Source organism: Phascolarctos cinereus, unplaced genomic scaffold, assembly GCF_003287225.1.
Source record: "Phascolarctos cinereus isolate Bilbo 61053 unplaced genomic scaffold, phaCin_HiC Scaffold_1;HRSCAF=81, whole genome shotgun sequence".
In the NCBI taxonomy this organism is placed as follows: domain Eukaryota; kingdom Metazoa; phylum Chordata; class Mammalia; order Diprotodontia; family Phascolarctidae; genus Phascolarctos; species Phascolarctos cinereus.
Window position 1 is genome coordinate 689,033 of NW_027555514.1, and position 222,472 is coordinate 911,504.

The following is a 222,472-nucleotide window of genomic DNA, read 5'->3' on the forward strand; positions in this document are numbered from 1 at the left end:
GTTGAGTGAAATGTGTTTCTGTGCCCAACTCTTGTGTGTGTTTCTATTTTTCCTTCTTTTGACCAGTTCAGCTGAGAGTGTTCACTGCTCCGACACCTCCTCTACTTTCTGTATTGATTGAGCTATTATGGTGACAGGGACACAAAGGAAGAGAATGATTCCAAAACATTTATGAACAAAGCCTCAGAGAAAAACACAGCTTGGACACAAACTCAACTAGAATTCCTGGGAGAAATGAAGTACCTGCCCAAACAACAAACTTCATGAAAGTTAGAATAGATCAAAGGGAAGCCAATGACTCCATGAGGCAGCAAGAAATATTAAAAGGCTGAGAAAAATTGGAGGAAAATGTAAAATATCCCATAGGAAAAACAACCAACCTAGAAAATAAATCAGGGAGAAAACAAATTAAGACTTATTGAACTATCTGAACACCATGACCCAAAAAGAGCCTAGACATCCTGTTAAGAAGAAATTGCCCACATCTCTTAGAACAAAAGGGCAAAGCAGAAATAGAAGAAAACCACAGGTGACCTTCTGAAAGAAACCCCAAAGTAGAAACTCCCAGGATCATCATAACCAAAATCTAGAGCTTCCAGGTCAAAAAAAAAAAACTGCAAGTGGACAAATAGAAAATTTCAAGTACTGAGGAGCCACAGTCAAGATCACCCATGATTTAGCAGCTACCACTTTGAAGGAGAGGAGAACTTGGAATATAATATCACAAAAACCAAAGATGTATAATCAAGAATCAAAACTGAGTATAATCCCACAGGGGAAAAAAAAAGACTTGTAATGAAATAAAGGGCTTCCAAGCTTGCAGGAGGAAAATACCAGAGTTGTAGAGGAACTCTGAAGTTCAAACACAGGAGTGAAGATTGACATAAAAAGGTAAATGTTGAACAAATGACAACCAAACAGGGATAAACTGCTAACATTCAAACACAGGGAGGTAATGCATATGTCCCCTTTGAGCCCCATCACCATCAGGACTCAGAGAAGGGAGTCCAATTGGCCAAGGTTTGGGAGCGGCTCTTAAGAGAAGGATGACGATCTTAAGAAAAGGAGAGGGGAAGAGGAATGCACTGTGGGAGGAGGTAGAGGAAAGGAAAAATTAGGGGAAATTAGTGCATGTGATGGGGTACACAAGTGGATATCAACACAGATAAGGTGGAGGAGGTAATGGAGTCGTGGACACTCAGCTGAACTGGTCAAAAGAAAGAAGAATAGACACATACAACATAGACTTGGGCACAGAAACACATTTCACTTAAAAAAGAAATAAGAGGAAAGGAGAAAAGGGTGAGGGGGAATTAGAGAGAGCATTGATTAAGAGGGACTAATCCTAAAAGAAAAATTTCTAAGGGTGCAAAGAAAATTAGTAGCTCTTTTTGAGGTAGCAAAGAATGGGAATCTGAGAACTGGATGAATGAACAAGTTATATAACAGATGTAATGTAACATATGCACATACTTATACATATACAATACCTGTATGTACATGCACATACATGTATATATACTCTAAACACACACATATATACATAGTACATATATGTGTACATCTTGGGGAAACCTCATGATCCTATAGGATCCCATAAGCCTTGCAACTCCACCTCATCACCTTAAAACTCCATTCATCATTTCTCTATACATCCATCCATTCATCATCTATCTACCTACCTATCCATCCATCAGTCTACTGGACACCCAGTCTGAGATGTCTGGAAGGCAGTTGGAGATGGGAGGCTGGAGGTCAGCAGAGAGGTTGGGGCTGGATAGGCAGACGTGAAGATCATCAGCGCTGAGATGGTCACTAATTCTCTGCTTCCCACCGCCACACCTCAATCCCTTCAGCAGTATCTCTCCTCCCTTCCTCCATGGCGCCACTCTCTGATGAAATTGTGGCCGTTTTCCTGCCCTCAAACTGTGCCCCTAACCCAATCACCTGCTGTTTGTCGCTTCTACCATCCCCACTCCCTTCATCTTTAATCTCTCTAGGCACTGGCTCCCACCAACCTGCCCAGGCTTCTTTACCATTTGCTGTGTGTTCATTGTAGATCTGGAATTAGGTGGGAAAGGGGTCAAAGTTTGGAGTATTTCCCTTCCCCCAGAAATGATAATGTGATCAGGAGTTAGATAGAACCCAGTCACATCCCCTAGATAAACAATATTTAAGGGACCAGATAGATATACTTGTACCCTGGTACCTCTCTCTGAGGAGAGCAGAGCCGTGGCCTCTGCCCTAGCCTCCTGTTTTCCCTCCTGGCAGGATGAGAATCTCCCTTGAGAAAGGTAGGGGAGAGAGGGCTGGAAAGGCCTCTTCTGCCACAGGCCCCTCACCAAGTTTAGACCTCCCTACACACCTGGGGCACACTCTCTATTCACTACATGTCTCCCAAGGGACCCCATTCTCTTCTCTCTCTTTTTGTCATGTGGGCATCAGCTCCCACCCTATCACCTTTATACATCATCCCTTCTTGAACCCCTCCCATAAGACCAAGTACACACTGGACGTCTTCACATGAGTGTCCTGGAAGCGTCTCAAATTAAACATGTTCAGAACATACTCTTGTTCTCCAAAACCTGCCTACCTTCCAGACTTGCTTATTTTTGTCAAGGGCCTTGCCTTTCACCTGGGCTTATAATCTGGGAGTCCTCCTCAATGTTTCCCTCTCCTTTGTCCCCTCTTCCCATTTGCAGTAAGCTGTCAAATCCTATGTTTCTGCCTTCATATCCCCTTCCCCTTCTTTCTACTCAAGTCACCATCCTGGTTCAGGCCCTTGTCACCTTTCATCTAGCTTCTTTGCAAAGCCTCCTAACTGGTCTCCCTCCCTCCCCTCCCTTTGTTCCTTCCTTCTTCCCTTCCTCCCTCCCTTCATCACTTCCTTCTTTCCTTTATTCTTTCATTCTTTCCATCCCTCTTCTCTCTGTCCCTCCCTCCCTTCCTTCCTCTCTCCTTCTCTCCTTCTCTCCCTCCCTTCCTTCCTCCCTTCCTCCCTCCCTCCTTCCTTCCTTCACCCTTCCCTCTCTCCCTCCTTTCCTTCCTTCCTTCCTTCCTTCCTTCCTTCCTTCCTTCCTTCCTTCCTTCCTTCCTTCCTTCCTTCCTTCCTTCCTTCCTCCCTCCCTTCCTTCCTTCCTCCCTCCCTCCCTCCCTTCCTTCCTCCCTCCCTCTCTCCTCCCTCCCTCCTTCCTTCCTTCCTTCCTTCCTTCCTTCCTTCCTTCCTTCCTTCCTTCCTTCCTTCCTTCCTTCCTTCCTTCCTTCCTTCCTTCCTTCCTTCCTTCCTTCCTCCCTCCGTCCCTCCCTCCCTCCCTCCCTTCCTTCCTTCCTTCCTTCCTTCCTTCCTTCCTTCCTTCTTCCTTTCTTCCCTCCCTTCCTCTCTCATTCTCCCCCTCCCTCCCTTCCTCCTTAATTTCCTCCCTCCCTTCATCATTTCCTTCCTTTCTTTGTTCTTTCCTTCCTCCCTTCCATCCCTCTCTCCCTCCTTCCCTCCCTCCATCTCCCCTTCCTTTAAAACACAAAAAGCCAATCTGTGTTTGCCTTAGCAAATTCTCTAGATGGCTCAATCCAACCACAGGAGAATAAAGGGACATCTGTGAATGTGCAGTTCCTAGCTTGCTGTGTGTCCTGGCCATGGACTGCCCCTCTTTGTGCCTCAGTTTCCTCATCCATAGGCCAGGAGGGCTTGTCTCAAATGATCCCTTTGCTGCAGTTCTAAAGGCTTTCTCTGAAATTTGGGATTTGCTGCAGTTCTAGAACGAGGCCTCTGGGGGGCTCCCTCATCCCACAAATCTCTCAACAGCTGTCAGATGGAAGGGACCATGGGCTCTCCTTTGGCCAAGCGGACGTCTCTGTGCTCCGGGGATTCAAGGGCTTGGCTTTTCACCTCCTGACCTGGATGACCTCACTGGCCCTTACACTGTCCTTTATGATGTTTGAGGCCAAGGGCTGTCCTGGACAGAGGCAGGTTCACTCTCCTGGCATCTCAGCCATTTAAGGGGAGATGTCAAGATGAAAACCCAAGCTCCCCACTGTCCACAGGGTAAAGCTCCTTGGCTTGACATTCAAGGTCTGATACAATCTGACCCAAACCTCTTCCCATTTCTTCCTTGTGTGAATGCTCAGCTGGCTCAGAATGGGGAAGGGGAGACAAGCATTTAACGAGTACCTGCTATGTGTCAAGCACTTTACAAACATTATCCCATTTTCTCCTCACAATAACTCTGGGAGGAAGATGCTATCATTATTTCCATTTATAATTGAGGAAACTGAGGAAGGCAGAGGTTAAATGGCTTGCCTAGGGCCACAAAGCTAGTAAGTGTCTGAGGCCAAATTGGGACTCGGGTCTCCAGGCTCCAGGCCTCATGCTCTGGTCCACAGCACCACCTAGCTGCTCCCATGAGAACATAACAAGTTTTTAAAAAACCATTAATACCGTAATGCAAGAATACTGACCAGAATCTTTTAACAAAAGCCAAACAAGGTGACAATCAGAAGAATCCACAGATCACCTTCAGAAAGGAAAAAAACCACAAACAGCACAACCCTGTGCTGCACATGCCAAGACACAGGGTGCTAAATTTAAATGATAATTTGAGTAACAATCCCACTAGCAAGCAACCAATTCTGCAGGTGACCAGGAGAAAGCCACTTATATATAAAAGAAAGGAAATTCAAGAGACACAGAGCTATTCTGCACCCACCTGAAACCACAGGAGGGGATAGAAAAGGCTCCTAAGAGCAAAGGAGATTGAGGGACGACCCCAAATGACACACGATGCATGCTTGAGGCTTCTCCTTAATGAAAAAGCTAAATATTCAGTGAAAAAAGCTGTCAGGAATGCTTCCAGACAGAAAAACAGACAGGAACAAACCACTTGCTTCTTGAACTCTCCTGAGAACAGAAGCACAAGAAGGGCAAAAACACAGTAACTTAGGAGAGTAACAACAAAATCACAGAAGAGAGAGACAATTCACAGATTTCTTTCTAAATGTACCCAACAGAGTAACGACGGAAGCAGAAATCAAATACGAGTGGTGATGGAGAAAGGGGCCTGAAACTTTGTGGAAGAAACCTCATGACATCCCACCTCAGGCAGGTGAATCAATGTATGTGTGAGAGTGTATTGTAAGTGAGTGTGAATGTGAGTATGTGTGTGTGTACAAATGTGTCTGTGAGTGTGTTGTGTGTGTGAGTGTGTATGTGTGTGTGTGAGAGCGTATTGTGAGTGAGTGAGTGTGTGAGTGGGTGCTGTGTGAATGTCTGTGAATGTGTGTATGTTGTGTGTGAGTGTATGTGTGTGTGAGTGTGTATGAGTGTGTGTGAGAGAGTATATTGTGAGTGAGTGTGAATGTATGTGTATGGTGTGTGTGAGTGTGTCTGTGAGTGTGTGAGTGTGGGAGAATGTGTTGTGTGAGTGTGTGAGAGTGTATTGTGAGTGAGTGTGAATGTGAGTATGTGTGTGTGAGTGTGTCTGTGAGTGTGTGAGTGTGGGAGAATGTGTTGTGTGAGTGTGTGTGTGAGAGTGTATTGTGAGTGAGTGTGAATGTGAGTATGTGTGTGTGAGTGTTTCTGTGAGTGTGTTGTGTGTGTGAGTGTGTGTGTGTGTATGTGAGACAGTGTATTGTGAGTGAGCGAGAATGTGAGTGGGTGCTGTGTGAATGTCTGTGAATGTGTGTCTGTGTATGTTGTGTGTGAGTGTATATGTGTGTAAGTGTATATGAGTATGTCTGTGAGTGTGTGTGAGACTGTGTTGTGTGAGTGTGTGTGTGTCCTGTGGGCTACCTGACTGGAGACACCCTTCCAAATTCATAGTCATAGCTGCCCTTTGGGTCCAGCTAGCAAAACAGTTCCGAAGTCACTTCAGTATTTGATGGTGTGGTTCACATCTTACTCTCTTTTCCATAAAATGGCATGAGTGACTGTCTAGTGCTTTGATAACATCTAGAGAAGCTATGACATTGTTCTGACCTGATAATTAGTACCAAGAATGATGATGGCTAGAATTTGCATGGCACTTTGAGACTTGTAGAGAACTTTGCAAACATGCTCTCAGTTTCTCCTCACAACCCTGGAAGGAAGGTGCTCTCATTTTTGAAAACTGGAATGACGCAGATCAACTTCCAGACACTTTGTATCTGTATCTTGTACGTGCATAGCTCTTTATGCGCTCTTCCCTTATTAGAATGTGAGCTTCTTGAGAGCAAGGACCACGTTTTGGCCTTTCTTTGTGTCCCCACAGCTTATACAGTGTCTAGATGCAGCAAGCACTTAATAAATACTCACTGACTGACCACGCCCCAGCCCCATTCTCTGCAACCCCCTCAAGCTCACTAGCAGTAATCACATCTGACAGCTCTTTGCTCTAAGAAGGTGGGTCATCAGGCTCTGGTGACTTGAATTTGTCCAGGGCAGCCAGGTGGTCTCTTCCTGTCTCCTTCCTTATCTTGGGCACCAGCTCCCTCATGCAGCCACAAGGAGGACAGAGCAGAGCACTTTTCCTTCTCTTAGCCCCAAGCCGTGGGATCATCCCTTTTTGTAGTTTTTCTCCCTAATACAGCCCAGGGCCTCTTTTCCTCACCTTCCCCAGCTCATCCTGAGCCTTTGTCCTCCTCCCACCCTTCTTCTGGGGCCACACCAGGCTCCTCTAGCTCTCCAAACCCAGGATTCTGGTGCCTCTACATTGGTTATCTAAGGGTGGGAGTGGTCCAGGAAATGGGAAGTCAGAACCCTGCCTCTGATTAGTCAGGTTATGGATCTGTAACTTTTGACTTCTGATTAATGTCCCTGACTGTCCCTGAAGTCTGGGTCTTGGACCTTTGGTGTGTAGGATTCTGGCACCATCTGATTCAACCCCCTCCTTAGACTGTGGAAGAAACTCAGGCCAGGTAAGAGAAGTTAATTGGTGTGTGCCTAGACAGCTTGGATGGTATAGCATGGGTGTGTCATGCCATCTATGAATTGAAGGGGCCTGCCACGGAGCATTCTGTAGTCACTCATGTGGGAGCATTCTCTTTCTTCTAACCTTTCCATGAGGTCATTTCTTTAAAATCAGGTATGTTTGCTTCTTACGTCTCACTGAGATCTGGGGTCCTCTCTTCAATTCTTTAGGCAAAGCCATTTCTTCCTGGAGAGAAAAGAGGCACATGCATCTTCCACCTTCCTGAAGTGAGGCAGGATGTAGGTGACTATCTTGGCATGAGGCTTTCCTCCATTTCTATAGCAGCAAAGAAAAGGTCAGGGATGCCCATAGGCAGGGAGGTGCTCTGACAGGATTGGCAGCGCTCATAGCACCTGGCAGTCTGAGCCAAGACAGAGGCTGAGGATCACCGGGGTGGAGCCCTGAGGGGTACACCTTGACTCGCTCTTTGCTCCACCAATTCCTGACAGGGCTCCTTCCCATTTGCCCTGGGGTTGCTTTTCATCAGTATCTGTTCCCATCCCTCTTTCCCTGCCACCCCCTGGGGCAGTGACCTCCCCTGCCTTCCAGGGGCCGAGGCATTTAGCCATTGCACGGCTATGCAGCACTCACTTAGTGGTGGGCACCCCAGGTCACAAGGCCCCAGTAATAAAGTGCCCTATCCCCAGCCCCAGCATGTGTGGGCAGTGTGAGGACAGGAAAGGGAGCTGAGGACAGAAGACATGTCATGCTGGCGTGTGAGGCCTAGGAGCAGCTGGAGCCTGGGCAGGAGCAGGTGGCAGCCTAGGGGAGGGGGTGGGGTGAGCTGCCACAGAACCAGGCAGGCTTCTAGGAGGCCTTTGAGAACAGGATTGCAGATAATAACATGGTGTTGGTTGATTTTCCCTCTGCTAGCTGTCGCTGTCTGAATGGGCCCCTCTGACTCGGCCCTGTCCAGGTGCTGATTTGTACAGAAGCAATTACCAGCCTCCCCCTCCTCCCACCCTCCCTTTCCCCCTCGTGCTTTCTTTAGAAAGTTGTTTGCTGCCCTCCCTCTGAAGTGGCAGGAGAGTTTTCTTCCCCACCCAGCAGGTCCTGGGACAACTTGACTCCCCCCACCCTTGACCTCCTTATATTAGTGTCTGCCAGGGCTACTGTTTCCCAATGAGAGAGAGAGGGAGAGAGAGAGAGACAGACAGACAGAGAGATGGAGAGACAGAGACAGAGAGTTAAAAAGAGACAGAGATACAGAGAGAGACACATACAGAGACAGAGAGACAGAGAGACAGAGACACAGAGAGACAAAGACAGACAGAGAGACAGTGAGACAGAGAGAGAGACAGAGAGAGACAGAGAGAGAGAGAGAGAGAGAAAATCAATACTCCTCACTCCCCAGGAAACACAAGTGTTATGTTCAGAAGAATCAAGGGTTCACAGGGGCAGCTAGATGGTGCAGTGGATAGAATCTGCAGGCCTGGAGAATGGGAGACCTGAGTTCAAATCCAGACTCAGACTTACTAGCTATGTGACCTTAGGCAAGTCACTTGGCCCCTGTCTGCTTCAGTTTCCTCTTTGGTAAACTGGGGCTCATAACAGCATCTATCTTGCAGGGTTGCTGAGAAGATCAAAAGAGATAAGAATGGATAAGTGCTTCCTATGATGCCTGGCACACAGCAAGTGCTAAATAAATGCCAGTTGTTAACATTGTCGTCATCATTGGCATCGCCCTGGCTCCTGGTGCTGAGAACGTGGCACATGTTACATGTTCGAAGTGAACCTGGGCCAGCGCTTGCCCAAGTCACTGAGCCCGGGAGGCGATGAGACCAATCTGGGATGGCCTGAGCAGCTGGATTCTTCTCTCCAACATGTCAGAAGGATGACCCTGGAGACACCCACCTGTGACAATTGGCAGTTGTCAGGGGTGGATTGTGGCTTAGGCAGGCCACGGCATCTTTTGTGGTTAGGAAGGTAAATGGTGCTGGAGAGAGAGAAAGATGCTTGCTCTCTGTGGCCGCCCAGGAGGGGCGTCTGAGCCGCAGCCCGTGCTGTGTGAGTGCTTGTGGGAGTGCATGAAGGCTGGAGTGGAGAAGCATGGCCACCCCCAGCCCTGCCCTGCCACCCCTGGCACCCAGCAGCTGCTGGGGGATCTGGGGACAGCCATTTGTCCCTGAAGAGCTTGCTCTACTAGGAGTGTTTTTCATTCCATCCATTTCTCAGACCCATCGAGATTCAACAAGGATAAAAAATCATCATCATCAACAAAAACAGAAGTGGTGATGAGGACTTCTATTTGATTTTTTTGGGGGGGGAAGGACAGAGTCAGGAAACTGAGGTCTGTGCTCCATGTAGCCCTCACTTCCAGGCACTCTGGGGTGAGGAGGTCATGGTCTCAGGACTCCAAGATTTGGAATGGGAATGACTCCTTTCTCCACTGGTGCAGCTGATGGTCCCATCATCCCTTCTCCTGCTCAGTGGTTCTTGTCCATGGCCTCCTCTGAAATCCTTCACAGAAGATCAGCCTGATACCCTAGAAATTGTCCTTGAGGTCATTCTTTTTTTATGCATCATTTTTTTTAAGCTTTTATTTAGTATTTTATTTTCCCCCAGTTGCACGTAAAAACAATTTTTTAACATTCATTTTTAAAACTTTGAGTTCCAAATTCTCTCCCTTCTTCTTTTCCCACCCCACCCCCATTGAGAAGGCAACAATTCAATAGAGGTTATACACATGTAGTCATGCAAAACATATCCATAATAGTCATGTTGTGAAAGAAAACATGGGCAAGAAAAAAAAAACTCAAGAAAAAAAAGAAAGTTAAAAAAATGTATGCATTAATCTGTATTCAGACACCATCAGTTCTTTCTCTGGGGATGGATAGCATTTTCATCAAAAGTCCTTCAGAGTTGTCTTGGATTGCTGTATTGCTGAGAATAGCAGTTATTTTGGGGTGAGGACTGCTTGGCCCCAAGGCCACACGTGGCCCTCCGCTGGGTGTGGCCTCCTACTGAGTCCAAGTTCCACAACACAAATCCTTTTATTAAGGGGATTTGCTCAGCAGTTTGGACCCAGTCAAAGGACCAAACCTGAAGACCCAGAAGTTCAGATATGCCCCTCTGTGGTCATTCTTACGTGTTGGGATATGAAGCCAGCTTCCAGGCTGTCCATCTCTTACTGCCCAATCTCACTCAATCCATAACTGGCCAACCTCTGCTTCTGGACATATGTTTCCTGGATGGTAATTTTTTATGCCAGCTCTTGGATGTAAATCTGCTATGGCTGACTTATGGCCACCAGGAGTCCTTTTATTGTCCATGAGTCACCTGCAATGCCAGTGTTTTGGTGGTTCTGGCATCCCACAATTCCCATCTATCTGACTAATGTCAATCACTCAGGATATTGGTTCTGGAAAGATAGGTTTTGGTTTCAGGGAGCAGTTGGGAATCAGAAGCAATCCTAGGCAATTTCCTAAAGCAATACAACCCACTTTCTTCTCTCTATTCACTTGTATGCCCAGAGAATTGTCCTTGTGCAATATGAGACGGAGATGTATGTACTGATGGGCCGATTCCATTGGATACTCATGTACCTGCTCACTGCAGCCTAGAAAACACGTGTTTTCCATATGCTTTGTTTTTTCTCCACATGGATTGTAGCTGATTGATCTCAAGTGGCTACAGATGGCAGGGGGGATATTCTTTAATGCTCTGGGGCTTGGTGCCATCAACACAAAGTCAGCCACAAGTAAGAGCATTGGGAAAACCTTGACACTGATTGGGATTTCCCTTCTATTTGGACTCTGGGCAGGACAGCCTCAAGGTTGTGGCAAATGCTCACGGTAAGCATACGCCTTCTTGTAGTAGAATCTTGGTTAGTTTTTACAGTAGTAAGTCAGTTGATCAAAAAGCATTTATTAAGCAGCTACTATATAGCGGGCGCTGTGCTAAAGGTTGAGGATACCGAGAAAGGCAAAACCCACACAATCCCTCTGGTCAAGGTGCTCGTTCTAGTGGGGAAGGCAACGTCCTAACAACTACCTACAAATGCAGTATTCACAGGATCAACTGGAGAGAATCAGCAGAAGAAAGGCATTCACATTAAGAAGGATAAGAGAGAGTGCATGTAGGCTTTTTTACGTGAATAATGTGGGAATTTGTTTCTGAAAATAAAACTGAATGTTAATAACAGAACAATTGGAAAAGGCTTCTTGAAGAAAGGTGAGTTTACTTGAGACTTGAAGGAAGCCAGTGGCAGAGATGAAGAGGGAGGCATGTGTCAGGCCTGGGGGACCACTGGAGAAAATGCCCAGAGTCAGAAGATGGAGGGTCTTGTTTGAGGACCAGCCTGGAGGCCAGGATCACTGAACCAAAGAGTATGTACTGGGAAGTGAGGTCTAAGAAGACTGGTAAGGCAGAAGGGGGCTAGGTTAGGAAGGGCTTTGAATGCTAAACAGAGCATGTTGTGTTTGGTCCTGGAGATGACAGGGAGCCCCTGCAGTGGATTGAATAGAGGGATGACATGGTAAGATGTTTGGCAGCTTAGTGGAGGATGGCCTCAGGTGGGGAGAAACGTGGGCCAGACAGACTCAGCAGCAGCTACTGCAGTAGTCCAGGTGTGAGGTGATGAAGGTCTGCACCAGGGTGATGGCAGTGTCAGAGAAGAAAAGGGGGCATGTATGAGAGATGTTATGGAGGTAGACGTGACAGAATTTGATGACTGATCAGATATGGGGATGAGAGAGAGTGAAAAGTCAATTATGACATCCAGGTTTCCAGCCTGGGTGACTGGGAGGATACTGGTGCCCTCAATAGTAATAGGAAAGTTAGGAAGAGGGGAGGGTTTGGGGGAAAGATAATGAGTTTTATTTTAGACATACCAAGTTTGAGGGGCATTGTATTCAAGATATTCAAAGGGCAGCTGGAGACGTGAGTTTGGAGATTAGGGGAGAGGTTAGGGCTGGGTATGTAGAATTGAATCCATGGAAGCTAAGGAGATCATCAAATAAAACAGAATAGGGAGAAGAGAAGTGGCCCAGGCCAGAGCCCTGTCACATGTCCACTAGCAGTGGGAGTAGACTAGATGAAGATCCAGCAAAGCAGACTGAGATGAAGCAGTCTAACAGGAGGCCCAGGATAAAAATGCCATGAGAGTCTTAAGAGAAGAAAGTATCCAGGAGAAGGGGTCATTGATAGTGTCCGAGGCACCAGTCACAAGATTTCTGAATGCAATGATTTCTCTGGGGGCACCTGTCAAGGAATCTTTAGGAACTCCTCTGTCTAGACAATTCTTGGTTGTAGGAGAGATGGCACTGGAGGGGATCCATTTGGAGGTCTTGAGGGAAAGGCTGGTGATTGCTTTGGGTGATGATTCTTTTCGAAGCCTGGCTTGAACTAGGCAATCACTGACCACACCAGCATCTATAATCAGGATCACTTAGGTTCTTCCCAGTCTTTGAAGTCCTCTGATTCTTAACCATCACTCCTAGTTTTGATCTCTGGGGACAAGCTGAGCAGGGCTGGTTCTCCTCACCAAATCATCTTTGCAAACGCTTGAGCCCAGCTCTGAGCTTCTTCTTCTCACTAAGGCAGAACACCCCCAGTTCCTTCAAACAGCTCTCATCTGAGATGACCTCAGGACCCTTCCCCCTCCAGATTGTCCTTCTCTGGCTCCTCCTCAGCTTGTCAGTGCCCTTCCCAAATGAGATTGCCAGCCTGCAATACCATGCTCTAAGTGTTACCTGATCAGGATGGAAGACAGCAGGGTCATCCTCTGCCAAGTTCCGAATTCTCTGCCTTTCTGAAGCCAGTGTCACCCTGCTGACTCAGAAGTAACAGCATCTCTCTCTTCCTCTCTTCTCTCCTTTCCTTCTGTTTCTTTCTCTCCTTTCCTGCCTTTTCTCTTCCTTGTTCATCTTCCTTCCCCTCGCCCCTTACAGATCTCTCTCTCTCTCTGTCCTCATGTCTCTCTTTGCCTCCCTCTTGTCTTAATTTAATCTAATATGGAACTGGTCTACACATTGTTTACTCTCTAACACTTTGAATAAAGCTTTTGCTTCCCATTAAACAAACAGGAGAATGACCAGAATGTTTTCTATTTCTCCCTCAAACAACCAAGTTGAATCATCCTTGACATGTGAGAGCTGTGTGTGGCTTTTTGAGCTAGCAGTCCTTGATAAGAAAAGAAAGGTTCTCTGTCCTCGCTGCTGTGGGTGCACCTCCTTGTGATTCTCAGCCTTCAGAGGGTAGGGAACATATTGTGTTTTCACATGTACACCAGTGAGGCAGAAGACAGGCAGATTAACACTCTTCACAGCTGTTGGTTACTGCCACAGAGGGGATGCCAAGCAGATGCCAAATGGAAAAAGTAGCTCCGGCCTATGGTTGCATCCCCAAGATTAGTCCTGTTTGGGGTGTTAAGGACTGTTAACTTGCTGAAGTCTGAACTTGTCTTTTTGACTTGCCACGTTTTCCAGAAACATTGGACCCAGAGCACGCAGGAGGCCCTGAATGTGTCGAGAAGCCCCACCCCCACCCCTAGCCCCTGCCAGCTGACATAATTTGCTGTTTGCACCTCAAGCTGGACGTCAGGCGCCAGTCCATCTGTGCCAGGGTGGGATAATGTCTGGTCACCTGGGACCTTGTAGATATGCGGAGCACCCTATCTTCGTAGTCTAACTGGGGTGGGTAATCTGTGCCCTCGAGGCCCTTGAGGCTGCAGGTTCCCCAAGCCTGGTAGCAGTTGGAGGGAAAAGAGTGTGGCTTTCGCCCCTCCCCTTTGGGAGGGGTTTGTCTTTTTCCCACCTGACTGCACCTTTCCCCTCCCATGTCATGCCCCTTCCTGGTATCTCTTCCTTCCTTTGTCCTGCTGTCATAAGTATGCAGACTTCTGTATGGATTTCACATGCAGGTTCATTTCTCTTGTAATAAACCTGGTTTTCACCTAAGTTTCAGGACTTGGGATTGCCTGTTGACAGAGGATGATACTGTGATTGTTGCATCAAGCCCCAGAATACTACAAGGACTTAAAAATGAGATCGATAATTACTCAGGCCATCCTTGTAGGAGACTGGGATCTTCTGCTAACTCCCGTTTACACTGGGGAGTCAGATGCCCGGGGAGCAACCCAGCATTTGGGGAGTGGCTGGGCATCCAGGGAGAAGCCCGGTGTCCAGGGGGCAGCCAGGTGCCTGGAGATCAGCAAGCTACATCTCCCCCTCAGGTCTTGGGGAGACAAGGCCAGCCAGGAGCACAATGGATCTTTATCCACTTTATTCACTGGGCCTGGAGTGAGGAAGACCTGAAGTCAACTCTTACCTCAGATACTTCCTAGTTTTGTGATTCTGAGCACATCACTTAATCTCTGTCTACCTCAGTTTCCTCCACTGTAAATTGGGGACCAGAAAAGCACGGACCTCGCAGGGCTATTGTGACGCCCCAGTGAGATGTTTGCAAAGTGCTAAGCCAGTGACTGGCACATAATAGGGGCATGATGAATGCGTCCCACTTGGAGGTGCCTGACTAAGAAGGGAAGCAGGACCAGCTGGCTGCTTGGTTCGTGCTTTTTGAATGCGCACTCGGAGCTGGCCCAGCAGCCAGGCCGAGGCTTTTCTTCACCAGTCCTTAGGCGGACTGCACATGCTCATAAGGACCGGGTTTTGGTTGGCCACTTCCACGTTACATCATACTGAAACAGACTTTCAGTGTGGTTTGTGGGGAGAGACATAGATCTGATGCTAGTGGACCTGGGTTCTAATCCTGAACCTGTGTGACTTTAGACAAGTCCCTTCACATCTCTGGGCCTCAGTTTCTCAATCTGTAAAATAGGAGGGGGGACAAGATAGCTTCTGAGGTCCCTTCCATCTTTATATCCCGCATCCCCTGTGTTTTACAGATGTTGAAATAATTTCTTTGGAGGGCAGAGTTGAACTGTACAGCCCTTTTGCCACAGGCTGAATGTCCATATGTGTCTTTGGATGTGACAATTAAAGAAGTGTAGCTTTCTACTTTCTGGTGACTATCCCACAAAGACTGTGCTCATGGTGTAGTTCACTGTGGTGCATTGGGGTGCAATGAGTTTTAGGGGAGAGGGGGAGGTCAGAGCAGCTACACATCCCCGCAATTGGATGGGGAGCAGGACAAGGTAAGAAGAGTGGCCTGTTTAGCCTTGGGACTGTAGGTCAACAGCTGACCTGAACCAGGGCCTCTTGCAACACAGCTGGCAGATTCTTGGGACCAGCCTCAGAAGACTCCAGCCACTCCCCTTAATGAAATGATGTGGTGTGTGGGTGTGTGGGTTGCCAGGGCTGCTCTGTCAGCCCCAGGAAATCTTCACCCCCTTTTATTTGCATGTCTGTTTTCTGTGACCCATAATTGTCCTGTGTTGGCATGGTCAGACCCACAGCTCCCCCTTGGCTCTCTTTCAAATAGACACATGCATATCTGCCCCCATTCCTCTCCCCTCCATCAGAAGGCTGGGGCCATGCCTCTGGATGGTGTTTTTAATTAGTCTTACTAGAGTTCTTGGCTCCTGCCACAGAAGCTATCCACCACACACCATCTTTCACACGAAGCCCCTGCAAACCTGACATTTTGGTGCATCCGACCTAACAGTCTGAATTTTGGATTCAAACCGTTTTCTGTCCTATTCTGCTGCAGAGAAAAAAACCTGTAGACTCATGGAATTCATTTTAATTTTATTTTACTTTGATGCGATTTTCATTCTGGTTGCAGGATAATTTATCCCCAGGAACCAGGATTTAGACTAGACTGTATCTTATCAGATCACACATCTGGTGTATCTTGATGGAAATGGGGAGATTGGTTATGAGAATGAGAATCCATTATAAGAACAGATGGAGAGACTCTCCCCTTTTACTTCCTGCTTCCCCTCCCATGCCTGCTTAGGCGAGCTCTGCTTTTAGAAACCTTGGTGGGTGCAAATTAGCAGACAACCTGACCAGTGACCATTTCTCTCATGGAGAATTCCTCACAGTGATCATTTGAGATTGGATTTTTAAAAAAAAATGTACATTTCACCAAGTTTCTGTATTTCACCAAGGCTATACCTATTATATTAAGGAATTGGTCTGCCTGCACATGATCCTTGACTCAGGGATCTTCTGCTTCTCTCTAAGGACATCATCTGTGACCAGGGTCTTTCACATAGGATCTGTGCAATCATGGTTCTCATACACCCAGATGAGGCTCCAAACTCTGGGTCCTTCCATTTGGTCCGATCTCTAAGTCCCCAAGGTGATTGGAAGATACCTTGATCCGGATGTGTCTTCAGCAACTCAGCTGAGCTCATCATGTCCTTCTGGTGCCCAAGGCCAACAGGACTTTCACACTTATCACCATGATTGCCACCACCACCATCAAGTAGCATATGCTGAGAATGTGACTGAGCTCATGCTGGGCTGAATAATGGTAATCACTAGCATTTATATAGTTTAGCAAAATGTTTTACATTATGATTTAATTTTATTCTCACAGATGAGGAAACTGAGGCAGGCAGAGGGTAAGGGGGCACACAGCTAAACATCTGAGGCCAGATTTGAGTTCAGGTTCTCCTGATGCCAGGTCCAGCCCTTGTGCACTCTGGTGTCCCCTTGCTGTCTAAAACCAAATGTGGAGAGTCACACTAATACAGCCTCCCAGAAGCTCCCCATCTACCCTATTGTTTCACTCACCTCTCCAGCTGGAAACCTGAAGTCATGGTGAATGTCTCAGGGTCTTTTCCTCTGGCCTCCCCTCTAGCCTTAGGTTAAACCTTGCTACTTCCGTGGGCCTACTGTCTTCCAAACCTACCCTTTTATACTGCCTAGGATCAATGGTGAAATGCAAGAGGGAGAGAGGGCCAGAGAGTTCTCCTGGCTGTTACCCTGGCTGTTACCCTTGGCCCCAGCCCTAAGTGGATGTTCTGCACAGATATTGGGAAACTCCCAATTTTTTGACAGGCATATGAAGGAAGGAGGTGCTAGTCTTCTTTCCTGTGGACTCTGACAAATGTTTGCCTCCAAGTTTCTGAGGAGATTATCCTCTAGAAGAGGACTAAACTTGGTTTGCTTGACCCCAGAGGGCAGAACTGGGGGGTTGGGCAGAGGGAGTTGCAAAGAGGCAGCCTTGGATTTGATGTAAAGAACAATTTACTAGAGCTAAAAGTTGTCTTAAAGTGGAGCAGTCTGCCTCAAGAGGTGGCAAGCTGCCTGCTCATGAATAAAGTACTCTCTAGTCTATAAAGAGTTAAAGAGATAGCTAGCTAGATGGCAGACAGATAGACATACAGAAAGCTAAAAACATAGAGGGATAGATAGAAAGATAGACAGACAGATAGATAGGTGATAAATGGATGGCAGCACAGGTAGAAAGATAAAGAGACAAAGGGATAGATAGAAAGACAGACAGATGGATGAATGGATAAATAGAGAGATAGATAAATCGCAGAGAGATAGACATGTAGAAAGATAAAAAGATAGAAGGATAGATGAATGACAGAGAGACATATAGAAAGATAAAAACATAGAGGGATAGATAGAAAGATAGACAGATGGATAGATAGGTGATAGATGGATGGCAGACAGAATGTAGAAAGATAAAGAGACAAAGGGATAGACAGAAAGACAGACAGATGGATGAATGGATAAATAGACAGATAGATAAATAGCAGAGAGATAGACATGTAGAAAGATAAAAAGATAGAAGGATAGATGGATGACAGAGAGACATATAGAAAGATAAAAACATAGAGGGATAGATAGAAAGATAGACAGACAGATATATGATAGATGGATAGCAGACAGACATATAGAAAGATAAAGAGACAGAGTGATAGAAAGACAGACGGATGGATGGATGGGATAGACATAGATAGACATAGATAAATAGACAGCAGACAGATAGACACATAAAAAAGATAAAGAAACAGGATATATAAAAAGACAGACAGAAAGATGAATAGATAGATGGATAGATAGGTATGTAGAAGATAGTCTCTCACTGGATTCTCACAACTCTGTGAGGTGGGTACTATTATTAGCCCCATTTTATAGATGAGGAAACAGAGAGGTGAGGTGACTTGCCCAGAGTCACACATATAGTGAATGACTCAAGCAAGATTTGAACTCATGTCTTCCTGACTTTGAGCCCAGGGCTCTAAAGCTGGATGCATCCTTGGATGTTTTGTAAAAGATATTCTCCTTCCAAACATGGGTTGGACCAGATCAGGGGCTGTTCATCATGGATATATGAACTTCTTAAAAAGTGTTTTGATAATTGTATTTCAATATGATTGGTTTTCTCTGTAATCTCATGTATTATATTTAATGCATGTAAAAATGTGATTCAGAGAAGGGCTCTCTAGGCTCCCCTAGACCACCTAAAACACTCACGACACAACAGAAGTTAAGAACCTCCAGCCGAGATGGTCATGAGGTTTCTGCCAACTCTGAAATCGTGGGTGATTCTGTGGATTCAGTCGAAGCACTGACAATGTGCCAGGCACTACAGATACAAAGAAAATAAGATAAGCCTGTCCTTTCCTCATGAGCTCAGAACTGGCCTTGGAGCATCTCTGAGAGAGTTAAAGATGGGAGGGAGTGTATTCAGTAGGGGCATTACAGGAACCTTCTCAGCTCAGTACAAATGTTCACATTCACAAAAACAACTTTATTATTAGAATAGAATCTTTAAACATAGCATTAAAATATGAGACACAATATTTGCTTAGAATGAAAGACCATAGCTCTTGGGCATAAGGAATTACTATCTGATGAAGATTGTTGGGAAAACTGAAAAGTAGTCTGGCAGAAATTGGGGTTAGACCAGCATCTCCCACCATACAGCAAGATAAGATTCAAATGAAAACATGACCTAGAGATGAAAGGTCACATCGCAAACAAGTTAGAGGAGGATGGAATAAACTGTGTTTCAGTTTGATAGATGGGGAGCAGCTCATAACCAAACAAGGGCTAGAGACAATACTAGAAGCTAAAATGGAAAATTCTTATTGCACAAAATTTGAAAGGTTTTGCACAGACAAAGCCAATGCAACTAAGATTAGAAGGAAAACTGTTAATGGGCAAAAATCTTAAAAATGAGCTTCTCTGATAAAGGTCTCATTTCCAAGATATATAAGGATTAGAGGCATTCACCAGTTTAAAAGGGCCAAAGGATGAGAAAAGGCAGTTCTCAGAGGAAGAAATTCAAGTTATCAACTGCCACACAAAAAATGCTTCAAATAACTAAGAATTAGAGAAATGCTAATTAAAGCAACTTTGAGATTCTACTTTGCCCTCATTTGATTACCAAACTGATTAAAAACAAAAACAAAATGACAAATGCCAGAGGGGCCATAGATAAACAGACAGGTTGACGCATTGTTGATGGAATGGTGAATTGACACTGTTTTTCTGGGAAGTGATTTGGAACTCTGCCCCCAAATCACAAAATCGTACACAATTTCACCCAATGATAACACTACTGGACCTGTGCCCCCAAAGAGATCAAAGAAAGAGGAAAAATGAACCACACAGACAAAAATATGGATAGCAACTCTTTTTGAGGTGGCAAAGAACTGGAAACTGAGGAGATGTCCATCAACTGGGGCATGGTAGCATAAGTTATGGTAATGAATGTGATGGAGTACTATTGCATTGTAGAAAGCTGAGAAGCCTTTTATGAGCTGATGTAGACTGAGGTGTGTGGAGCCAGGAGAACAATTTACGCCATGGCATACTGTAAAGACAAACTGTTTCAGGCACTCTTATCAGTGTAATGATCAAGCAAGGTAATATTTGTAGGTGCTTGCCATACACTTCCCTTCCCTTCTCCTTCCCTAATGACCAACCAACAGTCCAGAGGGTCTATGATGAAGCACAGACTCACTGAGAGGGGGCAGATGAACATGCAGAATGAGACAGATTTTTGGACTCAGAGATGGATTATGCATATTTGTTTTTTTTTAATATAAATTTATTTATTTTTAGTTTTCAATATTCACTTCCACAAGTTTTTGAGTTCCAAATTTCTCATCCCTCCCCCTGCCCCAAAATGACATGCATTCTGAATACCCCTTCCCCTGGTCTGCCTTCTCTTCTATCTCTCCCCCCTCCTTTCTCTTATCCCCTTCCCCTTCTATTTTCCTGTAGACCAGGATAGACTTCTGTACCCCATTTCCTGTATTTCTTATTTCCCAGTTGGATTATGCATATTTGTTACAAGGGTTTTGTTCTTTTCTTTTCCAGTGGAAGAGTGGGAATAAATGTTTGAAAACTGAAAGCTAAAATTTAATTATAAAAAAGGCTCGGAATAGATTACAAGTGCATAGTTGCTGCCAGACCCAGCAGGGCCCATCAGAGAATCCCCATCAGAGAATCCACCAAACTGAGCTCTGCTTTTCTGCTTACCAGAGTCAGAGGCTTTCCCCCACCTCTACCTCCTGCCCTGAGCATGATAGTGTAATCAATAGAACCCTAGCTTCTAGAAAGGGTGAGTCAGTCAGCTGTTGGATTGCCTAGAACCAAGCTCCCTTTCCAGGCCACCACTCCCCTATATGGTTGGAATACATTGGAATGTAAGGTCCCTGAGGGCAGGATCTGTCTCAGTTCTGCCCTGGCATAATCTGTGTTCAGCCAGTCTGGCAAATAGTAGGCTTAATAAATGGTTTGTTTGTTCCTTCATACATTTGTCCATCTGCTCATCGTGATCCCAACGAGAGTGAGTTCCCCACTTTCTTCTGTGGTGGCCCGTTCCACTTTCGGACAGTACTCATTGTTAGGAAGGTCTTCCTCAAATCAAGCCTCAGTCTTCCCCTTTGCAACTTTGAGTACTGTTCCTAGCTCTGTCTTCTCATCTGAATCAAAGAAATCTGACCTTCTCCCAAGTGACAGCCCTCCAAAAACATCTCCCCACCTGCCTTCTAAGTTTTTTCTTCTCCATTCTAAACATGCCCAGTTTCTTCAACCAATCTTTGAAGGACAGAGTCTCTGGGCCCTCACTGCCCTCTGGGCATTCTCTCTCTCAGCCACTTCCCTCCTATACCGTGGTGCCTAGAACGGACCACAATTGACCTTGTCAACTACTTTGTTTCTTAGTCCACAACTATCTCAACACCCGTGACCTGTACCTTCCTCCATGACAACTCCAGCCATCCCCCCTAGGTGGAGCTGTCTCTGAGATCTCAGTATGACCTATCGCTGCATCACCTTCATGCTCTTGAACAGAGTGACATTTCCTCCTTCTGATAATGGCCATCTTCTATCTCTCCCATTCTTCACCCTCACCTCACTGAAATGCATCCCCCCATCCCCACCCCGGCACTCCCTGTTCTATTCTGCCCTAGCTCTGGCCTCCCCTCAGAGTCTTGACCCTTGACTGGGTCAACTCTCCACTGTCCTTTACTCTTAAATACCTTCTCCTTTTGCTTACTCTTAGACCCAGCGCCAGCCCTTCCGTTCACCTTTTCTGCTCCCACACCTCTGCTGCTGAGTGGAAGAAAGCCCCACTGCTGGGTGGATCTTGCGGTCCACTACACATTCATGTTATGTAATCTCCACCTGGCCCTCACTGCTATATGCCAATCCTTTAGTCTTCATCACTGACTCCATTTCACTCCCCTCAGTGTTTCTTCTGGAGAGGTAAGTCACTTAGTCATCTTCACCTGCCTTCTGCCGGGGGTGTTCTGTCTGGCATGTGGGTCCCCCAGAACAACTACCCCAGGCTTAAGGTACACTGTAAGTCCACAGTCACACAGAAACAAAGTTCACAAGATTCTTGATGTTTACATACTAAATCTCAGGGCAGAGTATAACAAATACCTTGAAGTGGTGGTGTTATTTGAATTTGCACTCCATATTGCCGTTGGGTTGGAACCAATGACTATTTTTTACATAATTACAACTTCAAATCATGCGAATTTAAATTTACACTGATTAGCACCTAGCTTCCTTTTAAGATTCAGCCAGAAGCCACAATTACCATATTATAACATATTAAGAACATTAATAAAATAGCATCTTAAGACATTCCCTTCCAAACCTGAGGCACATTCTCTACAATCATACACACTACCAGTGGGCAGAGTGAATCTGCATAGATATGCCACGTGGAGTCATGAATGTATGGAACATGTGTAGCCAGGATACACATGTGGTGACTCACCTTTAGTGATGCAGGGTCACTGATATCACCTTCTGATGTGACCATGGTCCTCTCAGCTGGGCCTGCTCCCTCCTGAGTGTTGCTTCCTGCTGGCTTGATGGGTTGCCAAATTTCTCTCTCCTGTTACCTTCTCAGCTTCCTTGTTTCAGTGCTGAAGGCCATTTTGGCCTGTGTCTGAGAGGGGAATTCCAGGGCTTAGGAAGTCTCTCTCTGATAAGGGCAGGTAGTCTATCTTTAATCATGATTCATAAGCCACCACACTCAGCCAACAAAAGCCAGGCAGTGTGGCCGATGCTTAGGATTGTGTATTCTTTTAACTCACTTCTTTCTGCTGGCAGGGCCACCACCTCTGTTCCAACCCTTTCTCTGATTTAGGATTAGAAAGTCCCCATTAACTCTAAACAGTTCTTAATTGTTAGCCTGCATCCTGCTCAAATCACTTTGGGACCATGTTCTAACAAACCATAAAGGTTGTAGGCCTGAAGTACCATCTCTTCCTTCAGCCCCCAAATCTTCTAGATCTGACCACAAAAATAAATATTCCCAAGCACAAAAGTTAAGCTGATAAGCTCAGTTCTGATCTTCTGACATGCAGGCCCATATTCCTGCCTTTCATCAGACCATAGTTTAGAGCTGGAAGGAACCTGTAGGTCATGGAGAGCAACAGTTTCTTTTTACATTTGAAAACACTGAGATGCAGGGAGGTGAGACCACTTGTCTAAGGTCACACAAGGGAGGAAGGAGCGAGCAGTAGATCTGGGAAATTTTGTCTTTAGAATATTTGGCAAGCCAGGCCTTCTTCTGAGCTTCTGACTTCCTGATAGCCTTTCTGCTGACTTCTTCACAGTTCTCTGATTTGGTTTGGTGCCTCCTTATTACTTTATATTTGTATTTGGGGTTTTCCCTGTAGTGGAGGGAAGAAGGCAGGCACCTCTCAGCTCCTCTCCCCTCTCCTCCCCTCTTCCCCAGTGACTCTTTGGGGTTTGTGAACTTTTAAAAAAAATATTCTTGATAAATCTATTTCAATACAATTGATTTCCTTTATAATTCTGTGTATTTTATTTTATGCATTTAAAAGCAGTGTTCTAAGAATGGCCATGACTCAGGGTGCAGAGCATGACATTTTTTTTTAAACATAGCCAACATGATAATTAGTTTTACTTGACTATGCCATTTGTTACAAAGGTCCCCCCCCCCCCATTAAGGGTGGGGGTGAGAGAGAAATAGATTTTTGTTGATTGAAATCTGCACAGCAGCCAGGCCCTGCTCTTGCTTTGGTCTTTAAGCCAGAGGGTTGCAGCAAGCTGGTGGAGGGCCCGGGGGCCATAATTAAAGTCAGCCAGTTAGGAAACAACTATTGATTGAGTGCTCACCACACACACACACACACACACACACACACACACACACACACACACACACATGTCAAGAGACAAAAGCAAGAAAGAAGGAAATTAACAGTCACCCAGAGATGTAGGCTGTGGGAATTTATACATGGGACAGGTCTAAATATGACCTGAGAGAAGGAGCGATCGTGACAATCTGTGAATGTGAGGACGTGCAATGTGTGTAGTGTATGTGTGGTGTGTGGTGTCTGTGTGCATGGGAGAGAGACAGCCAGAGACAGCCACAAAGACAGAGGCAGAGGGGGTGGGGCTTGGAGGAGGAGGAGGGATGCTCTGGTCCTCCTGCTGAAGGGCAGGATGACCTCCTATTCCCGGAGGACTGGGGAGAGGCTGCTCCAAGAGCCAATTGAGGCAGGGTCCTGCAGAGACTTAGAGTCGGGGGGCTGTGGGTTCGAGTGCCTTTGCTAACCCTGGCCAAGTCCTTTCACCTACATGAGCCTCAGTTTCCTCCTCTATAAAACGGGGGAGGTGTTTACACTCACTGGATAGCCCCTCGGGTCCTGTGCGGCCCGAAGTCGCCCTGCTCAGGGTCAGGATCAGGGTTAGGGTTAGTGTCGGGATGGGGGAGGGGACGATCTGGAGGCTTGGGGAGGAGCTCAGGGGCGGGGAGGAGCCGGAGGTGATGGGGGTGGAGGGTGCCCAGCCGTGACACAGCAGCACGGCCGCCGCCAGCCGGCCATCAGTCTGTCCGTCAATCCACTGTTGCGGAGCTGCTGCGCAGAGGCCGAGGGTGGACCGAGCAGGACTGTGGCCGCAGCTTGCGGGCTCCGGCTCCTCCCTCCTACCTCCTCCATCCTCTCTCCTCCCTCCTGCCATCACCGCCGCAGCCGTCGCTGCCTGAGCTCATCGCAGAGGCCCGGGTCCTTAGCCTCAGCTGCTGCAGCGCCAGGTAACCAGCCCCCCGCGCCCTTGACCGAGACCATGACAGTGACTGTGACGCGACTCCTCTGGGTCCAGGGGCAGCCAGACTGGAGGACCGGCGCAAAGACAGAACCCGGGAATGGGGGATGGGGGGCAACCCCCTTTACCGCCTCCCCTCCCCCCGGCCCCCGGGACGAGTGAGCAGGCCAGGGAAGTCCCCGCGAGCCCTTCCCAAACAATCCCTTATTGCCAGGCCCTGAGGGAGGGGGACACCTCCCACTGAGCCAGATCCCTGAGAGCTGAGCTGTCCGTGGAGGCCAGGGGATGCTGCTACGCAAGCCCCCACCCTTGCCACGCCCTCGGTAGGGCAGGGCCGGGCCAGCTGCTTTGTACACTCACTCTCCGTGAAGATGTGGGAATACTTTTCCTCTTGAATGTCAAAAACAAACAAACAAACAAACAAAAACAGAGAGCCTGGCCTTGGGTAAGGTGGGAGGAAGGCGCTCTTAGCTTAGCTCCTGACCCCCGGCTGCTTCCAGCCTTGCTCCCAGTTCTGTGCTATTAGCTCCATCATCCTTCCCCACTTTCAGGGAGTGTACCCTGAAGGTGTTAACCAGAAGTCTAGGGACGATCCCGGGGCTAGGCCCTTCCCCCACCTCCAGGGGCTCATGACTCAGAGTTGGGGGAGAGGACCGAAAAGGTGTGAGAATAAATCCACAGTCCGTTTTGGGGGATTCATCACAAGTGCAGCCAGGAGGGTGCCCTCAGAATTCCTGCTTGGAATCCTGGTGGGAAAAGCCTCCTCTCCCTGTCTTGGCTGGTTTCTTCCAGAAAATGATGGAGATTCCCTCGCTGAGCTTGTCTTCAGCCACCAGACATTCCTCCTTGGTCCCAAGTCACTGATGCCATCATGAGAACAGGGCCCATTTCCTTGATAGTCTAGGTTTGAGTGCCTCAGGGTTCCCTCTGTCTTTCTTCTTCCCATCCCTAGCCTTGGGCCATTTGCACAACAGAAGTAGAGCCTCAGAAGGAGCTTCTGCTCTCAAAGCTAGCCCAAGAGACCAGCCTTGTGAATGCATTTCAGAAGCCATCAGGCAAACAGAGTTCTGGCTGGGAAATGGGGGGTGGGGGTGGGGGTGGGCTCCAGGTGGTCAGCTGTCTTCAGCCAGTGCTTGCCCAGCACTCAAATCAGAGAACCTGGGCAGGGTTCTCAGGCTGTCCCCTCATCTGTCGACTTGCTCCCTGAAGAGCAAGAAAGGTGAGCGAAAAAATCAGCTGAGCAGAGGCCATTTCTTTGAAATCCACCATCTGACTTCCTTTGCATCCAGCCTTATTTCTTTTCAGGCCTGGTCATGTACTAAGGGTTTCAGAAGGTCACCTGACAGTGTCACTGGGTATATGATTGTTGGAAAGGCTAAGAGAGAGACTTCTGGTCAGCTGCATGATAGCTCTATCAGGGGCATTCAGAACTAGTTCAAGGATTGGAGCCAATGGTGTGTTGGCATCACGAAAGGAAGTCTCTAGTGGTCCTCCTTAGAGATCAGCCCTTGGCCTTGCTCTGTTCAGCACTTTTGCAGTGTCTTGGATGTAGCCATAGTTGGAGTGCTGGTCACATTGGACAGTACCAAGCCAGGCAGTCTGGTGAGTAACTTGGATAAGCAGAATCCTTTAGGAGTCCAACAGATAGATCAATAGACTGAATCTAAAACAATGTCCTTTAACAGGGAGAAATGAAGTTTTACATTTGGATTCAAGAAATGAAGGTGGGGGCTCAATGGCTAGACCTCCAGTGGAGCCCTGGGGGTTTTGATGGACTTCAGGCTGAGTCACCAAGGTGAGAGGACAGCAGAAAAACCTGGAGAGGTCTTTGTAGCCTGGTCAGATTAGGCATGGAGCTCAGGTCAAGCTCACCACACTTGAGGAAGGAAACGGAACAGCTGGAGATTGACCAGAGGAGGGAGGCCGGAATGGTTTAGGCCTTGAGTTTATTCATGCTGAGGGAGAATTGGGAAAAGGAATTGAGGATGTTTAGCTTGGAAAAGACTCCAAAATGGGTAGAAGAATGGAGAGGAGGCTGATCTATGTTCTCTGGCCCCCATGTAGGAGAGATGGGGTTAGATCTCTCTACCTCAGAGCACAGAAGTAAGAGCGATGAGTAGAAATGGCCAAAAGGCCGATCTCAGCTCATATTAGGGAAGCTGTCCTGACCATCAGAGCTGTCCCAACAAAAAAGGGGCTACCTATGGAAGGAGTAGCTTCTCCGTACTGGAAGTGCCCAAGTGGAGCATCAATGGCCCCTGACTTGGGAGGCTATAGCAGGGCTTCTGATTCAGGTCTGAATTGGACCAGGAGGGCTCTGGGGTCCCCTAAGTCTGGGATTCAAGGTAACATGGCCTTTCCTGGTGAACATGATACCCTCGATAAAGTGATCTCTGAAACTGTCCTGAGTATCACTGATTAGAGAGTTGGAGGGACCCTTAGAAATTCTCTGGTTGTGCCCTCTCATGATACAGATGAGGAAACTGAGGCACAAAGGTAGTCAAGTGACTTCTTCAAGGTGACCCAGGGAGTTAACAACAGAAATTTGAGCCCAGGGCTCTTACCTGTGCATGAGATGACCTCAAGAGAGTGAAGCCTACCCTCTTGCTTTGAGGAGCTGATTTTCCCCTGGCCTTGTTCCTCTGTGCTTGTTTCATAGGCACAGATGGGGCTAGACGCTGTTTGAAAGGGCCCTCCTTGCTCACATGTCACTTGTGAGCACGCACATGCCCCTGTGGCTGGTCCTCGGCTCCCAGACCATTAGTAAAAATGGATTATTTGTTGTGGGAAGATATGTATGAAGTGAAAAAAACTAGGCACAGTGATGGAACCATGAGAACAGAAGATCAATCCCATGAACTAGCTCACTGTGGAGTCAGAGTAACAAGTCTCCTGTGAGAAGAGACAGGAAGTGCCCATTATTCCTTTCGTTGGGGAGGCGGGGGACTGTGGATGTGGAATGTTGCGTACTCTGTCACACGGTAGTCTCTTGGTTTTGCTGAATTATTTTTTTCTTTGTCACCATGGAAAGCTTGTTAGGGTAGGTCCACATCTGTATATAACTGTGGCATTAAAAACAAGGAGGAAAGGAGAGAAGGAAGGAAGGAAGGAAGAGAGAGAGAGAGAGAGAGAGAGAGAGAGAGAGAGAGAGAGAGAGAGAGAAAGAGACAAAGAAAGAAAGAAAGAAAGAAAGAAAGAAAGAAAGAAAGAAAGAAAAAAAGAAAGAAAGAAAGAAAGAAAAAAAGAAAGAAAGCAAGCCAAACAGTGCTTTGAGCCTTTGGAGTGGCCCCTGAGGAAATTTGGGGTAAGGCATCTAGCCACACTTGGGTTCTTTGAAATTCAGTGCTATCCACTTGTGCCTGCCTCTCTCCCCTGTGACCATGTTAGGCTGTCCCCTTGCTCCTCCATCTCAGCCCTGGCCTGATGAGGAAATGGCCTCCTTCTCACTTTGACCATGTACCAAATTCAGTGTCCAAGCTCTGGATGGAATCACCTGGCACAGGTGGGGCTGTGGGAAGAAGTCATTGCCAGAAGATGGCCGCTGAGTGGCCTGGGCAGGGGCTCGGGACAGTACCACTTTGGAGGCCAGGTTGGAGGAGGTGGGGCAGGATTCTTTTCACAGGTTCTGCCCCTACAGTCAGGCTGAGCAGAGATAATCATGATTGCTGATATTGGTAGAGAACCTTAACCTTAACCTCACAAAGTGCTTTACCCATGTGATCTCATTTCTCCTCACAACAGCCTAGGGAGGTGGGGGCTTATTAGAGGATTGTTATCCCCATTTACAGATGGACAAACTGAGGGGGTATATGACTTGACCAGGATCCCACAGCTAGTGTCTCAGGCATCCTGCCTTGAACTCTTCTCTTTCCTGACTCTGAATCCAGAGCTCTATCTACTGCGCCAGTTAGCTGCAGTCCATGGGACCTCCCTTTGAAGACTGATCTGAGTCTACTCTGGTCCAGGAAGTGAGCTCAGGTCATTTAAGCTTCCTGTCCACCCCTCCAGGTTGCCCTCTGAGACAGGGGCCATGGACCCAGATCTCAGAATGAGTAAGAGTCTAAAACACTGACATTTCGGTGTAGACCAAAGGTCCTGCCTCCCGCCAGCGTCCTGTGTCTTCCAGTTCTGTGGATTCATTTAACAACTCTCTTGTGTCTCTAGTATCCCTGGGGGTCACTAATGGGGAGCCACAGTAGACATGGTGGGAGAGATGCTCAGAGGTGTGGATGGGCCCTGTTGTGGGCCCCAAGATTCCCACCCTATGTCTGAGGCTTCAATGCCCACTGGAGGCCCCTTGTCATGGCTTAGCCAAAGTGGTCTTGAACCCAAAGCTTGGGGTGGGACAAGAGACTGGAAGACATGTCCCACTCCCGGGGATGTGGACTGAATGAGGATTGACATAGAGGGGGAAGGACTGAGGAACCAGGGTTCTAGTCCTAGGGGCCCAAGGCAGGTCTTACCTCCCCTCTCTGGGTCTCAGTTTCCTCATCTGTGCAATGAGGGGATGGCACAAGATGGCGTCTAAGGTCCAACCTAATTCTAGCAGTTTGTGGGAAGTGTTGGGGTGGAAGGTGTCTGCTGTTACAAGTTTGAAGGGTTTTTCACGTTATGAAATTATAAGGAAGGGATCCCAACAAAAACTACTCCTTTCCAGTTGGTCAGTAAGCACTTTTTTTTTTTGCAGTTATATAAAACATTTCCATATTAGTCATTTTGTACAAAAAGACTCAAATAAAGGAAAAAAATGAAAGAAAAAAGTGACAAATAGCCTGCTTCAGTCTGTATTCAAGCAATGTCAGCTCTTCCTCTGTGCTTCATCATGGGATTGTCTTGGATCATTGTATAGTTGAGATTGCTAAGTCATCCACAATTCTTCATTGAACCATATTGCTGTTACTGGCTATAGTATTCTCCTGGTTCTGTGCATTGGTTCATATAAGTCTTTCCAGGTTTTTCTGAAATAATCCTGCTCATCATTTCTTATAGCACAATAACATTCCATTACAATCATATACCACAGCTTGTTTAGCCATTCCCCAATTGATGGGCATCCCTCTGATTTCCAGTTCTTAGCCACCACAATAAAGGCTGCTATAAATATTTTTGTACAGATAGGCCCTTTTCTCTTTATTTTTGGATGTCTTTGAGATACAGACCTAGCAGTGGTATTGCTGGATCAAAGGGTATGTACAGTTTTATAGCCCTTTGGGCGTAGTTCCAAATTGCTCTCCAGAATGGTTGGATTGGTTCACAACTCCACCAACAGTGCATTAGTGTCCCAGTTTTCCCACATCCCCTCCAACATCCAACATTTTCCTTTTTTGTCATCTTAGCCACTCTGATAGGTATGAGGTGGTACTTCAGAGTTGTTTTAATTTGCATTCCTCTGATTAATAGTGATTTGGATCATTTTTTCATATAAATACAGCTTTGATTTCTTTGTCTGAAAACTTGTCTGTTCATATCCTCTGACCATTTCTCAATTGGGGAATGACTTGTATTTTTATAAATTTGACTCAGTTATCTATATGTTTGAAAAATGAGGCCTTTATTGGAGATAACTTGTTGCAAAAATTTCCCCCCAGTTTTCTGCTTTCCTTATAATTTTTTGTTGCATTGGTTTTGTTTGTGCAAAAATGTTTTAATTTTATATAATAAAAATTATCTATTTTACATTTTGTAATGCTCTTTATATATTCTTTGGTCCTAAATTCTTCTGTTATCCATAAATCTGACAGATAAACTATTCCATGCTCTTTTAATCTGCTTGTGGTATCACCTTTGATGTGTAAATCATGTACCCATTTTGACCTTATCTTGGTATATGGCGTGAGATGTTGGTCTATACCTAGTTTCTGCTATACTGTTTTCCAGTGTTTTCAGCAGTTTTTGTCAGATAATGAAGCTTTGTTCTAAAAGCTTGGATCTTTGCGTTTATCATATACTAGATTACTATGGTCGTTTATTATAATGTAACTTGTACCTAATCTATTCCACTGATCCTTCACTCTATTTCTTAGCCAGTACCAGATTGTTTTGATAATTACCACTTTATAATACAGTCTGATATCTGGTATGGCTAGACCACTTTCTTTTGCATTTTTTTAACTGATTCTCTTGATATCTTTGAACCTTTGTTCTTCCAGATGAATTTTGTTATTTTTTTTCTGGCTCAATAAAATATTTTTTGATAAGTTTGATTGGTATGACACTGAATAAATAGATTAATTTAGGTAGAATTGTCATTTTTATTATATTGGCTCAGCCTACCCATGAGCAATTAATATTTTTTCCATTTGTTTAGATCTGATTTTATTTGTATGAATGGTATTTTGTAATTGTGTTCATACAGTTCCTGGGTTTGTATTGGAAGACAGACTCCCAAATATTTTATATTGTCTACATTTATTTTAACTGGAATTTCTCTACCTATTGCTGCTAGGCTTTGTTGGTCATACATAGAAATCCCTAACCCTAAATGCTGATGATTTATGCGGGTTTATTTCATATTCTGCAACTTTGCTAAAGTTGTTAATTATTTCAAGTAGTTTTTAGTTGATTCTCTAGGGTTCTCTAAGTATACCATCATATCAACTTCAAAGAGTGATAGTTTTGTTTCCTCATTGCCTATTCTAATTCCTTCAATTTCTTTTTCTTCTTTTATTGTTAAAGCTAACATTTCTAGTACAATATTGAATAATAGTGGTGATAATGGGCATCCTTATTTGGAAGGCTTCTAGTTTGTCCCCATTACAGATAATACTTGCCAATGGTTTTACATAGATATTACTTATCATTTTAAGGAAAGCTCCATTTATTCCATGCTCTCTAGTATTTTTTGATAGGAATGAATTCTGTATTTCATCAAAAAGCTTTTTCTGCATCTATTGAGATAATCGTATGATTTCTGTTGGATTTATTATTGATATGCTCAGTTATACTGATAGCTTTCCTAATATTGAACCAGCCCTGCATTCCTGGCATATATCCTATCATGGCAGCTATTTTCAATGAAAGTACCTGTCTTAAAGAAAGACTGGGTAATCTTGTCCTAAGGGCAAAGATTCATGTCCATGTTAGTTCTGTAACATGCATCGTCCTATTCTACTGGCCTCTCTTTGCTTTATTTCATACACAAGTCGTCAGGATGACCTTACATGGACTTTATATCTGCCTTAGTGTTTCCTTTTTCCAGTCCCTTGGGAAGTACTAGAATAGTCACACCATGACAGCTCTCGTTGAAGACATTTCACTCTCTGAAACTGTCTATTCTTTGGGCATCTTGCATGCTCCCCCCACTTTAGATGGGATTTTTCTTGAAATGTCTCATTAGCATAACTATCTACCTTAAAATCAAGCTTTAAATATCTCCCTTTTAACTTTTTAGCCTTTCTAATCCTGTGAAGTGCTGTATTATTTATTTTTAAATTGAATTTTATTTTATTGTAGTTTTTAATTTTCCTTCCCACCTCCTTCTGTCCCCCACCTCACACTGAGAAGGTAAGAAAAAAATACCTGTTACAAATATGAATAGTCAAACAAAACATTCACTCATTAGCCGTGTGCCAGAAAAGAAAGAACAAAAAAACTTCTTCAATCTGCACTCTGACTCCATCAGCTCTCTATCTGGGGGTGGGTGGGCAGCATTCTTCATTATTTGGAATTGTGGTGAGTCATTGTATTGATCAGAGTTACTAAGTCTTTCAAAATTTATTATTTTCATACTATTGATATTATTGAATAAATTATTCTCTTGAATCTGCTCACTTCTCTCTGCATCAATTCATACAAGTCTTCCCAGGTTTTTCTGAAACCACCTTTATTACTTTTGACAGCATAACAGTATTCCATCACCTTCACATATCATAACTTGTTCAGCTATTCCCCAATTTATGGGTATCCCTTCTGTTTCTAGTTCTTTACCACCACAAAAAGAGCTGCTATAACTATTTTTGTACATATGGGTCTTTTCTTCTTTCTCTGATCTATCTACTAGTGGTATTTGTTGAGTCAGTGGGTATGAACAGTTTGAGAACTTTTGGGGCACAGTTCCAAATTGCTTTCTAGAACAGCTGGACTAGTTCACTCCTCCTGCAATGGTGTATTAATGTACGTGTTTCTCCATGTCCTTCTTAGCAATTTTCATTTTCTTTTTTTGTCAAGTTTGCTGATATGGTGGGTTTGAGGTGGGACCTCAGAGTTATTTTAATTTGCATTTCTCTAAGTCTTAGTGAGTTAGTGCATTTTTTCATATGGTTATTGATAGCTGGATTTCTTCCTCTGAAAGCTGCTTATTTATATCTTTTGACAATTTAATTATTGGGAAAATGGATTTTATTTTTACAAATTTGAGTTCATTCTCTATATATCCCAGAAATGAGACCTTTATCAGATAAACTTGCTGCAAAAACTTTCCCCCAGTTTTCTACTTTTCTTCTAGTTTGAGCTGGTTCTGTTTGTACAAGAACTTCTTCATTTTATGTAATCAGAATTACCCATTTTTTGTGTGAAATGCTTTCTCTCTTGTTTGATCATGAACTTTTCCCTTATCCATCGATTTGACAAGTAGTTTCTTATACATTCCCTAATTTGCTTATATCACATTCTGTGTCTAAATCATGTACCCATTTGGAGCTTACTTAGCATAAGGTGTGAGACGTTGGTCTATATCTAGTTTTTGCTGGACTGCTTTGTAGTTTTCTCAATAGTTTTTGTCAAATAGAGAATTTTTGCTCCAATAGCCAAGATCTCTGGTTTATTGAAACTGAGGTTACTGCATTCCTTGACTTATGTTTACTGTGGACCTAAACTATTCCACTAAACCAACCTCTCTACTTCTTACCTAGTACCAAATTATTTTTAACGATTATGGCTCTGTAGTATAGTTTGAGACCTGGCACTATGAGGCTCTCTTCTTTCTCATTTTTCATGGATTCCTTTGATATTCTTTACTTTTTGTTTGCTAAGATAAATTATGTAATTATTTTTTTCTAGCTCTATAAAGTACTTCTTTGGTAATTTGATTGGTATGGCACTGAATAAGTAAATTAATTTAGGCAGTAGTCATTTCTTGTTATATTAGCTTGGCCTACCCATTAGAAATTAATATTTCTCTAATTATTTAGATTTGTTTTTGTTTGTGTGACTAGTGTTTTGTAATTGTGTTCATATAGTTCCTGTGTGTGTCTTGGCAAGCAAACTCCCAAACATCTTATATTGTCTGTACTTATTTTAAGTTGAATTTCTCTTTATCTGGTTTTTGTTGGTAATGTACAGAAATGCTGATGATTCATTTAGGTTTATTTTATAGCCTGCAACTTTGCTGCAGTTGTGAATTGTTTCAATTATTTTAGTTAATTCTCTACATTTCTTTAAGTAAACCATGATATAATCTCTAAAATATATTAGTTTTATTTCCTCTTTTCCTATACTTCTTTCAATTTATTTTTCTTGGTTTATTGCTATAGCTAGCATTTCTAGTACACTACTGAATCATCATGGTGAAAATAGACATCCTTGTTTATTTTTTACTAAATCATTGTGGTGAAAATAGACATCCTTGTTTTATCCCTGATCTTACTGAAAAGGCTTAGAGATAATGCTGGCTCTTGGTTTTAGATAGATACTGCTTATCATTTTTAGGAAGGATCTATTTATTTCTATCCTTTCTAGTGTTTTTAACAGGAATGTATGTTGGGTTTCTCAAAATCCTTTTCTTCATCTATTAAAAATATGATTTTTGTTGTTTTTGTTATCAACATGGTCAATTATGATTATCATTTTCCTAATATTGACTCAGTTGTTCATTTCTGGTACAAATCCAACCTGATCATTCTGTATGATCTTTGTGAAACAGTACTGTAGTTTCCATGATAATATCTTATTTAAAAATTTGCATCAATATTCATTAGGAAATTGATCTATACTTTTCTTTTTCTGTTCTGACTCTCTCTGGCTTAGGTATCAAGATCATATTTGTGTTTTAGAATGAATTTGGTAGGACTCTTTCTTTACCTGTCTTTTTTCCTAACAGTTTATGTAATGTTGGAATAATTGTTCTATGAATGTTGGATGGAATTCACTACTATTTGGTAAATCCATCTGGTTCTGAGTTTCTCCCCACCCGTGCTTTGGAAGTCCACATGTGGATTGTTGAATTTCTTTTGCTAAGACAAGGTTATTTGAGTATTTTATTTCTTGATTTTGTTATTTTGGACAATTTATACATTTGTAAATATTCATCCATTTCATTTAGATTGTTGGTTACATTGGCACATAGTTGGATGAGATAGCTCCTAATAATTGCTTCTTCATTGGTTATGAATTCATTCTTTTCATTTTTGATACTGGTAATTTGTTGTTGTTGTTTTAAATCAAACTAGTCAGTAGCTTACCTATTTTATGGTTTACTTTTTAAAAACAGGTCCTAGTTTTATTAGTTCACATATTTTTAACTTGCAATTTTCTCCTTTGACTTTCAACACTTCTGTTTTGGTGTTTAGTTAGAGGTTTCTAATTAGTTTTCTTTTATTTATTTATTTTTTTAGTTGCATGACAAATTTTTTGATCTGTTCTTTCTCATTTTTCTTTATTAACATATTTAGTGATATACAATTTCCCCCAAGTACTGTTGTGGCTGACTCCCATAAATATATGCTGTGTTGTTGTTGTCATTATCTTTAATGAAATTATTGATTAATTCTATGATTTGTTTCCTGACTCATTCAGTCTTTAGGATTGTTATTTAGTTTCTAATTGATATTCAATTATTGTTTTAAAAAGATCCTTTATTGAATATAATTTTGTTGTAATAAGATTGGAAAGAGATACATGTAATATTTCTGTTTTTCTGCCTTTGGCTGTGAGGCTTCTAATACCCTAATACATGGTGAATTTTTGTGAAGGTGTCATACATGGCTGAGAGAAATATGTACACTCTTTTCTATTCCCATTCAATTTAACCTTTCTAAAATTCTATTCAGGTCCTAAACTTATTTCTTTTATTTTTTTGGTTAGATTTATCTAGGTCTGAGAAGGGGTAAATTGGGATCCTCACAATTTCAATTTTATTGTCTATTTCTCCCTGTAATTCATTTAACTTTTTCTTTAAATATTTTGATGCCATTTGGTGCATATAGATGTAATATTGATACTAATTCATCATTATTACTACTCCTGCTTTTTTCCCCCTTTGATTGAAGCATCATAGATTCTGCTCTACCCCTTTATTTTAACTCTGTGGATATCTTTGTGTTTCAAATGTGTTTCTTCTAAACAAAATTATTGGATTCTGGATTCCAGGTCATTCTGCTATACTCTTCTATATCAGTGAATTCATCCCATTCACATTCAATTATGATTGCTAACAGTATTTCCCTCCATTCAATTCTTTTACAATTTCCTTCTTTCTTTTTTTTTTTTTACATGTGAAGGCATTCAGAACATTTCCATGTCAGTCGTGTTGGTGTAAAAAGCAAGAAAAAATTTTAAAGTGAAAAAATATACTTCAATTTTCACTCAGAGTTCATCAGTTCTCTTTCTGGAGGTGCATAGCATTTTTCATCATGAGTGCCTTTGGAATTATCATAGATGATTGTATTGATCAGAGTAGTTGTCTTTCACAGTTGATGATCATTATAATATTGCTTTTACTCTACACAATGTTCTCTTGGCTCTACTCACTTCACTTTGCATCATTTCATGTAAGTCTTCCCAGGTTTTTCTGAAAACATCCCCCTTGTCATTTCTTATAACACAGTAGTATTCTATCATAAGCATTTACCATAACTTGTTGAGTCATTCCCAAATTGATGGGTATCCACTCAATTTCCAATGCTTTGCTACCATAAAAAGAGCAGCTATAAATATTTTTGTACATTTAGGTCTTTTTCTTTTTTCCCCCATCTCATTGGGATACAGACCTAGTAGTAGTACTGCTGGGTCAAAGGGAATGCACCTTGGGTCGTAGTTCCAAATTGCTCTCCAAAATGGTTGGGCCATTTCAAAACTCCACCAACAATGCATTAATATTCCTATTTTTCCACATGCTCCCTAGCATTTGTAATTTTTTTCCCTGCCATGTTAGCCAATCTAATAGATATGAGGTGGTACCTCACAATTGTTTTAATTTACATTTCTGTTAGAGCATTTTTTTTCATATGTGTATTGATAGCTTTGATTTCTTCTTCTGAAAACTGTTTTCCAAAAAAAAAATCCTTTGACTATTTATCAGTTGAGGAATGGTCTTTATTTTTACAAACTTAGCTCAGTTCCCCATGTATTTTAGAAATGAGGCCTTTATCAGAGAAACTTGCTATAAAATCCACTCCCTCCAATTTCCTACTTGTTTTCTTATTTGACTACACTTTTTTAAAAATGGAAAACCTTTTAAATTTCATATGATAAAAATTATCCATTTTATCTAACGTGATTCCCTCTATTTCTTACTTGATCATAAAATCTTCCTTTAACAATAGATATGACCATCTTTTTTCCATGCTCTCCTTATTTGCTTATGGTATCACCCTTTATGTCTAAATCATGTATCCATTTTGTCCTTATCTTGGTATATGGTATGAGTCTCACTGTGAGATGCTAGTCTATGCCTAGTTTCCACCAAACTGCTTTCCTATTTTCCCAGTAGTTTTTGTCAGAAAGTGAGTTCTTGCCTCAAAAGCTTGAATCTTTGGGTTTATCAAACACTTCTGTATTTTGTGTTCCTAATCTATTCCACTGATCCACCATACTATATCAGATTGTTTTCATGATTACTGATTTGTAATATAGTTTGAAATCTGTTACTACTAAGACACCTTCCTTCACATTTTCATTGATTCCCTTGATATTCTTGACCTTTTGTTCTTCCAGATAAATTTTATTACTTTTTTTTTTTAGTTCTAAAAAATAGTTCTTGGTAGTTAACTTGATATAGCACTGAATAAATAATTTAGGTAGAACTATAATTTTTTGTTATGTTGGTTTGCCCTACCCATGAACAATTAATATTTCTCCATTGTTTATATCTGTCTTTATCTGTGTGAAAAATGTTTTGTAATTGTGTTCATATAGCTCTTGGGTTTGTCTTGACAGGTGGACTCCCAAGTATTTTATATTGTCTGTAGTTATTTTAAATGGAATTTTGCTTTCTAGTTCTTCTTGCTGGCTTTTGTTGGTAATATATAGAAATGCTGATAACTTATGTGGGTTTATTTTATATCTTGCAATTTTGCATCGTATCATATCGTCTGCAAAGAGTGATCATTTGGTTTCCTTGTTGCCTTTTCTTATTCCTTAAATTTCTTTCTCTTGTCTTATTCCTATAACTAGCATTTCTGGTACAATGTTGAATAATAATGGTCATAATGGACATATCATATCCCTTTTCATTCCTTTCTGATATTATTGGAAAGGTTCTAGTTTATCCCATCATAGATAGTGCTTGCTCTTGGTTTTAGATAGATATTACTTATAATTTTAAGAAGAGCTCTATTGAGAATAGAATAAATGGCAGGAGGGATAGGATGAAGGGAAATATAGTTAGTTTTTCACAACATGACTTCTATGGAAGTGTTTTGCATGACTACACATGTACAATCTGTATTGAGTTGCTTGCCTTTTCAATGAGGTTGGGTGGGGAGGGAGGAAAGGGAGAAAATTTGGAAACCAAAGTTTTAAAAATACATGTTTAAAAAAATTGTTTTCACATGCAACTGGGAAATAAGAAATACAGGAAGTGGGGTATAGAAATCTATCTTGCCCTACAGGAAAACGGAAGGGGAAGGGGATAAGAGAATGGGGAGAGAGATAGAGGGGAGGGCAGATTAGAGGAAGGGGTATTCAGAATGCATGCCATCTTGAGGTGGGGGAAGGGGCAAGATGGGGAGAAAATTTGGAACTCAAAATCTTGTAGAAGTGAATGTTGAAAACTAAAAATAAATAAATTTTAAAAAAAGAAAAAAAGAGGAGCTCTATTGATTCCTATGTTTTCTAATGTTTTAAATAGGAATGAGCATTGGATTTTGTCAAAATGCTTTTCTGCATCTATTGATATAATCATAGTATTATAATTTTGGCTATTGATATAGTCAGTTAGGCTTATAGCTTTCCTAATACTGAAGCCTCCCTGTGTTCCTGGTATAAATCCCACCTGCTCCTAGTGTATGATCTTTGTGATATATTGCTGTACTCTTCTTGCTAGTATTTTATTTTAAAATTTTATGTCAATATTCATTGGGGAAATTGGTCTATAGTTTTCTTTATCTGTTTTTGCTGTCTCTGATTTAGGTAACAAAACTACAGAAAGGACTTTAGTAGGACTCCTTTACCTTTTTTTTTTCAAATAGTTTACATAGTATTGGAATTAATTGTTCTTTAAATTTCTGGTAGAATTCACCTGTAAATTTGTCTGATCCTGGGTTTTTTTTCTCTTTAGAAGTTCACTTATGTCTTATTTAATTTATTTTTCTAAGACAGGGTTATTTAAGTATTCTATTTCTTGTTTCCGTTATTCTGGACAATTTATACTTTTGTGAATATTCATCCATTTCATTTACATTGTCAATTTGGTAAAATAGTTCCTAATAATTGCTTCAATTTCATCTTCGTTGGAGGTATGTTCACCCTTTACATTTTTGATACCGGTAATTTGGTCTTCTTCTTTAAAAAAAAATCAGATTAACCAGTGGTTATCAATTTTACTGTTCTTTTTTTCTCCATAAAACTAACTCCTAGTTTTATTTATTGTTTCAAAGGATGTTTTGTTTTCAATTTTATTAATTTCTCCTTTGATTTTTAGGATTTCTATTTTGGTGTATAATTAGGAATTTAAAATTTGTTCTTTTTCTAGTTGTTTTTAGTTGCATGTCCAATTTATTGATCTCCTCATCTCCTCTTTCTCTCTTTTATTAATGTAAGCATTTAAAGATATAAGATTTCCCATAAGTACTTTCTTTTGGCTTCATCTCACAAATTTTAATATATTATCTCATTGCTATTATAATCTTTAATAAAATTGTTGATTAGTTCTATGATTTGTTTTTTCACCCACTCATTCTTTAGGATTAGCTTATTTAGTTCCCATTAATTTTTAATCTAATGTTTCCAAGGTCCTTTATTGAATGTAATTTTTTATTACATTATGGTCTGAAAAGAGTACATTTAATATTTCTGCTTTTCTGCATTTGTGTGTTAGATTTTTGTGTCCTGATACATAGTCAATTTTTGTCAAGGTGCCATTTCCAACTGAGAAAAATATATACTCCTTTATATTCTCATTCAATTTTTTCAAGATGTCTACCATATCTGACTTTTCTAAAATTCTGTTTATCTCCTTAATTTCTTTCTTATTTCTTTCATGGTTACCCTTATCGAGATCTGAGAAAGGGTAAATTGAGATCCTCACTGGTATCATTTTACTATTTCCTCCTGCATTTATCCTCTTTCTTCTATGCATACATGTTTAGTATTAATATTACTTCATTATCCATGGTACCTTTTAGCAAAATGTAGTTTCTCTGATTATCTCTTTTAATTAGGCCATTTTTGCTTATGTTTTGTCTAAGCTCATGATTGCTACCCCTGCCTTTTGCCTCAACTGATACATAATAGATTCCGCTCCAGCCCCTTATTTTAACTTTGTGGGTATCTTTTTGTAGTAAGTATGTTTCTCGTAAATAAAATATTGTGGAATTCTGGTTTCTAATCCGTTCTGCTATTTGCTTCTGTTTTATGAGTGAATCCATCTCATTCCCATTCACAGTTTTGATTACTGTGTATTTCCCTCCATCCTGTTTTCTTCTGGTTATCCTTCTCTTTCTCTCTTTTTACTGTGTCCCTCCTCAAAAGGCTTTTTTTGCTTCTGACCACTGCCTCCCTTACTCCATCTCCCCTCTTACCACACAAATCCCTCTTTTCTCTTGGACTCTTCCCCTCCTACTTTTCTTTTGGGTAAGATAGATTTGTAAACTCGAGGGTGTATGTGTGTGTGTGTTCTTCTCTCTCTGAACCAGTTCAGTTGAGAGTAAAGTTCAAGTATTGCCTCCCCCATTTCTCTCTCCCACTGTAAAAGTTCTTCCTTGTTCACGTCTTTTTTTTTTCAGCCACGGATAAGGTTTATTTAAGATCTATCATAATGGCCATGTGCTTAAGGAATCTAAACATTTGTACCTCTAAAGCAAGCAGGCCAGATTGAATCTCAGCACCTTAATGGATACAGGATGGATCTTAAAAAGATGAGGAGTGGACAAGTAGTCTGAGGTGACTTGAAGAGAGGTCTAGGGAGGATCTTTTTTTCTTTTTTTAGTTCTTTTTTTAAAAAATTAATTTATTTTGATTTATCAACAATCACTTCCATATGCTTTTGTGTTTAAATTTTTTCTCCTCCTTCCTCCCCATCACCCTACCCAAGACAGTGCACAATCTGATATAGGCTATACATATACATTCCTATTAAACATATTTTCACATTAGTGATGTTTTAAGGAAGAATTAGAACCAATAGGAGGAACCACCAGAAAGAGGAAACAAAATTCAACCAGAAGGAAAAAAAATAGCAAATAGTATGCTTCGATCTGCATTCAAACTCCATAGTTCTTTCTTTGGTTGTCCACTTCTTTTAAGTGATAATTTCCCCATTCCTTCTTCTCCCTTCCTCCTCTCAGTACATCCCTGTTTCTCACTCTTATATTACTTTTCTGAGATCATTCCAATGTAATTGACTCACATTCATGCCCTCTGTCTACGTAGATCCTTCTGACTTCCCTAATAATGATGGAGTTGTTAGGAGTTACATGCATCATCTTCCTATAAAGGAATATAAACAGTTTAACCTTATTAAATCTTTTATGATCTCTCTTTAATGTTTACCTTTTATGCTTCTTTTGACTCTTCTGCTTGAATGTCAAATTTTCTATTCAGTTTTGTTTTTTTCATCATGAATGCTTGAAAGCCCTCTATTTCATTAAATGCCAATTTTCTCCTTGTAGGATTATTCTCAGTTTTGCTGGACAGGTAGATTGTAATTCTGTTACTTTGACTTCTGGAATACCATATTCCAAGCCCTTTACTTCTTTATCATGGTAGTTGCTAAATCTTGTGTGATCCTGACTGTGGCTCCACAGTACCAGAATGGTTTCTTTCTGGCTGTCTTTCCTCCTTGACCTAGGAGTTCTAGAACTTGGCTATAACATTCCTGGGAGTCTTTATTTTGGTATCTCAGGAGATGATTGGTGGATTCTTTTAATCTCCATTTTGTCTTCTGGTTCTAAGACATCTGGACAGTTTTCCTTTCTAATTTCTTGAAATGTGATGTCCAGGCTCTTTTTTTTGATGATGGCTTTCAGGTAGTCCAATAATTCTTAAATTATTTCTACTCTCCCTGTTTTCCAGGTCAGTTGTTTTTCTGATGAGATACTTCTCATTTCCTTCTATTTTTTCATTCTTTTGACTTTTACTGTTCCTTAATGTCTCATGAAGTCATTACCATCAACTTGACCAATTATGATTTTTAAGGAGTTATTTTCTTCAGTATTTTTGTACCTTTTTTTAAACCAAGCTGTTAATTCTCATTTCATAATTGTTTTTTTTTGCCTTGCTCTAATTTCTTTCCCACTTTTTCCTCTGCTGCTCTTATTTAATTTTTAAAATAATTTTCTTGCTTTTTAAAAAATCTCTTTCTTTAGCTCCTCTAGGAATTTTTACTGGGCTTCTGTCCAATCTTTTTTTTTTTTGAGGATTTGCTTCTAGCCATTTCCACATTATTGTTTTTTGTGTTTGTGTCTTGAGCTTCCCTGTTACCATAGAAGATTTTTATAGTCAGGTTTCTTTTTTATCATTGTTGTTTGCTCATTTTTCCAGCCTATTTCTTGATTTTAGACTTTATATTAGAGTTGGGCCCTGCTTCACTGGATGGGTGGGGAATTACTATCCCAAGCTTCAGGGTTTTTCAAGCTACTATTTTCACAGCTAGTTTTTGGTGCTTAGAAGTTGGTATGATCCTGGGAGAAGTATAGTCACTGCTCTCACGATTTGCACTCTGGTTCTTACCTAGGAAGGCCCCCTGGTCCCTTGCAACCACAAGTCCCAACTCTTCTCTCCACCCTGGAACTACAGTCTGGAACTAGGGTCCCTGCACCCTTGTGACCAACAAGCACATCTCTCTGCCCTGGAACTCCAGCCCAGAACTGGGTAGTGGGCACTGGAGGTGCCAGGTGACGATTGGTCCTGCACCTTCTGTTCTCACAGGAGTCTACTGTAATCTCTTTCCAGCCAGTTACACATTTCCCTTCCCATCTTTGAGTGAGTAGAGTCACTGAAACTGTTACTGCTGCTATTGTGGCAGCAGACTCCAAGGCCCACAGGTAGTGTCCCTGCCGTGCTGCATTCCTGGCCAGCTCCCACCCCAGTGCTGCACACCTCTCCTGACCTTCTAAACTACCTTGGCCTGGGGAAAATGTCTCACCTCAATCTTTTGTTGCCTATGCAGCTTCAGAATTTGATTTAACATATTATTTTAAAGTTGTGTTTAGGAGAATATTGGGAGAGTTTGGCTTGAATGCTCTTCTATCCTACCATCTTGCTTCCCAGACTCTTTCTCACACCTTCTTTAAAAGTTTGTTTTGCTTCTAATTCCTCCCTTTATCTACCTTCCTTATTATCTCCTTATTTTTCTTAATCCCATTTCCTTCAATTCCTCTATTACATAAGATGTATTTCTGTACCCAGCTGTGTGTATATGTATATTCTTCTCTTGTTTGACCAGTTCAGATGAGAGTGAGGTTCAAGTGTTTACCCATTCCCCCTCACTGCCCCCTCCTTATTGCATAAACTTCTCCTTGAACACCCCATTCATATGAGATAATTTCTCCCATTCTTCTCCTTGGGTGTTGGGCTGTTGTTTGCTTTTTTTTTTTTGCCACCATTTCCATTTTTTTTTGAGATCATCAAAACATAACAGAATCACTCCCAGACTTTCTGTTTAATTAGACTTTTTTTATGACCCCTAATGATAAAGTTAAGAGGGATTACATGTATTTTCATATGTAAGAATGTAAACAGTTTAACCTTGTTTAGTTCCTAATGATTGTTTGTTCATATTTAACTATTTATGCTTCTCTTGACTCCTGTGTTTATATGTCATATATTCTACTCAGATCTGGTCTTTTCCTCAGGAATGCTTAAAAGTACTCTATTTCATAAAAGGTCATTTTCCTCTGTAGGATTATTCTTAGTTTTTCTGGGTAGGTTATTCTTGGTTGTAATCCCAGCTCATTTTTCTGGAATGTCATATTCTAAGCTCTCCTTTTCTTTATAGTGATGGCTGCTAAATTATGTGTGATCTTGACTGTACTTGTGCTCCTCAGTACTTGAATTCTTTCTTTTTCTCTGCTTAGAGTACTTTTCTTTGAACTGGGAGCTCTGGATTTTGTCTATAATATTTCTGGGAGTTTTTATTTTGGAATTTCTTTCAGAAAGTGACATATGCATTCTTTTAATTTCCACTTTGTCCTCTAGTTCTAAGATATCTAGGCAGTTTTATGACTTCTTAAAATATTATGTCTAGGTTCTTTTGTTGTTTATGGTTTTCAAGTAATCCAATGATTCTTAAATTATTTCTCCTTGATGTGTTTTCCAAGTCAGCTGTTTTCCTGATTAGAGAGTTCAAAATTTTGCTATTTTTTCAGTCTTTTGAATTTGTTTTATTACTTTTCCATGTGTCATAGGGTCATTAGCTTTCATTTGCCCAATTCTAATTTTCAAAAAGGTCTTTTCTTTCTTTCCTTTTCAATAGTATTTTATTTTTTCAATTACATACAAAGATAGTTTTCAACATTGATTTTTTATAAGATTTTGAATTCCAAATTTTTTCTCCCTCCTTCCCTCCCATCTCCCCTCCCCAAGATGGCAAGCAATCTGATGTAGGTTATACATGTACAGTCATGCAAACATATTTCCTCATTAGTCATGTTGTGAAAGAAGGAACAGAAGCAAAGGAAAAGCCTCCCCCCAAAAAACCCCAAAAAAGTGAAAATAGTCTCCTTTGATCAGCATTTAGACTTCATAGTTCTTTCTCTAGACGTGGATGGCATTTTCCATCCTAAGTCTTTTGGAATGGTCTTGGATCATTATATTGCTGAGAAGGACTAAGTCATTCAACGTTGATCATTGCACAATGTTGCTGTTACTGTGTACAATGTTCTGGTTCTGCTCACTTCACTCAGCATCAGTGCATGTAAGTCTTTCCAGGTTTTTCTGAAATTCACCTGCTCATTATTTCATATAGCACAATAGTATTCCATTACATTCATATACCACAACTTATTCAGCCATTCCTCAATTGATAGGCATTCCCTCAGTTTCCAATTTGCCACCACAAAAAGATCTACTATAAATATTTTTGTACAAATAGGTCCTTTTCCCTTTTTTATGATCTTTTTGGGATACAGTCCTAGTAGCAGTATTGCTGAATCAAAAGGCATACACAGTTTGATTGCCCTTTGGGTATAGTTCTAAATTGCTTTCCAGAATGGTTGGATCAGTTCACAATTCTACCAATAGGGCATCAATGTCCCAATTTCCCCCCTTTCCCTCCAATATTTATCATTTTCCTTTTCTGTCACACCAGCCAATCTGATAGGTGTGAGGTGGTACCTCAGAGTTGTTTTAATTTGCATTTCCCTAATCAATAGTGATTTAGAGTATTTTTTCATGACTATAGATAGCTGTAATTTCTTCATTTGAAAACTGCCTGTTCATATTTTTTAACCATTTATTAATTGGGGAATGACTTATATTCTTATAAATTTGACTCAGTTCTCTGTATATTTTAGAAATGAGGCCTTTGTCAGAGACATTGGTTATAATAATTATTTCCCATCTTTCCACTTTCCTTCTAATCTTGGTGTTGTATCGGTTTAGTTTGTGCAAAAATCTTTTAATTTAATGTAATCAAAATGATCCATTTTGCATTTTATGCTGTTCTCTATTTCTTGCTTGATCTTAAATTCTTCCTTTCTGCATAGATCTGGCAGGTAAACTATTCATTGCTCTCCTAATTTCTTATGGTATCACCCTTCATATCTAAATCATGTCCCCATTTTGCCTTGTCTTGGTATAGGGTGGAAGATGTTGGTCTATGCCTAGTTTCTGCCATACTGTTTTCCAGTTTTCACAGCAGTTTTTGTCACATAGTGAGCTCTTATCCCAGAAGCTGGAGTCTTTGGATTTATCTAACAGTAGATTACTAGAATCATTGACTACTGTGTCTTGTGTGCCTAACCTATTCCACTGATCCACCAGTATATATCTTAACTAGTACCAGATAGTTTTGATAATTACTATAAAGATTTATGTTCTTTGTTAAGGTTTTGCATCTCTTTCTCCATGCTGTTGATTTTCTTTTCACATGTTTTTTCCCTATGTCTTGCTTCTTTTCCCTTCTTTTTCCATTATCATTCTCATTTGGCTTTTAAAGTCACTTTTATCTCTTTTTTTCTTTAACATTTTTACTTAAAGTTTTGAGTTCCAAATTCTATTCCTCCCTCCCCTCCGAGTCAGCAAGTAATCAGATATAGGTTACACATGTGCAATTATGTAAAACATTTTCATATTAGTCATTTTGTATAAGAAGACTCAAGAGAAAAAAAGTAAGAGAAAGAAAGTGAAAAATAGCATGCTTCAGTCTGTATTCAATCAATATCGGTTCTTTCTCTGGAGGCATATAATATCCTTCTTTTATCTCTCTTTTAATTCTTGCTTTAACTCTTCTAAGAACTCTTGTTGGACTTATGTCCAAGCTGCATTTTTCTTTTAGGTTTTACTTGTAGATGTTTTGTAGTCACTGTCTTCTTCTATGTTTTGTTTTGAGTTCTTTTTCTCATAACAACTCTTTATGGTTGGGTTCTTTTCATGTTTGCTCATTCTTCCAGTGTACTTCTTGACTTTATATTAGTGGTGTGTGCTGCACACTTCTGGGTGAGGTAGTGTAGATGTCTTGCCTGAGCTTACCTCCTTTTGTGTCTTTCTGCTGCTTTCACAGCTTAGTCTAGGGGCTTGCAAGTTTTCAGGGCTCCCAAAGCATTGGGACCTAGGGAAAGGTTTGTTCACTGTCCCCTTGGTCGGAGCTCTGCAAATTCCTGACCCAGGTTTGTGTCTGTCAGCTTGGCCTTAGTTGGGGGTACTAGCATACTGCTGTTAAATTTTATTAGCCTGCTGGGAGGTTCTGCGGGTTCAAGGTGACTAAACTGCTGGCTTCCCTATGGTCTGGGTCTCCTGCCCTGGTGATTCTGCTGCAGGTGTATGTGCAGGGCCAAAGGTTAGAACTGAGTCTCTTCTCTGCTCCTGGGCTCAGAGGTACAAAAGATTGAAGGGTTTTGTTTTCTTATCCATTGTTTAACCCACTCACATTTAAAGTTATGATTTAGCTTTATGTTCTCCTTCCTTTGTTTCTCATTGTTTCTTTTTACCCCTGAATTAGGATTTCCTCCCCCCTTTCCTCTGTATTTTTGGTTATTGTGTTTTAATCTGCTTGTCTTAAACAATTCTGTCCCCAACAGCTCTCTCCCTCTCCCCCTCAAGCTCAGCCTCACCTTTACGTCTGCCCTAATTTTAGAGTATCGATTAGCTTATTAATTCCTTTTTCTCCCTTCCTTTTATCTAGTTAACTCATTCGTTGTTCCCTCAGTCAAGTAAAATCCCCCTTCCTCTCTTCCCCTTCCTCTAATTGTTTGGCTTGTTAATCTTTACTTCATTTTCTGTACCTTTTTCTAAAACATACTTCTTTCCTTCATCCTCTTTTTAGACCTCACCTCCATTTTGTTCCATACTCTACTCTTCCCTCAAAAAGGCCCTTGACATCGTACCCCACTATACCCACCTTTCCTTTAGTCTTTGATGAATGCCAATGCCTCTGCTGGATCCTACTATTTCTTTTCACTTTTTATTGTAGACTTTTATTCTTTGACTCATGGCCTTTCTCCTTATTTTCTCCTTCAATCTCCATATTCCTCATAGGATGAAAGCTTCTGCAGTGCCTATTTTGAGTTTGTTTTTCTGTGTTACTGCCTTGGAGATCTTGCCCCCTGCTCCTTTCTTTTGTGCCACACTCTTGGGAATAACAATCCTGCAGGGTTTAGAGAGGATTGCCCAGAGCAGGATTTTTCTACGTCCCTGATTAAGCAGCTCGTTACTACCCCTTACCATACCTGTGATCATTTTTACCCCATTTGCCACACAATCTCCTTTCAGGGTCCATGCCTTCCCACTCAGGAAGCAAATAAAAAAATGACAGAATGGATTCTTCTCTGTTATTTACATATTTCCTTTTGCTTGTTTCCCCAGGAAGTCACAATGTCTGACAAAAGTGACTTAAAAGCTGAGCTGGAACGAAAGAAGCAGCGGTTAGCCCAGATCAGGGAGGAGAAGAAACGGAAGGAAGAGGAACGGAAAAAGAAAGAGGTGAGTGCTAAGGAAGAAGCCCACTCAAGGGCATTTACCGTAATCAGTCTCCTTTGGCCACTGAGAATTTAGGTCTCAGAGATGCTAGTTTATGCCTGGCCTTGCTAGACTTGATAAACAGAATGCCTGTTGTCAGCTTTACCTATCTACTTTGGGCCACCAGAGCTGAGTTCTCCTCATGGCAGCCCAAGGGACACAAGGGAGGAGTCACCCTCTTACTGTCACTCAGGCACATTGTCAGAACCTGGGAGGGACATTAGACACAGTCAGCTGAGGGGGAAGTGAAGGGAAAACAGTGATTTCTATCCCTTTCCTTTGCCTTCCCATTTCTCTTCTCCTTTCCTCTTCTCCCCTCCCCTCCCCTCCTCTCCCCTCCTTTCCTCTCTCCTCCCCTCCTTTCCTCTCCTCTTTCTTCCTTTCACTATCTCAACAGCATCCCTAGTTTCAGTTATCATCACTACACAGATGACTCTCAGATTGATATGCCTAGCCCCTCTCCTTCCTCTAATGAAAAACCAGGGAGCATTTTTTGACCTCATCTCCATTTTCTTCCCTACTCTCCTCTTCCCTCCCTTGATGTCATCCCTCACTGTCTCCAACTTTCCTCCGGTCTTAGATGACGTGATCTTTCTCCTTGCCAATGCCAGTGCCTCTACTAGATTCCATTCCCTTCTCTCTCCTCATGTTGCTGAGAACCAGACTCACAGCTCACTTCCCAGCCAGCACTTCTGAATGCACCACACCTTCTAGCCGTCCTTTATATTTTGTCTTTTCCTATTAGAATGTCAGCTCCTTGAGGCAAGGGAATGACTTACTAGTTTGTATTTGTATCTCCAGAGCTTAGCTAAGCACCTGGCACAAAGTAGGTGCTTAATTAACACTTGCTCAGTCTATCTACCTGTCTGTCATCTTTTCCAGCTGATTGGCACCACTCTCATGACCCCACCCTCTCCTTATCTATTGCTCCTTCCCTGCTGGTTATGAACATGTTCATTTCTCTTTCATCTTCAAAACAAAATAATAACCTTTCCATCCCTTCCATTCCCTCAAGGTATTATTGCTTTTCCTTTTCGTAGCAGTCCTAGGAGAAGCTCTACACTCGCTGCCTGTGCTTCTCCACCCACTTGCTCAGGACCCCTTGCTGTCTGTCTATCTTCCAGCCTCACCATGAACTGAACCTGCCCACTACAAAGTCATCCAGATCTCTGGCTTCTTCTCAATCCTCATTCTCCTTGACTTCTCTGCAGCCTTTGACATGGTTAATCACCCTCTTCTCCTCAATATTCTCTTCTCTCATGGCTCTGTCCTGGTTCTCTTGCTACTCTCTCCGGCTGCTCCTTCTCAGTCACTTTTGCTAAATACTAGTAATGGTGATAATGATAGCTAGTATTTATATAGTACATTAAGATTTGCAAAGCACTTTACAATATTATCTCATTCTATCTTTACAACAACTATTCAAGTTAGTTGCTATTATTAACTCCATTCTACAGTTGAAACTGAGGCAGATAGGGGTTAAATGACTTGTCCAGGGTCACACAGCTAGTAAATATCAGAGGCTGGACCTGAACTCAAACCTTCCTGACTTCAGGCACGGAGCTCTATCCACTGTGCCACCTCTGCCTTTCCCCCTGCCTAGAATGCCCTCTCTTCACTTCTGCCATGTAGCCTTCCTAACTTCCTTCGAAGTTCAGTATAGATTTTTCTCTCCTTTAGGAGGCCCACCCTTAACTCCTCAGTTCCTACTGCCCTTCCTCCCCTAATTTGTTTACTATTTTTATATTTGGTATTTGCTTAGCTGGGTTCTTGCGGTCTCCCTCAGCAGAATGCTGGAATTATCTTACATCTGCGTCTATGACCTGGCGCCCAGTGGGCACCTAAGAGCGGCATCTCCGAGTAGCTTGGGCCGGGCTGGGTAGTACAGTGCTATTGTAGAATGAAGTACGACAGAGTTCTAGGATTTGTAGAAACTTCTTCTCTGTGCTCCTCTCAGAGGTGATCTGTCACCCCCAGGAAGGAGAGGAGAGAAAAATGGCCTCCCCAATTAGACAAGTTCTGCCTGGCTTCAAACCTCCCACCCTCAAGAAGATGCTCCCTGTTGCCTTAGGGTAATTAGTCCCAAGGGCAGCTAGGCACCACAGTGGATAGAGCACTAGACTGGAGGCAGGAAGACTCATCTTCCTGGGTTCAATTCTAGTCTTAGAGACTTATTAGCTGTGTGACCCTGGGCAAGTCACTTCACCCTGTTTGCCTCAGTTCCTCACCTATAAAATGAGCTGGAGAAGGAAATGGCAAACCACTCCAGGATCTTTGGCAAGAAAACCCCACATGGGGTAATGAACAAAGAGTCAGACACAACTGAAAAGGGACTGAACGATGATCAGCCCCAATTCACTCACTTCCCCTTCCCAGGAGCCTTTGGGAATTTTGCGCAGATGAGTGTCTGGGGGCAAGCTGAAGGCTGCCCACCTCCTGGAGGCCTGGTCTTCGTCTTACCGGCCTCTTCCTTTGCAGTTGAGCTCTTTGACCCTTGGACCTCTCCAGGCTGAGCAGTATCCTCTTTACACGTCCTGAAGACTTTCAGCCTTGGCTGGTGTCTCTGGGGCTGTCTTTCTACCCAGGTTACAAAACTGCTGTCCAGGAAAGTTGTGCTTTGGTCAAGGTCACCCCACTAATGTGCAGGAGACCCAGGACACCGTAGCCTTCTGTCTCCGAGACCCCAGCTCTGTCTCCTGGTCAGTGTTCTCAAAGGTCTCTTTGCCTGGGCCTGGCCAGATATGGTTTCTATCCTGGGAGATCAGCAGGAGGTTTCAAACGGGCATTCCTCTCTCATCCAAAAAAGAAAAGTCTTTGGATAGCTCAGAGCCAAATCGCTAAATTCTGTGCAGCCTTTGGAATTTCCCTTAGGGCCAGGCTGTTCTCCCTGGCCTGTGGGCACTGCATTAACACGGGTCCCAGCCATCCTAGGAAGCAGGGCCTCACCACACCTGCAGCCCAGCCAGCCAGAATCCCCGTGCCCTTAGCACGGTGACGGGCAGCTTGCTTTCAGTACTGCTCTCCCTGAAAGGTGGCCAGGCATCCAGGATGCTGCTCGGCTTCTCGGCCTCTGTCCTTCCATCTGCCTGGCCTCCCTTTCATTAGCCAGTGATCGCGGCTCCTCTCTTTGTCCTTGAGACTGGCTTCAGGCACTGATCCTGTCCGTATGCAGGCCAGGCGGATGCTGATGGGGCGGATGCTCATTTCCAGCAAAATCAAAGAAGTTTCGAGATACAATATTTTCCTCCATTCGAGTGTCGATGCTCGGAGAAGTCAAGGGCACGAGTTGTCCCGGGCTAATCACGAGTTTCTTTCGAAGTTGACATTCTAATATCCCACTCGAATTTCACAGAATGATCATGGGATGGGATGTGGTGCAGCAAGTGGCCTTCCACCTTAGGGGTCTGCTTCGTCTTTGTCATTTCATGAATCTGGGGGTGTGGAGGATGGGGGGAGGGGTAGGCAATTCCAGCTGAAGCCAACAGTGGAAGGGGAGCAGGGGCTGGTTGGATCCCGCCGTCCCCCAGTCAGATCTTCCTCCTGTAGGGATCCCAGTGCTGTGAGTCCTGAGTTCAAATCCCAGCTCTCCCCTAACTAGCAAAATGTCGAACCTCTTTGAGTCTTTGTCTGTGCAGTATGAGAAGTAGACTAGAGATCTCTAAGGTCACTTCAGGCGCTGGACACAACTCCAACTGGTTCGATTTTCAGTGGGGGTATTTACAACTCTGAAATCAGCAAACACGGCCTAGATTTATTATTTATTAATTGCCCAGACTTAAGAAAGGGATAGAGAAAATGTTAATGATGAAGATTATACTTAAAAGCCCATCTCATGTTTTAGGTACCATGGGCCTTGGGTCTTTAGCGGCACCCCAGGGCTTCCAGGGTGAAAGAAAAAAAAATCCATTTAACACTGGAAGAACCAGGCCACCGATTGATGCATTAAAAAACCCCAACACTATAATTACATATAATCTGTGCAAATGCACTTTGTTTTTTCACAATAAATTTTAATTGCTGTTTTCTGTTCCTTGCATGACCACAGTTATCCCATGTGCCTCTATAGAGAAAAAACAAACCAACACAGTTGATTAGCACATAGAAAAGGTCTGAACGCAGGTGGAACATGGGACGCTGGCAGACCTCTTACCTCTACCAAGGTGCGTCACCGTGTCCTCTCGACTCTCATCATGCGAGTCCAATCAATTAATCCAGAAACATCTGCTGGTGCTGTTGAGTCATTGCTCAGTGTGGCTGACTCTTGGTGACCCCATTGGGGGTTTTCTTAGCAAAGATACTGGAGGAGTTTACCATTCCCTTCTCTAGCTCATTTTACAGATGAGGAAACTGAGGCAAACAGGGTAAAGTGATTTGCCCAGGGTTACCCAGCTGGAAAGTGTCTGTGACCACTGGGTCACAGAATATGAGCCTTCCTGACTCCAGGCTCTGGGTTCTATCCACTGTACCACCTAGCTGCCCATGTCTGATTCTTTGTGACCCCTTGGACTAAATAAATACCCATGAGATTTTCTTGGTAGGGATGCTGGAGTGGTTTGTCATTTACTTCTCCAGTTTTATGCAGGTAGGGATTAAGTGACTTGCCCAGGGTCACCCAGCTAGTAAGTGTTTGAGGTCATATTTGAACTCTGGTCTTTCTGACTCCAGGCCCTTCATTCTGTCCATGGCACCACCTAACTGCACCTATGTTCCAGGCACAGTGTTAAGCACTGAGGATACAAAAAGAGGCAAAAGACAGTCCCTGTCCTCAAGGAGCTTCCAGTATAATGGGGGAGCCAACATGCAAACACGTCTGTACAAAGAAAGCTGCCCACAGGATAGTTAGGAAACGATAGGCAGAGGGAAGGAACCTTCCTGAGGAGGGGCTGGGAAGTCATCCCTGAGCTCTGTGATTCTGTTGCATTCACTTTGGATTTTGTTCTTTCCAGTCACATTGCAGTAGTTACCAAATATGTTGTTTTCTTGGCTCTGATCACGTCAGTTCATGCATTTCTGCTGCTCCTTGTACCTGTGCAATTATGGGGTGAGAGCATGGGCAGAGCACACTGGCTGGCATCACAGAGCATGCCACAAAGACAAGCCTGAGGAGTTTGAGCCACCCCCAGTCTGGCTGGCATAGGGGTATCTTTCCTGCTGTTAATTTGAGTGGCTCTTTCCTCCTTAGAGCTGTTTGTGTCTTAGCTTGCAGGTACAGCCGCAATTTACTTTAGCTCTTTGCTTATATAGGGAGTTTTAAAAGTTTGTGAAGATGAGGGGCAGCTAGGTGTCGCAGTGGACAGAGCACTGATCCTGAAGTCAGGAGGACCTGAGTTCAAATCCTGCCTCAGACCAAACACTTAATACTTAGTAGCTGTGTGACCCTGGGCAAGTCACTTAACCCCAATTTCCTAAAAACAAAAAAAGAAAAGAAAAGAAAAAATTTGTGAAGATGAGAGAAAACCTGTAGTGTTCCATCTTTTTTGGTCACCTAACCCAGAAGGTGATACCGGATTATTTAAATTCTCTATTTCTTATTCTGTTCCTTTGGGCATTTCATATTTTTGTGAAGTTATCTGTTTCATTTAAATTATTGATTTTATTGCCATATTTTAAAAAATCACCTCTAATACTTCATTTTTTTTTGTGAAATCTTTTTCATTGGTGGGGGAAGAGGTTAGGCAATGGGGTTAAGTGATGTCATATAGCTAGTAAGTGTCAAGTGTCTGAGGTCAGATTTGAACTCAAGTCCTCCTGACTCCAGAGCCAGTGCTCTATCCACTGCACCACCTAGCTGCCCCTAATCTTTTTTCATTTTTGACCATTGTAATTTGGTTTTCTTTTTCTTTTTTAAAATTAACTAAGGATTTGTTGATTTTATAATGTGGTTTCCCTGTTTATCCCTTTTAATCAAGTGTGTTTTTGCTGTTACCTCATCTGAGATCATGATTGCTACCTTTGCCTTTTTTTCTTAACTTCAGCTGAAGCATGATAGATTTTACCCCAACCCCTTATTTTCACTCAGTTTGAATCTTAATGTTTCAGCTATATTTCTTGTACACAGCATATGCTTGGATTTTGCTCTCTAATCCATTATGCTACCCTCTTCTTTTTTATGGTAAGTTCATCCCATTTGCATTCACAATTATAATTAATTATGTATTTCCCTCTATTCTGAGCTCTTATACTTCCTCCTTTCCCTGCCCCCGTTCCTCTTTATACAAAGAACAGGGCTCAGCACTAGTATAGAACCCATTTCCATTCCCTTGCCCCTTTCCTCTTCTGAATCCAGATCCTAGTTCAGGTTCTTCCTCTTGTTTTCATTCCTTTTAACTCTTCTTCATGATTCATTCTCTGAGACTAAAATTTATTTGCTTATGATGAATCACTTCCTGAGTCTACCTGCTCTTCTTCCATCCCCATAGCTCTGCCCTCTTCTTATTTCCTCTGGTTTACCTGTTGAGTTGATTGTCTTTTTACACGAAACACACACACACACACACACACACACACTGTCTGTCTGTCTGTCTGTCTGTCTCTCTCTCTCTCTTCTCTCTTCTCTCTCTCTCTCTCTCTCTCTCTCTCTCTCTCTCTCTCACACACACACCCCCATATGTGTGTTCTGACTTCCTTTGGCTGCTTCAGATGGAAGGTTCAAATGATGGCTACTCCCTCATACCCTGTCTTTTTTTTCCTACTTGTGCACTCTGATTTTGTAAGATAGTCATTCCTCTATTCTTTCTTTCCTAATGTATTCCTCTTTTCCTCTCCCTTTCTTTTCTTCTTTTAAGATTACCTGAACATAAGAAAACCACTCCCTCTGTCTTATTTAATTCTTTCTATGACCTCTGATGACATTAGATTTCTGCAGAGACTCTTGTTTCATCTCTCTTTTTAGAACATAAACATTTCATCTTCGTATCATTCCTTCCTAGTGCTTGTATATAATTTCTATTTCTCTTGTCTCCTGTGTTCATATTTCAAAGTTTCTAACTCATCTCTGGTGTTTTCATCAGAAGCTTTGAAGTTCTCTATTCTGTTTATGGTTCATTCCCCATGTACCACACCCTTCCCCTGCCGAAACTCATATTCAGTTTTTCTAGGTAAGTTATTCTTTGTGGTAAGCCTATATCTTTTGTCTCTTGTGAGATTGCATTTCAAGCTTTCCAGTCTTTTATGGTGGTAGTTGACAAAGCTTGCTTGATCTTAACTGTGGGTCCTTGGTACTGGAACTAATTACTTTCTGGTATTTTCTGGTACTTTCTGGGACCTCTGGTTTGGGGATCTTACATTTTTCATTTGGTGGTTTCTTTTAGAAAGTGATAGGTTCTTTCTACTTTAACTTTGCCCTCTGATTCTAACAGGTCTGGGCAGTTTTCACTCTTGAAATATGATATCCAGTCTCTCTCTCTGTCTCTGATTTTTTTTGTTCTTTGACTGGTTTTCCAGCTCATTTGTTTTACATGTGAAATGCCCTACATTTTCTTCTACTTTTTTTTCCCATCTTAGGGGACCAGAGCACCCAGCCTTCATTCTCCTTCCAGCTTTGCTCTTGACTTTGCAGACTTCAAAACCATGCTGCATCTGCTGTCTCATACTGGAACTTCCCTTGCCACCCAGGGCCTGCTTGCCCTGTAATATTCAACTGCTGTTGTCACCTTCTCACCATGGAATATCCCTCTGTCAGTCTCTCTCCTCCCGCTGGTGAGCTCTTCCTTCCCTTTGTGTATGGGGCCAGGCCAGCCCAGCTTCATTCTCCTCCTGACTCTGTTTCTGACTTTCCTGACTTCCAAACCATGGCCTTGTGAAAGGTGTCTTCATCCCCTCCCCCCAGACACTTTTTATCTTCCCCTATTAGAATGTAAGCTCCTTGAGAGTAGTGATTGTTTTTCTTTTGCTTGTAATTTTATTCCTAACACTTAGCACCAGGCCTGGCAGGTATGAAGCACTTTAAAATGCTTTTTTCTTTCCTTCCCTCCTTTTAATAATTCCTGTTATTTCATGGAATCATTAACTTCTATTTGACATATTTTAATTTTCAGAGATTCTGTTACTTGGGTAAGGTTTTTTACCTCATATTAAATGTTTTTTTTTCTTCCAAGCCTTTCCCCCAGATCTCTGATTCCTTTGCCACTTTCTGTCCTCTAAAGTTCTCACTTTATTTACATAATTTTTTTGCTTTTTTTTTGGTGAGGCAATTAGGGTTAAGTGACTTGCCCAGGGTCACACAGTTAATAAGTGTCAAGTGTCTGAGGTCAGATATAATATCATTTTAAAACTAGTTCTTGCTTTCTGTCTTCTAGGAATTCTCATCGACCTTGTTGTGTCCAAGCTCTGTTTCTCACTGGGGCTTCACTGCTGGGTATCTTGGAGTTAGTTATGTCTTCTGCGTTTGTTACTGGGTGTCCCTGTCTGCATAATCGCTTCTTTTTACTGTCAAGGGGCTTTGCTCGCTTGTTTACTTGTTCTTCCAGACTTGTTTCTTGAACTGTGATTTTATGTGTGGGCTGGACTCTGAACTCCTGGTGGGAATGCTGGGTCTTTGTTTGGTCCTGTTCTGTATTATCTGGGGGGGTCTATTGCTGCTTTTTTCTGGGTTTTGTATGCTGTGCCCTTCAAGGGGCACTTAGGGGTGGCATAGGCCAACGAGATGCAAACTTTCAGTGGCTGCCCTCTTCATCTAAGATTTGCAGGCTCCCTACCCCAGGATGTGACTGGGTAACACAGTTGCATACTTGCCCCCGGCTGGAGCTGTAGTAGACAGTTGCTGGCCCCCCCATCCTGCCAATCAGCTTGAAGGCTCTAGAGGAAGCCCCTCCCCCATCTGCATCTACTATCATGCTCTTGGGTCAGAGCAACAGAGTGATTGGCTCAACTCAGGTTTTCATTGCTTGACCCAACGTCGGTGCTGGGTCTGTGGCCCAAGCGCTGCGGGCGCTCTCCTCTTCTGTTCACAGCCACCCAGTGCTAGGCACCAGCCCAATTTCTGCCCTGGAACGCTCTGTGCAGCCCTTCTTGGCAATGCCTGCAGGCTTCTGGCTGCTTCCCTGGGCTGTCTGGGGCAGCAGCAAGACGTGCTCCTTATATTTAGTGGTTGCCGCTGGGTCTGGTGTTCTTTTTCCAGGCTTTTTTGGAATAGTTATGGGAGAGCAATGCACTGCATCGCTTCCTCCACTGCCAAAGCTGCCTAGTTGTTCTCCTGCCTCATGTCTTCCCCCTCTGATTTATTCTGAACGTGTGGTCCGCATCTCAAGAAGCACCTTGGACTCCGTGGAGCCTCCGAGGTGAATCCAAATTTCCCTGCTGGCCATTTGCAGCCCTTCACGGCCCTGCTTGTGTTTGCAGACTGACCGTACCCTGCTGCCTCTCACATACTCCCTGTTCCCACCAAACTGGCTTCTTGCTCTTCTCACATCTGCCACCTCAGGGGCTTGGCTGCCCCCTACGCCAGGAGGGCTCTCCTCCTCCCCTCTGCCTCTTAGAGCCCCTCGCTTTCCCTCAGAGGTCTGCTTAAACGCCAGGAAGCCTTTCCTGGTCTTCCACCTCAGGCAGGGCTCCTTCCCCTGACATTCCTTGGTATCTTTTGTGTTTCCTTTTCTTGGGTTCACACTGTACCACCACCAGTAGAGTGGAAGCTCCTTCAGGGCAGGCGTTGGTCTACTTTGGGCTTTGTATCTTTAGTGTCCCCTGAACCTAGCATAGAGTAGGCACTTAATTGTTGCACCAACTAGCAGGTCTGAATTTTTCTTGAACGAAGATTAATCAAACATCTTATTTCCCCTAGTGCTAGGTAGCCTTGAAGAAAGTGAGGGTGTTTGCTGGCGGGTATCAGTGTACCAGAAGGAAGAATAAAGGACTATATAGACACCATTAGGGAGAATCAGCACGGACATGCGGACAACGGCCAATGAGCACATTCTGGACTCTATGCATGCCAGAGACCTCTGCGGGCCTAAGACAGTATGACAAAGGTTGCTCAGGGCTGCCAGGCGGCGCCACAGAGCACGGAGCCCTGGGCCTGGAGTCAGCAAGGCCCGAATTAGGCGCTAGGGGGCGCCGCAGTGCACGGAGCCGACTGGAGGGGAGAGGGGCTGGAGTCACTAAGACCTGAGTTCAAATTCATCCTCAGATACTAGCTGGGTGACCCTGGACAAGTTTTTTCACCTCTATCTACCTCAGTTTCCCCCTCTGTAGAATTAGCTATAGGAATGGCACTGATCTCCCAAAACTGCAGCGAGGCTCCACTGAGATAATATTTGCAAGCATGCTTAGCACAGTGCCTGGCACTTACTAAATGTGTGTTTTCCCTTCATTGTCCGAGCCTCGCACAGGCCGGCTCCCAGGACCCTGCTAGGGGAAGCAGACGGCGACAGGGACAGGCCCCTCCCGGAGACATTCCTGAGCTCACGATCCTGCTTCCCACTTTTCCTTTGGTCCAGATGTCTGAGCTGCCAGGCTCCCAGACAGTGCCTGCGAGGAGCGTGTCCCAGGGGCGCAGTTCTGTCTGGTCCAGGGCGAGAAGCGTGTCCGTGTGTCTAGGAGCCCTGACGAGGCCAAAGCTGACCGCTGAGCCCGGGGGCCACCTGGAGCAGTCACGCTGGCTCACACCCACTTCAGGCTCCACTGGGAGACTGGCAGACTGGCCCCCCCTGAGGGCACGGACCGCCTCACTGGTCTGCATGCATCCCTGGTCCCTGGCATGGTGCCTGGCCTTGCGTCCATGCCCAATAAATGCCCTACGGTTGGTTTACAGCACTCACATGTTTTCTCTGGTCTGCAGGAGGCATCGGAGGGGGTCTGGTCGTCTGAGGGCTCAGCCTCTCATCTTCATTCTGACTTCCTCCTCAGCTGGGCTCTCCCACAATGCTCAAGCATACAGGAGCACACATAAGCGGGTACACACAAGCATGAACAGTACGCATGAACCTGAAAACACATGCACACATACACTCACAACTGAGCACACGCATGCACACACGCATGCACGAGTACATGCACAAGCACATGCACACACAACACGCAAAGCACATGTATACATACACAGAGCATAACTGGGCACACACATACACTCACACATGAGCACACACAAGTACATGCACAAGCACATGCATACACGTGCATGCACACACATAACACACGCTCACATGAGCACAACTGAGCACACGCATGCACACATACACATGCACACACAAGTACATGCACAAGCACATGCATGCACATGCTCACTCACACACAGCATGCACGCTCACACGTACACATGAGCACACAGCACAATGCATAACATATACTCACACATATTCACACACATTCACACACAGGGCTAGCGCCATGGACGCCCTCGGGCTCCGGCTGGGAGGTGTGGACCTGCGCTTTGCTCTCCCACGGATTACCCTGCCCGCTCTGGGCTTTCACCTTCGCCTCTCCGTGACTGAGTCTCTTCCCTGCTGCCCTTTCTCAGGCTGACCTGCAGCAGAAGAAGGAGCCGGCTCAGGAAGACTCGGACTTGGACCGTAAGCGGAGGGAGACGGAAGCGCTGCTTCAGAGCATCGGCATCTCTCCGGAGCCGCCGCTAGGTACTTACCCGGGAGGGCTCCGGAGCCGACCGACCGCCGAGCTCAGAGCTTTCTACCCAGGGAAGCCCGCCCCGTGCCCTGCGGCTGCCATGCTCCAAAGGGGCCCTCATGCCTGAGAGAAACGTGTGGCTGTGGCCGGCGCATGTCCTCATGTTTTAACCCTTGATTTTCTGTTGTTGTTTCTTTTTCGTCTGGTTTCATTTTCTGGGCCCGGAGCGTGGGGATGGAGGAGGCACCACTTTAGCGGTCGGGGCCTTCTCGGCCTGTCTTGTGGCCAATCAGAGGCAAGCACTCATGGAAACAGTCAGGGACTGCCTTGGTGTCCAGCGCAGGGGCAGAAGCTGGGGGAGCTCCCAGCCCCGTGCTGAGGCTGTGGCCTTGGGGACATCCTTCTGATGGATCAGCACGTGCCAAGGCCTGACCAGACTCTTTTGCCAGTGTCCCTGGCCCGGGGCTGATGGGGAGCAGGGTGGCGGAGCCTGGCGGCTTTTCCATCTCTGTGTTAAACATCACTTGTCCAGGATTTCCAAGAGTGGAGACCACACACCAAACAATTGGCTTTTTGTTCTCCTGCTCACTTTCCATTCATTCCAGAATCTTCACTGGGGTAACTCCCTGGGGAGCAGCCAGTAGATGAATGGGAGGTGGGCAGGGGGTCTCCATTCTTCAGACAGAGGACAGTTTCAGGTCCCTTCCTTGTCCAAAGTGCGGCTCTTGCGGGAGTGGGTGGATAGGTTATGCTAGAAGCAGGCTTGGGCTTTGAGCTTAGAACAGGCTCCTGAGCTGGGTCACCAGGGCTCTAAGGGGGTACGACCGATGGTCCCGCCTGTGGGGAGCTCTTTGAGAGGCCCCTTGACCCAGAGAGAAGCCGAAGTGTGACTCCAAAGACCCTCCCACTCCCACTCCCACTCCCGCTTTGAACCTGAGTGGGGCCTGTCCCACAGCTTCTCATTTGTGTATCTGTCCCAGGGTGTTACTTTCCTCTGTGTAACTTGAAAGGGCTTCACTAGGTGGTCATTTTTCCAACACTCATAGTTCCATGATTCTGGATCTAGTGGCCGTAAATTGGGTGCCAGTTTCACAAGGCCCAAAGTTGGACCTCGTGAACAGTTGGGACACTGGACTTACCCTGGTGTCACAGGCTGGGTCACTGAGGACATGCGGCTGGGAAATCTTGTGGGGGAGGGGATAGTGGTAGCTAGCTAGTCAGGCTTTCTCCAAGGCCCCAGAGATTGGTCCTAAAAGCTCAGCAACACGGACACCTGCCAAGGATGGCTGTGGTGTCTCCTCCTTGCCCCTCCCCACTTAGAGGACCTCAGAGGAATCGAGAGCACATGACCCCACCTTGACCAAGGAAGCACCCGCTTGGCATCTGCCCAGGGACCCCTCCTGCCTGGCTCATGCTCTGCCGTCCCCAGGGAGCTTCCAGATTGCAGTCAGTGACATCATAGTGAACCCACATGAACACTCCCAGGTCTTGACAGATCTGCTTTTGTGTGTTACACCCTCTGCCTTATTAAATAAATAAGAGACAATTACAGATGATGGGAACCAAATGGCGGGGTCTCCCCTAAATGTGCGGCCTCTGCCTTTTTCAGGCTAGTGGAATGAGCCTGGGCTGGGGCCAGCCTGGCAGGTAGGTGGGGCCCCATTCTGGCTTCTTTCTGAAGGACATTTGGAGGGAAAAAAAACCATGGAATTTCTTTAGCTTTGCTGTTCACTAGCTTTGCTCTCAGACCTGCAATGATTTTCCTTTTTCCTTCAAAAAGTGGCCCCCGGGGCAGGCATGTGACAGCGCTTTCACTTTGGTGGTCTGAGGGCTAGGGAATACAAGTCCTGGGCACAGTGAACCCTAACTGAGTGAAGAGCTGGCCCCCTCCTTCCCCATGGGAGCCTCCATGCTCTGCTCCTCCCCCACACTCAAGAGACCCAGACCCCCCCAGGGGAAGGACAGAGGGGGACGGACTGGGTTGAGCAGGCAGGGAGACTTCCTGGGGCTTTCATTTGTCACCAGGGCCACTCCTGCCCTAACCAAGCCCAAGGCGGCCCTGGCCCCAAGCCACTTTGGCCCCAGTGACCGGCTTTGGTTGGCTAGGGCCGGGTGGCCTTGGAATCACAGTCGACCCTGTCAAAACTCATTTCAAACTTTAATTTCCAAAAATCTGTAAAATTCACTTGACTTTCTTCCTTTTCCTTTTCTTTCCTTTTTTTTTTCTTGTCTCATTTCAATCTCCTGCCCATTCGATCGATTTCTTTTGACTCCGTTTGCTTTGGTTTGTCTGACGCTGCTGTCACCAGTGCAGTCGCTGCATTTTGTAACATGGGATACCTGTTATTTTCATTATTTAGTCCCAACCCCTATGTCTCCCTCCTCGAAATCAGCGAGCACACCTAGCGAGGCCGGCAGCCAAGATTCTGGAGACCTGGGACCACTGACCAGGTAAGGAGGACCCTGGCACCTCCCTTGGGGTTGGGGGTGGGAGTGCTGGGGAGCAGCTTCTGCTACGGGGCTGTGCACATGGTGACTGTTTGTCCTGGCCCTCTCCTGGGTGGCTGGCTCAGTGCTCCCTGCGGTCCTGAGAGCTCCTACTTCTGGGACCTCCACGGTCTGCAAAGGGCTTCTCCTCAGCAGATCCAGGGGTCATTGGTTCAAGGACTCTTGTTCCCATTTCACAGATGAGTGGGGGGTCAGAGCTAGGCTTCAGCCTCTGTTCTCTTAGCTCTGGGTCCCCATCCCACTGTCTGTTACCTCTCTCAATGTTGACAAGAAGAGTATTCCTCTTGTTCCAAGGTTGAGCTCTGTCCAGACTGGACCTATTCCCATTCTCTTTTGACTTGGCTTTCATGAGCATTTGTATGGGGGGCAGAAATCAGGCTGTATCTACATAGCACAAAGGGACAGGAGATTAATTGGGAATCTTGGGAACGTTTGGAAACCCAAGACCAGAGAGGGACTTGGCATTAGTTTGAACCATCTGGGCTGCCCAGGTTGGTGTCCAGGCTGCCAGACCTCCCAGGAGAACAGAAAGGGCTTGATGCCTGCAAGGGCAGGGAGGACAGAGGCAGAGAAACAAGGCAGCTTAGAGGGAAGGATTTCTGGATCCCGGAGGAGGTGGGTGAGTGGGAGGCCAGGGTGTGTGAGGGCTAACACCCACTTCTAGCTATCCTCCTGCTAAGAGGCAGAAACCTGAAGCCAGCGGGTGTCGTCCCCCACCCTCCCAAAGGAGGAAGAATTTGGCCCGCTGGCCAAATAGCTCTGAAAACCCACTCTCCCAGTTCCATCCATTGAGGTTCTTGCTTCAAGTCCAAGAGACCTTGGCCGTCTGTCCCACAGCTGGGTCTCCCCTTCAGCCCTGAACCTCTGGGTAACTGGGGTAACCCCTGTCCCTCTAATTCAGGGCTATGGGGGAATGCAGGAGGCAGTGATGGCCTCTGCCTACCTTCTGTGCTCCTTCTCTGAGAGAATGACCAGAATGACTCGCAGGTCCCATGGTGGGAAGAAGACTCTCTTCTCCTAGAGAATCCCACTTCTTGGTCCTATGGGTGACAGCACGGGAAAGTGCCCATGGCTTAAGGCCAGTGAAAGATTCAGAGTCAGTGGACCAGGGTTCAAATTCCATCTCTGCCGCTTACTACCCATGTGACCTTGGTCAAGCCCCTTCCCTTCTCTGTCTCATTTTCATCTTTGTAAGAGGAGGCCCTAGACCCGAGAGGGTCCTTGCAGTTCTGCGTTGGGGGCCCAGGCTTTGTGAAAAGCTCAGCAGCTGCCTCTCCCCAGGGGAGGAGGAGCTGTGGGTTCAGGGTGCCCTCCGGTGTTGGGGGAAGGGACACGGTCTGCGGCTTCCTTCGAGGAAGCCTGTGGCTGGAGGCTCGGACCCTGGTACCATCCTCTGTGGCTCCTCCCGTGACTGGCTACTTGGAATTGGAACCTGGAAGGGCTGGGTCAGGCAGGGGCTCTGCTGCCCAGGGCCTTTAGAGGAACTTTACTTTAGGGAAAGAGCCTCCTCCCTTTTATGCCTAGGGCATAGGCCCCTGCCCTTCGGAGCTCTGCTGGTTCTAGCCAAGGGAACCCACTCCAGGGGCTGCCAATCTCCCCTCTTTCCCTGGCCGTCCTCCTCAAGCTGACTCCCTCCTCTCACCTCCCGTTCTTACTTCCTTTCCGCAGTCCCTCTTTACACTCCCCCTTCCAGCCAATCCAGTCATCACGTCTCTTGCCTCTTTAAGGTGAACACAGGCAGTCTGGACATCGGCCACCCACTCACGTCTGCTTCTCAGAAGGGTCCCCGCTATCCCAAAGTAACCCTGAGAGCTCTGGGAAATCCTCCCAGCATTTCTGATGATAGCACTGAGGGTCCCTGAAGATTTCACCACACTGTAAAGATATTATCTATTTGACTGTCCCAACAAGCCAGGCTGGCTATCACCACTCCCATCTTATAGATAAAAAACAGAGACCCAGAGAGAAAAATCACATGCCAGGGTCACACAGCTAAGGAACGTTGGAGGTCTCCAAGTCCAGCATTCTGCCCTTAGGACCACCTCTCGGTCCTTAATCCAGCCACACCCCTGCTCCATCGGCACTGGAGGAACACTGCTGTCTGGGGCAGGAAGTGGGTCCACCATTGTTCCCTTGGTTGGATACATTGCCTTAGAATGTTTCTAGATCATTCAGATGTCCTGCTGCCGTCACCACCTATGGAATATTTCAAGAGTCAACAAGGAGGAGCTGGAAGGAAGGTCGTCATCTGATCTCAGCCCTCATTGAAAGGGGAAATGTCTTGTATTTGGTCACCCAGCTACTAAGTGTCAGGAACAGCATTCCCATCTGTCTCTCTGCTCCTCACTAGACTGTCCACCAAGCACAGGTCAACCTTTTCCTAAGGCCTACAGGGAGGGACCTGCAGACCTTGAGATGAGATCTCTGGCTGGGAGTGGCCAACCTCCACGGGCACACTCAGAGCAGCTGGGAGGCTGCTCCTGACAACCTCTGAAACCAGCAGGGTGGGCAGCCTAGGGTGGTCTGCCTAGAAATGAAGTAGCCAGAGCATTGGCAGGTGCTTGGAGGCACTATAGGAGGATGGTGCCTGCTGGCCTCAGGCGTTCCTGGGGAGATGGAGGGGATGTGACCGAACGGTCCAGTTTGGCATTCCAGTGCTTGGCCCTCTTCTGTACTTTGGGTCCACAGCTCACACCAGTCAGTGTTCAGAATTCACTTTGGCAACTGTGATAGCTCAGTGTGTTTGATACACAGGTGTGTACCATCTCTTCTGGGAGGTCAGCTGAGAAGCTACTGGTGACGAGGGGAGGAGCGGTCTTTATGCTCACTCAGCAGGGTCTGGGGTCATTTAGCTGTAGTGGTCAGTGGATGTCTATACTCTCCATTTGGGACCACTCAGCTCCAAGGCAGTGGTCCCCAGGGTGACCAGGGCACCCAAGGCCTGGTCTCTGGAGAGAGCAGTGGCTGGGGGATCTGAAGCATGGTCTGGCTTCTGGGGCTGGCTAGGGGCAGTGGTCCACGTGGCCTGTGCTGGCTGACTCCCCTACGAGGACAGTGTAGTCCCGGGGCATAGTCTCTGGTGGTACAGCAGTCTGGGGGCACAGTGGCAGTGCAGGTGATGAGGTGATGCCTGGGGAGGACGCTCAGATGAGATATGGGCCTGGGGCTCTTAGACCCAGGGGGCCATTTTTGTGTTGGGCTGGCTGGCTCCTGAATCAGCTTCGTGGAGACGGTGAGTGTGTCCCAGCTCTCCCCACCCCGTGCCGTGTTTGTCAGGACTGGCCCTGCTATATCAAGCCCAAGATGGTCCTCGTTGGCGGCGTTTGGGAGGCTGCTATTCACGGCTGTTAGCTTGTGGGCCATGGGACACTCTTGCCCATAATTATCATGTCAAGCAAATCCAACCATCCTCCTTCCCCAAAGAGCAACACAGGAGGATTTCCAACAGCAGATGAAAGGCTTGGGCAAACCTTCTTTCATTTTCCAGAGTGCAGTGGCTTGGGAATGAAAGGTTTGGACAGGAAGGGCTGGATCAGGGCTGAGGGAGCTAAGACTGTTCAGCGTGCAGGAGAACAGAGGCATTGTTCTATCCTGGGTTTCCTCTCCCAAGACGCTGGAGCCCGAGGGAGATGGGGAGATTCCCTGAGCCAGGCCCTTCTGTCAGAGACAGTGGAGGCCCAGGGAGGTGCAGGGAGCCTCCCCAAGTCACACAGCTGGGAGCTGGGTCCAGTGCGCTGACCGCTGTCCCACATAGAGGAAGAATTGTCTCGAGAGACTGCTGGGCAGAGAAGAGCCACTGACTGGGAGAGGCCTCAGAAGCCGAATCAATTCAAGGCTTTCATTTTACAGATGGGGCAACTGAGGCCCACAGGGGAAAGAACAGAAAGAATGAGGTCCGAATGTGCTGCCGGAGACTGGCTCCATAGGAGGGGAAGCAGCCTGACTGGGAAGGTTTGGATTTCCTTGGACTTCGCTCTTGGATTTCCTCTTCCAGAGCCTGGAGAATGAGGCTGTCTCTTCCCAGTGAGGCTGTCAGCGGGGTGAGAAGGGTGCCCCAGGGAAAGCTTCCTCTGCCTCTGGAGATGGAAATTCTCCGAATCTCACTTGTTGCTGGTGCCTCAGACACCTGCCAGACCGAGGGGCATCTTCAGCATCAGTGGGCAAAGGGGCATCAGGAACCGTTTTGCTTTTGATAATGAAAATTTCTGAACATTCTCCCTTTGTAGAACTTTCGTATGCCCCCCTTTTATTTTTTATAAAAAGAGAGTAAGGAAACACATCCTATCGCAAGCAGGTTATCCAACAGGCAATTAAGGCAGAGAATGAAAAAAATGTTCCGCCTCAGAAGTGTCTGAAGCATCTTTGATCTTTCCCCCAGCCTGGAAAGCTGCCTATGCAGGTCAAAAACTTTCCTGTTCTTAAACAAACAACAAAATCCCAAACCTTCGCTGGCCCCTAGTGCCTCCGCAAGCTATCATACCATCAAGCTCCTGGAGAAAGCCTTCTTCCTCTTGTCTCTCTCTCTTTTAAATCCTCTGCAGTTAGTCTGGCTTCTGACCTCATCTCTCCATTGAAAGTGCTTGCTCCAAAGTTACTAATGACCTCCTCTTAATCTCCAAGTGCAACGTTCCTTCCCCAACCCTCCTCCTACCTGACCTCCTTGCCTCCTCTGGCGCTGTTGTGTGCCCTGTCCTCCTGAACACTCTCTCCTCTCTGGGTCTTTATGACCCTGCTCTCTCTCATGGTTCTCCTACTCCCTGTCTCACCTTCCTCTCTTTCCTTTGTGGGATCTTCCTCCAGGTCCTGTGTCGAGGCACGGAAGTCTCACAAAGCTCTGTCCTGGGCCCCTTCTCCTTCTGTGCTTCATGACCTCATCATGCCCCATTTATTCTGAGCATATTTTGTTATAAAACTACATATGTGCACATTGTCTCCCCTAGTAGAATGTAAACACTAGTGGGCAGGAACTGTTTTCATTTTTATCTTTGTATTTCCAATGCCCAGCACAGAGAGGACCTGGCACATAGTAGGCCCTCAGAAAATGGAATTTGGTCCAGGTTCCTGAATCCCTGTTTGGGTTGTTCCATTTGCATCCCATGGCCATCCTGAGCCCCAAGGCAGAGGACTCATTCAATCTGCTGCCTGGCTAGGATAGCAGTCTCTTCCCAGGGATGAGCTGAGCACGGTGAGCCTTATCCGAGGAAGTACTGGGCAGTTGGGCACAAGTCAGCTGCACCAACACCTGAGAGTCTGGAAAGGGTCATCATGGGGTTAGATGGCCAAGAACTTCCAGGCAAATGCAGGCCAGTCTCTAGACCAATTCCTTGCAACCAAGTGCTTCTAACCATCAGTAGAAACTGCTTCCTGAGCAGAATCCTCGCAATGATCTTGAGATGATGAGGGAGGGACTTGAGGTTCAGAGCCCAGAGAACACTTCTAACAGAAATCAGTTTAACTGACCCCATCACTTTGGTTGTGAGAAGCTCCTTCTGAAAGGTAAGTGTCTAGAATAAGCAAGTTCCATATTGGATTCTGGATCCCACTTAGTGCTATATTTGGGGATTTATAAGAGTTCTTCTAGAGGTGTCTAGGGAGCCTATACATTTCTACTGCTTGGTTTGTGGGCCCTGACAATGAAGGCGGTGACGTGACACACAAGTCTACAGTTTCCCTGAACATGGGTGCCTTCCTGTGTACTTCTTGTTCTGGGTTACTTGGATGTTTGCACTTGGCTTTTCCTCCAGTGCATGGCTATCTCCCTTCTGCTAAGCTGCCTTGAAAATGAATAGCCTCTGGATCCTCAGGGACCCCGGAGCAGAACAGGATATGAAATTTCATAATAGAGTTTATGTATTCAAGTCAACCAGGCTAAAATTAACTGAGTTACAAAACAATATAGGTTAGTTATAGAATAATTATAGGAGGCTGAGATGTATCTCTTTCAAAGTTGGATGAATCTAACAAAAAACTATACAGACCAAAAAAAGAAAACACAGATGAACAGTACTGAAAATTAGATTTGAAAGACAATATCTTCTGAATGGAAATATTAAAGAATGTACATATTTATCACCATCATATGATATCTTCATAAAGCTGATCACGTACATATAAATCATAAATAAATGTTAAAAGGCAGAAATAGTAAAGCATCTTCTTTAGATTATAGTTATTAACTAATATACAAGAAAAAATGCAGACCTACAGAGAGGCTAAGTAGTAACATCATGGACAATGAGGTCAAGTAACAATAACTGTGGATGGAAATAATTAACAACTATGTTAAGGCACATCAAAAAAATGAGGCAACATGAAAAAATTTGGGGATGCAGCTAAAACACTCCTAAGAAAAACAGGGTGACTAAAATGGAAAAAGACGGGAATAATGACCTGAGAATACAATTGACAGATCTAGAAAATAAACAAATTAAAACCCAGACAAGCATAGAAAAATAAGCCTTGAAAATAAGAGGAGAAATAGACACAAGTGAAAACAAAAGAACTATAAAAATGACAAGCAAAACTAGGAGCCGGTTTCTTTTTAGTGCTAACAAAATCATTAAACCACTGGCTAATGGCCAAAAAGGAGAGGAAGATCCAATGACCAAAGTAAGAAATGAACAAGGTGGATTGATAGTGAGTCAAGAACAAATAAAAACAGGAATCATGAGCTTATATACGCAATTTAGTGCCAGTTAACCGAGAACTTAAAGAAAAAGAATGCCTACCCATTAACTAGGAAATATCCAAATTAACAAAAGAAGAACCCGTTATCTTAAAGAATGCAGTCTTAGAAACTGAAACTGAGCAAGCAGTGAATGAATGACCCCAGGAAAACTAAACAAACCAAAACTTTGGCCTAGACAGATTTAGAGAGGTATTCCGCCAAGCTTGTTCAGCACTATTAATATTTATTCCACTGAAGTCATTCTCAACAATTGAGAATGCACTCTCAAATTATTTTATGAGACAAATGTAGAACTAATACTAAAACCAGGGAGAGGTATAGAAGAGAAAGAAAACTATAGACCTATATCACTAATGAATATTGATCCCCCCCAAATTAAGTAATATCTTAGCAAAGAGACTACAGCAATATCTGCCCCAATTATTCACCATGAACAAATCAGATTCACAGCAGGGATTGAAAGATGATGGAGCACCTGGTAAGCCTGGGCACGTTCAGAGTTATTGTGGCCAGAGACTAAGGCTGGACATTAACAGAACAACTAGTCTAATTAGTGACATAAACAGCAGCCAGGTGCGGAATGAAGGGAGGCCACAGATTAATTCCTTGGCCCTGGGCCTTCTTCTGAGAAGACCCCTCGAGAGCCCTTCCCTCACCCCGTTGCCTGGCACTGACCCCTGTTTGTCCTTTACCTGGCTTCTCTCTCACCCTGGGTCTGGGGACCGCACATGTTTCTGTGTATGTAAATGGCACTGACTTGATCACAAGATGGTTTTTTTCACCCTTTTTGTTAACCCTGTGTGTTCTTTCTCCCTTTGTGCTGCACAACTGATAACCAGCTGCCTTAGGACCCTGCAATGGGACACTGACCCCTCAGTGCTGCAGCTCCAGACAGACTCAGACATTGGGTATTCGTCAGCTCTTTTGTTCTGTGTTTGGTTTTCTTTGCAAAGGCTGTGTTGGAAAGGCTGGGCTCTTGTCTGTCCCCCTCTGCTGAATCTGCTGATTTCCTTCCAGTCATTCCCTGAACTTCAAAGGAAGCATCTTTTTGAGGAAAAGAAGCCACAAAAAGATGACCATTGCTACCCCTACCCATGTGACCCCTTTTTCTTTCCAAGAGGGACAAGGGGAACAGCTTCATCCCCCCAAGTTCCTCACATGCCTCTGTGTGAGGATGGGATTGACGAGCCTCACATCAGCTGGGCTTTCCTTGACTAACAGCGTGTGGGGTTCTGTTTCTGTCTGGGGTCCCTATTCAAGAGCTCCTCCTGTGTCCTGTGTGCTGCCCAATCTCTCCTTACCCACAGGGCCTCATAATAACCACTGGTCATTAGGGCTGGGGTGTTTGTTGGTGCCCAGGCCTCTGGAGAAACCTATTGAAGCAGTGGTGAGGGAGTGGGTTCTCCAGGCCTGCGGGCTGGTTTTCCCAGTGGTCCTCACCAGCAGCTCTGCTCAGCTGAAAGACGCTGTGTCAGGTGGGGAAGGGGAGTATAGGAACCGAGGCCCTGTGCCTTCCAACACACCTCAGGAAGTGGCCCAAGTGAGCAAGAAAGGAAACACGGACAGGGTTCTGGGGATCAGGCGCACCCTGGGCGGGGGAGGAGGGAGAGCATGAAAGAAGCAGTCGAGGCGGGGCCTGCAGTTCTCTGAGCCTTCTGGAGCAATGCAAGGTCCACCAAGGCCAGTCCCCCATTTAACAGATGAGGACATTGAGGCTGAGGCAGAGAAAAGACCAAATCACAAGGTCATAAGAACAACTACAATCCTGGAGTTCCTTATCCTAGAATTCATGTATCATAGAACATCCCAGAATGTCCTAGAATATCACAGAACATCCTAGAATATCCTAGAACATCCTAGAATACTTGAAGAGTTTCCAGGCACTTTGCAGATAGGCACTCTGTTGATCCTCATGACAGCCCTGGGAGGGAGGTGCTAATATTATTATCCCTATTTACAGATGAGGAAACTGAGGCTGGGAGAAGTGAAATGGGAAGCCCAGGGTCACCCAGCTGTCAATGTCTGAGACAGGATTTGAATCCAGGTCTTTGGATTCCAACTCCCATTAGACTTTCCTGCCTCTCTGGGAACTTAATCTCACTGCCTCCACCCTGCCCCCCAGCCCTCCACAGTCTGTGCTTGTTCCAAGCAGAACTTCCATCCATGGTCACTTCTGGCTGCAGTGTGGGCCCTGGTAGAGGCCTTGGGGAAGCCTGTTCTGAGAGCATTTCTGTCTGCAGCTGGTCCTGGGGCCTTGGATGGACCATTTACCACCCCAACTGGAGAGGCTGAGTCATTTCCAAAGCCCTCCTGGAACAGTGCTCCTGGAGCTTTCTTGGTGGGTGTATGTGACTAGGAAGCTGCCTCCTCCTGGAACCCATTGCATTTCCATACCTGAGACCTCCAGCCCAGGCATCAGAGGGGATGCTGATGGACTGTCTGGGGTCAGCCCAACTTCCTGAGTGCCTTGGTTTGAAGTTCTCTGATGCCCCAGGCCAGCAGAGGGGGCCCGGGGCTGTGGCATCTAGGACAGTGAGAAAACTTGGAGATGGGTATGGCCTCACCAGAAGCTAGCTTGGGTGCCCGGGATCAACTGAATCTGTGGGGCTGGTAGGAAGGAAGCCCAAGTGAAAAGGTCAGCCACAGGCAGCAGTCCCATCTACCAGAGGAGAGTGGCCAGCAGAGTAGCTTCAGCATGGCCACTGGGGGCAGCCAGCCAAAGAGACCTGCAAAGGCCTCTAGGTGACTCAGGCATCAGCCCATCTGCTTGTGGTGAAGGGGCACAGGACAGGGGTCAGGAGGCCAGAGTCCATAGGAAGCCAAGGCTTGGAACCAGTGGAAGCTTCTCAGAAATTCCAGTTTTCTCATTTGACTGCTTGTTTCCAGCAAGTCCTTGGGGTAGTAGACCTCTCTGGGCCTTGGTTACCCCATCTGTTAATGGGGGGCTGAGCCAAAGGCATCTAAGACTCTTCTAGCTATAAATCTGCTTCTGTGGCCTCTGGGCCTCAGTTTCCTCATCTGTAAAATGAGGGATATGGGCCAGGTGTGCTCTAGGGCTCCTTCTGTCTTTTTTTTTTCCAGGCAATTGGGGTTAAGTGACTTGCCCAGGGTCACACAGCTAGTAAGTGTCAAGTGTTTGATCTGAGGCTGGATTTGAACTCAGGTCCTCCTGACTTCGGGGCTGGTGTTCTATCCACTGCGCCACTTAGCTGCCCCTCCTTCTGTCCTTTCCCCAGACGTGACTCCCTCCCACAGATCAGAACACTCATGCATATGTGTGCGCACGCACACACACGACCAGGAATTCTGAGTCTTCCCAGGGGTTGCTGAGAGCTCCAGTCCCTTCCCCAACAAGAAGATCTGATCAGGTGCCCTCTCATTAAACTTAACAAAGCTCGTCACACTCCCTGTCTCCATTTCTGGTCTCACTCCAACCTTGTCACTCCACTGAAACTGTCAAAGTTACCAAAGATCATTTTTAAAAATTGTTCTTGCCTGCTTTTCCATGACCCATCACCTTTCCCAGTACCCAAAGATCTCTCCACCCTCCCAGAGAACCACCCCCAGAACACAGAATAAAATGACTAATTGATTCATGCACACCCTGGTTCCCCGGCTCTGCAGCTGTCTCTCCTCTGCGTTTGAGCCCTTGCTCATGCAGGCATTCAGGTTTTCTTTGTTGGGCTTTCCCTTCTTGTCTTTTGGCCTTCCTGGCTGGGTTTCCTTTGCTTGGCATCAGCCCACTTAACTTCCCAATTATACTCATGGTGACTTAGAACAAGAAAAGCCCCCACCTGCATGCCTCACAGTTTCCTTGACTGACTCCAGCTGCTGAGCGGCTCTTGGACTCACAGGCAGCCCTGCTCTGTTCAGGTACAGGGAAGACCTGTTCACCATGGCCCTACCTGAGGCGTGTGCCCAGCAGTGGGATCTCTTCTTGTTTTTTAAAAGTGTGAGGAAGCCTGGCATAGGGAATAGGGAACTGGCCTTGGAGTCAGGAAGATCTGGGTTCAAGTCCCACCTCTGATAGGCGTTGGATCCGAGACCCTCGGCCAGTCATAACCACTCAGGACCTAAGGGGGTGAGTTGTAGAGAAGAGAGTTTTGCCATCTGGGGGCTCTTCCTCCAATGAGTTTGTGTGTCCAGTCTGTAGCCTGGGCCACCCCCCCTTTTAAAGCATAATTCCAAATTACTTTTCAGAGTGTCTGAAAAGTTCCACCAGGGGTCATTAGTGGGCCGATCTCAACCCATCCAAGATGCCCAGTGATCTCCTGATCCCCAAATCTGATGGCCTTTTCTCAGTCCTCATCCTGGTTGACCTCTTCTCTGTTTGACACTGATGACCACTCCTCCCGGGCTCTCTCTCTTTTCTGGCTCTTCATGAATGTTCTCTTCTGGTTCTCCCACCTATCTGGCCGGTCCTTCTCAGTTTCCTCTGCTGGGCTGTCATCCACCACCACCACCCCGAGCTGTGGGTGTCCCCCAGGTCTCTAGCCTGAGTCCCATTTTGTTGACCTCATCCACTCCCATGGCATCAATGATCATCTCTTCGCAGATAGCTCCCAGTCCCAGTCTCTTCTTGGGCTCCCAATCCATATCACCAGTTGTCTTGTTGGACATTTTGAATGTTCTGTGGGTGCCTCTAACTCAACTTGTCCAACTCAGAACTCATGATCTTCTCACTTCCTTAAGCCCTGGGTTCACAACCTCTGGGGTGTCCTTGAGTCCTTGCTCTCCACCCTGTCCAGTATCAAAGAAGCCTCCCAGTCGGCTCCACCAGATCTGCATGGCTCCTCTCCAGCCCTGGGGCCAGCCCCTGTGGTCATTCACCTGTACTGGTCTCCTGCCTTTTGTTTCTTCCCCCCTCCAAGCCCAGGGGCACTTCCCTAAAGCACAGGTATAACCTCCTCATTCTCCTGCTCAGAACCTCCAAACACAGACTCCTTTGGTTGGTGTTTAAAGGCCTTCTTCACTTGGCTCCAATCTACCTTTCCAGGCACTCCATAGTCTGGTCAAATTGATCTCCTTGTTCCCATTAGACACTTCATCTCTGGCCTCTATGCCTTTGTCCAGGCTGTTCCCTAGGCCTAGAATGTCCTCCCTCCTCACCTCCACCTTTAGAATCTCTGGCTCCCTTCAAAGTCCAGCTCAAACATCAGCTTCTACAGTAGACCTTTCCTTATTCCCAGATGCTGGTCCCCTCCCCTCCCCCTGCCCCCACAGACCTATGCACATACCACGGATGCCACCTGGGAGGAGCCAGGATCATTAGTTTATGCATTGACCACTCAGTGCCCTGGATCAGTGAGCCAGGTCATGATGCCTTTCTGTGTCCCAGGGGTCTGGGGGATACAGCCTGTGGGGTATGTGTGTGGGGCTACTTAGAGTGGTGAATTTGAAACATCTTCAGGGTAAACAGGTCCTGGGCCTGTGGATCTGTGCTTCTCTCAGCTCTCCTCTCTCTGGCCCCTCTGCTGTTTGGATTCTCCCAGGTCATGCCCCTGTTTCTGACCCTCTGTTCATGGCCGGTTGGCCTACGATGTTGAGATGAGAGAGTTTGACAGAGGGCTCAATCTCTTCCCACTCCCTTTTCTGTGTTGTTCCTGCATTTATCCCAAATGACCAGGGGAGCCCCAAGGGCTCTTTCTAAGCCCTAATGAAGCAGATTCGCAGACTTAGAGCTGGCAGGGACCTCAGAGCAATGCAGGCCCCTCAAGGCCAAGCCCCCCATTCTGCATAAGAGGAAGCAGAGGCCAGCGAGGGAGGAGGCAGTACCTTGCCTCTGCAGGGACAGAGCTGGCCCTCCTGCCTTCTGCTGCTGGTCTTACTAGCTGGCACTGCCATTGCTTGGGCTGCATGGGGGTGGAGCTGGGGCCAGCCCTGGGAGGATCACCTGCCCACTTCATGGCTTGTTCCGTTTGTCCTTTCCAGGCGGAGACTGCATAAACTCGGCGTGTCAAAGGTGACTCAAGTGGACTTCTTGCCCAGGGAAGTTGTATCCTATTGTAAGGAGACACAGACTCCACTGGACACACACCAGTCAGAAGGTAAAATTCATTTGTTTTTCCACCTTGAAATGGATATGTCTCCATGGAAGGATTCAATTTGGGAGGGGGTTGGGATGGGGCACGGAGGGGTGGGGAGAAGATCCTCCCTCCCTCTTTCCCATGCTCCATCTGGTGAATTATCTCCACCCCTAAAGCCAAAGGCTTAAGGCACCTGTGTAAAGCTGGAGGGGAACAGGCTACCAAGGTGGGGGTGAGGGGCAGGTGGTCAGAAAGGCAGGCTCTCTCTTCCTCCTCAGAAGTGATTCACGTTAGCAGAAGTCATCATCCCAGGGGTGGGATCGGATTTGTCACCTGAGCAGGTGAATTTGGTAGAAATCCTAGAGAAGTCATTTTTAATTAAAGTTTCTTCTATTAACAAAAAGTAACTTTCCCCCTCCTACTTACTCCCACCATTGAAAAAGAAGATGGATCCTGCATAACACAATGAGTGTAGTCAAGCAAATAAACTCTTGTGCTGGTCCCACCCCCAAATGTCCTGTGCCCTGAATCCCCCATCTCTGGTGGTCAGCGGGGGGGTGGGGGTGGGAGAGGGAGGAGGGGGATGGGAGTGGGGGGCCCAGCGGATAAGACTGTGGCTGGCCGTCGCCTTGATCAGGGTTCTTAAGTCTTTCTGCATCATTTGTCTTTGTTGGTCTGCTCTTATATAAATTGTTCTTCCAGCTCCATCACTTTGCTCAGAGTCAGTTCGTAGAGCTCTTTCCTCATTTCTCTGAAGCTTTCTTATTCATCAATAACACATTCCTGTGCCACAATTTGTGCAGCCATTCTCCAAAAACATGAGCACCCCCTTTGCGTCCATTCCTTTGCCGCCTCAGACAGAGCTGCTATACACACGGGCTCTTTTCTTCTTCCTTTGGTCTCTTTGGGGCATAGAATGGCTGGCGTTATCAGTGTATCAATTATGAGCACAGTTTAGTGACTTTGGGGGGAGGTGATTCCAAATTGATATCCACATTTACTCCTCCACCAGCAATGCCTTCATGTGACTACTTCCCCTCAGCCCCTTCCCCATTGATCATTCTCTTTTGCTTGGCCATTCTGATGGGGTGAGGTACTGCCTCAGTTGCTTTCATTTGCATTTCTCTAATTGTTAGTGATTTTCAGTGTCTTCTCCTATGGCTTTAGGTAACCTCCTTATTCACATTCTGTGACTTTAGCACACTTCCTGGAACAAAGTCATCACTTAATAAATGCTTGTTCAGGGGGCAGCCAGGTGGCCCAGTGGATAGAGCACAGGCCCTGGAGTCAGGAGGACCTGAGTTCAAATCTGGCCTCAGACACATAACACTTACTAGCTGTGTGACCCTGGGCAAGTCCCTTAACCCCAATTGCCCTCACCAAAAAAAAAATTAAAATTAAAATAAAAAAAATGCTTGTTCACTTGTCTCAGCCATTTGTCAATTAGAGAGTGGCTTTTATTCTTATATGGTTGAATGGCTGCTTTATATAGATTGGATATCAGACCCTTATCAGCCAAGTGTTCCGCAAAGTTGTGGAGGGTTTCCTCAGTTACCTTTTCCCTTCTGAATTCTGCATTCTTACCACACCCTTGTGCTTAGCACAGGCATTCATGGGCTGGGTCAGGTCCTGGCAGCCAAGGCTTCTGGAACTCACATGCCCTGCAGATAGGCACCAACTGAGTGGCCTCTGGCTGGCTCGGGTGACCCTGCTGCAGGCAGAGTCAGTGAGCACACTGTCTTTCTCATGAGCTCTAACCCACTGTCCCTCAGTAGTCCAGACATTGGTCAGTGCTTGGCACTGAGGAGAAAATAGCCAAGCACAACAGAGAAAAGGGAACAACTCTGCCTCTCAGGGTGTGTCCAGGTGTGCGTACACATTTTTGTATGTGCCTGTCCGTGTGTGTGCTTCCTGGGACTGATGCCAGCTTGGCGATGGGGTCTGGGCTCCCGGAGTAAGCCAAGCACGCCCTCTGGTGGCTGTCAGCAGAGCAGGTCCACCAGTGATTCGAAGAGTTCCAGGAGAGCTGCTGTGTCAGACCTGCCCAGAGAGCTTTCCATAGTCAGTGCATCCTGGGAGGGGCCAAGGAGCCAAGTACAGCATCTGTTCTTGAAGGCTGTAGACTGACCTGGCCCAGAGCTCTCCTGGAAGCTCTCACAAGCCTGGCTGCAGGGATGCCTGCTTCAGCAGCAACTAGAGGGACTCTCCATTTTTCTGACCACCCCAGTCAGGCTCTCGGGGGGTGGAGCCTCTAGTACCTCCCTAGTAAACCATCCTATAGTGCCTACATGCTGGACTGAGATGCCACGGCTCCTTGGGGGTGTACAGGAAGGGGGCTGGCTGGGCACCATCTAGGGACTTCTGTTGGATGCTTGGGGCTGGCACTGGTCAAGCCAGGATACTGTTATACATTCTCTGGCATCTCTGGGAAGCCTGAAGAATTCCCATATTTAATGTCATTATCTCCCCAGTGGGAATTCAGAGCCCAGTCTGGAGATCTGGGCACTGGTGAGAGGCAGGACTGGGGTGAAGTGGGCAGAACTGGGTTTGAGTTCCATCTTTGCTGCTTGCCAAGTGTTAATACCCATCCCCCCACCCAGTCTCAGTTTCTTCATTTGCATAATGACATTAATCCCCCTTGCACCTCCTTCCTCACTGAGTTGTTTTGAGACTCAAAGGAGGCCAGATCTATAAGGGACCCTGTAAGCCAAGATCACTATTATCCCAGGGTGGCTTGTATGATTTCTCAAAGTCCCTCTGCCCGTGGGCATTTAGTAGTCAGACCCAGGAAAAATGGTGAAGATCGTTGATTCACACTACACCCACCAAAGGCACCCTTGCCCTCCAGGGACTCCGTAGAAGGAGAACGGCTCTAGGGTAGAAATGCACCTGTATCTTCAAGGAAGAATTGCAGCCCTTTCTCAGAGACCTCTGTGGCTCTGGCCATGGTGCTGAAGTGCTGTCCCCTACTTTGGTCCCCACCTCCATGTTCCTGTTCGGTCCTGAAGGGGACAGGGAAGGGTGGGAACTGTCTCCCCATTGCAACGAGCAGGTGCCAGTACTCAGGTTAAGAATCATTCACCATGGGGCAGCTAGATAGCACAGTGAATGGAGCACCAGCCCTGGATTCAGGAAGAGCTGAGTTCAAATCTGGCCTCAGACACTTGACACTAGCTGTGTGACCCTGGGCAAGTCACTTCACCCCATTGCCTCACAAAAAAAAAAAACAAATAAAAAGAATCATTCACCATGTGCCAAAAAAGGAGCTGATATTTCAGTCTGAAGGTCATAGGGAGCCACTGGAGTTTGATGAGTAAGGGAGTGACATGGTCAGATCTATGCTGTAGCAGAGTCGTTGTGGCTGCTGTGTGAAGGATAGATTGAAGAAGGGAGACATGAGGCAGGGAGAACAAGCAGGAGATTTGGGGAGTCATCCTGCCAGTCCCAAAGTAGCAGATGGTGGCAGCATGAGCCATAGAAAGCAGCCCAAAGTTGAATGTAGGAAACCTCATCTTGAGCCCTGGTCCCTGTGTGACACGAGGCAGGGGACTTCCCCTCTCTGGGTCTCAATTTCTTCACTGATAAATTGAGGCTAATCCTTATCCTTCCGTGCTCTCAGGGCTGTTTTTGTGTGAATACACCCGAGACACAAGAACCTTGCCATCATTGCCTGGGGAGGGTGCTGTTGGGAGGCCCCCATCCTTAAATTCAGGCTCTAGGGACTTTCCCCCTCCAAATGAAGTCCTCTGCCTTAGGAGCTTATTACCTCTAGCAGCTCTGGGGAGACTTGGAGACAGACCCAGGGAACATCTATAAGCAACCTGCAAGCCCTTAGAAAAGCTGAGGGACTAAACCTTGAGTTGTTTTCTGTTTTGACCTGAATAATGAGTCCCAAAGTCAGAATCTGCTGTCCTGTGCCCCTCTGGGGAATTCCTGTGGCCCTAACCCCAGCAGGGTGTGACTGAGCCTCAGCAGGAGTGGAGTGGAGCCCCACACATCCTGGCCACCAAGGGGAGGAATTCCCAGAGCTCTTGTTCTCTCTTGGTTTTCTTTGGGTCTGTGACTATCACTCTGCGAGCTATCTTGGTCACTGGAGGTGATCCATTGGAGAAGGAAATGGCAAACCCCTCCAGTGTCTTTGCCAAGAAAGCCCTTGGACTTTCTGGGAACCAAGATAGAGGAGTAAGAAGCAAGTTGCTCTCACTGTCACTTGTCAACCTCTGAAAGCCCAGAAAATATCACCCCAGGAAAAGCCCTGCAATAGCTGAACCAGAAGAAAGATGGGGTGCAGCAGTCCAGTGCCCCAGGTAGCTTGAGGGATTAATAGGAAGGGCCCCTCTTGCCCTGGGGGAAGGGGAGCTGTGCAAAACCCAGCAAGCTGGTGGAAAGCCCCACCTCAGCATACCAGGAGGATATCCTGAAACCCAGGTGGTGGAGCAGGCAAACGCCAACACCTGGACCCCCAAGTGCCTCAGTGAGGGTGGGGGGAACCAGTGGAAACCAGCTCAGAAAACCACCAGGTGCCTCAGCATTCTACAGCAAACAAGTCTCCTAGTGCCTCAGCAAAACTAAGGGAAGCAGCATTTCAAGGGGCCCCAGGCAGATAAACATCCTGCAACATTCATCTGAAAGGAGCTGAAGAAAGTGAAAGGAAAGGAAGGGCAGGCAACCTCCAGGAGCCACACTGCCCAATTTTACCCCTAGAGTTCCAGTGTTGCTGATTCCAGCTCAACACCAGGTAAGCTGCCAGAGCCCTACAGCCTCCAACTGCTAACACTGGAGGCCCCAGCACACAAAGCCAGTGACCAGGCCCAGGGCTCCCAACACAGGAAGTTTGGGTCAATGTTCTCTGCTCCCCAGCAGGAGAGCTCAATCTCTTTAAAGGCCAGGAAATAGGCAAACACCATGAGCAAAAAGAAATGTACCATAGATTCATATTATGAGAACAGTGAAGATCAAGGGAGAAATTCTGAAGAGGACAACATTGTCAACAAACCCACATTTGGAACCTCAGAAGAGAATATGAGCTGGTCTGAAGCCCAAAGAACCTTCTTAGAAGAGCTCAAGAAGGATTTTAGAAGTCAAATGAGAGAGGTAGAAGAGTCCTTAAAAAATACAATTGGCCAGTTGGAAAAAAAAATACACTGAAGAAAACCAGTCACTAAAAAATACAATTGGCCAAATGGGGAAAGAGGTACAAAATCTAATAGAAGAAAACAATTTGTTAAAAATTAGAATTGGGCAAATGGAAGCTAATGACTCTATGGGACAGCAAGAAACAGTCAAACAGAAAAAAAAGAATGAAAAAATAGATGAAAATGTAAGATACCTCATTGGTAAAAACAGCGCAGACCTGGAAAATCGATCCAGGAGAGACAATTTAAAAATTATTGGTCTACCTGAAAATCACGATGAAAAAAAGAGCCTGGACAGTGTCTTTCAGGGAATCATAAAGGAAAACTGCCTTGAGGTCTTAGAGCCAGAGGGCAAAATAACCATAGAAAGAATCCACTGATCACCTCCTGACAGAGATCCCAAATTGAAAACACCAAGGAATATAATAGCCAAATTCCAAAATTACCAGGTCAAAGAGAAAATACTGCAAGCAGCCAGAAAGAAGCAATTTAAATATCATGGAACCACAGTCAGGATTGCACAGGACCTTGCAGTTTCTACATTAAAAGACCATAGGGTGTGGAACATGATATTCTGTAAGCAAAGGAGCTTGGATTACAACCAAGGATCAATTACCCAGAGAAAATGAGCATGATATTTCAGGGGAGGAGATGGATATTCAATTAAATAGGGGACTTCTAAACCTTCCTAATAAAAAGAACAGAGCTCAACAGAAAATTTGATCTTCAAATACAAGACTCAAGAGAGACATAAAAAGGTAAATGGGACAGAAAGCTACAATATGTTGTTAATAAGGGCAAACTGTTAACATCCCTACAAGGGCAGATGACATTTGTAACTCTTGAGAACTGTATTGTCATTACACCATGTTTAAAGGATATACATAAAGGGTGTATACATCTAAGTTCACTTTGATGTAATGATAAAAAAAATCTAATCAAGTGGGTTAAATGGATCCAAGTAAGTGAATTAATATGATCTAAGAAAGGGTACTGAGAGAAAAGGAAAGGAGGAGGCAGACAAGGGTAAATTACATTACAGGAAAAGGCACAAAAACCTGTTACAGCAGAGGGAAAGAAGGGAGGGAGATGAGCATTGTTTATATCTTACTCTCATCAGATTTGGCTCAGGAAGGGAATAACATAATCAGTTAGGTATAGAAATCTAACTTGCTCTATAGGCAGTAGGTAGGAAAAGGGGAAAGAAAAGGAAGGGGGGATAGGAAGGGAGGGAAGAAGTAGTAAGGATAAAGGGGAAGAAAGGCTAATAGAAGGGAGGTGGGACTGAGGGAGGTGGTGGTCAAAAGCAAAACACTAGTGAGGAGGGAAAAGGAGAAAGAAAAGCATAAATGGGGGCTGGAGGGAAGGATGGGGAGAAAGACACAGATAGTAACCATAACTGTGAATGTGAATGGAATGAACTCTCCCATAAAACGGAGGAGGATAGCGGAATAGATTAAAAACCATAATTCTACAATATGTTGTTTACAGGAAACACATTTGAAAAAGAGCGACACACACACACACAGGGTAAAGGTAAAAGGCTGGAGCAGAACATATTATGCTTCAGCTGAAGTAAAAAAGCAGGAGTAGCAATCTTGATCCAGACAAAGCAAAAGCAAAAATAGATCTTATCAAAAGAGATAAGGAAGGAAACCACATCCTGCTAAAAGGCACCATAAACAATGAAGTAATATCATTACTAAACATATATGCACCAAATGGTATAGCATCCCAATTCTTAGAGGAGAAGTTCAAGGAGTTACAGGAAGAAATAGACAGCAAAACTATACTAGTGGGGGGACCTCAACCTTCCCCTCTCTGAACTAGATAAATCTAACCATGAAATAAACAAGAAAGAAGTTAAGGAGGTGAATAGAATATTAGAAAAGTTAGGTATGATAGACCTCTGAAGAAAACTGAATGGGGATAGAAAGGAATATTCTTTTTTCTTGGTGGTACATGGCACATACACAAAAATTGACCATGTACTAGGGCATAAAAATCTCACAATCCAATGCAGAAAAGCAGAAACATTAAATGCATCCTTTTCAGATCATGATACAATAAAAATTATATGTAATAAAGGGCCATGGAAAGATAGACTAAAAAATAATTAGAAACCAAATAATCTAATCCTAAAAAATGATTGGGTCAAACAAATCATAGAAACAATCAATAACTTCATTCAAGAGAATGACAATAATGAGACAACATACCAAAACTTATGGGATGCAGCGAAAGCAGTTCTAAGGGGAAGTTTTATATCTCTAAATGCTTACATGAATAAAATAGAAAAAGAGGAGATCAATGAATTGGGCATACAACTAAAGAAAAAAAACTAGAAAAAGAACAAATTAAAAATCCTCAATTAAACACCAAATTAAAAATATTGAAAACCAAAGGAAAAATTAATAAAATTGAAATTAAGAAAACTATTGAACTAATAAATAAAACTAAGAGCTGGTTTTATGACCAAAAAAACCCCCCAATAAAATAGATAAACCTTTGGTTAACTTAATTTAATTTTTATTTATTTATTTTTTGGCTAGGCAATGGGGTTAAGTGACTTGCCCAGGGTCACACAGCTAGTAAGTGTTATGTGTCTGAGGCCAGATTTGAACTTAGGTCCTCCTGAATCCAGGGCCAGTGTTCTATCCACTGTACCACCTAGTTGCCCCTGGTTAACTTAATTTAAAAAGAGAAAGAAGAAAACCAAATTACCAGTATCAAGAATGAAAAGGGTAAAGCTACCACCAAGGAAGAGGAAATTAAAACAATAATTATGAGCTATTTTGCCCAACTGTATGCCAATAAATTTGGCAATCTTAGTGAAATGGATACATATTTACAAAAATATAAATTGCCCAGATTAACAGAAGAGGAAGTAAAATACTTAAATAGCCCTATCTCAGAAAAAGAAATTGAACAAGCCATCAATGAACTCCCCAGGGAAAAAATCTCCAGGGCCAGATGGATTTACAAGTGAATTCTATCAAAAATTTAAAGAACAATTAATTCCAATGCTATGTAGAGTATTTGGGAAAACAGGTGAAGAAGGAGTCTTACCAAATTCTTTTTATGATACAAATATGGTGCTGATACCTAAACCAGGAAGAGTCAAAACAGAGTAAGAAAATTATAGACCAATTTCCCTAATGAATATAGATGCAAAAATTTTAAATGAAATATTAGCAAATAGATTACAGCAACTTATCACACTATGACCAGTTAGGATTTATACCAGGAATGCAGGGCTGGTCCAATATTAGGAAAACTATTAACATAATTGATTACATCAACACCAAAACTAACAGAAACCACATGATCATCTCAATAGATGAAGAAAAAGCTTTTGACAAAATACAACACCCATTCCTATTAAAAACACTACAGAGCATAGGAATAAATGGAGTCTTCCTTAAAATAATAAATAGCATCTACTTAAAACCTTCAACAAGCATCGTATGTAGTGGGGACAAGCTAAAAGCATTTCCAATAAGATCAGGAGTGAAACAAGAATGTCCAGTATTACCACTATTGTTCAATATTGTACTGGAAACATTAGCTTTAGCAATAAGAAAAGAAAAAGAAATTGAAAGTATTAGAATAGGCAAAGAAGAAACAAAGCTATCACTCTTTGCAGATGATATGATGATATACTTAGAGAATCATAATCAAGTAAAAAACTACTTGAAATAATAAACAACTTTAGCAAAGTTGCAGGCTATAAAATAAAGCCACATAAATCATCAGTATTTCTATATATTACCAACTAAGTACAACACAGCAAGAGATAGAAATAGAAATTCCATTTAAACTTACTGTAGACATTATGAAATATTTAGGAGTCTACCTCCCGAAACAAACCCAAGAACTCTATGAACACAATTACAAAACACTTTTCACACAAATAAAGTCAGATCTAAATAATTGGAAAAACATCAGTTGCTCATGAGTAGGCCAAGCTAATATAATAAAAATGACAATTCTACCTAAGCTAATTTACTTCTTCAGTGCCATATCAATCAAACTACCAAAAATTATTTTATAGAATTAGAAAAAATAATAAGATTCATTTGGAAGAACAAAAGGTCCAGAATATCAAGGGAACTAATGAAAAGAAATGCAGGAGAAGGTGGCCTAGCAATTCCAGATCTTAAATTGTATTATAAAGCAGAAATCATCAAAACTGCTGGATACTGGCTAAGAAACACAGTGGTGGATCAGTGGAATAGGTTACGTATGCAAGACACAGTAGTCAGTGACTATAGTAATCTATTATTTGATAAAGGCAGAGACCCCAGTTTCTGGGATAAGAACTCACTCTTTGAGAAAAACTGCTGGGAAAACTGGAAAAGAGTATGGCAGAAGCTAGGCATAGATCAAAATCTCACACCATATACCAAAATAAAGTCCAAATGGATTCATGATTTAGATGTAAAAGCTGATACTGTAAGCAAACTGGGAGAGCATGGAATAGTTTACCTGTCAGATTTATGGAGAACAGAAGAATTCATGACCAAACAGGAGATAGAAAACATTATGAAAAGCAAAATGGATCATTTTGATTATATTAAATTGAAAAGTTTTTGCACAAACAAAGCCAATACAACCAAGATTAGAAGGAAAGTAGAAAATTGGGAAAGAATTTTTACAACCAGTCTCTCTGATAAGGGCTTCATTTCTAAAACATATAAAGAATTAAGTGAAATTTATAAGAATACAAGTCAGTCCCCAATTAATAAATGGTCAAATGATATGAACAGGCAGTTCTCAGATGAGGAAATTAAAGCCATCTATAGTCATATGGAAAAAATGCTCTAAATCACTGTTGATTAGAGAAATGCAAATCAAAACAACTCTGAGGTACCACATCATACCTATGAGATTGGCCAACATGACAAAACAGGAAAATGATAAATGTTGGAGAAGATGTGGGAAAATTGGAACACTACTGCATTGTTGGTGGAGTTGTAAAATGATCCAACCATTTTGGAAAGTGATTTGGAACTATGCTCAAAGGGCTATAAAAATGTGCATACCCTTTGACCCAGCAATAGCACTTCTAGGGCTATATTCCAGAGAGATCATAAAAATGGGAAAGGGACCCACATGTGCAAAAATATTTATAGCAGCTTTTTTGTGGTGGCAAAGAATTGGAAATTGAGAGGATGCCCATCAATTAGGGAATGGCTAAACAAGTTGTGGTATATGAATGCAATGAAATACTGTTATGCTATAAGAAATGATGAACAGGCTGACTTCAGAAAAACCTGGAAAGACTTATATGGTCTGATGCTGAATGAAAATACCAGAACCAGGAGAATGTTGTACACAATAACAGCCATGTTGTGTGATGACTAATGTTGATAGATTTAACCCTTCTCAGCAATACAAGGATCTAAGACATCTCTAAAGGCTTCATGATGGAAAATGCTATCCACAAAGAAGAAAGAACTACGTAGTTTGAATGCAGACCAAAGCATACCATTTGCTGTTTTTTTCTTCTTTTGTGTTTTGTTTCCTCTTTCTGGTGGTTCCTCCTATTGGTTCTAATTCTTACTTACAACATCATTAATGTGAAAATATGTTTAATAGGAATGTATATGTAGAGCCTATATCAGATTGCAAGCCATCTTGGGGAGAGAGGGAGGGAAGGGGAGAAAAATTTAAAGCTCAAAAGCTTATGGAAGTGATTGTTGATAATTCAAAATAAATTAATTAAAAAAAAGAAAGCCCCATGGACATGACTAAAATGATAAAAGACATGACACCCAAAGATGAGCCCCTCAGGTCAAAAGGTGCCCAACACTCTACTGGGGAAGAGCAGAGGATAACCATGAGTAGCTTCAGAAACAATGAGGCAACTGGGCCAAAGATGAGAGGAAGCTCTGTCTGGTGACAAAGTCCAGTGCTGTGAAGATTGATATTGCATAGGAACTTGGAATGTAAAATGTCTGAACCAAGGTAGGTTGGATGTGCATGAACAAGAGATGGGAAGATCAAACATCAACAGCTTGGGTGTCCATGAAGTTAAGTGGACAGGAATGGGCACTACTGTGGGCAAGAATCCCCTAGAAGAAATGGAGGAGCCCTCACAGTCAACAAAAGGGGGAGAAAAGCAGTACTGGGCTATGATCTCAAAAATGACTGAATGATGTCTGTTTGAATCCAAGGCAAACTATTCAATGTCACAGTAATACAAGTCTGTGCTCCAACCACTGATGCGGAAGAAGCCAAAGTCCATCAGTTCTATGAAGACCTATAACATCCTCTAGAAATAACACCAAAATAGATGTCACCATCATTATAAGGGATTGGGATGCTCAAGTAGGAAATAAAAAGATAAGTGGAATAACAGGCAAGTTTGGCCTTGGAGTACTAAATGAAGCAGGGCAGAGACTAACAGTGTTGTTGAGATAACTTTCAACAAGCCAAAGAACATGAACATCACTAGATGGTCAATATAGAAATCAGGTGGATTATATATTAGGCAGGCAAAGGTGGAAAAGCTCTATGTGGTCAGTTAAAACATGACCTGGAGCTGACTGTGGCTCAGATCATTTGCTTCTTGTTGCAAAATTCAGACTTAAATTGAAGAAAGTAGAGAAAACCATCAGACCACTTAAGTAGGACCTAAATAATATCCCTTATGAATATGAAGTGGAAGTGATGAATAGATTTAAGAGATTAGATCTGGTGAATAGATGCCTGAAGAGCCATGGACAGGGGTTCTCAATATTGTACAGGAGACAACAACAACAACAGCAACAATTCTGAAGAAAAAGAAGCACAAGAAAGTGAAATGGTGCCTGATGAGGCTTTACAAATGACTGGGGAAAGAGGGAAAGGAAAAGATGTGCCCAAGTGGATGCAGAACTCCAGAAAATAGCAAGGAGAGATGAGAGTGCTTTCTTAATGAGCAATGCAAAGAAATAGAAGAAAACAATGAAATGGGAAAGACAAGAGATATCAGGGGAATGTTTCATGTAAAAATGGGCACAATAAAAGGCAGAAATGGTAGGGACTTAACAAAAGAAGAGATTAAGAAATGTGGCAAGAATATACAAAAGAATTATACAAGAAAGATCTTTACATCACTGATAATCACGATGGTGTGGTTACTAATCTAGAGCCAGACATCCTAGAGAATGAAGTCAAGTGGGCCTTAGGAAGCACAGTTAACAATAAGGCTGGTGGAGGTGATGGAATTCCAGCTGAGGTATTTAAACGCTGAAAGATGAGGCTGTTAAGGTGCTGCACTCAATATACCAGCAAATTTGGAAAACTCAACAGTGTCACTGGATTGGAAAAGATCAGTAATGTCCCAATCCTCAAGAAGGGCAATGCCAAAGAATGTTCAAATTACCGAATGATTGCAGCCATTTCACACTACGGCAAGGTTATGTTTACGATTCTGCAAGCTGGGCTTCAGCAGTATGTGAACCAAGAATTACCAGTAGAGCAGGCTCGTTTTCAAAGAGGCAGAGGAACTAGCGACCAAATTGCCAACATTCTCTGAATTGTGGAGAAAGCAAGAGAGATCTAGAAAAATATCTACTTCTACTTCATTGACTATACTAAAGCTATTGACTGTGTGGATCACAACAAAATGTGGCAAGTCTTCAAAGAGATAGGAGGACCAGATCATCTTACTTATCTCCTGAGTAACCTGTATGTGGGTCTAGTCTTGTAGAGAACCTGGGAATTAATAATATGCTCCCTTCTCATCCTTGGATTCTGTCTATGTGCAATGGGGTGAAAGGCCATCAGATTCCCCACCTCCACCCTAGATCTCTGATTGCTGTCCTCATTCACTAAGAACATCTCATCTGCCCAGGGCACAGTCTCAGACTGGAAGCCCCAATTCTTTCACTGCCCTCTGGTTTAGGGGATGAGAGAAATCTGGCTTTTCCCCCAATCCTCTTGTCTCTCCACTGGCCTTGTTCCCTGAAGTGTGTGAGCTCTCTCTCTCTCTCTCTCTCTCTCTCTCTCTCTCTCTCTCTCTCTCTCCTCCAGAAAGCCCATTTCTTCCAGGAGATCCATTGAAGACAGACTAGGATGACATAAAAAAGACTTTTAAACATAAAAAACATAGACAGAAATCACAGCAGGCATTTTCACCATGCTTTATGGTTGGCAGATTGATTGTTCTCTATGGGTCACTCCCCTGGTCCTCATAACATTCTGTGTATCTGTGCAAGTGGGGAGGGGAGTGTAGAAGTCATTAGTCCTGTTTCCAGATAAATGACTTGGTCAAGGTCCCACAGAGAGTGTCCAGCAGAGCTGGGATGCCAACCTCAGCCCCTTGACTCCACATCCCAAACTTTGGTTCTGACATTGAGGCTGTGGCTCTGAGGCCAGTCATGGAGCCCTACTCTCCTACCCTCTCCATCCTCCCTTCTTCACACATGCACATGCACACATATGTACCCTATGAGGACCAATGATGTGTCCTGGAAAGTCTCAGGACTGACTCTTGCTACCTTTGGAGCTGGGACATAACTCCCTTCTTCACACACACACACACACACACACACACACACACACACACACACACATGGATCTACCCTATGAGGACCAATGACGTGTCCTGGAAAGTCTCAGGACCTACTCCTGCTGCCTTTGGAGCTGAGACATAACTCCCTTCTTCACACACACACACACGCACACACACACATACATGCACGTGCACACACATGGATCTACCCTATGAGGACCAATGATGTGTCCTGGAAAGTCTCAGGACAGACTCTTGCTACCTTTGCAGCTGGGACATCCTCAGACTCTTGTCTGCTTGTACAAAGCTCGGCTCTGGGCATCATATCACCAATAGTAACAGCTGCCACTTGCAGGTTTGCAACAAGATTTACAAATGCTGTTTCATTTGATCCTTACAGTAGTCCTGAGAGTATTATTCCCGTTTGATAGATGAGAAAACAGGGGCAGAGATAGAGGTAAAGTAACTTGTCTGAGATCCTACAGCTAGTAAGTGCCTGAGGCCAGATTTGAACTCACATCTTCCTGACTCCAGGTGCAGGGCTCTGTTTATTGCACCACTAACTGCCTAATGCACTGGGTAGCTGGGTTTGGGTTCCACTGGGGTCACTGACTTTGTGTTTGGCTTTAGATCAAACCAGCTGTCATTAAGGGGCGCCTCAGGGGTACCCATCTGTGCCCTGAGGTCCCTTCATGGGTTTTATGAAAGCATGGAAGTGTGCTCCCTAGCTTTGGAGATGAGGGTGCATCCTCCCTGCCCTGCTCAGCCTTCCCAGGGAAGCCCCTGATCAGCCGGTTGGGCACATGTGCCTTTTGTCCACTGCACAACCCAGGCCATGCTGCCCGGCTCCCACTCAGCCCCATTTCACGATTGCCTCCAGATTTAGGTGGTGGGTTTCTGGAGGAATTACAGGTGCCACATAGGGTTACTGCTGTTCAGCTGATGCATCTTCCCCCGGCAGGCTGGAGCCGGGTGCTCAAAAGTTGGTCCCGTATGCTCCCCAATCCAACACAGGACCCAACGTGTGTGAAGGACGGCATTGAAACTGCAGCCAGGCTGCCCTCCTCTTCAGCAGAAGGAAGTTTCCTTTGGTGCTTAACCAGGTGTTTTATTTACATGGAAGCTATTTGACGGCCCAGAGGAGCCTGGAGGTAGTTTCTGTGGCATGACACGGTGGTGACATGCTAAGAAAACTCCCCTTAACCCAAGTGAGGCATGTTTATGTTTAGCGAATGTCTGTGTTCAGGTGTTAATGATGTTTGCTAAACCTGGGAATGACATGGATTGTATTTCCACATCGGCCAAATGTTGGCAGGGAAAGTTTATTTTTTTAGGGAAAGGAAAAGAGAGGAGAGGAAAGGAGGGAGAAGAGGGGAAAAAAGAGGGGAGGGGAGGGGAAGAAAAAAGAGAGACAGAGAGAGAGATTCTTGAAAGCAGAGAAATCGAGGCAACAGTGATGGAACCCTGGTGAAAACTCGGTCCGTTTTGTAGCAACAAAGGAGGGACCATGAGAAAGTGGAAACACCGACTAACCAGTGCTGGGCTGCTTCTGTGGTGCTGAAAAAGGCCGGGCGAAGGCAGTGCATCTTACCTGCTTCAGGTGGCACATGCATCAGGCTTTTGGGGGAGACGGCGGAATTTGGCATGGCACATGTCCAGAGCACTTCGTTCTTTAAAAAAGGAATCTGTCAGAAAAGTTCATTTTCAGCATTTACCTTGAAACTCATTATGGTTAGAAATGTGTCTCAGTTTTATGTTAACACATAAATTGTCTGGCTAGGACTTCCGTCTAGCTCTGCATTCTGTCCAGTGCCCCAGTGAATGCTAGATACTAAAGTAGCTGCCTGGGGCTGCTGGGAGTTTAAGAGCTAAGATCTAGGAAAGGCTGGAGAAGAACACACCCAGATTCGAGGGGTTTGGCTCCTGGTTCAGCTCGTTGCTCACCAGTAATGTCCTTGGAACATATATAGTTAGTGTAGGCAGATGTCAAACACATCTGGGTGGAAAGAGTAGGAAACACAGATGTGAGATGAAAGGTGTGTGTGTGCTGACTGGTCCTGGAGCTCAGGGTCTGGAGTCCCTGGAAGCTGTTGGTTGTGAATGGCTGCAGGGCAGCATGACTTATGTGCAGGGGAGAGTCGTCTGCCCTTCAGTGGGTGGGCACAGAACCAGCTGCCTCTGACTTGTCACTGGAAGGGTCTAGAGTTTCCAACAAAGTCAATCTGCTCTGTGTGTGAAGTTGGCCAGTTCTTTCCAGGACCTACACCATCACTGTAGAGGCCAAAGTTGGCTGAGCGTGACGCTGGTGAGTTCATATTAATGTTCCTTGGAAAGGTCCGGCAAGTGAGAAAGTTGGGGAAAGAAACGTCCGCACAACCTTGTTATTGCCACTGGGCTGGATACCAGCACCTTCCCTCAGTCCTAATGATGCTCTTGAGAGAGAATCTTTCGTGCACTCTGCTTCTCAAGAGGAATCCCTATATGGGAAACTTCCAAAATTGGCTTCCTGAGAAGGTTTTACTGTGCACATTCCAGGCACCTGGGAGGCCAGTAGGAGCACAGCTCCCTGGAATCATGGTGCTTGCCTATGTCCACACACTGGGGCTTCCTGACAGATCACCAAAGTGGGTGAGGATATCCCTTCCCTACTTGGACAGACCACCAAGGCAACTGTTTGTCTGGAGGTGAAAGGGGGCTTGATTAGGGAGAAGCATTCCAGGACCCCGAGGCCTTGGACAAAAGGAAACCTTTCACTGCGAAGTCAAAGGATTATGTTCAATCTCTTGTTCCTTCATTCTATGAGTGAATGAAGAGCCTTTGATGTCGCCATTTACCCCTGGCTTCCAAAGCAGGAAATGAGAGAGATGGCAAGTTGGCGAGTACTCTGGGCACCTTGGAAAGGTCCTCCCACAATCTACTCTGGCACAGCTCAGGCCAGTGACTGGAGCAGCACTGAAAGGATGGTGTGTGCACTAAGAAGTGGTCCAGACTTGGGGAAGCCTACAGCTGTTCCCCCCTTTGCTGATGCTGATGAAAAGTCTGCCTCGTCCTTGGTGCAGGCCACAAGGAGACAGCCAGCTCAGCTACAGCGCCAGAGATCAGAAGGAAGAGAGCCTTCTGTCCTGAAGGAGAAGCATCTTCCAACTTGGACTCAGCTGGTTCCAGGAGCTGCCTAGGTGGGGTGGGCATGGGGAGGCGCTTCTTTGCCCCGGGCTTCTTCCTTCTTTCTCTCGGTGGCGTGTGGGGGGTGGGGCAAGAGGGGGATGTTCTGAGTGCCAAGCGCCGCAGGCTACATGATTAGCTGTGATAATGACATGCTTTCAGGCCTGCTTCATTTCCCTAACCCTTGTAGAGAGAGAACATGCAATTAGGGAGTGATGTCAGCTTCCAAAATGTTGGTCTAAAATTTTGGTCTCACCAGAATGCCAACCTTCTTAGCAAAGCTGGCAGACCCATCTCCTGGCAGAAGCTGCTAGCCATGTGATTTAAAACTTCCTGTCCCTATAATTGATGTGTTTTTATTCTTTCCACTTCCTGAAGCCTGATCAGAATTAACATGACCATTGGAATTTCCTGTCAACGCTGCTCCCTTACCCCCTGAGCTAAGTGGCTAAGCTGGTCTGGGTCAAGCGGATGGCAGGGCTGGGCTTAGGCATGGCTGAAGCTGTGGCAGTTTGCCTTCCTGGGCAGGCGTGGCATCCCGAGTTGGCCTCAGCCGTGCAGGACCCATGTAGGACAGCGCTGTTCCACCTGGCTTCTTCTTGGGGACTGCTTAGTGGAGGCGAGACCAGGGGTGAAGGGCTGGAAGTGACCTCAGATGCTTTCTTGAAGAGCTGCCTCTCAGGGAATGGGACCTCTGGCTCTGTCTGTGAGCTCGGCCCCTCCTCAGACGGCTCTTTGTTTCTCTCCCCAGTTCTGTGTACTTGGTCTCTGTGCGTTGGCCGCCTGCCTGGGAGGGCTGGGTCAGAGCATGTGGGAGACAGATCAGGCAGCCTCAGGGACCGAAAAATTGTAACCATTAAAAGTTTGCTGAGTGCTTTGGTCATGTCTTCTGATCCCGTGACCAAGCTGGAAGAGAAGGGGACTGTGAGCATTTGTAATCCCATTTTACAGAGGAGGAAACTGATGCCCGGGGGGTTAAGGGTCATGGGCCAGGGTCACACAACTGGGCTCCAGGATCAGCCTGCAGTGGTACATGGCAGTTTCTTATAAACCATGTGTCAGGCAATAAGCCTGGCTCCTTCACGACGGACTTTCTGTAATTTTTTTTTTTTTTAGTGAAGCAGTCGGGGTTAAGTGACTTGCCCAGGGTGAGTATCATGTGTCTGACACTGAATTTGAACTCAGGTCCTCCTGACTCCAGGGTCCGTTGCTCTATGCATTGTGTCACCTAGTTGCCCCTCTTTCTGTAGTTTCTGGTGACAATGCCTGGGTCCAGAATTGCGATTGCAAATCCCTCCATTTCTAGGACCAAACACGCACGAGCGGCCATTCATCTGACGTTCTGTCTGTGAGCTGTTGGTCAAGTTCTCGTGGCTGTCCCCCATGGAGGGCCGTGGATTCCATTCTTGTATCTTAGCGCCACCTGGAGGTGAACTGTTATCAGCCACATACGGTGGTCCCGCCTGTGTCACTGAGCCTAAGGTTACAGGCTTCTTTGGGCAGCTGACACCCACCCAGGAAGAGAGTCCAAGAGCCCACACAAAGTTGTTCATTTCTTTGTGGGCTCATTGTCCCGGCCAGTCTTTCTTCTTTAAAGTGAGGTGGCAGAAGAAAAACCCAGGGGAGCTTCTCAGAAATCTGAGGAAGATGTTAGTGAAGGTCAGAACTCAGTATTTCCCAGGGAACATCACAGAACCTGCTCTTTGGGTGGGATTAGGCTCCGCACAGCATCATACTTTTAGAGTGACCATCCCCAGGCATTTCCAGACCAAGCTAGCGGACGGCTGCTAAGCAGTCAGCATCCTAGAGGTGGCCTTCATTTTGTATTGGGAAGGCTGGAGACCTCAGCCAGCACTAAGCAGGCCTGATGACGTAACCAGATGTTACTCGTTCCTTGGCTGTTCAGCCGAGGCCCAGAATGGCTCTGGAGGGTCTCTGGGCTGGAAGGTAACACCAAGCCAGACAGAGGGGATGCCACCTGACCCCCTGCTGGGACCCAGTGCCTTGGAGGGAGGGGAGTGGTTGTAGAACATGGAGGATGAGAGAGAGCTTCTGAGTTACATTATGGAGGCAGAGGGTGCTGGCATTCTTATGGTTATGTGGGATGGGCCCCATTGCCCCTGCAGGGTCCCAGGGCCCAGAGGTAGCCAGGCAGGGCCAGCTCCTGAGGGCTACCCCACACCCTCCTTATCACACTGCAGGAATCGTATGGTCTTCATATTTCTTTTTCCTGTAATTTTTGTACCATTTTTAGGATGCTTTTCCCCTGTGACCCCACAGACTAGAGCAAGCCTGGCCAGGGCCTCCTGGAGGGGGGTGGGGGTGGGCGAGGGAGGGCAGGCATGAGTCAGAAGCCCCAGAGGGAAGGTGGCCCCTCCCGATGCCATGATTCTCCTTTGAGCCCCAATCTGGCAGCCCCACGCTGACCCCAGCATGTCTTGGGAGCTGTGGTCAGCTCTGAGTGGCTGCTGTGTATGGCTGGGCCCAGAACCAGGAAACTGAATGCAAAGTAGGGGAGATCAGTGGAGAAAGCTATGTTCTCCATGGACAGAGGCAAATATGGAGGAATGGGTCAATGCTTGCGAGGAAGCTCTGGGTTAGAGGCAGGGCTGGACCTGGGGGCCAGACGCATAGGGGCTCTGCTCTTTGCTAGCTATGGGATACTGTCACAGGTGCTCTCTCCGTGCCTCAGTTTCCTCATCTGTTAAATGGGGATCAGAGCAAACACATGCACTCCCTCCCAGCATGGTTGTCAGGAATGCACTTTGGGGATGAGTTGCGGCCTGGCCTGGCACAGTATAGGCACGCCTTTGGGAAGTGGCTGTAGAGGCCGACCCCCTCCTCCGCTCCCCACATTGGTGGTGTCTCTGCCTGCCCTGCTAGCTTTGGGGCTGGCTGTTCCTCGTTCCATTATTAAGAATGGGTCTTTCCTACTTGGAGTTGGTCCCCAAAGGCCAACATTCAGTATGAAAGGATGCTCTTCCTTTCACCGTGACTGGCCCTGGGCTTCCAGGCTGGAAGAGGAGAACCTGGGACAAAGACCCTGTGCCTCCTCCTCCAGCCGCCTGCCACATCAGCGTGGGGGCCTCCGCTGGTGACGGAAGGGGAGCCAAGCCAAACCCTCGGATGAGTGGCTAGGCAGGCAGCCGGCTGCTCGGCCCAGAGGCGCCAGATGCTGCAGGGGCAGTGGGAGCCCAGGCTCCAGCTGATTTCAGGCACCAAATGAGTATCAGGTTCTGCCCTTCCCAGTGAGTGTGCAGGAGGAGGGGTGTTGGACTGGGGCCCCCCGGCAGGCCTTTGAGCAGCAGCCAAGCCCAGACTTGTTGCCTAGAACCTGAGATGCTGGGGAGGGGAGAGGCCCTGGCAGAGGGATGGCAGGCCTTGGCTGCTTCATCTCAGCCGCTGTGGGGATCATTGGCTACAGTAACTGCCGCTGTAAAGCTGTGATTACCAGGACAGGAGGAAGGAGGAAGAGAGGGAGAGAGGGGAGCAGGAAGGGGAGAAGGGGGAGAAGCAGCACCTCCAAGGAGGGGCAGGCCATCGCCTTAAAAACCATCCTGCTGACTACAAGTTCGGACGGCCACTCCCCTGGTATCTCAGCCCGCCTACTCTGGCAATGCCCTAGGACTGCAGTGACCCTCAGGAGATTGCAGTGGCGTCGTGGCTCCACACATGTGGCTGGCTCACTCACTAGGGCTAGATGAAGCCAAATCTCATTTGTATAAGATTCAGCTGGTCACTGGGACAGTATTCAAAGCCTGGACTCTGGAGGGAGGGACCCTGCAGGATGCCCTCGAGTCAGGCTGGGTCAGACCCCCTTGAGCCTTGGGCCCCCACACTGAGATGTTGCAGTATATGCCCTTTGGCCCCTGGCAGGCAGGGCCACCAGCAAGGACAGGCTTGGGGCATGATGCCTGGGTCTTTGGGGGCGCAGACTCGTGGTCATGAGAATGTGATCTCCGTTAGCAGGGGAAGCCGATGGCTTCTGAGGGGGCACAGCCCATGGGGCCGGCAGGTAAGCTGAGCTCCTGGAAGGCCAGGCAGGGTGGGGATGAGGAGTCTAGAGCGGACCAAAGCCTCTTGCCAGGAGGTTTGAGAGCCCTGGCTAAAGTGACCAAGAAAAATCAGGCCCTTTCAGGGGCCAGGCTTTGCTTCTCCCTCAGTCCAAGTGTTTAATTATGGGGACCAGAGTAGACTGCTCCTGCCCACCCCTACAGACTGCATGCGTTTCCCTGCGCTGCCAAGTGCAGGGAACACTGAATCGAGCCCGCCCATCTTGAAGACATTCCTCTCCCCCAGTGACCCATTGCTGGGTCTCGGGGAGCGGCCCATTGGTTGCATGGGGCTAAGCTTCTCATGAGCTGATATCAGTTCTCATTAGGCTGACACTCCCCAGCCCTCAGCAGCTGGAAGGGGGTGGGCTGCCTGGCAGCGTGCCTGGCAGGCTGTTGGGCGATTTATGCGGTGTCCTGCCTGTGCTGTAGGTGTGGGCCCACTGAGCTGCCTGTCCTGGGGCCCCACAGCCCATGTTTGTGTGACTGCCTTATGTCAAGGAGGCTTTGGTGCGCTGAGAAACCACCTCCCAGGCAGTGGCACCCCAGACTAGGAAACTGAGTCACTGAGGACTCCAAGAGCTTTAAATCCACTTGTCTCCCACTCCTGAGGACGCATGGCTTGGCCTGGCCCCCAACTGGGGGAGCAGAGCCAGCTCTTTACTTGGGCCTTTTAACTGTTGGGGAGAAAAATGTGTCTCCTCTTCCTGGGAACAAGGACCCATCTGACTGTAATGTGGTAGAAACAAGCAAGGAGAGGTCCTCTTTCCCCTCTTCCCCCCTCCCCCATGATCAGGCATGTGTGTGTGAGCACACACACACACACACACACACACACAAGGTGCACATGCACATACACACAAGTGCACATGAGCACACACATGCACATACGAGCGTGTGCATACACGTGCATAATGCACAGATGAGTGTGCACATGCACAAATGTGTGAGCGCACACTAGCATGCACGTATACACACATGTGTGCACATACACACAAATGCACGTTCACATGAGTGCATACACACACCCCAGAAATACCCTGAAAGGTGTCTTTGTGGGACCCCTTTTGTCCTATCTCTGACACTCTGGGCACACAACACTGACACCAGAAGTGTCAGACTTGGCTGCAAAATTCCAGAGTGTAGGAGAAACCAGCAACATGTCATTGGGAAATGTTTAGCAACGTAAGTGAAAACACAATGCCATCCCGAGCATTGGAGTTCGTGGCTTTCTGAGTCAATCTGCTGCTCGGCCAGCATGGATCTGTTTCTGTCTGAACTGGCCGCCAGCAATGACAACATTGGCCTTCCTGGGTTTCCAGGATCTGCTCTGCCCCATTCACTTCCTCCCTCTCCAGCTGCTCCTTCTCTGCTGACTTCTTGGCTGAATCCTTATCCATGCCCCTGACCAGCATCCAACAGCTTCCAGTAAGAGCAGCAGGGTGTGCTGCCTGGCAGAAGCCACAAGCCTTGTTCACACGCCCCATGGAGGAGAGAAGGAAGGGGAAAGGCAAAAAGGAGCCAAGGCCTCCCCTTCCTCACTGATCCTTGTCCCCAGTTTCTTCCATCAGCAGGTATGCCTGGCTGGCCGCAAGGGACCCTGTGCCTGCCTCCAGCCCTGCAGCTTCTCTCCTGAGTGCCAGCTGCCTGCTAGGCATCTCAACCACAAAATGTCCAGGGCAGAGCTCATTCTTCTCCCTGAAAACTTCCTTACTTCTGGGGAGGATCCCTCCCCCTCCTTCCAGGCACCCAGGTCTGTGACGTCCGTCTTCCTTCCCGCTCTGCTCCACCCACTGTGGTGTCTCAGTTCCCCAGGGCTGGGGATTCTAGCCCTGGCACGTCTCTCTGAGCCGGCCCCATCTCTCTAAGCACAGTCACAGTCCTAGTCTCTGGCCTCTTTTTGCCTGGGCTCATGCTATCATCTCTGAGTTGGGTTCACAGCTCCCCATTCTGTCCTCCAGCCACCTGCCAAACAATCCTCCCAAAGCATGTCATCTTGACCCCGGCTCATGAACCATCAGTCACTCTCTGTAATAGGGAGTTATATAGAGTATACATAGTGTGTTTAAGAGCCTTTAAGAGCCTGTACAGACTGGTCCCAGCTTCCCCTTCCAGACCCAGCATAGCGCTCCCTTTTGAGTACTCTATGTTCCAGCCAAACGAGGTGACACACCATTTCCTGAGCATGGTGTCTCATTTACCACCTCCCTGTCTTTGCCTGAGATCCCCTTCTCCCGTGTTTTGCCTCCTCACCTCTGCCTCTTGGAATCCTTTGCTTCCCCCAAGGGTTGCCTCAGGTGCCACCTCCTGTGGGAAGCCTTGCCAGATCTCATTAGTTGGCAGTTCCTTCCTCCTCAAATCATGTTGTCTTTCCTTGTCTTGGTGAGCAAGGGTAGTTTATATTTGCATCCCAGTGCCTAGCATAGGGCCTTGGATGTATGCCATGGGTACTTGTGTGGAATGGTGCGTGGTTAAAGTGCTCACCAGAGTAAGGGGCAGGCAGCTGGAGATGCATTTCCTCTCCCTCATGGGAAGGGACTGAGACAGGAGAGCTTCAGGCGGGGGGTAGATCTCTGGTCCCTCTCCATTGCCCCAGCTGCCTCCCAGGCCAGCCATTGCTGGCTCAGTGGAAGAGCTCAGCATCTTGGTTCAGATTCTCTTCAGGCAGTCTGAGGCTCGCTCTGACATGGCATTGCCATATGTGTTGGTAGCTTCATGAAGCATGATAGGGGATTCACAGCTACTGTGGGTGAGCCAGAACACACCTAGAGCACTGATGTCTCAGAGAACCTAGAGAAACTGAGAGGAGCTTTCAAAGGTCTTTCCAGGACTGCAGTGAAGTTCTAGAGTTGGGGCTGAGCGGGGAAGGAAAGACTGGGCTGATTCTGCTTGTGGAGGAAAGCAGAAGGTTGGTGGCCCACGGAGCTGGGGTCAGAACAGTCGGATGCCCTGTCAGGAGGACAACAGAAGCAGGGGCCTGAAGTCTTCTGGGCATGCCAGGGTGAGAAGGCTCTGAGGCACTTCTTACTCCCTTCATGTTAGGGAGATGGGAACCCTGACAGTTTATTCATGGGCTTGGATTCCCCCACTTTCCACTGTCCTGGCCCTGTCAAGGGCAGAACGAGATCTTTGGAAGATTTGCTGGGTGACTTGGCATCAGAAACAAGACCTGAGAACAGAATTGGTCTGTTGTTCATTCACTTCCTCCTTTAGGAAGCCCCAGGTCAGGCACCGAGGAGATTCAAGAATGTCCCTCCCTCGAAGAGCTTCTAGTTAAGCAGAGGAGAGCAGTCACCTACATACAAGGCAGATATGACCCAAAGCAGATGGGCAGCCATGGACTGCAGGGGCTTGACTCTGCTGAAGGATTCACGGGGGAAGGAGGGAGGAGATACAGAGGACCCAGAGGCAGTAGGGGCAGGTGGTGCTGTGCTCTGAAGGTCCTGAGACAGGCCTTCCAGCCCTGTGGCAGCAGCAGCTGGAGCAGGAAGCCAGCCGTGAGAGCCCAGACCAGTAGCACTAGGGATCCTGCCAGGTATGGAAGTGTGCAAGGAAGACTAAGATGCTGGAGGTGGCAGCCAGGACATCAGCCCCAAGCCCAGCCTTCCTGGAAGCCCCCTACAAGCTTCTGCCTGAGACCCTAAGCCAAAGGCACAAGACACCTCCACACTGCCTGCGAGGAACCCTGATCTCCTGTAAGGATGATATGTGTCCTGGAATCACTCAGGCCTAACCCTGCCCCAGCACACCTGAGTGGGAGAAGCCCTGGACTTGGATTCCCCAGGCTTGAGCTTATCTCTGCTCCTTGCTGAGGGACCTTGGCCAAGTGATGCCCCCTCTCTGTGCCAGTTTCATCATGTGGAGATGAATGATACCAAGTAGTTAGTGAGTCCTATTAGGTAAAGGGCTACTATTTCAGGAATAACTGAGGGAAGAAATGATTCAGCTCCCAAAGGTCTCCCTGCCTCCAGGCTCTCTCTATTCCAATCCATTTAATCCTCCATCGAACAGATACCTTTCCCAAAATACTGCTCTGATCCTGCTTCTAGGACAAATCTCCTAGGGCTCCGTATGCCCACACTCTTAACCTTGTTGTTCTAAGTTATCATTCCAGATTGTCTTTGAGTTCATGGTCTGTGGCAGGGCAGTCTTTGGAGGGCTAAAGTGTATGTGTGTGTGTATGTGTATGTGTTTGTGTTTGTTTGTGTGTGGTTTGTCTGTGTGTGTTTGTGTGTGTGTGTGAGAGAGAGAGAGAGAGAAACAGGCCTGAAAGGCAGTCAATCAGAACCAGAGCTTGCTGTCAGGGCAGGAAAGCAGCAATAATGGACAGACTGAGGATTCAGGGGAGGGTATTGAAGTGTGAGGAGGTGGAGGCAGACAAAACATGGTTTGGCAAGCAGCTTACATACAGATAGCAAGAGGACAGCAGCTCAGTCCCAGGATGAAGAGTTTGTGCTAGTCAGCAGCTCACTCCTCCCATTTTATAAATTGCTTTTCTCACTACTGCTCTGCCAGATAGGCAGCCCAGTCCCATTTTACAGATGAGGAAAATAGGGCTCTGAGAAGTGAAGCAGCTTCCCTCTAGTTGCTCAGCCACCAAGCCTTCAAGCTGAGACACAAACCCAACTCCTGTGAATCTGGTCCAGGCTTCTCTTGACTGTAACATCCTGGTCTACCAGGTCAGAAGGGTCAAAGGAAGGCTGAGCCCTCCTCTGTCAGCACCACGGATAGCTCCCTGGAAGTCTGTAGTTTTCTAGTTGCCTGAAGGCTCTCAAAGCCCCCAACCTGCTCCCTCTTAGTTCCCTTTCCCCCATAGTTGTGACTTTGAGGACTGGGGGATTGATCATTTGTGCCCTGTCCAGTGGGAGGGAGCAGGAGTTGTGCAGAGAGCAGCATGACTGTGGCTATGGGCAAGTTATTTCATCATCCAAGTGCTACAGAAATGTGAAGTCTGAAGCCACTGTAATTACTGAGTCCCAAATGGGGAAGGGATCTTGTTTCATGAAATGGCAGAGCTGGAAGGCGATCTTGGAGGTCATTGAGTCTAACCCCTTGTTTTACAGATGAGGAAACTGAGGCCCAGAGATATTGGGGAGGGGAGGTGTGAGGATCAGGACTGCCTTCCCCCAGGCCAGATCTAATCCCTTTGTGCTGGACTTCTCCTACTTATGTTTTGAGAATCATAGTCAGCTCTGTGATTCTGGAGAATTTAGGATTTAGAGCTGGAAGGGACCTTTGGGTCCTTCTGGCCCAGCCCCTTCATTTCCCAAATGAGGAAATCGAGGCTCAGAGAGATGACACAATGCCCCAAGTTCCAGAGCAAGGGGGCTGACTTCTGATCTGAGCCTGAACCCAGTTTTTCCCCACACTCCCTGGGAAGCGGCATTTCTTTGCCACTGGAGGGTTTCTTCTATGCTTTTCAGTCAATGCAGTTCTTTCCTTGAGCCCAGAAAGCTACCTTTTCAAATGTGTGGAAAACCAAAAACCATGAAAATGAATAGAGAAGGAAGCAGGAGTGCTGTTGGGGGAGGGGGTAACGTAGCCCTAAGGGCAGCCCCAACTCAGTTTAGATCTCTGAGGAAACTGCCCACAGCTCCGATGGGAGCTGTCTCTTCTGATAAACCTGAATATTTAGGAGAGAAAAGCCAAGTGTCATTTGAGCTTCCCCCCACCCTCTCAGCTTACTAGCCATGACCAACACAGAGGAGTTACAGGAAGTCACTTCATCCCTGTGAACAGCTGGTTGGTCCAAGCTGCCGCCCTGGGCCAGTCTCTCTCCCTTGCTGAGCACCCTCCTGTGAGTAGGAGTCCTGGCCAGTGTTCCAAGGTTCTGTGGCTGGAGGTGCTTTGGCTCATCAGAGGCATATGAGCAATCATATGATTTTTGTCCCTTCTCTTGGTGGCTGGAAAGCGCCCCATTCCCAAAGGTTTGCATAATGCAACACATACAAGAAATAGCCCAAGCACTTTCCAGAGCTCTTTCTTGGTGAGAATGTGTTCCATTTCTGAAATGTGCTTGGCATTTTCTGGCCAGAAATATTAGTGGTCCTGACCTTCAAGAGCTCAGCCAGGCTTCAGGGTTTCCAATTTGCACCACATGTCTGCCTTCTACTCCCTGTCACGTCTAGATGAGATATGCTCAGTGCTGCAGGACACAAGAGGCTTTATGAAGGCAGACCTGTGACCCCAATGTTCCCCCCAATGCACCAGGGTGCATTGCTGCTGTTGCACCTTGCCCAGGCTGTCTTCCCCCTTTTCAGTGCCTTCCCCTTCTCTGCCAATCCTCCCCAAACGCTGGGGCCCAGATAAAGTCTGTCTCCTCTGTGAATGGGGAAGTGGGTTGTGTAGTGGCTGGAGACCTGAGCTTGGAGTCAGATGCCGCCCCAGGTCCTGACAAGCTGTGGGATCTTGGGCAAATCACTCAGGTTTACCCGGCCTTGGTTTCCACGTTTGTCAAAAGGAGGAATCTGAAAAACGATAAAGAAGTCGAACTATCTGGGTGGGAGGGTTGGCCAGTAAGATTGTGCGCGTCAATCAGTATTCCATTTGCATTCCTGGGTGGTTCATGCTGCAGGGCATTCTTTCCCGGATGCTCCTGCCCGGGTAGAAGGAAGCCCAGGCTGAGAGCCGGTAGTGTTTGCACTCATGAAGCACCTCCCAGCCATTGCTCAGGCCTACGTGCCTTTGCCCCCATTAGCTTCTACTCTCCAGGAGGCGAGGGCTGGGTTATCCTTCCTGTCATCTCTCTCTGTGCTCAGTGACAGCAGCCACTCAGTCAACACGCATTGGTAATGGGAGACAGTAGGGCAATGGGGGTCTCCCATCATCCCGGCTTGCTCACAGCTCAGCAAGCACAGCTGATCTGCTCCGTGCTCGGTGGTCAGGGAATAGAAGAAAACCTGCAAGGTGCCATTGAGTCCGCGGAGATGGGGCTTCCCGGGGTCAGCCTTTGGACTCAAGAGCACAAATCCACCAGGACATCCACCCTTCCTGGGCTGGAGCTGCCCCACCCGTTAGCGATGGTCCCCACGAGAAGTGAAGGTGCAGTGGCGCAGCGCCCTGGCAGTGAGCTCACGCTGGCCCAGGGCCCTGGGAATATGGAGACAAAAACCAACCAGGGCCTCTCCTCCTGGGGTTTCTTTTCCATTGCCAGAGTTATTTAGGACCGTTTGTTTTTACGGAATGTAAATGTAACTTAAAGAATTACATTACCTTATTTGTAATGGTAATGAATTATCTCGATGAATGAGAAATGTGAGTTCATTTGTGAGGGAGAAAGTCTGGACATCTGATTTGGAGACGTCTCTGTTCACCACTTCCGGATGATTGAGGGGAGAGAACTTGGGGGAAGGAGGGTCCTCCATGTTTGGATCCACAGAGTGGTGGCTTGGTGTCTAGTTTCAGACATCAAGAAAAACCAAATTACCAGAGGGAAAAGTAACTGTGTTTTGGTGTGTGGGGGTGGGTCTTTCATTCACTCTACAAACTTTTGTTTCCAGAAGAGTGTTGTTCTGTGATTCACTGGACAAGTAAAGCTTGGTCTTCCTTCTCTCATCCAGGGCTGCAGCTTGGGGGAGGGAGAGGCTGATGATGGTTCTCTGTGAAGACTTTGTAGCTCCACAAGTCTCGCTTCAGGTGGTAGAAGGGTAGGACCTGAGTCTTCCCATCTGTGAGGTTCTGGAGTCTCTTGTAGCCCAAAGGACCAAGAGATTCAGGCAGGTGAGGTGAGCCCTGGTGAGCAGCCTGGGATGAAGGCCTTGGCTGGACTGAATTCAGTGTCTGCCCTGGATCTCACCCCCTGCTCCCAGCCCTGTCTCCCTCTGAGGAGATGGGACCAGGGCCATGCCTGGAAAAAGTGGCCAGAGGGACAGGTGAGTGCCTATGGCCCTGCTTCTGCTGTAGGGTCATGAAACACAATGTGGGCTAATTATATGACTCATGGAGGAGAGGACTGGGCCAGTGTGAATGGAGCTTGAAAGTGAATGAGAAAGCACTTTAATTCTGTGCCTTTGGGAGATACCCTCTATGTTCTGTTGGGGTTGCAGCTTCCTCTCCTAGGATTGGGGGTCCCACATCTCACATGGGCAGGGACCTCAAAGATGACCTGGTCCAAACCCTCATTTTACAAAGGAGGAAAGTGAGGTCAGAGAAGGCCTGAAGACTTGCCCAAAGTTCTGAGAGCAACGAGTGATGGGAAGCGTATTATTTGTCCAGGTTTTTTTTTTTCCCTTGGGACGGTTTTCCTGTAGAGTAAAGAGAAGAGTGGTCAGCAGGTAATAGATGTTTCTAGCGCAGTAATCAGCAAGGCTTTCTGTTGTGGAGGGGCTGCAATCTTCACTGGTGAAGAGATACTACCTCCTTACCCTCATTGAAAACATCCCAGAGCCTTGAAGTGTATACAGCGCTCCAAGCCAAGATCTCCAGAATAAGGTGACATCCCAGCCCTTCTCTTTCTTTATTTTTACATTCTCTGGACAGAGCCCCACCAGTCTTCAACTTAAGTGAGAATGCAACAGATGTGGGTGGGGAGGGTAGGAGAAGGTTCTGCCCTGGTGGGCAGTGGGCTGGCTTTGCTCCAAGCAGGGACACATAATTTGAGAATCAGGCTTTCTGAGCTCAGCCTTCTTGGGGTGCACCAGGCTGAGCCTTATGGCCCAGAGTGGAATCCCAGGCCCCAGCCACAAGCCCCAAGGCTCCCATTCTCTCAGTCCCACAGGCTGCCACCCTCCCAACCCCAAAGATTCCCATCCTCCTAACCCCAAAGGCTCCCACCTTCCCAGTCCCCCACCCTTCCACTCCAGCTCATTCATCCCCACACCCCTTCTTAGCTGGGAGGGGAAGGGCAGTGGCTGGTTAGGGAGCTGTGTGGCCCAGGCCATTGTGCAGGTCGGCCAGCAGAGGGCACTGCTGCCTAACTAACTGCACAGGGCTCATCTGTTGATAGCCCAATTTTTCCCTCTTAGAAATGTGGAAGGAATTCCTTCTTTTTCTTGAGCTCCAGCAGGTGGCCAAGAGACAAGCTGGCTTAGGGGATTGGGCTTTTATCTGTTCTCTGCCCTCGTCACCCATCAATGAAAGTGGGCAGCCTGAGCTGACCCAAGGCTCTCTGCTGACCAGATGGATAGCCAAGTGTCCCTGTAGCCTCGACTGCCCTCAGATGAGTGCCCATGACCCAAAGGTTCCTGGATCTGACCCTACCAACTGGCAAGCATCAGGGCCCCTTGCCCTAGCCCTTCCTCATGGGCTTTTTGTTCCCAGGCTTCTTCAGAAACTCTGAATATCATGGCAGGCCCTGGTGTCAGAGCCAGGGAGGATATCAGAGGCCAGCTGATACAATCTGTCCTTTCACAGATGAGGCTGAGAGGGGAAGTTTGTTACACAGGTCAGCAGGTAGCAGATGTCTAAGAATAGATTTGAACCCAGGTCTTTGGACCCTAGCACCAGTGCTCTTTCTTTAATATTTTATTCCCCCCACTACAATTACATGTGAAAGCAATTTTTTTACATTCATTATAAAAAATTTTGAATTATAAATTCCCTTTCTCATCCCTCCTTGAGATGGCAAGCAATCTGATATAGGTTATACATGTACAATTATGTAAGATGTATTTCCATCTCAGTTATTTTGTGGAAGAAAACTTAAAAAGGAAGGGAAAAAAGGAAGGAAAGAAGGAAGAAGGGAAAAATAGTATGCTTAGGTCTGTATTCAGGTGATATCAGTTCTTTCTCTGGAGGCAGATAAGACAGTCTGCTTTATCATTAGTCCTTTGGGATTGTCTTGGATCATTGTCTTGCTGAGAAGAGCCAAGTCCTTCACAGCTGATCATTGTTATAATGTTGCTGTTACTGTGTACAGTGCCGTCCTGGTTCTGCTCACTTTGCTATGCCTCAGTTCATATAAGTCTTTCCATGTTTTTCTGAATCTGTCCTGCTCATAATATAGTACAATAGTATTCCATCACAACCATATACCACAACTTGTTTAGCCAGTCCCCAATTGGTGGGCATCCCCTCAATTTTCAATTTTTTGCCACCACAAAAAGAGCTGCTATAAATTTTTTTTTTTTGCCTTTTTGTTTTTTTAGGCAATTGGGGTTAAATGACTTGCCTGGAGTCACACAGCTAGTAAGTATAAAATGTTTAGTCTGAGGCCAGATTTGAACTCAGGTCCTCCTGACTTCAGGGCCAGTGCTCTATCCACTGCTCCCCCTAGCTGCACCTATTTTTGTACAAATAGGTCTTTATCCTTTTCCCTTTTTAAAGAATCTTTCGGATATAGACCCAGTAGTGGTATTGACCAGAGCTCTTTCTGCTGCACCCAGAATTCTATTTTCATGGGCAATTTGTGACCTTGACTAATGTCTGTAGGGTTTTTCAAAGATTGCCAAGTCACATCTGTCAGGTCTTGGCCTCCCACTCATGGTGGGAGCTTGGTTCTTTCTTACTGTCTTTACTTCCCAATGGACACTTTCCATTCCAGCTCCCCCACTCTTCCTTCTTAGGAAGTAAAGACAAGCTGACCTGCTTCCTTCTGTCATGCCTTGTTCAGGGCTGGAAGGGGCAGGGATTGGGAGAGTGGGAGCCTCCGTTTCCCAGGAAGGTGAATCTATTCACCGTAGGTTCCATTGAGTGGTCACTAAGGATGTACTGCCTAGTCCACTTTAGCAACTGGCTGGCCCTACACATGAGGCCAGACTCTAGCCTTCTATCCCATTCAGCCATCCACTTATACCTCACCACTTCTCTCTCACTTTCCAATTCCCCAAAACAAAACAACCCTCCCTGGTCACCACTTCCCCATGTGTGTTATCTTCCCCATTAGAAGGAAAACTCTTTGAGGATGGGCCTTTCTCTCTTTAAAATATTTACATCCCCAGCACTTAGCACAATGCTTGCCACATAGTAGTTTAATTAACGCCTTTTTCCCCCCCATTCATGCATTCATTTGAATGGCTTGTTATTTAATATTCAGAATTTCATTTTCTTAGGCTTTCCCACCCACCTAGCTTGGGCTGACCTCCCAGAATTTTAGGCCATGAAACCTAACTTTTTAAAAACAGAATTTTCCAAATCTAGGGTGTGTCCTAGACTATGCCAGGTCAGTAGTTCCCTCCCCACCCCCATCACAAATCCTAAAATGGATCAGCCATTTCCTATCAAGATTCCTATCCTCTCTACCTCAACAGTCAGTGTCTTTTTATTGGGCTGGAAGAAGCTTCCTTTGTCTCTTCCTCCACTTTCTGAAGAATGGAATTTTCATTAAGACATCTCAGCTTCACCTTGCTTCTGACTTACATTTTGTACCTTTACGTGTGGATGTCTGAGGCCACAGGGCTCACTGATGGCTTTCGTCTTGGACACTGACTCTTGTAAAATCCTGATCTTCTCTATGGCTCTGCTTTTCCTTCGGGGGTACCTGCTGTGCTCTGGGTGTGGCACTTTTCTCCATTCTCTTCCATTTTCAATTGAAAACCCTCTTTGTGCCATTCAGGAGATTACCTGTGATTTTCTTGGCCTCCATTTTCACTCCTTCCACCACTCAGGATCCATCATTCTCCTTTTTTAAGCTGTGGTCTAGAAATCCACATCTCTCTGTCACATGCAGCCTTCCCAATTCCCTGCCTTTTACACTGTTTCTGGGCCTGGAGTGGCCTCTGTACTCACCTTCACCCATTGGCATCCTTTTAGATGTAGCTCAATTCTCACCTTCTGAAGAAAGCATTTCCTGGTCTCCTCACATTGTTAATGCCTTCCCTCCATCTACTCTATGTATCTTGTGTGCACATAATTATTTGCATATTGTCTCCCCCATTAGGCTGTGAGCTCTGGGAGCACTGAGGAAGCGATTTGACCCTTCTTTGTCTTCCCATCATTTAGCCTTGTGCTTAATACATGTTCATTTACTGACTGATTGACCTCATTGTCTTGGCCAGAAGATCACTCCTCATCTAAATCCACTGAATTGTCTCTTAGGTGGTGGTGAAACCACCCAGTTTGGCTCTGAAGCTTTAGCTTTCCTCCTGGCTACAAATCCCTGTTTATGTGTACTGGCTGAGTTCTCTCTGCTGGTGTCTGGGCGGGGAGCTGGTTGGGGGGTTTGAGTCGAAGGATCCTTAAGGTTTGCTGGGCTAGCCCGTCAGATCTTACCAGTCACAGGCCTCCAACTCATCAGTAAGTAGCCCCAGGAAGCAGTGGGGTCAGGCAAGGCTTCAGCAGGGCAGGTGAGCCTGTGGTAGGAAAGCCCTCTGGGCTGCAGCGTTCTCCACAGGGTAAGATTTGCTTCCTTCCTTGGCCCAAAAAACCAAGAAGACAATGAGGCCTTCTGCGTCCCTTCCTCTAACGTTGGACACCAGACGTCTCAGCTTGGGCAGGACGGGTGGCAGTCTGTTGGTCTTAATAAGTGAATAAGCTGAGTCTAGCCGTTTAATTGGGAAATACCATTCTGCCCTCCCTTGCTCTACCAAGAGGCAGTACGGTGCAGTGGGTAGTGAACTAGACTCAGCATCAGGAAGATCTGCCTCAGACACTTATTGCCTAGTCTCTAAAATGAGTGGATTTTTGTGAGGACCCAAGGAGAGGATGTCTGTAAAGTGCTTTTCGAATCTTAATGTGGGTGACCAAAGAGAGCTTCTGTTACAGTGATGGAGAGGAAGGGAGGCCAGATTGATCCCCTTGATGGGGGTGAGGAGGTGGGAACAGGACAACTGCCCCAAAACTGCCCTGACGGGATCAGGCTGCCGCGTTGCTGATGTCGCATTGATGGCTGCCATTATGGGAACAGTGTTGGTGATGGAGAAGCCCCGGGCTGGAGATAATGCTCTGCGGAAAGTCAGCACCAGCCTTATTGTTTGATGATGTAAGTGACAATCAGCCTTGACCTAACTGGGCTCTAGCCACTGAATTGCACCAGTGAAGGCACTCTTTCCACCCATTCAGATGCCAACTGCTCCAACACGTGGGGTTAGAGTTTTCTCTGCCTTCCTCTGTAAATCAGACCTTTATGTGATTTTAGCTTAATCTACTTTAGGGCAGCCCTATTCCCACCAGCTTGCTTCCATTTGCCCCCCCCCCGCCACATACACGTTTCCTCTCTCCCCAGTTCTGGAATTTTGCTGAATGTATTGGGTCCCTTTCTTTCTCCCTTTTATCCAGCTCTTCCATTTTTCTTTTCCCCTTTCAGTTCAGTAAAATGCTCCTTCTTCTCCTGCCCTTTAATTTGCTTTGTTAGTGTATGCCATTTTCTATGTCTTTTTCTTTTGCTCATCCTCTGCATCCCAAACTTTTAGTCTTTGAATTGTAGTCCTTATACTAACTAGGTCTGTCTACATTATCTGTATTAGAACTTTGGAGGTGCCTGTTTGGAGTTCTGTCTTCTAAACAGTTTGTTTTTGCCTCAGACCTCTTGCCCCTGACTCCCTTTTTCCTGTTGAGCCTCACTCTTAGAAATGAGTGCCAGTTTCTGCCAGGGGAGCTATGTTGGAGTGTGGTGGGGAGGAAGAGGGGGATGCTGAGTATTGGGGGTTAGAAATCACCCTTCTTTGCTGTTGATTCAGTGGGTTGCTACTTTGTTAGAATTTTTGGTGTCTCGCAGCATGGAGGCAGCTGGACTTTCTCTACCTCTTGGGCATCATTCCTGTTTGGGAGGGGTTTGAGAAGATGTGAGGATCTGAGGAAGTGTCTAGTCCTCCATTTTGTCAATCATGGGAATTTTCTGTGATTTGGTTGGAAAGAAGCAGGAAGCTGCTCGAGGCTCAGAGAGATTGTCAAACCTGTCCAAAGTCACCCAGCTACTGAACGTCAGAGGTAGGATTCAAACCCAGGTTCCTCAATTCCAGTCTGAGCTCTCCATGGTCCTTTAAGACAGCGGGCCCAGCCATGTACCAGAGGACACATTAAATTAGGCACTCAGGAGATCATTAATGAGTCACCGCTTCCCAGCCGTTCTCCAGAGCAAACTGAGAATATGGCACCACACGCATCCCAGTAATTCAGAAGTCTTGAGAAGAGATGGAGGTTTCACGTCCTGCAAGATCCTTTAATGGATGAGGAGAGGGGACGGGTGACTCCATGAGAAGCCGAATCTACAGCTGATGTTTGTCATTGCTGGCCAAGAGCCCGAGGTTAGCTGTCAGTTGAAAGGCTTTGGGAAATCTGTGGAGTCTTTGAGGAGCATCAAGAATGATAGCTTATGTCGTTTCTCCTCTATCAGCCCAAATATGGGGGCCGAAGACAGCTTCAAACTAGATTTAGTGGTGAGTCTGGGGGAGACCTTACAGGCTATAAATTCCGAGAGGTCGGTTTGGTGACACCATGCCAACTGCCCTGGCATGTTCTCTTCTGGCTCTGAAGCCTCTGCCCCATGCCACCCACGGGAGTGGGCCTCCGGCCTCAGTTTCAAGGCAGTTGGACTAGTTCATCCCCAAAGTCTAGAAAGGACTCGTTCTCATTCTCCCATGTACATGGCTCCTGAAGGAGCGATCAAAGCCAGAACTCGGCCCCCTCCCTCTCGGCCCCTTCTGAGACATCATTAAAACAGAAAACGAAAGATCATCTGGACCTTGGAACATTCAAGGCTGCATTGGCAGGCACGTCTGACTCTTCATGACCTCATCTGGGGTTTTCTTGGCCAAGATAATGGAGGGGCTTGCCATTTCCTTCTCCAGCTCATTTTCCAGATGAGGAAACTGAGGCAGACAGGGTGAAGTGAGTTGTCCAGAGTCATCCAGCTAGTAAGTTTCTGAGGCCAGATTTGAACTCAGCTCTTCCTGACTCCAGGCCTGGTACTCTGTGCACCACGGCACCCCTAGCTGCCCATTTTACCCCCTTAGCCGATGTACGTTTCAGTCCTTTGTGACTCAGTAGACAGCCCTGGAGCATGGCTGTGGCTGAAACATTTACCCCGCCCCCCCACAGCGGCTCTCCTGGTATTGAGCCCCAGGATATAGATAGGCTGTCCATCAATGGTCTGAGCCTTCGAGCCCGTGTGGTAAGAGATGACACACAGGATGCCCCGAGAAACATGGCAAGGGGCCAGAGAAGGAGCAGGCTGCGATTTGCTGCCGAGGGGACCAAGTGTGCCCGCCTCTCGAGCCTCCCACTGCCCGCTGGGCACAGCGCAGAGGGTGTGATTGGGGTGAGAAAGGTAAACTCAGCATCCTCACCTCTCTCCCCTCCACTCCTATCCAAGCCCTATGGTCACCCAAGGCCAGGTGGGTGGGTGCTGCATGGACGGCAGTAGCAATAATGTCTGTGAGGAGGTCCGTCACAGCGGCTGCTCTGATGGACTGCACAGGCTAAGCACATTCCAAAGAACCGAGAATGAAGCAGGCCTCCCTTCTCTTGGTACGGCAGAGGAGACTACAGGCTCAGAATGGTGCCCACCTGTCAGACGGTCACCCTGTCCATTGGCTTCACCCAATTGTTTCTGTTGTCACGAGCATCAAGTCTGTAAGGCAATAAATACTACGTCTGGTATGTAGTAGACGCCTAATAAATGCTGACTATTTTATCCTCCTCCTCCTCCTCCTCCTCATTTATTCCAAAGGAGGGTTCAATGGAATGGCAGCTAGGGGGCGCCATAGTGCACAGAGTGCTGGGCCTGGAGTCAGGAAGACTCATCTTCCTGAGTTCAAATCTGTCTTCAGACACTTACTAGCTGGGTGACCCTGGGCAAGTCACTTAACCTTATTTGCCTCAGTTTCCTCATCTGTAAAGTGAGCCGGAAAAAGAAATGGCAAACCAGTCTAGTATCTTTGCCAAGAAAACCCCCAGAAGTCTCATGAAGTGTCAGCTGCGACTGCAATGACTGAACAGCAGGGTTCGGGGGATGGTGACAGCGTGGCTGGAAATGACCGACACAGAAGCAAAAGGCATCGATGACACTTTTAAGAGGGGCCTCAGGCCATGCCCATGCCACAGAGAGAGCGTCGGACTAGCGCTGCTGGGGTTAAATTCAGCAGACTCGCTGGCCTGTGGCATGAGGGAAGGAGTGTCTTATGCATGAAATAAGGTGAGTAGTACTGAGGGACCAGAAAGATTTCCTCAAGGCTTCCGAGCAGTCAGAGGCGATTCGGGGAAGCGTTCTGCGTTCTGGGCCTTGTCCTGATCACCGAGGGCAATTTGCGGATCTGCCCTCTGCGCTTTCATCTGCCTCATTCCCGACATGGCCACGGGGCAGATCTCAAGATTGAGTGGGAAACAGCTGTTGGGTCATCTTCTCTGCTACCAGTGGCCTGCCAGCACAGGGCCTCATTGAGCAGTCTGTGGTCGGCAAATACCCTTCTCGCCTTCTGAAGTGAAAGCGTGACAACGTACATGTGAAGCATGATCACGTCAACGTTGACAATGTTATTAATGTGGACAAGCAGCTGGAAGGTGCTACAGTTCACAGAGCACCAGGCCTGGAGTCAGGAAGAGCTGAGTTCAAATCTGATCCCAGACACTTACTAGCTGTGTGACCCTGGGCAAATAATCTAATCTCTGTCTGCCTCAGTTTCTTTAACTGTAAAGTGAGGATAATTACAGAACCTACTTCTGCCCAGGGTTGTAATGAGGACCAAGTGAGATACTAATTCCAAAGCACATGGCACCATGCCTGGCACCTAGGAAGCATGACATAAGTGTTAGTTTTTATTGGTGTCAGTTGAGCCAGGAGAGTTATCTCTGGGAACTGTCTTTTCTGTCTTCTGCTGCACCAGAGTCTGGGGCACACAGTCTTCAGCCAGCTGCCCACCCATGCTCATGCAGGGATCAGGAGGCCACCCTCTCCTTGTTTGGAGAGTGGGACATGTTCCCTGTTGCCTCCTAGGCTGGGGTGCTGGCCTGGGCCCCAAAGGCAGGCTGGGCTTCCAGCATTTCCACACAAGTGATCATTTATATTCTTAACTAGAACACGTGGAACACTTCCCGCCTTTAATCATTTAAAAGGAAAAAACCTTAATTTTATCGAGAGCAATCAGAGGACTTTTCATCTCTGGAGCAATTACAGAGTGGCACAAGCCGCTGGGTTGGGAGCGGGCGGGCTCGGCGGCACAGATGCAGCTGCCAGTAGCTATTTTTAATCTCCATTTGAATGCAGGGCTGATCTTTGTCCTGGAGGGGCTCGTCCTCAGTTTGGGGGTGGCATCTGTAACCCCGGACTCTGATGTGAAGGATCCCTGTGGTGTCTGCCCCTCTGACTGCCCTGGGAGTCTGGGCAGCAGGCTGCCTTGGCCGCTGTTTGACTGCAGAACCCGGCGGGAGCTGCTCAGTTCCTGCCACTCTCTCTGGCTCCTTGGGTGGCGCTTCCCCATGTGGCAGGGTCAGTGCCAAGGCCACCCAGGGAGGCCTCCTTCTCGGCTATTTTCCTCTGGGGGCAGCGGTTCTATTTCTGAGATGCCCAGGCTTCCCCGGCTTCCCTGCGTGCCCCCCTCCTGTGGGGAGGGGCGTGCCCAGCATCCTGGCCGAGGTGCCCAGAGTGCCTGGGCTTCCCACTGCTGTGGGAGCTGACTCATCCCTGTGGGTTTCCAAAGTGGCCTCTGGCTTCCAAAGCTTGCCTCCCTCCTTCCCATCTCATGGCCTCTCAGGTGTTCTAAGCTCCCGGCTTCCAGTTTTCTATTGCTTTTGTGGTCTTTGTCTCTGACTTTTCCTCTTTCTTGGGGCTCTGGGGATGGAAAGAGGAGCTGTCAGACAGCTCTTGCCCTTGGAAGCTGACATTCTCTGCTACGGCCCCTCACCTAGGAGAGGAGGGGGCTGGACTCCATTGTCTCTGAGGTGCCTGGTGGCCATCCCTACGTTAATCCCAAGACCCGTCGCTGACCTCCAAGGGGAAGGGAACAGGGTGCACAGGGCCTGAACTGCCCTGGCCTCTCCAGCTGCCTCCCTCCCCCTCTCCAAGCAGCCCACATGTGGCCTGTGGTTAGTGGGGCTGGGGCCAGGGGACCAGGGTCACCCATGCACAGGGAGCCGCACCTCCACCCCCACCCCAGATGCTCAGGTATCCACCACCCTGCAAAGGCTGGGGCAGGGAGAAAGGAGCGCCTCCGTAGGAGTGGGTACAGGCCTGCCCCAGCCTCCTCATGCACCTTGGAGAAGGCCAGACCTACTCCTCGGCTGGAGCCCAGCTTGTACTCCTGGCCTCAGGACATCAGCTCATCAGGGAACCCAGGAGAAGTCTATAACTAACTTGTCCAGATGGCCAAAGGACCCCAGCAGACGTAGAACCCTTGTGATGACAAGACAGAGGCAGAGGGTTGAGATGGTCCTGCTGGGACCTTCGTCCCCTTCCTCAGCCCCTGCCCAGCCTGCTTTCTGGTGAGAATCCCTCAAGCTCTTATGTATTTGGGAGGCAGTGGGAGCGTGGAATGTTGTACTACAGCAGCATGGCGCCATACCTTGGCATCGTGGCAGTTTGAGGAAATGAATGTGGTAGGAGGCGGCAGCATTGATTGGAGGGGCAGGGAGATGTCCCCTTCAGGGGAGGTGACAAGGGCCCAGACTAGGCCTGGTAACATGGAGGGGAGAAAGGCTGGATGGGAGAGGTTTTGTCTAGGGAGGAGTGATGAGATGAGAGCCTTGCTGATCAGATGGTGGTGATGGAGGGGAGGATTGGCCTGCAGGCATAAAAAAGCAGGCTCTGGGCAAGACGTTGGTCAGCCTGGTCTGAGACTGGTGACCAAGGGGGAAGGTGACCAGCTGGGAATGCCTGGAAGTCCATCAGAGGTCAAAGCGCAGGACCTTTCAGACCCCCCAAAGCTTGGGGTTGTCCAGATAAATGAGCTGTGCTGGGTCACCCTGATGCACTCCAGCCTGTGTAGACAAATGCAGGAAAGGAGTGGGGACTGAGGTCCGAGTCACGGCCACCTCTTGATTGTATGACCTTGCCTCACCTCTTCTGTATGCCATAAAATGGGGCTAAGGGGGCTGGTGCTGTGAGCAGAAGATGAGCTGAAGGCCATGAAGCGCTCCAGGGGAGTCACAGAGGGTCCCAGTCTCAGTTTCCTCATCTGTAAAATGAGGTTGGCCAGGATGACCTCAGAGGTCCAGTCTCACTCCAGATCAGTGAGCCGGTAATACAAACATGAGTCCAGATCGCCCTTCCAGACCCGTTGTATTGTCAGTCAAGGCTCAGCAAAACCAAAGAGACACAGTCTCCAGTAGAGCCTCACACATCTAGACTGCCATTCTGCTAAAAGCCGTCAGCGTTATTGGAGTGGCTCAGGCCCGCGCCAGCATTCCCTGTCCTCACAGGGGGACGGCAGATGTTTTCACTTCCCAGACTCGGTGGGCATCTCCTCTACCCCCACCCCGACCCCACCCCTCCCCCGCTTTCTGAGCGCCCCACCTGCAGGCTCCCTTCCACGTTGCTGTCATTTCTTCCTGGCTGGCGTTGGGTGCATCATGGTAATGCTCCGTCACCTTGACCCATCATCATTGTCAGAAATATCCTCTTTTCTTCTTTTTCATTATTATAAAATAACAAACTTTGAATATTTAGAGGCTTGTTAATTTTAAAAATAATATCCTTAGGATACAGTTCCAGTGTAGGATCACCAGCTCAAAAGGCAGGAAAATGCTTTGGGAAAAGATTCTATTGACCTTCCATTCCACCAACAATGTAATAGTATGCCTGTTTCATTAATATTAACTGCTATAGTTTTAAACTATTTTCCCCCAATTTTATGTATGCAAAATAGTACCTGGGAGTTATTTTTAACTTAGGTTTCTTCTTCCTATCTAGTGATAATAATTAAGATCCATTCTGTCCAGAAGCATCTGACAAATGAGGCTACTCTGGGGGTACATAAAAGATGAAAATAATTTGGATATTTTATGGAATTACTTCCTAGCTCTTCCTGAGTATTCCAGATCACCAAATCTTCTATAAAGCAAACTGTGACTTATCTAGTGATGAAAAGTAAGAATATTTAGTAGATGTAAAAATGGCTGTGAATCTGAAAACAAAGTATCTTTTTGGGGGGCATGGGGAGGGGCGAGGCAATTGGGGTTAAGTGACTTGCCCAGGGTTACACAGCTAGTAAGTGTCAAGCGTCTGAGGCTGGATTTGAACTCAGGTCCTCCTAACTTCAGAGCACCACCTCGCTGCCCCAGCAATTTTTTTTCTTTTACTTTCATGAGGAATTTTGGCTTGCATTTGCCTAACCTCCTGTCCTAAATGTGAGCCATGAATGACTATTCACTCTAAAGCCATTTCCATTTATTGTGAGAAATGTTTTTTTTTAATTCATACTTTTTCTCAATATGGGGTTCTAAAAGAAGGAAAAGGAGTGTTCATTTCTCTGCTGAGACCTCAGGATCCAGTTGCTAGTTCATAAATAAATAAGAAAGAAACACAGGAAAATCTCAATTTCTCAATCAGTAAATCACTTAGGAAAACATTGAAGAGAGGCCATTAGGGGGCATCATAGTACATAGAGCACTGGCCCTGGAGTCTGGAGGACCTGAGTTCGAATGTGACCTCAAACACTTACTAGCCACGTGACCTAGGGCAAGTCATTTAACCTTGACTGCCTCCAAAAGAGAGAGGAAAAAAAAGCAAAGCACTGATGAAGTCCAACATGTCATTTCATTCTTGGGCGGACAGGACGATTAGCCTGGTTTGGAATATAGGCTACTCTCTTTGCAGTTCCCCAGATGCCCCACTTCCCCCTCCGGCCCCATACCTCCTGGTTCAGAGTCCAGGGAAACCAGACCCATCCACACAGCGGCACAGTGGCACAGTGGGTAGAGCCCTGGACCTGGAGTCAAGGCCTGAATTCAAATCCAGCTTCAGATGTATGACCCTGGGCAAGTCATAACCTCTGTCTGCCTCAGTTTCCTCATCTGCACCTACCTCCTAGAGCTATTTTGAGGATAAAATGAGAGTGTTCATAAAGAACTTTGCAGACCTCAAAGAGCTATCAAATACTCGCTGTTGTTAATTTTACTGTGATGACCAGTGTCACAAGGCTAGCCCATCCCCCCAGTCTTCTCTCTCCAGACTCTATGTCCTCATTTCTTCAGTCACACCGAACATGGGATAGACTTGAGGCCCCCCGCCTCCTGGTTTCCCTCTTCCTGACATTTTCCAGCTTTTTTGCGTGCTTCCTATGATGTGGCACCCGGGCTAGCCATGTTTCCTGGGCCTGTCTCCACCACCCACCAAGCTGGCTCTCCCTCACACCTCTGCATACCTGCCTGCCCTTGAGGCCTTCGCCCAGCTCCATGATAATGTATTCAAGGGCACCAGGCCAGCCCTGGCTCCTTTGGGGTCCTCCGGGCCCTCCAGCTCTTAAGAGCACAGATTGAGGGCCCGCAGGGCCCCAGATGCCAGCCAGTCGGTGCACCCCTTTCATCTAGGGATTTCCCTCCACCACACAGTTAGTACGTCCAGACTTCTCCAATTGGATCTAGCAAGTATTTACTGGGCCATGTTGGCCGCATGCTCTGCGCCATCCGCCCTTGTGTGATCGGTCTTCCTTTGACCTTCCAGACATTTGCTGTCCCGGGGAGTCTGATGTTTGCTGCTTCTCCTGGTCCTCCCCCCTGTGCCCCGGGGCATCAGTCCTCTGAAACCTACTTTCCCAAAGTCCAGTGTGCATGGCAGCTCCCCTTTGTCATAGACTCCGGGGTGAATGACGCGGGCCCTCCCTCCAGCTTCTCAGTGTTTCCAGCTCATGGGGACCAGTTCTTTTCTATCAGTGAGAATCAGATCCAGAAGAGATTTTCCTCTTGTTGGTTCATCCTGCTTTTGATGGATGAAATTATCCCCAAGGCAAGCCAAGAAGCCCTGAGCTGCCCTGCCTCTGGCTGGGAGTTCCAAGAGATATCTGGCTAAGTGAAGCCTGGATAAGTGAAGCCTTCTGTCAGGGCTCCATCCCACCTCTGGGCCAGGTGTGGCTGGGATCTGCTTCCCAAACTCCTCCTCTGTTCTCTCTTTCCGTCCCCAGAAATCACTTCCATCTCCCCCTCCGTTGGCCTTCACCCAAACACTCTGTATTGGGAACCATCTCTGTTTACTCGATGTCCTCATGTGATAATACCTTCTTAACATACAATGTCAAGCCCCCTTTTAGCTCTGCTGTTTGTTGTGAATAAGAGTTAGGTCCAACCCATGTTCAAACAAAAATCCATGAAATAGTCAGTCAACCAACATCTATTAGGTGCCTGCTGTGTGCCCAGCACAGTGCTGTGTGCTAGGCAAAAGACAGCCACTACCCTCAAGGGGTTTGAAATCTGATGGAGACAGCATGTAAACAAAGCAAGCCCTATACAGGATGATTAGTTAACTGTGGGAAGGCTTTAGAATTAAGAGGGGCTGGGAAGATTTCCTATAGAAAGTAGCATTTTAATTAGGACTTAAAAGGAAGTCAGGGAAGTCTGTAATCATTTCTGGGAGGGAGAGACAGCCAGAGATAGAGGGTTTTGTTTGTGGGACAGCCCAGAGGCTGGGGTCACTGAATGGAAGATGATGTGGGGGGGAGTGAGGTGTGAGAAGACTGACAACCAGAAAGGGGAGGGCTACGAAGGCCTTGAATGCCAAACCAAGGGGTCTACGTTTGTTCCTAGAGGCCATAGGGAGCCACAGAAGTTTATTGAGGAGAGGGCGACGTGGTTAGTCCTGCATTTTAGGAAAATCGCTTTAGCGACTGAATGGCGGGCGTTGATCAGGGAAAGACTCAGAGGCAGACGCCCCCCATCCCCAGCAGCCACCTCAGTCGTCCAGGTAGGAGGTGAGGAGGGGCTGCACCAGGGTAGGCCAGGGTCACCCAGTGATCCTCATGTCTTTGCTTAAAGTGAGGAAGAGCCTGATGGAGAGGAGGGGCTTGGTGGAATGATGACTGTCTTCCAGTATTGGACAACCTGATAAGTGGAGGGAGCACCAGGCTGTCTTCTGGCAGAACCATAGAGGAGGCCCCTGGAGGCTTGTTGGAAGGGTGTGGCATCAGGTGCAGGGCCCAGACACTGGGCTGGCTCTGCCACGGGAGCTTTGAGAGCGGAGGGGGATGAGGGGGTGAAGGCAGGTCCTCAGGCCAGGACAAGATGGAGAGAGGACAAGCTGGGCCTGCAGCAGGGTAGAGGGGGGAGTAGACCGAGGTGGGGCCTGGCCGAAGAGGGAGGCAGCTTCTGTGCTGGGGTCATGGGCGGTGGCCGGGATCTCCCCCAGCCGGCGGCTGGCCGCTTGAGTTTCCCTCCCCGGCCTAGGGCGAGGGCCCCACAGGGGAAAGGAACCTGAGTGGGGCAGGGGGAGAGCCAAGGGAGAGGGTGGTGTGTGTACCATCATCACAGCAGCAGCAGCGTAACAGCTAGCACTGAGGTAGCCCTACTATGCACTTGACAGATCATGTGGTATTTGATGGTAACAAAGGCTTCTGGGGTAAGGGTGGAGGGCCCAGTCCTGTCTGCGTTCAGCAGAGACGTTCCCCCCTCACCTTCCCTCTGCCCCTGGAATCAAGGCCCCAGCCAGGCCAGGACCCTGAGGTGTCAGCACCAGGGGCCATGGGCTGCTTGGAGGTGCCAGTTACCTCCCAGGTGCGTCTGGAGCTGTAATCCTGCCCCTTAGAGCAGCCTCAGGCCCCGGGGTCCAGGGGGCAGCCCTTACCCAGGGTGTCTTGGCCCTCTCATTCTTCCATGTCCTCCTTGGGAGAACCTATGCGGGTGCAAGACGGCCTGGGAAATTGTTGGAAGTGGTGATAATAAGGCCAACAGGTGGTGAGCCCTGGAAGCTGCCATTTCTCTGGCCTCGTTGGGATTTCCAGAGGAAACCAAGATGAAAGTCGTTCCCCATGGAGCGTTCCCAGGGAAGGATTTAGAGGCTCAACTTGGGGAGCGAGAGAGAGAGAGAGAGAGAGAGAGAGAGAGAGAGAGAGAGAGAGAGAGAGAGAGTATATGTGAGTGTGTATGTATGTGAGTATGTATGAAAGCATGTGTGTGTGTATGTGAGTGTATGTGTATATGAAAGTGAGAGTGTGTGTGTATATGTGAGTGTGTGTGAGTGTGTAAATGTGTGTGTGTGGACAGACTCTGTGGCTCTCTAGGACTACCAAAAAGCAGAAGGAGTGTGCAAACATCAGAGACCTGAATATTTTTTCATGGATTTGAAAATGTTGCTCCTTTGTTAGCCAAAGTTATCGCTCCCAACAGCAACCCGAAGCCTGCAGAGCCAGGCCTGTGCATCGGGGGTGCAGGAGTCTGTCAGATGCCCCAGGAAGGCTGGCCTTTGGCCCAGGAAGAAATAGAAGCCTCTGGCTTCCATCCTTTGAATTCCCCATCTCTGTGCCCAAGTACACAAAAGTACTCTGTGTTCTAGGAGTCTTTGATTTCTAAGCAAAATTAGCACTCAAGCTCCCATGGGCCTAGGAGGTGGTACGCCAGCAGGCTCAGCCCCACAAGAGAAGCTCCCATGGAGCCACAGGGGAAACTGTTCCTCTGACATCTTGACAGGTCAGTGATGGACATCGCCTGCCTGCAGACCATCCCATCCTGCCCTGCCTGGCTTTCCCATCAGAGCACTGGGGTCCATTAAAGTCTGTTTAGCCTTCTGAACATTAGAACTCTGGGGAGGTGTGCCAAGCCATACCGAGAGTTCATCACCCCTCTGTCACAAACTCTTGGAGGGAGTGGTCACTTCCCTGAGCTTTCCATCATGGTCACCCCCCCCAGCTACAAGTTTCTTCATTTGCCTTTGGGGAAGAAAGAGATGGGGGATGGAGATAGAGAGGGAAGAAGGAGGAAAAGGGAAGAAGGAAGGTGAGGTGGGGGGACAAAGACAGAATGAGAAAGAAAGAATGAGAGAAATGAGAGGGACAGAGAGAATAAGAGACAGAGATAAAGGGGAGAAACCAAGAGAAAGGGGTAGAGAGAGAAAGAGAAACAGGAGGGAGGAAAGAGAATGAGAGAGAGAAAGAGACAGATAATGAGGAGAGAAAGAATGAGCAAATGAGAGAGACAGAAAGAAATAGAGTGATAGAAAGGACAGATGCAGAAAGAGAGAGCGCACAAGAGGAGGAGGGAAGGCCGAAGGCACGGACTGACCGGTTCCGTGCAGGTGTCTGGTAATTGAAGCCTCTGGGGCAGACTTGGGGTCAGTTTCCAGAGCTCCTGCTCTATTGCCTCCCGTCCAGGCGGTCTGCAGCACACTCATCTGACCCGGCCACTTCTTTCTGTCACTCCATGCTCCTTGCCCCCTTCGACGCCTAGATTTTCTCCCACGATGGTGCCTTCTAAGCATCCGAATCCACCACATACTCCTTGGCAACATCTCTCATTTCTTTTGAGAAGGGTTACCCTTCAGAGCCAGATTCCCTTTGTGAGTGTCATTCCCCCCAAGCCCAATGATGCCAGTCTTGTAGAGTGGGGAAAGTTTTGAGTCTGAGGACTTGGGTTCAAATCCTGATGTGATTTGTGTGGTCAAGGCCTGTTTCTTCATCTGCCCTGTGAGGTTAGACTGACAGCCTCTGAGGTCAAATCTGGACCTCCAGCCCATCTTGACTGTTGCCTAAGCTTTGGGCATTTGTGTCTAGGCATTGGAGGCCAGGAGCCTTCCTGCTGACACCCTGCTTGGATCTTTGTCTCCCGTGGACACGGCCAGATTTGTGCCTTGGCAGGATGCTGTTGGCAGCTCTGTGGAGGGAGAATTGGCCCAGGAGAGCCTGGAAGCAGGGAGGCTAATGAAGGGGCTCATTCCAATAGCCTTGGGAGAGGTGTGGGGGTCCTGAGTTAAGGGGGTGACCCACAGAGGGAGAAAAGGGGCAGCTGCTTGAGGGGCACTGCTGGCCTGGCCCACCCAACACTACAGGGCTCGTGGGGGCATTTCTGAAGCACCTGCTGCATGCTGGCACTAGGATTCAGACGATGAAGTGCAGACCTCTCCGCAGCTCTCAGAGAGCCCGAGTCCTCAGGCCCGAGGCTCCACCCCTCATCCTCGGCCCCACCAGCTCCAGGCTCAGTACCTGAACCTGCAGCTGGAAGGCTCTGCCCTTCGCCCTGCCTTCTCCATGCCTGTTCACGTTCTCCTGGACCCGGTCTCTCAGGCTTGGTATCACGGAGCTGATCACACCAGCCTGGCTTAGCTGTCTACACAGCCAGCAGCTGCCATGTGGGCAGGGCACCTCTTGGGCCTCCCAGACCCCCCAAGAGTTCCCAGGTGTGGCTCCCGGGTGGAGACACAGGTGAGCCGTCCAAGGGCTGCACCTCTGCCTTCCACTCATGGCCTCCCAAGTGAGTCAGAGTCCTGTCTGAGGGCAAACTCGGGAGTGAATGAGGAAAGGATGTGGCCACTTTGTGCTTTAGGACAATGATTTTGGCAGCCAGCCATGTGTGGAGGAGGGCTTGGAAAGGAGAGACCCTGGGAGCTCAGAGAGCAGTTAAAGGGCTATCTACGGCATGTGGGACGAGAGGTGAGGGAAGGGGACAGGTGTGAAAACTGTCATGGAGAAGGGACCCGCCACGTCTTGGCTACCAAGAATGTAGTGACAGGAGCAACAGTCCAAGGGGATTCCAGCCTCCAGAGGCTGAGCGACTGAAAGGCAAAGGGGGAGGGAGGTCTGGAAGAGAAGGGGCAGACTGGGGGATGCTGGGGCCTGGCCAGGGGTTCCGCGCAGCGGCACCTGCTGATGGGGGATGCCGGGAGAGATAGGGTAGAGAAAGGGGAGACGGCCCAAAGCAGGCCTGGTGCCCTGGGGGAGGGATGTGATGGCAGGAAGAAGCCTTGGCAGGGAGGCAGGAAGAGAAGAAACAGAGTCTGGCATCCAGGAAAGGGGGAAGCCTGCAGTCAGGCTCAGGGCTAGACTTCCTGCTCACCTGCCTTCAGCTTCTCAGCTCACCTGGCTGCTTATAATGTGGCTGCTTGTCACTGGACTCTAGGTAGCAGCGATGGGTCCCGCCTGCTTAACTGCACCTGGACCTAGCTCCTGCCCTCTCCCCTGCCTCTGCTCCCCTCACACTCCAGACTGACCTTGGGTCTCTGCCTAACCAGGCCTGACCCTGCCTCTGTCCACCCCAAATCTGGGGCTTAAGGCTGAGACAAGGCTGAGCAACCCAGGACCTGGGTGGGCGTGGGGGCTTTCCTAGTTGGGAACCCACTTGGGTCATGGCCTTCTCCATCCTGGCCTAGGGGCCTTAGAAGAGGAAAACTGCTCTCTTTGATTGAAGCTTCTGGGCTGCAGGAGGCAGGCAGCCATCATGGCAGCTTGGCTCTGGGGTCATCTTGGAATTAGGGTTAGAGGTCCTGGGGAAGTCCTGCAGGTTTTCATCACCACTGGCTGCCGCTTGTCCAGGCCAGGACCCTCCCTCTGTGTCCCAGGGCCCTGGTACCTCAAATCTCAGACCCCAGTGCCTAGCATCACGGGCAGCATGGCAAAGTGGGGTGGGGAGGGGGCCCTGAAGTTGGGCCCCTGGCTCTGAGAATGTTGGAGAAGCCTGGCTTTTCTGTCTCTCTTACCCCCCCCATCTCCCCATCTCCATCTCTCTCCCTCCTTCCATCCTGGCTCTCTTTCACTCTGTCTGTCTAGGTCCAAGACTCTAGGACTTTGTGTCTCTGTCTCTCTCCCTTCCTCCTGTTTCTGACCGTTTGTGCGTCTCTGTCTCCCCCTCCTGTTTCTCTGCTCTGTGCCCCTCCTTCATGCTGGAGTCTCTGCCCAGAGCTGCTAATGCGTCCATGACTTGTGACACAGTGCTCCCAGGGTTCTAGGGCTATTCTTTCCATCCCCTTGGCCCCATCTCTTCTCGCTAATGGCAGCCATGACAGGCAGTAATGACAGGCGTCTCTGGCCTGCAGCTAGTGGTGGCAGCAGAAGCTGGGGGACTCGAGGAGGAGGCAGCTGGACTGCATTAGGGCCCAGCTCCCCAGGGAGTTGCCCCATCCTCCATCCCTCCCTGGTTGACAGAGCCTCTGGCCCTCTTTTCTTGCTGACCTTGAAGTGACCAGGCTCAGTGACCCCCATGGCGAGGAGGGAAGGAGGTCACCTGCTGGGCTGGGCAACTGGTGGCATCTAGTGGGTGCCAGGGAGGCCTCCCAACCAGGTGGAAGCAGAAGTGATACATATCCTGATGAATGAGTATGAAGGTGTCCCCTCCCCAGGAAGGTTTGCCCTGTAGTTGGGCATTCTCCTCTAGGTCTTCAGGGCAGGAGCCCCTCCCACAGTGCCCATGGCCAGGCTGGCACCTCATAGGACCACAGGCCTAGAGCTGGCAGGGACCTCCAAGGCCAGTAGGTCATGGTACAGACTAGGAAACCAAGACCCCTGGAGGAAGAGGCCCAAGTCCATGGTGGCAGGAAGGGTCAGCCCCAAAGGCAGGTCCTGGACCCGGCTCGGGGTCTCCTGGTGCCAGCAGCTCCTGGGTAGGGGGAAGCCTCTGACGGCCCTGAGGGGGCCCTTTGATCCCCATCAGGCCGGGAGAGTGTCTGTGCCTCACCATGATCACACAGCTCCTATGCGCCAGAAGCCGGGGGGGGGGGAAGTGGGGGGGTGGTCTAGGATGTTTCCGTAAGTTTCTATGAAGAGTCCCTAGCTCTGGGCTCAGCACTGGTGATGCCCAAAGATGAAGCTTGCCCTGCCCTTGAGAGCTTATGGCCTCCCAGGATTGAGGGAGGGAAGCAACATGTTCATAGATCAGTAAATAAGATCATTTGGGGAGAGGAAGACAAGGATTCAGAGAAGCAGAAGTGAGGCAGGCAGGAGACACAGCCAGTGCAAAGGCCTGGAGGGGAGATGGAACATTGGGTGCTGAGCTGGCCCATTTGGCCAGCGGGTGGAGGCTGTAAAGGGAAGCAGGGTGGTGGCCCTGGGGAGTAGAAAATCCAGAATGGAGTACCCCGCCCCTGCCCCGGGCCAGTGCTCACCTCTTGGCTGGCCCCTGAGAGGAGGAGGGGGCTCCGACTGTGAGGCCCAGGGGCCACCGCCTCTTCCCTTCCTCGAATCCTGCCCCATCCGCCAGCAGCTGGCCTCCCCCTTCTCCTCCCCAGCTCCTGCCCGAATTTTCACCACCTGTTTATAGTTAGTTCCTCATTTCAGAATAGCAGATCAGACATTGCCCTGTTAAAAACAATTTTCCCTGCCGGTGTCGGATATCAGGCCGGCTTGTCGTCCTAACTGATAGACATCAGAGGAGCCTCCGCCAGCTGCCAATCACCGAATCTCGCTCCACAAACTGGATTCGAAAGACCCTTCACAGCCTGCCCTGGCTTTCCAGCCACTGTGTGGAGGCCCAGACGCCACCATCGGCCACTTGGGTCAGACAGCCGCGGTGGTCAACGCGCCCTCAAGGTCTCAGAAAGTGGCCGTGAAAGGCACTGAAGTGGGGAAGCCACAAGTGGAGGCCTTGGGGAGAGCTCTCGGGAACCCCTCTCTCCTGGGCAAGGTTCTGCCCTGCCTGTGCCCAGAGCCCAGGGGCCAGGAAAGAGCCCTCCCCTTATTTCCTATGGGAGAGGGTGGCCTGGCAACATCGTCTGATGTGGCCCGCGCTGTGTGCCTCATGGGTGGCCTTCACCCTCTGGCGCTCACTGGGTGTTCCCAGGCCTTGGGCATTGGCACCTTCCCGTGGTCACAGTGGATTATGGGCTGAATATTTGGTAGACAAACCGATTGGGAGCTCTGTAACGACTGTGTCTAGAGTAAAGAGACTAGGGACTGGGCTCACGATTCTGTGAGGTGCCCACAAGTGGACAGGAAGGACCGGAGCTCTGTGTCACAGGCCGCGGTCTCACCGCTGGTCGCTGGTCGCTGCAGGGCCTGAAGGTGGACCTAGGTCTTCTGGGTTCCTGGCCCCCTTTCCACAGCCTGCTGGCAGCTTCGGCCACCTGAGAGGAGGACCGAGGGCCAGGGTGAGGGAGGAAGCCCGTGACGGGTCCCTGTGAGGAGCAGCGGGTGGAGTCCCCGACGGTGCTGAGGCAGAGCCGCGAGGGAGCCCTTTGGACAGCCGGGCTCACCAGACCGCGTCCCCACTGCCTGTCCGAGGGGATCGGAGCACTCTTGTCCCATCTCCCAGGCTTGGGGTGAGGTCCCAATGAGAACCTGAAGAAGTACTAGGCATCAGAGATGGAAAGCCCAGGGAGGTGGGGGGGGGCGCAGCTTGGCCCCTCGGCCCCTCTCAATGACGCCGTCGTTTTCTCACTAACATCCGGAGGTGTCCCCTGGGAACGCAGTCCAGCAACTCTGAGTGCCCCCAGTCTGGGGAAGCCCTCCTGGGCCCAGGGTGTGGAAAGGGAGCCCCGAGGTAACAAACGGCTATTTCCTCCCCTGGCCTGGCCTCCAGTGTGGAGGAGAAGAGTTGTTTTGTTTTGGCTTTTAAAAATATTAACACCTAGTATATTTAACAAAGTACTTACTGAAAATCCCGAGAAAAGTCCTTCCAAGCCCAGCTCTTGTCGGCAGATATGGGAGGACCCGGGCTTGCCTTCCTGATTGTCGGTGGGGGTGGCCAGACACTTCCAGGGTCTGGCTCTCCCAGCCTCCACCACCCTCTGGGCAAGGCGCCCCCATGGCAGAGAGCTCTGGCACCAGCACTGAGCCTCAGACCCGCACACCCCACCCCCAACCCAGGAAACTCATCACAGGTTGTAACAGACAAAAGCCAGGCTTTCTTTGTCCTTGCTGCTATGACCAGAAGATGGACCCTCATCTCTGAGCCATGTCCCACCTGGACTCAGCTGGTAAATTAGGAGCTTAGAAAGCCAGGCAGCTTGGAGCACTGCAAGGGACTTTGCAGACATGTATTCTAACCACTTTGTTTTACAGAGAGGGAGACAGGCCAGGAAGGGGAAGGGATGTACCTGAGGTCCAATGCCAGGCTGTCTTACACAGGTTCAATCCCCTACCCTTACTGGGGGAGCTCCCAGACCAGACCAGGGTTCTGGGATGCTGTCTTTGCTTTTTATTTTTGTGAATGGCTGTGTGCCCCTCTGCTGCCAGAGAAAGGAAGAAGAGAACATTTATTAAGCACCTACTGTGTGCCGGGTACTGTACTAATATGCTCTCATTTGAGCCTCACAAGTCAAAGAGGCAGGTATTATCCCCATTATTATCCCAGTTGAGGAAATTGAGGCAGCAGCGGTTAAGTGACGTAAGTGGAGAAGAGTGGGCCACATTTGCCCTCGGCCAGAGGAGCCATCTGCGGGCACAGCTCAGGAAAAGCAGAGGCCCTGGGGGGTCCTGACTTTCTTCGGGGCACCCAGAGCCCACCTGGTGCTCTGCCCAAATTGTTTACTTGCCGTGGTAGATGACCTGGAGTCAGACCCCAGCTGAACCCTGCTCTGTAGGTCAAACAATACATTACTTTGGTGAGAAATGAATTGGGAATGAGGTGTCTGGCTAGCAGGTGTCCCACAGGCAGAATGAGCCCCAGCTGGAAACCTTCCGGCTCTGGGCTCCTTCCTGGGCTGGCCAGGAAGACGCTTCAAGGGTCACAGACAATCCCAAACATCAAAAAGGGATGTTTCCCTGGAGAGGGGCAGCAGGTGCCTGGCTCCAGGGTTTTTTGGGAGACTTTCAAGTAGGGTTTCCTTAAGGCCAATTTCCAGAGAAGCCCCTCTATGGTGAGGCCCCCTGCAAAGACCAGAGACTTGGCTGCTAAAAGGAGAGCCCTCTGCCATTCTCCCCCTCTCTCTTTGTTTTTCCAGAGGATGAGGAAGACGAGGAAATGGTGGAGGCCAAGGTTCGGCACGACTCAGACCTAGAGTGTCCAGATGAGAAGCAGGAGGTGAAGGAAGGTACAGTGCCCTTCTTTGCCAGGCATCGGTTGGAAGGGGTCGGGAGAGGCCCAGTAGGGTGGTATGTGGCCACCCCAAGGGCAGCACTCAGCGGGCACCATTCAGGCCCCGGCCGTCACAGAAGCAGATGCTGTGCCAGCTGGAGGGCATCTCTGATTGTCTAGAAATCCTGGTCCTTGAGCATATCTCTGGGCTTTCCCTGCACTTCTGCTGCTGGCAGTCTCCACCCCCCCCCCAAGCAGTCTTCATCATGTGAAGCTGCCCGCTTCCTGTGTGGGCTCCACCAGATGCTCTTGAGTAGCTCCTGGCACCAGAGTGCGAGGTTGTCCTTTGTGGGAGTCCCCTGCCTGCCCTGTGCCCACTTTGCCCCTTCTCACCTGCTCCCTCCTCATGCCATAGCCCACTGACCCCCCCAGGGGCATCTTCCCATCGCCCTTCAGGTTGTCCTTTTAATTCTCCAGCGGCTGAGGCGTCCCATGGGCGCAGCTGTGTCTCATCACCAAAGGACTTTTGAGGTAAAGGGATGGGCTCCTGTAGCAGCCAGGAGCCTGAGATCCCATGAAGGACCTTCTGGGTGGGCTACAGGCTCATCTCTCCCTCATTCTTCCTCAGTTCTGGGCTCAGCTCACTGCGCACATGCAGTACCTGTCTGGGCTGGGAGGGGGTGGGTCTCAGTCTGCACCTCTCATCCACTTAGTCCTCCCAGTGTGGCTGGTTAAACCAAGTCCCTTCACACTGCCCTGGATGGTGCTGACTTGGGATTGTGGGGTTCTATATTCCTACAGCTTCAGCTGGGATCATGGGAAGTGGGGTCTGGGCTGGCTCTCATCAGGACACTGCATAACCATGGTGTTTGGAGGTGTGGGCAGAGAGTTTCAGTGGTGTGGCTAGACAATTCCTCCAGTGCCTGGCTGTGAGGAGAAAGAGAAGGAGGAAGAGAGGAGGAGGAGGAGGAGGAGGAGGAAGGAGGAGGAAGAGGAGGAAAGAGGAGAAAGAGAAGGAGGAAGGGAGGAGGAAGAAGAGGAGGAAGGAAGAGGAGGAGGAAGAGGAGGAAGAAGGAGGAAGAGAAGAGGAGGAAGAGGAGAAAGGAAGAGGAGAAAGAGAAGGAGGAAGGGAAAGAGGAAGGAGGAAGGAGGAGGAGAAGAGGAAGAACAAGAGAAGGAGGAGGAGGCTGGAACAGGCCAAAGAACTGACCGCACTTTTGACTCATGAATATCCCTGTCCCCAGAAGGGGTGGCTGCCACACCTGGTACTGTGCACCCAAGTCACAAGAGGACTAGGTGGGAGACCTCACCTCCAAACTGTTCTGAAGCCTTCCCGCAGGCCTGTGATCAGAAGTCAGGACCAGGCTCTCCCCATCCAGGCCAAGGTTGTTGTCCTCCCACCGTGACAGAGGCAGTGTTGTAGAGGGAGGTCCTGCTATAGACGGTGTGGCTGTGCCATTTTACCTCCCTATGACCCAGTTTCCATATCAATGAAAGGGGAATATGAATCCTATCTCCCCCCTCCCCCAGACAACCTGCCTGGCAGATCCTGACCTCTCAGCCCATTCTGCTGAGCATGTTGGGGTCACTACAAGTGTCCCCTTAGGGAGGGCGTCCATCCTAGTGGCAGCACTGCCCACAAGGGCCAGAGGGGTCATGGGCGGGACAGCCTCAGAAGGCTCAAGACTCTGTGCCACTGCTGTACGCCAGCAAGGTAGAAGCAGGAGCCTTGAGCTCAGGTGTCTGTAGCAGGGGCATGAGTGGAAGGGACAGTAAGGCACTGAGTCCCGGCGGGCACATCTGGATACAATCGCCAGGTGCCTTGACCTCCATCGAGCCAAGGCAGTGCAAGGTGGAGGAGGGGAGGACAACATATGGGGCTGAGGTGCCCTGGTATATCCACCGTCTCCCCGGCTGTGGTTCTGGGCAGAGAGAGACCGCTGTCAGCCCAGGCCCGGCTCCTCGGGGTTCATGGAACTGATTAGGGCCCCCTGCACCTCCCCCTCCACTAATGGCTTTTGTGCAGACAGCACATAATGGGTTAAAAGCCTGTTTATGTTGGCGTGCGGCTGGGCCTTCCAGCATCCAGGGCAGCGGCGGGAGCCATGGCGCCACGGCGGCCGTGCGGTCGGTGGGAGCTCCCTCCCGGGCCAGCCTGCTGTGACGGCCTCTATTACTCAGCCATAAAAGCTTGCTTTGGGCTGAAACTTGACGTCGGGCAGACCAGGGAACGTATTGTTAAGAATCGCTCTGGCCTTTTTTGGACTTGAGTGAAGAAGGAAAAAAGAGGGAAGGAAGGACATTGCCATGTTTGCTGGCCCGGGGCCTTGGGGCTCCTGATAACAGTCCCCAGCACTGAGGAGGCTGGCCCTTCTGGGAGCTCACACGTTTTCAACCTAGTTAGGTTTTCTTGGGAAAGAAAAGGGCAGGTACGTTAGAACCAGGGTAAAAATATCAGGAATTGTCGGGGGCTTCCTGGGGCTGCCTCCAACCTCCGAAGGAAAGCCTGTTTTGTTCCCAGCCTGGAGCTCCTCTGCCCGGCTCCAGGAGAGAGCCCTGAGGGTGGCCTGGGGTTGGGGCACGAGGAAGGAATGCCCCCTAAAGGCACCTGGCATTGTTTCTTTCTGAGGTTTGAATAGTGATGGAGTCTTTTTCAGCAATTTGAGATCAAACTTTATACAGTCAAAAGAAAGGTCTATTTCTGAATCAATACCTTCCTAAAGACCAGTCCTTGCTTTTTTTTTTTTCCTTCCTAAAACCAGGCTTTAAGAGCCAGCCCAATGCCCCTTGTCCCTGGGGAAGCCACTGGACATTTCAACATTTTTATGGGAGGAACCCTGGGTGCTGAGGTCCCATCTCTCTGTCTCTGTCTGTCTGTCTGTCTCTGTTGCTATCTCTCTGTCTCTCTCCTATCTCTCTCTCCCTCTTTGTCTCTCCCTATTTGTCTCTCTTTTTGTTTATCTCTCTTTGTCTCTTCTCTTTCTGCTTCTCTCTCCTGTCTTTCTGTGTCTCTCTCTTCCTCTCCTCTTTATCTTTCTCTCCTCTCTGTCTCTGTCTCTCTGTCTCTATCTCTGTTTCTCTGTCTCTCCCCCCTCCTCTTTATCTTTCTCTCCTCTTGTTTCTGTCTCTGTCTCTCTCTGTCTCTCTCTTTCCCCCCTCTCCTTTTTATCTCTCTCCTATCTCTATCTCCTTCTTTGTCTCTCCCTATTTGTCTCTCTCTTTATCTCTGTCTCTCACTCTCTGTCTCTTCTCTTTCTGTTTCTCTCTTCTGTCTCTGTGTCTCTCTCTATCTCTCTCCCTCTGTCTCAGTCTCTATCTGTCCCTCCTTTTGTCTCTCTGTTTCTCTCTCTGTCTCTTCCTCCCTCTATCTCTGTGTCTCTCTCTCTCTCTGTCTCACTTTCTCTCTGGCAGCTTCAGTGACCCTCCCAGACCAGAATCAGAGAGGAGAGTCCCAGCTTTCACAAAACACGCTGAGCTGGGCACACAATTGAGTTTCTGTCTGTGTTGGCCCCAAGTCTATGTTGTTCTCACCCTTCAGACCCAGGCTGGAGGGTTCTGGCCAGGAACCCAAAGGAGCAGTGAGATTGCTCTGGTCCAGCTTGTGCTGGCCAAGTGGAGCTGGGAGGCTGAAAGTCTATTCATTTGAAAATTGGAGCTGCCGTCCTGCCACGTGGGAGCCATCCACTCCGTCTGGGCTTTTCACGAAGGACCCTTTTCAAACAAAGCTCGCTTTAGGGCCAGAGAGAAGGGCTAATGGTTAGTGGGCTCAGCAGTGCTGCCCTTGAGGGCTGCCAATGAAAATGGTGGCTGACTCCACTAGGGACAAGAATCAGGTGCAAGAAGTGCCTCCTCTCTGCCATCCAAACTGGTCCACAGAAGCAATTGCAGAATAAGTGAAAACAAGAAAGTGCCCAGGGTGGATGGGGGGAGGTGGGGCTGGGGCACATGGCAGGCTGGGGCTCCAGAGTGCAACAAAAGACCTCTGCAGAGGCTGGTGAGGACTGGCTCAGCACACCTGGGCTCAGGGCAGTGCCAGCCCTCAGTGAGTCACTAAGGCTCTCTACTTTGCTACCTTGGCCTTGTGTGCTATCCATCCCAAAGCTGGGGAGCGGTGGTGGTGGGCCCTAGATATCTCCCTTATGTCATGACATCACTTGTGTATTTAAGAGAGAGAGAGAGAGACAGACAGACAGACAGACAGACAGAAAGAGAGAGGAGAGAGAGGGAGAGAGACAGAGAGAGACAGAGAGAGAAAGAGAGAGGAGAGAGAGGGAGAGAGACAGAGAGAGGGGAGAGAGGGAGAGAGACAGAGAGAGGGGAGAGAGGGAGAGAGAGGGAGAGAGAGAGGAGACAGAGAGAGAGAGAGAGAGAGAGAGAGAGAGAGAGAGAGAGAAGAGAGAGGAGAGGGAGGGAGACAGAGAGACAGAGAGAGAGAGAGGAGAGAGGAGAGAGGGAGAGAGAGGAGAGAGGGAGAGAGAGAGGAGAGAGACAGAGAGAGAGAGAGAGAGAGAGAGAGAGAGAGAGAGAGAGAGAGAGAGAGAGAGAGAGAGAAGAGAGAGAGAGCATCTCCAAACTGATTGTTGGTCCTGACTTTAAAAAGCCAGACCATCTGGAGAGAGCAGAGTGGCCCACTCAGACCCCTGGATCCCTTCGGACATCAAAGCATCAGCAGAAAGGCGGCCTTTGTTTCTCTTGCAATCACAGCCTAATTCTGAGTCAAGCATTGCATCTTCAGCTCAGGCTCTGAAGAGGCTCCTGCCTTCCTGAGATGAACTTGGCCTCTGTGCCCTGACTTTGATCAGCGATTCCTATTTCTCTTGGAGGGAGAAAGCTAAGATCAAAGTGACAGTAAGCGGCCAGGCAGGAGCAAAATTACAGAAAATTACCCAGAACCTCCTTTTGATTCAAGGTAATGGGCCTACAGGGAAGGGTCCCTGATAAACACAGCTCTCCAAGAGAAGGACAGTGCAAAAAGACTGTTGGGCTCTGGTCTGCCTCCTGTGAGCAGGGTCCACATTTTGGTGGATCCTGGGCAGCAGCCAGGCCCAGAGCTGGGGGTGGAACAGCCCCAGAAGGCGACAGAGTCCCCTCCACCTGACCACCTCCTCCAGCTCTGCTCAGTCTGTGTGGCTGCCGTGCCCCGTAGATGCATGGTCACCACGTGTGTGTCTGCCTAGAGTGCCTGAAGGCAGAGGCAGAGTTTTTGGCAGCACCCAGCCGCCTCTGCCACCTACCAGCATCTCCATGGAATAAAGAAACTGAGTCCCTATCCCCACCCCCAACTCCAGAGTTGGGCAGGGGAATCTTGCCGCCAGCTCCAGGCCCACCAGAGAATCCTTCCTCCTCCTCCTGTGATGCAGAAGCTCCTGAGTGTTCCCAGACACTGAGGGTGCAGGCCCAGAACAGTCTGGAGGCCCTGCAGACAGACGCTGTGGAAAAGAGAGCTAGGTCTGGAAAAGAAGGCCAGGATTCCAAGCCCAGCTCTACCAAACTGTGTTCTTCCTCGTCTTCTCCTCCTCTTAGGTGGTGCAGTGGGCCTAGTGTCAGGAAGACCTGAGTTCAAATCCAGCTTCAGACATTTGCTAGCTTGTGTGACCCTGGCCAAGTCCCTTCTTGCTCTTGGCCTCAGTTTCCTCATCTGTAAAATGAGGGGAAGAAGGAAAACCACCCCAGTATAGCCGCCAAGAAAGTCCCAGATGGGGCTGTGAAGAGTAGGACACAACTAAACACTGGCAGGTGTGCAAAGTACTTTACACGTATCATCTCACTAGAGCCCCACAACAGCCCAGGGAGGTAAAATAAATACTGTTATTGGCCCCCTTTCACAGACAGGAAAACTGAGGCTCTGAGCTCAAGTCACCCGATGTGGGTCAGGCAAGCTACAAAGTATCTGAGGCCGGATGAGCTTGGGTCTGCCCAAGTCCAGTTCCAGTGATCAGACCACAGCACCACCTAGCTGTCATCTTTGGTCCTGAAGGCATCCTGTCAAGGGCTTGCTCCATGGCAGGGAAGTCTTCCAGGTGTGGCTGGAGATTACCTGGAGAGTTGGGGCAGGTGGGTGGGGACGTGGGAGCCAGGGGACAATGGGGTGCGAAGTCAGCCCTGCTCCCCGGAACGATCCTGAGGGCGTCCTGGCTTCCCTGTCCCCAGTGCTCCATCGCCACGGGTGAGCAGGAGGATGAGCATCTCCCAGAGGACCAGGCAGCTCCGTCCTTGGCTCCTGGCTCGCTCACCCCCATCGCCTGGGTGGCACCGAGTCCACAGCACCTCTCCTCTGAGCCTGCCCCTGCCTGGTGGGGCCCCGGACTGCTGGGCAGTCTGCTTGCCTCACCCATCCTCCTTTCACCCCCTAGCTTGATCTCCCTGAAGCCAGGTCCAGCCTCGGCAGCCCCTCCTCAGTAAACTCCAGAGGCTCCCTCTGGCCCCCAGCATCACCCGTGAAAACTTCTGTCAGCTTTTAAAGCCTCGTTCTCAGCCACTGCCTCCCACGTAGTCTGTGACCCAGTGACAACCCTTGACCAAGCATTCCGTCTCTTGAACCCTGGGCCCTGTCCCTGGCCGTCAATGCTGGGAACGCTCTCCCTGTGGATCTCACCATCCTCGGGCCTCTACCAACATTCTGCTCCTGCTGGCAGCCACTTCCCGCCCCCTCCATGCCGGCACCTTCCCTCTGAGGTGGTCTCCAGAGGGCCCTAACGCGTGGTCTCCCCCATAAGACTGAGGGATCTCTTAGAGCACTGCCAATTCTGCCTCTCTTTGTCTCCCCAGCACTTAGCATAGTGACGGGCACAGAGCAGGCGCTTCAGAAGGCCTTGCTGACTCAAGTGCCTTCCAGGAGACGTCTCCTCCCCCCTCTCCCCTCTGCTCCCTAAACTGGCTTATGCTGAGGGAAGCTCGGAGGCACCCCGCCCCACCTCAGAAAGGAGAGATCTAAGGCCCGGGCCTTGTGGCTTCCAGATCCTGGGCAATGTGAGGGGAAGTGGATCCGTGCTGCTCCAGTGTGGCTCGACCAGACGAGGAATCGCCACCCAAGTGAGGAGGGGGGAATTGTCAGGCCGTGGTCAGCACAAAGCGTGGACAGCCAGTCTGACCACGTGCACTCTGAAGTGTGATAAGAAAGTCCCCATTCAGCGACCCAGCAGACATCCTTGGAAGGGTGCAGTGCCAAAGGAAATCGAAAGTGCCTCCAGGAGTGAAGAGGCACTGGAGCATGGGGGTCAACCCACCTGGCCGTGGAAGCCTGTGAAATAAAGAGAGAGGAAGAGGAAGAGGAGTGCTTCCCGGGGGCTTCTTGGGATCGGTCTCTCTTGTGGCCTCAAAAGCCTGAGCCTTTGAGTCTTTGGATGCCTTCGAGGGGGGCCTCCCTCTCCTGGGGTGGGGCCCAGCACATCTGCACCTTCTCCTCATGGCATGTCTACACTCTCCCAGGCCCAGGGTGCTTCGACATGCCCTCCCCACGTCCTTCCTGGGCCTAGGAGAAATGACCTGGAGAGCTGTGAGACTGGGGGTTCCCTGGTGGTGCCTCAGCCCAATGTCACGTGCAAACGGCAGCATCTGGGGGGCCTTGCCATCGCTGGGCAGTCCCTCTTCCATGTGGGTTTGGGGCAGAAATCCGTCCACGATGGTGGCCGCCACCTTTGGGGGTATCTTTTTCTGATGCCTCGTGAAGCTCATGAGCAGAGAGTTTCCCAGACCAGTGAGCTCTGTGACTGCATCATCCATGGCCCCTTTTATGATTGCAACATGAGGATGATAAGATGCCTTCCTCTTGTTGGGGAAAGACGTGAAGGCCACACTTTGCTCTGCCATTTCAAAGTTAGAGGATTATTCACTGTTGTTGTGTCTGACTCTCCGTGACCCCATCTGGGGTTTTCCTGGCAAAGAGACTGGAGTGGCTGGCCATTTCCTTCTCCAGCTCATTTTACAGATGAGGAAACTGAGGCAAATAGGGTTGCCTAGGGTTACCCAGCTAGGAAGTGTCTGTGGTAGATTTGAACTCAGGAAGATGTCCTCCTGACTTCAGGCCTGGGCTCTGTGCACTATGGTGCCCCTTGGTTGCCCCCGTTACCCACATTTTAAAAGCATTTCTTCTCTCCTTAAGCCCCATTAAGCCCTACAGACTTTTTCTCTTCAGAGTCCTCACACTGAGAGCTTTGGTCAGTGGGCAGGTGGGAAGTGGTCAGAAGCCCGAGCCCCTGCGGAGCCGGCTCCCCGCAGCGTCCCCAGCCCATGCACTCTGCCTTGGCCGGCATCTGGCGTGTGGACCTCTCTCTCACCCCTCTCTCTGTCCCTTCTGTGCTTCCCAGCCCCTCCCAGGGAGCTGACGGAGGAAGAAAAGCAGCAGATCCTCCACTCGGAGGAGTTCCTCATCTTCTTTGACCGGACCATCCGGGTCATCGAGCGCGCCTTGGCCGAGGACTCCGACATCTTCTTCGACTACAGCGGCCGGGAGCTGGAGGAGAAGGACGGGTCAGTGGAAGCTGCCTGGGGCTGGTTTCCCAGAGCTCCCAGAGCACAGGGCAGCCACCGCAGGACGGTCAGATGTAGGGCCGCCCGGGCTGCTGGGGAATGCTTTTGAGCTCAAGCCTGAGCCTCTGCCTCAGGCCTTTAGAGGAGATGCTAAGGAGCAGCTGCTCCCGAGGAGGTGGGAGCAAAGACCTGGTGTTCCAGGGGGCAAAGGTCTCTTAGGCCACTTTCTCCCTTAACAGCTAGAGAAACTGAGGCTCTGAGAGGTTCAGAGACTTGCCCCCCGGGTGTGGCAGAGAAGACAGAGCCCTCCAAACTCCACGGTCCCCACCCCTAGAGGCCTCTGGGGAGCCACACTGGCTGTGTGTCTGTCTTCCTCGCGGGGCTCCCCCAAAGGCACTGATGGGGCTATTCCTGATCTTTGTGGTGCCTGGGACAAAGCTGAGAAAGACAGGGTGGGCCTTGCCCCAACCGGCTTGGACTAGCTGGATAGTTACAGGCAAGCCCCTGAAAACCTCAGGGCCCACACGACTCTCCAAGACATGAAGGTGGACGTGGGTGGCTCATCTGCAGCTGGGGAGAGCATTTGCACACTGGGTTTTCCTTTCATTGAGGCCCCCCAGGTGCAGACTACCAATAATAACTAATGAGCTGGCGGGAAGCACCTGCTAGGGAGAGGCAAAGGCAGTGCAGAGCCAGAGCCAAGATATGACTTACCCTAAAAAGTCGTCTTGAGGTGATATCCCAAAGAGAACAGCCAGTGTGGCTCCTCAGAGGCCTCCAGGGGTGGGGACCGTGGAGTTTGGAGGGCTCTGTCTTCTCTGCCACGCCCGGGGGGCAAGTCTCTGAACCTCTCAGAGCCTCAGTTTCTCTAGCTGTTAAGGGAGAAAGTGGCCTAAGAGACCTTTGCCCCCTGGAACACCAGGTCTGCTCCCACCTCCTCGGGAGCAGCTGCTCCTTAGCATCTCCTCTAAAGGCCTGGGGCAGAGGCTCAGGCTTGGTTCTTGGCTAATTTGCATTGGCTGACCATTTTGCCTGCTGGCCATTGCTGCCTGGACATCCACAGGGTCGGGTTCTTCTGTCCAGGCACGTAATGCTGTGCCAAATATATGGTGCTGGGCGTATGGTGCCATCCCTGGTATGTGGCGCTGGGTATACTATGCCAAGGGTGCCACATGGTTTACAGTGGGGCTGGCAGTGCCAAGCTGAGCAGCAGCTCAGTGGTGACCCTCCTGATCTTCTCCACCACAGGGATGTCCAAGCTGGGGCAAACCTTTCCTTTAATCGCCAGTTCTATGATGAACATTGGTCAAAGCACCGGGTGGTCACCTGTATGGACTGGTCTCTCCAGGTAAGGCTAGTTGCTGGGGAGGGCCTGACTGGGTTGGTGCTGAAGAGCAGTGTCTGTGGGTCCCCCAGCTCCAAGGCCACACTTTGGTAAGGCTCAGCTAGCTCTGGTGAGGCAGTTCTGTGCCCTATACCTGGACTGAGGTCAGTGCCCCCAGAGACCTTGGGGCTTTCATGGTTCCATAGTCATCATTCCTAGTAAATCTCCACATGCTGCAGAGAGCCTACTTTTCTGGAATATTTTAATGGGCACACATAAAAAGTCATATTGAGAAGTGTGCCTCATTTGCCTATGAATGGTGCGCCCCAGGCAGCTGCCTGCCTGACCTACCACTTGTCCTCGTGTGTGCTGACCTGTATGCACCTGTGTCTTTCCCCAGCAGAATGCGAAGCCCCCTGAAGACTTTGCTCACTGCCTTTGTCTCTGGGATCCAGCACGGGGCTTGGGTGCTCGGGGGTGCTTCCTTTGCATTTGTAGAACCACCAGACGTCTCTGAGTCTGGGGTTAGACCAGGTCCCTGAACTCCCCTCAGACCTTTCCCAGAGGGAAGTGAGTTCAGCTCTTCCGGGCCTCTGGAGGCTCGGGGTGTCTTTTGTTTTGCTGGGAGTTGTTGCTTAAAGCAAAGGTTTTCAACCCAACTTCGGGGGAGAATTTTGGAAAGGAAGCAAGGCAACCCCAGTGGGAAGGCCGGGGGTCTCAGCCTGGGCCCTCTGGAGCTGGGGGACGCCTCGTTCTCGTTCTGCCGCCGCTATGTAAACTGCGTCTGCCTCTCTCTGGCTGGGGGTTTCAGTGGGACCAGACCTCCAGGTCCTCAACCATCCATGACACCCACAACAGAATTTTCCCCCGTCCTGCAGCTTGCTTTTGATGCCTCAGCCAGCTGTGGCAGAGACTGCCAGCAGAGCTGGGGCCCTGGGCTCCACAATGAGCCTTCTGAGGTCTAAGGACTGGCCTGGCTCTGTTAGGAGACATGTGGTGTGTCGGCAGGCTGAGCACCGGCACCTCTGGGGCCACAGGTACTGGGTTTGAGTCTGCCCTAGGACTTACCTACTATGCCATACAGACAGGCTATGATTGATCTTGGTAGGGAGACCTCATGCCTACACACACGACCTCACAGATCCTTACTCGTGCAGTAATAGCCATCATCTCCCCCACTAAAGAATCTGCTGTGGCTCCCTAGCGCCCTCGGGATCAGATACAGAATCCTTTATTTGGCATTCACCCTTTGTAATCTAGCCTTGTCTTACCTTTCCAGCCTTGTTCCCCGACATGTACCCTCCAATTCAGCGGCACTGGCCTCCTGGCTACTGTATGAACAAGCCCCTCCATCTCCCAGCTCCAGGGATTCGTACTGGCTGTGCCCCCTGCCTGGAGTGCTCTCCCTCTGCACCTCCTGGCTTCTTGGAGTCCCACCTCCTGCAGGGAGCCTTTCCCAGTCTGTCTGCATTCCAGTGCTTTTCCTCTGTTGATGATTTCCAAATTCTCCTTTCCATAGCTTCTGTGGGCCTGATTTGCTTGTTGTCTCCTCCCATTAGACAGCGGGGACTATTTTTACATGTAGCACAGAGCCTGGCACACACTAGGTGCTTAATAGATGTGCATTGCCTGACTGACATTTGTAGAGCCAGGCATAGGGAGAAGCCAGGACAAATTCCCAAAGCGGAGAGAAGTGCTGTGGGTAAGGAACAGGAAGGAAGTCATGGTCCCTGGATCGCAGGGTCTGTGGGGCGGGAGAGTGGGGGCAGCTTGTCAGACAGGAGAGGTAGAAAGGGGCCAGGTAATAAAGGGCTCGTTTGTGTGTGATCCTGGAGGCGATGGGGAGAGATGGGAGTATGCTGATAGGTAGAGAGTAACTGCTGGGCTGCGGCCAGGTCCTTAACCGGATCATTGCCTTTATTCTCCTCTCTGCCAGGTGAGGAGATGCCCTAGGGCATATTTTTCTGTGGATGGCCGCTTGTGCCCAGACCAGTGGACTTTTGAAGGGTTATGGGGGGTGGGACGCAGCTGGCCTCTTCTTTTGGAGCGAGTCCTGCTTTCAGCCCAGAGGCTCAATGAGTGTAGTCCATGGCCCCCAGACGCCTGCTGCCTGTGGCTAGAACTGGGGCTCAGAGGAACGGCTCCTCCCTGTGTCTGACCGGATGTCGGAGGATTCTGGGCCTCCATGGCTGATTGTTTGGGTGTGGTCTCTCCCATCCAGTACCCAGAGCTGATGGTGGCATCTTACAACAGCAATGAGGATGCGCCCCACGAGCCTGACGGAGTGGCCTTGGTCTGGAACATGAAATTCAAGAAGACCACCCCTGAGTACGTCTTCCACTGCCAGGTAGGAAACAGGGTCTCAGAGCATCTCAGGGCTCTGCCCACCAGACCAGCCCCAGCCCAGGCTGCACTGGGGGAAGGGGGGTGGATGGCGAAGTCATGGGTAGGGTGAGCACAGCTCCGGGTGGTGACTGTGTCTGGGGAAGCCTTCCTTGCCCCGCTCCTCCCCTCCCCTGCCACCCCCACCTGAGGAATGCAGGTCACGTTTCTGTTTGTTTACTAAGATCTGTCTCTTTTGATTTGTTTTTGGTGAGGCATTTGGGGTTAAGTGACTTGCCCAGGGTCACACACATAGCTAGTGAGTATCATGAGTCTGAGGCCGCATTTGAACTCAGTCCTCCTGACTTCAGGGCCGGTGCTCTAGCCACTGCGCCACCTGGCTGCCCAGAGAATCTGTTTCTAAGACATTTCACTCATGAAAAAGCAGCAATGGCCCACTTCCTCTGACTGAGCACAGCCCAAGCTGGCCCACCCCATCCTGTGCCCATCGCCGGGCTTACAGACCAACAGTTTACTCTCTGGTTAACTTCCCTGGCCTGAGACATGGTCAGAGGAAGCCTGGAAAGGTTAGTGTGCAAGGCCATGGCTTCAAGTGGTCCTGGGATGCCTTCACTGTCATAACCCCAGCATTCTTGGGTGGTCAGCAGGAGCTCTGAGGGGGCTTCCCCTCTTGCTCTGGGGCTTCTGTGGCCAACTCCTTCCTGAGCTCAGTGTGGAATTCTTTCCTTTTCCCATGTGACCAAGAGTAGGTTTGAATGGTCAGATAGCCAGACTCAGCCAGAATACGTGTTTCCATCGGCCTGCTGAGGCGATAGGACCTGGTGCAGACCACTCTCTCCCCCTCCCTGTCCTGGAGTCCTTCTCAGGGGCGTGGCAGGGGCATGGCAGGGTCTCTCTTTGGCCCACGAGCTCGTTGTCTCCAATGCCAGATGCCAGAGGATGTGGGAGATGGATCATACATGGGCGTCAGAATGTACCTGGAAGGTGGGACTTGTCGACCTGCTTCGATGCTAACGTTTCGTGTTGTTTAAAACCTCAGGGCCTCAGCCGGGACGGGAGGCAGTGAGTGTTTACACTTGGGTTCATTATCAGATGGAGCTGTGACTTGAGCTGAAGATGGAGTAACCTCTCAGACCATGTTGTTCTAATTTTCCCAGGTCTACATCATGCTAACCAGCCTTTCTTGGGGGACCCTTTGAAATAGGAACATTTTATTTTGTTCAGAGTATCAAATTTGGCTCTTTCTGTGCGTGTCAGCTTGGAGTCCTAATGATGTGCAGACTGGTCAGAGGCTCACAGAACACAGAGGAAACATGAAACAAGTTGGGGTGTGGGGTGCGAGGAAAGCTTCTGGACTGACTTTCGAACAGGATCAGTCAGGCATGAAGAGGGCCCCTCCTGCCGGGGTGGGGGGCATGCGCAGACCTCTGTGTTCCCAGGCAGTGTGGGTCAGTGCACATCAGACTGACTGAACAGACTGTGGTTATCCCGGGTCTGGGAAGAGCCGCTGTCCCCCCAGGGCAGGCAGTGTGCCAAGGAAGGTAGCTCAGAGTTCTGACATGGGAGGGCTCCCATTCTCTCTCATCGGCCTCTAGACTATGCACTGCGGCCCTGGCATCCACAGGACCTGGGTTCCAATCCTGCTTCCCATGCTTTCTGCCTGTATGCCCTTGGGCACATCTCTTCACTTCTGGGCCTCAGCTCTCTCAGAGGGAAGACGAGGTTCTTTCCCTCTCTGGATCTAGGAGGGCTTTCTGGGGAGCACCAGCTAAAGATGTCAGCTTCCCCCTCTTCTTGTCATGAGGGCTGGCAGGGGGTGGGGAGGCAGGCCTGTGCTGTGGGCTGGCCCCCAGGAGGACCCTGGACCAGCACCTCTCCAAGGTCCTGAAGCTCCTCCTATGTCTTCTCTACGAAGCAGGGAGCACTAGCCCACTAGCTCTTTAAGACCCCAGCCAGCCACCGAAGCCCTAAAGTGGCCTGCGTCTGGCTGGAGCAGGGGCTGGTGGGGGAGGGGGTAAGCTCCAGGATGGCACCTTCCAAACGAGGGAGGGCTCCCCTGTGGGCCAAGGAGGCTTTAGAGGACACCCAGTCTAGCCCATAATATTTGTGCATCTATCTCAGCAACCTATCATCCAGCCTGTACTCAGAGATCTCCAAGAAAGGGCAGCTCACCCCCTCCAGGGGCTGCCTGGGCCACCATTAGGAAGTATTTCTTGACCTCAAGCCTAAATCAGTCTCTCTGTCCCTTCCCCCATGGCTCCGATTCCTGCCCCTGGGGCCCAGCAGAGCTTGGTGCCTGGCTGGGTAGCACTGGTCAGGACCAAGAGAAGGAGCCTGAGGCAGGAAGGGGGCGGGGTGGGGACAAGGCAGGAGGGAAGTGTGGCCAGAGCTGGGTTGGGATGAGAGCAGAGAATTACAGATTAGCAGAATGAGCCCTGGGTTGAGGCATAGGGCAACATCAGGGGCACCCAAAGGAGGATGGTCCATGCTTTGCCCCCTCTCCCAGCCCGAGGCCCATCTGGCCTACCTGGCCAGACTCTGCATTGCTGGAGCAGGGACTTTTCCCAGGCCGCTGCCCCAGTGTTTACCGGGGGTGCTGACCCCACAGGTGTTTTATTCATTGGGCCCAGTGGATACAGTTCACGTTAATGAACTTAACTACTAGCCTTCCCTGTGGCCAAGCCCAGCTTTTCTAGGGGTAGCTGGGGCAGGGAGGTAAGGGAAGGGCAGAGCTGATCAGATCAGGAAGCCACCCTGCAGACTTCTGAGGGCTTCCCAGGGTCTGACCTTCCTGAAATCACATGGCTCAGAGCTTAGGGCTGATCAGGAAGTCCATCATGGGGTGGGGTGGAGAAGGGGGTCAGGGTGCTGCCTCAGGAGAGAAGAGGCCCAGATCCAAGCCCTAGCCCCCCTCACCCACCTACCCACCAGCTGTGTGAGCTTGGGCATGACATATCCCCTCTACAGGACTCACTTTTCTTTCTTTTTTTCTTTTTACATTTTTGTTTTCATTTTGAATTTCAAATCCTCAAATTTCCTTTCTCCAGCCCCTTCCTACTCACTGAGAAGGCAAGTAATATGATATCTATTGTACGTGTGAAGTCAAGTAAAACATTTCTATATTAGCCATATTGCGAAAAATAAAATAAAATGGAAAAAAATGACTTCTATCTGTACTCAGTGCACCAACTGCTCTCTCTCTGGAGGTGAAGAGCATTTTTCATCATGGGTCCTTCAGATTTCTCTTGGATTGTTGTATTGCTGAGAAGAGCTAAATCTTCCACAGTGGAACACTGTTACAGTATTGCTGTTAGTGTGTATAACGTCCTTCTGGTGCTGCTCACTTCACTTTGCATCAGCTCACGCAAGTCTTTCCAGGATTTTCTGAAAGCATTCTGCTTGTCATCTCTTATAGCACAATAGTATTCCATTGCATTCATATACCACAACTTGTTCAGCCATTCCCCAACTGATGGGCATCCTTCTAATTTCCAATTCTTGGCCACCACATAAAGAGCTGCTATTAATATTTTTGTGCACATAGGTCCTATATCTTTGATCTCTTTGGGATACAGACCTTACAGGGACTCACTTTTTTCCATTGGTCGAATGGGAATAGCAGTACTTTTATGATCTCCTGGGAGAGTGGGGACACGGCTCACCTCCCTCCAGGATCTCCTCCTTCCTGGTGTCACAATGGCCACTCTCCTTGTGCCCAGGCTAGGCCTGCCTGGCTATTCTAACTGAGAAAGAGCCATTTCCCATTGGCTTTGCTTCCATTCCTAGCACTGAGAAGGCTGAAAGGATCACTGACTCAGAGGGAGGGAGAAGGGGCAGGCAGGGGCATTTGGTGCCCTGGGAGGGGCTAAAAGAGGCTTCCCTTCAGAGGACTGTCCAGAGGCGGACAGACCTTGGGGTCAGCACAAAAAGCTTCCTGTTCTCGGCCCGTCTGGCTGCCCCACGACCCACAGAGCCAGGTCCCTGCTGCTCTGTGGGCAGGCCTCCTGTCCTTGCTAAACTGGGCTCTGGTCTGGTGATTCCTATTTTAATTTTACTGCAGGCTGTCTATGCTTGGAAAATACTGATAGCTCTCAGAGTGAACCTGACCAGCCCAGCCAAGGCCATAGGGCGGCTCCCTCCTGTGTGGGCAGCTGAGCTCTGTGTGGGACCGCCCCACTGCTCAGCTTAGCCTGTCCTGCTGTGGTCTTCCTCTTCTCAATGGAATGGAGTGAGGCAGGAACACACACCTCCAAATTACATGGGTTGGGGTGAGTGGGGAAATGGCATTTAGGGGCTTGGCCTGGCTCCAGGGTTTTTATTTCCCTGATTCCGGTTCTTTGTCGTTGGGGTCTTTCCAAAATGACTCTAGAGATACATTCAATCTCATGCAAAGAGTGTGTATGTTGAGGGGGGGTCTCCTCCAGCCTGGCTTCCCTTAGGTCAACCCCTAAGTCCTCTGAGCCCCCATTTTCCCATCAGCTGCTTTGCCTCCCCCTGCCCCCACCACCTCAAGGGAGCTGAGTGTCTCCCAGGCCCATTCAGCCTCCCCTCAGTGCTGCTCATGCCTTTGTTGACCTCTGCTAAGGCTCTGAGTGGGGGTGGGGAGTGGGAGCAGTGGTAGTCTTGGGAGGGAGGGCTGTGGTCTTGTGGTTAGCAGAGGGGACAGAAAGTCGGGCCTCACAGGCTGGGCTCCGGCCCAGCTCACCACTGCCTCGTTCAGTGACCCCAGCGCAATGTTGGCTCTGCTTCCTGGAAGGATCTCTGTGATGAACTTGGGGCCTCCTCCCTCCCCCAACTCTGCCCCCCTCTCTTCCCCTTGCCTTCTCTGTTGGGCCCTGAGCCATGACAGTGGAATTGCCTGCGGCTACAGATGTATGGAGAAGGACTGAAAGGGCTGTTTAGGGACCCCTGGGGACCCAAAGGGATGTGGGGGGTTTCAGTTAGAATTCCACAGGGAGCACCCGCTTACTCATTTAGTATTTCAAAGGCAATGTTTCTCCTTTCATTGCCCACAAGTCAGTGATCCGGCACCACCACCCTTCCTGGGCCCGGCCACCAAGTTGAAATGGAAGGAGAGGGAGCAGAGGTTCTAAGACTGCTCTGGGCAGCCCAGCCATCCACCTGCCCAGGGGAGAGGGCAGTCCTCTGCTCTGTTGTGTGGGCCTGAGCATAGCCTAGGGTCCAGGGCACAGGGAAGCTTAGCCAGAATCACCCAAGAGGGGTAGCCAGGGGCCAGCACTGGGCCTGTGGTCAAAAAGATGAGTTCAAATATGACCTCAGAAACTTATGAGCTGTGTGACCCTGGGCAAGTCACTTCTGCCTCTGTTTCCTCAACTGTAAAGTGGGGATAATAACGGCACTCACTTTGCAAGGTTGTTGTGAAGACCAAATGAGATCCCATTTGTAAAGTACTTAGCAAAGTGCTTGGCACACAGTAGGTGCTTAATAAATGCTTGTTACAATCACAAATATATCTTCTGAGGGCCAGACTGATAGAAGGGCTCTGACTCTGGACAGCAATGCTGGCTTTGCAGTCAGGCCTCCAGGGCAGTGAGGGACCAGCCTCGGCTGTCACAGCAGCCCAGTGTCTCACGCCATGCCACTGACTCCTCCATTAAGAACAGGCGGGGGGAAGCAGTGGTCCACCAGCTATGCTCCTGGATCATATCTTTGCTGCTTGTTACATGATCACCAGTGGAAATGTGCACGGACCACAGGGAATTCCACTAGGAAATCTTCACTTGCCCAAAGACACCGCCATCTTCTCTGATGTCTGTTCTCCAGAACAAAGAAGTCAGAAGAAGATGATCAGAGAATCCATGCTCTCCTACAGCAGAGGCCAAATATGAAGGCTTTGCCTGTCCTCCCAGCCTCCCCTCTGGGCTCCAGATACCCCCAGAATGATGTGCACACCTGTAGATGGGGGGGGATTGCCGGATGATTCAGCTCAAGACCTTGCCTCCAGCCTCAGCCTTCCTCCTGCCTGAGGACAGTCAGGGCTGGTTGGTGTGCAAGGTTGGGGTGCACAGCCCTCCTCCTATCATTCACCTCCATGGCCCTTCCGTGAAAGGATCTGCACTGATCAAGGCCTCTTACTTCTTCCAGAGCCTGGACCGAAGTGTCCACGCCATGGGCACATGGAGTAAAGGACAGGATGAGGGGAGCACGTGGCTCCTTGCTCTAAGTGGGGTGGGACAATTTTCTGTGCATCCGTCTGTGCCTCAGGCAGCACCCTGCACATGGAAGGCAAGTCACTGACATCCCTGAACCCTGCAAAAGGAGGATTTTGGCCCGGAAGCCATGGAAGCCTCCTTCCAGCTGGGAATCTGGGGCTCAGGAATGCAGGAGGAAGTGATGCTAGTGACACTTTAGGACTTGGCCAATCTGCTCCCTGCAGCTGCTCTGGGAGGTGCTGTCCAGGTGTTCTCAGCATCCTGGTTGGGAAGATGCAGAAACAGGCTCAGAGGTGAAGAGATCTGCCCGCTGTCACTGCAGAGAATGTCGGACAGCCAGCCTTCTTCCATTTCTTTGGCCTTTAGTTCTAGGGCCCCTCACCTAGAAAAAAACTTTCCTTTAATCAATCTGCAAGCATGCATTAAGCACCTGCTGTTGTGCCAGGCTTCGAGCTTGGTGCTGGGAATACAAGGAAGAAGGAAAGCAGCCCCAGGCCCCAGGACACAGTCGGTCATTCTTCTGGGGAGTTCCGCCAGGTTTGGAGATAAAGGCACATAGGATGTGAACAAAGGAAATCGTCACCGGTCAGGCAGCCAGGGGCACTGCCCGAGGGCAGCCCAGGAAAGGTCTCCAGTGGCCTGAAGAGTGGAGGGCACGCCAGGCGAGGGACCGGCCTGTGAAAGGCAGACAGAACATCATGTACAGGAAATGGAAAGTGCCGGAGAAGGGAACAAACTGTGATCTTTGCCAAGAAAACCCCAAATGGGGTCACAGAGCAGGACGCGGCTGAAACAACTGAACAACCACTGTGTGCTAAGAGCTTTATAAAGACAATCCATTGTATTCTCACAGCAACCTGGAGTTTAGATGCTATTATTATCCCCATTTTGCAGATAGGAAAACTGAGGCAGAAGTGAACTGACTATAGCTAGTAAGTGTCTGGGGGTGGATTCGAACTCAGTCTTCCCCATTCCAGACCCTGCTCTCTATGCTGCCTCTGACTCCATCTTTACTGGAAAGACAGGTGAGGCAAGGGGGCCAGGTAAGGAAGGAATTGCAACATCAGGCAAAGGCAAAGGGGAGCTTGCGAGCCGCTGAGGGGAGGACGCCTCGGAGCAGGGAGGGTCCGTGCGACCAGTAAGAGGCGGATTACAGTCATCCCGGAGGCAGGTGATGGGCCGGCCAGAACTCTAGAGCCCTGAAGGAGGGCGACTTGACCGGCTTGGGGAAGGGGAGAGCTGGGGAGAAGAGCGAGCCGAGAAAGCCTCGGGGTTGTGAGTGCGAGCCTGGAAGGACTGGGGGAGGAGCTCAAGGCGAGGAGCCCTGCTGTGGACACAGGCTTGGCCGTAGAGAAGGCGGCAGTCACCCGTTTCCCGTCTCCCTTCGCGCGATGCCCCTTTGCCTCCAAGCAAGAGCGGGGGCCGCCGCCGTGCCTCGCCGAGGGCCTGAGCTCCCGGCTGGGGCGCAGGAAGGACGAGGCTCGGCGTTGGGTGCGTGCGGATGCCAAGGTTGAGACGACCTCACAGGGAGAATCCCCCAAGTCTCTGCCCGTGGGCTGGGGAGGCCTTTAGAAGCAACCACAGGTATTCCGGGGGCTGGTTCCTATTAGGCAGGGGCGGGGAGCTAGAAGTCTCACTCCTCCCTGCCTCCTGAACCCATTAGCTTCAGTGATTGTTTACACAAGGCAACGTTTGGGGTTTCTTGGGAGGATACTGTTCCCGGGGATGGAGGTACCTGGGCAGGCGGCCTCCTTGGGGAAGCAGCTGGGAAGGGCTGGGAGAGAGAGAAGGGGGGACGGCAGAAGTGGGTCACAAGGGGCCCCGTAGACAGTGCACAAGAAGGGGCCATGCCGAGTTCAAGGCAGGAGAGCCAAGCGGCCCTCGGCTTGACATCATCGGTCCTCATTCTCCTCGTCATTACTGAGGCTCTGTGAAAAAGAGGTTTCTTTCCCGGAGTAGCATCTGCCCACGGCCAGACATCCAGGGGAAGCAAAAGCTTCCTGAACCTGCCAAATGTTCACCGCCGCTGTGCCTAGAAGTGGTCTGGAGGCGGTCAATGGGCCCAGCCCGGGGCTGCTCAGGGAATAGCACTCCGCCCCGGTCACTGCTGGAGTCCCGGATTTCTGAGGCATTTGTGGATGGTCCCACCTATGCGGCCATGCCCTTCCCTGTGCACCTTCCTTAAGGGGCAGTGGCTTCATAAACAATTAATGGAGCCCATTCCAGTCACTTCCGGGATCCCACCCCTCCAAAGCTAGAAACTCCTTTTAGCTGGGAGTCCAGACTCCATACAGGGAAGACAAGCAACGCGTCTACATGTACTAAGCATTTACTCTGTGCGCAGTCCTGGGGGTACAAATGCAAACAGAGAGAAAGAAGGTCTTTTTCCTCAGAGAGCTTAGATTCTGACGGGAGGGGAGGGAGCTGGGAATGCACGGCCAGAGGGCGGGGTGGGGGGCGGGGCAGGAAGTAGAGCCAGCCTGGACCGGTCCCTAAAATGGAGGCGGAAGGATGCTTCGGTTCAGAGAGGTCATGGGCTCTGCGCCCGAGGAAGGGAGACCAATCAGGAGGCGACTGCATGGCCCCAAGAGAGGTGGTGGCAGTCAGGTGGGCTGTGAGAGGAGAGAGCCTGGAGACAGAAGTCACTGAATGGGCATGGCATGAGAGGGATGAGGCAAAGTGTGGAACCTAGGTGACTGTAAGGATGGAGAAGGCTTCCACAGTAATAGGTAATCTTGAGAGAGCTGAGGGTTGGAGAAGAAAGAATTCTGTTTGGACAGAATGGTGGTTTCGTAGATAGAGCGCCAGGCTTGGTCAGGAAGACTCCTCTTCCTGAGGTCAAATCCAGCTTCAGACAGAAACTAGCTGTGTGGCCCTAGGCAAGTCACTTCACCCTGTTTGCCTCAGTTTCCTCATCAGCAAAATAGATTGGGGAGGGAAATGACAAATTATGCCAGTATCTTTGCCAAGAGAACCCCAGACAGGGTCACAGAGTCGGGCACGACTGAACAGTAACAAGGTGGGGTACTGGCTGAGGGGAGAGACAGGCCAGGATGAGTAGATCTGGGAATTGTTGCGCAGGGTGACCATTTAATGGATAGGAGTTGGATGAGACCATTGCAGAGGAGAGTTAAGGACCCGAGACACATTCGGAGGGGAGCTTCCAGCGAAGAACGAGCACTCTGGACCAGAGTCAGAACCCTTCCTCTGCAGCCTGTAAAGCAAAAGGAAAAAGTGGCCAGAATCACGCAGTCTGGTGGTGTCCAGGGCAGGGCCGGGACGCCTGCAGGCAGCTCTCTGCCCACGCCAGTGAGGTGCCCGATTTTGCCCAGCATTCCAAAGCTGATGAATAGATGCTGAACACAGAAGTGTGGGAGGAGAGCTTGTCACAAAGTGGAGGGGTGTGTGTGTGTGTGTGTGTGTGTGTGTGTGTGTGTACATGTGATCGTGTGCATGTGTGTGTATGTGTGTGCCGCAAGAGAGAATCTAGTGCCGTGTCAAACTTCCTTGGGCAGAGCTCTGTACACAGCAGAAGGTCCGGGGCTTGGGCAGGGAGCCCCTCACGGAATAAGAGAAGAGCAGGGACAGTGACAAAAGCGGGATCAGCACCCCTGCCTTTGAAGAAAGGGGCCTGTCATTATAACCTACATTCAACAGGAGAAGCCACTCTCCAGAGGCTGAGTCATCTAAGGATGGCCACAAACCATTCTCAAAAGCATTGTGAGTTGTCATGGAAAGACTGCTCCAAATCCCTAACAAAAGAAATGCAAATCAAACTGGCACCCAACGTATTGTGTTTGGGCATTCAGAGAGAAGGCTGGGGAAGGTCCAGAGGAGACTGCCAAGATGAAGAAGAGCCTGGGGTCTGAGTCACGTGCAGATCAGTTGAAGGAACTGTGCGTGTTTCTCCAGAGAAATTTGGAGGAGCCATGAGGGCTGCCTTCAACTGTTCGAAGGGGAGGGATGACCCTTGACCTAATGGCCTCTGGAGGGCAGAACCAGGAGCAGCAGAGGGAAGCTGCAAAGCAGCACCTGGGGCTGAAGGTCAGGATGATTTGCTTCCCAGCAGCATGGTCCCAGCAGGGAGTGAGCTGCCCACTTTGGAGGGTCAGGCACTGGTTGAGGGTGGTGCGGAGGGCTCAGGGAAGCACAGGCCGGACTGTGTGCCTCTGAGGTCCTAGGCTTCTTGGAGACTGGGGAACAGTGGCCACAGCACCAGGGCAGCGCTGGCCTCGCTGCTCCTTCCAAGAATGGAGGCCTTGGGAGGTGGATTCTCAGGGCATTCATATCCATTGCAGACTGGTCACCGCACCTGCCTCTTTCTATTGACAGTCCTACGTGTGACGTTCAATTAATTTCCAATTATGTTTAATTCCTCTCTGGCACCTCCTATAAACGATCCATTAGTGGGAGAGCTGTCAGCCTTCAGTTGATGCTGCAATTAAGACACAGGTAAGCAGGGGTGACTGTAATTATTTTGACAGGGAAGTGATGGGAGTTTGCCCAAATGACACAGACTCACAGGGATATGTCAGCCACTCAGGAAGAATGGGGAGACAGCTTTACAAGGCAAACATGTCCGTCCCGATGACTCCGCTCCTCTTGGGCTGCTGGCCAAAACCATCCTGTAATTCAACCTGGGAACAAAAAGCTCTGGACGGGAGGCAGCGTCAGAGATGGGAAGAGCGCAGGATTGGGAGACAGAGACCTTGGATTTAACTCACTCCAACCCGGGCAAGGCTCTCCCTGCCCCTGCTCCGTCCTCAGTTTCCTTGTCTGAAAAACTGAGGGAGGTCAGCTGGCTGACCCGCTCATGAAAGCCAGTGAAGGGTGTGTCTGCAGGAGAAAGCAGAAGGGCAGCCTGCCTCTGTGCCTTGGGCAGCAGGATGCTGCAAGGCTCCCAAGTTGGGAACCCTGGTCCTGCTTTTCCTAGTGGGCCCATCAATCGTGACTGTGCTCTCTCCCCTCACTCATTGGCCTGTCTCTGAAATGGTGAGTGAGAGAATGAGATGAGGGTAAGCTGGTGTGTGGGAACTGGAACAGCCCAGCTTGGGAAGCTGGCCGGAAATGGTCATCCTGCCAGCTGGTCCAAGGCAAGTGGGACTTAGCAGGCGTGCGGATTCCCTTTTATCAGGTATGTGCTGTCTGGGGGTTTCAGTCATGTCTGACTCTTGGAGTCCCCGTTTGGGGTTTTCTTGGCAAAGATACTGGAATAGTTTGGGAAACTGAGGCACACTGAGTGAAGTGACTTGCCCAGGGTCACACAGCTAGTAAATGTCTAAGGTGGCATTTCAACTAAGGCCTTGGTGACTCCAGACTGGCACTCTATGTGCTATGGCACCCCCTAGCCGCCCCACTTATCGGGTATAAGGACTTAAATTAGCCCCTGCTTGCCAAGAAGTTGGTTCAAATAGAAGGAGCTTGGCATGCTGCCCACAGGGTCCCAAGGCAGGGGCAGGTTCTTCCCCCAGGGTGCCCCCACCTCCCACACTGCCTACTGTGGCACATTCAGGGTCTTGCCTGGGCACCGTCTTTTCTCTAGTCAGTCTTCCCCACAAGAGCTGGGCATTGGCAAGGCTTGTGCGGAAGGGGAGGTGGCACAGCTGAGCGCCGTACAGGTGGTGGGGTGGGGGTGGGGTTGGGGCTCACTTGATGCCACAAACCTTTAGTAAGCATTTTTAAGATATGCAAGGCCTCATTTTGGGGGGTCCAGGGGCCCAAGGCAGGAGAAGCCCGTCCCTGTCCCGATCAGCTCTTTCTCTGTGGTCACAGGGGTAGGTAGGGCCAGAGGTCCCACATACGGTGGGTTTGTTGGGGAGGAGGTGGGCCGCAGCAGGCGGCCAAGTGAAAGGAGAGGCAGGGGAAAGCTCAGAGCCTGGGGCCAGGAGGAGGGATGCCCCCCGTGCTCAGGGCCTACTGCCCCCTTCTCTGTAGGCCCAGCTGTCTGGCCAGGGACAGAGCAGCTGGGCCCAGGGCCCCATCCCAGCTCCTGGGGCCCCTCACTTCTCTCCATTGTAGCCACTTCAGGCCTCCCAGCCCAGTGCCTGGGGAAGAGGGCCTGGCTCCTCTCTGGCAGTCTCTATAAGGGAGAGAGGAGAGAAACAGACTCTCTCTTGGTCCTTCTTGGTGTGTGCTCCTCTCTGCCCACCAGGTGCACTGTCCACGTTCATGCAGGGCGAGTTCCACCCCCCAAGCCTGGCCTTCGTTGTCTCTCAGAAGTCCCATGGCTCCAAGCACCAAGGACCTCGGGTGCCAGGACAGGCTGCCTGGCTCCCATTGCCTGGCTCCGTGCTCCCTCCCTAGCAATTCCAAAGCAGGGGATGCTTTGGAGCACCTTGGTATCTGCCCTCCAATGTGGGCCCTCAGGCAGAATGTGGGGCCTCCTACCTGCTAAGAACACAGCTGAGAGCTGCCACGTTGACCAGACCGGGCAGTCTTTCGAGGAGCATGGGGTCAGCAGCCGCCTCCTCCAGGCCATAGAGGCCCTGCATTTGTTCTCTCCTTCGGGGCGACCCCTTCTCTCTGGGCACCAAGCAGCAGGGGCCCGAGGGTTGAGCTGCCAGGCTGGGAGCCTGCCATCAGGCTCCAAAGAGAAGCTTGTCACGTGGGGGAAAGGAGGTGGTGAGGGGGCTTGGGAGAGAGGTGGGTTTCACTCGGAGCCAGAAAATTCAGCTGCTGAAGGCGCTTGGTAAATCAGTGCCTCTGGTCACTGACTCGCATTTATCACACACATGGATTCTGTGGTCTTGGAGAAAGGCCAGGGACAGCAGAGTTATGCAGGCGGGCAGGATGGGGTGGATCAGGTTACCCCTTCTTCCAGGGGAGGGTGGTCCCACCAGGGCAGGATGGAGTTCATTAGCACACTCAGCAGCTGCTCCACTCCGCTTAACCCTTTAGCATCAGCCTGAAGGAAGTCGGTCCCTGCAAAGGCGGGTAGCTCTGGAAAAGTAGGACCTGTCTGTAGGGCTCTGGGCAATGGGCTTCTCAGGACAGTGCCTGCCACCAGTCACTGGATGCTTTATAAACGTTTGATGACTGACTGACTGACTGACCTCCGACATTAACAAAGGTGGGGCCAGCCGGCTCCTCTCTGACATTCTCTTTATTGAAAACGGAGAAGCAGACCCTCTCTTGGTTCTCCTGGTTGGGTTTGCTGAGTCCTGCCCACCAGGCACCCACGTCTGCCCAGTTGAAGGGTGGGAGCCTTTTCCTAGCTTTGCTGGCCTGGCAAGTGGGCCTTGTGGCTGACCCAGGACAGGAGCATCTGGTCTCTCCCGGGGTCTCTTTCAGGCCCCACTGCCGGCCCCTGGCAGTCCCTGCCAGACCCTGCCAGACCCTTCCTCCTTATCTGTCCCCATACTGGAGGCAGAGGTCTCTGTGGGAGTCTGGGGTCTGGCCCTCAACCTCTGCCCTTCTCTTTGGGGACTTCGATGTCTGTGCTGATAGCCCTTTAAACACCTCCCCTCTGGCTTCATCCTCCTCAGTCCATTGAAAAGCATTTATTAAATAGTAGTTTGGGTGCTTGGGGGCAAAGACAAAGTGAGGCATTTTTTGAGTACCTGCTGTTTGCCAGGCACTGTGTGTCTGGGGCGGGGGGTGCTTGGGGCCCAAAGTGAAGCATTTATTAAGTACCTACTGTTTGGATGCTTGGGGGCAAAGACAAAGTGAGGCATTTATTGAGTACCTGCTGTTTGCCAGGCCCTGTGTGTGTGTGTGTGTGTGTGTGTGTGTGTGTGTGTGTGTGTGTGTGTGTGTGTGTGTTTGGGGGGCAGGGCTTGGGGCACAAAGTGAAACATTTATTAAGTACCTGCTATTCACTGTGAAAGGGACCATAGGGGAGGTGAGATCAGCCCTCCCCCCACCCCCAACCTCCCCCAGCAGTTTGCTCAAAGGTGTGGAGGCAGGAGATGCAGGTGGAAACCCAAGGCCATTCAGCTGGGCCAAGGGGTCATGAGCTTAGCAAGGTGGACCCCCTGGTGCCAGGTCAGGAAGGGTCTTCAGTGCAAAACAGAGTGGTCTGGCCATAGGGAGCCACGCAGAAAACACAAGGAAGAGGGGAGAGATCTGAGGCAAGCAGCCCCGAGGGGAGGAGGGTCTCAGTGGGGTGAGGCATGTGCAGGTCAAGAGCCTCAGCAGATTGAAAGCCTGTGTGCTGGCCAAGTTAGGAGGACATGTGGGCTTCAGGAGAAAAATAGCCACAGTAACAGTGACTTTGTTGTTGTCTAGTTGTGTCTGGCTCTGTGACCCCATGGGGGGTCTTCTTGGCAGAGATGCTGGAGGGGTTTGCCATTTCCTTCTCTAGCTTATTTTGCAGATGAGGAAACTGAGACCAACAGGGTGAAGTGACTTGCCCAGGGTCACACGGCTAGTGGGTGTCTGAGGCTGGATTTGAACTCAGGGAGATGAGTCTTCCTGCCTCCAGGTGCTGTGCTCTGTGCACCGTGGCGCCCCTAGCTGCTCCTAATAACAGCAGCTAACATGTAAGGCTTACTGTGTGCCAGGCACCACCCCAAGCACATTAGACTTAGGGCTAAGATCGTGGCTTCTGTATCATACACATGGAGTTTGAGATCTGTCTGGGACATCCAGGTGGAGATGTCCAAAAGGTGGCTCAGAGAGACATCCAGCTGAGTGACGTGAAGCGAGAATTGCACAGTGTAGGAAGACAGATAAGAGGGAAGGCACCCGAATCTCAACTCCTGGCCTCCGACATCTGTCGCCCCATCCACAAAGCAAAGGGCCCAAGCCAGGAGGGCCACTCTGGCCTCGTGGGCACCCTGGGCTTTGGTGGGATGAGCACCATGCCTGGCCCATGCCTCTGGAGGGATGGGCTTGATTCAAAGGTAGCAGGAGGGGTCAATGGCAGCCTTCCCAGTAGAGACTGGTTGGGTGAAGATCACGGGAGACAAAAATAGTGACACCGTCATCAATGTGGACTGAAGACCACCTGAACAGAAGCAGGAAATTGATGATTGCAGTAAACAGATCCCAAACCTGCCCCAGAGATGCACTTTATCTGGCATGGGAGGCATGTCTAGTTTGGGGGAGGTGGGGAAGAGGGGGAGAGTGTTACTGGACCTGGGATCTCATTGACCCAGGGAACTCCAGGTGAGGAAACTCCTCTCAGCAGAGATTGGCAACGTGGCTACCATTTAGAATCTTAGAAATCTTCTGGGGCCCAGAGAAGTCCAGGGACTCAGTCAGGGTCACACCCTGGGAGAAGGGGGGTCAGGAGAAGGTAGCACTTGGACGTATGGTTGAAGGACACCAGGACTATAAGGGGAAGACATGAGGAAGGACAGAAGAGCCAGTGTGCCAATGTGCCTGGGCAGGAGATGGAGCGGTTTGCATTGGGCCAGTCGTGATGGAATGAAGCATGCAGGAAAGCAACAATGTGTAATTGGGCAGGTGACCAGTCTGCTTTTCCCAGGCAAAGATGCCGGGGTCTCTGAGGAGAAGCCTGAAGAGGGAAGGGAGCTGGCTGTGCCCCCTGCAAGGAATGACTTAGTCCTTTTCCAATAAAAGCAGACTCCATTTGCGGCGGCGTTTCAAGTCAGGAGGTTGGTTTGCTGGTTGGAACTGAGCAGCAGGCGTGTGGCTGAGCCCCTCGGGCAGCCTTTCATGTGGCTACCTGAGACGTTCTCCCCAAGCCCAGACAAACATTCTTGAAGACTCTGAGCTGGAGACGTCTACAATCCCTCCCTCCCCTTTGGCCCTTAATCCTTCATGTTTTAACAAGCACCCGAGTTAATGCAGCCTACACTCTTTCCTGCTAAGTTGGAAGCCGTCTTTTCTCTTGAAAAAAAGCCATGTGCGGCGCCCCCCCCCCTGCCCCCGGTCCATCCCCTTGTAAATCAAAGGCAGAGATGTCAACACACACTATCGCCAGCGAGCACACACTTCCCTTTTTTTAATTAAGTGGGATTTGGGTGTTCGGGTGCAAGGAGGTTGTTGGGGGTCGCTTTTAAAGTAGGAGATCCATGGTCTCTTTTATTCTTTTCTCATCCCCATCCAAAAAAAAAGTTGAATTTGGCCTTGGGTTCCAGCTCGGTCCCAGCCTCAAGCCCTTCGAGCCCCTGAACGTTTCCCTGAATGAAACCAGAAGGTCTAGCCAAGCCCAGAGAGTCTTTTCTGGAAAATCCATCACCGAATATTTCAGGAAGTGGGGTTGTGCGTTCTAGTGACATTTTCCCCTTTGGGACATGATGTTGTGTGTGGAGAGGGCACCAGACTTGAAGTCAAGAAGGCAGGAATTTGCCGGCTGTGTGACCTTGGGCAAGTCACTGCATCTTGCCTCAGTTTCCTCATCTGTAAATGGGCATAATCATAGCAGCTACCCACCTAAACAGAGCTGTTTGGAGGATCAGATGAGGTGGTGTGTGGAGGGAAAGCATGGTCTATACAATGTCAGCTGTGATTGTTTCCATAAGATTCTGCACTGGGGTCATTCGAAGGCATGACATGGTGGACCACCCACAAAGATGGTCAAACCTTTGGTCTTTCCATCACTTATAAATGTGCCCCTTATCTGGCCATCACCTATGGGCTTTCCACCTCTCCCTCGCCCTCCCTTACATAACTCTACTCTTGACTGCAGTGCGACCTCCAATCCCTTGAGCCACCCTCTCCTCTTCTGCCCATCTTGACCCTTTGGTGAACTAACACTGTCCTCCTCTCTTGACCCCCCCCACCCCTTATCATATCACTAATTGTGCCCAGCCAAGCCTCAGCCTTGGGCCACTCCCACCATCCGTCACCTTCATTCCTACTGAAGTAAGCCGGAGAAAATCACCCAACCATTCTAACTGGTCCACCCCAAAATTGGCTACACAACTTCAGCTGGGCCCTCACTGCCTCCAGGCAATCTTACCTCCTCCTGTGGTGGCTCCTTCCCCACTCTCTCGTCTGAAAACCCTGTCTCCTACTTTACCGAAGAGAATAAGCCATTCTCGTGAGCCTCCTCTTCTCCCCTGTCCTCACCTTCTGTCTGTCCCTCCCTCCTCCTTCCCCCTGTCTCCCACGATGAGGTGGCCTTACTTCTGTCCTGCTCAAGGGACCCCCCTCCACCACCCTCCTCTGGCAGATGCCCCTCTGTCTGTCCCTCTCCACTGGCTCACTCCCTACTGCCTACAAGTATGCCCATGCTTCTCCCAGCCTGAAAGAGCCCTCCCTTGATCCTTTAGCCCTGCTAACTAGCATCCTGTGTCTCTTCTGCCCTTTTGGGCTAAACTCCTGGGAAGGCCATCCATGACAGATGCCATCATTGACTCTCCTCTCACTTCAGCTTCTAGTTCATATCTGGCCTCAGGCACCAGCTAGCTGTGTGACCCTGGGCGAGGGACTCACCTGCTGTTTGCCTCAGTCTCCTCTTCTGTAAAATGGGGATCATAACAGCACCTGCCTCCCAGGATTGTTGCGAGGATCCGTTTTGTAATGTGCTCAGCCAGTGCCTGGCACGTAGTGGTAGTTTGTCCTTTGTTTTCGGAGACGTCGTGGAGTGATGTCTTGACTTGTGCGTGAATGGGGTTGAAGTGAGACAGAGCCGCACCACATCGTCAGCCTCACTCATTCTTCCAGAGCCATCCGAGTGCAGTGGTGGGGCAGAAGTCAGGAGGACTGGCGATGGCCCAGGGCACAGCAGGTGACTTTGGTGCCTTCGATGTCTGACCAAAGTCTGAGCGCTCCATAGTGCCTGCTTCCTCCGCCTTCATGGCCCCTGGAACAATCCATGCTCATCCACACAGTCCACTGGGGACGTCTTCACGTGCTTGGGGCGGACTCAAGACCTGTAGGTTACTCTCAGCCAGGTTTAGCCTGTCTGCTGAAGTGGTTTTACCGGGGTGTGGCCGCTGCCCATGCCAGAGCTTCTTGGAAGCCCAAATGAGAGCTGGGGGGCAGGTGGACCCCAAAGGTGGATGAGCAGCCCTCCCTCCAGAGGGGCTGGCCCTCCCTAAACACTTATTAGCTATTATTCATAATAGCGTCCCAAAGGGCCGGCAGCTCAATGGAGTGAGGCTGGGCTTCCCCAGGGTGACGTTTCACTGAGAGCCTGTCAGGACTCAAGGATAATAATTTGGGGGTATAATGGAGAGTCCCGTACTTGGGGTCAGGAACACTAGGCTCTCCTCAGCTGATTATTGCCTAGGCACTCGATCTCCTCTGGGCTTAGTTTCTTTGTTTGTAAATTGGGATAATAATAGTAATGATAATAATTACCACTTATTTAGTGTTTTAAGATTTCCAGAGAACTTCAGCAGCGTTCTCTCATTTGGTTCTCACAGCCCTGTGGGATGCTGTTATCACCTCCATTCTGCGGAGGAGGAAACTGAGGCTAAGGGTTGGGCGATTTGCCCAATGTCACATGACTGGGAAGTGAGGCTGAATCAGAGCTCAGGCTCCCGACTTTGGGCCCAGCGCCCTGGACTGTGTACTCTGTACCAACGCCTGTATCGCAGGGCTGTTGTGAGGACCATGTGAGAGACCATGAGAAACCCTCAAAGTTCCAGATAGATGCAGTCTAAGAGTTTACCAAAATAAAATTTTATTTTTACCAAATTTACTAAATGTTTACCAAAAGAAATAAAATGAGCTCTATAGTAACAACAACAACAACAACAACAACAACAACATAATAATAATAATAATAATAATAATAATAATAATAATAATGACTGCACCCAAACTGCCCTCTCCAAAGTAACCAGTGATCTCTTAGTGGCCAACTCCAATGACCTTTCTTCATCCTCATTCCCCTTGACCCCTATGCAGCCTTAGACACTGTTGGTCACTCTCCCCTCCTGGATTCCCTCTTCTCTCTAGGTTTTCAGGCCACCCTGTGCCCCCTCTCTTTCTCTCCTGGTTCTCCTCCCTCTCTGACCGATCCTTCTCCAGAACACGCCCTCCAACCCTAGATGTGCCTCAGAATCTGCCCTGGGTCCTCTGCTCCTCTCCCTCTGCACTCCTTACCTCACCTGGTGAGCTCATCAGCTCCCACGGATTCAGTGACCATCTGTGCTGATGGTTCTCACCTCTGCCTGCCCTGTCCTGCCCCAATCTCCCTGCTGACCTCCAGTCAGCATCTTCCACTGCCTGTTGGACATCTTGAACTCGATGTCCCATAGACATCTGAAGCTCGACAGGTCCAAACAGACCTCATCATCTTTCCTCCCAAACTTTCCTCTTTTCTGAACATCCCTAGCGCTATTGAGGACTGGCCGCCATAGCCAGTCCTCCAGGCTCGCATGCGAGGATTCTTCACTCTCTCACCCCTTCCCAGATCCAACGTGGTGCCATGTTGGCTGTTTCACCTCTGCAGCACCTCTCCAATGTGCCCCCTTCCCTCCTCTGACCCTGCCCCCACCCTGGTGAAGACCCTTATCCCCTCGCACCTGACCTATTGCAATATCTGTTTGGGGGGGCTGCCTCAAATCTCCCCCCACTCCAGTCCATCCTCCATTCAGCCACTAAAGTGATTCCTCCAAAATGCAGGTCTGATCATGTCACCTCCACCTCCCACCCCCCACTCAACCAAGTCCAGTGGCTCCCCGTAGCCCCCAGAGTCAAGTATAAAATCCTGTTTGGCACCTGAAGCCTTTCCTGGCCTCCCTGTCCTCACTGCGTGCCACCCCTCCTCCCTTCCCAGTCTCTTTCTACCTCGCTCCCCAACATGTCCCCTTTGATCCTCCCAACCGGTTTGAGGCTGTTTCCTCTCTGGGCTCTGGGCATTGTCTCTGGCCGTCTCCCTGCCTGGAACACTCTCCCTCCTCCACTCCAACCACTGAGCTCCCTGGCTTCCTTCAAGCCCCAGCCACCATCCCATGTCCTGCAGAAGCCTTCCCCAACCTCTCTTAATTCTGGTGCTCTCCCTCTGCTATTTCTTGTTTATCCTGAGGATAGCTTGTTTGTACATATGTCTCCCCATTAGATTGTGAGCTCCTTGAGGGCAAGGATTGTCTTTTGCCTTTCTGGGTCTCCTGCACTTAGCCCAGTGCCTGGCACATGGGGTCTCTTATGTGCCCTATCCTCAGCTTCCCCTCATTCTAAACAATCCTCCACACAGTTTCCAAAGCGATTTTCCTTAAGGACAGAGCCATCAACAAGCACTTATTAAGTGCCTACTATATGTATCCCTGGGAGATACAAATGCCTTTCCTCAAGGAGCTCATATTCTTTTAAAAAATTTTTAAATCTTTTTTTCTAATTCCATGTAAAAACAATTTTAACATTAGTTTTTTTTTGATTTCCAAATTCTTTCCCTCCTTCCCCTCCCCCTCCTTGAAGCAGGAAGCAATTAGGCTTAGATTATACGTGTGTAGTCATGCAAAACATATCTCCATATTAGCCGTGTTGTGAAACAAAACACTGACCAAAAAAAAAAACAGAAACAAGAAAAATAAAATAAGAATAGTATGCTTCTATTATTTTTCACTTTCTTTTCTTTTTTTGTTCACGTGTTCTTGCACAAATATGGAAATGTTTTACACAATTGCATGTGTATAACCTGTATAAGATTGCTTACCATTTACCACATCACACCTATCAGACTGGCCAACATGACAAAACAGGAAAATGATAAATGTTGGAGAAGATGTGGGAAAATTGGAACACTAATACATTGTTGGTGGAGTTGTGAAATAATCCAACCATTTTGGAGAACAATTTGGAACTATGCCCAAAGGGCTACAAAAATGTGCATACCCCTTGATCCAGCAATAGCACTTCTAGGGCTATATCCCAAAGAGATCAAACAAATGGGAAAACGACCCACATGTACAAAAATATTCATAGCAGCTCTTTTTGTGGTGGCAAAGAATTGGAAATTGAGAGGATGCCCATCCATTGGGGAATGGCTGAGCAAGTTGTGGTATATGAATGTAATGGAATACTATTGTGCTATGAGAAATGATGAACAGGCTGACTTCAGAAAAACCTGGAAAGACTTATATGGTCTGATGCTGAGTGAGGTGAGCAGAACCAAGAGGACTTTGTACACAATAACAGCCACGTTATGCAATCACTAAGATTGTTAAACTGAACCCTTCTCAGTATTCTGAGGATCTAAGACATCTCCAGAGGCCTCAGGATGGGAAATGCTGTCCATAGCCAAAGAAAGAACTGTGGAAATCGAATCATTATCACTTATTTTTACCTTTTGTTGAGTTTTGTTTCATCTTTCTGATGGTTCCTCCTATTGGTTTTAATTTTTACTTACAACTTCACTAATGTGAAAATATGTTTAATGGGTATGTAAATGTAAAGCCTATATCAGATTGTGCACCGTCTTGCGGAGGGTGGGAGGGAGGAAGGGGGAGAAAAATTTTCAACTCAAAAGCATATGGAAGTGATTTTTGATAAATCAAAATAAATTAATAAAATTTTTTTTTAAAAAAAAAGATTGCTTACCATTGCAGGGAATGGGGAAGGAGAGAAGGGATAGAATTTTTTTTGAAAAATTTTTTGAAAAAATGTTAAAAAATTGTTTTTACATGTAATTGGGGGGAAATAAAATATTATTTAAGAAAATAATGTGCTTCAGTCTGCATTCAGACCCCATCGCTGTTTCTCTGGAGATGAAGAGAAGTTTTCATTCTAAGTCCTTCAGAATTGTCTTGGATCTTTGTATTGCTAAGAAGAGTGAAGTCATTCACGGCTGATCAATATACAATGTTGCTGTTACTGTATACAGTGTTCTCCTGGTTCTGCTCACTTCACTTAGCATCAGTCCAAACAAGTCTTTTGAGGTTTTTCTGAGACCATCCTGCTCATCATTTCTTAAAGCACAACAGTATTCCATTACATTCATATAGCACAACTTGTTCAGCCATTCCCCAACTGATGGGCATCCCCTCAATTTCCAATTCTTTTCCACCACAAAAAGTGCTGCTATAAATATTTTTGTGGATGTGGGTCCTTTTCCCTTTTTGATGATCTCTGTGAGACAGACCTAGAAGTGTTATTGCCGCATCAGCAGGTATGCACAGTTTTATAGCCCTTTGGACATAGTTCCAAATTGCTTTCCAGAGTGGATGAATCAGTTCACAACTCCACCAACAATGCATCAGTATCCCAGTTTTCCCACATCCCTCCAATATTTATCATATTCCTTTTCCATCATGTTGGCCTATCTGCAGGTGTGAGGTGGTACTGAGGAGCTCTCATTCTAATGAGACCTGACCATATCACTCCCCTACTTAATAAACTTTGTGGCTTGCTGTTGCCTCTAGGATGAACTGTAAGCCTCTTGGCCTGGCTTATATGACTCTACCTGTCTCTCAGGCTTTCTCTGGGTCTCATGCACAATGCAGCCCTCCCTACCTTGCACTGGCCATCCTCATGCTTGTAGTGTTACCTCCTTCACTCCACCTGCAGAGTCCTTCTCTTCCCTCCAGATCCAGATCAAGAGCCTCACCCCGCCCCTCCCATACCACCAGGAACACACTTTGTTTTGGTTCTGTAAGTGGTTCTATGGTGTGTGTTTCCTTCCCTTGCAGAACATACCCTTCCTCAGGAAGGGGGCTGTTTTACTTTGCTTTGTATCTCTAGCACCTAGCACAGTACCTAGAACAAAAGTAGGTGTTTTCCTGCCATGTCTCCTACTTTCCTACAATATGTACTTTTCACTGATTGGTTGGTTCTCAGGGACTTCATGAGTGCAGGGGCACTGAGGACATTGGCCAACTCCTTCTGGGAGGAGCTTGGGGGAGGTCTCACCCTAAGTATTTGAACTCTGCCCCTTGAACTCCCGGGCTTGGGGTGTGCAAGGGCTCTGGGTGCACAGCCTGCATGTAAGTGGTTTAAAGAAAAGTGGGAAAGTGTAGCCAGCGGACTCTGCCTCCACTGCCCCCACGGGCTCGTGGACCACCGTCCCATCGTTCCAGGGCCTAAATGCAGCTGTCCCTTCCTCCCTGTGTGCTCTTTTGCACAGCAGTCCCTCATTTTCAGATCACAGCAGAATGTTCTGTGCAAACTTGAATGATAATTCTCCTAAAACACCCAGAGAAGTTACTAGCCAATCTGTGTTCTGAGATGGGAGAGAGGGTCAAGAGACGTATTGGCAGAAAAAATTGACTTATTGCTTATCCTCCCCTAGAAGGGGACAGGGAGAGGCCCAGCTCAGTGGTGTCTTCACCTATGGCTGGGAACAAGTTGCTGACAATGGCCTCTTTCCAAAACCCCAGCTGAAATGTCTGTGCTGTCTGGAAGCTAGACGTGTCCATAAGCACAAGCCCCTGCCCTGCCACCATCGGGCGCTGCCTTTGACCAACAAGATGCTGGCTTTGCTCAGGGGGACAATCTCTCCCCAGAGGACCTGGCTCCAGGGCTGAGACCCCATGGCTCCCTGCCTAGCCCTAACCAGCCCCACGGAGAGCCTGCCCTCCACACCAGCCATGGACCCAGCACCAGGGCTAGATGTGGGCATCAGGGCTGACTTCCAAGCCCAATGGCCTCTGCAGTTCCAGGATGTGCGTTCCCTTAGCTGGCCGGGAGTCACTCTGAAAAATTAGAACCAGCTTTACCAGCCATTTGAAGGCAGTTAGGGGCTGGCTTGGATTGCATGAAGAGTGTGCAGAGTGTGAGGAAAGACCCTGGCAGTCTGGCCTCCACCCCTCCTGGCTCTGTGGGATGAACCTTCTCATTGGTTGGGGGTAAAAGAACCCAGCTGACTCTTCCTGAAATAGATGAAGAGGGTGGGGAGTCTGCTTGGTGGGTTAGCTCTGGGCTGGCAGAAGTGGGTGTGGTTGCATGTGGCCTAGGCTCAGATACCACACAGGCAGACTCAGTTTCCCCAAAGTTGGATGAGCTGGGGAAGGGCAACCTAGGGCCCATTCTGCAGAAGGATCAGTTGAAAACTGGAGAGGACTGGGACAGAAGCTAGCTGGGCTCAAGTATGTGAAGGAACTGTATTATGTGAGGGGGAGGGGTCAAATTAGTCCTTTTGGACTCCAAAGGGAAGAGCCAGAAGCAAGGCGGGTTCAGGAAGAGGAGCCAATAAGGCTGGAGGGCAGGAGGAGCTATCTTAGAGTGGAAGGGGCTTCCCTTCTGCCCGGAGGGCTCCAGCAGAGGCTGGTCTGCTGGGTGGTGGAGGGATGGCTCAGGCAGGGGCAGGGGAGCCTCCCTCTCTTGTTTCACCTAGTAGGGGCTGAAGCTGATTGCCTTCTGCACACCCACAAAGAACAGGAAGCTTGGCTCCCTCAGCTTGAGAGGTCGGCTGTGGTGGTAACAGGCACCTAAATGAGGTCTTTGGACTCCGTGTCTAGTTTCCTGGGACAATGAGTCCTTGTTTCTACAGCCGCAGCTCCCAACCCAGTCAGTTTTGTGCACATAGTAGGTGCTCAGTAAAGGCTAAAGAGGAGAGGGCGGTGGCGGTCCCCGCTGACTTTGATTGGAAGTCTCTGGTTTTGTGAGAAGCCCCATTTCTTCAGAAAGATCAGGCTCAGGGATCCAACCATTTTATTTGTTTGTTTTTCAGGCAACTGGGGTTAAATGACTTACTTGCCCAGAGTCACACAGCTAGTAAATGTCAAGTTTTTGGTCTGAGGCCGGATTTGAACTTACGTCCTCCTGACTCCAGGGCCAGTGCTCTATCCACTGTGCCACCTAGCTGCCCCTTGGATCCAACCATTTTAGAGAGTAGTTTGGAACTATGCCCAAAGGGCTATAAAAATGTGCATACCCTTTGACCGAGCAATACCATTTCTAGGGCTATATCCCAAAGAGATCATACAAATGGGAAAAGGACCCACATGTACAAAAATATTTATAGCAGCTCCTTTTGTGGTGGCCAAGAATTGGAAATTGAGAGGATGCCCATCTGTTGGGAAATGGTTGAACAAGTTGTGGTATGTGAATGGAATGGAATGCTATTGTGCTATAAGAAATGATGAGCAGGCAGACTTCAGAAAAACCTGGAAAAACTTGTATGGTCTGATGCTGAGTGAAGTGAGCAGAACCAGGAGAATGTTGTACAAAGTAACAGCCAACTAGTGCGATGACAATGTCGATAGACTTAGCCCTTCTCAGCAATACAAGGATCTAATATAACTCCAAAAGACTCATGATGGAAAATGCCATCCACATCCACAGAAACTATGGAGTTTGAATGCAGGTCGAAGCATACTATTTGCTCCTTTTTTTCTTGTTTTGTTTTGTTTCCTCTTTCTTGTGGTTCCTCCTATTGGTTCTAATTCTTCCTTACAACATGACTAATGTGAAAATGTTTAATAGGAATGCATATGTATAGCCTATATCAGATTGTGTGCTGTCTTGGGGAGGGAGGTGGAAAGAGAGGGGGAGAAAAATTTTAAACTCCAAAGCATATGGAAGTGATTGTTAATAAATCAAAATAAATTAATTTAAAAAAATAAAATAAAAAGATCAGGCTCAGGCTCCCAGCTGCCCTGGGCACAATGCCCCAAGCATCTCTTCAGTCACTGGCAAGGAAGACCTGAGCTAGGAATCTAGTCTAGCTGGGTGACCCTGGGTGTCTCCCCTTTAGTTTCCTCATCTGTAAAATGGAGCCAATAATAATCATGATACCTCAAGCATACAGGGCTTCACGATTTGCAAAGCTTCTTGCAAATATTTAGCAAAGCAAGGAGGGAGGGGCCTGCAGAGCTCCCAGGCTTGTTCTGAGGACCAAATGAGCTCATCTTTCTTTTTTTTTTAATTATAAAATTTAATTAATAAATAAACAGAGCAACTACATTTTGATAGACAATGAAGCAACACCAATGTTGAACCTATACTCACCAAAGCTATAGCATCTAAACTTTGAAAAGAAAAGTTAAATGATTTACAGGTGGAGATAGATAGTAGTACTATAATAGTGGGGGACTTTTAATCTTCCCCTCTCAGAACTAGATAAATCTAACCAAAAAATAAATAAGAAAGAGGTTGAGGAAGTTCACATAAATCTTCTAATCGTCTCCATATTCATCATCTTCATTTCTTTTTTTTAATATAAATTTATTTATTTTTAGTTTTCAACATTTACTTCCACAAGATTTTGAATCCCATATTTTCACCCCATCTTGCCCCTCTCCCCATCCCAAGATGGCACGCATTCTGAATACCCCTTTCCCTAGTCTGCCCTCCCTTCTATCTCTCCCCCTCCTTCTCTTATCCCCTTCCCCTTCTATTTTCCTGTAGGGCAGGATAGATTTCTGTACCTCATTTCCCATATTTCTTATTTCCTAGTTGCATGTGGAAACATTTTTTTTAAACATGTGTTTTTAAAACTTTGGGTTCCAAATTTTCTCCTTTCCTCCCACCCCACCCACCCTCATTGAAAAGACAAGCAAGTCAATACAGGCCATACATGTGCAGTTATGCAAAACACTTCCATAGTAGACATGTTGTGAAAAACTAACTCTATTTCCTTTAATCCTATCCTGCCCCCCCCATTTATTCTATTCTTTCTTTTGACCCTGTCCCTCCTCAGATGTACTTCCTTCTGATTACCCCTTTCCCAATCTGCCCTTCTCTCTATCATCCCCTGCTCTCTTGTCCCCTTCTTCCCCTATTTTCCTGTAGGGCAAGACAGATTTCCATACCCAATTGAGTGTGTATGTTATTCCCTCCTTAAGCCAAATCCTATGAGAATAAGATTCCCTCATTTCCTCTTACCTTCCCCTGTTTTCCCTCCACTGTAAGAGCCTTTTCTTGTCTGTTTTGTGCAAGATAATGTACCCCATTCCACCTCTCCTTCTCCTAATATAATCCTCTATCACCCCTTAATTTTATTCTCCAGATATCACCCCTTCATCTTCAATTCACCCTGTGCCCTCTATCTATCTATCTATCTATCTATCTATCCATCCATCCATCCATCCATATAATTTTTTTCCCTCCAACTACCCTAATACTGACAAAGGTCTCATGAGTTATAAATATCATCTTTCCATGCAGGAATGTAAACAGTTCATCTTAATAAGTCTCTTATGATTTTCTTTCCTGTTTACCTCTTCATGTTCCACTTGAGTCTTGTATTTGAAAGTCAAATTTTCTATTCAGCTCTGGTCTTTTCATCAAGAATGCTTGAAAGTCCTCTATTTCACTGAATGACCATTTTTTCCTGTGAAGGATTATACTCAGTTTTGCTGGGTAGGTGATTCTTGGTTGTAATCCTTTCTTCTTTGCCCTCTGGAATATTATATTCCATGCCCTGCGGTCCCTTAATGTAGAAGCTGCTAAATCTTGTGTTATCCTGATTGTGTTTCCACAGTACTTGAATTGTTTCTTTCTGGTTGCTTGCAATATTTTCTCCTTGACCTGGGAACTCTGGAATTTGGCTACAATATTCCTAGGAGTTTTCCTTTGGGGATATCTTTCAGGGGGAGATCAGTGGATTCTTTCAATTTCTGTTTTGCCCTCTGGTTCTAAAATATCAGGGCAGTTTTCCGTGATAATTTCTTGAAAGATGATGTCTAGGCTCTTTTTTTGATCATGGCTTTCAGATAGTCCAATGATTTTTAAATTCTCTCTCCTGGATCTATTTTCCATGTCAGTTGTTTTTCCAATGAGATATTTCATGTTGTTTTCTAATTTTTCATTCTTTTGGATTTGTTCTACTGTGTCATGATTTGTTTTTCCTATGAGATATTTCACATTGTTTTCTAATTTTTCATTCTTTTGGATTAGTTCTACTGTGTCATGATTTCTCATAAAGTCACTAGCTTCCAATTGCTGTATTCTAATTTTTAAGGAAGTACTTTCTTCAGTAATCTTTTGGACTTCCTTTTCCATTTGGCCAATTTTGCTTTTTTAGGGCATTCTTCTCCTCATTGGCTTTTTGGACCTCTTTTGCCGTTTGGGTTAGGCTATTTTTTAAGGTGTTATTTTCTTCAGTATATTTTTGGGGTCTCCTTTAGCAAGCTGTTGACTTGTTTTTCATGATTTTCTTGCATCACTCTCATTTCTCTTCCCAGTTTTTTCTCTACTTCTCTTACTTCCTTCTCAAAATCCCTTTTGAGCTCTTCCAAGGCCTGGGTCAGAGTCATATTTTTCTTGGAGGCTTTGGATGTGGGAGCTTTGACTTTGTTGTCTTCTTCTGGTTGTATGGTTTGATCTTCGTTGTCACCAAAGTAAGATAATATAGTCTGACTCTTTTTGTGAGGTTTGCTCGTGATCCCAGCCAACTACTTGAATTTTAAACTCTTTGTTAAGGTAAAAGTCTGCTTCCAATGTGGGGAATGTACTGTCCCAAGCTTCAGGTGTTTGTATAGCTGTTTTCAGAGATAATGTCTAGGGACCTATAAATTTTCAGTTCTTCCAAGGTGGCGAGGTGTTTGCTCTTTTCCTGGCCTGTGCTCTGGTCTTTGAGTGACCGGCTATGAGCAGTCTTTTCTCTCTTGGAACTGTGAGGAGGGTTTCCTCTGCACCGCCACTACAAGCTCCACCACGCCAGTGCTCCTCCTCACCCCAGGACCACCACCCAGAACTGTGACCCAGATCCAAGCACGGGCAAAACAAGAGATTCCTGGCTCAGCACAAGCAAAGAGATCCTTGCAGTCCCCCTCTGATCAACCACTCGATTGCCCCTCAGTCTGTGGTCTGGAAGCTCAGGACACAGCCACTGCCCCCACACTGTGCTCTGCGCTCTGTGCTCTGAAACTGGCTCTGACCTAGCTCTTCTCTCACCGCAAAAACAGATTTTTCCCACTGACCTTCTAAGTTGTCTTTGGCGTTCGTGGATTGAGGAGTCTGGAAACCGCCACAGCTGCCTGTGATTCAGTCCTCTGAGGCCTGCTTCAGGTTTGCTGTGGCCTGCGCAACCATGCCGCTGAACTGCGCTCCTCTCCCCGGGGCGATATGCCTTTCCGATCAACCATCCAGGCTTTCTTGGGCTAGAAATTTGTTTTACTTTATCTTTTTGTGGGTTCTGCTGCTTTAGAATTTGTTTACAGCCATTTTTTGTGGGTATTTGGAAGGGTTTGGGGGAGAGCTCAAGCAAGTCACTGCTTTCACACCACCATCTTGGCTCCGCCTGAGCTCATCTTTCGAGGGCATTTTGCAAACCTTAGGACACCCTATATTGCTGGCAGGTATAGTAATAATCATGATTACCATTAGTATTAATTAGCAGTATGATCTTTCTTGCATGTACCCCATCCTCTCTGCTCTGTTCTCCACAGTCCTCAGTGATGTCTGTCTGTCTGGCGCGCTTCCATCCCAACCTGGTGGTGGGCGGCACCTACTCAGGCCAGATCGTCCTCTGGGATAACCGCAGTCACCGGGGGACGCCAGTGCAGCGGACGCCCTTGTCTGCAGCTGCGCACACGGTGGGTGAGGCATGCTTGGCCAGGCACGGTCTAGAAAGCAGCAAATCAGAGGGACCTGATGGGCAGAAATAGTGCCCATGTCCACAGGCCAGGGCAGACTGAAGGTAGATCAATATGACCCCATGGAGATCAGTGAAGGGGCAGAGGAGAAGTATGAGCCAGGGGGCTAGAGGAACCTAGAATCGGTGGGTGTGGGATGAGTTGTGTCCTCCTGGAGACCCTTGGGAAGGAGACCACCAAACACCTCCCTGTGGGACCAGAGGGGGCACCTGCCTGCCCTGGCACAATTGGGCAGCTGCCGGGGAAGCCTGGGCTCTCTCCTGCTGGAATGTGAGGTGAAGGCTCGACCCACGGTCTGCAGTGACAACATAATCCCGGGGGTTAGAAGTCAACATCTCCAAACCATTTCCCGTAATTTAGTTGAAGAGTCTCAGGCTGTTGCTAATCGGACAAGAGCTCAAACATTTACGGAGGAGAATGACAGGTGTGTGTCGCAATTAGGGGGGGCATGTCTCTCTCCATCCCTGCTCTCTTGACATGCAGGATAAATGATGCTGTCTCTCCATAATGCCCAAATTATGCCCTAGAATACAATCATACCATTGTTTCCAGTTTCCTGCCCGGGGCTGCCCGATGTGTTTCATCTGTAGGCCTGACTCTTCCTGGGCTGTCCTGGGAGCGCAGCTGCTTCCAGAGGGCCTCATTGCCTCAAATCGGGGAACAGGGAAGTTGGCCTACATCAAGGTGATGGGCAATGAGGAATGACAAATCCCAAGTCAAAAGTAATGATACCTGACGGGGCCTTCGATCCCAGGCAGGGAAGAGAGGTTCAGGCAATTGGAAATTGGTCCCCCCATTTCATTCCATTGTGCCCTGGCTTTCCTGGATACACGGGCCTGAGACAGGAAGACTACATAGCTGTCCAGACAAATCTGCATGACCCCTTGTGGGGAATGGGGAAGAAACAGGCCTTCTTGGCCAGTGGCCCAGGGAGGAGACTCAGGGGACTCCCCCAGCAGTCCTCAGGTATCTGGAGGCCTGCCCTGTGGAAGAGGGTCTCCCCTGGGTCAGCTTAGGCTCATCAGGAAACACTTCCTTACAATGAGAGCTGTTAAGACGAGCTAGGGGCTGCCTCAGGAGGTAGAAAGCTCCCTGTGAAAGCAGGTCATCAAGGAGAGGATGAGTGACCCTGTCCTAGAGCCAGAGGTGGGAGGGACCTCGGAGGCCATGCAGCCCAGTGCCCCCATTATACAGAAGAAGAAGCGGAGGACAGGGAGCTGCACCCGCAGTCAATGCCCAGCTTTGATGCTCAGGCCGACCCCCTCTCCCCATTCCAGGCTCCCTCAGACCAGACCACTTCTCCAGGGTGTTTTAGCAGGCGTCCTTCTGTCTGGCGCAGTTTGGGTGAGAGGCGGCTGGTTCATCTCCAGGCTGCTAGTCTGAGAGGTTGTTCCTGTGATGCTCACCCATCCTGCATGGGCCTGTTTAGGAGTCCACCTCCAGGAGTCCCACATGTTTCTGGGAATCACAAACGTCCACCATTTAGGACCAGGAAGAGATCACCAGGAGCTCAGGAGCCCCAGAATCTGGCCCCTGGAAAGCCTTCCCCCCTCCTGGGCGGCCTCCAAGCAGAGGTGGGACAGCCATTTCTCCAGAGTTCAAGTCATGCTCGTCCCCTCCCTGATGCTGGGGCTCTGGAGGTAGTGCTGGACAGTAGCTCCCCACTTAACTCATCACTCTGACGAGGTACTCAGCTCAGCTCTTGTTGGGATCTTTCCTGATTCTGCCAAAGGACCTTAGTGAGGACAGCACCCTGATAGATTTCTGTGCCCTGGTGCAGAGCCCAAATCACCTATCCTGGTGATGGCCTGCCCTGCTGGCAGCCAGGTTCCAAGGAGTCAGACTTGAACCCTCACTAGGGAGGGGCTGGGCATCGGAACCATCTGCCATCCCACGCCCCTGGTGGAGCCAGATGGGGGGCATCCTCCCCAGGCATTTGTGGTGTGCCCTGCCTGCCACCTGCTGTCTCTATGCCCACAGCACCCCGTCTACTGTGTCAATGTGGTGGGCACCCAGAATGCTCACAACCTCATCACCGTTTCCACCGATGGCAAGCTGTGCTCCTGGAGCCTGGACATGCTCTCCACACCGCAGGTGAGTGCCCGGCCCTGAGGCGGGGTGACCCTGGGATGGGAAGACAGACAGGCCAGCCAGCATGACAGGAAGCTCCCTAGAAGGGGTGGGCAGGAGGAAGGGAGGACAGGTGAGCCAGGCTGCAGCCCAGCCCTCTCCCAGGCTTCTCCTCCTGGAGACCCCAAATCACCTGCCTTTCCCTCCCCCGCAGTGATTTACTGATGGTCACTAATGTGTCCGCAGTAACGATGTACGGTAACACGATGTGAACGGTCATTAATAGAGTGACGCCATAGATTGTGCCCCTTGGAGAGAAGGTGAAGCAAGGGGGCCCTTCCTTCTCAGGGCCGTCCAGCCTCAAGATGGAGATCACTGTGGGGGAGCTGTGACTGCTGAGTCCCCAACCCCTCCCAACACCTGAGAGCTCACACACACACCCACCACACACCACACACACACACATACACACCGCACATGCACACACATACACCACACACACCCCCACATACCACACATATACACATAACACACCCACCACACACCACACAACCACCACACACCACACACCACACACACACCCCCACACCGCACACGCACACACATACACACCGCACACACACACACATACCACATACACCACACACGTACACATACAACATAACACACACACACCACTCCCACACACACACACCACACACATACACACAACATAACACACACCACATACATATACACACAACATAATACACACCACACACGTACACACACAACATAACACACACACACACCACACACACCACACACAGGCTTGAGCTGCAGATCATCGCATGCAGGGGGACAGCACCCCTTGGGGCAGCCTTGGTGAGCACACTTTCCACATGTTGCTGTAGCTGATAGCCAGTGGCTTCCCTTCTCTCGGCCTCAGTTTCCCCCTTTGTAAAAGGAGGGCACTGGGTCTGTGACAAGTAAGATTCCCTTACCAGGAGAAGAGGGCAGGTCTGGGGGGAGTCTGTGGCTCCCTTGAACTCAGGGCAGTGAAGGGTGAGGAGCGAGACGGAGGAGGTGTGACGACGGTCTGTTTCGACAGGAGAGCATGGAGCTGGTGCACAACAAATCGAAGCCTGTGGCTGTCACTGGGATGGCTTTCCCCACAGGAGACGTCAACAACTTCGTGGTGGGCAGCGAGGAGGGGACGATCTACACAGCCTGCCGCCACGGAAGGTGACTTTCTCTTTGTCGGTCATTGCAATAATTGAGTGTTCTGAGGCAGAGCCGGCTGCGGGCACCCGGTCTCTAGAAGGTCTTTCTGAGGCATTTCGGAAAAGGAGAACGGAGCCAAATTAGGTGGGGCTAGGGAGCCACTTGGCTCTCAAGATCCTCCTTGGACTGGCATGCAAATGCCAATGTGACATCATGTGCCTGGGCTGGTTTTCACCAGTAAGTTCCAGGCCTGTGGAAACCTAAGGCGTCTGGGAAGATGTCTGGGAAATGTGGGTGAGGAAGGGTGGAGGAGCCCAGCACAGCGGACCCCTGCTGCGTGCAGCTGCGTGCAGGGGTGGGGAAGCTGCAGAGGCCTCAGTGAACGAGAACTTGGCCACCGGGAGTGAGGCCAGCTAAGCTGCCACACTGGCCTTGGGGCTGGGGCTTCCCACACACAGGCATCCTCCCCACCTCTGGTTGGTGATTAAGTGAGAATGGAGATGGAGTGGAAGCCCTGGAGGCCAGCACCTCGCATGGCTCACAGCCCCTCGAGGGGCTCGGGTTCCGGGTCCTTCTCCCCTCGTCTCTGTGGGCCTCCTCTCGGCCCCCTGGGTGCCAGCGCTGCTGGGAGGGGCTGGGCAGAGAGCAGTCACAGGCACCCCGCGGTGAGTCACCAGGTCACGGGAGGAGGACTCCGGGAATCCGGCCTCCGGGGCAGGTAGTGAGGATGCAGGCCGCTGCACTCACTGTTCCGTGCTCTGTCTCCCTCAGAACTTCCAAGGAGGATCGTCTGGTGATAAATTTTCTAACCCAAACCTTCAATGGGAAAGGGAAGGGAAGGAGACAAGCATTTATTAAGTGCTGGCCTATGCTAAGCTAAGCACTTTACAAATCCGATCTCCTTTGATCTTCATGGCAACCTTGGGAGAGGGGTGTCATTATCATCCCCGGTTTACATATGGGGAAACTGAGGCAGGCTGAGGTGAAGGGTTGCACAGCTAGTCAGCGGCTGAGGCTAGATTTGAACACAGGGCTTCCTGACTCCATACTCAGCTCTCTGCACTAGCGCCTAGCCTGCGGCACCAGGTAGGATTTGCCCCATTGCCCTAATAGTCTGGGGCTGAGTCTGTACAGAGCTCCCACAAAGGAGATATTAGGCCGAGAGTCGGGCATCAGAAACAGCACCCAGACCCCTGGGACCTCGTGCCTGTGGGCCCATGAGAGCTGAGCCACTCGGAACCAAATGGCCAGGAATGGACCACAGAATGGTCAGAGTCTCCAAGCTAACCTGGGCTTTGAAAAAAGAAGGTCCTCCTAAGGAATGAACACTTGTTTATTTTTCCAGAATGTTTGCTAAATCTGGGCTGGAAGTGAGGAAAAGAAGGAAAAAGGAGGGAGAGAAGAAAGCAGCAGGGGGGAGGGGCTCCAGACAGCCCTTGTTAAACTCATCCCAGCTCCCACCTCCCCACGGGCAGCCTTTCCAGCCCTGGCAAATACTGGGCTGCCTAGGGAGGGATCCGTTCTGCCCTTTTTAAGTGAGCCTCCGTTGGGGCTCTGGCACGGTGCCTTTTCACCTACAGTGGGGAAGGTGCAAATCCCCCTCCATAAATTAAATGAGCTCCTGATCCTGTTTCCTATAAATCTTTTAAGGCCTGGAAGGAGCAAAGCTCGTTTCTCCAGGGGGGGATTCTTCCTCTGAGATCAATTCCTCATGTTCATTAAACAGAATGGAAGTGATGCTGGGCTGAGCCGCTGTTCCCACGTCCTGGCACTGTCTGGGCATGGCCTCCATGCCCACCTGGATACCCACCCGCAGCCCTCTGAATAGTGACATAGGAATGAAATGTTCCAAGGCCTGGCAGATCTGCCACGTTCAGGACGATCGACACACCAAGTTTTGAGATGCCTTATTCTTGGCATTGTTCTGAGGCTCCTTCTAATTACATATGATGGCAGGAGAGGAGACGGCTGGAGTCGATGCCAGAGTGCCTGGAGCTCTGTCAATAGGTGGCATTTAATTAGTGCTTGGCCAGCCTCCAAATGAACTCATTCTCTTTAAGAGGAAAAGGCTGCTGTTTTTCTTTTCTTCCTTCCTGCCTTCCTTCCTTCCTCTCTCTTCCCTCCCTTCTTCCTCCCTCCCTCTTTTCCTTCCTCCCTCCCTCCCTCCTTCTTTTCCTCCTTCCCTCCCTTCCTCCCAATCTTTCTTCCTCCCTCCCTCCCTTCCTCCCAATCTTTCTTCCTCTCTCCCTTCTTCCTCCTTCCCTCCCTTCCATCCTCTCTTTCTTCCTCTTTCCCTTTCTTCCTTCTTCCATGCTCCAGGCCCCTTCACTAAACAGCACCCACTGTTCCCTCCCTATGCCACTCTGTGTCCAGACCTCATTCCTAGATCTTGCCCAGCTTGGAGGGGAGGAAGCAGGTGTTTTGACCTACAGGGAAGGGGTCAGCTTGGAAGGAGAGACACAAGTCTCACCTGCAAAGGAAATCTGAGTTTTAATGACATCTGCTGAGTTTGTGTCCTGTGGTCTCCCTGCAGCAAGGCTGGCATTGGGGAGGTCTTCGAAGGACACCAAGGACCGGTGACCGGAATCAACTGCCACATGGCTGTGGGCCCCATCGACTTTTCCCACCTCTTCGTCACCTCGTCGTTCGACTGGACAGTCAAGCTGTGGAGCACTAAGGTAAGAATTCCCAGACTGAAACTTTGCTGTGCTGCCGAGGAAAACCAGGCAAATCAGGCTCTCTTTGCTCTACCTGGTAGCATCCCAGACACGTGGGAGGCCACGTGTGTGTCAACGGGGGCAACAGACGCAACTGGCTGTTCCTAGGCAAGATCCGTTCCATGGCTCTTAATTGCCAAGTATTCCCTTCACAGGGTGCCACTCAGTTGGTCCACAAATATTTATTAAGCCCCTACTAAGTGCCAGGCCCTGAGCTAAGCCCTCTAGATAGAAAGGCAGACCCCCCAGAGGAGGAGGAGGAGGAGGCGTTCAGTCCAGTGGGGAAGACGGTGGTACAATCAAGCTCTAGACAGGATAAATGGGGGAGCAGTCATTGGAGGGAAGACACTAGAATTAAGCAGGCCTGGGGAAGACTTTCTGGAGAACATGCCAGGAGGGGACATGAGAAGGGAGAACCTCCCAGGCCCGGGGGATGGCCAGAGAGCATGCCTGGAGGTGAGAGATGGAGGGTCCTGTTCATGGGACAGCCCGGAGGCCGGGGCACTGGGCCCAAGAAGACATGGGGGCAGGGAGTGAGGTGTGAGAATCGGGGAAAGGGAGGATGAAGGCTGCTTGAGTCACAGGGGCTGACTGAGCAGGGACAGGCGTGGTCAATCCTGTGTTTTAGGAAAATCAGTTCAGTGGCTGAATGGAGGATGGACTGGAGTGGGGAGAGGCCTGAGACAGGCAGACCCCCAGCAGCTACTTCAACAGGCCAGGCATAGGGAATGAGGGCATGCACTGGGGTTGGGGCTGTGTCAGAGGAGAGAAGGGGGCGTATTCAGGAGGTGTGACAAAGGTGAAGTGAACAGGCCTTGGCACCATCTTGGATCTGGAGGGTGAGAGAGAGCTTGAGGAGTCCAGGCTGATTCCTAGGTTGTGAGCCTTCAGGACAGGTTATGATGGTCTCAACAGTGATGGGGAAGTTCAGAAGAGGAGAGAGTTTGGGAGGGAAGATGATGCATTCTGTTCTGGCCACGTTGAGTATAAAATGTCTGTGGGACATCCTGTCCAACAGCAGAGAGATTGAGCTGGCTAAGTAGACTGAAGAGGTGTTGGTCAATGGAGAGATGGTGGTGAATCCCTGGGAGCTGATGCGGTCACCCAGTGAAACAGTGCAAAGGAAGAGGAGAGGGTGCAGCACCCAGCCCTTGGCTCTGTTTGCCTTTAGGGGCAATGACCAGAATGAAGATCTAGCAAGCTGACCAGTCAGCGAGGTAGGAGAGATGGCGTCCCAAAAGCCTAGGCAGAAGAGCTGATTGAAGACATCACTGAGAGGCATCCTAAAGTGGGAGAGGATGTCTAGGGACTGGGAAGGAAAGGGAACATGCGTTCTTAAGCACCTACTATGTGCCAGGCACCGTGCTAAGCTTTACAAATATCTTCTCCTTGATCCTCCCAACAACTCCTCACTGGAGCCCCTTGGACAGAGGTCAGAGACATTCCCTTTGTTAGGGGTGTTGGCGGGAAGTCTTGGTCAGTCCTGGGCTAGACCAGGCCAAAGGTTTCCAGCCTGTCTCAGCCCCCAGGACTCACTGGGTTTCCCTGAGGCTGCCCATATGCCTTGCTCAGTATGAAAGGGAATCTCTAGAGCCGGCCATGCAAGTCTATATAAGAAATAGAAGAGATAAGCTAATGGCAGTAGGATGCTATAGCTCTTTGCCAATGTTGCCAGGCCCCCTTGGGAAGCCTCTTACAACCCTGGGGCATCTGGATGAGGTTGGGAAGCCCTGGCCCTGATAGTCACTGGAGTCCCTTGGGACTCCATGCTGTGATGCTGCCTGCTGGCCCTTTCTGACTGCCCCTTGCTGCTCCCTCATTCACAGCAGTGAAGTTGCATGAAGGTTAAGGGAGACCTTTGATCAAGGAGCTGCTGCCCTGTTTGGGGACGCAGGTGAACAGAAGAATTCAGTTGTGGCCTCTGCTTCTGTTTTCAGTGTATCCCACCCAATCTTGTCTCCCTAAAGAGAATTTTCACACCACAATGGGGAGATCACAACTTCTGCTTAGAAAAACAGTAGGTGCTTAATAAATGCACGATGCCTTCCCCATTCTTCTGGACTTTGCCAGGCCACTATGGAAGGGCCCCAGCCCCAGTCTTGCTCCTTGTTGCTGCTTCAGACCCTCTTAGTCCTTCCTGATCCCATGGTCGCAATGGTTTCCCAGGTCTTACTCATTCTCATCGGCCTCGGAGCCTCTTCAAGGTCAGGTTACGTTTCTGGAACCCTGTGCCCCACCCTGTGGATTACCACAATCAGACCCAGCACAGACCAAAGCTGACACCTCCCTTCTTAACATTCTCCCGCTCCGATTCCTAACTGCTGCCCAGTGACAGACTCATGCAGCTGGGCAGAGACTAGAGACATCTGCCCCAGTTTGATAGAGGAAGAAACTGAGTCCAGAAAAAGGGGCCAGGCAGGGCTGGAGTGAGCTCACTACGGGCTTCCCCTGCGTCTGTCTGTGCAATGCTCAGCACGTGGAGAGGGCCCCCGCTAAGAGGGGAAGGGGTCAGAGGGGGCATCAAGGCATCCCACTCCTAACCTCGAGTGTCACGGGAGCCGCAGAGCCCGAACCAAATGGGGTCCGCCATTAAAAAAGAGGGGAGCTTTTTATTGATCTAATTTTAGGGACGGGAATGGCCATGGTGTTGTGTTTCCAGACTGGGAATCGGCCACACTGGGGTTCAAATGGCGCTTCCAACGCCGTCTGCCTTGCGACGCTGGGCAGGTCCCTTAAGCTGTAAAACGGGGACAGTGAGAGCGCTGCAGCTGTCCAGGGGGAGTGGTAGATGGACCCTCAGGGGTCAAGCAGCCCATCCCGTATCCTGGAGGGACTCCCTAACACAGCCTTCCCAACGAGTGTTTATTCAGCCTCAGGCCGAAGACCTCCACGGGGGTTGAGGGTGGGGAACGACCCCCTTCTGAGGCAGCGCCTGCCCCTCGGGGGGGGGGGGTCTTCTTCCTGAAGTCCATTCGCGGCAGCCGCATCATGGCCCCACCCATGAGAGCCTGAGAGAGCCCGTGTTTAGATCAGCAAAGGCATAGATTCTTTTGTTCATTGTCCAGGCTTGGGAAGGTGGTGGAGAAGATGTCAGTATTGCCGATCAAACGTTCAAGCGTGTTCTCGCACATTTTTTCTTCTGGAGGGCCAGTTGTTCAATATTTAACAGCACGCCCCTGCCCTGTCCCTCTTGGACCAAACGGAACAGGTTACTTCCTCTTTCAGGGGAGCTCTGCCTTCATCTTCCTTCCGTGGCTCTACTTGGTGTCCTGCCCCCCTTCCCCCCTCCCCGGCTGCACTCAGCCATCACCCCAGATCTAACCGCTGTGCAAACGGACTCGGCGCTGAAGGCCTGGGGGCCGGGAGGGCGGGGCATTAAGCTTCTCCCCAGACCTGTCTTGATTGAGAGCTCGGAGCCCTCCGGGTCACCACACGTTCCCGAAGTGGCTCTGCTCTGTGTCACTGGTGTAGCTGCCCTTTGATGGGCGCCTCTTTCAGCTTCTTTGGGTGTATCGTCTCCTCCCCCTCACCCCCCCCATTCGATTATAAGCTCCTAGAGCTCAGAGACTGTCTTCCTTTTTCTTATTTATACCTCCAGAAATTAGCTCAGTATCTGACACATAGTAGGTGCTTAATAAATGTTTATTGAATTGAAATGTCCCCCTCAGTCTCCTCTTCTTCAGATTCAGTATCTCTGAGGTAAGTCAAGAAGTTATTAGCTGATCTGCTTTTGGGAGGGAAAGACAGAGGCAGAGAGACAGAGACAGAGAAAGAGACAGACATAAACATTGCAGAGAGGGAGGGAGAGAGGGAAAAAAGACAGAGAGTAGATGTCTAGATAACTGAAGTCACCCATCTTTGCCACATTTTGCCTCTTAGCTAGACTTGGGGTCACTTTCCTCCTCGTCTAGCTCCTTCTCCCATGACAAAATCCCTTCTGTGTCTCCCTCTGTTACCTTTCACCTGATCTTCACCATGCTCTGGGTCCTGGATTTCCTGATATGAGTATACTACCCCACCCCCTTTTCACGATCCTGCTCTTCGGGAATAAGGTGTGCCTCTGAGGACCACCCCCCAAGTCTCAGTGATAGCTGTGAGGGGATCCTCTTGCTTGTGGCATAAGCTATGGGCATTCACGTAGAGATCGTTGAGGGAAGGCTGCCAGCTCCTTTCTTGTTCTTTTGCCTTCCGCTTTCCCATCTACTCTCCATGGTTTCCTCTTGGGGGATACAATGTCTTCTCTGTCCTTTCTAGTTTCTGGTCGATTTCTAAGACACCTTCACACCAAGGCCTCCACATGCACCTTTTGGGGTAGACTCCTTCTGGGGCCAGGGATCCATCTCCATTATATTTTGAGCCATTGTCCAGAAGCCGAATCCTGCTTTCAGACCCCACCTTCTTAGCCACTTACTTCCCAACTCATTTTCTCTCCTGCACATCTTGCCTTTGACAGATGATGACTAGGAAACCATAGCTTGTGTCTCTGTGGGTTCCAGTTTAAGATGGGCATCTTCCATGGTGCCGTTTGTGCCCCCAGGGATCACTATGAGCAGGCAGCACTCGGTTGTTTTCAAGTCTTGGGATGTTCTCTTTTCTGTTTATAAACATGCCCTAGAAGACCACAGAGTTCCCTGTGGTAATCAGGTTGCCAAATAGCTGCTCCAGTTCCCAAGCAGGGGTCACTAAAAAGCACCATTGCTCTTCCAATGAGAAAGTTTCTTTGATGGAGACCTCAGATACCCCAGTGAAGGCGAAAGCTGGGCTGGACAGGCACGGTAGTGTTCTCCCTTCGCTCCATCTCTGAGGAAGGACTTTAGAGCATGGAAAGAAGGTTGCAGGACAGCATTGGCCCCACCTCTTTCTGCAGTGGGAGGGATCAGAAAAATTGAAGAGAGTCAGGAGTCTGTGTCCCAATGTGGCCACTGGGAAAGAGGCAAAGTAAGATTCTAGGAAATATTTCCAAGCCTGAAAAGGTTCTGATCCAATTTTAAACATTATTTTTAGAATATGGCAAGACCATCTTGAAGGCAAACTCGTGGCTGAATTAATGAGGAATCACTTAATTTGTGAAAACTCTTTTTAAGTGCCATCCTGTGGGCCACCTGCCCGAGCTCATCTTTGCTGCTTCAGCCTTTGAGAGCCTGGGGTCCCCTCCCCACAGCGATGAGAAGGATGCTCACAGAGGCATCGGATAAGCCAGACCCAGAGACAGGCATTTTGTATCTGCCTCCCCAGCTCCACCTCCAGCAGGGCTGGAGAGAGGGCAAGTACAGAGGGCAAGCACAGAGCAGGCAGCATCTGGCCTCCTCTGCAGCCACACCCTTCCCATGGACTCTGAGGCTCCCCTGGGGTCCAAGAGGGATGCTGCACACTGGGCCAGGAGAACAACAAAGGGACCTTTATAAAAATTACATTTTAGAGAGGTGCATGCTTTGATGAGAGGGAGCCCTGACCCAATTACCATAGGAACCCTGATTTCGAAGCCCGGAGCTCTGGGTTCAAGTCCAAACGTAAACATTTATTGTTGTGTTCTTCTCTCTGAGGAAACATTTCGTCATCTGTAAAATGTAGTGATTATTGCATTTACAAAAATGCACTCAATGTGGGTAGCAAATATGATAAATTAGAGATACTCATGCAGAGAGTTAAATTTGACTTCATATTTATCATTGAGATTTAGTGTGATGTTTCCGATGATTATAATAGGAAGAGGGTGCCACAGCACTCAGAGCACTGAGTCCGGAGTCAGAAAGACAAATTCAAATATGGCCTCAGATAACTTCCTAGCAGGGTGACCCTGGGCAAGTCATTTAGCTTTGGTCTGCCTTAGTTACCTCATCTGTAAAATAGGGATAATAATAAGCCCTACCTCTCAGGGTTAGAGAAATTAAATGAGATGGTATTTGTACAGCACTTTGCAAACCCGAAATTCTGTATAACTGCTTGCTATTATTAATATGACTCTAGAAGGGTATGCCACATTCCAAAGAAGCTGAATGTTTCTTTTGGAAATGAATGAAGGAGTTGAATACCATTCATATATCAGTAAGCTCTACTCATGGAGGGAAAATCCAAGAACCAGATAAAGAGATGGATAGATAGATAGACAGACAGACAGATAGATAGCAGCAGGCAGACAGATAGACAGATAGATGGGTAGATAGATAGATAGACAGACAGATAGATAGATAGATAGATAGATAGATAGATAGATAGATAGATGATAGATTCAGGGAGAGGGAGACAGAGGCAGAGACAAGGAGGGAGAGAGAGATGGAAAGAGGGAGGGATGGAGATAGGAGGGAGGGAAGAGGAGAAAGCGAAAAGGAGGGATGGAGAGAGAGGGAGAAAGGGAGAGAGGGGAGGAGAAAGAAAGGGGGAGAGAGGGTAGGAGAGAGAGAGAGAGAGAGAGAGAGAGAGAGAGAGAGAGAGAGAGAGAGAAGAGAGAGGGGCAGGCATGTTTGGGGTCCTCACAAAATGGAGGCTTGGGCACTTGCCACTCCGGAGGGCTGTCCTCAGGGCAGAGTAGGAGGTGAAATGCCATCACAATAGCCACCTTATTTACCTGCACAGGAAGGGGAAGTGCATGAAGACTGGAAAGGTATTGAAAGGATGACCTCTGCTCTACATAGATTTTTCCTGAGACTCTTTGGTGCTGAGCACTAGGGAAGGCATTCCAAAAGGAAACCTCCCCAAGTCACTAAGCAAACGTTCAGGAGCTGACCTTTGCCCAAGGCCGATAATGTCTGGGCAGAACGCCCCGACTGTTTCTTCCTTCGGGCACAGCACATATAGGCCCGGAGGATTCTTATCGCGTTTGAGTCTTGGGCCCAGAGCCAGGCTGCATCTCCCCTAAGGCATCAGATGTATCACTGAGGCATCAGGAGTGATTATCCAGTGCCATGACTCGAGTCCGCACCGGGGTGCTGCTCCACTAGATTATCGTTTGAGAATCATGTTAGACAGACGGAATTAAGAAGTTTTAGGAAGGGGTGTTCATTCACAAGGGGGTGCAGTCAGATCAGCACCCTCCCCCTAAGTCTGTGATGGCCTCCCACACAAACACGTACCCAAGTCCGGGCGAAGTTGGACTCGAGTTTATAGGACAGATGAGAAAGGTGCTTGTGGTTGGAAATTCGATTCTGCGCGGGATTCTCACTCATTAGGAGAAATTGGCCGACGGCCTGAAAACGATGCGACCCTTGGAGCACTCCGCCTTAGAATTAAGAAAGAGACGCTGCAGGATGGTGCGCATGGTCCAACACGCATAGATTTGGGAAGGGTTCAGCGGCAAGGGAGGAAGCAATGCGTAAACCGAGGTTTACGGGGGAAGTCAGCACAGGAATAATTGTAAAATTCTTAATAATGAAATTCTGATAACACAAAGAAATAATTCCTATTAAATGGAAAAGGGGAACTGTCTGCAGAGAACAATGAAGCTGCACAGGGAGCTTATCAACCCAGTTTGGCGATTAAAAGACAGGAGGAGTGGGGGGGCGGGGCTGAAGGATCTATCAAAAGGGCAGAGGACCCTACAAAAGGTGTCTGATGTGCCACAGCTCAGAGGTAAGCTCCTCCAGGGCAGGGACTCTTGCTAGCAACACCTGGTTTACTTCCTGGCCCATAATAAGTACTTAATAGTGCAAGACCGACACACCTGTGGAACAGGAAGGATGGCAGTGCCCTTGGCAGAAACAGAATTTTGGAGGTGAAATACATGTTGAGGGAAATCTAATGAGTACCATGCATTGACTCACTTGGCCCAGATGAATTACATGCTTGGTGCTGAGGGGACTGGCTGATGTTGTGGCCATCAGGGAGATCTGAGGGATTTCGGTGGAAAGGAGCGAGAGGCAAACATTGTCCCGATGTTCCAGAAAAGGACAAAAATGAAATATGCCATCTCTAGACCAGTGATGTTGACTTTGATCCTTGGGCAAACCTTAACAGGCACCATTAAAGGAGGGCTGCTGGCCATCCAGAAAAGGAAGAGGTGATTCCAAAAGAGCTGGCTCGCTTCTTCCAGGAGAGGTTATGCTCCTGTTACTCAATGGGGAGTCCCGGGGGCACTGCCCAGGTCACAGACTGACATTTTAGCTGGTTCTGAGACAGTCTGTCAGGCTGCTCTTGTGAACAAGGCAATTGGTATATACATGGGTTCAAGGAGAGTACAACTGGTTTGGAATAATCCAGATAAATGGGGAGGTAGGAGGTCCAAACCTACGATTCCCCCCACAGGGGACTCCAACTACCAATGTGGTCAGCATCTTCTCTGTGCCCTTTAGTGCCACAAAGTCAGCATGACAGAGAGGTGGAACTTGAACCCAGATCTTCCTGGCTCTAAGGCAGCTCTCTCTGCACTCAATCATGGCCCTGAACTTCTCAGTAACTCTGGAGGATTTTACAGATGAGGAAAATGAGAATGAAAGAAGTGACCAGCCCGTGTCACATGACTAGTGAATTGTCTGAATCCACACCTCTCTCCTGTCCACAAAAGTCTTTATTACCTCTTTGCTAAAATCCAGATAAACCACATGTAAGCATTCCCTCGACCTACCAGTTTAGTAACTCAGTCAGAAAAGGAAGTAAACCTGATTCATTCTTTTTAGAAACATTTTTATTTAAAGTTTTGAGTTCCAAATTCTATCCCTCCTTCCCTCCCTCTCTCCCCTCTCTGAGACAGTAAACAACCAGATATAGGTTATCCATGGGCAATTATGTAAAAGGTTGCCGTATGAGTCATTTTGTACAAGAAATCTCAAATAAAAGAAAAAATGAAAGAAAGAGAAAATAGCCTGCTCCGGTCTATATTCAAACAATATCAGTTCTTTCTCTGGAGGTGGGTAGCATTTTCCATCATGAGTCCTTTGGAACTGTCTCGGATCATTGTATTGCTGAGAAGAGCCAAGCCATTCATAACTGATCATTGTGCAATGCTGCTGTTACTCTGTACAATGTTTTCCTGGTTCTGCTCACTTCACTGTGCATCAGTTCATGTAAGTCCTTCCAGGTTTTTATGAAATCATCTTGCTTATCATTTCTTACAGCACAATAACATTCCGTTACAATCATATACCACAGCTTGTTCAACCATTCCCCAGTTGATCAGCATCCCCTCAATTTCCATTCTTAGCTACTACAGAAAGAGCTGCTATAAATATTTTGGCACAGATAGGTCCTCCTCCCTCCCTTTTTATGTCTTCGGTGGTATTGCTGGATTAAAAGGTATACATAGTTTTATAGCCCTTTGGGCATCGTTCCAAATTGCTCTCCAACATGGTTGGATCAGTTCACAACTCCACCAACAGTGAATTAGTGTCCCAGTTTTCCCACATCACCTCCAGCATTTATCATTTTCCTTTTTTTTTTTTTGTCAGATTACCCAGTCTTATAGGTGTGAGGTCATAACTGAGAGTTGTTTTAATTTGCATATTTTCTGACTGATAGTGATTTAGAGCATTTTTTCATACGACTTTGGGTAGTTGATAGCCTGATTCATTCTTTTTTTTTTTTTGGTGAGGAAGTTGGGGTTGCATGACTTGCCCACAGTCACACAGCTAGTGAGTGTTATGTGGATTTTTGAACTGAGGTCCTCTTGACTCCAGGGCCAGTGCTGTATCCACTGCACCCCTTACCTGCCCCAGCCCCATTCATTCTTGATAAAGCCCTAGAGACTCTCTGCTTCCCTTCCTAAACAACCACCTTTTTAATGAGCCATTCTAGAATTTTCCCAAGAGCCAAAGTCAAGTTCACTGGCTTAGAGTTTCTAGGCTCTGATGTCTTCCAACTTTTGAAGATTAGGACAAGAGTTTCCCTTTTCCAGTCTTTTGGAACCTCTCCTATCTTCCAGATATTACTGACAGTGGTTTATTGACCACAGCCACCAATTGCTTTAGTGCCCAAGGGTGTTGTTCATCTAGTCTAGGTGACTTGGGGCTCCCTCACTCTCTCCTTATCATGGGCACCAACTGCCTGTGAATCATGTTTGTCCTGTCACTGCATGTATAAATGTCCTGTTTCTTGGCAGAGGAAACAGAAGCAGAGGCAGAATGGAGCAGTTGGAGTTATCATTGTCCCCTCCCTCCCAAGTCAAGGTTCAGCCTATTTTTAGCCTCCTCTTTTCCCCCAAGCCAAGCTAAACCCAAAGTAACCCTAAGTCCTTTTCTCTCTCCTTCTGAGCCTTAGTTCTCCTGGCACTGGACCCCTCTCTCTTATACTTATCCTCTGTTCCCTGTCCTTGCTTCCATCTGCAGGGCTGGGGGGAGGGAGTTTGGTAGAGAGCTCCCTGTGCCTCCACATTGGTCTCTTCACGCAGTTCATGTTGCTCATTCTGTGAACTCACGTCCCTTTGTTTCATCAGAATTTCATTTTTAAGAGACTCCAACCTTCCTGAAATGACTTCACATGTAAAGTCTTAGTCTGTGGCTGGCTGTGGGGACAGACATGCCTATAAGCCTGGCTACTGGGGAGCTTGAGGCTGGTGGGTCTCTCTTAATGCTCAGGAGTTCTGAGCTGCATCAGTCCAATCACCAACCAAGGTTTGCACTAAATTGGGCAGGGACCACTGACTGGCCTGAGAAGGGACAAGCCTCTCCAGCTTGGAAACAGAGCAGGTCAAAGGTCCCATGGTGAGCCTCAGGTTTTGTGAATAGCCCCTGTACATCCAGCCTAGGAGAGATAGGGAGAATCAGTCTTCCTCATGTTCATCTTCCTCACTTCATTTTCTTCTTCATCATCTTTATTTTCATCATCATCTTCATCTTCGTCGTCTACCAGAGCCTTGTGCTACAGGCCCCTGAACCCTTTGAAATCTGCTTTCCCCTTCATCCTGAGCCAGTGCCCAGTGGTCATCTCTCTCCATCACAAATCCTAGGAGAGAGAGATCACTGGGCCCCCAGGGCCCTCCTCATCTCCATCCTGGTCACCATTTTGCCCCTGTTAGGGATCATCTGATCCAGCCCTATCATATGTTCCTCCCTTTCCTGCTCTCTACATTCTGGACCAACTGTCCTCTCAACATCTCTGCCCTCACCTCGGCTTCCTTCCTGGATGAGCTCACTCACCAATTTCGGTAGGAAAGTCGATTCCCCCCAGCTGCTGGTGCCCTCCCCCATTATGTCCATTTGTATATTTTATATGCACACACAAACACACTCATATGTACGTATGTACATGTGGCATCTAATTGTCTTTATACACATTGTTTCCCAGTGGACAAATAGAAGTTCCCACTGAAGAGGGCAGGGATCACTTTCACTTTTTACCATTGTATCCCCAGAACCTGGTGAGAGCACCTCAGTGCTTGTCGAGTCAATGAATGAATGAGGACAGGTTACTGTGCTCGGGATTGGGGAGAGAGGGAGGAAGAAAGTGGAGGGAGTCCACATCAGACTACCTCGTTCCTCTCTGTGAGGCAGTGCAGTCTGGGCATCAGCAGAAATGAAAGCCGGATCATGGTCCAGACCCCATGGAGAGAGCAGGCGTGGCAGTGGAAGCGCTGCCAGGGCCCCGCAGACATCAAGGTCCATCGGCTGGCATTGGTCTGGAGGCTGTGAGTCCGAGTGGCCTTTGTGAATGGCCATCTTTTGTGATCTCAAAAAACGTTGTTAGGTTTGGAGAAATGGCTCTGGGCCTGAGATGCAGGTGCTTTGATTTTATATCAGTGGATGTTCCGGCTCAGGCCATTCTGCCTGTTAGAGAACGACCCTGAGACGCTGATAAGTAATGTTTTTCTTCCCTCTGGTGGCCTACAGGATTCCTTTCTTCCTCACTCATCCCAGAAGCCGCAGATCCTCAGGTTTTCTCCCCATGTTTGTTCTCCCCTGCATTGCTCCCTAGTTGTTTTCTCTTGCTTTGTGCTTCGAGCCCTTGAGGGGGCCCTGCTCTCCTTGGTGTCTCCATTGGATGGAGCTGTCAGCCTCTCCTGTCCCTTCTCTCCTCTCCCCACCCCCATGACTTTTCCCCTGATTCCATTCCTAGGCACCTGAGATCATTGGAGAGAAGGGCCCTAGAGACCACGTGGTCAGGCTCTCTCTAATTCCCGAGGCCACCCCCCCCGGCCCCGTCCCGAGCACACACACATTTTTATCCCTTAATTCTGCCTAGGAATTTTTGGGCTGCCTCCCATTCTTCCTCTAATTCCTCAGGGGTCTGTGCTTCGAGCCACTGTTCTTCCTGTGTGGCTCTGGGAACGATTTTGGCACCCCTCCATGCTGGCTCTCTCCCCCCTCCACCGGGTCTGTGATTTTTAAAAATGGTATCGCTGGTTGACTTGGGGGAAATCTTCATTTTCTTCTGAGAACTTCTGGCCATTTTGTTCTGTTGAATCACTTTTTTGTCCATTTGAGATGGGACTGTGATGGGCAGCCCTCAGAGCTCTGACTTCCTTATCTGCCTAGGGTCCATTGGCTCTTCATGCTGACTCTCTGACCTTTCCAATCCCCTCCTTCCTTCTCCAGGAAGCCTTCCTGACCATACCAACCCCAGGGATCTCTCCCTTTGGGGGCTTCTCTCTCAAGGTGAGTCTGCAGAAGACTCCAGGGGCAAGCATAGCCACTCCCCAATGGAGGGTCTTCAGTGACCCACGTGGTAAATTCCTGAGGAACCTGGGTTCCCAAGGAAAGGCTCATCAGAGGGGGCTGAGCAATGCTCAGTGATGTGGCATTTCCCACCATGAAACCCACCAAGTTACACTGGCCCCTGCCCCTCACCACCCCCCTCCCCAGGCCAAACACCAGAAACTGGGAGGCTTCATTGCTGGTGGCCCCAGGTGGGAGAGCCGAGGCTCCTGCTACAGCCAGCCCAGCGTCCAGGCTCTCCTGAGCCCCATCCCACGGCCGCTTCAACCCCTGGGTTTTCTTCTCATGACCTCTTAGCTCCTTCTTCCCAACCCCACTCGCAGCCCTCCCAGCCAGCACACCACCTGTCCCCATTGCCACATTCCTTCCTCTCTTGGCTCCAAATCACCTAAGCTCACCCAGGGAGAAGACTCTGACTGACTTTGAAATCGACCGCAAGAATGTAGTCCTGGAGTTAGCTCCAGACTCGCCAGGCTCTGCCTCTTCCTTCCTTTCCTTCTCGGGCCCCAAGCCCCCTCCTCTGGCTACCGGGATACAGTCACTGGAAGGCACCGGGACAAACCCAACATCTCTACCCGAGGGCCTTGGAACCGCCTGGCCGAGCACCAGCACCCACTCACTCACTGACCAGGACGAGGGTCCCTCCTAGCTGTCCATCTGTGATGCTCTGTGCCTGCAGCGCTGAATTTGTCGGTACAATGTGGTACCCATTTCGAGGGGCCAGGCTCCGGAAGTTCCCCTCCCCTGCGTCACCTCATTAAGAGACAAAAGGAGCCTTCCTGGACACCGGGAGGCTCCGGGAGAGCTTCGAGGGATGAACAGATGGATGTCTCTTCTGTCCTTTCAGATCTGGTCGTGCTCTGTTGCTTTGCTCTGGCCTCAGTGTCTTATAGAGATCTTTTCACTTGGGTTAGTGGAACCACTGTCTACTATGTCTTCATTCTGCCTTCTTTCCCTCCTCATCCCCATTTCCCTCACAGTTCAATGATAATCCATGAACTGGTCCAGCCATTCTCCAATTACTGAGTCCCGTTCTTTTGTGGCTACCACAAAAAAAATGCTGCTATGAATATTTTGGTTAAGTCATTCCGTGGCTATGGTCTGTGCCAGGCATCATGATAAGCATGGCAGGTAGAAAGACAACAACTAAAAAGTCTTTGCCTTGAGACAGCTTCCATTTCATTGGGAGGGAGAAAGAAAACAAGCATTTATTAAGCACCTGCATGTACCAGGTTCTAAGCTGAGCACTTTACAATTATCACCTCAAAATGTTCCTTACCACAACTATAGGAAGTAGGTGCTGTTATCATTCCTCTTTTACAGTTGAGGAAACTGAGAGAGACAGAGATTCAGGAACTTGTCCAAGGTCACATAGGCAGCAAATGTCTGAGGCTACATTTGAACTCAGGTTTTCCTGACCCCTGGCCCAGCTCTCTAGCTACTGTGCCACCTAGCTGCATACAGTAGGTGCACAAGGTAACACGCTGGAGAGACAGGACTCATTACCAGTAGGGTGAGGGTGGAGGTCAGGAAAGGAAGGCTCCCTCAGGAGGGAGATAACACTTATCTGGGTCCCTGAGGGAACTCGGGATTTTAAGAGGTAGGGGTGATGAAGGAGAGCAGCCCCAGCCTGGGGCCCAGCCTGGGCAGAGATGGGGGGATGCTTGTGGGAAACTGCCCCCAGCCAGTTTTTAAAGTCAAACAGTGAATAATATGACATGATGGGATATGATTTTATATATAAAATGATCTCCTTGTGTCATTTTATATTCTGACATCTCAGAAACAATAGGAAGACAGGAGTTCTTGGGCTTGGTCAGACCTTGGACTGTGGGACCAGGCACAGGTTTCCCTGATTCCAAGACCAGGAGGGTTGCCCGGGCTGCAGGATCTGTGATGTGGGGCACCTTTTGTTTATCCTAAAACCACCTTCCTCCGGTCCCAAGGGGCCCTTTCTAAATACAGGCCTTTCCAAGCTTTGGCTTCCTTTTGACGCATGCCTGGAAGGGGGTTGCGGGGGCTTGCTGTCCATCTCTCAGCATAGTACAGATTCTGGGGAGTCCCCAGCCTAGGCTCGTCCTCCCACCATCCCACTCTCACCGTGTGAGCCGGCCTTTGCTGCTTCCAGACCCATGTCTCTTGGACAACATTCTTTCTCTGCCTCCTTTACAATTCTGGAAAAGTGTCTGAAGGAGGGTAGGGGACGCCATGTTGAAAACCTTAGGTTTTCTCATTCCCCCTAAAAAAGCTTCTGGAATACCACTAGTTACTAACCCAGGTATCTCCTTTCCCATTTCCACCAAATCTCTACTTGTGCTTTGAGGGCATCCATGATGAAGGATGGGGAAGGAAGAGCAGACTCATCTTTAGAGTCATGCGAGATGCTCTTCGCCACCCCCACCCCAACCACAAAGTGCCGCCTCCAAAGTCTGTCTTGTGTGGAGAATCAAGACTCCAGGAAAGTGGATCAGACATCACCCATTCAAGGGCTCTCAGATTACTCACATCTTCTCTGGCACAGAGTTCAGGCCAAGGAGGGATTCCTGTGGATGGCGAGGTCCTCCAGCCCCAGAACATCGAAGGGCCTCCTCCATGAGATCCATGAGGATTCAGAAGAGTCTGGCCTAACTATCCACAGAGGGAAAGCCAAGTGGATGAACGGGGCCCATTGACCTGGCTAGGAGATGCAGTTGGATGGACAACCTCTGTGGCTGTTCATCCTTTTTTGAAGAGGACCAGTGATATCATGGGTGACATCGTGACTTGAATTGAATTTAAGCGAAGCAGGGTTGTGCAAAGTCATGGTCTCACTCTCTCTTCCAGATTCACTGAAGTCTGAATCGGGAGAAAATGACCCCTGGTGGATCCTTCTATGTGTATCCCTCAAGCCTACCTGGGCAAGAGATGGCTGGCTGCATTCAAAATTAGAGGGAGAGGAGCAGGCTGGACAGACTTGAGGGGAAAGGGACTTTTCAGGACCCCAAGTATCTCTTTGAAGTGAAGACCCATCTTCATCACTCAGCTAGGAGTCATGGACCACCCTGATGTCTAAAGCAATGGAATGAGGATTCCCTTCCACCAAACAGGGAAACGGAGGCTGTAGATGTGAGCATCTGTAATGCCTGGAAGAACACCTGGAGTGACCACAAGAGCCATCTGATTGCTGGCCAGGTCTTGGGCAGTATGCAGAGGGGCACCCCGTCTAGACTACAGAGGAAGTGGCCCGGGGCAGACCCTTCGAGGAGAGGTGTCTGGGCATCCAGTGCCAGCCTCAGTCCTGGGCTGGAGATGCCATGGGGAAACAGCCCACTCTCCCTCAAGCCAGGTGGCCGGCTAGCCATGGCTGGGACAGGCCTGGACCCGGAGGGAGCTCAGGCTGGGGCTTAAGGCAGCTGATGGCAGACCCCTGGGCAAAGCGGGGGCCCCCAGCCGTTCCCGAGCTTTATGGGGCCAACACCAGTCAAAGCCTGTTTAATAGGATACATTCTTTGATAGAGATAATTAACTTCTTTCTCTTCGGCGCCTCCTGGATTAAGGAAGCTTCTCCCATGCAAATAAGTGAAGCGTCAACGGGAAACAGAAATCTGGAGAGAAGACAGCCTTTTATGTGGGTTCCAGTGTGTGCTTAGGGAAGCGGCCGCTGGCAGAAAGCCCCCTGAGGGAGACCTGGGCAGCCTGAACTCCCCAAGGCCCCTCCCTGTTGCGTCTATGCCAGCCTGGGGACACCACAGGCCCGGCCATCTGCACCCCCTCACAAGGGTCCAGGAGCTGGGCAATGGGACCGGCGAGCCCTGGGGGAGCAGCTTTTCCATCAAGAAATATGTTCCTGATGATTCTCTGCAATCCAGCAGCACGCCTTTGTAAAGAACCTACTGTGTGCCAGGAGCTGGGCTGTGCCTTGGGGATTCAAAGCGAAGAGGGAAGCAGCCCCTGCCCTCAAGGGGCTTCCCTTCTGCCTCGGGAAACAAGCACCCGGAGGAGCCAATACAAAACAGACCCATCTGACCTGCTTGGAGAGAACCAAGAAAGCAAGTTGAGTGCCCGGAGGCAGCCCCTTCCTCTCCGGGCAGCCGAGAAGGTCTTCCCGACCTCAGGCCTAAACCGGCCACTCTCCAGATGTCCCCGGCCCTCCCTACTGCTCCTGCTTCTGCCCTCCGAGGCTCTCTCCGGTGGAAGGTCTGCAGACGTTCCATGGTGGCCCTCACCTCTCTCTTGAGCCCCGAGTCCTGCAGCCACCCTTCATGTCACAGACTCCAGGCCCTAGGTCTGCCTGCTTTCCTCTGGTCCCTCTCCAGTTTAGCAATGTCCTTCTTGACATGGGGAGTCCAGGTGAGGGCCAACAGGGCAGAGGGCCAAGGATCGGTGCCTCCTCGTCTCTCACATTGGCAGCTCCAAGAGATCGAGGGTGCTTTATGAGCAGTCAAGAAAGCTGGGGGGACTGGTCTGCACAGAGAGAAGGGGTGCTTCTGGGGTCTCTCTGTCCTGGGCTCTGGCCAGACCTTGCTCCTATGGAGGCTGGGACTCAGCCCTGGGGCGGAGGGGGCATTTTAGGGAGGACTTCCAGAGAGGCGTTACCAGCTTGGAGAAGGGCCTGGAGTCTGTGGCATCAGAAGACCTTATTTAGCTTGGAGAAAAAGAGACTGGGTGTGTTAGGGGTGGGGGAGAAGGGGGCATCTGATGTGTCAAAGAGTGATTGGCCTTATCCTCCTCAGCCCCGGAGGTGAATTGAGGCTCCTCTTGCCTAGCAGCTCTCTGAGAAAGTGAGGGGAAATGGGCGAGGGGGAGGCCCCCTGGTCAGGACTAGAGGCCCCCAAGGCTGCATTCTGGCCCTCCATCTCCTTTTTGGTGCCATAGAAATTGTTTTGAGGGACCCTGAAGCTGTGGCCTCTCTTCTCCTCTCTCTCTCTCTCTCTTCTCTCTCTCTCTCTCTCTCTCTCTCTCTCTCTCTCTCTCTCTCTCTCTCCTGTCTCTGCCTGTATTGCTGTCTCCCCCATCTCTGTTTCACTTTTACCCCCTTTCTCTGTCTTTCTTGTCTCTCTTTCTCTTCTCTCTCTGCCTCTCTGTATCTCTCCCTGCCCCTCCTCTCTGCCTCTCTCCTATCCCTTTTCTCTCTGTCTCTATCTTTCTTATCTCTCTCTTTCTCTTTCTGTCTCTGCCTTTCTGTATCTCTCTGTATCTCTCTCCCTGCCCCTCCTCTGTCTCTGTCTCTCTCTTACCCCTTTCTTCTCTTTCTTGTTCCTCTCTCCCTCTGTCTCTCTCCTTCTCTGTCTGTTTGTCTCTCTCTGTATCTCTGTCTGTCTCTCCTTGCCACTCTTTCTGTGTCTCTCCCCTCCACCCCAGTCTCAGTGTTCCCCCCATCCACATTTGCTGGTTGACAGAAATGCCAAATGACAGTTCTGAAGGACAGCTGCTCAGTAGCTATTCCCTGGCTGGTGGCATACTCCTTTTCTGAGGGAGCCTTCTTTTTCTGTCCAGAAGGAAAGCTAGAAGTGCCTGTAGCTGTTTCCCTCATCCCACAGAAAGGAAAGGAAGCATTTATTTCTACATCTGCTTTCAAAATGAGCCCCTTGGAGCCCAAACCAGCCTCTGGGCAGGTCTGCGGTGGGTTGCTGTGTCTGGGACAGGGTCTGAATTCCTAACACTCTGCATGCTCTCTGGCCTTCAACTCCACCCTCCAGGCCTGCCCAAGGAGTCTAAAAGATAGGAGGCATTATAAGGGGAAAATCCAAAAAGGTCTGTTCTCTGGAAGGGATCTCATCTGGTTGTGGGGAAGGGGAGCAGGAGGAGGAAGAGGAGGAAGAGAGGAGGAGGAGGAGAAGTGGGAGGAAGAGAGGAGGAAGAGAAGAGGAGGAGGAGGAGGAAGGTGCTGCTTGCTTGTCTGCTTTTGTCCCACAGCTGGATTCCTGTCCCCAGAATGCTTCCCACATTAAAGCTTCCCCTGCCCCCACCAGTGGCCAGCCTGGATTCTAACCACCTTTCCACAAGATGCCCTTTTAAGGCTACATCTCTTGGCCTCCAGGCCCAGCCGGAAATGCTGCTGTTTTCCATGGCTCAACTGGTGTGGGAGGTCTTGGAGTATTCATGCTACCACATCTGTGGAGGGAGGACAAGCTTGCTATATTCTCAGATAGGACAGAAAGATGGCCTTGAAGGCCCCTGGAAATGTCCAGCTGCTGTCCTGCTCTACCATCTCATTGAACCACACTGGTCTGACCAGCCAAGGGCAGAGGCCCAGTCTGGGAGGGTGCTAGCCACTGCTGGTCTCAGCCCACACCACTGAGGGGGCTCTGTCCATCACGTGAGCTGAGTAAGGGCTACCCAGGATGCCTCACTTGTGCCGTGAGTGGCTGGTCCTCCTTGGCAGCAGAGATGGGGTGCAGCGGGCATCCTTGCTGTGCCAAAAACAGATGGCACCCCATCTTTCCCTCTCTAATGCTGGATCATCAGCCGGGTATCCGGCCACAACAACACCATGCCCCACCTTGGCTGTTGGCTTAGCTTAGACTGTTTTGAAAAACACCTGATTTCGTGTAAAGAGCTGAAGAACCCTCCTGAGGTTTGTTTCCAGGAGCCACTGAGCATCTTGGGGGACAGATATCTACAACTGGGAAGGTTCCATCCCGCCCATAGGGCAGTGTAGACCTGACACCAGGCCTTCCCTGGGACCACGAGGAGACTCTGGCTATCCTCATGGGCCAGATGTCTGAGCTCCCAAGGCAGCAGCAGGAGGAGGGGCCCAGAGGAGGCCAGGGCTCAGGTGGGCTCAGAAATGTCCTAAGTCGGGAGGGGGAGGGGATGGGATTCATACACAAGGCTTCAGATTTAACTTTTAAAATCCTAATTATTTTACAGTCTCAGTGGTTAATCTTGTCACTTAGGGTAAACTTGCAGCCTGTGGGGGAAATGAAAAATAACAAAGGCAGAAAATCTCTCTGGAAAAATGCATATGATCAGTAATGGAATCCAGCCCACAGCTGCGGCCCAGTCTGCAGGCTCTACTGTGGACAGGCCAGAGACTAGTCGAGCACAACCACTGGGGAGCTTCACCAAGGAATGCAGCCTGACTGGCTCAGGCAGCTTCACTCTGACCCTTGTGGTGATGGGCAGTTTGCCCCCAACCTAACACAGGAGCAGAGTGATCCCAATTATGGGAGATGTGAGCACCCAGAAGGGAGATGAGGCAAAGGTCAACATTTGGTCAGTCACCAGGCATTGATTAAGCACCTACTATGTGCAAGGCACTGGGCTAGAAGCTGAGGATGAAAGGTAAAAGACAGTCCCTGACCTCCAGGAGCTCCAGATCCAATGTGGGGAGAAGTCACAAGAGGGCCCCAATTGGACAGGAGAAACTGGAAGGTGGAGCAGAGGGTGGCCCTGGCATGAAGGGTGATCCCGGAAGGCTTCCTGGAGAAGGTGGGATGTGGGCTGATACTTGAGGGAAGCAAGGGAGGCAGAAGGTGGAGACATCCAAGTGACCAAGTGAGGGCAAAGGAGGAAGATGCTACACCAGCCCTGGGTGCAGACCCCCCCACCTCAGGCTGCTGGTCCCCTCCGCTCCTCAGCAGGAATCACTAGAGTGCTCATGCGTATGGAACCCACTACGTGCCAGGCACTTATGTTGAATTCTCACAACGTCCCTAGTATTAATCCCATTTTATGGGTGGGGAAATAGAGGCAGCCTGAGGTGCAGTGACTGACCCAGGTTCTCCCTTCTCCATTCCATTCTCTACTCTGCTGCCAAGGTGGTCTTCCTAATGCAGAGGCCTGACCAGGACACTGATCTGCTCAATCAGCTGCACTGGCTGGGATGTTCCCTCTCTGTTGGGGAGCCTGGATGTGCTATCTCTCCAGCCTCCCCTTGGCAGCCCAGGCTAACTGGCCATTGTCCACCTCTGACACTCCATGTGCCATCTCACTGCCTTTGCAGTGACTGGACCCCATGTCCAGAGTTCACTGCCACATCCCTCCCCCTCCTGGAATGCCTCCCCTCTTCCCTGAAGCCTTCCCTCCACCGTTGGCTCCCAGTGCCCCCTCCCCACCTTATCTTGCATTTATCATGTTTATACTTTATGTGATTGGTGGGGGAGGGGGGGAGGGGGGGAAGTCCCACCCTAGGAGTCTGCAAGTACCTTGAGAGGAGGGGACTGGTTCTGATGCACCCAGGCCCAATTGTTGATTGGGCAGCAGGGTTCAACCAGTCACCCAACACTGATTTAATGCCTACTCTGTGCCAGGCACTATGGGAGGGTCTGGGGATACGAAGAAAAGCAAAGGGTAGGCACAGAGCTGTGTTAGGAGGCAGGAAGACCTTAGACACTTACTAGTTAACTTTGGCCTTGGTTTTCTTAAACTGTAAGATGGGGCTAATAATAGCACCCACCTCCCAGGGGTGTTGTGAGGATCAGATAAAATGTGCAGGAAGTGCCTGGAACATAGTCAATGCTTTATGAAGTCTGGTTATTACTGTTATTCCAGTCCTTACCCTCCAGGAGCTCCCAGTTGAATGGGGGAGACATGTGATGTGATAGGAGTCATGGACAGTGAAAGTGGGAAGTCCTCTCGAAAGGGCAGGGGAGGGAGCAGGAGGGAGCAAATCGGGGAACCGAGAGCCGACCGCTCCCCGTACCGAGGCGCAGGGCCGGGAGGGCGGCTGGGAGGGTCGAAGGCTGGCGCAGAAGGGAGCGCAAGAAGCCTGGAAGGCCCGGTGGAGAGTCGTCAATGGCAGCATCTTTTTGTAGTCGGTCCTGGGGTGATGGGAAGCCCCTGAAGTTTGCTGAGTGCGTGTGTCTAGGGGGTGTATGACCTGCTGAGACTCATCCTTTAAGAAGATCTACTTGGCGGCTGAATGGCAGCTGCGCTGGGATGGGGAGACACTTGAGGCAGGGGTGATTGGGAAGGGTAGTGGAGACCGGGTGAGTGGAGAGAGGGGGATGGTCAGGAGACGCGTCCCGGAGCAAAAAGGACCAGACTCGTGGACTGATGGAAGTGAGCGGCTTGTGAAGAGCGGAGCCAATGATGGCTGTGGAGTTGGAAAGTAATAGTGAAGGTGGGAAGAGGAAGAAAGACATCTAGGTGAGTGTTGGCCTTGTTAAGTCTGAAAGCAAAGCAAGGCCTCCAGGCGGACACGCCCGAGGGGCAGTTGGGCACTCTGGACTGCAGCTCAGGAGAGAGTCTGAGCCGACTGAGGTGTGATGAGGGAAGCCACGGGACAAGCAGAATAGAGGGAGAAGAGAAGGAACCCACGAGGCCGAGAATTGTGTAACTCCACCGTTGGAGGAAAAATCAGGATGAAGATCCAGCAAAGAAGACCAAGAAGGAGTGGTCAGCGAGGTAGGAGGAGAACCATGAGAGAAGGTATCCGGGAGAGGCTGCAGAGGGGTGTGGATGAGTAAGGAGTGGGAAAAGGCCGTTAGGTTGGTGATTGAGAGATCACTGGGAACTGGGCGTGCCTCTACCATATCCTAGGGCAGCTAGGTGGTGAAGTGCCTAGATCACTGGTACTGGAGTCAGGAAGACTGATCTTCCTGAGTTCAAATCTGGCCTCAGACACTTACTAGCTGTGTGACCCTGGACAAGTCACTTAACCCTGCTTGCCTCAGTTCCTCATCTATAAAATGAGCTGGAGAAGGAAATGGTAAACCACTCCAGTGTGTTTCCAAGAAAACCCCAAATGGGTTCAGGAAGAGTCATACACAATTGAAAAACTTAACAACAATAAGCTTAGCAGAGACTGTCAGGGGTAGCTAGATGGCGCAGTGGATAGAGCACTGGCCCTGGAGTTAGGAGGACCTGAGTTCAAATTCAGCCTCAGACACTTGACACCAGCTGTGTAACCCTGGGTAAGTCACTTAACCCCAGTTGCCTTAAGGGGGAGAGGGGGACCAATTAGCCTGCTCAGGCTGGTGAGACCAGCGTCTTCGATCACTGAATTCACTGAATTCTGTGTCTGGGACCTTATTCTCTCAGGCTCCTCTAAGTGAAGTCCAAACAAGCATTTGAGCCTGGTTAAGAGAACGATCGCTGTTAAGTAATCCTATTAGGACAGTCAGAGTCCAGGTCGCAAGGGGACCCCGAGTTCTGGGGGCTTTGCGTGCTCCGCCGGCAGGCTTCCTTCCATTCGGAGCTGGCTGTGAGGTCTCCTGGGTCCTCTCTAGCTCAGGGGTCGTCCGGAGGAGAGCAACGTTGTGGCAAGACGGGCCAGGACTGCGCAATGGTCGCCGCCTAGGCGAGTCGACTGTCATTGGGGCCCGACGGGCCAACTTTCTGAGCGAGGGGGTACCCGCGACCGCGGGCACCCAGGGAAGGAGGCAGGCGGCTGCTCCCAGCCCGGGGAAGACCCTATTGTTTAGCTTTCTGTCACCCGAGAGAAGAAGACTTAATTTCTTTTCTCTCAGGGGTTTTCATTATCATTTAAATTTCATTTTCCATTAATTGATCAGGGATTAGTAAAGTCATTATGCAGAAATTAGACGGCACGCGGCTGCCTAGGAGGCGGGCGGCGCGGGATGAATAATGCATGCGGTCCAATTATTCCCGCAAGCTGGGCCATTTCCCTCCTGCCACGGAGGGGACTGCAGGCTGGGCTGGGCAGTGGGGCCCAGAGGTGCCCTGAAAGGGAGTTGGAAAACCTCCTTGGACTTCTGGCTAGTGGATCTGGAAATGCCCAAGGCTTGGGGTGTGGGGGGTACAAGGATGGTAGAAGGAACCCGAGACAGAGGTCGGCGCGGGCCCCGGGGCCTCGGGGAGGCTTCCTTGGCCAGGTTCCAGTCTCCAGGACCTCTCTCCTTCCCTCCCCCATCTCCATCTCACTGAGCTGATCCAGCCCGAGGCGCAGGAGGCTCGCGTGGCCGCTGGGGGGCAGGCGCCTCCCACCTTCTCCAGTTCGAGGGACCCAGAGCGGAGCCTTGCCTAGCCTAGCCCTGCCTGAGGTGGGGGGGGTCCCCACAGGAATGCCCCCAACTTGGAGCCCACGGCCCTCCCTCATTCTCGGGGTCTCCCAGGTGCCCTAGCGCTCCTCTCTGGCTCTGGCTTCCCAAAGCACTGGCCCCCTCCCCGCAATTGACATCTCCCCAAATCCCCATCAGCCTCATCTCTGCCTACCCCCTCCCCGGGCTCGGCACCCTTCTCCATCCCTCCCTTGGTCCCTCCTTCAGTGTCTCGCTGGCTTGCTCCTGGGCACATTAAGCCCTGGTCTCCCTCCCCACGCCTGAACGCCCCCCACCCCCACCCCCCACCCCGCGGGCCCGGCAGGGACTTTCATCTCGGGAAGTTTTATGGCGCTTTGTAAACGTGCAAAGTTTTTAATTAGACTCTTCCAGACGGTCTAGGGGCCCGGGGCGGCGCCAGCGCCAGCGAGTCTGGGGGGGAGGGGGTGCCCGTGTGTGTGTGCCCGGGTGGATGAGTGTGTCACACTGTCACTCTGTGTGTGTGTGCCCCTCCGTGCATGTGTGTGTGGCCGTGTACGTCGGAGCGCGAGTCCCCGGGCGCTCCCCGCTCTCCTCCCCGTCTGCCCTACCGCCCCACCCCACCCCACTCTACCCTACCTCTACCAGCATCCCCACTCTGTCTCCGCCCGCCCACAGCACAACCGGGCTCTCTACTCCTTTGAGGACAACGCCGACTATGTCTACGACGTCATGTGGTCCCCCGCGCACCCAGCGCTCTTCGCCTGCGTGGACGGCATGGGCCGCCTGGATCTGTGGGACCTCAATAGCGACACTGAGGTCAGAGCCGCCGCCAAGGTCCCATGGGATGGGGGGTGGAGAGGGCTACTGGTGGGGGAGGGGGAGCAGCACCCTCTCATCTCCTCTCTCCCTTGACACTATGGGGTGCCTCTACACCCCACCACTGGCTAGTCAGGCCGCCGGGGGCTTGCGGAAACAGCAGGAATTAGAGGCAGGGTTCTGGGAGGGTCTCGCCCCTCGACCAGGGCAGCCTGACCCCTCTAGGAGGCTCGGCTGCCTTCCCCTACCTCTCACCCACTCCCTCTTAGTGAGCGTAGACCAGCCTGTGCCTGGGCTGTCACAAATCTTCAGGGTCAAGGGCAAAAGGCCTTTCCCGGGCTGAAGCTGCGATAGCAGAGAGAACAGGTGAGGAGAAAAGAGAAGGAGGAGAAGAAGAAGGAGCAAAGGGGGTGGGGTGGATGGGAGTGGGTTGGGCGCTGCCCGCCCAGTAAAGGGGCCTTTGAAGTACTGGGGCCAGGAAGCGGCTCAGCGCTTTTAATTAGCCAGCTCCCTGCAGCTGAGGGGCTAGTCCTAGTGAGGACGGGCCGGGCCGCCGGGCGGCAGTCGGCTCCAAAAGGTGTGGCCCAAGGGGCCTTAGACTTGGGTCCGCGGTGGGAGTCCCTCTGCCCTCCACACCCCAGTCCTCTGGGCTGGTTGGAGGGGTACCCGATTTAACAATTTCACGATTGTTAGAAAACTGTTGCGGGGGGGGGTGGGGCGCAGAGCTACAACTTCCCGAGAAGCCACGCCCTCTCCCCTTCACTCTCTCTAGGCCAAGACAGAAGCCCAGGGCGCTCCGGGAGGGGCCTCTCAGTGTGTTTCCCCATCCCCAACCGCCTCCCCCCAGCCAAACAGCCGCAACAGCAGGCCGGGGACGGAAGCGGCGGGACACAGCCCGCCCTTCCTCGCCACAGGGAGAGTTAGGGGCGCGCTGGCTGGAGCTCGGATAAGGATGGAGCAGTCACACACACACACACACACAGTCACACCTGTGCACGCGTCCAACTCCGTGCCCTTCTGACCCCTGGCCGAACTCTGGATTAGTCCAAGAGCACGATTCCGCTGCACGTCCCCGTCCCCCGCCCCCCAGCATATGGTGTCTCCCCACCCCCGGCCTCCTGGGCCTCTGGGAGCCAGCCTGCTCCCGAGGTTTCCCGGCCACGTTCGGTCGCTTTCTACCATCCCCTTTGTTCAGTGCATGGATTTAGCCTAAAATTCCAAGCCTGTTGTTTGTAATTAAATGCTCCCGGTCTTTGCAAAGACGACTCTGGGAAATTCTGGGGGAAACAATGAAAAAAGGGGAGGGTAAAGGTCCTGCCCGCCCCCAGGCCCTCGGCCCTCTCCTTCTTCCAGGTGGAAAATAAGAATGTTAAAAATAAGGATGGGTTTTAAAAACGCCAGTTATTGGGAGACTTTCGTTGTCAGAGGGCCTCGTGTTTCGCCATTGCTCTCATTCCTGACAAAGTCAGGCCTGGAACAGTCACCCAAGGCCCGGGCCGGCAGCGGACTGGGCCTCCCTAAAATTTTCCCCTGGTCATGTGTAGACACATCAGCATTTAACGCTTCCAGTAGGTGCAATAGGATAAAAACAATCGTTTCAACTGGTGGGGATGCCTTTGAGGTGGTTCCTGAAAGACTGGGCAGAAGCCGACCCCCTGCCTGTCTAGGGACGCACCTTGCAAACTGCAGGCCCCATCACACAAAGTGAAATGAAGGGGCCTCTTCTTTCTTTTTAAAAAGAGTGGAGCGTAACCACCCCGAGGCAGCTGCTTTATCCTTTTTTTTTTTTAGGAGAAATCTTTTTTACTGATAGCTTTTTTTTTACATCATTTCTCTCAGTATCCCTCCCACTCCCCCTCACAGAGAGCTGCCCCACATAACAAAATCTAAAAGAAAGAAAAAGAAAGAAAAGAAAAAACAAACCCACAAAAACTTTCCCTTGGACCCATGATATAACTTCTTTGGCATCCCGAGTTTCCAGGGCCTCATTCCCGAGGTAGGTGGGTCCCCACACTGAGAGGCCCAATGACTCGTCCGGGTCCCGAGCCAGTCTGGGTCAGAGGCTGGGCTTGAGCCCGGGCCCTCTCCCCACCACCCCAGGCTGCCTTTTTGGTGAATCACTGAGCCTTTCACAACAAGCGTGAGCTAAGTCTCTTTGGTTTTAATTCACAGAATAACATGATAGCCCATGAGGCTCTAGCCCGATCCAAGCTATTGGCTTCTCTGATGGGTCCTAGGTCCCAGACTGGGCTGGAGTGAGTGGGAAGACACCGCCCCCCCCAGTCCTGGGTTTTCCCCATACGCTTGAACATTTCTTTGCAAACACCGGCTTTCTGATGGTATTTGGTGCTACTGTTGCTGTAGCTGCCCCACCCCCACCCCCACACTCCCTGGGCCTCCTTGAAGGAAACTCGGTTTGGCCATTCTGGGGCTTTGGGGGTCTCCCTCCCAGCAGCCACGGGCTGGAGCAGGCTTTGGACCTGAAACCTGCTAGCTAAAGCAAGCTGGAGTTTTCCTCCCACGTGGACAGCCACGGAAGTATGGCTCCGGCACTGGGGACCACCCTGGTGAGGAGGTTCGGGGCACTCCTCTGGGCCTCCTTTGCCTCAGGTTTTCCCTACACAAATGGGACTTGACATGACATGCACATGGATTTCTTAGATGAATTCTGCTTTGACCTTAAATTTTCCCATAGCAATCTCAATCTGCTGTAATTTCTGAAACCCTGACTTCCCCAGGCCCACAAGGCATGCTGCTGGGCCCTCTGGAAGTATGCTGTGGGGGGCTAGCTATATAACTGGAAAATCGGGGTGTGGGTGTGTGTGGGTGCTTGAGTACATCTGTGAATATATGGGCTCCTGTCCTCGGGTGTGTATGTGTGTGTGTGCTCGTGTGTGCTTGTGGGTGTGTGTGAATGTGCTCATGTAGTCATGTATGTGTGTGAATTGATTGTGCATCTGTGAGCATTAATGTACTCGTGTGTGTATTTGTGTGTATGTGTGTGAATGTACCTGTATACTCATGTTTGTATGTGAGTATGCATGTGCTTGTGTGTGTGTGTGTGAGAGAGAGAGAGAGAGAGAGAGAGAGGGAGAGAGAGATTCCCTCTCTCCCCACCCAGGTCTTTCCTTGGGGCTTGGCAGCCTCAGAGTATGGAACTGAACAATTTGCCAGGCCCCCCCCCACCGGACTCAGGTGGTGTTGATGTGGGGGAGGGGGAGGGGGTGCTCTTCCAAACTGACCCTGAAGGGCACATTCAGAGACCTGAACTTTATCTCCCTTCCTCGGCAGGTCCCAACGGCTAGTGTAGCCGTGGAGGGGGCCTCTGCCCTCAACCGTGTCCGCTGGGCCCACACTGGCAAGGAAGTGGCCGTGGGGGATTCCGAAGGCCGCATCTGGATCTATGACGTTGGAGAGGTAACAGTGTCTTTCCTCCTCTACCCCAGGGCACAGTTCAGAGACAGGGCTCTGGCCTGTGAGGGATTGGTGCCAGGGGCAGGCAGTGCTGGCCCAAGAGGCAGCTGGGAGAGCATCTTCATGGGCTTCTGTGGGGATCTGGCCGCCTCCTGGGCAGGGCACGAGGTCTCCCCTGGAAGGACACGCTTAATGATCCCTGCCCTGGCTCCCTGTTGTGTTGTGAAGCACAGCTGTCACTGGGCCTCCCATCTGTCTCCCTGTGGAAGGCTCCTGACCTCCCGCCAGGGACAGGCTTGGAGGGAAGAGGTCTAACTGGGGAGTTGGATGCCGGCTGCTGTGCAGACAAACTTTTAATGGGGACATTCTGTGGAAAATTGATTCTTTCTCTTCCGTCAGATGCACCAGGGCCTTCCTGTGGCTCTTGTGGCCACGCTCACGGGCTTCTTGTCCTTCTAAATGGAGGTACCAAGGGGCGTGTCTGTCTAAGGCCACTGGCATTGGTGGTCCTGACAACAGAGTCACCCAGAAGGAAAGCCGGACAAAGGCGGAATCATCACCTGGACATGATGGGAATGAAGACAGGGGGACTGTTTCCCATGTGGAAGAGAGGCCTAGATCTGAAAAGCTCATGGAGAGGGCAGAAAGGAGTCTCATGGTATCTGCCCAAAGTGAGCTGGGTCAGTGTGGTCACAGAGGCATTGTTGGGTGGCCCCTGTGGCCTCAGAAGAAGCCTCAGCCTGGGGCCCAGCCTGGTCCGATGGGCTCTCCCTTGGGCTCCTGGGCCTCGGTTGTGCCAGGGTGGAGCTGGGCACTGTCCCACAGATCATCTGAGCGGCATGTGTAGGGTCTGTGCCTGCCCAGTGGGGGCAAGAGATCTGTTTGGATTGGTGAGGGAGAGGGATAGTGGAAGCCTCTGTGTGAGCCGTCTTGGGATCCCCAAGCTCTTGGATGACTTGGAGAAAGATGGCACCCTAGGAATAGGCAATGCTCCTGCTGGGGAGCATGGCTGCCCTTCAGGGCTCATCCGGGAGACTGGGAAAGGGTTTTACGTTTGGTGAATGATTCATTTTATGGAAATCTGCTCTGACAGAAAATGCCATCCTCTCTCCCTCCACCTCACCCCTTCAGTAAGAAGTCAGTGGTATTTCAAAACTAGTCCCTCTACACACTGGACTCCATGGCTCACCTTCTAGTGTGGGCTGCAGGCACAGGTTTTTTTGCCTTATTGTGAAGGAAGAAATGGTCCTGGGGCATTTCCCCTGTGCAGGGCTCCTTTACGGGGTCTATCCCCTCGCTTGGCTTTCACCATGGCTGTTTGAAACTGCACCTCAGCCTAACAGGCTTTATCTACTGGGGTGAGGTGGGGGCTGCCAGCCCTGTCTGTGGTGCAGGTGGGCTTTGGAGGGTGCATCTCCCTAAGGATAGGAAGACTGACCAGCTAGCTGCCTGACACTGGGCTTGCACTGGGGTTCTGTGGCCAGAGCTGGAAGAGGGTGATTGGAGTGGGGGTGTAAGCCGTTGTCCTTTCTGAATTGCTGGGAGTGGTTCTGCTCAGGTTTCCACCATGATATTGGCAGGCCAGGCTGGGTTTTATTTTCATATCATTCATCTTACTTTTCTAAGTGATATTATAGTCTCTACAAATGTCGGCAGCTGAGGGCTGGTTTCGTCTATTGTCTGCTGTCTAGACAGGCTATAGAGAAATATCTGCTCCACAATAGGCCAAACAATTAGCTCCCCCCCCACACACACATCCGCACAACCCAGAATTTACTGTGATTTTCCAAGCTTGCTGTCCTGGTCTGGAAGCCCCCTCCCCTAAATCAGACAGACTGATCATTGAACAGAGTCCTAGTCCAAAGAAGCACAGCACTCAGGAAGGCTTTAATACAGAATCCTAGGTAAAGGGGGCCTGTGGATGTGACTCAGGAAGCTGCTGCCTGGGTTGTCTGGGGCCCTCTGGCTTCTTTCTTTCATTCTGTAAAATGGCCTTCTCTCTCTTCTTTGTTCACCTGCAGGCCTTAGCCCAAATTTCCCATGGCTCTCTGAAAAAATCCTAGGTGCTAGTGGAGGGGTGGTGGGCCCAGGGATGACACAGCTGCCTGACTCTGTGCGTGCATGTTGCGGGGGGGGGGGGGTCGGCACGGTGGCTAGGGTGGTCATGCTAGGGCAGAGAAGATAGAGTAGTATTGTCACCCCCAGCCCCACTGCCCCGACCTAGCTGACCTGCTGTGATGGGGTCCCCTTGGAAGGAAGGGGACTCCTGGGCTACATCTATCTCAGTGGGTTTGTGAAAGATCTGCTAATTAGCCCAGTCAATTCAGGAAAAAAGACAGGATTGAATGGCCAGGTCAGAGGGCCAGAAGGGCTCCGTGGTCTGGGTTGATCTGGCTTTTTGGCAGCAGAGGTCCCAGAGCGGCCTGTGCAGACGGAGTAGGGTGGGGTGCAGGACTACTTTATGGGGTCTATACACCACATTAGGCTCCTTCTGGGGGAAGGTGGGGAAGGGTGACCACCCTCTTTGTTCGTGGGACAACATTATCAGCTGACCTTCCCAGTGCCCACCATTTGGGGTTCTCTCGGGGGAAAAACCCCAGAATTATCTGATTGGGGACTCACTGAGAACGGCACAGTCAGTCAGAGCTGTGAGATGGAACGGTTGAGCTTGGCCACTGATACATTGTAATTTTACTTGCCAGAGGACAATATAATTTGTGGAAAATATCCCCCTCAGCACCAGGGTGAAGAGAGTCAGGATTTCTCCTGCTTTCTGCCCATTTCTAAGACCCAGATGGGTCGCTGCCACTCCAGATAGTAGTTCCGACTCCCCCCCCCAAGGTGAGGAGAGGCCCACCCCAGGGGGTCCCACTGAGGGCCCTGAGTCCAAAGGGACTTGCAGATGCTGGGCCGGCTCTGATCCAGCCTCCTTGGTCATGAGCTTGGATAGATTAACCCTTGAGCTCCCTCCCCAGCTTGGCTGATCCAGCTCAGGCCTTGACTTAGAGGCGTCAGTCCTATCCAAGGCTGGTGTTCTCAGGCAGGCCACATAGTTGGCTGGGTCTTCACCACAGGGGTCTCTGTGGAGCTTCAGACCCTTGGCCCTGCATCTTCACGAGGCAACCTGGCCCTGACTTCCCTGGGCAGGTGCTTGGCTCTGGTTCCTGGACTGGAAGGGGTGTGAATTCAATTCATGGGAGTAGTGGGGGCTGGGTGGGCACCTCTGCCCATGCTTGCAGCATTTCCTTCCTTCACTAGTCTCAGGGGTTGCACGGGGTTTGTGGGAGTCGGGCTTTTAGGTCAGGTCCCTTCTAAAATATAGAATAAAATGCTTGTTTCAGAGTGCTATGATCTCATGCAGTGAACGGGTTCATGAGTAAGATAACAAGCCACAATTTACTATAAATAAAACCAGTCTCACTGGGCAGACCAAGGCTGCAACAGCACGCTGGGACAGCGCTGGGATGGCGGTGGAATGGCAGTGACAGTTTGAAGCAGATAGGTTTTTCAACACTGTGCAAACGCAGGTACTTCACTGAATTTGCAAGAAAGGCTTGCTAGCCCCTACCTCCTTGGGGATGAGCAGGGCCCACGGAGCTGTGTCGGAGGCCTTCGGGGCTTTGGCTGCCATCCTCGGGCGGATAGGGGCCGGCAGAGCCGGAGGACCACAAACACTGTGGATACCGTATTCCTGCTCTCTGCTGCAGGGTGAAAAGGCAGATCCCCCCAGCTCTGGAACTCACTGGCTGCTCCTTGTATAGTTAACTGCTTCCAGTACAGGCTTTGTCAGCAAAAAGGCCATTTTTACTGTAGTCGAATGATAGCATTCTAACACCAGTTTAATACAAACTAAAATGGGAGAAATATAATGGGAACCTCAAGTTAGATTGGGATGAACATAGCTTATGATTACCCAAGCTTCATTTACTGAATATTCTATTCACTGACCACTTAGGAAAATGGGCATCTCCGTGGGGTTTTTTTCCTTCTAATCGCATATTTGCTATGAGTGTTCAGAACCTGGCTAATATCAGCTCCAGCTGGAGATCTGTTCATGATTCATTTATGTGGGACACAAGCATTTTGGAAGATTTCTAGGAAAAGTAAAAATGCTTATGTTTTTAGGGGATAAAGGATTCTTGCTAGAACACCACTTTAAAAATGTTTGCTCAAAAATATTTCAAAGGGCCATGTGAAAAATTAGAATTAAAATACCTTTGACATTCCAAAAGGGAAACAGGGTGACTAAAAAAATAAAAGTGCCTAAATTACATTGGCCCATATGGAAGGGTCACCGGCAAGTGACCACAGGGACCCTACTTGGTAGAAGGGACTCTGGTTCCAGATGAGGCTGCTGGAGCAGGAGAGAGGCCCCAGGCAGGCTCAGTGCCCGGGTCCCTTCTTCCCTGAGCAGCCACCAGTTCCTGCTCTGGGCACACAAATCATTACATGAGTTTTTTGTTTCTTTTCACCGAAAATGGGCTTTTAAGTAAACTAAATAGAGTTCTTTAATGAAAAAAATACCCTGGTTTGAAACCAGTCAATTTAATTCTTATGTTTTATGAAGGGCAATACCTGAGGCTTATTACTTGGGCGATAAAATCTTGAAGCTCCAGGAGCCTTGGTGGGGGGTGCCCGGCACTCAGCCCCAAGACGGCGGCCATTATCACTTGAGACCCGGGTGTTTCTCATTAGCCTCGGCAGCGTGGCCTCACGTTGCTGAGGATTCGATCAGGCCTTTGGACAAGTATCGGTTTATTTTTCAGCGGCTAAACAACGTTATCTTGTTAGCCGAAGCCAGACATTTCCTCTGATTTTACCAAGAAAAGAGAGAGATTTATGCCTTCTGTGTTGAGTGATGCCAAACATCTGGCTGAAAATGGGAAACCCGTACAAAGCCCGGGTGTTGCTGAACATGGAGGCGTTTGACACCGTTCATCTAAAATGTCAGGATCTCTGGTAGAAATGTTCCATTTTCCTCCAGACTGGGGGACTGGGAGAACCACAGATGGCCCATGTGAGTGTTCACATAAGCACATGTATGCATGTATTTGCACATGCTAATGTTTAATATTCCTGATCTTGAAATAAATCACCCTGAAATGATCTGCTGAATACATTCACAGTACAAGTCATGAGAAGCTGTGAATAGTTAAAATAATTTATTTCAGCAAAATGAATGGATTAGAATTTTTTTTCTCCCAGAAAAGGTATTTTAAAATAGATAGTAAATTCTTATTTGTGTTATTCTTAATCTCTTAGTATTTTGGTGATCACCCACTTACAATAATTGATTGGACTAATTATTGCATAAATAATATGCCAATTTAGGTATGATTTTACAGTTTGCTTGTGAGAGCTAATGAAAACAGACCTATAGGGATAATGGGGGCCTTTAAGCCAGTTTTTCTTCTTTCCATATTGATTGACAAACATTCCTGATTTGTGCATAATCCAAGGTAGCTGGTTAAGTAGGGGAAGAAGCCCTCTCTCTAATTCTGTTCAATCCAAGGTGACGTGTGGAGTAAGATTCACCAGCATCCGTGTGTCCTGGGGGGGGGGGGATTGCTCTCTGATACCCCAGGCTGATGTCAGGAACCTCGTTTGGGCTCTTCTGTGGCTTTGTCTTATCCTGTGCTTCCCTGCTTGTCTCACTTCGGGCTCTATTGTTTCAGTTTGGAGTGAGTGCTTGATTAGAATGGGATCTCGGTTTCTTTGGGAAATACAGAATTGTTAGATTTTTGTCTTAGAAGGTGGTAGCTTAGTTTGAACCCTAAAACATTTGAGGGTCAGAAGACTGCCCAGAGCCCAAGAGTATCATCAACAGAGCATTTGTTTGCCAGTTGGATCCAGAAGTTGAATTTTATTTGATTCTTAAATGTTGACATGATGTCAAGGGTCTCCATCACATGTGAGTGTGCGTCTGCCTAAACTGTGTACCTTGGACTTTGGAAGAGGACCGTGAAAATGGACACTGGCCACCTTGCTTCCAGTCTGGGACCAGCGGCAGCAGAAGTGTGCACCAGGAGGAAGCCCAGCTTTCTCTTTGTCTTTCACGGCATCTAAATGATGTTTGAATGAGAGTGAGTTCAGGGGAATTCTTAGTTTGAAAGGGATTTTTTTCTTTTTTAGAAAGTCCTGAGTTATAGAATAATGTCAGAGCTCCTGCCCAACAGCCTCAGCCTGGGAACCAGAGAAATGAAAGGTGACCCCAGGCCTCCCTACTCTTCCCTAATGGCTAACCAGGGGGAGGCCCACAAAAGCTTCATGTGGCTATGGGAGGCTGGGAGGTGAGAGGACAGGTCTGGACCTGCTGATTCAGGAGGGATGGGGGAGCCTCACCAGGAAGGCCTCCTCACTGCTCTGGACTCCATCTTGGCCAGCAAAGTGAGAGTGCTGCAGACATTCTAAAGGAACTGCCTTTCCCTGGTCAATGATATATATCCACGGGAGATAGCAATGGGAGGGAACCTTCAGCTTTTACAGATGAGGAAACTATGTCAGAAAGTGGCAAAATGACTTAACGAAGGTCACACAGCTAGTAAGTGTCTGAGGTCAAATCTGAATTAGGGTCTTCCCGACTCCATGTCTAAAGCCCTGTCCACTGTGCTAAGCTGCCTCTCAGTGATAGTGGCCAGGGTCACCCTCTAGAGATCCCCGCTGGATACCTTGGAGACCTAGGCTGACTGTTTCCACCGATGAGAGGAGGTGGATAATTGCACCAGGGTTGTTTGACTTTTCCCGTGCGGCGGGCTGAGGTTGCCTGCTGGCCCCTACCCCGCCTGCTGCCAGGCTTCAGTGCGCCCAGAGCTCGACCCCCAGCTGAACTCGAAGCAGGTACGCGCCACGCTGGGGAGCCATCCGCCCCACACCGGGATAGCCCCCGCGTATGTAGTCCGTTAGAAAACAGTTCCCTTCTGCCCAAACACGCCGTGGGAGGGAACGACATTCCTTTTATTACCTGGTAAATGTTTTCAAGGTGTTTAGCACGCACATTTCCGTATTGGCGAAAACAGCATCCAGGCAGCAGTCACTAGGAACCTGGCTGGAAGAAAGCTGAAAAGGAGCAGTGTGCTTCTGTGCTCTGTGGGTCCGCGGCTCACTGCAGCCGCTGCCCCCAACCCTGGCTTTTCCTTCCTCTCACTCGGTAGAGAAACACGCCAGGAGGGGAAGCAATGTGTTTTCCCTTGTGAGGCACCTACCTTCTGGCATTTCCGTCCTTCCCTCTCCTTCTCTGCAGGGAGTGCGTGCTTGCCTCGGGGAGAAAGCCCCAGCTCCAGGGTGGTGCAGAGCTGGGCCTGGGAGCCTGCCCCTTGGACCTTCCCCGGGCCATCCCCACACCTTCATCTGGCTGGTGGTGTCCTGTTATCTCACACCCAGAGAGGGTAGGGTCGGGGTAGGCCTATCACGTGAAGGGACTTGAACAGGGGAGCAGGATTTTCATGTCAAGTTTGTCCAACTCTCTGGTATTTGGTGGCCAAGAGTCCAAACGGCTCCATTCTTCCCGGGCATCCCCTGGCCCAGCTTCCTCCATCCTGGCTGGCTCTGCTCAGGGAGAAGCTAAGCATCTTCTGTTCTGTGGCCTACCGAGGGGATGTTCCGCAGGGGAGTCACTCAGCTGCCAAGGAGAGCCCCCCAGAAAGAGAGCCTGGCCTCTTCTGAGTGCTAAGGGCCGGAGCACTGGCTCAAGCCTGTGGGAGCAGCTTGTGGGCCCCAGGCTTCTGGCCAAGGACATCCCCATTGTTAACAAGGTGAGAGACCCCTGAGGGTAGCAGTGTGAGGCAGTGAGGGGGGAGGAGAGCAGACTGGCGGGCATCTCCATTGATTGTGTGACCCCCACTTTGCAGGGCCTCTGGCTACTCGGTGTGTGTGGTGGCATATGTGTGGCATGCATGCATGCATGTAGCATGTACATATGGCAGTGCATGTGTACATTGTGACATGCTGTGTAGCGTGTGTGGTGGTGTGTATACATGCATTGTGTGGTGGCATGTGTGTATGCATGTTGGGGGACAGGGAGGTGACCTCTTGACGCCAGCTTCCTTCTGAGCGCGTGTGTGTAGTTGAGCTCTGCCAGCACACCGCCTCCCTAGGCTGAGACCTAATCACAAACCTGATCTCCACGCTGCCTTTGTTGGTGAGAAGTCTTTGCACATTGATCTTACAGACTGACCGAAGCCAAGTGAACGTGCCCCCGCCGGGGTCACTCTTGGGACTTCCCTGGGCCTGCGTGGGTAGGGTGTGGCAGCTCAGGTGGTGGGCTTGGCTCCCAAAATTGTGCCACAGCCAGATCATTACAAATCACTCAGTTACGGGGGGGGGGGCGCAAAACGGCTAATAAATCACGCGCACACATGCTTGTGGGCTCAAAGGCTGAGCCGCTTTAATTTTGTCTCACAAGCCAGGAAGCCTTACTGAAATTCTACCAGTGCTTTTCTCCTCTTAACAGGATTTTTAAAAAAAGTTAACTCTTACTATACCAAGCACACCAAAGCTAAAAAAAGGAAGCATATATATCTATATATATATATATAGATATATATATATATCTATATATATATATAGATATATATATATCTATATATATATATATATCTGTGTGTGTATACATCTATTTGTGTATGCATATTTACACATGTATTTGTCTCTCTTACGCTAGATCCTCTCTAAGAGGAGAGCTGTGTGCAGTAATCAGTGAGGGCATGAGAAAGCCTCCAGACTGAGGAGGCTGCTGGAAGATCATGCTGTGGGAGGGTCAGACATTTATGCAGTGCATGCATATGGACATGTGTACACATTACACAGTATCCACGTGCATTCACAACACATGTGTGCACACACGTTTCCATGCATGTATGTGTTCGAGGATACGCGTACATATGTGTACATGTACTGACATACACGAAAACATATCTATCTCTTACACTGGACCTTCTCAAACAGGAGAGTGAGCACATTGCTGTGTGCAGTGAGCGTCAAGGTCACAAGAAAGTCTCCAAAAGGACTATAGGGAGGCCCCAGGGGGAGGGTCCTTCACAACAGGGGTTGGCATGAATTTTCACCTCACGATTCCTATGGCCTCCTCACGGATGGAAAATTTGAGAATCCTTTGGGAAAGACCTGGAGAAAGGAGGATTGCTCCTAATTTTCATAGTGAAGACCCTCCTCCCATCCAGTGCTTTGTTTCCAGTTGTATTGAAAAACCCACCAGGAGCCATGCCCATTTCTGCAGAGCCTTTGAGGGTTGCTTATAAAAGACTCACCTTCCATCCCTCCAGTGTGTCTGCTCACAGACGTTTGGAGGCGCCATCTTCCCTCTAGGGTGAAATAAAACCCAAGCGTCAGCCCCCTTCCCAGACTCATGTGGCTTCCAGTCCACATGGACTTCTGGCCAATCTCTAAGCTTGATATGGCTGCTCCCATCCCTGTTCTCACTTGATGGGGCCGAGTCACTGCTGGCGCCTTTTGGAATCCTTGTCTTCAAGCTCAGCTCAGTCAGTCATACAGTCAGCAAATGTATGAAGTCTTTGATGAAGTGGCCTCCCCTCCTAGCCCTCCCTGGTTGGTAACCTTGTCCTAATCTGTATACGTGAGGAATCTACCCAGGACCCTCTGGCCAAGAGACACAAAGCTCTGTCATGGCCTACCGTGTCCCAGATGACCTCTGGGCCCCCTTCTAGCTCTGAATCTGTGATCCAGTGAGGTTTCCAGAAGTGAATTCTGTAGGAGAGAGGAATGAGGAAGCAAGGGAAGGAGGAGGAGGAAGGGAAGAGGAGGAGAAGGAGGAAGAAGAGGAGAAGGAAGAAAAAAGAAGGAAGAGGAGGAGAAACAAGAGGAGAAGGAGGAAGGAAGAGGACGAGGAGAAGGAAGAGGGGGGAAGCACCTCATTGTCATGCATCTTCAGGCCTCCCACTCAGCTCTCAATGCCAAGACCTCTCTGTTTCCTTACTTACCTTGGGGATCCACCATGTTTATTCTGTGTTATACAGAGCTGTGTCAAAGTCCTTCTGTTTAGTAGCGAGCTCAGAAGCAGTGTGGTCATCAAGCCACCAGCTCTGCCTTGGCCTGGGCAGTGTGGTCTCTCCCCAGACAGGCCAAGGCCCTCTCTCAGCTTTCATCTTCCCCCTGTCCCCAAACACACCAGCCACCATCTTTGTGTTGCTCTTCTCCCCAGCTTTAGCAGTTGGGGCTTCATCTTGATCAGACCGTGGTGTGCTCTTCAATTGGTCCTGGCCCTTCCTGGTTGCATCTTCAGCAGCCTGAAGCCTGGAGCCCCAGTCAAGGGCAGGGCAAGGTGTGAGAGAATCCAAGTGTCCTAATGGGAGGAGGTGTCCCTTTGGCCCTCTCTCCTTCTAGACCTAGCTCTGTCAGACGAGCTGCGTGAGCTTAGCATTCACTTGCTCTCTCTCACCACGGTTTCCTAAGGTCTCTCCCAGCCATGATATTCTGTGACCTCACTTGTATAAGCCTCGAAGAAGCAGGAGAGATGAGAAGACAGCTGTTTGATGTGCCTGATCCCACCTCTCCCTCTGTGGTATGGGCCAGGCTCCAACATGGCACCAGGAATCCAGCAGGCGGCTGCTGGTCCTCACTCATGGGAACAGGGGTGGGGGGAGGCGGCAATGGACGCTCTCCACCAACGTTTTGGCTCAGATGGAAACCTTTTTCTGAAATGGGAATGTTTATTGTCATGAGTGCAATGCCCTTCAAATCCTCCCCCAGCACTAAATTATTTAGAAAGCTGGAGATCAGGAGAAGCATTACTCAGACGCTGGCAATATAAGGCAGCTGGTGATATGACGGTCCTGGAATCAGGAAGAGCTAGATTCAAATCCAGTCTGTGTGACCCTGGACAAGTCAATTGACTTCTGTCTGCCTCGGTTTCATCATCTGTAAAATGGACAGTATCCCAGAAAGAACACAGAGCCCGTCCTCTCCTTTGTAAGACAGTCTTCTCAGACAAACAGAACTGCATTCTTCTGGCCTCAGACACAGCTGTGAATTCACATTCACCACCACGGCAAGACTTAGCTCCCCAATTGTTTTGCCCACAGTTTGCTCATGTCAGATTCTGAAAATGTTCATCTCATCAGAGAAGGCTAGTAACAAATATTTTACAGATCAGAAGGCTGGTTGGTGTCTCTAGAATGATCCACAATGAACCAGTGTGAGATTCAGGCTCCAATTCATTCTACTGTGGACTAGGGAGGGACAGAGGAGGGCTTGTTAGGAAAAAGAATGGGAGCAAAGCCCAGGATGAGTGTCAGCCTCCCAGCATGGGTGGCTCCCAAGCGTGCAGCCCATAGGCACGCTCTGGGGCATACTGGGAACCTAGGGCAGCATCCTTGGCGGCTGGGGATGGCCCTGGATCTCCTACTGGGAAGATATCATGAGTCTCTCCTCAATGTGCTTCTCACCCACACTCAAACTAGAAGCTTAGATTGTCAGGAGTAAAAAGTCACCGGTGGCAAAGGCAGCTTTAGACTGAACATTTTAAGTTTATCAAATTCACTTTTAACAGCTAAACATGCGTCTTCTCCCTGGTGCAGGCAGTATTCAACCTGACATCCTTTGCACACCCATTCACACCTTGGTTTAGCTTTGTCTCCCATCTCCATGCTTTTGCACTCCTGCCTGGTCTCCGTGTCAGGACAGGACTCTCCCTTCCCATCTCTGCCTCAGTGAATCAGATCATACCCCACCTTCGGCAGAAAACCTAGCGCCCTTCCTCCCAACTTACACTGCTTTCTATGCAGCTTTTTAAAAATTCTTTCTGTGTCCTTGCATCTTAGAACAATGCCTGGAACACAGTAAGTGCTTAATAAATGCTTGATTGATGGCCCTGACAGGGACTGCACATTGACCTTTCTGGGTCCTTTGTCTTCATGGAGAGTCATTTCTGTGCCTGATTTCAAATGAGTAGCATGATGCTGGGGAATCTTAGGGTAAAGTGGACCACCCTACCCACTGTGAGTGCCGGTCTCATGGAACATGACTGCTCTCGGAGAAGCACGCCCAGAATTCCAGACTGGCAGACTTGCCTGTCTCAGTCCCTCTCTGGGGGTGGTGGGGGTGGGGGCTGGGGGCCTTTCCTGGGAAGCCCCAGACACTGAGCCTGCAAATTCTGAGGACGTCAGAACGAACCTTCAGTAGCTGTGGGTTGGCTGGGCTCCCCTACTCAGGCCTAGGTTTTAGATTTTAGTCGTTTGGGGGTAGACCTGCTTTTTCATAGAAATATGGTATCAGCCCTTTTCTACATATGCTTTCTGTCAGCCCTTTTTTTCAACTATTCACTTCTGGGGCCTCATTTCCTGAGTGCAGTATTTTCCCAAATTGAAGAGAAAAATGCAGAATTGTGGAAAATGGGGCTAGCGCTCAGTACAGAGAAATGGATGAGGAGAGGGGCCGTCATGTCACTCAATACCATAGTGAACTTGAACCAGGGTCAAGAGGGAGACTGTGCCTTGTTGCCATGACCCAGGTAAGTGTTTGGCCAAAAAAAAATCCTACACGCTGACCACAAGTCCTGGTTGCTTGCTTGGGTTTGTTTGGTTTTTTTTTTTTACCACTCCTTGGTTACATTCTAAGATCCAAGTGCTCATGCTGTCCTGCCTAGCACCTCCAGAATCATCATGGACACACAACTTTGTGCTAGAATGTGGATGCCGAGTGGCCTTTGCTGGGGTTTGCTTATGTCCAGCCTTCAGGAACTGCTGGTGGGAAGAAAACGGACAATAGTCATTCCTTGACCCTTCAGAGAGCTAATCTTGGGCCAGGGAACAAAAAGCTGGGGCTTTTCATAAAAGTGCTGACTTCTTTATGGAGAGGAGGCTCAGACCCAGTTCGAGTTTGGCCAGGAGCACCTGTAGCCAGACGCCTGGGATGAGTAGAGGGCAGACTTCCATAGAAATGGCATTTAAGGCATCAGTCCAGCTACTATTCCAGCCTGGTTCTCATTTTCAAATAATTCTCTTTTCTGTTCCAAACACTTGCATAATATCTTTAAGCAGTTCTTTTTTGGATTCCATCAAGGGGAATATCACAGTCCTTAAAACAGTCAACAAGAATTTACGCGGGTAATTTGCATTCATCTCTCTCTCTGTCTCTCTGTCTCTCTCTCTGTCTCTCTCTCTCTGTCTCTCTCTCTGTCTCTCTCTCTGTCTCTCTGTCTCTCTCTCTCTCTCTCTCTCTCTCTCTCTCTCTCTCTCTCTCTCTCTCTCTCTCTCCTTGGAATTGTGCACAGAGGAAGCTGTTCTGATGCAGGTGATTTCTTATAAGCCCCTTTTTACTTTTGCTTCATGAATCAGCAATCACCATAAGGGACCAAGGTGAGCTGACAGCAGGCAGGTCTCCTAGCCTTGTGGACCTTGCATCAGAATCTTGAGTCCATGGATCAATAGGATGGAGTCTGGAGAGAGAAGGGCCGCTGTGGCCCCAGGTCCACTGCCAAGGTCAGGATCAAGTTGGTGGCCGAGGTCGAAAGCTAGCACCAGCCGTCAGTGACTTTGGCATTGAGACCTGGGCAGTGGTCTCTAGGGTGACGCACACACCGTCCTTCAATGCACCTCATTCATTTGAACATGCCCCCCGCGTGACAGATAGACGCGGACTGATGGAAAAGCGGCTGAGCTTAAAGAAAACGTTTGCTCATTTCGGGAGCCCGAGGGCCGCTGGCCTCCTGGGGGGGGGCGGGGGGGGCGGCGCTCAGACCAGCCTGCGGGGGCGGGGGGGGGCTGTCCTGGTGGGGAAGGCATCTCACTTGCCCCTTTTCAAATTCTCACGTATCTTTTCCCCCAGCTTGCTGTTCCTCACAATGATGAGTGGACCCGGCTTGCTCGGACACTCGTGGAGATCCGCGCCAACAGAGCCGACAGTGAGGAGGAAGGGGCCGCGGAGCTGGCTGCCTAGAGACGAGCTGGCCGGGCTGGCTCGCGGGCGCACGCCCATTCTCCCGCAGGGCAGGGTGTCTGCCAGTGGGGAGTGCCCCGTGTTCTCCGTGGATATGGTGTTTCTGTGGCTTGCTTCGCGTGCTCCCTGCATTCATTAAAGCATCCGCCCATCCCCGCTGCCCGTGAGCCTATAAACAGCCAGAGCGTTCCTAGACTTTATATTTATGTCTCCAAAGTAAAAAGCGGGGAAAGGGGAAACCAAACCTTTATGGATTTCGTTGTTGCCTTTTAACTACTTCGTAGCTGTGTTTAATAGCCAGGAGCCCCGGCCCAGTCGGCGACCCGGGAAGCCGGGTGGGAAGGATCGCGTGCGGCTGAGGCGCTGCGCCCGCCGGGGGCTAGGTCCTCGGGGACGCCTTAGGAATGTGCTTTCTGCCCCTCGCTGCTCCTTATTTATTGCGGGTGGGGGTTGGGGTGGGGGGCGGGTGGGGAGTATGTGCGTGAACACTCCAGCGCTGTATGGATCGTAGCTGCTGGGAGGCATCAAAATAAACGACCTACAAACATGGGCGTAATGAGCCCCCCTCCCCGTCGCCCTGCCTCGGCAGCAGAGTTCCTCCAGCTCTGACTCCTTATTAGGGCGGGCCAGGTGCGCTGAAAACGCCCAGCGGAGCGAGGAGGCCTGGAGGGATCGGAGGAGGCGAAGGCCCATTATCCTCGAGTTCCTCACCAATATTTCAAGGCTATCTGGGTCGTGGATGTCGTTTAAGCTAGCAGAGCCTGGCAAAAGTTTGTGGTTCCTGAATGTGACCCCAGAATCGCCAATAAAATAATCAAAACCATTTCTGTGGCTCGAGTGTCATGTCACACCAGGCGTGGCCGTCCCCCCGGCCACAGTGTGTCCAGAGACAGCCCCCAAAGGGGGCTCATCCTATAACCAGCTCATCCATCCACTCCTGCCCTGCTTACTCTAGGGTGTCCAGTACTCCTCTGTCCACTATGCCTTTGGGTTTCAGGCACCACCCTCCACCCCCATGCCCCTGCCCAATCAAAGGGCTGCACTTGAGGACCTAGAGGGCCACATGTGGCCTCGAGGCCCAAGGTTCCCCACCCCTTCGAGTGTCTTCATGGTTTTGGAGGATAGACAGGAGGGCCTGGGGGTTTCACAGTCAGGGAACTAGACCTTGTCACATACCCTCCACAAGTAGGAAAAATTCAGTGTTTTGTTTTGTTTTTTCTCTCTCTCTCTCACGGATCAGGAAATACTGGGATTCTTAAAAAAAAAAGTATTGTCTGGATACAGCTGACCCAATAAAGGAAACTGAAGATCTGCTAAAGTTGTTCCTGCCAGGATTTAAACTAAGGGGTCTTAGGATTTTATTTAACCCATTAAGACAGATTTCTGCTGCTTTAGTGGGGATGAAGAGGAATCCTTCCATTGTAAAATTCCCTTAATCTGAAAAAAGCAACAACATGTGCCCCAAGATTTCCAAAGAGTGACTGTTGGGTTTTTTGGTTTTGTTTTTTTAAACTGAAATGCAGCTTCTTTCCCCCCCCCCACCATTCAGATAACTGAAGTAGGATCCAACTTCACACTGGGTTTGTCTCATTGAACAGGACTCTGGGCCTCACTGGCTGAGATCTACTTAGTGGAAGGGGACCTGCTCCCTGCCCAGCCAGGGCTTGTGGCGGGGGCCAGAGGCACCCAGGCACTGCTCAGGCCTTCTCAGTCAGCTCTGAGTCTTTGGGCTGAAGCACCCATCAGCCCCTAGCTGGCTGCTCTCCAGGGTTTTACTACCTGTCTTTGCTGTGTTAGAGGGTTAGGGTTGGGGTTAGGGCTGGCCACTGGCTTTTCCACTCTTCATTTAAATAGATAAGCTTCATGTAGCTAGTACTGTGTAATGGAGACATTTCCAGTTATTTGCTACCTCCCTATGCGACATTTTCTGAGAGTTACCTGTGTTATGATCACTTTAGTGTCATTCCCAGAGTTTCCCAAGTAAAATTCTCTTAAATTAACTTTCATGGTGGAGGGGGAGGAGTCCCTTTTCTACTCATCTTGCCCTGAATCTATCCTACTCTACTATCTAGGGCACAGGGGAAACTCACCCATATACAAATTTCACAGATTCCAAGCCTTCCTCGACCTCAGGAGGCTTTGGGAACTCACAAGAGACTACTTCTGAGGCACCTGCATGTGATGACAGATAGTGGGGGATGGGCACTAGTGCTGTGGCCTGGAGGTAGAAGGGGCACTCCCCCAAAAGTCAGCTTCTCTGAACTGCTTCCTGCTCAGCTAGACATGGGCCACCCTTGCAGGAAGACCAGCCTCCCTCAGGGTGGTGAGGGAAGCAACCATGACAACAGGGAGGTCTGGGCAAACTGGACACCATTGCCTGCCCTCGGATCATCTTCCCCACCCAGGCTGCTTAGCCACTCCCTGGATCCCAGGGGGATGAGGGGTCTCACAGGTAAGGGTGTTGATGGTCTGAGTCACTTCTGAAGAAACAACAGAAATCATCTCCCTTTCTGAGGGGTATAGGATGCTGCAGGTAAGGAGATGGTGGGGAAAGCACTGGATTCTGAGTGCGAGGGCCTCAGTTCAAATCCTGGCTCCACTCTGCATGCCCAGTGTGACTCCCCAGTGAGGCTTAGGCTCCCTCTCTGAAATGCAGGGACCCCCATCCAACACAGACACACACACAGACACACACACACACACACACACACACACACACACACACACACACACCACCACCATGAATAAAGAATGGTGATTCCCCCTGGAGCCATGTGCTGGGGTGGGGAATAGCAAGCATATGAATCTGGTTGGAGCTGAAGATCTGCAGGGGAAAGCCGTGGAAATCTAGGGAGATAGGGCTGAGGGCAGTGGGAAGGATGGTCCTCAAAGCAGCCACAGAATGAATAGGATACAACTGAGTTACAGGGCAGCCACTGAGTTCTGCATCAGGAGGAAGGGATGTGTCAGAAACAGAGGATATCGAGGAAGAGAGGAGGCCCCAGTGAGGACAATTCAGGGCAGGGCTAAAACGGGGTTGGCTGTGGAAGGAGAAGGAAGTCAGCCTGTCACAGAAGAGAGATTCATTCACTAAGAGGCTGGGGAGGCTATTTATTGAGCACTTACCTAGTTCGAGGAGGATCGACTAGCATCTATGGCGTGCCAGGCAAACAAAAGGACCTCCAAGTCCTTACATTCTAAGTACGTTTTGTCTGAGGAAATGATAAGCACGTATGCACACAGAAATAAAAACAAGATATTTATAATGTAGACTGGGGGCCCCTTGAAGGTGGAGCAATTTGGGAAGGTTGCATGAAGGAGAAAATGCTGGAGCCAGAGACTGTAGGAAGCCAAGAGGAGGAGGAGAAGGGGGGGGGAGAAGGGGAGGGGGAGGGGGAAGAAGAAGGGGCAGTGCATGGCAGGCAGGACCTTGGCATAGATAGATAAGGAAGCCTGATTTCTGAATGTTATAGGGTGTGTGTGTTACTAGATCGTTATGGGAATGGAACAGTGGATGAGAAATCAGGGGTGAGAGTCTCAGTTTGTAAGTCTTTGGGTAGATATGGAGTGTAGCTGAAAACTGTGGAAGTGCATTGAGCCTCAGAAAGGAGTGGGTACAGAGAAACACAGGCCCAGGGCTGTCCCTCAGGGGACAACTGAAGAGAAGAAGAGGGTCTGAGGGCAAGAAGGTGGGGAGCAGAGGATCAGGGGTGACCAGAGGATCAGAAGACTAAGACTTGAGAATTGTGATCATCAACAATGTGTGTGAGAAAGAAGAGAAGGAGGAGGAGAAGGGAGGAGGAGGAGGAGGAGAAGAAGAGAGGAGAGATGAGAAAGAGAAGAGAGAAGAGAAAAAAGAAGAGCAGGAGAAGGAGGAGGAGGAAAGAGAGAAGAGAGGAAAGAGCAAGGTGGGGAGAGAGGAGGAGAGAGAGATTTATTACAGGGGAGTGATGTCCATGGGAATGGGAATCTGACTATTGACTTTAAGAAGGATATGGGTGAGAGAGAAAGGCTACAAGAAACGATCTCGTTGTACCCATTTGGAGAGTCAAGCTGTTAAAGGTGGAGTCCACGTGGCACTGTGAAGAGGACCTGAGTTCCAGTGCGGCCCCTGAGGCTTATTCTCTGTGTGACATTGGACGGATCCCCTAACTTCCCTAGGTGGAAGGTCCATAAGATGGTGATTCTCTCCACCTAGATGAGAGGGCGGGGCAAAAAGGCCCCACCGAAGAGGGCCAGTGAGAGGCTCAGCCTATCATGGGCTGGAGTAGGGGAGAGGTGTGGCTGAGAGAAGGGGGATGAAGTGGCCAGAGAAGCCGAGTCCAGCCTGCAGGTGAGTGGTGGGCCAATGAATTTGACACTGGATGCCTGGGAAGACTGAATGATTTATTAGAGGTTGGTTGGGGAATCACTAGAAGAAGCAGTAGTCGCCAAGGACCGGATCATTTCCTTTCGGACAGAGTTACAAAACCGGGGGAATGTTGTAGATCAGTTTAGCAAGTCTCTCGTGCTCTCCTTGTGGCTAAGAGGGAAGGACTCGGGCTCGAGGACAGAAGAGTCAGGACGAGCCGGGCTAGGCGGGAATGCCCCGCCCCCCTGCAACGGGCGTGGCCCCGTGTTAGGAACCGAGGCTCGGGACCAAAGAAGAGTGTGATTATTAACACGCAGGAGGCACCAAACTGGGAGGGAGGGAGGGCTGATCCGAAGGGATCAGCTGAGTCTAATAAGAGGAATCTCAGTGACGATAAATGTAAAGACTTCTATTTGGGGTCCAAAAACTCAACCGACACAAACACAAAAGGAAGGAGACTTGGGGGTGTGTGTATCCCAAACAGTCCTTGATGCTGGGCCAATGAGTTTCGTGCTCCTGTCTGTCCCTGCGTGACGGAAGGACAGACAACTAGGGTGAAGAAGCACCCAGTCTCATGAGGAAGTGGGCAAATCTGGCTGCGGAGAAGATCCATAGGAACAAAACCGCTGTGTTCAAGTCTCTGAAAGGCTATAATGAGACATAATAACAACACCCTCTATAACATTATGTGTTAGGTTTGCAAAGCGCTTTACGTATGTTGACTCATGTGGTCCTCACAACCTCGGGAGGGAGGTGCTGCACTGTGCCGCATCCCAGGTGTTTAAAACCGCAGCCAAACAACGAGACACATTGAACAAGGGGGACGGGGAGGACTGCAAGGCCCCACCCACGACCACGGGAGGGGGTGGGGTGGGGGAGAAGCTCTTCCTGGCCCCATCTTTGTGGTCAGGGTCGCAGCCGGGTGCACGCGGTGGTCCTGATTCTGCTTCTGTCCATCCCAGGCCCTCCACATTCTGGGTTCCTACTCATTGGATCACATTCTGTGGCACTGGAGGACCTGGGTTCGAGTTCTGGCTCTGACGCCTCCAGAGACCTAGCTGTGTGGGCCTTTAAAATGGGGGCTGGACACCGAGACTTTGGAGTGCCTTTAGCTTTCAATCATTTCTCTAAATCAGGGGCAAAAGAAAAAGAGGGTTAAATCCACCCACCCTCACCCAAATCGACTGCAGATCTTCTCACCTTATAGGACTTTGTGCAGGAAATCTGCCCCTCTCAGCTCCTTAGAATGAGGTGACCTTAGTTGGAACTTGGATCATCTTTTTGTTAACTTTTTATTAAGTTATTAAATGAGGTAAGCCCTTAGCACAGTGCCTGGAACACAGCAGGTGTCACATAAGTGCATGTTTCCTGCTCCTTGGTGACCGCTCCTGAGCCAACCCTAATTTGACAAATTTGAAATTACTAGATATTGGCTGACAGCTCTCAGATGCCAGGCTGGACCCTCTGGATTAATCCACCAACCCATAGGCACACAGAAACTAGCCACTCTTGGCCAGGCTCCGGGAGCAGTCTGCCCAAGGATGAGGGGACAGCCTGCCCTGCTTGCCTTATTTTAAAAAAATTATTCTTCCATGCATTTGAAATCAGTCCCTCCCACTACCTTCTCTGAACTATAACCGTTAAATAAAAAATCAAACTGTCATCATGGATGTGTGGGCCACCAGAAGCCAATGCCAAATGCATCCCCTCTTGG

At 49.2% G+C, this 222,472-nt stretch overlaps 1 protein-coding gene and 1 long non-coding RNA gene across 7 annotated transcripts in view; one reads left to right on the plus strand and one right to left on the minus strand.

The window, feature by feature from the left end:
* LOC110217636 (uncharacterized) overlaps nucleotides 1-3,876 on the minus strand; it is a 5,472-nt gene extending 1,596 nt beyond the window's left edge. Inside the window, exons 1-2 of the long non-coding RNA XR_013486432.1 lie at nucleotides 3,541-3,876; nucleotides 1,683-1,773 (exon numbers count right to left, since the gene is read on the minus strand). This is a non-coding gene — a long non-coding RNA (uncharacterized LOC110217636). The remainder of the gene's footprint in view (nucleotides 1-1,682; nucleotides 1,774-3,540) is intronic.
* Nucleotides 3,877-24,071: 20,195 nt separating this feature from the next.
* Nucleotides 24,072-217,230, plus strand: DYNC1I1 (dynein cytoplasmic 1 intermediate chain 1). 6 transcript variants are annotated; one of them, XM_020999971.2, is made up of 17 exons: nucleotides 24,072-24,347; nucleotides 47,696-47,812; nucleotides 59,301-59,415; nucleotides 61,714-61,855; nucleotides 69,440-69,508; nucleotides 74,532-74,647; nucleotides 127,073-127,162; nucleotides 135,453-135,615; nucleotides 136,864-136,963; nucleotides 139,161-139,286; nucleotides 168,588-168,734; nucleotides 170,775-170,888; nucleotides 171,955-172,088; nucleotides 174,601-174,745; nucleotides 198,945-199,085; nucleotides 202,377-202,502; nucleotides 216,297-217,230. In XM_020999971.2, the coding sequence occupies exons 2-17, from the start codon at nucleotides 47,705-47,707 to the stop codon at nucleotides 216,405-216,407; spliced, it is 1,947 nt and encodes a 648-aa protein (XP_020855630.1). In that variant the 5' UTR covers nucleotides 24,072-24,347; nucleotides 47,696-47,704; the 3' UTR covers nucleotides 216,408-217,230. The 6 variants fall into 6 exon arrangements, with proteins under 6 accessions (XP_020855630.1, XP_020855634.1, XP_020855632.1 ...); XM_020999972.2 differs by having other exon boundaries at nucleotides 24,073-24,347; nucleotides 61,765-61,855; XM_020999975.2 differs by lacking the exon at nucleotides 198,945-199,085.
* The last annotated feature ends 5,242 nt before the right edge of the window (nucleotides 217,231-222,472 follow it).

Coding starts and splice junctions, on each gene's coding strand:
- DYNC1I1 (XM_020999971.2), top strand. CDS start 47,705: ATGTCTGACAAAAGTGACTTAAAAGCTGAGCTGGAACGAAAGAAGCAG. Junction 74,648..127,072: donor GGACACACACCAGTCAGAAG/GTAAAATTCATT, acceptor TTGTTTTTCCAG/AGGATGAGGAAGACGAGGAA. Junction 127,163..135,452: donor GAAGCAGGAGGTGAAGGAAG/GTACAGTGCCCT, acceptor TGTGCTTCCCAG/CCCCTCCCAGGGAGCTGACG.